Here is a 241,948-nt window from a genome sequence, read left to right as displayed (position 1 = left end):
ACAAGCCGTGCCGAAGAGCGTGGGGAGGAGGATGGGATCCTCGAGCTGGATCAGTTCAGTGCTTATTGCCCTGGCTGCAAAGGGACGGCGGGGAATCCGTTCCAAAAGGAGGTGTTGAAAAGAGCTCTTAATGCAAAAAAAAAGAATTGTTTTTCTTACACAATCTGTCATCCTGCCTGTTTCCGTTGTCTCAGTCCCTGTCCCTCTCCCCGGCATCCTTGCCCTGCTCAGCGCCTTGCCAGCTCCATCCAAACCGGGCTGCCGCTCGGCTCTGTGCCGGCCAACATCGCTGCCACGGCTCCCGGTGCTCGTGGTGGGTAATTGGATTGTGCTGAAAGGGCTTTCAGCTAACCCAAATCCGGGGACGAGCTCCCCAAGGCAGGTATTTAACAAGACCGAGGCAACAGGTACATTCTCTGCTCCGGCAAACCTTGCCTGCAAGCTGACTTTTCGGGGACAGGGTGGTGGCAGAGCTTTTCACGTGAGCACAAGCTGCCCTGCACGGTGGCCCCTGAAGGAGAGTGTCTGAAGGACAAGTTAGTTAAATGAGGAAAGAGAGGCTCAGGCAAGAGGAGCTGTTATTTCTTACTTCCCTGATCTCCAATTCGATGTAGGGATCCAAATGTGGGTTTCTCTTTCTCGTCGTGCAGCTTGGATGAAGACCAGGGGAATTTCCAGCACTTACTGCCCCATCTGATTCAGGCAGCGCTTTTTATCCGTTCTTAGCAGGTGGGCAAGATCGTTCGCTGCTGGGGAAACTGAGGCACAGCCAGGCACAATGGAGGTTGGCTGGAGGAGACCCCAGATCTCCAGGTGCCCCCCCCCAACCACACCACTATCTCCTGTGCCATCCGTGCCCAGTGGGGGGGATGATGGTCTGAATAGGCAGAAAAATCGCGTATTCAGTAAATATGCGGGAAAAAAAAAACACCTTATAGTTGTCTGTAAAAAAATCCCTCTGTTATATTTCAAGGTCTGGTAATCAGGGGGGTGGAGGCATACTTTTGTTAAAGATCTACAACACCCGCTCTTCTCTCAATCCAGTGTCGCTGAGCTCTGACGCCTTAAATAGGTCTCCAGCAAAATCAGGACAGACTGCCGTGTTCTCAAGAGATTCCTTTGTTTCGTGGCTTTTGTACAACCAGTGAAATATTAGCAACTTCTTTTTTTTTTTTAAAGAAAAAAGACTTCCAAGCAGAACTTCCATTGCTTCAATATTAAGGGGACAATTTTGTTGTCGGGCGTATTTTGCTGCAAGGAAGGTTGTCAACATCAATTCTCCTTTTATTAAATTTCCTCATACCTGTATCTCATTCTTGGTGTATTAATTTACCTGCCTCAGAGGATCCCTTTATTAGTTCTATCCACAATTCCTCGTCAGCTCCTTGCTTTCGTTTACGTTTGCAGCCTTGAAGCAGTTCCCAGCCCGTGTCACACCCCACCCTTAGTGGCTTCTTCCCAACCCAAACATATTTAGTGCCTTTCATCTTTTGCACAAATCTTCAAATAAACAACTGGTCTATTGCTTTTTGCTGGGCTTGCCTCCAGTGTGCAGAGGCATTTCTATCTGCTGCTCCAAGGGCTCACCCTTCCTTGGTGGCAGACCCCCGCGCCTGTCTCCGTGCCACTCAAACACAGAGGCGCTCCTGCGTTTGGGGAGAAAAAAGTCATGGTTTTGGTTCAAGGGAGGAAAAACATCAGTCTCGCTGCCTGTGGGTCCTCCAGAAGGGCTGCGTTCCCATGCCTGGCCCCCCCGTCACCACTGCCACTGGTGTGCTGGACTGGCCTGAACCAAGAAAAGATCCACATGCAAGCTCTGCAGACCACCTCCCTCCACTATTAACTACTTCTGCCAGTGTTTTGGCTCTCCCAAACTGAAATTCCTTCTTTCAAACCCCGTGGGAAGGTCAGTGAGAGATGAGCCTGCTGAAGACCAAGGCTACGGGGCACTGGAAGCTTGGCGGTCTGGGGAGGGCTGACCTCCCTGTACGAAAGCTGCGTGTTTCTCCCCGGGATGCTCTTCTCCATCTCTCTGCTCCCTTTATCCTCTGCAACAGCTTCTTGCAACCGGTCTGGGCTACTCCTGAAGCCAGTACCTGTACCAGCATCCCGTTTGCCACCTCCCATACCCCGGGCATCGCTGTGCGGCAGGTTGCACACACCTGCTGGTACCACTTAATCTGATCAGGGACCCTTTGCAGCTCTTGAAGGCCTCTGAATCCCACCGCTGGAGCTTTGCTCCGAAACACGATGCTTCATCTGGCAGCAATTCCTTGGGCCGTCTCCCTGTGAAGAAAGGCTCCAGCATGGGAACTTCTCCAAGCAAGCCTGTAGCAAACATGGATGCAAATAACTCATTTCGTCTCTGTGCTACTGCCTTATCTGTCTGCTAAAGCGCTTTGCAGCACAGCGTGGGGCCCTCTGCCTCTCTGGCCGGCTTCCTGCGGGCATCACAGCCCTTCTCCCACTTGTGAATGTACTGTTGACTTGTCTTATTGACATTTTATATTTAATTTGCCAGAGCTTATTCTCTCCTCTGTTTTCCTTCTTTGGCCACAGCTGTCACTTTTTGAATGATCTCTTTTAAATCGCTAATGGCACAGGCTATTCTGCTGTTTAGCCATGCTGGCTTTTGGAGATGTTTTTTTTTAGATTACTCTAATTCCTCCACTAAGTGTCTCTAATGCCGTACCGGGGAGCCTCCGTGTCTCATCGCAGACATTATCCTTTTAACTGCATTCTCATTTCTGCACCTTTAACTTCTTCCCTTTTTTTTTTTTTATTCCCTGTTTCTTTTATTCTATTATTCCTTTATTCCATCCTTATATTTAAAGTTAAATGTTACGGTGGTACATGGGTTGGGTTTGGTCTTGGAAGGATGTTGGGCTTGAGCATGTAACACTGCACCTTCTCTCTTCCAGTGTTACTTTCTGGAAGATTTATTCTGGAAGAGTAAATCAAGAATTGCCTCTTCCTTGTGAATTCTCTCATCGTTCGAGTATCGGTTGACTGTAGCACCTAAAATTCGGTATGAAACTTGTGTATGACATCTATTCAGCCTATGCAGGCATCACTGAAGTCTCCCTTTACTACCGGGTTTTCTTCACAGCCTTCCTAAACTCCATTAGCATTTCATGGCCATTTCTTCCTCTTGGGAGCCGGGGGGGTTGTGTTAACAGAAGAGCCTCGGCACCATCTTCTCCTTTGGGAAGGAAAACTCTTGAGCTCTGCCCTCTGCACGCCCAAAAGTGCACATCCCCAAGCAACCCTCACACCTCCACCTTTCCGTGTGCCTGAGCATCCCCCTCCTGCTACCCAGGGCTCCTGCATCTCTCCCGCGTGGAAGGACACGGGGAAGAGGGATTGCAGCAGAGGATCCACTTTCCCCATATAAAGTTTGATACCTTCCTGCTGTTAAGACATTTTTTTTTTTTGGCTGCAAGCTTTTCCCAGCAGCATGAGCAGCATCTCTGCCGTATCACCACGCAGATACACCCTGGGAACTGGGACGTCCGCCTTCTGCTCCCACCTCTTGCCCACAGCTCACCCACTTTCCCACACCCGTGGTTTTAACACAGGCAAAACCAGAAACGGTAACTAGAATTTTAAAAAGGAGGATGGTGAAAGAGGAAGGGATGCCGTCATTGCTTCGCTACGCTCCTAGATCCGTCTGTAAGAGGAACACTTGGAACCCCAGGGCTCGGGTGCTGGTGGACGTGGCATAAACACGGCAACAACCTTCTGCAAAATAAAACTTTCAGAGGCAAAGACCAGCAACAAGAGAGTTGTAATTCAGCTTTCTTTGTTAAAAAAAACCCAACAAAACAAAAACAACAACCCAAAACATAGAACAACCCAAACATTTAACAGATTCGTTAACCACAGACATAAAAGAATCAAGAAATACTAGAAAAAATACATTGCAGGAGACATCTTCTTTTACAAGGCAATTTGATTAAGTTACTACTGGCTGACCAGCACTCGATCAGTCGTGGAGTAGCTGTGTTGAGAGGAACACAAACGTTGTAAATAGACAGCGCTTACTGTAGAAGTATTAAGACTAAAAGATATTTACCCCTTAAAATAAATAGAATGTCATCTACAGCAACATTTAAATTAGTAAAATATTTTTAAAGCAACCAAATATAACAAAATTGTAAATCAGATCTAGATTTTCTTCTGTACGTTAAGATCCATTTTTTCTGTGTTTTTTTAAAAAAAAAACCAACAAAAATATGAACTTTAGACGAAAGGTATCTCTGAAAAGTCAGATTATTCACTAGGAGTGAATTTCACCCTCCTTTTGTTCTGCGGGCCAGCGCAAGGTCCGGGTACCACTTAGAATTCTGCCGTTGCAAGGATTTAGGTGGGACGCGGACCTCACCCTGTCCTCTGAACAAGTCAGGATTTTTTTCCCTGGGTGTGAAATTCATCCCAGCGCGGGATACGCAGCCCGACCACGCGGCACCACATCCCGCTGGCTGGGAGAGCATCCGAGCCGCTCGCAGAGCCCCTGCGCCGAGATGAACGTCACCCAATGGGAATAATTTCGGCGTAGATATAAAGTCTCTTTTAGGCCATTTAAAAATTAATTCAGTATCTAAAAAAATATTATTCTTTTTCCTCATTAACACTTCAACAGCTGGAGGAAGCAACACCCCTTCTCACGCAAGGAACAGGGGGCTAAAAGCAAAGAAATAATCCTCTGGACATCGGTTCCTTATGGGTGACCTAAGCCAAGCCACGTTTCCTACGTGCAGCTGAACGGCACTTGGCTTTGACTCCCAGCAGCATCCCGCACACCCCCACCCCAGCTGCCAGTTCCAGTTCAGACTGTGTAAACTGGGAAGAAACTTCTCAAGAACAGGCAAAACCAGCGTAAGGCTGGCCGGCCGTCACTCCTCAGGAAGCCACCAGAAATGGAGAGCCCCTTGAGCATCCCTCAAGGCCGAGGTCTCGCAGGATGCCCTGGCACGGGCAGGATCCCTGGCGGAGGCATGGGAGCAGATTCCCATCGCCGCAGGGAGCCGGCTGCCGCGCTCCCTGGTCGCCAGCCAAGTGCTCTGGGCCCAGCTGTGCCATCCTGTCCCGCGGCTGGAGATGCTCATGGGGTTCCCAGTGCCGGCACAAGGCTGCGATTCATTCCGTGGGGCTCTGCCGAGGTGGCGGCGCCGGCCAGCAGACTTCAGCGTGAGCCCCCGGGGGGAACCGGAGCCGTCTGGCCCCTGGGCTGCCCTTTCTCAAGCTCCAGTAGGAAGCTTTGTTCCAGCCCTTTCTCAATGGCCAACATCGCCTTCCCCTTTGATGGCATTAGAAACAGAGTTGTGCAACCGGTTGATGGAAAAGCTGGTGTCCCGCAGCCCCAAACAGCCAGTGTTGCGTAATGACAACATTTGGCTGTTTCCTCCTTTTGTTTTTTTTTTTTTGTTTTGTTTCGTTGTTTTTTTTTTTTAATTTTATTTTATTTATTTTTTATTGAAGCCCGAGAACACTGTAGCCTCGGCTGAAGGCACGGGTTCCTTCCCAGACTGCGAGGAAGCCTTCCCTGTGATTCCCCAGAGCCGGACCGGGACTCTGCCACCGCAAACCATCTCTCCGTGGTTGGGAAGTGGCGGCAGGGGGGAAGAGCAACGCCGCCGCCCCTCCAGGACTCCGCATTCGGGGCAGACCCACAAGCAGAGGAGCCCACGGAGAAGCCCAGTTTATTCCCCTGAGCCACCCACAGGGAGAGGGCTCGGAGAACAAAGCCGCTTCTTAGGAGTTTCAATCCAGTCGAAGGGTCTTTAAAGTTTGTTCAACAGCGGCAGAGTCCCTTTGAACTCAGTTTTCACAGGGGGTGCCGTTAAAAACAAAAGCGTGTTTACCAGAACACGGCAGCCAAGATAGAAAACACTGCAAATACTGCAGGAAGTTAATAATATTTTTAAAAAAAAAAAAAAAGGAAAAAAAAAAAGAAAAATCCACCTAAGATGACTTAAATACCCCCTGTTTTTGGCGGGGAGCATTTTGCAGGGCTGAGCAGGGCTGGTTCCCCTCGCGGTCGGGAAGAAGGTTTCTCGTTTAGAGAGAGGAACCCAAGGGGCAAGGAAGCACCTGCCCGCCGGCTCCTGCCCGCCCCTGCCCTACGGTTTAGCAGTCCCCGTGGGATGCTATTCCGTGAACACCCCTAACAACTCACTGCCTGGGAGTCTAAATACTTTAAAACAAGCTAAGAGGAGCGATACTTGAAAGGGGGGGTTTAGTACAAGGACGGAGGGAGTACTGCGGCACAGCCGTCACTTGCAGAAATACGCAGCCACGGCTCCACGGTTGGACTCGAGGATCTTAAAGGTCTTTTCCAACCTAAATGATTCGATGATTGCACTGACACAACTGCTCTGGCTGTATCTGCAAAATACTGTCATATGAAATAGATTCACGCGGTACCTCATTTAACTGTAGCTACTGTTTAGGAAAGCAAACTCGCAGTCGCTGCGGCCGTACGTGTCCTTTGCGGGAAGGGTTTCTGTCCCTTGGTGGTTCACAACAGGCATGACTGAGCGCGGGCTCAGAAGAGCACAAACAGACAGAGAAACAACAGAAAAATCCCACATCCAGTGCTGGGAACGATGAGAAAATTTCTGTGGAGTCTCCGTTGCTCCCCACGCCCTCCGTGACACATCTCATTCCACATTTGAGGAAAAGAAGCAGCAAGGAGGTCTTTCACGGGGAAGTATTCTCTCTTTTTCCATACCAAATTCCAGCTGAACACGACAAGCCCCCGAGGGCGGCAGACGCTGCTGGCTGCTGATCTGAGCTACAAGCTTTAGTGCCGATGCCGCTAGCAGCAGTTTCACCCACTGCAGTGAAAATTACTTTAGTTGTGTTTTCTTTATAAAACAAAATTCAGTTTTACCCCCCTCACTCATTCTCTCCCTAACCTCCAGGAAAAAAAAATAACCCAACCTCTTACAGCCATGTCACCAAGCTCTGGTGGAGGGCAACTATCGGGCTCAATGAATCAGGGATAAAAGAAATAATGAGATTTTTTGAAAGGTAAACTTTGAGATGTGAGCTGTGGCTGACCAAATTCAACATTTTTGTCATTCTGTGCTGGTACCCGGTTCAGTTTCTTCGTATACCTCCAGCGCCGTGGAGACGCTGGCGAGATCACCACCAAACATACGGTATCAATGCCAGAGCCGGCAGGTTAGTACAAGAGAAAGATCTTTAGCAGCAAGTGAAGAATCACGAAAAATCATCAAGGGCAAGCAAGCGAGTTAAGGATTTAATTAAGATCAGTTAATTAATAATAAAAAAAAAAATATTTCTCAGTGTGACATCTCCTCTTTAAAACCAGTGTGAAAGGTTCACCAAGAGGATATCATGTAGCGATCGTCTTCATCACTGATGAAAGTCATTTAAAGATGTGTCCAAACCAAGCAACCCCCCACGCCTTTGGGAGACGCGGACCTATTTCTGAGCTCTCCGTGGCTTGGACTTGAGTGCTAATTTACATTGGATTGAGCTGGCTGAGAGTTAAAATCCCTTTCCTTTGCATCACAAGTAATTCTGCTGGTACATATTAGCACTAAGAGCCCCTGCGTTGAACCCAGGCCCTGCAGGAAACTGGCCCCGAGACCATTACAGCCAAAAAACTGCAGGCCAAGTGGAAGGTGACGGACCGAGGTTCTCTCTTGATGGTACAGGTCCAGCATAAGCAGCAATTTCCCATCACTCCCCTGCCAAAACATCTCAGCCTTCAGCTGGAAGAGGATTCACAAACATCGAGTTCAGATTTTATGGTTCACGACCTTATTTATGCAAATGTGTCTCCACCGGCACTGGATCTGAGATGCTCCAATTCATTGCACGTAGGTCCCTGAACAGCCAGGCACTGGCCATAACTTTGGGTTCTTCTGCACTGTAGATATACCCAAACCAGCTGCAACTCCCCACAGGTTAACTTAGCTCCAGGAGAGCTCAACGCTAACGCGTGTGAAGTGGCACCTGCGCTGGCTTGGGTATCTCTACACCGCGCTGCCACGGAAGAAGCAACCTGACAGCAAAGGTTTTCAGCGTGATGATTGTCTCACCTATTCCTCCTGCACGGCCTCAAAGCAAAGACGCGTGGTTGGCGAAGCAATAGCAAAGAGCTGCACGCAGACGCTCGTTGACATAGCCACGGTCACTGTCACACACACTTGAACAGAAGCTGCCACCTGCTATGACAGACACGCTTTTTTTTGCTAGAGAACTTCTTAGAAAGACAAAGCACGAGCTAGTACCATTGGTGTCCTTAATGCCTCTTCATCCAGAGTAACTCTACGCTAAGAGGAGAATCCAGCAGAAAGCATTAGCTCTTGGAGGATCCTGGCTTCCAAACAGCTTAGTTTACGAAAATATTGAGAAAAAGTAGTTCAACAACCCATTTGCACAAAGCACAAGCACAAAGATCTGTAACGGAGACTGAAGCAGCTCACTTGTGGCAAAAAGATGCTTTTGATTTCCAACTGACTATCACCTTGAGCGCAGAGGCATTATGAGCAAATTGTTCAAGAACTGCAGTTGTGTGACAAGGTGATGCTTTTGACCAAATGAAGCAACGTGTTCCTAAGAGGACAGCTTTGATTACTCGGGAAGTAGGGGGATTTTGGGTGGGCTCAGGGGATGGGACTGCAACACCCACGACAGCAAAACAAGCTTTCACGTGTGGATCGTGGTTTATGCTCAAAGACCACTCCCTGGGCGGGAGGATGTTGGTGAGGGACGTTGGCTTGCTGACCAAGCCAAACCTGATGCTGCAGTTTTGCGCGAAGGAGGAACAGGCCCCCAGTCTCTGCTTCTTAGAGCAAAACGAGGGACGAGGGGAAACGGGTTCAAGTTACGTCAGGGGAGGTTTAGATTAGATATTAGGAGACATTTTTTCACTGAAAGGGTTATTAAACATTGGAATAGGCTGCCCAGGGAGGTGGTGGATTCACCATCTCTGGAGGTGTTTAAAAAAAGGGTAGATGGGGCACTGAGGGACATGGTTTAGAAGTGGCTCTTGTCAGGGTAGGCTAAAGGTTGGACTCGATGATCTTAAAGGTCCCTTCCAACCTCAACAATTCTATGATTCTATGATTCTAAAACAGACCATCTACAGCAGACCGAGATTAGAGCCAGGCTCCAGCCATCTGGGGACACCTGCCCCCTTCCACACGCCCAGACCCAGTTGGTCCCATCTCCACTGCACGTTCTAGAGGAGACACGGCATAACGAAGGGCACGGTGACAGGCGACGCACAGACCCCAGGGAACGAGCCACCCTTACTTTATCTTTGCAAGTGGTTTAGGGGCAAACATGAATCCCACCGAGGGCAACAAACAGGGCCATTCGGAGAGCACGATGTTGCTCGTCCTATGCTGGACAGCCTATCTACAGAAACACATGGAGTGAGCAAGCCACGGACTTGGCCTTCTGCTAATTGCAGTTCCCTGGGTTTATCAGGAGGAACTCCCCCCTCAGGCCTGCCCCTGCCCCAGTGCTAATTCACAGGGCCGCGGGATGGGCATTCTGGTGAAGAGCATCCCGGTGAAGGGCATCCCGGAGGACTGGCTCAATAGCAGGGAGATGGCTTGGATCTGACAGTTAAAAGCCAGGCAGTGGCAGGGGACCCCGAGTGCTCTTGTCAGGAACGCAATGAAAGTCAGACGAGGCCTCCCCACATCATTTCTCTGACACTAATTGTGCTCTGCCTTGTCTCACCTAAGTCACTGCCCGTGGACAGAGTCCAACGCGTCCAGCAGCACATATTTTGGCATGAGTTTGTGTGTGTGTGAGCGTGTGAGCCAACATCAGCCAACCTCTGCTTCCCAACCACCCTCCCTTGACCAGGTAAGGCGGGTGGGCCAGGCTCAGGACCGCCCTGCGGCTCTGCGACAGTCCCAGCCCCAGACACAGGCACATTTGTACGGCTGGCAACACTCAAACTGGGCTCATGAGCAGATCCCCCACCATCTGGGGGATCCCAGACCCCAACCAAGTGAGCCTGCACAGAGCTGAAGTACAGCCCTCAGTATCACACACACACACACACGCGCGCAAGGCTGAGCGGACTCGCTGCTGCCGGACAGGCAGGACCCCTTTGGAGCTGCCGGCAGGAATTCCTCCTCCTGGCCCACGTTCGTACCAAGAACTTCTCATCACAGGGTTTCTCATCTGCCAGGCTAAAGGGTGGTGATGGAGGAGCTGGAGGAGGCAAGGCAGAGCGGCGGGGCATGGTGTCAGACACGAAGCAGCTCCGACGGGGCGTTCCAGTGCTTGGGTTTCATTTACGAGGGATCAGAAGCGTTTTCTCCTTGTGTCGTCTTAAAATAATATTGTGCGTTTCCTCAAGCTGAATGTCTCTGCTTTTTCCTGCTTAAGATTCTTGCGGAACCACTTCCATCAGTTTCTGGCACAGGACTGTTGCGGAGACTACGGGGAAGAAAGCGAAGTACAGGTCAGAGATTGCACACAGACAGCCCAACCCGTATCTTGATCTCAGTTCATGATATTCTGCCCCAAAAGGGCTGACCCATTTGCCTCCCCACCATGGTTCTGACCATGATTAGTCCAAATACAACTTAAGACTTGAAAGCAAATGAGCCGCGAGCTGCTCTCTGCTCACGCCCAGAACTTAAACACGTAACGCTGGCAGCTTTGCCGCTGCAGCAGGGATGCTGTACTGCCCCGAGAGAGGCTCCGGTACTTCGTGACGCCAGTTTCTAATTGCATGGTGATACGGTAACTACGTTTGGATGCCAGAACTGCAAGCAGCCAAAACCGAGTCAGGCACAATAGCAAGAATGGGCATAGAAAATATAAGCCTACGCTTTTACTTCCAATTTTGGCCCAGGACAAAACCAACTCAGCATACTGGACACCAGGCAGAGTCCACTGCCTTGCACGGAGCAGGTGAAGAGCAAAGGAAGCATTTCAGACGCAGGTTGGTACAGGAAAGGTGCTAAACTGAAGTAAGTTTATTTTTCCACCCGTTGGTTTGGGTGGTAGCAGCTTTCCGTTGCTTCGCTGTGTGTTTGGAGATCACAAGATGGTGTGGCCAGGTAAAGCTAACAGTAATTCTAACTACGCACAAAGTCAAACTAAGATCAGTTGGAGGTGATCAAATTATCTGCAATATATGAATATGCACCTGTGTTTAAAGTTCATAGGTTTCTAACTGGGCATTTGCAGGATTATCATTCTGTGTTCCCAGAATATTTTCTATATTCTCCTTAGAAGCCTTTGGTGGCGGAAAACAATTAATATGGTAATTTGCCACCCAGGCGCTTCAAAAATGGCTTTTCCAGGAACTGAGCCTAATACTCGGAAAAAAAAGTGAGTGTGAGAGAGAGAGAGGAAAAAAAAAAGAATAACAAGAGCTGAGCACTGTTGAAAGCCTTTTTCTTCTTCATAAAAAGCATCCAGCTAAGGCTGGGCATTTCTTCTTGTCTGCTTTTCTAGGTCAGCCTGTTGTACGAGAGCTGGGAGGCAGATGGTAGAGTTTGGTTACTTGGACAACACGGATTGACTTTCTTGATTCAGTTGTTCGGGCAGAGGTTACCTGTGCTAAGCACAGCCTCTCCGTCCCTCCAGAACACACCGTGCCGTCGTGTCAGCCGTCCGAAAACCTTATGTGAGGGTACCTTAGAAATAAACCTCGTAAGAGACAATATCCAGGGGATTTTCCCTTCCCTCTTCTCTGCTGCCGCATTTTGATGCCAAGGAGAGCTTTGACTGGATCAGAAATGTTAGCGCTGGCTAAGCGATGGATTGGGACTAATTCTGAATTTTCAGCAGCCAAATTGAGGCCAACTGTGCTCAGACTGTAATGCTGTGACTTCTTTTCCCCTCCTACACCACTAAAAAGGGATTCTCTGCTGACAAAAGGCTTGACCCTGTGCTTTTACAGGAGGCAGAAGAAAGGCAGCAACGTGCTCAGCGAATTATGCTCCACTGCGTAACAACAACCCGTTTGCCAAGATAAAAAAAAAAAAAACAAATTGTATTTGGCCCAAACTTTGCAATTATTGCAAGTCAGAGTGTGTTTTGGGTGCTCGGCAGATAAGGTAATCACCAGGTTAAAACTTGTTACCGTTAAGGAAGAACTGATCAGAGCCAAGACACTGGAAGGTTCCACTAGAGGAAGGAGAGCCAGTGCGACCAGCCGTAGCACGCTCCCCGGGAAGCTGCTGTTTTTAGAGCTGGTTATACTTACAGATGCCTTGGAGAACCCACTTGGGCTTGTTTTGCCACCAGACCCCGAAGAAGTAAACAGGGATCCCGCTGAAGATGATGGCAAAGCCAATCGCACATTCCTTTGGCGTCATCCAGAAGGAAACAGCAATGAGAAACAAGCAGGCCAGGATGAAGAAAACGGGCAGGCAGATGTTCACCTAAACAAGGACCCAAAGAACAGGTCAGAAGTTGTATCAGGCAACAGGGAACACCTTCCAGTGAATTTTGTCTAGCCATACAGCCCTGGGAGGGAAGGAATTCATATTCCACCGTGGACCCTATGTGGATAGTGCTCCTGTTTGTCCCAGAGCTCTGAACAAGGGGACCGTGACCTTGAACTGCCACAGGGAAGGTATCGAGCAACCCCTAACATGCACATTTAATACCAGCAAAACAAAGCAGGGAGACGTGGCTGGCCAAGACAGCATAAACCTTTCTCAGCACCCATTTCTTTACCCCAATTCCACACTTGAATGATTCCTTATAAAAAGAACCTGTACCGACAGCATCAAATGGACGACCGGGACGAGGGGACAGAGTGTATGCTCAGCAAGTTCGCTGATGATACCAAACTGGGTGGGGCGGCCGACACCCCAGAGGGCCGTGCTGCCATCCAGTGTGACCTAGACAGGCTGGGGAGCTGGGCGGAGAAGAACCTCATGAGGTTCAACAAGGACAAGTGTAGGGTCCTGCACCTGGGGAGGAAGAATGTCAGGCACCAGTATAGGTTAGGGGTGGACCTGCTGGAAAGCAGCTCTGAAGAAAAGGATCTGGGGGTCTTGGTAGACAGTAAATTATCCATGAGCCAGCAATGTGCCCTTGTCGCCAAGGTGCCCAATGGAATTCTGGGCTGCATAGGGAAGAGTGTGGTCAGCAGGTCAAGGGAGGTCATTCTCCTGTTCTTCTACTCTGCACTGGTGAGGCCACAACTGGAATACTGTGTCCAGCTCTGGGCTCCCCAGTTCAAGAAAGACAGGGAACTGCTGGAGAGAGTCCAGCGTAGGGCAACAAAGGTGATGGAGGGATTGGAGCATGTCCCTTATGAGGGAAGGCTGAAAGAGCTGGGACTCTTTAGCCTGGAGAAGAGAAGGCCGAGGGGAGACCTTATTAATATTGACAAGTATCTAAAGGGTGGGTTTAAGGAGAATGGAGCCAGACTCCTTTCAGTGGTTCCCAGTAACAGGACAAGGGGTAACGGGCACAAGCTGGAACATAGGAAGTTCCGAACAAATATGAGAAAAAACTTCTTTACAGCAAGGGTGACAGAGCCCTGGAACAGGCTGCCCAGGGAGGGTGTGGAGTCCCCTTCTCTGGAGACTTTAAAGACCCGCCTGGATGCAGTCCTGAGTGATGTGCTCTGGGCAATCCTGCTTTAGCAGGGGAGTGGGACTAGATGATCTCTAGAGGTCCCTTACAACTCCGGAAAAAAAAAAAATTCCGTAAAAAAAATTCCATAAATTCAGCAGCAACCAGGGCACATGACGGAGCATCTTCGCTGCCGTTTCTTGGGGGACTCGGCCACACTGCTCTGAGCAGCGCACCCGCTGAGAGCAGCCCAGCCTTTACAAGAAAAACCAAAAACCAGAGGAAATGCCCCGCAAAGAGTTACTTTGGGAGGGCACCGGTACAGGTCTGCGAGTTTGTTTCTGTCTGGCTGCCTGTTGCCTGGCAGAGACCTGAGTGTGCAGGGGGAGAGTGAGAAACATGCCTTTAAGGCAGGCAGACATGCTTGTGGCTGACATGATCTTGGCCTCCTCCCAGATGGGACACGGTACTGCCAAGCTGGCCAAGGACAAAGAGAACAAAGTTCTCCTCTCTGCAGGCGTGGGTTTGCCTGCTTTATTAAAAAACTATTTTAAGTGAATTCCACGATGGTACAGAGTGTTTCACTGAGAGCCACAGCCTGGGATTTGTCCTGGGGAACATGTTAGTCACCGAGAGCTTCCCACTGGGCTACCCCACCAGAACACCCCGCATCTCCGTCACCCAGAGCCTCCTTCACTCTGATGTCCCCACGGCCATGGCAGCTCTTTGTCCTCCCGCATTCGGCAGATTTCCCTGCAGCAGGGACACCCGCGTTAGCTACAACACACCGTTTCCCCCCGCAGGCTTGCGATCCCAGTCCCTCTTCACGCAGGACAAGCAGCCCTACTTGCTGAACCTTCACAGGTGCTGAGAAGGGACTCAGGGAGGACCCACCACGCGATCGCCACACTGTTCTCACCTTGATGGGCCTTTCTAGCTCTGGCTTCTTGTAACGCAGCCACATCATGCCGATGATGGCCAGAGCCACACACAGCCAGTTGAAGAAGCTGAAGAAGTTGATGACTGAGAAAATGTTGTTGGAGAAGGCATACAGCAGGGTCATGACGCACTGCATCCGGAAAAAAAAAAAAAAGCCATTCGCAAAGACAGTAGGCAAACCCACGTATGTTACAACACTAAATACAGGTATTTTAGAAGAACTATCTGCCAGGACAAGAATCGCGTTGATTATTTTTTACATAGTTAAGCTATTTTCAATCGGTGCCCGGAACAATTTCAAAACAGAAGGAGTGGAATATGAGGATATGATGAGAAGGAGATGGGTCTATCCTCTCCTGTAGGCGCATGCAGGAATGGCTGTGTCTGGAGGTGGTGCCCAAGTAGCCCCTCTCCAACCACGCCGATGGGATCCAACCCCCAACCCATTTCTCAATACCAGATCATCACCACAGAGCCAGGTGCTTACCGTAAAGACAAGGGAGGGCACGGGAGTGAGAAGCCTGGGGTGAATCATAGACAGGATTGAAGGCAAGTGTCCTTCTCGGGATCCCACGAAGAACAGCCTGAGGTGGGGGAGACAGAGCAGTTACCACCTTCAGCCCCACCTTCAGCTGGGGTTTGTCTTCAGCAGAAAACAAGCGGGGACAGCCCAAGCCCAGCCTAGACAGTGCTGAGGCAGCAAGACTGAAACGTCCAGGCTCCACGCAGGTTTTCCACCTTCGTGGTGCCCCGCAGAACGCCAGCAGTGCCCTCTTGCTAGTCACTGGTTCAGGAGTGGGGCGCTCCAGGATCAGACCCCAGCACAGGGTGTTCTGCACATACACCGTTAAAAGTCCCTGTCTTAGAAGGAAGGCTGGAGATGGACAAAGAACGCAAGAAAAGATGTATTTTGCCCTCCTTTCCAGAGAGAGCAATTACGCAACTTTCCTAAGACAAATCGGGCGGTGTGTGTCAGAGCTGGAACCTCCACCGTCCCCATCCTGCCTTGTCCTCTCTCCCCTTTCTGGAGCGATTCTCAGCCCTGAAGTTTCATAGGTTTCTGCTTTTCATTAAAGCCACTTTCTCAGGCAACATCACTGAGCCCCAAGCCTGTGTTTGTTTATGTTCTAATAACTTCAACAGGACTTTGCCTGAGGAATAGAAGACTAAGACCACTGAAAGGGTTTTTCCTTTAAACTGGATATGGTTTTAAAGTCTCAAATTTTTTTTTTTGGGCCTTCCCCACGTGGTCTCCAGACCCTTTAGACTTCGTGTCTAACCACAGCTGCTCTTTGGAGGACAATTCCCAACGAAGACACATTAAGCATGGCTTATAAACAAAAACCACAAAATTGAGCAAGAAGCCTACCGGGAAGAAGTGAAGAGAGATCCATTAACGGATCCAAAGCACGACAAGCCAACAAAGACGGGTATGATCCAGGACATGACGCCAAGGTGATAGTTCCCAAAATCCTAAACAGGGGGCAACAAGACAAGACAGTTCACACCCAGAATGCCCAAAAGGACTCCCAGCTGCCTGCAAAGATTTAGTATTTGTAGCAATCTGAATAAATGACGTGGCTTAGTGCTGAAGGTGTTGCGGAGTTTTCCATATTGCCATGTGCTGCTCCTCCATCCTGAAAAATCATATTGTGGAATGACAAACAAACAAACAAAAAAAAAATCAGCAGAAAGCCCTTCCCTCAAGAGTCAGGACACAGCATTTATCAGAAAAGCTACCCAGAAGTTCAAGACCAAACGGAAACCGCGAGGAGATTCAGAGAGGCAGCTGTTGCCAGCTGCTGGGTAAGGACCTGGGACACAGCCCCAGGGGATGCAGTGACCTGGAGCTGTAGTTTTATATCACGAACTGACCCTGCACTGCTTCACTGCGAAGGCACACAACTAGGGCAACCCAACCAAGCCTGGCATCTCCAGTAGCTCAGCACCGGGTATGTGCAGCCTGGAGCGGGGCTGGGGACTAACCCAAAGGACGGAGAGCTGCCACCCGAATGGCCCAGACCAGCTCATCCTGGACCGGGAGATGCCCCTTCAGGCACCGAACAATCCTGGTCACGCTCAGTTTGTGAGATCATACCACGCTGCTCACTTCGGAAGCAATCAGGATTCTGACCCTAATGGCATTTTAATTAATAGAAGTATTATTTTTTCTGTCTTAATTAAAACAAGGAAGATACAGAGAGAGAACAATCTAGTTCAGTATTGACTGAATGACCTTTTCCCATAAATACCACGCTCTGGTAACTGATGATAAGTCATGAGGCCAGCAGCAACCTTGCATATTTACGAATTAAGAGCAGCGTTAACTGTCTGCCCACCCTTACTATTGTCCGTGATTAATCCCACTTGGTATCACACTGTTCTTCCCTGCTCCCGTCACAGTTGCTCTTTATCTCCTGTCAAACACCACTTTTTTTGTAAGCAGCCATGATCAGCATGGAACAAACTAGGAGACTGTATGCGGAGATCGTTAAGTCTGATTTAACCAGCCCTGGACAACAGATGAGTCACATCAAAAATGCACCTATCTTACCACAGCCACGGCTTCGGACGTCAGCATCTGCTCCGTCGACAGCGTCGTGAAGTAAGCCAAGTTTGTCAGCACATAAACCAAAGTGACTACAGGTAGCGAGATGATGATAGCCAGAGGCAGGTTTCTAGGAAGAAAGCACAGATTGCAATGGAGCGCTGCAGTTCAGAGAAGAGAGCTGTTGATGCCAGGGATCGGTGGCTCGTGCTGCAGCCCCTCCTGCGCTCGCTTAAAGTTGGCTCGAGCCGTTCTGCTCTTTTTTGGCTCTTCCGCGCGTCCAGTTTCCCAGCCACGGGCTGCCCCCCTAGGAGAGGAGAGGATGCCCGCACAGGACCAGCCTGGAGGCTGACAGATGTAGAAGGAAGGATTATGGCTGAAGGGACTTTTTGCACGGAGAGACTCTGTCTGTCTGGGCAAGCAGTAATTTAAGATCACCGCAAAGGCAATTAATTAAAAATAACCCCCCGTGTCTCTTGCTAGCCAGCAGCACTACCGCATGCGTTCTCTTCGGGGCAAAGGAGAAGCGTTTGTACCGGTGGGTTTCTTGTGGGAGACGGAAAGATCGGGGATTTAGTGGGCAGGTTTTAGGCTCTAACTCTGTGCAGCTGACTGGACTGCTGAAACTCAAAGAAAACAAGTTCAGACACAGTCTGAGCGTGTCTGTAAAGATGAGGCTGCATTGGTACGAATTTGCCTTTCCAAATAGTCTAACTTCATTTGCGAACGGAAACTGAAAAAGGAAACCCTGCTTGATGCCACGTATAATTGGTCTGGTGGAGCTCAAAGCCACAGGAGGAGAGAGTCAAATACCATGACTGCATTCAGAGGACAAGAAAATAATTGCAAACTGCAGAAACCTTCTTATAACTCTGTTTGTCAAGGAAGGGGCGTACCAAATCTGATGCTTCCCAGCAGGCGCTAATCACTGCCAGGGTCAGCCAGGAATGAGTTCTTGCACAAGTGACCCTGAAGCTCATATTGATGGTGCCTCACAGGCACCTTCCCTATGAGAAAAATGACTTCTCGGTGATGTCCTGCTTTGGTGTGCCCCCCCCGATCTCACCAGGTCCCCTGCATAACCCTGAAAGGCACGGGCAGCACAGAAAGCAGCTATTGCTCAAGAGAACAGGAAGACCACGTGACAAACATATGTACGAACAAACACTCCCGTGGAAGTTCATACAGGACAGCAATAAGCCATGAGTGCTTCTTCCTCGCCCATAATTCAGAGAGGTGTCCTGCCAAGGAAGCCAGACTTTGCGACAACACCGATAACATAGTACAGGAAAGCAGTGTAAGCAACAGCCCTTCTCATACAGAGGTTATTATTCCCCTTCCTCTATTCCAGGGAGGAACAATGCTATTAATTTAGCTTGTTTTCTATTTCCCAAGAAAAATTCCTTGGCTTCTGGGCTGATTAACAGCCCCTTTCACACACACGAGGAAGGGGCTTCCCAAGAACATTAGCTTTTCCTCCTGGGGAAGTCATCACAGGACACCCACCTACCTGTAGGGATTTATCATCTCTTCTGTAACAAAATTCAAGTAATTCCTGTAATTTAAAAAGAACGGTGGTTAATTCTGGTTAGTCCATGGAAGAAATGAAGCCCTTCATCTTACTCATCTGCAAGGGAATTTCAGGAGGGGCAGAGAGCCTGACGCCACGATAAAACTTATGAAGGCTGTTGCCTAGTCCAAAACCTTCCAAGCGCAAGCCCCAGCTGATGCCAGTGGATCTAGCACACCATACTGCCGGCTTCCTTGCCGGAGGAGGGGTGATCGCAGGGTGAAGAGCTGGACCCACGAGGCACAGGGCCACCCTCCAAGCGATAAGGATGGCTGCATCTGGCCTGTTTTCACAGCAAATTGAGCAGGCTCCTTGTGCTTGCAAGTGCTCAAGGGGAGTGATAAAGAAGCCCTCCAGGAGCCCCAAGTCTGGTGCTCGAAGTAATCTGTTGGCACGTGGCACACCTCTCTTCCGCTACCCAAATCCACCGTGCCCCTTTCTCTTAACACCACCTAGGAGCTGCACCGAGCATCACGGCGCATCATCACCCGTCATCTGCTGCCTCTTCTAAATCCCACGATCCCCTCCGCTTCTTTGTGCTTAAGTCCTGGCTGGAAGTGGGGTGTGAAGTATGACTATTAACATTACTAGGCAAACCCAAAGCATCCGCCTCCTCGCCCTGGTCACAAGAAAGATGGGAAGCCCTGGACCACACTCTTCCTGCAAACACAACCTGGGGACAAAAGGAATGCACTACAGTATTTAGCACTGAAAAAAAGGAGAGGGGGGCTGCGTCTTACCATCCTCCATAGGCAAAGAGACCGCTGTACAAAGCTAACACGATGTTCCCCACGCCTACTTTTGTGCCTTCGAAGGAGTGCTCAGGCGTCAGGTTTGTCACGTCACCTGCAGAAAACAAAAACAAAAAAGGATCGATGCAGAGGGACTGTGAACCCCAAGCGCCTTTGGTGGGTGTTGAAACAGAAACCTGGAGGCAAATTACTTAATTACCACGCTGATGATGCATTTCAGCTTATGCTAGAGAACACGTGCACTTATTTCTATTGGGCTGATTCCTCCGGTTTTACAGCGCTCAATTCACAGGGAGTAACACACCAAACGATCAGCCCCAAATATACTTGTCTCAATCAACCGGCCATTACCGAGTCCTCAAAACTTTCTCACACTGCAACGTGCTATCGGCGAGGTAATCTCTCAGATATCTTCTCCCTGCGAAGAAAACATTCTGGGGACCTTCCTGCTGGAAGATGCTATGCAAACAGATATTGTCACATTGTCCTCTCAACTGAGAGCTGCTTTCATTCGATAAAAACCCCAGGATTTCCTCCGCTTCCACCAGCCACCCAATAAAGCAGAAACCCAGGATTTCCTCTCGTCCCACCAGCCACCTGATAAAGCAGAGGGTCATGGCAATCCCTTTGATTGTGGGAAGTCAGGTTCTTTGGGCTTGAATATCAGAAGTGAGCTTCTTTAGGACATGAATATCAAAAGTTCCTGTTATGTATCTGCTTTTGAAATAATAAGCCATAAATAGACAACTCGATTGTACCTTTGGTAAGAACTCTCCTGGAGCAGTCAAGGGTTTATTTATTTTGCTTTAAAATGCTCTGCAGTTGTTTTGTTCCCTGCCTTTTGATGTGGAGCCTGGGTGCAGGCCTGGGACGGCGAAGCCACACTCCCCTCCCCAGCGCTCCCCTTGGTGAGGACAGAAGCGGGGAGCGAGGGAGGATTCGGCAGGGCACATTTGCATCCCGGGCGCCCCGTCGAAGCCCATGTGATTCCTCTTAGGGCATAGATCTTTACTAATCGCCCAGGAGACGGCATCACATGGCAGTCAGCAGGGCCTGGAGCTTAACCCTTCATCTCTTAGCACAAGGTACCCAGGTCGTGCATGCAGGGAAAGCAGAGGGATGCTAACATTCCAGGCATTTTTCCTCTGGGTGGCCTCTCTTCCCATCGCACGCTGGAAACTTTCACTCCCCTATGCCACCAAAAGCCACTTTTGCAGAGGCTGGGTAACAAATACGGATGAAAGGACCTTTCAGTGCCTCGCTCCCTCTTTCTCGAGGTGGCAAATGGGGACTTTTCCCAGCGGCACTATTGGTCTGACGGTGCGCCTTTCATTTATCGGGCTCCGCAAGGGACTGCTCCGAATCTGTGACAGTGACACAGAGCTCTGTGCACGTGGGAAAGCTACGCCTTGTCTTGCCCCCTCTCTACCTGACCCTCCAGCTCTATCCCCAACCTTTCCATTCCCATTGCTCCCTCCGCCTCCTTTCTCCCCCCTGCTCCTGCTGAGTCCTAACCAGGGAAAAAAAGACATTCCCTAGCACAACGTGCAAAGTGCTCTCTGCTCACAAAGCTACCAAGGAAAGTAGCGTCCCTCTGCCCTCCCAGCCGGTTCCTATCCCATTTGCGAGGGGATGCTGTGGGTGTGAGCTACCGAAGAGCCAGGACCGCAGCAGCACCTCATGCACCGGGCACTCAGGTCCGGGAAACCCAGAGCAGTTATGTCCAGCAGGTTTGCAAGGCTCTACTTGTCCTGATCCCACTGCAGATTCCAGTTCTCCACGGGTGTCACCTCGTCCCTGTCTCCCAGCACCTCCTTGCACCAGGAAGGTCTCTTCTGAATCTACCTTGGGACACGCTGGTTGCGTTTAATGCCCCTTCAGCCAGTGAATCTCCTTAGCAAAATGCAGCAATCGTTTTTAAAAAGTGAGGTTAGAACATGTACATCAGAGTGTAACAGGAAAGCAAGGGAACGCAAAGAGACTGATATGAAGTTTAACCTTAATTCCTGGTTGATAGGTTCAGTCATATAGTCTTAATTTAGCATTAATGCCCTGGCCTGGCAGTGAATAAAAAGGCTGAGCAGGAGGTGGGTGTGCACAGTATCACATTCTGCTGGATCCCTCAGGCTCAGCTTTCCTGAGTTTATTTTCTGCCCCCCCTGAATAATTACCAGTCTAGTTCTTTCCAGGCCTTTTGTTATGGGAATAAGATACACTTTTTGTTAACAGTGACTGTAATTAGCTACTGGAACAGCACACGGATGGACTAGGAGAGCTCTCCAGGGGTTTCAAACATCCGTTGGGAGATCTCTTCTCAAAGGTCTGCTCAAGCTCTGCCAGTAGCTCCGCTCCCACCCAGCCCAAGGGACCACCACCTTTACCAGGTCAGGAGGGTGCTCAGATCTGGGAGGACCCAGGGGCACAAGCAGTATCGCGCTGTGGGCTCACACCTCCACTTCTTATCCACAACTGGACACCAGCTTCCACCGAAAGCCTCTTTCTGTCTGTCACAGGGAAAAAGCTCTCAGGCCAAATGTTCATTTTTCTGAAGGCGTCTGCAGGTTTTGCTCTCTGCCATCCCAAACCTCACAGAGAAACCGCGTGCTGGTGCTGCCAAGGAATTGCTGAGCTGCTGCCCTTGCCCAGCTGGCCAGGAGGGGAGGAGAGCATCAGTGGTCCCCAGACCGAAACCACATGCCTGGATTCAGGATGCACCACCCGCTTGGGAACCGCGGGCATCTTCAGCCTCTGGGCAAGGCAGGGTCCAAGCCCAATTGTTGCGTGAAAAGGGGCCAAGCGGTTTTGGCAGAAGATAAACCCCCTGGCATTCTAACACTCCTCGCCGAGGTGGGAGGCCAGGTGCAGCTGGATTTAAGTTCTGAGTGATGCCCAATTCAGCACTATCAGTCCAATTGCCTTTAATATGTATTAAACTATCACGATTTGGATACACTAATAGTGGGCTGCACCTTCAGTCTAGTCGTGCTCCTGAACTAGCACGGCCTCTCTTGAGTCTTTGGTTGCGTTCAGTGAGAAACTGAAATGACTATCTACTTAAAACAGTGCAATTTATTTAAACAACGGATATACAGGTTCTTAGGATTGCCGGTGATAAATACACTGTTTGCAAAGCACGTGCAAATAAAGATATTTTTAAGTATACAAAACACGCAACAAAATTATAACTGATACAGCCTGGCTATAAATGTAGGGTAGAGATTCTCTAGAGAAATTTCTAAGTCCCCGAGAAAGTGCTCGGTATAATCGCAGTCTTACCCAAAGGCGTCCCTATGGGGGGGAAGAAAGGCTCAGCCCATCGACTGATCCCGGAAATCAGCGATGGAATTCTTCTTCCCCGGCATCCCCTCTCTCTTGGGCTATTTTTTATACTATTTTTTATCTTCAAAGTGGAGTTTGAGTGACTTTAGTCATACGTACTTTTATTATGATTAATGTACTCAAGGAGGAGTGTTCGCACCTCGGGGGCGGATAGTCTCCGGGATGGAGGTGTGTTTTGGTACATTGTAGTGAGCAAAGTTCGCACCAAGGACAGCATTTCACCAACATTGGACGAAACGTTGGCTCGGGTAGTGTGTAGGCCGCTTATCTGTTCCGTAGTACCGTCTCGTCCCCATATCTGCTATTCAGCTGATGGCCCCTTTTCACCCAACACCAACTCGGTGGCCTGCCGGGCTGTAGAGACACCACGTTGGCTGTGTGTCAGGAGGACCGCCTGCCCTCCAGGACACACCAGCCAAGAGGAGGGAAAGGCAGCAGGGGAGCGGCACTGAAGCAAGGAAAGGAAGACAAAGCCTGGCATTTCTTTACTCTGTGGGTGGGCGGGGGTGACGGATGGAGTGATGGATGGGTGGGACACGACTAATTACTCACAAGCCTCTTCCTTGCACCCGCCGCGGCACGCACATAACCCACCTCTTTGAAGCACCAAAACGCAGCTACCGGCCAAGGAGTGGCAAGTCGGCGTGGAGGCAGCCAGGAGAGGAGACCAGGTAGGGAGAATAGGGCTTTTTGCTCCTCCTCAACACTCGAGGAGCTGACACCCCGCTGCACTCTCCCCGCCTCACCCAGCAAGAGTTGTAGCTCTCCAAAAACTTGCGGTGAGTTTCTGAACTGCGTGTCTCTATCCCATCGTAAAACGGATTTCGCAACATGTCAGAATGCAATTAAATACCCAGAGGAGCTGAGATCCACCTCTTCCCCACTCCAAGGGGACAAGCTCGTATTCTCAGGTGTCCGCCTGACGCACCTTTGCCACAATGTTTGCTTCTTTCATGCTTTATCGCTTCCTGGTTGCGGGAGAGGAGCCCAGGCTCCTTAACAAACGTGCCCCAAAGACCGTACCCCAGCGGAGCAATGTCCTCTCCCACCGTCACCACAACAAGGCTCTGTCCCACCCCACCGACCAGCAGATCACCAGAAAGATAATTTGTGTCCACCAGCAATGCCTCTACAGACATAACGGGCACCACACTATATGTCTTGTGGCCGAAAAAGCCAAGCTCCAGCAGCGATGCTGGAAAGGCATCCCAGATGTCTTCCCACATGGGCCAAGCTGTAAAATACAGTGGGTGAGCTCTGACTGTACCCGCAAATCCTCGGAACAGAAATCCATCGCACAAAGATACCTCCTCTGGTGCAGAGGCCCCAGAGGTGCCCCGGAGGCTGAGAAAGCATCCGAGTACCACCACGTGCCTGCCTTGTTCTTACACGTACCCACTGGTGCTTGCTATTGGCCCCAGCTGGAGACTGGGGACACCGGGTAGATGGCCCGGCACCCTCACTCTTACCTCCTTCCTCTAATACAAAGGCTCACAAGGACCTGCTGTTCAAAAGGGAGGTATGAACCTATGAACCTCAGTTCCAGACACTCTCCATCTTTCAATCCTGAAGCGCGCAGTTCAAGCCTCCGGACGCCGGAGCTTTGAATCGCAGACCTTGGATCAAATGAAGGGTTACACACCTGCAGGTGAGGCTGCCAAGCGTGGCCTCCGCTGCTCCCACGGAGCGAGAGGTCCGTTAGCAAGAGCATCCCGGGCAAAAGCGTGCTCTGCCCGCTCTCCCGGCTGCCCGTCCTCCCCAGCCCACGCAGCCCCGGCTGCTCTCTAGGCAATGCCCTGCCCGTGCCCGGCACCCCGGCGGTCTGAAACCTGGTTTGAACTGGCTGTTCAACTGCACTCTGCTCTACAATTAACCAAATTAAGGTAACAAGCTCTGACATAAACCCCATTTGCTGATCTTGCCAGCTGCCAAGACTCTGGTAATTGCGCAGCGATGGGTCACCTGGGGCCTTTCTGCGGGAGGGACCTATTTCGGGTCCATGCGCTGCATGTTCAGACCCTTTCTTTGAAAATGTTCATTTGCTCCCCAGTCATGTCCGTTCCGGTTTTAATAGCACAGCAATCTTCTCTTGCAGAAAGCATTTAATGATAATGAAATATTTTTAACTTGCCTAAACAGCGAGGAGAGGGAACACGGCCATCTAGAGAGCTCAGCGAGAGAAGGGGGGTGCTCTCAGTGCGTCTCGCTCATGGAGGAAACCAAGCCAGGGAGAAATACGTTGTATATATGAAAAACCCCAGAGGATCCACTCGGCTGTTGAGCCGTTTCCTGAGAAAAGCAGCAATAATTCAATCGACTGAGTCAGAAAAACAAGACGGCAAGAAACACACAGGGGCCAGGGCTAGGAGAGCATCTCTTTGGCAGCTTATGGATCCCCACGAAACGCACGCTCGATAGCCACATGAGGTGTTTGCTCCTCTCTGATCGCTGCCGCTCTGCAGACAGCTTTGCATTAAGCAGTTTTTGAACAGTAGCTGTCAAACTTGGGTCCCATAGCAGACGAGTTTATGGGTCTGAAAGACACCACCAGAAACCTTGGACCAGCAGAGAGGGCATCCATGGAGGAGCCAGAGCTCCTGAGTTACGTCCTTGGTTCTCACCACCAGCTGTGGCCAGGCTCTGACACCTCCCCTCATTTCAACAACTTTCCTCTGTTTTATGGAAAAGTTCCTCTCTCCTCCCAGTGCTGGGAACCTTTGGCAATATTATTTCTCCCCCCAGGGTGAAGCCGAGGGGTCTGGGCTCCTGGATTCACTCCACCCCACACACCACTCAAGCTTCCCAACTCCTCCTTTTGCAATGGTCCACCAGGACGCTACTCGGGCCAGAGTGCGTTTCGTTACCTTTCCCACCTCCTCTGCATCCTGCAGATATCGCCAAAAAAAAAACAACAAAAAAACTTTTCACCCTCCTCTTAAGCAAACACCTCCCGATTTTTGCAACCTTCATGTCTGCCGGCATGGTGTTAGCTGATGAGAAATAAAGAAGCCGACCCAGCAGCAGCGGCACGAGTCCTGGAGTGATGCACGGCACACAAAACGCCGTGCATCCTCCGGGAGCCGGAAAGCACCGAGGCAGCACAGAGACCCTGGATGAACAGGGTCCCTTTGATCCTTCGGACAGCGTGGAAAACCGTCTCCTAAATGCGCCCATGTCAGGGCAGATTAACAGCAAGGTGCAAACCGTAAACAAACCACCCAGTGGGTTTCCAGCCACTTCCATAAGCTTGTTTTTTTCCCTTTTCATATCTGCACAACAGGTTCAGTCCGCATCCATAGAAACGTGTGATCGAGAATGACAAACAAGAATGTGCCACCTGACCAGGCTCTGGAGGGGCTAACCAGAGCCAACCAGCTTGACGTATGTGCAGGAGAGTCAAGAAAGAACATTTGGGGAGGGCAGATCCTCCTGCCTGTCACCATCACCTCTAGCACCACAGGCAAGGCCATTCATTTCAGCCCACCAGCTGAAGGCCGTGGGAAAGGATCGATATGAGATGCAAGCAATGGCACGCGTGTAGACACACACAGAGAGCTATCGACTGCTCTGATACACCTTAGGCACGAGCAACTGCTGCTGCTGCAACCAAAGACTTTAGAGAGACAGACAGAGGCGACCCAGACAGAAATGCAAAGAAGCAAATACCAAAGTATTAGCTGCTCTCTAGTTAAATACGTCTGCATCGCTGGCATAGCTGCACTTGGAAAAATGAGATGCCAACAGAGGCTTTCATGTCAGCTGCCTTAAAACCCACTCAGCCCACACCAGTGTGAGCAGGGTCCCCTGTGGCAAGTCCGAGATGTGCTCCTCAGCCTCCAACGCCAGGCACCTGCCTTGAGCCAGCCTGGCATTTGGAGGTTTAATTCAGGATACCAAAAATGAGCAACATGCTACAATCCGCAAATCCTTGGATAAAGCAGGTTTTCAAGATGTCAAGGCACATTTCCACCCTGAACAGTTAATGCAGCTACGAGCCTCCACACGCAACGTTAAACAAACAACAGTTCACATCATCATTACAGGCCAAACTTCCAGCCTGTGCATACAGAGCTGCCCAAAAACTCACAGTCATCATAACAAGAGGCACAGGTCACTGACTGCCTGCTTCTCTATTTTGGTTTTGGTTTTTTGTGTGGGTTTTTTTTGGTGGTGGTTGTTGCTGTAATTAAATGCATTTTATTTACTTTTGGACAGGCAACTTTGCACTTGTAAAATGCAGAAGTCCTACCACGCTGAACTCTATCCTTGAATCTGTAATTGCCAAAAATCTTCTGGGCAGAGAGGGCAGGAAAAAAAAAAAAATTGTCTGAGCAGAAATGAACCACTGCTGACTCCAAACCAGAGCAGGCAAGCTGCGTAGCACGCTAACCTGCCGTGCCCACCAGGCTCCACCATTTGCATTCACCTTTGGCAGGAGAAGAAATCAAAGATTAGAGGGTGAGAGGCCCATAAAACATAATTGTGTTGTATCAACTCTCCAGCGTTAAGATGCCTGATTAATCTCCAACATGTGGTTGATATGATTTAGAGGTGCAGGATGCTGGCAGCTTTCCCAGCTTCCTTGTTCGTGCTCTCCGTCGGTACAGTCTTCCACTCTCCATGTGCTCCGCCAGCAAGAGGGTGAGTAAGGGAAGCACAATAGCTTTCCTTCAAAGCTTACGGCTGGAAAATCATGTTATAGTGGCATTTCTGAATGCCAGTGTAACAAGAAACAGCACGGGCAGCTGCAGGGCATGCTTTTCTTGCAATCTTTTGTGCACAAGCCTCAGCCCCAACTTGCAGGGACACACTGAAAAGCTTGAAGGACGTTTATTATCCATAGGCTTTGCCTCCTGCCTGCCAAAGAGGGATCTACCGTGCAAGTTAGTCATGGGCTGGGAGGGTGAACACCCATCTGGTTTGGCTTTGGGCTCCAAACTCATCTCAGGCACCAACAGCTCCACCATCAGTAGATTCTCGTGTCCCAGGTCGTGTCCTTCAGCCAGTCCCTTGGGTGAGCCCCAGTGCAATGGCCACCCTGCTGCGTATGACGACCCATGGTGTGCACAAAGACATTGCTGCAGCCACCCTCGGTCAGCAGCTCACAGCTGATGTGGCAGGAAATAAAAATAAATAAATACATAAAAAAGAAATCAATTGAAAACAAACTCCTACACATCGAGCTGCTAATCAAGTCCGCTCTCAGGTTCACCCTATGGACACAAGAGGTTACGAGACCAGGTCAAAGGAAAATTGGTGGCAGATTTCTTTAGCTATGGCAAGCGCTTATCCACCTCTGGATGGCCAAGCGTGATCAAGTGTAGGTACAAACCCAAGGTAATTCAGACAACGGCCACTCTTGTTTTCTCTTAGTATCCATGTGCCATTGTGCTCTGAGACCTGAGGGAGCCTGAGACTGTAATCACCAGCTGGAAAATTAATTTTTCCTGCCCTGTCAGGACCACCCCTCCGGAGCAGCCCTGCCCTCCCCAGGCTAACAACTGCATCCGCTCCTCTGCTGCCTGCGCAGCTCATCCCGGCTCTCACTCCACATCTGGCTCAAGGGGCTTTTTTGGGACACTCAACTCATGCTGCCACTGGCAGCAGAGAAGAAAATCTGGGAGGAAAGGAAGAGCGAGTAAACTTTCCCGCCCTCAGGTCTTTCTTAATCACAAGATTTTTCAGAAAACAAGGCAAAGAAAAAAGTTCTGTCAGGGAACTCGCGAAATAACCCTCCCAGAGACCAAACGGTAGTTTTGTAGCAAAAGACAAAGGGATTCGATAACTGAAAGTAGTACCCAGATGTGCACACACACCCACACTGCCAAGGGGTTGCCTCGCACCTGGAGTATTTAGGTAGTATTTTTAGGAGGCTTCACAGACATGCTAAGCACACGTTTACAACCGAAGGTTTCAATCTTCACTTTCAGAAACCCTCCCGTGTGGGGTTCAGAATTTGCCAGCCACAACACCACCTCTAAATACCTTTTTACAAAGAGCAAATGATATTGGGGTGGGGGGTGCCAGCACTGGCTGATACTGTAGGCATCTATTTAAAGAAAAAAAAAAAAACAAACAAGATTAAAACCAAAACTCTCTGCCTAATCTAAATTCTCCATGGCAAATGTCTGGAGTTAAACCTGCTTATTTTGTCCTTAATTCACCCTGTGCTTGTTCAGCAGATGTAACTCTGCTGGTCTCTGACAAGCCCAACGAAGGGATTTAGAATAATGCTGCTGCCATCAAACACACACTCGAGGCACCGCAGATGAGAAATTAAAGATTAGAAATCAGGCATTAAGAGGGGGGAAAGGGACAATAAGTTCAATAAAAATAATTCAATAAAACGAGCGTTAAATTCTATTTCCCTAAGTCCCAAGTGCCCAATTTAATGTTATTTTTTAAGCAGAAGCGCTGGCGCGGAGCGGCAGGGAGGGCTGGAGCCCAGCGCGGCAGCACCCCCCGAACGCCCAGCGGCCAGGCACGGCACCTCGCTGCTCGAGCCGCCCACGGGCAGATAAACGTTTAGAGCAACCCTAGGACATCAGCAACAGAAAAGAATATATCTGAAACGTGTCTGTAATATATTATTTTTTTTATTAGTTTTTTGACATCAAAACCCTTCCTGAATTTCCTCGCATGTAAAAAGCAAGAGTGAGTCCTTAAAGATCTGCATGTTTGTTTGGTTTTTTTTCACCACTTCACGCCCAGGTTATTTTTAAAGGCAGTGTGAGGTGCCGGGTGGCCGGGTACGAAGGGCACAGCTACAGACCTCCGTGTCACACCCCGTGCAGAAAACACCCCTCAAACCCACCCAGCCACTGTCCAAACCCGCACGCTCTAGCCCCAGGCATCCCGCTCACCAGGTCAAGAACACGGCCAAAAAATACCCATTTTCGGCTGGACAGAGGGCGTTTTGTGAGAGCTGGTAAAACAGCAGAACCAAAGTTAAACCTAGATTTTATAAGAGTGGAGTGAAAAAATCCTGATCCTGTCTACGCTGTAAGTTATTTACACTACTTAAGTCCTACAGACTGGTGGGCTGTGCCGTTGAGGGTCCATATATAAGGTTTTACATAGTAATATACTAAGTCCAGGGCACTGAGCTTTTAAAGCAACACAACCCTAGCCCCACACAAAGGCTTTTGAAAGTGTAACTTTTGTACGAGTAAAATAATTGCACCCCAAGCGGGTCAGCTAGATTCAGACAACTTTCAAGCAGCTGAAGGGCTGTCTAAGTAGGAAACCAGCTTCTACCCTCCCTTTGAAGTTTCATGAAAGAAGTGATGTAAAGCAGCTGTCCGCAGAAAGATCACAAGGAAACGCTACTTTCTGTGCGGTAATATTGCCACATATTTCTTTGTCTCGAGACGTTACTGCTTTTCTGAAAATAATGGAAACGCCCAATGAAAGGATAAAAAGAAAAAAAGCCAAATGCTGAAGGCAGGAGGTCAATAGAGAAAGCCATATTTCTGTGAAGTCTCAGAAGTTCCCCCATTTGAGCAAGAAACTGTGGTATTGCTCCTCTTCTCTGTTTATGGATACTGTAAACATAAACCAGCGACGGGACAGTAACCGTTAAAGCAAGTTAATCAGCACTGCTCAGGCACTATCCGGAGCGCCGTGGAACACACAATCCCTTGACCGCTGAAACTGCAGCCCCAGACAAATCAACTTGGCGTATATTTCACCCCAATAAAGACTCAATGTACTGAGCTGGTGGTGGTACGAGTCCTCTTTGTCCAGAGAGCATTGGAACTGGTATAAAAGAAAACAAGGGCGCAGAGAGGAGCCCTAAAGGCACGGCACTGTGGTTACGTATGGGACGCGGGATCACCCGCCTACTCAGAGGTTAAACAGGCTTTTGGAAAAAAGTTACCCATTCAAAAGCGTCAGTCAGCACTTTAAAAGACTGGGTCTGTAGTATTTTGCCTGGATAAGATCTGGCAATGCTGTACTGTCCTACTAACACACGGCGCAGCCCCAGAGAGCACAGACACGGCGGCTTCCACGTGTACCAGGTTTATTCCCCTGCTCCATGGCAGGTTTGACTCACTCAACCCCTTCCAGAGAGGCATTTATTAAACTGTTCTTGTGAATCTCCAGTGAGAGAGCCTTCCTAGACAACCTACTTGGGCTCTGCCTTACAGTTAAAAGTGTTTTTCTGATGGCTAATTTACACTTCCCTTGTCTCACAGCCTGCACCCATCATTTCTTGTCCCAGTGAAGACAGAGAAGAGTGCAGTGCTTCCCCACTTTCAGTGTGCTTTGAGGGATACTATTATGCTTTCCTTGAAGAAAAAAAAGAAGAAAAAAAAGACAGTTTCTTGATGTATCCCTGCTACATAAAAGCACCAAGTTACCTGGCATGATTTAAGGAAAAGCTGAGAAATTTGCAACATGTATGTGGAAGCTAAGCAAGGGCATATGAAAGGAGCTTGCACATTCTTAAGGACTTACCAGGAAGCTTGCAACTTCCATAAGGAGATTAAGAAAATCCATGTTAGACCACAGGCAGAATCCCAGGCGGTACGTTGTAAAAGAGGAACTCAGACAAGCAGTAGTGTGACACTTAGGACAAGGTGTAAACATGGGCTTTGTGAGGAGCATCCTCTGTAGAACCCAGGGTTCCCACTCTGAACCAGCTTGCTTTACGCTGAGTGTTCTGAGCGCCGGCAGGGAGAAAAGGTCTTTCCCTTCGGATGTTAACTAACTACTGCTTTTCACCTCGTTACCTTTCACTCTGTCTGCAGTGGCCAGGTGGTTTAGCAGGAAACTGAACGTCACATGGAATGAGCTATACCGCAAGATGCACACGAGTCATAGTCGTACCTCTCCAGACCTACAAAAACTCGAAACCGTGCTTCAAAGGAGGTAAAAAGCTTCTGAGACAGAAGAGTACAGCATGGGGTTTTGGTACACAAAACTGAAATCTCTTATTGGTTACAGATATAAGTCGACGGAAATATCACGTATTTATACCTGAGGAACCTGGGCAGAAAGTGATTCACCCTCCACAGAAGGACAAAAGATCAGTACAGAGGGAGGGAAGGTGACTCTGAAGAAGTAAATTAAGATTATTACCTGCAAGCGAAAAACAATTGTAATGATCTTTTACCAGTAAAATGTTAAAGAACTAACAGAGATTTATGTTTACTTATCCTTTTCCTTCTTAGAGAGGAAAAAATGTTCAGCAAAGCAGCCTGGGGAGACATAAAGAGGAAGGAGGTGTATTTTGTGATAAGCCTCACACAATGTTCCTGTTGAGCGTAGGCACCGAGTTGGAATAAAATAAAACTCCCGATAAAGCAAGAAATTCTGCAAAGACAGCACTGGCTCCCATCGCTGAGACGGGAATTAAAAAGACCCACGTGCACACACAAACATACACACACACTTGCCCGTACAGAGATAGGAGGGACTATCTATAGACTTTTATCCACATTTAACAAATAGGGCCCGTATTGTTTCCTAAGCAAAGTTTATTTTCACAGAACTTGCATAAAAAAAGCACACAGTAAATCTTAGCTGTGTGGATTAGTTAATCAGATGGGTTTGGAACAAAGTATCTCCCCAAGTTTGAGAGGATTTAAAGTGTGCGCGAAGAAAACAAGCAGAACCATCAGAAAATTTGCCTTATCTTCCCATTTTTATCTTCTTTTTTAGATACAAGTTGACAGACATGCACGCTAGCGTCAGCTGAGAACCCTAATATCACTGCCCATCACGCGGTTCCTGCAGCCTCGCCTGACCCAGGCATCCCTCTCTGACCCCATGGACTCGACCAAGCTATTCCATACCTGCGTCGGGAAGAAGGGAAACGTGCAGGGGAAGTTTGTGAAAGAATGAAAATTACTGGGGGCTGGTTTGCACATGCAGGTAATTCTCTACTAGCAAATGGCCGGGACCAGCCACCAGTTACAGAAAAGGCTTCTGAGAGCCATAGCAGCAGAATTTTCACTCCCTGTAGACTTGTCAGCTCTGCAATCTCAAAGCGAGAGGATGCACAGCGACAGAATTAAGTGGAAAAGACCTTGGGTGGTATATGCTGGGCTGCAGTAGCGTGAAATCCAGCGTAACTTCAGCCAGGTAAAGACAAAATCTCACAAATAAAATGCACAAAAGCACTCAGCCCTTTGCAAAGCACGAGCTGGAAACATCACCCAAGCACGCACGAGAAGAAAATATGCTTGTGAAGCATTTCTGCAAGCTCCGAAATGCCTGGGTTAGGACTCTTGGGCTTTATCCCTAATTCCCGGCTTCTGCTTTAACTGCACACCACCTTCAAAAGAAAAAGGAAACATACTCACCCTTCGCAAGCTGCACGAAGCCAAGAATGATGATGAGGGCCAGTGCCAGCAGTTTTGCCGCAGCAAAGGCATCCTGGACACGGGTAGCAGCTTTCACGCTGTAACAGTTCACTGCCGTGAGGAGCACTAAGGGAAAGGGACAAGAGGAGACCACATCAGTTTTTCACTGAGACACTTAAAACGCAAAACAAAATGATGACAAATCGGCATTTGCTTTTTCTTTTTTTTTTTTTTTTTTTTGCTAAAACTTAAGCAAACACAAAGAGTCTCTTCCTAAAATAGAAACGTTTGAAAAGCAAGGCTCTGCAGCCAGACACTTCCCTGTTCCGTCTTTCGTTCTGGCAACAGGTGGTTCGAATAGTGCACACTCTCCTTGGGACAAGGAACTGCCCTGCTGTATTGGAAAGGACACTTCTGAGGGCACATAAACAAAAGTGGTTACCGCAACCACTAGCATCAGCTGCAATCCCTGTGAAGTCGATCCAATGTAATGCTGCAGTTGTGTGAAAACACCATAGAAATGTCAGGACAAATTTCCAGAGCTGATATATAGTTATTTGTATAACAGCAGCACCTAAAAGGCTGTCGACGTCATACCATACTGTCCACCGTGTAAACGTAAAGGAAGAAATGTCCCTGTCCTGACCCATTTGGCAAGCTATGAGATAAATAACGCCTGCAGGTCAGCGGCACAGACGGGAAGAGAAGCCAGATGGAAGGAAACCCTCATCCTCTGCTTGACCTTCTCGACCAGTGGTGCCAGGGACGGTCCTGCAGACCGCCAGAGATGCTCACCAGGGCTGCACAGCGACGATGGAAGCAAGAACGGTCCAGCACAACGGCTCACATCTGCCGTGGCTGCCCTTGTACTCGATGACCCTGCCTCCTCACGCAGCATTTTGCTTGCCCAGAAGTTCCCACCACCTGCAAGTTGCTCTGTGGTTGATGCAACTAATGAGGCCTAACTTCCTACTTTTTTTGCCCTGTTTCCCCATCACCTCCTCTGTATCGCCCGCTCCCGCCACTAATTCACCGTGGCACTCCCACCAGGCGAGGGACAGCATCAACTAGGGCTTGTCTAAAGCCACGAAGCTGCTGACTGTCCGGCCAAGTGTCACCTGCTTCAGAGAAAATAATGGCTAAAACCTTTACTGCTCTTCCAAATCGCTTACTATTTTCGTGCCCTGCTCACTGCCTGCTCCCCAGAGCCTGTTGTTTGTTACAGAGACAGGCAAATGTCACGCAGAGAATGACAGTGTCCCGTGTGCTGGATGCCCTCCCCTCCTCCTCATCTCCCTTGCACCGAGCCACCGCTTGTGCCCCTGTGCCAGCTTGTCACCAGCCCCCAGAGCCGACCAGTCACCGAGCGGCTCGGGGGGGAGCGGATCTCAACCTCTCCTCGCGAGCTGGAGGCTTTTCCCCTGCGGGATCCTTTCCCACTCAGGTTGCAGCTTGTATTTTTACTCTGCAGGAGCCAGGCAAGTTTTTCTAAAGCCGGCACAGGGCAGCGTTAGGTAACCACTGCTGCTGTTAGGGGACGTGCTAGAATAAAACCTGCCCACTGCGTTCCTCCGTCTGCCCATTTCCTTTCCGGGCTGGCCTCTGCCCTTGTGGAAAGGCTCTTTCCTACATCCTGCAGCTCATTTTCACAGGACCCCACTGCCTCAACCACAGCCAAACAGCTGCTCCTCAAAACATTCAGCTTGGATGCAGATCATCCTCTCCTGAGGTTACGGGCTAGACCTACGCAGTTTAAAGCCCAGAGAATTTGATGCAGGTATTTCAGCCTTAATCCAACCCCCCGAGATACGAGTGGGGATCAGCAGCACCTTCATCAGGTCACCAGTCTCTCCAGGAGACTGCCAGGGGAGACTCTGGCCACGAGCCTGTCCATGGGGCTGAGACACACAGGGTGATTCAGAACAGGGAGGAAGGCGATGGATAAAGGTGGGAGGCAGAAATAGCAGTACCTGGATGGCTTGGCTACTGCCCACCAAGAGCACCCAGTACTTTAAGACCCTCAACACATGCTGAGCATCACAGGGAAAACAACAACACACCCCTACTCTGAAGCAAGGTCACCTCCCAGCTCCAGACCAGTACCCAGCGCACACGTGCACGCAAAGGACGCAAGCTCCAGCACACCGTGGACTCACCAGCCCACCTCCAACACGAGACGGTCACACGGGATCAGCAGCGCCTGCCTTTGCTCCCCGGCTTGTGGCAGGACCACGCAGCAGAGCTGCTCACATCTCATCAGCTCGGAGCAAAGGCAGGTTCCCGCAGCCTGCCAGCAAGAGCACAATAAACTGCAAACTGAGAAATAAACCCATGGGAGGAGGAAGGAGTATTTATTTGGGCATTTAAAGGGTCTTAATTGGCTCACTGCCACCCTGCATCTTGCCCTGCTTGTGAGAAGGAACTGTATTGTAAGAGATCAGGGAAACGCACAGAGCCCATGCCGGAGCTGGGAACAGCCTTCCTGCAACATGTGCGTACGGACAGGTCAGACATACCCACGGGCTGGCTTCAGAGAGCTCGGTCTTCAGGGACCGCTGTATCTGGGTCTGACAGTAACGATTAGACTTCGCCTTCCCGCTCAAGCGAGCCCCGAGAGCGACTGGACTTCCCGGTGAGTCAGAGCACACGCAGGCAAAAAGGGACACGAGTTGCATCATTCATTCACAGGGGTCGGAGAGCCCGCTACGGCCACAGCACAACAGCAACAGGCTGAGAGGATTTAAGTGCCCATATATCGCTCAGCTAAAGGCTGCTTGTAGGGGATCTTTAGGCAGGCAAGAGCAAAGCCAGTCCCAGCGCAGCATCCCAGAATACGATGCCTCCTTTCAGCATCATTGGCTCCCCACGGCCCCGACCCCCTAGGAACGAGTGTCATCGCAATACAAGAGCATTTAAAGTCGGAGAAATGAAAGAGCTGGACACCTTCGCAAATAAAAGCCCGTATCATCCTACAAGAATGAAAGCCAGAAGTAAATAAGGAATTTCAGATTCACTTTTTTTTTTGTATCATGCCTTTCAACCCCTTTGGCGCTTCGGGGGTGTCTGGGCACTTGGGATGGGCGAGACCGAAATGACCCAGAGCTGTCCTTCACTGGGAAGGACACCCCTGCGGGCTCTGGCGCAGGTCACAGGACAGCGTGAGCTGCTGAGCTTTGGCTGACCTGCTCCAGCACACAGCCAAAAGCAAGTGGTGAGGAACCGTGCTGACAAACCTGCCGCACCACCTCCCCCAAGCGTAACCCCCTGTGTCCCAGGGTCCCCCCGCTCCGTGCTGTTCGGGGCAGATACAGTACATCTAATTCAAAAGACCCAGCATCCCCGGGCTTGGAGGCTTTTCAGCATCAAGCAGCGGGCCAGCACTATCAGCGATTTGCAGGGTCACGGCTCTGTCACCTTGCAAGCAAGATTGCGATATATCTGCTCCAACCAGTATGCTAAAAGGGGCATTGTCCACATATACAGGGGAGGAGAAAATAAAGGTTGGCAAGGTCAACTTACAGTATGTCTGTGGTACAGGGGGTGGTGAGGGGGAGAGAAGAAAACGCAGGGAAATATCACTAAGCACAGATCACAATTCCATCTACTAAAAGCACCTCTAGTGAATCCTAACGGGGTGGATGGGGAGGGAATAGAGGATCCAGGATTCACTTCGACCAGTGATTACGCTAAAAATAAAACTCTCCTTGTTTACAGAGGGATATTTAAAGGATGAGCTAACACATCTAAAAGCACACTTTTCCCGGTAGTGAAGACAGCCCTTAGAGGTGTGACAGTGACATTCCCTTCCCCATTTAGGCATTCTGTTTCTTTGACAATAGCTGCTTCAGCCTCCACATTAAATACTGACTTACTCACGGCCGTTTTTCACGTTCTGGTTCTGCACAGTTTGCTGGACGGACCGTGGGACGGCAGTGGTGTACATAAAAGGCAAAAGCTTTGTACACCGTCCAAAGCTGAAAAGCAATGGAAGCTTCTGTATTCAGCCCTTAAAAACATATCGGTGCCAGATAAACAGGCTCCAGAAAAATAAGAAAACACTTAGGGCCAGAGACTCTGAAAAGGGCTGAGAGCTTCTTCCACGCCAGCCGTCATTCAGGGCCCTTCAAGTCACAATCTCTCTGCTTCGCCTTTCCCACTGCGTAATACTATTTGTCTTTCCCAAAGGAGGGTGGTGGAGTTACTACGCGTAAATGCTTTCAACATAGCTAAAAAACCCCACCCAGTCTCACCCACCAGAAAGAATCCTACAGACACCGAGATGAAAAAACAGACCAAGTACTTTTTCAGTAAAACTCCAGGACAAATTCCAGTGGCCGCTCAGTGTCTCAGGAGACCAGAGGGCCAGGGTTTCTTAAAGCAGAAAGTTTTATTCCTTTGATCCGAGACGCTACCCTGCAAAGCAGGGGCTGAGGGATGACTCCTGGCACCGCTCTGTTCACCTCGGATGAACCGCTCCACACGAACAACGGGGGAAAGCTGCACAGCCACAGCTTTACTATAAACCAGGGAAATGATACAGTGCAGGGAAAGATCGGACAGCGCTGCCCTGATTTCTCCAGCATCTTTCCTAAGGCTACAGCCGCTGGCCATTTTCAGCGGCCAGCTATACAGCGAGGCAGACCTTTAGCGCAACCCATCGGGGCTGTTCTCAGAAGTCATTCTAGGAATATGGACTTCAGCACAACCTGACGCGACACAGCCTGTCTGATCCAGCAGCCCCTCTCCAAAGGCTTTACATAATCGGGATAATAGGAGCTAGAAAGCTGCAGTGATTGCAGATATAAGAGGGAGTACTTTTATTTATTTACTTATTACTTCTGGCAGAAGTAGGAAAGATACCGGGTTTTGACTGCTGTAGAGAGAGCACGCTCACGCAAGGCGCTGTTCACCCCTTCATCTCTTCTGGTGAGAAGGTGAGCTTCGTTTCAAAAGACTCAAGCCACAGGGGGAAGCCAGAGGCTTTCAAAGAGAAGTTTTGCTTTGTAAAGGCAACAGCGGGTCCAGCTTCAGTTATTTGCTCTGTCCTAGTAGTCCCAACGGGCTTCAGGCATGTCACTGAACCTGCTCCGCTGGCACTCACCTGCACCGTCAGGCAATTTCCCCATTACTGATAGGAACCAAGGATAAACCGACTAAAACAACATAGGACCTAGAACCTTGTCCGTCCCATCCCCCCCCTTCACATTTTGTGGACATATTCCTTTGATCTCCCGGTCCCAAGTTCCGAGATCCCTCCCAAACATGACTTCTAGATGACGGTAGGAATAAATCCTTACAAAGCAGACATAGAAAGGGATCACGCCAATCCCCGCATAGAACCAGACCATGACGAACACACTATATGTAACAACAACAGCTCCTGTGTCTACAAAGGAAAGGCAGGATGTAGTAAAGCTGCCCTGTGGGCACGTGGTTCTGCCTAAAGCAAACAGTATGTGAATGGAGCCCTAGTACAGGTAAACTGGGGCTTGGCATTTATGATGCAACAGTCTTGGCAACCATCCTACAGCAAAAGGGCTGCAGTTTTCCCAGGTAATGGAACGTGGCCATGGATCAGAGACGGAGTAAAGACAGCGCTCAGGGAGGCTCCATTTGGGAAAAAAGGCAAAGAAGCTGATCCACAGCTCTACGCACTTGTCCTCACTCACAGGGGAAAAAGGGATCCAATTCTAGCAGCAGATGTAACCTGCTGATGGGGTGAAGGGATTTTGCTCAGCCCAAGATCTTTAGCAGCTTTTCAGGTGAAACGTTTCTAAAATGGATGTAGGAATTCTTCAGGTACTGGCACAGCTGCATTCATGCTTCAGGTGAGGTTACATACCTTGACAGCCTTGCACAATGTCACTTTTGTCCTTTGTTTCATCTCCTATAGGTTTCCCTGGGCTTGACCTGTAGTGCTTCCTATAGAATTCAGTATACAGCTCTATAACAAGGACAAATGTGTGTAAGTATCTTGCTTCAAAGAAATAAACTCAGCTTGCTGCAAGTTATCTACGGATTCCTATTTGTGGTATTACAGGACCAGAACGAAAATGCGTAGCAGGGTAGGGAGCTTGTGGAAAGGAAGGGGAAGAATGAAGGGAAATCCTCCACCTCAGTTTCCCCACCAGGAAAACAGGGACTGTAATGCTGTCCATAAACAGAGGATGAATCATCCGATGATTCTTGTTTGTAACTCTCACGTTCCCGAAGCGCTTAGCCCTTACAATTGTAAGACGATGCTACAATTGTAAGATGATGCTTCCATTTACCACCTGCCACTGGATGATGTTGATTTTCTCCTCACAATTAATTACAGAACAGTTTTCGTCTCCTTTCCGTTGCCCCATCCCACAGGAAAGGCTGGTCTTTTCACTCTTCATAAAGTGCACATGACGGACGAGCAGTTTTCTCTTCTACTAAAGACAGTGCAACCAGGTTTCAAACAGAGTCAAGACAAGTTGAGCCCGTGGCCACAAAGAAACAAACCGCAGAGATGACAGCAGCACGTGGCATGGGCACAAAGTGGTCCACATGCTTTAAAGAGCACTGCTGCCTAAGCACGCAAGAGGTTAGACACAACGAAAATAGAGAGCTCCTCCGCACAGTACAAACAAGGAATTATGCTATACTGACTACAGTGGTTTAAACCCTGGGGACGTTAATGCCTTAGCTATTCACTAAGGTCAAAATACACCCAGAGCTACATTCAGGTAGCTGTGATGCCACAGGGCCTTCCAACAGTCTCAGGTGTCTATTTCCAATAGCACAATCTAATGTGAGAAATACATACAAGTACGTACACAGAAAATGGTTAGGGAAATTTCAGCTCGATAGATAATGAGTGAAGGCTTGTGCCCTGCAAGATGGTAAAGAGAAAAAGCAGAAGGAAAGCAGGTATTTCTTCAAGGACGAGTCCCTGGAGAAACTTAAGAGCCAGGGCAATGGGTCTGTAGAAGGGAAACACTTGGTGGCACATGAGGCTGTTGGAAAGGAGCGCTTGCCCCCAGAGCAAATGTTATAAATGTCTATATTAAAATCAACTTATAATAATAAACATACCTGGCAACAATTTACAGCTTCCTTTTTATTTTTCTTCCCAAAACATCAATGCTGAGGAGTCAGGGAATGGGCGCACCCACAAACAAAAGGTGAAAGGAGAAGGCACAGGCTGCCGTACCACCAGAGTTTAAGAGGAGGGATCATCTCCAGACCCACCCCCTAACTGAGACCATGAACTCTGGATGTCTCCAAGAAGCGGCCGCAGACACCCGGAACGTATCACAGCTCCACCTCTCCGCTGGCTTTCAATTCCAGCAAGCCCCTGGTGCTGAAACGGGCTGGGAGCCAGAGAAGTTAGTGCAAAGCGGGAAGATGCCAGCAGTTCGTGATGTAGCACAGCTCCCAGAAGCCATCCACACCCTCAAATTTCCAGAATTCTGCAAGAATAAATTAACAAGCACTTGCTTGCCACCTCTCTCTCAAGAGCTCTGCCAAGCAGCGCAGCAGAGTCAGGGCCAGAAGGCAGCACCAGGATGGCCCGGAGAAGAGCTCAGTGAAGAACGTCACGGTTTGCAGATACTGCAGAGGCTGGATCTCAAGCCTATACAAATGCACCTATCGCTTTGGTACCAAGGTACCATAATAACAGTGATGGAATTTACACTATTCAAATTGTGTGGTACATGAAAAATTACAAAGAATTTATCAATGCTAAGGGAGGTAACTCCTAGACAGTGGTAGAAGTTATTTTATCTCCTTAGAAAGAAGCTTGTGTCTTTACTGTCGAAGTTTCTAGATGACATGATACAGCAATTCCACAAACCAGGTCATTTCAGCACAGGAAGACAAACAAAATATAGACTTTGAAATGGGAGAAAGAGGTATATTCCATTCCCAGCAAATTAAAATGACCACCCCATAGCTATCGTGAGCTAAACAACTTTTCCACCATGCCCACCTCATATGAACTAACAGCAAACAATACTAACTAATATTTTTTGTACAGATTAAGCCCCACAGACATATCACTGTCCTTGCCAGCTGGTCAGCTGATGGACTTGCAAAACGCGGCATCTTACCTGGCCCTCAATGACATTCACTTATACAGAAGCACCTTCCCGTAGTTGTACTGAATTAGGTTCCACAAATCCACAGGAAGGTGGCTGAACTTCAACATCGAGTGCTAAATCCTGGGTCCTGAGCTTCAGGAAAAACTCCAGGCAGGTTTTAGCCTGAATCATGCCACCTATGCCACGCAGAGGGTCAGAATTCAGCTCTGCACGCTGGCTGGCAAGAAACTGCTTTCTCATCCGTTGCGTTTGATCTATTGGCCTCAGCCGACACCAGGACTATGAGACTATTGGAATACTTGAAATACCCAGGGATGTTGCTTTGAATTAGACTGACCATGCTGAGTTTCTCTGAAAAAGTTTTCCCCATTTGTCCATGTCAGAAAAGAAAGACTCTGAAGGATCTCAGTGGTAGCGTAAATCATTCAAACACAATAACATTTAATGGGACGTTTGTTATGAAAGCCAAGAGAGAGGTGCCAAGAAATGCAATAGTTGCTTTCTGTGTTACAAGAGTTCTCCAAACCTTCATCCATTTCAAGAGAGTCCTGCTAGTGTCAGAGGCTATTTTCATTAATGCTACCCTCTCTAATTAAGCGCGGATTTAAAAAAGCAACTTCAGTCTTGCAACATTAGCCATACAGCAGGGATTCTACAAAGACCCCTTCCTTCCACTCTGATCAAACAAATGCATATTTACTGATACACCTTAGTAATTTAATCCACCTTTCTAGAGGTGGAGAAAAAAAAAAAAAAGTCTTCAAAGCTTCACACCCTGCTTGTCCTGGCAGATTAATTCCAAGTAGCAATGCTGCAGAATAAACCCATCTTAGACAAGCGTTAAGATGTATTTTGTGCTTGCCTTGCTCACCATCTAATACATGATGAGCTCAAGATCTACCCACAACTTCACTTTAAACAGCTGGTCAAACAGCCGAACTGTCAAGATTTAAAGTAAAACCTTAATACGTTCCTGCTTTCAACATACGCGATTTCTAGCTGAAATGCTGACACCGAATATTCACTTATGGACTACGGCTATAACTTGGCAAGCATTCAAGACGTGTGTTTATGCACTTGCCAAATCCCGGACTCGATACCTTTCTCCTCCTGTAACTCACTCAGGGGGGTGGTCAGGCACTTCGGCTTCCGTATGACATGTGCTATTAGATATGGCTCAACTCCGCACTGACTGCTACTAGTTCTTCCACTATTAGGCTGTTCATAACAAAAGAGAGGAATGAGAAATATGTGATCATTTTAATGGAATTCCACGCTTGCAGGAGGAGTGCCCAAAATAATATTTCAGGGGCAGCAAAGGAAGTCTAAAGGAATTTTAAAGAAGATTAAAATACTGTATCTTTGGAGGTAGCCGATACTGATGCAGCAATATTGGGGTTATTAGTGCCAGATTAGCATATATAATTAACACGCGATAAAAGGCTTCAGAAGCTAACAATCAAATCACCGATTTGACACTGAAGATCAAGAGCAAAATTATACGCAACTAGCAGAGCTCCTCAAGCTTCTGTGGAGCAGATGATGTTGTCAAGAAATAAGTAAACTATAGAATAACCTGCTATGCAGCACATGGGGTGTGTGGCAGGCTGCAGCTAAGAGTGTGTGTACAAAGAACAGTCCAGGCACTTGTGACACACCAAGCAAGAACCAGCTCAGGTCTGGAAGCAGCATTGTCCCTTGTCCCCTTTATCCACCAGGAAATTTACTGTACCACAATTCAAAGAGCTCTCACATGTAGAAAATCTGCAAATTCGCAGGTGGAAACGTAAGGAATATGCCTGTTATCTTTAACTGGATAACTTGACATTTTCCATCTGTGAGCTATTTCTAGAACACATACTGTGTATTATATTGTGCTCTGTGAATTTTAACCGATCTTCGTTGAGATTTATCCGTTCAGACTTAAAGAGGTGCAGCACAAGTGGCAGCCAGCTGTAAAAGAGAATCTGACCCGCTAGCACGTCAAAGATCCACTTTCAACCGGACTTTTGTTCCACGTCACTGTTCAGGCCGTTACCTGGACGCCACCTCTTCAATGGGGGGGAAGAAAAAAAAAAAAAGAGACAGGATTAAACAGTTTTACATGATCCTGCTTCTGCTACATGAAGATGGTCCTGCAGCATATATGAACAACAAGTTATCTCAAAACTGCACTTGCTACCTAAATATTCTGTTAAAGTGTTGGGTTTTCTTAATTCAAAATGAAAAAAAAAATGGAGAAAACTGCAGAAAAAGATACAAGTATGTTAGAAGTGCAGTGCAAATGTGTGTTCCACTCTCATGCTTTCTCAAGAGAAAAAAAAGAGAAAACAACAACAAATGTAACAGATTTGTCTACATAGTCTCAAATGTGCACCTGAAACATAAGAGTACAGAATCCTTAGTAGTTTAATTCTTTGCCACATACAATACTGATACTGTAATGCAGATGTCACCAAATACGAAAAGTCAGGACCTAGTAACTGTCCCTCCAGCCTCTATAGAACAGGTAAAATGGGTTTAGATGAGATCCTATTTGGGGGGATTCAAATAACCATCGGGTTTTCATGCACATGCACAAATTCTCAGCTTCATTAACTTTTTCTGTTCAAAAAATGCTCGGATACCAGATGGACCTTATGTTTTTTACCCCTTAGCATTTGCTTTTACGAGTCATCAGTCCTAAAAGCATCAGCCACCCAGTCTTACAGATAAAACAACATGCCGTTTATGAGTTACCTAAGTAACCTGCAGCCTGAAAAGCATGGAGCCAAACTACCTGCCAATTCTTACAACTAGGGAGCACTGGCTGTTTCGCAGCGAACATCAAATAAACCACACTAATGATGAAAAGCTTCACCCATCTTGCTACAGGAAGACTTCCCCGTATTGAATTCCCACATTTTTACACTTGGCAACCATGCTAAGCATTCATGTTGTCTGATGGAAGAGGTAGTCTTGCATACCAACTACCTGTAGATTACAATCTTGATAGCAGAAAATACCTATTTGTGGTTAAATTCTACTTACCACCCACCTTGTTTTCTTCAGCACCTTCAGGGGAACAAAATCCCCCTCTTCCAACTATTTTTTCTTTCAAGGCTGTGATTTATTTAGTTTATCTTAATGCCTAAGAATTCAATTTCTATACTTCATGGCAGCAAACATGGAACAACACATTATTCATTCAACTGTTCAACAACAGTAACACTCAAAGTGGAAACAAATAACTTTTCTTCTTTCTCCTCTTACTAGAAACCATGCAGTCAATTGAATTTTATGTTGAGATACAAACTTTGCAAAGAATACAGCCGGTACTGTTCTAGACGGCTGGATTTTGACTACATAATAAGTCAACTGTATTCCAGCTCGGGGCCCCAGAGTTCCCTATTCCTTCCTGAACTGTTCTTCCCCTCTTTGAGATAACTCGTTAAGGTATGCTCTCGAGCGTATGCACAATTAAACAGGCCATTTTTCCTACCCTAGGGCTCTTGGAAAAAATTAGTATCTCACTGGGTAGGAGTATGTCTGGAAGAACCCTGTAACAAAGCCGCCTGTTGGTCCATAGAAGCTTTCTGTGACTCGCTAAGTCCTTGGACCAGATTTACTTCATTTATTGTTCCTCGTTCGTGATGTGGTTTTGGCACCAAACAGTAGAAAAGCTAACTCCAAAAATCAAAGTTACAGAAAACTAACTTGCTGAAGGCAATGCATGATGAACTAACCTTTTGTACCAAAGGAGACAAACAAAAATTTAACTCAAAGCATAAACAAAATAGTAGCCAGCGGGAGTAAAGTTTAAAGAAGAAACACATGGAAATGACGCAGATTTGTAGAACCAGCAACTTTTTCCTTGGCATTTCCAGATAAAGGTTCAAGAACAAATTCTGCTTCAGGAAAACTGCTAATTGCTAGCAAAAGAAAGTTGGAGACGCTTACATTACTTATTGGAGAAGCCTAGGTGGGAATGAGACCTGGCATCAAGAAATTTCATGCTGCAATCCACTCTGCAACGGAACAGATCTCGCCATGGGCAAGTCTACTTTACCCCTCTATTTGTTTTCTGATCAGTAAAATGGGAAGAGAGACACCTCGTCTCACGTATTTTGGGAAAGTTCCTGCAGGTGAAAAGTTACTTATTATCAGAAACACATTCTCGAAGGTTTTGGCAACTACAGTATGTTCTTGCACAGCAAAATTTTCACATAAACTAGTAAGAAAGTCCATCTAATCAACTCTCTGTTAGCTCCTCAGCAAATAACACGAACACCACATGCATACATGCCCCTTTTCTCTGAAAGAAGAGAAACCATATTGCAGACTGGCAGGAAAGCACTAAAACTAGATTTTTCACAAGGCTCCACTTGACGCAAGAAACCCATCAGCAGAACTATCTGTAACCCCGCTACAGCATTCTTAGTTGGGCAACTGTATTTCCTTAATATATGCACTCCACTTTGTTAAAAACTTGGATGGGAAGTCCACACACCAGTATACTTGCCCTGACGTTCCTAAAAATTTATCTGGGGAGTAAGTTTAGATCTTGCCCAAAGAAAGTACACTTTGCTGCCCTGTCGTTTATCTTATATCTGCTAGCTAGCCATGTGATGTACTCGGTCAGTTTGTGTATGAAGACACTTACAGCCAATCTATCTTCCCATAACGACCGTGTGCCGCAACTTTTGAATGCCTGCGATCCTCAGAGGGTGAAGGAATCTAACACTATCTCCCTTTGGAGAGCACGAACAAGCAGACTTCTCTTCACAACCTCAAAACGGAAAAAAATAAAACCAGATCATCTGACTGCAACTTTGTATAGCAAACAAATGCTTTACAAAGTCCTGACAAAAAAATTGGATCCTCTCACAATATACACCTTCATAATGACAGGACTACTATCGGAGTGGAACACAGACTGACTATGAAATTAGGGGAGAAAGGCAGAAAATGGTCCTATATTTAAAGAATGAGGAATTTGGATGGGGTCACTTTACTATCACCAGAGGAATGGAAAATGGGGCTTCACTAGCAGAACCGCAGACTTCAAAATACCAGAGAGACGATAAAAACTGCATCAGGAGAGTTGCATGCGTGTGCCGTGGCAGGCATCAGTGGCCCTAAATTCTTCACAGCATGACTGAACCGCTCTGCAAGGTGACGCACATCTCACGAGATACGATGTTTGCTAGCAAAAAAACCCCCAAACAGGTTTCCAGCATATCATCGGTGCACATACACACGAGAAACGTCTCATCTCAGAACTGGTGCTGAAAACAGCCAGGCGCTGACTGCGGCACAGGCCACGTTCAGCACCAGTTGCTCATGACAGGTAATTTCCCAGCCGCACGTTACCCCGTTATCCTCCCCTGTGTCTGCACACAAACCCCCATCCCAGCCACCGCGGCCCCCCAGCACTGGGCTCCGGGGGGATTTTACCCTGCCTGAACACGCTCCTGCCGCAGGGCACGAGAAATCCCATTCCAGCGCACAGGCAAAATGCATGCTGCGTTTATCGCACGCTGCTCCCCGCATGGCCAGAAAACAAGAGAGACTCGCCAGCCCGTAACCGGCAGTTTGGAAATTTTGTGCTCAATTTATTTGGGATGGGGCCACATTTGCTACTCACGCTATTCAAAACAGCCCCTGAAAACCCCAATGTGCAGCCAGGTTAGCACAGGATGGTGCACCTCTTACAAAGCAATGGGCAGCTGGCTGTTTGGGCTGACTTTTAGGGGAAGGCAATGGCGAGCGGGGAGCCACGTGGGCAGCTGGAAGAGGGTGTGCGGGTACTTACGGACACAGAGACAGGCCACCAGCTTGGCAGCCTCATCAGGCACCGGGCAGGTGGGGAAGATGGGCTTGAGAAGGTAGGTGGCAAAGACCAGAGCCACGATGTACTGCGAGGAGGGCCGGATGATGAGCAGCTCTATCCAGAGCTTGAGGAAGGCGGGCAGGGAACCGTAGACCTCCAGCATGTAGGCGTAGTCCCCGCCAGACTTGGTGATGGTGGTGCCCAGCTCAGCGTAGCAGAGGGCACCCACGATGGAGAAGGCCCCGCAGACGGCCCACACCACCAGCGACAGCCCCGGCGAGCCGGCCTCCCGCAGCACGCCGGTGGGGGTGACGAAGATGCCGGAGCCGATGATGGTGCCCACGATGATGGCCACGCCGTTGAGCAGCGTGATGGAGCGCTGCAGGGTCACCCCCTCGCCCTCGGCGGAGGCGCAGGGTGAGGGCGAGCGGGCACAGCCGTTCTCCTGCGCCCCGCCGCCCGCCGCCTCCAGCATCTTCTCCATCGCCTGCTTCTCCTCCTCCTGCGCCAGCGAGGAGGCCGAGCCCGCCGGGCTCCTCTTCTTCACCGCCGTGCTGCTGCTGCTGCCGCCGCCACTGCCCGACATGGTGGCGCGGAGCGGAGCGGGTCGCGGAGCGGAGCGGGGCGGGGGCGGCCGGGCGCTCCGCCGCCACCACCATGCAGCCGCCCCTTTTGTTACGGCGGCGGTGGGCGGCGTGCGCTGAGCGCCTCCCGCTTAGGCGGGGAGCGCGGGCCCGGCCGCCTTTCCGGGAGGAGGAGGAGGAGGAGGAGGAGGAGGAAGGTTGGGGGGTGTTGCAATGCTCCCGGTTTGAGCCGGCAGCCCCCCGGGAACAGGCCGGTCTCTTTCGGGGCGCGGGCGGCTCGCACGACACACAAACACACACACCCCCCCCCGCGCCCCAAGGGAGAGGGGGCGCAAAGGGACCGAAGCGGCCCCCAACGGCTCCCGGGGGGCTCCCGGCTGTCGGTCGCCAGCAGGGGAGGTTTGTTGCCATTCATTCTCCCGCTTAGGCCAGGCTGCGCGTTCTTACAAAGGAGAGACGTATCTCTGCGTCTGCGTGGGTAAACCTCAATTTCTGCAAAACCCGCGTCTCCCACTGCCCCCCCCCCCCCGCCCCATCAGTGCCCTTACCGCACTCTTCCGATCCACACGCTCGCACAAGCGCAGGCCAAGGCCCAGCTGCCGCATCGCCTGCATTTCTGCAGGGGCACTGCAGAAATGTGCCTGTCATTTCAGATGCCAAGATCACCAAAAAGACTTGTTTACAAAAAATAAATAAAAAAAAAAAAATTCACCAGTCTGGCAAGCATGCAGGCAAGAGGAACAACTTCTAGCATTCTATCACATACCTCAACAAAACATAAGTTTTGCACCCAAGGAGACTTACTTGGATACTTCATGGAAGTGCCTAAGGAACAAATTCTTCAACAAATTCAGATTCTCTCTTGTCCTGGTGGGACAGGAGATGAGTTCAGAGGCTAAAGCCTGGAAGCCCTGTTTCTCAACAGCAATCATTCCCACTGGGAGCTGGAAGCGGTACCTTTGAGGAGCTGTTTCTCAGCAAGTGATTAGTTGGTGTCACACAAGGAGTCGTGCCCAAGCTCTGAAACCCAAGGTCCATGTCCTTCCTCCCTGGACCATCCTCCTCCTTGCAAATTTCAGACACGCTTCAGTAGGGTGGGTCAGGTTTTCTGCAAGATACCTCCGAGAAGTGCGAAACATGCATTCTGGGGAAAGATGGCACATTTTAATAACATTTTCAGGCATCTCGCACTGGTAATTGGCATCATGCTTCTTCCAACCATTAGAGGAAGCCTGAGCAGCCCCTTGAAGTGCTGATCAGAACCTGACACCTTGTGGCTGTTAGCCACAACAGCCCAGAGCCGTAACACGGCCTTCATCGCTTCTCGATTTATAGAAGCATCCGTATTTAGGGAGAAAGCTTAGACAAAAATTACCTTTGCGCCAAGCATGTTTTTCTCATCTTCAAAGAGAAATGGGATCCTGAAGAGATTTCAAAGACTATGAAAATTAATTAAAAATAAACAGCAAAACGTATTTATCACACAATTTTCCTGAAATCCCAAAAGCTTTTCTTTAGCCTACCAGCTTAACGTTAGCCCCATCGCGGAGGCTATATGGCTGTAATCTAAACCGACTGTTTCTCAAAGTAAGATTTACCAGCATTTATTTATTACTGTGTTTCATACTTTATCCTAGGCAAAATGTTCACAGGACCACAGAATCAGAAAAAAAAAAACGGTTACCTACAACATACGGGATTGTCTCTGTGTTCGCCTCATTACCTCAGGATCCAGCAGACAGGACTGGAAATAAGATGTATGTTTCCAATATTTTCGGATGAATGCTTAAACTCAGTTGTATAGTTGGGTGAACAGAATCACTCATCGGTGGATTTTCTTCACCAGTGCTCTAGACTAACTTCTTACCTTAAGGCAAATAAATTAACTGCTTGATTGTTGGCATTTTAACACCTGATATCAACCTAATTCACAGACATTTCCGTTGACTTTCAGAAGAACGGGACCAAGTTATCTTTTTTCTCTCTGCAACCAGTTCTTCCGAAAGGGAATTTCTTAGTAGACTGACAGCTTAGAATTTGCAGACTTCAGCCTCAGTTTTGACAGCATTTCCATTTGGAAATCCTGGGATCAAGCAGCAGTGGAGTAGCAGCCACTGAACTACCATATTTAAAGTCAATCACATACTTGCCTGCCTTGCAAATTAATCAGTCGGAGTTAATTCTGCAACTGTTTCTCCATTTGTATGGCTGAGAAAATACCTGCTCATATAGTGCTTTATATCTTCAAAGCACTTCACAAATGCTAAGTATTATTATCAGTTCTGAGCACGAACATTAACTCTCTTCAGGCCCCCAAGTTATTCCGCTGAATCTTTGAAGACTATTTGATTATACAATCAGTTCTCCATGTGCTAATACTCAGGCACTTCAAGTTTGTCACATCAAAAAGAAAGACGGAAAGAATTATTTGTCAGAAAAACAAATAATTACCAATATCAGAAGTAAATTGGCCATTTGTTAGAAGTAATGTGTATGTTCTTAACCATTTATCGGGAGAGCTGCCTTGATCAAAATAAGACAGCCTGCTGGAACCAAATAAGCCATTTCTTTAGCAAACACCTCAGCTATACTAATACAGGACCTGATAAGCTTTTTTGTTGGGTAAATGGCAGTGGTGGTAGCTTCTAGAACCCTTAAATATTTGTAATAGTGGAGCTGGCCTCACTCTTAACCTGTGCCACTCTTTCTTCATACTGAAATGGCTTCCCTACCACAAAGGGTACCAAATAGCACGGTTTGGGGGGCCTTGTATAAAAGTATCACCTACAGTTATTTTAGGGGGTGAATTCCTTAACCAGGAAAGTAATCTCCTACTTTGCCCATCAAAAGAAGTGGAAGCTTGTTTGAATGAAGTGAGCTAAGCATAACATATCTATATGATATCTAGACTCTAAGCACGGCTAAGCAGTGAGACTGAGAAATTAACGCTTAGTTCACCTCATCAGCCATAATAAAGAAAAGGAATCTATATTACTCAAAGTTCTCTTCAGGTTACTTGATAAGATTCTTGTAGCCACTGCCACTACACGTGAAACTCTTGAGAGTTACACCACACATCAGATCAACATTCAGATTTATCAAGACCAATTACACAAGGGAAAAATGAGCGTAGTCAAACAGGTCGAGTTTAACGATCAGCATCAAATTTAGCAAATATCTTCAAAATTTGGAATCCCAGTTTAGACGGCATGCTGCATCTAGCTGAATGTAACAAAAAATTAGATATCCTTCCATCACTACAGCAGCAACAGAGAGGTCATTGTTCTTTCATTTCAATTATAATACAGTTCAGCAGAGTCTTTCATGGCTTTTAAGTATCACAGAATGTCTGACATCTGATTAGACTCCATTTATAATGACCTGGTTCATTCTCAAGGAGGAACTGTATTATTTTCTTGACAAAGAAAAAAAAAGTACTTTTTAACTTGGAGAGCTTAATTACACAATGAGATACAGACACAGGTTTCTCTGTGTTTCTTTATTGCATAGTCGCACGCTAATGTAACAGTTTAAAATCCAGCAGCTAGAAGTTTCTTTATATCAGGTAAAAACTGAGAAAAAAGGCCTGTATCCTAGGAGAACAGAATGCATTCCCTGTTACATATGTTGTCTGCAAAGACAATTATTTCAGTAAATTATGATTAGGCAGATAGCATACATTAAAATACACAATGTAATAACTGCCACGAAAACAAGATGCACAAAGAAAAAAAAACACAAAGATGTGCCAAGAAATACAAGTTAAGGCATTCAAACTCAAGGCATTCAAATTTTAAAGCAAATACCATTGACTATGAAGTTGAGCAGAATAAGGGACCCTTCCTCAAAAGTAAGCCATGTAGAATTCCAGTACACTAAAACTCAGCAGATTTTCGTGAGATCAAAGCAATCTCCATTTCTACAGCTTTCAAAGCCAAAAGATACACTCCTGTCAGACTTTTGCGGTAAAAATACCAACGCAAGCCATCCATGACAGAAGACAAGAAAAGGCTGGTCAGGTATACGTGGTGGCATACACCTGGAGTGCACTGGTGTGAAAGTTCTGGAATGTGGGAATATGCAGCAAACATTCAAACACCAAATGAAGTCATTCCAGCTATAAAGTCACCAAGAACAAGCCTTCTGATAAGAGCAATATTTAACAGAACATAGATGCAGATCTATGTTCAAAACCCTTCTACTCCCTTTTCAGTAAGCTGTCCTTAAAATAACTTCTATTACAGTCTTTAATTCCTCGTACATACTGCCACAGGAATGCTTCTCAGTACAGTATTAAGTAACAGAAGTGACTACGATGCAAGAACAAGTACAAATGTGTGCTTTCACCCTTTTGTATTGTACCATTTGAAAGAAGAGCCTTAAGACTCCTATGCAGACACCTTTCAAACAGAGTTTAACTTAGTTGTGCAACATCATTACAAATATTAGCTCTAGTCTAACAATCAAATCATTTCCCCCACACGCAACCGGCAAAATATGGGAAAAGAATTATATCCCATCTCCTGTTTTACATACCCATGCAGGCACACAGTACTATTTTCCTTGAAGTGAGCTTTTACAATGCCAATACAGTCGTTGTAACATAATAGTTAAAAAAGCTCCCCCCAAAACCTTTCTGTTCATTTCTAAATTGCTAATTTCAACAACAATCCGCCCTGCAACTGAGATACTGCCTATCTTAACCAGAGATGCTAGAACACTAACATGTAAATGCAAGACACAAAACCCAGCAAAATAACTGTAACAGAAAATCCCTGTAAAACTTATTTTTGTAGCACAGTAGAGCTAATCCTCTCTGTGTTGTCCCTGTTTCCAGATATTTGAAATGATCAGTGCTAAAACTGATTAATTTTATATCCGCATAGATTCTGCGGACCAGGAACATAATAAAAAAAAAATAAAAATCTGTGTGATGGTACCAAAGACTGTATAGTTCAACTGAGATGGTAAAATTCAACCAAGTTGGTATAGATGATAGAGTTCTACAGAGTTCAGCCAAGATGGTAAGGTTCAACCAAGCAGTAAAGGCTTGTGAGAGGTAATGAAACTGAAGACATATACTGCCATGTTAAATATACTATATAGTAAAAATAAGTATACTACACTGGGATAGGAGAGAGATTTTCTTACACTTATCACGTAGAGACAGTCTAAAGTTACGTGGCCACATTTCAAATTGGCAAAGGAGAAAGGCACAACTGTTGCAACGTAACAACAGCCTGAGGTAGAGCTATTAAGGAAGAGAAGGCATGACCTGGGCACTTAATTGGTTAAACCAAAAAATTCAAAAGCCTTAAAATCATCAGAGTCACACTAAAAAGTGTTAAAGTGCTTTTCAACTGAACGCTTGGACTTGGAAAAAAAAAGTATCAATTCTAAAGTTCTGAATTTAGCGTTGACAAGCCAGTGTCCTGGCATTACTTGTGCTGAACTACACCAGCAACCAGGACTTTGCTTACTGGCAGAAGCAGACCAAGTAACATCTCTTCTCCGAGACGACTCCTCAAATACAATCAATCAAGATCGTGTCATGGGTTTACAGACAGACCTGCTCCTCATCAGAAAATCTGACCATACATTCGGTACATGAATTTCATGCACAGGCACACTGTTAAATATAGTACAGCATAAAAAGCCAGTGAGAAAGGTGCTCGAGAGAAAATTATGGCAGTAGTATGCTTCAGAGGTAGAAGATACTTGTGGCAGTTGGACCGTAAGTCTAGGATAAGGCTCCAGAGCTGGCACTTTACACAACCATTTCATCTGGTCCACAAATAAATTTCAACCACCACTTAACTTCGTTACCATAAGGTGCTATAAATACAATCTGGTCTCCAGTTGTCCTAAAGCTAGATAACTCTTTTCATAAGAAAAGTACATCTTCAGACAAAACTTTGAAGAGAGTGCACTGGTGCTCCGTGAGTTACTGAATGCTGCGTTTTGTCCATAGTCTCCTAGCACTGGATCAGCTTTCAGAAATTGTTTGAGTTCCCCTCCTCCGCCCCCAGCTCCCATTGGGAGGGTCAGCTGGGGCTTATCTAATTTTGCTTTCCTTTGATGTGATCAGTTTCGCGGGATCAATTGGACATTTTCGCCTAATTTCCTGCTCTTGCCAATCTTGAGATATTGGTGAATTCTCTTCTGCTCTCTCCTCCTGGTACATTATTAATACAGAAAAGTAAATGCTGCCAAAGCTAAAAGCTTCTACATTTGTTATAAGGTTTTAGAAAAAGTATTCTGGCTTGTGGTGTAGAGAAAGTGGACATTTTGTGGCATCCATATCAAACGTGGATCAGACAGTCAATAGAATGGAAAGAGGGGAGATTCTATAAGCTATTTTTTCCCTTCTCCTCTTGTCATCCTAAGCACCAAGGAAAAAGGATGAAGATAAAAATGTCTCTCTATATGTGACTAGATTCTCTAGTTCTCTTTCCAAACCTCTGAAACAATTACACAAAAGGACCCAATTAATACTTTTCACTTCATCACACTTCCTGCTTGCTAACATGTTTTTCTTTGGGATTATCAATTCATGCCAGTCACTGAAAGAGCATTTGAAGAGACACTGAACAATTCAGAAAAGAAGCAGGAGAAGAGGTCACCTGCCCTTATTTTTCCTTTAACTGTCAAAATAATTCCTTATTGATCCCTGCTTTAAAACAAGTCGATTTGTTAAGGATTAATATTATTTACTACTTAAAAAAGCAAACTAAAAAAACCCGTAGCTTCTCTACTGGAGGTCAAACATCGCTTAGCAGAACTGAAACTGCCTGGCTGTGAAACGGAACGGCATACACACACTGCAGAAAAAGAAAAAATAATTAAAAAAATAACGTTGCAGTCCGGACTGACATTTCACGGATCATCTATGGCCTGATCTGCTCAGCATGGTCCTTGGGCTGTACTTCAGTATTCAAGAGATGCCTGCTTTGGAAGGACGAACGGACGGTTCTGTTCATTAATGGCTGAAGAGGGCGAAAGTTGTCTACCATTCTCTTTTCTTCTTCACCATCTGAAGTAAAGAGCAGCATCCGAAATGCCTCCAGCTGAGGATGAGAAATGTCCGATTTTGTGACTTTACTAACTGAGGAATTATTGGAGTTCACAACAAAACACAATAATTCATGCTTGGAAAAAAAAATAATCAGAGGTACTATTACATTTGCATTCTGAGAAAGTTTAGCACAAACTTCTGCCACATCTTTGTCACCTGCTGGTAAAATTTATGCCATCATCTACATCAATGCAGAAGATGAACTGTCATTTGCCATCTTCAGGCAAACTCAATCTCAAATGTGGCATGTCTGAGACAGAACCGATTCCCATTCAAACACTGGAACATATGCTATCTTTAAATAAGTCTCTCGAACCTTCTTAATTTACACTCTTCCTGGAGTTCTGTTATCTTATACAGACATGCATATGCTGGCACCCAGAAAAGAGAGAACCTCAACAAGCAACAGTCTACATAGTTGTTGTTCTTAGTGGTTTATAACTGGGGATTAAAATAAAGTATGCAGCAGATCAGCTTTTAATGCTCACAAGGGCATTACAATGTTAAGTAAACTATGAGCCTTTTTATGCCATAAAAGAATGAGAGAGAAGAGCCAAGGGAAAAAAAAAAAAAGAGAAAAATTTTCAATTGAAGAGCAATACACTATGCATTCAGTTCTCTCTGCTCTGTTAACAATCTTCAGTTCTTCCTGTCCTGTTCCTTTATGTAAACTAAAACATTAAGATGATGTACATGCCTATTCTTCAGTTAGTGTTCCTTTGGAGCACGGCTTTCTAGATGGACTAGCTCCATGCAAAAGTCGTATTAAAAAAAAAAATAAATCAGTATTTTGCCTCATGTTGTTGGACTCGCACTTCATTTTTAATCAAAGCTTCAAAAACCAGGGACTATGCACAGATAGCTTTCAGTACCTCTTAAACCATGAAAAAATGGTAGATTTTTTGGCGCTGTTCATTTTTACTTGCTTTGCTACAATCTCCTAGACTTTTTCTATACTGTAATGCCCCTCAAAGTACCCCACTCCTTGGAATAGACAAAAAAATCCTGACAACTTCCAACAAAGTCCACAATTGTAGTATAGTTCTAGTGAGTCCTCCTTCTGACCATTTTCTACTTGTGCCTACATCTACCAAGCAATAACATGAACTACTAAAATTAAAAGCAGTAGAGGGCATATGGAGACAAGTTTGGGTTGGTGTCAGAACAGACTATTGACCACAAGCTTCTCCACTTGAAATAACTTCTGTAACACAAACATTTGCTGAAACCTCTGTTTGTCTGTCCTTTTTAAAGGGGAATAAAAAAAAGAGGAATTCAAGGACAGTACAGCCAAATACAGAGTAAACATGCCTACAAAGGCAAAGGAGAAAACCCAGTGGGCTTCGCTTTATCTCTCGCCATCAGAATGGCATGTGAAGGACTCAGAGCCACCCACCATCCCTTCTGTACCTTCGGAGCCCACCCCAGGGAAGAACAAAGGATTAGCCCTTGCAGTCTCTCCAAAATTTCTGTGCAAATGCACACAGCTATCAAGAATATGCACAAAAGGTCATAGTTTGGAATTTCACAAAACCTGCCCTTTCTCCTCCCTTCCTACCACAAAAAGGGCTGTGTCCTGGTAAAGAGAGCAAAATTATGCAGTGTTCCAGTAAATAACCATAGAAGTTTTCAAGGGTCAGCTTCCAGCATAAGGCATTGTTAATCAAGATAAAACTCTACTGGAGAGCTGGAGAGCATACTGAATAGGTCTAAAGTCTTTCAATATTAGCTGTTGTTAATGTCAGGACACCTCCCCAGACAAATACTGGGGGTGAAGCAGCCACTGATCTCTGTGTATTCACAGACAATTACTGGCACTGGTAAGCAACTACCATTGTGCATCCTCCCCTTCGTGGCAGCAGGCAGTCAAACAGGTATGGTATGATTTGAAACGTAAGCATGAGTTTTACCTGATTCTCATCAACCTCTATAGGCTTCTTCTTAATAATCCATGTGACCGATTCGGTAAGTGGGGGAGTAGTCAAAGAGCCTGCATACGTCCAATAATCAGGGCATGAAGGTATCAAACAGGAAGGATCAAAGACATCAAACTCAATAACAGTGTCCTAAGGCCCAGAAAAAAAAATGACAGAAGATTTAAAAAGATCTTAACAATGAGACTAAGTACTGTATGTGTTATATACGCATATGCAAAATTAGATATTGTGAATATTAATAATGATCTACATAACATAGTAATTTAAAACCCCATAAACTTGTAAAAAATTGTAAGCTGGGTTTAATGTATAAGAGGCATATAGTGAGTAGACAAAATTTAAACATTTCCGTTGTCCCCACAAGCCATTAGGAATTCAGTGCAGAAGAAACAAGGAGTGTGAAGGAGCAACTGACTACGTCTTTGTGGGAGCTAGAAGCAAACAGGAAAAAGAAAGAATAAATGGTGGAATAAGTTCAGGTAGTTCTGACATATAATTAATAGACTGCAAACAGTAGCGCTTTTACTTTTCACCACGTGATTTTAGGCAGCAGGGAGAGGGAGGGGGACTAAAATTTTATTTAAATCCCATTGCGTATTCTTGTCTCCAGAATGTGCACTCCCACAAGTGAGATACCAGACAGCACATAGGAGCTTCAGAGCCTAGATTTCCTACACAAACATTTTACTTCTGGGGTACTTCCAGGATACACTAGCAGTGCAGGAAATGAAGATCCTGTTTTTCCTTAGATAGGCTTTATTGGTTCCCCACTGAGAATGGGAAATGTTAGAGAATTTTTCAAAAATAGGGAGTTGGACAAGAGATTCTAGATGGGAGCTTTCACCTGTCATGTACGAGAGGAAGGTGCAAGAACATCAGAACAGGTATTATCTGACCTTCCTCCTCCTCCTCACCAGGGTGCTGTTCCTCAGGGTTCGGTACTTAAGTCAGTGATAACGCTGGCAAGGCAGCAAAAGTTTTCAAACATTTTAAATTAAGTGCTGATGAGTTGCTGGGTGACTGACACCCTTTGGAAGTGAGATCTCTTTCAGAGCAGCCCACATGCAGCTTGATGAGCCTAATGTTTGATACTACTTGTTTGGTTTTCTTTTTAAAAAAAGATCTTCAGTTTCTTTCAAATTCATATGCTGTAAAATATTATCTTCTCATAATGGATGTATATTCACAGATTTTTGTGGGTCGTTTTGGCACTGAACTGACTTGTTTGGCATTTATCTGGCAGAATTTGCACTGCACTGCCATAAATACTTTGTTTTATTTGGATTAAAAAAATCCTTACTGCGATAAATAATGGCACGGCAACTTCAACTGGATGTGCTCACACGCCAGCAAAATTCTTGATGTGTGGTTTTCTTGTGTACTTTCAAAAAGGAACAGGCACTCAGAGGAGCGTGAGCTGCTTCTGAGCACTATCAGAGATGCAGCACTCCCTCTCCTGGCAGAAGTCATAAATGAGCTATGAAGAAAGCGTCTCATTCCCCTCGCAGAAAGCTTACAGTTTAAAAAAAAAAAAAGGCAAAGCATAATCTCCTCTTCACAGAGAGTTCCTTCCGGTTAAACAACATACAAAAGCTAATCCAGTGTCATAGGTTTTCATAGAAGCAGAAGGGCAAGCTTCAGTGAGGTGAAGCATTAAACATGTGCATGCCCATCTACGGGGATACAATCTCAAGAGCATGATTTCTTAAATCAAGAGGTTTGGAAAGCTTAAAGTATAGAATTCCTCCTTAATAATTAGCTTTCTGCCCCTTCAGTATAATCAGCAATTCACCCAATGTGTCAATCAGGTCCCCTGATGACATCTAAGGAAGAAAGCATTTATTAGTGTTTTGCTATTCTCAAAGTATCCTTTAGGTTGAATGACTGCGTTAGTTTTGCTGTGTGATAACTGGTGGGACGCTTAAAAATACTTACCTTGTGTTTAACTGCTGGTAAGGCATCAACCAGTGTCTGCAGCCCTTCATGATGTGCTCCTAGCTGCAGAAGACAGGTAGAAGTTAGAGAATCATTAAGCTGACATTCTACATTTCTACCTTAATCAGTAGTTTTTGAAAACAACAACAATCTAGAGGTATTTTGTCCTAAATCAGTTTTAACAAAATAAAAAGGCATCATTACAGCTTATTACACAAAGTGAAATTACCTTTAAAAACACGCCAATAACAGCCAAGCCGTTACCTTCCATCACAGCTTCTTCAAAAGTTGGGTACACAACTGCATTCCAGTGTACCAAATGCAACTGAAATATAAATGAATCAGAAATCAACACATGCACAGAGCACAGTAATGATAGCAAGAAACTTGGCTTTTGATCTTTTGGTCCTTGACAATTTGAGACACTGCAGTGAGCTACCTCAGAAATCAAACACCGCAAAAACGAGGACCAAAATTTTATTGGAAAATAATGGTGCTTCCCTTCTTTTTTTTTTTGTTGTTGTTTTTTTTCTTTTTTTTTTAAACAACAGCCAAAGACCCATAAACTATATTTCACACATACAAAAGGGATTTTGTCTGTGGGAGACTGCGTGGGTTTCTCAGACCATAACAGCAGCTTAATCTGCATTTTTCCCCATTGGCTCCATCCTTTTTATTGACTCTTTTTCTGCCTTAGTAGTTACTTAATCACAAAAGTTTTGCTACTTTAATAATCACTTACAAGTTGAAAACAGAAGATAAAGTGATCATGATAACCACTAAATTACCACAGAACTCTGCTGTACATTATTCTAATGACTTTAAGAAACATATAAAAATATTGCTGTAACTGGAATAAACTTTCTATCATTAGCCAAATCTCTGGGGTCACATACACCAGACAGTTACTGTATACAACGTAAGCAGGACCAGACTTCTTGAGTTACAGGTATAGGCGTGAGAATTAAATAATCTTCCATTTTCTCTTTAAATACTTTTTTTAAAAGGGTATTCAATATGTGCTTTATTTATTATAACTAAACACTTGCAGAGAAATAAAGTGATTTTAAGGCAGCTAAGGACTGGGAGATTTGGAGGTCCACTACAGACAGCAGCTGAGATGCAGTGCATTCACCATGCTCCCAAGAAAACAGATCCTACACCTTATGAACTCTTAGCTCACTGCAGCTCAGAGGCAAAGCACTTGCATTTGGTTTTTTTGGTTTTGTTTTTGTTTTTTTTAATTGAGATCTGAGCTTGCATATTTACCTCAGTATTTGCTGTCCGCCTGATCTGCACCACATTAGCTGGGACCTGGGAGTTCATTAAGACTTGAGTGTGCCCTCAGTCTGCTTTCTGTCTCATCGTTTTCCCCTTTAAAAGGGGGAAGGACAAGCAGAGTTGTGCCACTCCATCTAGACAGAGCTGGAATAGCAATGATACTTTGCTGCCTGCCATTGGCTTGCCCGCAGCTACCCCTGGGGACATTCAGGGAGAAGAAAACATTACTGAAACTTTCAGTAATGGGGCCAACGTTCAATTTTAAGACTGTGTTCTTCTCCAGAAAACACAGTGAGCATGAACTTCCTAATGCAACAGTAGATGAGCTGTGGCACCTACCAGGTCTGATCCGTAACAGTAAACTGCAATTCTTCAAATAGGGAGTTTTCTATCACGCAGGACAGTCACAGACAGTCTGAGACCCAACCCCCAGTCCCCACAAGTGTTTGCACTGTTCAGCATTTTATCTCATACCTCTGCTGGGTAAAATTTACTGTCAACTGTGTGTTCTGAACCCCACTCGTTTATAGCTCCCCAATGGAAATGGAACTGCTTTAGCCTGTATTGGTTTTCCAAGGGACCTCCAACGATTACTAAAAAACAAAACAAGACACACATTAATAAACATGATTTAGAATTGTCCAGACAAGTAACACAGCAAGATCCTACTTGAAATAAGTTTGCCCAAGGAAGAAATCAGCAACTATGTTAAATGAAGCAATCCCCTATTGCTTGGCTACTTTTACAATTTAATTTGCTATGACAAAATTGTTCAAGCAAACACATCACACTTTTTCCCTGCAGTTTGAATCAACTATATCAAATTGAAGATAAGCTAAATAGTCTCCTCATCCATCTCCCCTCAAGGGAACTACTGGTTTTTTCCAATTCACATGAAGTTTGTCAGAGTCATGGTGATTACATGTTACGTTCTGTGCTCTTCTCTTCAAGCAAGCACATGAGAACTGCCTTACGAGATGCAACACGTATGACAAAGCAATGGATGTATCTATTAAATGACATCCCAGCGATGCCTCAATAGCTATGAAAAAAATATTGACATTTCCCATGACAATACAAGACTTCAAAAATCCAGTTTTGCCAGTATTATCACTACACTGCGTCAGATGTTCAATTCTGATTTTTTTTAAGTTACAAAAATCCAAACCCACTATTCTGCTTCAATGCAGCTTTCAGACTGCATAACCAGCGTTGAAAGATCTCCTGTACAGCCAGATATATGGTAATATTGTGTCTACTCTAAACTGCTAAAGCTACGCTCTACAAAGCATCTAAACATACAGTCTGCCTATGGGCAAGATTCTGAGTTTATGGAAGCTTTAATGCACTTTTTAGCCATGAGTAAGGGTAAACACACAATCTGCTCTCCTGATTTCAGGAGGCATCTCATCATTTTGCAAACACATGAATGAAAAAGTCTATGCCTAGTTTTCTGTGTAGCGTTGGTTTTTACTCATTTCCTGCTAACTGAAGGAGGATCATTCTGCAAAGTCTTCTTGCTAGTTATTACATCACAGCAGCTGGTAAATGACAGACCATAATTACTTCCAAAGGGGTAACAACAAATATGTAGCTGTAGAGACCCATTTGCTGATTTTTACTTAACTGTACATCATGGTTAAATTTTGTAGCAAACCACTGTATAAAGTACGTAATTCCAACGCTACTTTTGAAAAGAAGTTAATCACTGTAATGCTGAGGAGAAAACAATGAGAGGCATTAAGAGCTTTCTTGTCCTTTACCCAAAAAACAGACAGCAGTTTTGAAATTCTAACTAGATAGGTTTGTGTGTGATAAAAGAATAAGCTAAAATAAGCTACGCAAATTGACATTTAACTAATTTCATCCACTGTTGTTGAGCTCTTCACATAAATGCAATACTGACCATCACTAAAAAAATGGTGATGGAGAAAAGTAACTTTCAAGGATGGGATGAAGATGTGTCCCACACTGCCAAGTCTTTCAGAATTAAAGTTTCTGCACTCTAAAACTATCCATTCCTGATTATATGATGATGCAAACCCACAAGTGATTACATTCATGTAAATAATCACATTCACATACTTAGCAAATCAGATTCTATAGCGGACACTAGAAAGTGACAGGAAACAAACAGGAGCTTACAGTCCCTTTACAAGCATTTTTGTCATTTAATTTCCTCTCAATTTACCAGTCTTGATAATTTCAAAACAGAAATTTAAAGGAACTCTAACAACCAGAGGAAAGAATCACATCAGCTTTTTATTGTAGTCCTAGTCTGTTTCAGTCTTATTTCCTTGCAGTAGATGGCATTCATGCACACAGACAGGACCACATTCTGTACATACTTTCCCCGCACCCTCTTTCTTCTTCATCCTCTTGCTCTGCTCATAAACAAACACCCCATGGCAGCACTACCTTCATCTTTTGCCCAGGTCTTGCTTTGCCTCATCTCAGAAGTTGGGCATTTTTGTCTATCCTGGATGCACGTTTCATTTTGTCTTTTTGATCTTATGTTTCAATTTTGTTGCTTTTTTTGTTTGTTTAAGGGCTTCCTTCATAAGCTTCCTTCTCCGCATTTCTATTATTGTTACACAGAAGCTGGCAGAAAGAAAAATCAGAAATAGCAACAGTAAACAGAGAAAGGTGGAGGAGAGAGGCAGGCACTTGAAAACCTGGCTATTTATACAGCAACATCCCATGATCTGTTGTTTCTCTGTCATTTTGGAGTCCTGCCACTGATCATTTAATGCCATCCTCCACTAGCCGTCATCACCCTTCATTGACTGTAGTTCAGTTGAGGAGGATGATAATGATGAAAAGGCAGCCATCCAGAAAGAGGCAGCAAGAATACTCACACTTAAAGATTTATCTCAAGTCTTATAGATGAAGCGGGTAAGATCTTTCAGAGCTGTGATGCACTCTGAATAGCCAGCCTCTGAAAGGCCAGTGCCCCTCTAATTGACAGTCCTGATGCTTGCCTTTATGTCACCAAAACTGCCCCTGTGTATTTAAAACTTGCGTATTTCTTAACCTGCTGCAGGCAATTCCCCTCCATTACATTAATTCTTGGAGAAAAAAAAAATGACTTTGTTATCCATTGAACTGCAAAACATTACGCTTTTCAGAAATGTATCCTCAACAGATAGCGGGGTATGGCTGTATAAAGTAAAAGACTGTTAAATTAAGAGCAAAACTGATCTAAAGTTAGTAAGATAGAAGTCTCTGATGAGCTAACAAGTGATGTCTCTATCTTAGTCTCTCCTCTAACCCCACCTCACTAACACAATAGCAGTTTGTACTAAAAAAAACAGAAGGGCACTATTTGGTTTCTTCATTACGTATCATAGCGCTCAAATGAACAGGGGCAAGAGTATTCCCTGGTTGGAAACTAATGTTCTGGGTGAAGAGCTATAAGCAATAAAACCAAGAAAAACCCCAAATGTTAGACAAGCCCCTGAAAGCTCCATGCATTCCACCGCTACTGTTTTTGCTACATTGTTTTATCAGCCTCTTTCCAATCAACCAAAAATACTGGTATAGTAGAGACAAAGCATATGTTTTTATTAGCATGCTGAAGACCTCTTTCCCAAGGGCATTACTAAATCACCTGTGAGGATCTGGTAACTCTTATGGCAATCTTAAACATATATTACTCTAATCGAACAGGTTCAAACTTGTCCTCGGTCCTTCAATTTTTCCCTCCAGGACAAGCTGAGTAACTGACATGAATCACGTGCTACACAATATCCCTGACCAACTGCTACCAGTTCACCTACCTTTAAGAAATACCTTCTTTATACATACCAGCAATACTGTTTGGTAAACTCAACTTTTAAAGTAACAACACACAGGAAATCTCGAATTTGGTAGCAATATCTTGAGTTTAAGTTACTTGACTCTATTGAGCATTAAAAAAAACTTATCTGCTCAGGTCAGCGTGCTGACACAGCTGATTCACAACTTGCCAGAATGCATAATTGGATTTCAGATGCATGGACTCCTGCTTATACTAAAACAACAGGAACACATGCACCTGCTCCCGGTGGTAGCAGCTGACTATCGTTTAATTCTCCAAAAGCTTATTGAGATAAGTATATATGCTTTCCAACTGAAAGTCATTGTGCTACTGATTATTTCAAATGCATTAAATATATCTGTTAACACCACAAAAGAGATAAGTGGCAGATTACTTTAATAGGAATCTCATTTAAAATTAAGTACATACACACACATATGACTGAAGATTGACTCATATAGACAAAGCTGTGATATTACAAGACCTCATCAAAAGGCAGGGCATTAAGGCTTGTGCAATAAGAATAATTTCAACCTACAACAGAGGATTTGTGCACAGTGTCCATGGTAATAAGTACATCATAAAAGTAAGACCTATATAGAACTTCTGCATTACAATTCCCATCACTGTAAGTCCACGTGTAGCTAAAGCATTCTTTTACTGTATATTCATTTTCAGCATTTGTCCTGAGGTTTTACATCATGCAAATATTTCTCCTTTCTAAGCATTAAGACAATAAATAGATTTTTCTGAGTTTTGCTTACTTGATCTATCAGTTGAATCATCAAACTCAACCAGGAACGAATATCCATTGTTCCAGATGTGAAGACACGTTGTTGGGTCGTAGCTGATTTTCAGAGGCTTCAGAAAAGGGTCATAAACACTGTCTCTCCACTGGATATTGATAGGAGACTGTCGGGTGCCCCCAGGAATTGTAAGTGGACTCTGCCAAAGTGGATGCACTGGAAGAGAAGGAAGAAAGTCAGGCTCTAATGCACGATAGAGAATTTCCAACTAAATACTTCAGAACTTTTTGTCAAAAGAAGATGCTTTGGCATATTGGCTCCAAAAGCTAATTCAAGTCAGCTGATGCACAGGCAAGTAAAATAATAATACGTTCCAGTTGCATGACTCAGAGCTACACAGGGAAGTGCAGTAATTTCATAGAATCATAGAATGGTTTGGGTGGGAAGGGACCTTAAAGATCATCTAGTTCCATCCTCCTGCCACAGGCAGGGATACCTCCCACTAGACCAGGTTGCTCAAAGCCCCATCCAACCTGTCCTTGAACACCTCCACTTCTCTGTCCAATTTGACTTACAACTGTGTTGATAACTTTCTGCATTTACAAAATGCTCCTCAAAGAAATTCTGTCCCCTTATTTGCCAGAAAATTGTTTTCCTTTTATTGACAATTGATTTTAAGGTGGCTTCTGTTTTGCGGCTTTGCCAGAGTCTAAGCACACCACTTCAGCTTTCCTTATATACCAGTACATCAACTGATGTCAGATTGCACCAGACACAGGATAACTCCCACTAGAAGGCAAAAAAACTCTCCTGAAGGTGCCAGTCTTTTGCCTACGCGTGCTTAGGCAAAAATTTACACCACTGCTAAGGGTGTAGTGCTCCTGAAGCACCCATACCAATATCAACCAAGACTACTCCACACAGTCAGGACCTACAGCTGATCATCCCCACACCTGTAAAATCCTAAGCTACCAATTTTGGGGGCAGCTTGGGTGTCTCAAACCAGCACGAGCAGGGCAGATGCGTGAATACAGTTTCCATGGGATGCTGTTCTGCTTGAAAACAGAACCGAGATGTGTGTGGACAGGGAGCACTTGCTCACCTGCCATCCCCCAACTTCAACAGCCCACAGACCAAGGCTTTTGTACCTTGCCCATCTGCTGAACCCAAAACCAAGGGGCTCTGAAGCACGGCGTTACTGGCTACTTCATTAGATACAACGGCTTGCAGTCTTTTGGAAAGAAAGAAAGAAATAAAATCCTTTAACAACCCACTCACATGAGGAGCAGCTGAACAACCTTCCCCCTTGGTTTCCTCAGTAAGGGGCAAACTTTCTCGGCCCGTACAAGGTCGCCACAGGCAGGTAAGGCAGAAGCAGGCAAGCAAAACACTCTCCACAAGTGCCACTGCTCTCTCTTATTGTTAGTGCCATTTCCTGATGTTTCAGCAGAGGAACTGTCACGGACAAAGCCCGGCTGAACTTGGCGTCCCCGCCTCTTCTACACAAACTTTCGGGGCGCCGACAAGCCCCCTCAGAAGCGTCGGAGGGAGACGGGCGCTGCCCGGACCCAGGCCCCTCAGCCGGGCCCCGGGGAGGGCGCGATGGGCAGCGGGGGTCCCTCGGGGCGGGGACGATGAGCCGGGACGGGGAGAACGAGGGGGGCTCGCGGCAGCGACCCGCTCTCCTCGGGCGGCGGGAGCTGCTCGCCTCGAGGGGCGAGGGCAGCCCCGGCCTGAGGGAGCCCATCCCCGGGCGGACCCCCCTGAGGGAGGCGGTTTCCCCCTGAGGGCGGCGGCGCGGGAGGGCGGCGGCACTCACGGGCGTCTCGCAGGCGGTAGGAGCAGCAGGCGCCCAGGCTGCACCGTCGTGTCCCCCGCCGTAAGGCAGCAGCCACCCAAGCCCGGCGCAGCAGCGGCAGCATCGCGGAGGAGGCTGTGGAGTCACCGGGCGCCACCGCCCAGCCCGGCACGGCCCAGCCCGACACGGCACGGCCCCTTCCGGCACGGCCCCCCCGCCGCCATGGCTCCCTCAGGGGAGCGGGCGCTGGCTCTGCCAGAGGCGAAGTGGGGAGGGCGGCCTCAGCTCAGCCGGCCGCTCTTCCCTCAGGGGCGGGCCGAGAGTGGCTTTTACCGGCATTGTATCTTGTGACAACGTTAGAGAAGAGGCCACAGTTCCCTGTGGGTGCGTTTTCGCCATTTCCCATGGTCAGGCTAATCCCTGTGCTTGTCTCACGCCAAAAATTTGTTTCCTCTCAGGGTTGATAGCGTTAGGGCTTGCTTATACACCTTAGGGGAGTAGCATTTATTCTTGTGTAGTTAGTTTTGCTCAAGGAGGAGATTTTGGTTTCTCCCAGCTGAAGGTGGGCTGGAGCATGACTTCGTTCCCACAGAGATACGGGTGGCCCTGGCACAGCAGGGCCCCAGCCCCAAACTGCACAGAAAAGTTAGGAAAAGTTAACATTATGGCCACGTTACCCGACTCCTTCTGTCCCAAAGTGTAGAGGCCAAAATAGGCCCACCCCGGATTGGTAAAAGGGTCCAACTGAACTAGCGTTTGTCTGACACCGCTTGAGGTAGGCCTTGGTTAAAAACCTTGGTTAATCCTTGCACCTTTTCTGTGTTACAGCTCCCAGTGAAGAACACAAAGCAAAAAGGGAAGTCCCTAGAAAGCCGACGGCGTCGGTGAAAGTGCAAAGATGAAGTAAGTGTCCTCATTTTTGCCGGGTCCATTGGGCAGCCAGGAGCAGAACCCCACACCTCAGCTCCAGGCCTTCATCTTGCCACCCACTTTGAATCAGATTTCTTGTTACTCTCTTAAAGTCATTTTGCAAATCTGCAGTTACCTTTTGGGGATTTTTAACCTTGTTAGGGTGACTACTTCTGAATTTTCATGAGGAACCTGGCATAGCATAGAGAATGTTTACTGAAATTGAGACAAGACTAGATAATCAGCTCAGGCCAACCAAGAAGCGTTTGCTCTAGTTTATAACATTGAGAAATTTCTATTGCATTCACAGTATAACATATTTAAAGTACTCCTTAGTTGAGTAAGAGGAGGTTGAAGTCTGGCAAGTGATTTGCCTTGAGTGGCTACATGATCAGAAAACAGGTCATCAAGAGACGTACAAAGACAAACAGCATGTGATCTTAGGATGTTAAACCTGGGTTTAAATTTCATTTTATTTCCTCCCTCCCGCAAGACATGCTTTCTTTAAAGTGTGGTCTTTTTTTTTGTATAGTAGGATTCAATTGCAAACATAATGAATTCTTGGTTTGACTCTCAATGTTTTTCAGGATGGCTAACCTCACTATCCGCAACATATAGCATCCTGTAACTTAAAAAGAAGAGCTAGGTACTTGATGAAGTTGAAAACAGTTGTAGCCCTTAAATGTCATTATTCATTCAGGCCTAATCACAGTTTAATAGCCTATTAATCATGGTTAGGCAACTGTATTTAGCACAGGTCAGACATGTCTGTCTGTTGCTGAAGCTACTTATAAGCAATAGGTAGCTCCTGGTCATGAAGACACCCCATATAAGCTTTGTGCTTAATTGCAGCAGGGAGCTAGCTCAGACATAGCTTCAGATACTTTAATTCTGCGCATAAACAGGAGATACTGGGTTTTATTCTCATCTACTAACAAAACAAGATTGTCATTCCTTCATGTTCTGTTCTTCTGTGATGTGTCCTGTAGATACAATTGATAATCTTGGGCAGCTTAGAAGTCAAATCTACCACATTAACTAATGTATGTATGCCCTATATCATAGTGTAGATGCTTGCTGTTGAAGAGCATGACTTAGTTTCTGTACAACTATCACTTTTCTGTATGTTAAAAGAAATTGAAAAAAAAGCCTCAAACCCCGCTGCTTTAGACTGTGGCATTAAGATGACCAGACCTTGTGAAGCTTTTAGGGATTTGATCCTGCAAAGTTTTGAAAATGTAAACTTTTTTATAAAGCTACTGAGCTGAACAGAATGAGTCATTTCTTGTGGGTTGAACAGCACAACCAAAGGAAAGTTCTTATGGCGTAGGCTTTCGGAAATGATGGGCTGTTCAGGTGCAAAAAAAAAACTAAAGAGAAATAACTTTGACATACAACACACTTGTTTCCCCTCTGAATCATTCACAGAATCTGCATCCAGTTTTACATACACATACTATTTCTTACTGAGCATAAATTTCAGTAAAACTTCAGCGTTTAATAAAAAAAACAACTTTTCTTCTCTGGGGGGTTAAAGAAAACCCTTTAAAATATGAGTTCAGTGGCAGTGAGATGGTTTGTTTTGGAAACTGCAGACAGAAAGGCAAAAACTACCTGTGCAAAAGGAAACATAAGGCCTAAATCCTATTCCCAGTGGCCAAAATCTTCTTTTCTGGACCATTTCAGAAACAGAGTTTCTCCTTGGCCATGTCCCAGTTAGAGATGGTGGTTTATGCAAGAGAGACATGGCTCTCATGCAGCGAGCCAGAGAGAACAACAGCAGCCAGAATTACAATATCTCTGTTGTTCTCATGTTTTTCCAAAATTGTTATATTTCTGGACCATCTGGGAGGTTTCAGCTGTGCTCTCTCTTGTTCCTGAGCTGAGAATGGTTTCTGTGTATAGGGATCACCACAACCAGAAATCTGACTATTTTTCTACTGGATGAGTTAAAGTGATGCAGAATCTGTGTGGAAAAAGAAATAGAAACCTCATCTACTAGGTCTATTTTCAAATGGGCAAAGTTAAAAAAAAAGAAAAGGTAAGAATAGTGAGAATTAAGGTAGCATGCAATTTGCACGCTTCGCTTTATGCATGTCTCATTTACAATCAGCTCACTGAGGAACGGTCTAGTCTATTGTTTACCGTTGTTACATACGTATCTATGGTATTGTCAGAGCAGTTATAGTAAATACTGTAATATAAGAAGCATGACCAAGATGTGAGTCACCCATGAGGAGAGATCTGCCACAAACAGACCTAATCTGTGCTTGATTTATTTTAATTTTTTTAAAATTTCCAGACACAGTGATGCTCCATTTAATTTTATAGTATTTGGAGGCTTCTTACATTTGCACTGTGGTTTTTTTCCTACCTTTAGCAGCTGAAGTACATGTATAGAGCCATCCAAATAGTCCCAATCTTTTTAGTTATTTTCTATAATTAATTGCAGCTGTGGGTGCTTTAACAAGTCTATTTGGAATAATTGTTAAAAAGTTCATTTAGCCTTGATACAAGTATCAAAAGTGGTGGGGTGGGATTCAAGATCCAGATGAAAATAGAGGTTGTGTATATTACTGGATTATCATAATTTATAACACGATTTCCAAGAAAATATTTTGAAGGCCATGGTTCTATGGTAAAAATCCAAAATAAATTCAGTTAAATGAAAGGATTTACTGCCAATTTACACTGTTGTAAACTTGATTTAGAGACAAAACATCTTTCAATGTTTCATTTTTAAATTCCCTTTAACTGTCCTGGGGAGGAGAGAGTTCTCACATGTGGGTTACAAAATTAGAAGAAAGAGTATGAAAATTAATTAATGTAGTTGTCAAGTGAGAATGAGGGGTAAAATGACTCAGCGTTGGTGGATTTCAGTCTTTATGGTTTTAATCTTTAAGAAGGAAAAAACAAAGAAGACCTGTTGAATAAAGCACTTTGATTTGTTTACACGGGGATTTTCAAACAAGGTTCACCCAGCTCTGAAGTAAATCAGGGAATACGGCATGGTGGGAACAATTGAGAAACCCCACCCACTTGAAGGAAATAGGTTTTTATCCTAGGTTGAGCAGGGGTGCTTTCCATAGCAACACATTCTGAATTAGAAAAATAAAAACAAACATACAACTGAAACTCAATAAAGAACCATTTTAAACTTTAAAGGGCTGTGGCTCGGCTTCATCCGCTTGGATTGAATATTACAGAGGAAATCCAAGATAGGTTGATTTCTTTGAAGCTTTTTAGTATGAATCAAGATTTTGGAGGGTAGCAGCAGTGGTTGGCTAAGGTCCATTGTGACAAGGTGTTGAAAGTTCTGCTGAATTGATGTCAGATTTGGACTGTGATGCAGGCCAGTTTATTGATAAACAGTCTAGTGCTTTTTATCAAACGGATGTAACTGACAGAGTACTCTAAGCTCAACAGGAAAGCAGCAGCAGATTGTGAAATGCTGAGCTTTTCTCTGCTTCCAGAATGTTTGGCTGAGATAGGAGCCTGGATGAGAAGGCAGTGGCTGAGGCTAAGTCCAGATAAGGAGGAGGTAATTCCAGTTGGCAAGGTAAAGCAAACAGAGGCTTTATCTTTTCTGTATAAAAACATTTGCTAAAATTATGTATGCAGGCTTAGTAACTCAGCATGGAAAGGGCTTAGAAGATATCTCATGGACAATTTGTGTAGTTACTGCAATTGTATGTGCAGTCCTGGAGATGGCACACCTGGATTGTGTGTCATTGCTGTACTTCTACTATTCTTTAAAAAAAAAAAAAAGCCTTGAAGGATTGTGTTTTTCTTGTAACTTCTTCTAAAAGGATAAGGAAGAAAAAAGCCATTCAAATCTGCTGTGGCAATTAGTAGGGTGAGGGTATACTCCATAGCCTTAAAAATCCTTACGAAGAGCATTTCTAGCAGCTCCCTCCCTATTGTATTGAAAGGTGTCTGAAACCACTGCCTTCATGTACTGTTACAAGATACCACAGAGCTTGGTAGAGACATCCATTGCTGTACTCCATGTCACTAGAAGTTTTTTACATGCAAGCTGTGATTCTCAGCTATGTTTCTGGAGCTCTCTCCCAGTGAAGTGCAGAAAAATACTTTTGTCCTTGTGGGGACACTAGGGGAACGCAGAAAAGGCACTGGCAAGTGTCAGCCTTTGAATTGTTTAACCTATGTCCTCACAGCAAATGTCCGAGTTAACTGCCAAGTGAAAGAATCACGACCCAGCTCGGTGAGAGACTACTTCTGTGAGTGGGAGGGGTGAGGGAGGGAAGATAAAAGAGATGAAGTGCAGGAAAATAGTGAACTTTACATTGAAGACATTACCTAAGAGCTCAGTGGTCCAATTTTACTGTTTCTTTGATCAAGTTTTTGTCACTGAAAGGGCTGTTTGTACTGTCAGCTGTGAATAGCGGAATTTAATTGAATGTGCTTTTTGCTTTGAATGCATGTTGTGCACAGGGTCTAGCCACCAGATGGAGGAACCCACAGGTTGGCTTATTCAGAGCTGGTGTCTATTCACTGGCAGATGAAACCAGGCATTCCAAAGATAGTGCTTTCCTGAATCAGTTTGTTTTGGCATTTCCTGCATGAATGTCATGGAGTAGAGAAAGATTTAAGTAATAAATAACATTTGCATTAAATTGAAAAGAGCAATGTGAGTAAAAAGAGTTAGATAGCTAGTGTAGTTAATTTAATCATCAATGGTCTTATGATGGAACAGCGTTCTGTGATCTCTTCCTGGAATGTTTGTTACCATGAAGTGAGTTTTGGTTTCTCAGTATGGGTCCCCATGGACAAGCGTCCACAGCAAAAAATGTGGCATCATTTAGCCCCTTACTGGAAACGGATGGATGTGGGGTAACCATAAAATAATTACTTTCTCCATCACATGTGGAGATCTAGAGATCTCAGCTTTTCTCCAGTTTATGTTCTTACTCCACTGAACAATTTAAAATAATTTTCCTAAAGTAATATTTTCACTGATGAAACAGAAACATAACACTTTATTGTAATATGTTCCATTCCTGAAGTTTTCAATTCTATAGGCCATAAAGGTTTGGCGTATATTAATACTGAACAAGTAGAAGAATTAGGAACTGTGTAGAAGGAATCTGTGCTGATGGTTCTTGGGTTTCATTGCTTTTTTAATGTTGATTTATATTGTCTGTGTGATTTATATTCTGAAATGGGAAGTAGTTGGACTTGCAATGAATATTCACTTGCAATCTTAGTTTATGTCTTCAAATATAAAAATAATGAATAAATAATAAAAACTAATGAATAAAAATACATTATTTTAAACCACAATTACAGTGGATTCTCTAGATTTCCGCTCTGAAGCAGTACTTCATATCACTGCACACGATGAGCAGTATTGTATGAGCATTACTCTTACCGGCACAGGTTTTTCTTTTAGCTGTTGAATCTCCAATGCTGAAGAAGTTTATTAATAAATTGCAGATAAAGGAGTGATATAGACATTGCCTGTGACTATTAGAGTATGTTCTCTCATCTGCACGCATCCTTGTGTGGAGTGGGCTTACATTTAAGAGTGGCTGAAGTTTAAGAGACTTTTGAGCTGTACTAAGAAAGCTCTGCACCAGTCAGAATAGGAAAAAATACTGTCATGGATGCAGGTGTGACTCATTTAAATTTTCTATTAGGAATTAGGCTCACTCTTCTGGTTGTGTCACTAGTAAAACAATTCAATGCTAATCTTGCTTCTAGAATTAGGCATCTTCTATAGATTGAAAAGGCACCTTTTTTTAAATGAAGGTGAAGTGCTCTGTTAACAAATTATGCTACTCAATTGAAGTACCCATTCTGTTTTAAGCTTTCAGAATACAATTCACATTTTCTATTCTGAGTAGCAAAAAAAAAAAAGGGAGAAAATTTAGACTGAGAACTCTGAAAAACATCACAAATACTGTGTCTTCATAAAAAGCGCTCTGAATTATTTCTGATGTGCTGAGTGACAGGGAAGCTTGCATGCTATATATCACGTAAAGCTTCCATGCCTAGGAATACATACAACACAGCGTACATTGCACTTGGCAGCTAATCTACCAGTTTTTTTGAGATGCTAGTCACTCAGTGGCAGAAAGTATTTTGGCGTCATCTTCCAAAATGCATTTCAGGTGCAGAGCTATTAAATACTGAAATTACTGAATATTTCTTGTAGCTTCCAATATAAAAAAACCCTTGTGCTTGTCTTCATTCTGCTCTGTTTTATATCTGTCACAAAATCAGCTGTTTTCTCATCAGTTAAGTAAATACAAATTTTGTCATTTGATAATTTAAATAGAAGGGAATCACATCTCAGTATTCAAGGAGGGATCTGGCTGTTCTTTCGGAAAAATTAGTAAGCTGAATACATTTACAGAGGGGGGGAAAAAAAAAAAAGGGAAACAAAAGGATTTCCTAGATATAAAATAAATACTCTTTACTCTTGCTCCAGCTGACATTATCTGCACACAGGCAAGTAGACATGCAGTCTCTGGCTGGCCTCATCTTATTTGTAGGTAAGTTAATCAGTATTTTAAATAACTAAATCTTTGACATCTTCCAGTAGTGTCCTGCATCTCAGGAAGTGATTCATTGTAGTTCTCCTGTACACCACATTTGGAGAGTTTTGTGATTTATACTTCTATTAGGCCTCGTTTTCAAAATTAAACATTGTAATGTCTGAAGTCAAAGCCACTCAGAATCAATTTGTGCAAAGTGTTCTTTGAATTACACTTATAAAAACAATTTTCATGAAAACCAGCAAAACCTTGCAGGACAAAGTTAAAAACTACTTGTTGTATAGTATGCTACTTCATTGTAGTTACAAGTGAAAAATCACAAACAACCCAATAACACTTACACAGCAGAAATAACAAAGAGCAATGTTTTAATACTACTCATGGAGATAAATCATGCAATTCAATAAGGTATTTCTATCTCTAGTTTCTCTCATTCCTTTCACTCTATTTTCTTTAATCTTTCAGTCACATTCTCAAATTTCCCTTTTTGGTTAGCTGACAAATAAGAAAGGAGAGCAACACTAAAGTACATTTGTTGTCTTTGTACTGATGCATCTATGTTATGCAGGTATCCAGTACTATTTTGATTAAATGAAATACACTTACATGCCTCATTCCTGTTTTTACGAGTGCAGGCGGCCAGGCTGCAGAGTCGTGCTGGCACTGACGGGGGACTCCAGATAGTTTTCAGCTGCTTGTATAAATGCGCCAGCGTATTTGCCTTCACACTATTCATTGCTATCACCTTGGCACTTAAAATCTTCAGTTAGTCAAACAGCCAGAGGAGCTTTCCAGAGTCTAGCGACCTATCAACATAAAGTAAGAGGAAAATAGTCTCGTGGATATACAGCTTCAGATAACTGAGGGAGTCTCCAGAACTACTTATAAAAAAATTTTGAGAGCACCCTTTGCCGGTTGGAGAGGTGGAGCTAACCAAGTAGTTAATTTTCAACTTGTGCCTGGACAGGCTTCTTTATTGGCTCCACATTTTGTTGGAGGGCCAGCAAGTTGATGATTATTCTACATGTGCTTTCCAGGTTCATTCTCATCTGGCTCCAAGAACACTGAGGGGTTACAGAAATCACTCTTTTGTATGCAAGGAGAGAGGTTTCTTATCACTTCTTCATGCATACATGCTTTGAATTTGAATAGTTGCATATTTGAATACTGATAGCTAAGAATTGCTATGACTAACAGCTGTACTTCTGAGGACTGGTGACTCCTCAAACTGAGGAATTCACAGAGATCTAGTAGATATACAAGGCTGGCCCAGGAGAACAGGAAGGGGAGCAGCCTCCTGCAGAAGAGTATTTTAGCTCCTCTGAGCGTGTAATACAGTACCATTGCAGCCTCAACGCGAGAAATTTGTTCTTCTGAACTATCCCGTAAGAGGTATAATTTTCTATAGACTAGAAATAGACATAAGGAAACCTAATTACTCCTCACACACCACTTTGACCCAGCTGAAGTGGGCTTTTTTTTTTCCCAGTGGGGAGAACAGATTGAGGTGTTTTCCTGGCTCGTGTTTCTTAGAAATGAAAACATGAAGAATTTTACTCTCTTACAATTTCCACATGCAATTCCAGTAACTTTGTTGTCATACCTGAAAGATCTGTATAAAAGCCCCATCCTTTAATTTTCTTTGGCATGTTTGCTCTTCCTCCGGTAGCTTCAATCCATGGAAATGGCACAGACACAAGTAACTTCTGAGTTGTAACAGAGCTGTAGTTTCTTGGGCTCAGCACAGAAATGCAGGCAAGCAATTCATTCTCTAGAGAGTTCTCGTAATGTTACAGATTGTAATAGGCCAAATGGGAACAAAGATGGAGAGCCATCAGAAAAGGGTGCCCAGGCATGTTAGGGAGCAGCACAGGCCAGCTACTCTCAAAGGACAGGGGAGTGGTGAGCCAAGGATGACCCCAGCACAAGCAGTGCCACCCCCCCCCCAGAGGCTGTGCACAGCAGGCAGAGGTGGCTGCTGCTAAAAAGGGTCCATTGGTAGTCCCAAACATTGCAAGGGACAAAGCAGGTCCAAGGTCCAACCAGAGAGCTCAGGCAGAAGCAAAAGGAGACAGGGCCAAAGGCAAGCAACAGCAAGGGTCCAAAGTCCCTCCTAGAAACAGGGCTAAACATGAACCTGAAGACAAATACCCTAACCCAGGCCTGGGCTTAAGTAGGTTCCTGGCCCACGGGCAGGGCTGTGTGGCTGGAGCCTACAGGTGAGGCTTGTCAGGGCCATTAAAGCTTGTTAGTGGCCTCAGGGTCATGACAGTGCAAAAGTATTTAATAATTTTCATATAAGTACGTGCAAAATCCATGTTATTATTTTCCTTCATTAAGTACATAGGAGGGCACATTTTGAAAGCTACAGAACCTATCAGTGACAGAGCAAGCAGAAATGATAAGACTATTAACATTCTGCCATTAAAAAATTGCCATTAAAAATTATTCCTTTCTTAATCTATATATTTACCCGTGAAATATTTTTCAATAGTAGTTTGGTTTTACTTAACAAATGTTGGTGTCTTGAATTAGAAGGGTATTTGCTTGGTGATATTTTCATTAAACGTATGCATGCGTGTCAACTCTTACCACACAGGGTATAAGTGCAAGGCTCAGGCTCAGGGAATCCTCTTTAGTATCCTAAAATGGCAAGCTTATTTGTGATGTTTACTATTCCGAAACCTACTGTTTAGGAGAGTCTTTCTTAATGCTTGTCATTTATTACCTCAGCTGCCTGCTTCAGAGTATCTAAGGGCAAGGCATCGTCAGCTAGGGATTCTGCTTGAAGAACTGCAAAAGCAAACTTCTGTTGTTGCTCATAATTGTGTGTAATTACATATGTGAAGTGTGAGTGTATACAATGGAAATGCACTTACTTTGTCTTCACAGGAACTAGAGAAGTAAAAATCTAGAAATTTCTTGCTGTCACTACCCATCTGACTTTTGCTGTAGGTCCGGACTAGACATAGAAGGTCAATATTTGGTTTTTTTCTGATGCTTACTAGAGGGTTGTCAGTACTTACATTCTGTCTAACTTCAAATGAACGCTATTACTTGCAGAGAGAAAATTACCTCCTTGATTTAGTGTTTCAAGAAATCTGATTCTGCTGGCATCATGCTTGCAAGGATCTTCCTATACTAATCTTGTCTCAGTTGCAACATTAGCAGGTTGAACCCAACAATTCAGAAGAAATATACTCTTACAGTTTAGTGTAATTAAAAAGATACAAGGAAAGTGATCTCATAATTAAGATTTTCCTCACCTAGTTATTGTTGTATAACAGCTGACGGGATGGTCAGTCAAGTAGTTGGAAGCTGCCTGGGATTGCTGCTGAGTTGTCTGTGTGAAACCTCTATGGAGTAGCTAAAAGTATCACCTCAGGCAGCTTTCCCAAAGCAGTCAGGTCCTTACTGGGTGGGCTTTAACACTCATTTCTCTGGATTTGGCTCACATTCCCCATGGTTTACATGTTACTTCAGCCTAACGGAAGCTTTTCTTTGATGTCCAAATTTTGCTGGGTGGGACACTTAGTAATGCAACGGAGCTCACCAGCCTCCTAACCACCTCTACTTCCTCCAGTTTTTTGCTCCCTCTCTTGCATTAGGGTCCCCAAACAGGACAGAGTACTCCAGATATGTTCTCACAAGTGCTGAGTCGTGGAATAGTCACTTGATGTGCTGGCCATGCTTTTTCTGATATAGCCCACTGTGCCATTCACCTTCATCCCTCCAAGGGTGCATTGCTGGTACATGTTCAATTTGTCCTCCAGGATCTGCAGTGCTCTTCTCCAGAGCTTTTCACCCTAGCAGCCAGTTCCCAGGTTGTACCGAACCATGGGGTTATACCATCCCAAGTGCAGGACTTGGCATTTGCCTTTGTTGCACTTCAACTCTCCGAATGGTAGCCCTGCCGTCCTGCATATGACAAACATGGTGTTATGTGGAAATTTGCTGAGGCGACATTCTGTCACTCTGGCCACTGATGAAGATGTATGGTTATTTTACCTCTCAAACCTGAAAAAAATGGCATTACATTGCAAATAATTTTGAACCTGTGTCTAAATGGATGCCAGTCCAGAACTAGGAAATGGTAAAATTCTGCTGGGAATAATAGCATTAAGGATACATTGATGCTATGTAACATTTTGTATCTGTATTTCAGAAAAAAATACACGAAGGTGGGGACACAGCAGATGCAAAAGGAGTTCTCAGGCAATCCTCAGTCTGAAGAAACAGATAAAGTCCTCTAAAATCAGTGTGATGAGCTCCTCTTCAGTCTTTTGATAATCCCAGTGGATTAAAAAAGACTGATGGTGGTAATGGTACCTTACCAAGTAAACATGGTCTGTGACAAACCTGAACAAAGCTGGGCAAACTAGCAAATACTGGGCAAAGATATTGGCTGTGTAACAGAGGTAAAAGGGCAGCAAAAACAGCTGTGAGCGTGATCCTGGGAAGATCGCAGTCGGGCAAAGTGCAAATACAGAGCTTGTTAGAATGGCAGATTTCTCAGAAGGGGAATAGCCTCCTATCATTTTTTTCCGTGATGTATACAGGGAGATGGAACAGTATGTAAATAAATAAGAGAACATTGAGATCGTGCCGGACCCTTCTCACCTTATTTCTCAGACTAGCAAAAATGACCTTACAAGACCATGAACTTTGACCAACTGTACGACCAAATGTGTAACGATGTTTTTCTCTCTGCTGTGGGAAATCGAGGTCTTTCTTCCATCCTTATTCATGAAAATTAGGCGTATCTTCATTGAGTGAAATGGAGTTTACTCAGCATAGAACAGACGTGAGATCAGAGTCAAAACAAACAATGTCTGTGTCTTGCCCTAAGCCGCAGAGCTAGCTGAAGTAGATTCAGGAGCAAAACCTGCTGGATCCTGACCTGTTTTCTGTCACAAAATCAAAGGACAGTTCCTAGAGACTGAAAATGGACATGGTGTCTGAAAAGTAAGTGACGAGGAAGTATGTACTTGGAGGAGGAAAACTGACAAATTTCAACAGCAGTTTTCTGTTGATAAAAGGAGAAATGCTACAGCAAGTTTACAAACAGCATTAACATAACCTTTATTTAAAAAATGTATCTTCTATAACTTTCCATTAAGCATCACTATGTCACATGATAGTGTGTGCTATGTTTGTGCCCCTCTCCAGTTATGAGAGTTAGAAAATTAATAAAGCAACTCAATCAGAAACTGAATAAACAGGGGAACTTCAAGTACTCTTTTTGTTTTAAATAGCGTAGGACGTGATCAAGGATTTTATCCACAGGAAAGACATTTATTCCTACAGAGTTCTTATAACTCCAGAGTTACTTCTGTGCCCTGATCACATCTTCTGTGTTCTTCATGCCTTTGTTTCTATATTCTCATGCTCAGCAGTGAGTATAATTATGAATGCCTGTCACTTGTTTAAACAAATGCTTTGTTTGGCAACCTTTGTTTTCCTGCTGCTGATGCAGCTGCAAAATTGTGTGCACAGTGTGTTAATTTTTTACCTTTGATGCTATGGTAAGTTTTTTTTCCTAACAAAAAAAAAAAGGAAACCAATGAATGAGATACCAATCTCTCTTGATCCACACAGAACATGTGAAAGCAGCAGCTTCCTTAGGAAACAGTAGTAAATGAATGCTGATACAATGGTAAAATAAGCTAGATATTTCCTGGAACCGAAAGATTCTTCATAACATGACAGAGAAAAGTTAGCACATACATAAAATTCAAGAGAAAGAGGAAAAAAAAAAGAAACCAGCATGAAAAAGGTGAGGAAATAAAACAACAAAGAGATACTCTGTTATTTTATTTGGGACAACAGACTAACAAGGCAACAGGATGTATTTTCTTCTATAAAATTAGAAAATGAATTTGATATATTAGCACCCTGAAGTTCTTACTCATTTTTATAAGAAGGAAGGAAAATACAAATGGGTTCGACATAGGCAGTAGAGCAAGTTACCATGGTTTAAATCAGAATATAACTTACAGTGTATCAACTTCCTGGTGCTTGCTCATAGCCAGTCTCTTATCCCGGGGTAAAGTGACGCCTTCATTCACTAAAGGGGGACTTGCACTGAATTTCATTATGTTATTGCAGAAATATTCAGTTGAGCACATTTTGGAAAGCTCATAAAGTTTAGGAGATTCTGCAGCACAGAAAACAATTATCCTTGGGTAAGTCATTCATGTCTTGGAGACTAAAAGCCAAAGTTGGGCCTTCTGATTTAAGCACAAAGGAGGTCTCCACTGTTAGGTTGTGAACAGAAAGATCCTCTTTATTCTGCCGCTTACCAATGTTTTCTGTCATACTTCATGCTGTGTGAAGAGCATGTCATATCTGACTGTCAGTCTCAAGGGGAACAAGGGATAGGCTGTGACAGCATAGTCTCCTCATGATTTATTAGTGTAATTCAAAATTTTAAAAGGAAATGTCCCCTGCTTTGGAAGAAATTATAGGGGGGAAAAAAAACTAAAAAAAATTTCTCTGGTAAAGAGGGGAAAAAACCCTTACAAGAGGTAAGTTAATTGTATATTCCAGATCGCTGTAATGATCAAAGCAGACTGGCTTCCTAGCAGAAGGTAGTGCTGCAGCCTTTCTTAGTGCTAAATTGCTATATTATTTTTTTATTATGTTGCTTTCTCTGATCAAAGATGTAGACATCAGTTGGATCCTGTCAGTATTTCCTGCAGTTAATTTGACTATTCACTATAGGTGAATAGTATAATTGTTTTATGACAATGTTTTTCTGTTTGTGTTGTTTTAGATGAGAAATGATTTAGTGGCTATACAGAGGGGAGCGGGATCTCACACCCTCAGCAGAACGTGAGTTAATAATCTCTGGGAGGGAATGTACCGATGAGAAAACAGGACAGCTTTTACATTGGATTTGGTTTATGATGGCAAAGGCTTTTACTAGCAAGTTTCCATAGCAGGGAGTACACCGGTATTTATATTACTGTTTTTCTAGCTAGGACCTGTCGTTTGCTTGAGTGCAGCGGAAACTGTTTGGCAAATCTGTTGCAGGGCAAATCTGTGCAGTAAAGCGTGAAATAATCCTGTGTGAAAAGTCAGTTTATAAGTAGTTTAACCTTTTAACTTCCTAATGTGCTTGTGAAGGAAGAGAACACAATAAATAAATCAACAGACTCAGCTGAACAGTTACAAACCTGGAAGCAGAGTCAAGGGTTTTCCTAACACACTGGTTGTCAATTCCCAGGCTCATGATGACTCTTTTAATACCGAAAACACCAGCTTGAGAAGTTGCTACGAGCACTTTTGAAGCAAGGGACTGCATCGGTACCTCCGTCAGCATGTTTCCCAGCCTGAAACATGAAACCTGTCTCTGTCCTCTTCTGTTCTCTGACTCCGCAACTTCTAGACAGATGAGCAGGAGGAACTGCTGTTCTCCTGAGGTCTGAAACACTTCAGAAAGCGGAGCTTTTGTGACATGCACCGTTTAATTTCATACAGGTGCAGAAGTGCTGCAGTGGACACCCTGAGTTTGAACATGACAAAGCTACAGAGCCTGAGAACAGCATTTCAAACCACTAGCGCAACAGCCACAGCAACAACTCCATTTAGCCGTAGGTCTGTAGATGTCAGGGGAGCCAATTACAGCTGAACCAGAGTGGATTGAGTTGCATGTCATGACACTGCAGAACTGAATTAAGCATGTCATTGAAGGAATATTTTTATGCAGAAGTCTGAAAGTCACCGCTGGCTATGCTGAAGCTGAAAAATGAAGTATGATGATGGTCTTGTTTGGGCAACACTGTGATATATAAGGATACAGTAAAATAATCTAATCTTTGCCTTCTTTCAGAGCTCCTTGCATACTTCCTCCGTGCTTCCTTTTTGTGGTGTTGCATATTTTTATCATTCCCAGAGGGTTAGCAGAAGGTTTTCCACCTTCGCCCAGTCATTCTGTTCTCACACCAAATGTAGGAACGAAGCAACAGAAGAGCCAGTCTGATGAGCTAATTTTGCAAATTCCCACTTGCTGCCTGTTCTTCAGCTGTGTTCTGAGCATGGTGACATTTTTCTCCTTAATATGACAGCTCACATTCAGATCATCCCATTTCAGCGATGCAAGCGCTCAGGAGCCATTTCACAGCAGGGAAAAATTTAATGGAAGGACCAGAGGAAGGCGTAGGGGAAGGGAACGTGTCAGTGTGTGAATGGCTCTCAAGGTGCAGATACATGTTTAATCTGCTTTGCTGACAACTCCGCTGGCCAAATCCTGTGTCTACGCCGCCTGGCAGGTCTGGAAACACTTAATACAAAAGAGATGTAGCATTGAGAGTTCACAGTAGCACTGAAACGCCGTGGGAGAAGGAATGGCAGGGCCATGCCTAGCAGGACATGATCATGGCCAAGGGGCACCTGCACAAACCATATGGCTGCTTTGTCCCAAATGACGGCGCGCCACTACCGTCCTGGGGCGCACTGCAAGACCCCGTTGTGGCCTCCCGGTCGGAGCAAGAAGGTTTTGCGGAGCCCTAAGGGTCGCGGCAGGGCCGGGTACGCGCCTCAGGGTGAAGAGGGGACAGCGTGTGGGTATGAGGTGTGAGGTGAGGACTACAGTTCCCGGCGTGCACCGCGCCGGGCGCGCGTACTACAGGTCCCGGCCTGCTCGGCGGGGGCGGCAACGCAGGCCCGGTGCGCTGCCCTCTGGGAATTGTAGTCCCTCCCGGCGGCGCGGCGCTCAAGGGCGGCCGCCCGGCCCGCCTCCCTCCTGCGCCTGCGCGGGCGCTCGGGGCGGGCGGGGGCCGAGCGGGCGCAGCGCGGCGGCGCCTGCGCGCTGCGGAGAGGGAGATCTCTCGCGAGGAAGGACGCCATTATCGCAGCCGCTCGACAAACACCACGAGAATTCAGCACCGCACACGGTAACCGCGGCGCCCCGCGGCCGGACGGCCGGGGCTGAGCTCCCGGGGGGCCGGACGCCGGGCGTAGAGTCCCGGCCCTCACGGCCTGCCCGCTCCTCCCAGCGCCGCCCGAGCACCCGGGCCGCGAGGCGGCGGCTCCGGGGAGGGGCCGAGGCGGGGAGGGGGGGCGGCGGGCTCCCGCCCCCTCACCCGGACGGGGCGGGGGGGGTGGCGACCGGGGACTCGCCTCCTCCCGCCGCGGGACGCCGGAGCTGGGCCCTCGGCATGGGGAGGGGGTGCCGCTCTTCATCGTCTCGCCCCCCACCTGCCTCCTCCGCGCTCGGGCCCGGGGAGGGGTGTCACCCCCTTGCCGGGGCTTCTCGGTGCCGGCCCCTTCTCTTATACTGCTGCGGGGGGCCGTTGGTCGGCCCTGCGGGGCCTGCGGCCTTCGAGGTGCGGGGTCTGGGCTGTCCCTCCCCCGGCAGCGCCCCCGAAGACCGTGCCCGCTCTCTCCCCCACCTCCCCGAGGCTCGTGTGTTCCCGTTCTGAAGGACGGGGCAGGTTTGAGCCTTCCCTCGCTCGGGTCGCGCACACACGCTGCACTGCAGGCACGATTTCGGGAAGGGGCATCGCTGAGCGCACTCCTCCTTCCTTCCCTCCCTCCCTGTCGTAAGAGTGTGTAAATGCCTGGTGACATTGGTACTGCCTCTTCCTTTTCTCTCTGCTCCTCGCAGGTAGCGGTAATGGAAAGGGGCTGCTGCTTTTCACATGGCTGCTACTTGGGGGGGGAAATAGTCTCCTGAGGCGCTGTATTGCGTGTGTGGTAATTTAGTCATAGTAAGGGTTTTTCACGTCCATATCGGGGTTGGTATTTTCTAGTCTGTTAATATTAGTGATCTGTTTGACAACACACTTGGTCTCCCCTTTTTTCCTTATTTGCAATTCCAGTGTTGCTATTTTTAATTTTTTTTTTAAATCCTTGTACAGTGGGAAGTTGTGTACTTAACCAAATATAGTAATTTTATCCTACTATGGGGGATATACTTTATGTATCAGTTTATTTTTAGAGCTCTCAAGGGAAGCTTTTTTTATTCCTCTTTAAGTAAACAAGTTTGGAGGACTGTTAGTAGCTGAGTGATAGCTTCAGTGGAAGCAGCTTTCAGATTGCTGTAAAATGATAGTTTGGAATGGTTTTTGTAATCTTTTTTGCCTTCTGTCTGAGGTGTAGTACTCTGCTGATGTCAGTCTTTCAAAAAGCAAACATGAAATCTGTTGCATTTTGAGTACTCATGCAAGATCTTAAAATGACAAGCAAAAACAACAAACAAACCCCTGCCTTTGTCTTAGCAGTGCCTCTTGAAACAATGGATTTTCTCTGTTAGAAAGTATTAATATATGTTTAAAATGAATGTCCATAGAAATTGACCAGACCAACAAGAATTTGATTCTGAAACTGTATGAGCCTTATTCCCTACATCAAATGACATCTTGGCAGTAGTTCAGTTTTCAATAATACATGAAAAGATGTTACGAAGAAAGACTAGTTAATTTACTAAAGGGAGTAAAAAGATTGAGTTTGGATTTCAGAAACATGCCATCTTCTTCAGAGGATGAAAATATTTTCTAACTTTTTTCTTTGTTTTGTAACTTACAGTCTGTTTTACAATAACAGCAAGTGGTTTTAATGTCTTGCTTATCCAGCCGTGTTTAAGTTGTTGTGTGGTTACAGGACAGGTTTTAAATTTTAAGGTTCTTTTAAAGGAGTGATTGAATAATAAAGTTAGGAGTAGGGTAGTAATATATTGAGCCCTAATTATCAGTGTTCACAGTTGAAAGGGTTCCTTCAGCACATGTTCTGCTACACATGTGTGAAAAAGGCTTGTTTCCTGCCTGTGCTGTTTTTAACACAGTACAACTTACATGTTTTACACTGTTTTGTACTTACTAGGTAAAGGAAGAAGAGCTTAGAATCATAGCTCCATGTAACCAGAAGCGCTAATTACAGGTTTACCTTGATTTTGCGAGGAGTAGTGCTGTCTTGTGTGATTCAGGCCCACATTAATTGCTGCAATATGCTAACATTTGCAAGGACTTGAGGTTGTCTCTGGTCTTTATCTTGAGCTTTTCCCTAAACTTGTAAAGCGTCATGTGTGCAGGAAGAATACATGTTTTTATTTTGTGAGAACTTGCATGTCTTCATATCTTTCATTGAAGAAGGCCTTGAATTGAAATTGCTGTGATGCTTCTTAGAAAGTAAAGGCGCTCTCAGTACATTCATTTTGAAAGGAAGAGATGGGTATTTCTCTTTGTGCACAGAAGCCCTTGCCCCAGAGATCGACAGAAACTCTTTATGTGAATTGACAGAACAGCAAGAGCGGCTTGTAGGAGGAGACAATGCGAAGCTAATGATTAAAATTAGAACAATAAAATGTCTATGTATATTAAACTTTGCCAATAAAACTTTTTTTCACAGATTTGATTTCCGTTAGTTTGAAACTTGATATTTAGTTGTTAACTACTGAAATAATTTTATTTGTTTTCTGTTTTTTTACCTATTCATTAAAAGGCTAAATCATATCTTTTTTTTTATTTTCCAAGTAAAAATAAAAAGAATAAAATGTCTTTAAAGTCATGTCAAACACTTGTTTCCTTGCAGTTTTAGGTTTTTAAAGCTACTGTTAAGCGCTTAGTTTTGCCTACCACTTGTTAGACTGCACGTTAAGATGTTAAACAAAAGTGCACAAAAGGATTAACTTCGTAAAATCCTTTGCATTTGGGACTTTAAATAAAATAATTTGTAATGCTGCCTGTTGAACAGAATTCTTTTATCTTGCTTCCTGTTTGTAAAACCCTGATTTAGACCATTTAAGGGAAAAGTACGTTAACTTCAAATTTTCCTCTGAAAATTGGAGCACCTGTATTTTATGATGAAAAAAATAATTAATACATCTCTCCTACCCATGGAGTGAGGTCATAGCAACTGTAAAATTAAACACCTCTTCCTTCGCTGCTCCTTAGACACAAGTGTGTTTGTTACATGTACCAACTTATCTCTCTTTGCCATCCTATGAATATAGAGTCTTGCAAGTTTAAAGCTGGAGTTAGTTACTTTTTTTTTTTTGTGGACGTGGGAGGGGGAATGGCAAAACAGGATCAGACTGTACTAATGAAAGCATTTCAGAATGTGAAGAACTACTTGCTCTACATTTTTCTGCTGAAATGGTGCTCTTCAGTTTGTTTTCGTAACTATTTTTTGTAAGAATTTAAAAATACCCTGCGTTTTAAAACAGTGCTGAGGTCTGTTTTCAGCAGCTTGAATGTTTCCTTTTTTTAGATAGCTACAGGAGGTAAATCTATTAGAAGACTTTTGAGTAAGCAGATTATATGTATATTTTACGTTGGCCATCATGCTTTTTGATAGTAGAAGCCTGTGCCAACATTGGGATCTGTCTTTGGCCCCCCTGGAATTGCTAGATCAGAAAGTTTTTCCAGTGTATAGAAGGTTAGCAGTGCACATACTAGGAAAAATAGAATATGCTTAAAAATATATATTATTCTCTTTTGCTTTCAAAGATTGTGTTTTTGGTAAGCCAGTCACATAAGAATAAAGCATGTTGCACAAACTTCCCTTGAACTTGAGCCAGGTGCTTGCGATAGTGCATACTGGTCCTGGGGTGTCTGCTGTGTTTAGGCTGAACACCTTTCCGAGGCAAAGCCTGTGAATGATACAGCAAAGCCTCTTCCCTGCAGAGAGGAAGTTAAGACTTTCTAATGCTGTAACCTTCCAGTTTAATTCCTTCTGTCAATGAAAAGCGTGCACTAAGCAAAGGTGTCTTATAAAGCACAGCAAAGGCAGTCAGGTTCAGGTGTATGTCTTATTCCCACATCCTGCCTCTGCATTTTTTTTTTTTTTTTGTTTCTGTAGAAGAGCTAGTTTTAACACAGTGAATGAATACGATAGTCAGAGAAAAACAGATTCTGGTGTAGTGTCAGTGCTCCACTACACAGACCTGACAAATGATGTATTGTGGGAGAGCGCCCCGTGATGTGCACACAGTGTCTTGGAGCTGAGGAGAGCAGGAGCTTTGGACGTAGAACAGTTGAGCCAAATGGAAGTGGCTTCTCAGCAGTGCTGTTTTGTTGCAAACCAGCACGGGGCAAGATGTTTTCTTCATCAGTCTCTTCTAGTTGGCATTTCGCTGATGGGGATTTTCATCACATAGTTCCAGTCCTAGCCTGGTGTGTTGTTGATGATGTGGTGTAGTCACGATGTTGGAGCTGTGCTTGTGTTTCTCAGGGTGTGCATGGCTGAGGAATACATCTCCGCTACCCAAGACGCAGGACTTAGTTACTGCTGCTTTCATTTTTATCTAGACACTGACAGGTTGTGTCTGCAATGTGGCTGGTTCCAGAAACACATACAAGCAGTTTTCTGCACTAACTAAAGCTTCTAAACAATCTTTTACTTGGATTTAGATAGAGAATGTTCTGATTCTTTATGATTGAAAAATATGGGTATTGTTAAACTTGGAAAGATCTGTGTCAGTGCCATTTTTTTAGTTTGATCGAAGATGTGCATTCTTATATTTGCCAACTGCTATGATTTCAGTTTGAAGTGCACCCTGAATTTAGTGATATCTTTAACTCTTCAGAGCAAATAATAGTCTCCAACTTAAATCAGATGTTTATGAAAGTGAATAATTAGGTATTTTTATTAATTAAAAAGTCTAGTTCTATCTACCATAACTTAAATAATTTTTTTTTCACTTTTAATGCTTTTTCATCAGTAAACATGAGATTGTGTTCTGTTTTTTTCCACGTTTTAGTTAATTTCTAATAAAACAAAAAAGAAACTAACATACACAGCTTCTCACCCCTGCCCTTGACATACACCTTTTAGCAACATACTTAAAAGTAATCTTTTTCTGTTTACATTAAATTGCAGTGTTTGGTGTGTGAAGTAATATTTGCTTTGGCAGGGTTAGTGATCCAAGATGTGTTTTAGGGATTCAGTCCATTGGACAGAAGCCTTATCCAGCTCGTTTTTTTTCTATATGGTATGGTTGCTAGTTTATTCTTCACTCAGCCTTCCTTCTGGGTCTCTTTATAAACCTGGAATAAATGTTGTTGGAAGGTTTGAAGAATCACGGGCTCTTCTGGTAATTTAACTGTTGGCATGTGGTCATTGATGCCAGAGTTGGTGATAAGCCTTCCTGTGAAGTCGGCAAGTCTCATGGCACGTTGGTGTGCCTTTTCCCACTGAGGCAGAGCCCCACCGCACCAAAGCTTTGTGGTTGTGAGGAGCTCTGAAAGAGGGAATCTGCATGGAAAATTTAATCTACTCTAAAATTTGTTCTTTGGTAAACATTTCTTATTAAATAATTGCATGGAGTTAATGGCCTTGCCGTTTCAGTGGTCATTTAAAGTACTATCTGTGATAGTATTCATTAAGCTGTTTTCTTGAATACGGAGAATGATTATATTTTTTTTTTTAATGAGAGGGGGAAAATTACTTTTTGATGCTGAAGTGATTGGACAACATAACGGAAACCTTGGCTTTCAGAAGAGTAAGTTGAAAGCTATGCTAATTTCCTTAACATCTCATTATTTCCCATCTTTTGATCTTGACTGTGTACTTTCAGTCTTAAATCAACTTAAAATAATATAGGTTGCATAGATTTTCACAAATAGCAAACTATTGCACAGTAAACCAGAATTGAACTATTAAGCAGGAAAGAAGCTTCTGGGATAGCTACTTAATCTTCAAATAGTTAATGAAGCTATGTTAGAGATGTGTGCAAATGCTTTTATCAGATATAAATTATTATGTAGGTGGTCAATATTCAGAAGCTGTCATTTATTCAGGAAGTTTAGCAAGCGTTTTAATGTTTAAAATTTTTTTTACCTCCTTTTCTCTCTTGCTAGCATCTGACAGTTTTTTAGAACTGCTATTTTTTAGTTGCAAGCCTTTTGTTATGCTATTTATTTCCCACTTTCCGAAGGGGATTCAAATATTGCAGAGATAGCTGGTATCTAGATCTGTTATTCTTCTCATACATACATTCATTAAAAAATCCTTTTGAGTTAAACCAGTAGTTGTACAGAAAGTATCTCTAAGACTTTCTGACCGGCACACAGTATTGTTAGCTACAAAGCAGCTACAGTTGTATCACGTACAGTCTTAAAGAGCTTTTCAGCTTTTTGGTGTCCACTTCATATGGGAAATTAGAGTTAAAATTTCTCAAAATTATTTCAGTCTATGCCATTGAGATTTCAAAATGTTTTAATATCAGTACGTGTCGTCCCTCCCCCTGCCCCCCCCCCCCCCCCCCCCCAAAAAAAAAAAAGATAATGAAGTAATAAAACTCAAATTTGATGGAAATTGTATTCTCCAAAGTCTTATCTCATGTGCAAGTTCAGGGTCAAAGATCTGGTGATAAACCTTGTATAAACCTTGTTCAGTCTACTCATCCTTGCTGGGGGAAAATGTGCTCCCTTGGTCTTTTATGAAGTAACTTATGTTTCGTGAGGATAATGCAGATCCCTCTGCTGCAAAGGAGGCTCATCTGAAACAGACTACGTTCTGATGCCTGTAAACGGTGTTTGTACTGCTTGTGCCCAAGTGTTGTGATTCCTGGGACTGGAAGAAGACTTCACGACTTTTCTCAATCAGCTTCTTGGCTCCCTCTGCAGATCTTCTGAACAGCAGTGGTGAAGCTCATTTGCTGTGTTACTTTGTCCTGCTGCTTGTGAAAATTACAGTGTGGTACAAGAACTTTGGGTGATACCTGCTCTGAGTTAGTGCTAGGTTGATTTCATAGCTGGTGACATTTCATCTATCAGTGTTTTCTGGAATATTGGCTTTCCCCCCACCTCAGCTCTTAATCACTTCTCAGTAAAGACTCTATGATATGTTTAAAAATCACTGTTGCTTCCTCTGTTTCCCCTGCAGGAGGAATAATACCAACTCATTTAAAATAACACAGGCAGATACTGCACCTTGCTTTTTTGGGGAGGAAGGATTTTTTCATTTTCTTTTTCTTTTTTTTTTTTTTTTTCTTTCCCAGATGGGAAAAATGGGAAAATTGAATCATGGATAGCGTGCCTTGGTGGACCAGTAGCACACATTGTACTAGACCTGTTGTTGCTGAAGTCTGTACACTGCTATGGTTTCTTTCATGTTAGATGAAGCATAACATTTAAATCTCCTTTTGAGTTTTGTGATGGAGAATAGGAAACAAAGCACTCAGAATACAAATGTTTAAGTATGGTATTTTGACTGCTGTATAATCCACTTGCAGTGTTAAACTTCAAGCAAAGTTTTGCTCTTTCTCATACACGTAATGTTCTGGTAGGAGCTTTCTGCTTATGGACAACATGACAATGAGTTGGGGTGCAGCTGTGTTATTGTTCCATTCATTTTTCTTGTTCATGTTTCAACTAGAAATAGCATTAGTGTAGGTTTTGGTTTTGATTTTACCTGTTTAGCAGGAATGCAATTTTGCTAGAAACATATGAAAGTACTCCTGAATAGGAAATTTACAGGAGCAAACTTACTCTTTCTTTCTGAGCATAGTTTCTGGCGTAGAAAGGCCCAAGGGGTACAGCCGTCTCTGCGTAATGACATAGGCACACTGAGTTAGGTGTGATGTTTTGAGGCACGCTTTGAGTCTGACGTTGTGGAGCTGCCTTCGTTAACTGGAGTACATTCTGCAAGCATTCAAGTTGTGCTGATAATCTCATCAAGAATATGTCCATTCTCAACATCTGCAGGATTTTTTTTTGAGTTTATTGAGGCACAAAAGAAAAATACTTGTGTCAGTGTTACAGTTTTTGTAAAGATCTAAGCTCTACCCCAAGTAATTCTGATTGTGTTAGGCACTGGTTTGAAATTCCTAGTTGATATGATGGATAGCAGATAAATAGATTAAGTGGTTATAAAAAAAAAAAGTAGTAACTTCAAATGAAGGTACAGTTACCCAAAGGTCAAAGGACACCTGGACTGCCTATCTCAAAGTTCTGATCGTGGGTAGAACTTCTTTGAGACTGGGAGACACTTTTATATAAATAGTATGAAACTAATTCTGGAAGTTTGTTCTTTGAATTTAAGTACTTGCGGGGTTATTTTTTGGAGCTGTTATCAATAAAGATTCTCCATCTAGTGGTTGAAAACAATAAAACAACATGACTACATCTGGTTCTGCATACTGCAGTTGCTGTCTGGGCAGTTCTTGTTTTGTATTTGCTGGTTTTCAGCCATACATGGCATTAATGACTTATGTCCTGAATAATCATACCATGATGCAGAAGACTGACCTCTGCCTAGAGGCACTGAATCTGCAAACACTTATGTGTGTCTAGTCCATATGGGTAGTTTCATTAATTTCAATGGGTTTGTATGTCTGTGAAATTAAATTCAGACTTTTTTTGCATGGCTAGGCACCTGAAAGTGTGGTTATGATAGGTGTTAACACATCCTTCCTAGCTCACTTGGGAATAATTATATCAAAGATACAGCAGTGCGGGTGTTGGGACATATCAGCAACAAGAGTGTTTATAGAGGGTTCATGGAGAATTTGTGCTTGAGTTGCTGGTGGCCACACACTCAGCGCTGTCGTTCCTTGTGCCAGGAGGTGTTAGGCTGGTATGAGGACACTGGAAAGCAGGACAGCGGTATTTCTGGTTTAGCTTGTGTACATTGTGTTAGGATTTTGCCCAAGGGCAGTGTATTAGAAGAGTTAGAAAAAAAGCATCCAAGTGAAACAGTGGCTTGTACCAGGTGGAAGGAAAAAAAAAAAGTGTGTGTGAAGAATATTTCTAGAAGCAAAACAATAAAACAATAATAATAATGTGAGCTTTCATTGCAATGCGTGAGATTTTCTGCCTCCCTGCAAGATTTTGTACTCCAAAGAAATTTCAAGATCCTTTATTCTTGGAGCAGTTGTTTCTTTTTTTTCCTGTTGCTATCTGTATTTTAAGAACTTGTAGTACTGGAGTCCATCAGCATAGCATCTCTGTGAGTGATATTTATTTTATATATCTATCTCTAGAATGTTATGGCTAGTGTCTGTGCTTTCACAGATAAGGAATGTTTCTGTTGTGTTTTGGGAGGATAGACTTTTTTCCCTTGATCTTTGGCTGAACCAAAGATGCCTGTATATTGTTACAGTAATTTTTGAAATTGTTAAACTGAAATACTTGTGTCCTTTTATTATGAAATTTACTTAAAACACAATGTTTTTACATGCCTTTTAAGGTGGATTGAGATTAACGACGATAGCTAAACAGATGCTAAAAAAGATTAGAATCTAATCCTTTTGAGTCTTCAGTCGAAATAAAGAAGTGTAAATTCTGATTTTACTTTTTTCTCCATCCTCCCACTGAAAATAATTTTCAACTTCATATTTTGATAGACTGAAGCTTCAGAGAGTTGGAGCATAAGGGAAGCGGTAGCTCTTGCGTTAACAGTGCGTTTAACCCTGCATGCTATTAAATTCTTGCTTTTTATTACGCTATTCCTAATCTGTTACAGTGCATTAACATTTGCACTGGTGTGGCTTTTTGGGAAATTATTAATTGGTGTATGAAGACTGTGTTCCAGCTGCCAACTAAAGTGACTTGATCTTGGAGAAAAAGCCAGACTTTGGGATTATAAAAATGTTGCAAGTCACAGATCAAGACTAAAAGAGCACTGTCAGGTTCTGAATCTTGTAATACCCGTGAATAACTTCATGTATCAAATTATATGAACATTTCCCAGTTCTTTCCATGGGACTACTCATAGAGATTGTTTCTGCGAAGACACGAAAACTTGTCAGTGCAGGAGATCTGTAGCCAGGTTAGGCAGGGTTATTAACCTGAGCATGCTGGTTGTTCTTCATTAAGATTATAATCAGAAAAATCTTGTGCTTGGAGTGCCTTTTTGTTGGTTTTGCATAATTCGTTTCCAGAGTGGATTAAACTGAGCTGCACAAAGGCATTCTTAGCGTGGATTATTCTTTACACAGAGACTAAAAGCTCAGTGGTCCTTCTGGGCTGTTTCCCTGAAGGGACAAGTACTCGGGGAAGTTGAACTGACCTAACTAAAGCAGTGGAGTTAATGAGTATTATGTCCTTTATGGATCTTCACTTTCAGAGGGAAGATGATCTTTATACTATAATCCCTTTACAGCATAAGGTCATTTTACTTCTGCACAACGTATTCCTCACAGAGGATTAGTACACATGCATGCATGTATAAAATACATTCTTACCATTAGGCTTGCCTTTGTAGCCTAGCTAGTTTGCTGTTTTGGGGAACTTTTACAAGTGTCAGCAGATCATAGCTCTTTGCAAAATAAGGACCTTTGTTTGTTCCAGTCATAGTAGATATTACTCTCAGAAAAATGCGCTGATTGTGCTTGTATAAGGAAGAATATATAGATTTGTAACAGAAATGACATATTTGAAAATTGGCCTTAATTGATTTAAAGAAAAACTGAATTGAAGAAGAGGAAAACCATTTGGAGCTTTTGGGTTAGGGAAAGTAAAACGGCATCCTTCAGCTTTTTTCACAATCAGAAGTAAGTTTTTGTCATAGTGCAAGTTGAAATATGAGAGAATTTTTTCATGTATCAATAGCACTGAGAAATACTAGCCAGGGGAGCGATCAGCTGCCTAAATAAGAGATGTTCGATTAAACACTCTAATTGGACTAGAGCTTTGGAAAATGTTTTTTTTAAAATACATTGTTTGTCCTCTCTAATTCATACGAGAGAAAAGATTTATGTTTTGTGCATGTTTTTGTATGTTAACAAGACATTGGATGTTTTTGATTATACACTTTGGAATGATGCCCTGTAACTTTGTAAAGCCATCAGATGTTTCAGTAAATAGGTTTGTTTACAAGGGGCTGTTCAGAAGAATTATTCTGAATTAATGTTTTAAAACAGATTAATTAAATTGCATTAAACGTGTGCGTGGAAAAACTAATCTGTATTTCAGGTGAATTTAATTTAGTTGCTTACAAATATTAATTTACTTAATTAAACAAAGACTACTTTACTTCTGTGTTAAGTGTCTAATTTCTGAGTAAGAGTATTGGCAGAGATATCTAGTGCACTCTATCTAATTTGCTTTAAATTTATACCTTTAGTTGTCTCTGATTAGTTGTTCTGAGGGTTCCAGTAGTAGAGCCACCTCCTAACAAGTGGTTGTAGGAGTGCTCCGTAGGCTTTTTGCTCCCCTTTTTGGCTTCGTTTCTGAATATGAAAAGCCAAGAATAGGGAGGAGTATTTGTCTTTACTTTCGACTCATAATACATAAATAGGGAAATTAATATTTTGATGGGTGATGAAATAGGCTGTATTTATTGTTGGAAGATTTTGTTCTGTTACTCCATACTGATGCTTGTTCTGTCTTGTAATCTTAGGACTGTTTTCTCAAATTTTGAAAAAATATTTTTCCTTTGGGAGGTAAGAAGGAATTAATGCAGTATGTTTGCTATGTGTGATTATTTCCATTATGCACTGTGATTAAAACATGTGACCATGTTTAATTTGTGCTGCTTTAAACAACAGGAATGGGTTTCTGGTGGGTTCACTAGGCAAGGATTACCAAAGTAGTGTCTGGCCTAGGGTGGGGAAAGGGTGGATAGTAAAAGAGCTGATCAGGGAACTGGCTACATGATGCAAGAAGTCTGAAGGCTTAGAAACATTTGAGGTAACTGAGATCTGAAGGCATCCAGGGCTGATGTGGGAATGGAGATGGGAGGAAGTCCCTCTGATACACACCGTAACCTGTTTTTCAGTTTTTGTGTTGGGTAAGAGTTGAGGCGATCTCTTCCAAGCCCCAGAAAAGCCCCCTGGGAGAAGTGATGAGTGCAGTGTAGGTCCACGTAAGTAGCTCAGCTGGAGTCCATTTGAGTTTGTCTGGCCAAGGCCTCCTCTAGTGTATGTATTAATGAGATATTTTCCATTGTCTGGTGTAAGCTGTCTTCCCATACTCCTCCCCCAGATAACAGCAAATTGACTGTGAAATATTGCTCTGTTGATCCAACTTCCACATGCTGGTTGGGGGAGAAAAAGTGGGCACATTTCATGTCCCTGTTGTAGTTTATCCTTGGCTTCCCGTCTTTTTGTTAATATTTTTTTCTTATAGCTTAATATTTATTTGAGGTAACATTTCAGCATTAGCTTCTTAATGCCAATGTACATATACTTAATTTAGAATTAATGGGTACTAGGGTTTCAGCCAGAAGAAAGAAAGGAAAAAAAAAAAAAAGGCTGGGAACATAAAGGAAATTTCAAGAAAAGGAGTGTTTTATGTGAGTAAATGCTAGTAAATACTTCACTGAGTAAAATATGTGGAAACTATATTGGCAAAGTTATTATTCTGAATTTGTTGACTGAGGCTTTTTAAAGCTGATAAACTAATCTAACTCTAATCCTTTTAAATTTTATCTGACTTTTACCCTTGGTTCTGAAAGGAAGGTTAGACCATGGCTAAAATTTTGTGTTACAAATTGAAATTCTGAATTTGGAAGAGGAGCGTTTTAATCAAGTTGGGACAGCTATTGTGGTTGCAGTACCCAACCAATGTAGCTTACTTGGGCCTTGCTTTCCTAATCAACACATCTAGCATTAATAACAAACTTATTTGTTTTCCCCTTATGTTTTGATACAGGAGCTCACTGCGTCTGGTGACAGCAGAAGTATATTTTGTTCTGCCTGTTGAGAAGGCAAAAATATGTTCGTCATGATGTTGGCTAATTGCCTATGAGCTGTGTCTGACTTACTGAAAATGTAATAAAATCAATTTCAATGGAAATAAATACTAATGTTATGAAGACACGTTGCTGTGTATGTGTAGTAGCTGTTCTGCCAGTTATAGTTTGGTTGTTATGACTTTGTTTAAAGACTCTGTGACAGAATATTTTGGGACTCCTTTTCTGATGCGAGGTTGAATACTTTCTGACTGTGACCCATGAGAGGTGGAGAACAGATGTCAGAGGTGTGAAATTGTTTTTTGTTTGTGTTGAAGAAAGGTTTAATTAATTTCAGTGATTTTTTTATAATTATTTTTGGAAGGCCAAATACGTGTATGAGATGAAGTATGAAAGTGGGTTTAAACAAATGCATTACAAATCTTTTGGAATATTTTATAAAATATTGTTGTATTTGTAGCTATAACTGACTTAAATGCAACACGTGAAGTATCAGTGAAGTCTTGAATTGTGTAAATAGACAAAGTTTTAAAAGTGGAGTTTTGTTCTAGTTTGTCCTTTTTTAGCATTTGGAGTGGTGGATGTATCCCTTCAAGTTGAGGGCAGGGTTCTTAATATTACTAGCAGTATGTGACATTATGAAACATTAACTGTAGCACAGCTGTTTTATTATGCTAAGCCTGGCTGGTTACCAGGATTTCTCAGAAATGGCAAATATAATTTGCCAAAATGGCATCCATATGCACTAATGTATTGCCAGTTTTTTTGGGCGTCCTGCCACAGTCTGTGCTGTCCCAACAGCTTTTCACCATGATCAGAATTTCAAATGACTCAGTATTGGCTGTGCTGGTATTTTGAATAAACAATTCTGATATGTGGGGAGTCCTCCTTTTGAGATGGGCTTTCACATATCGCAACGGTTGCTTGGGCCAGTCTCAAAGTTCTTCTGTAGGTTGCGTTGCTCTCTTCAAAAATTTGTACTCCACCTGTCTGGCTTAATGGCTTTCTTGTGCTCAAGTGGAAGAGGGAAAGAGGAAAATCTTTATGCATAGTTGGATTTGATTCAATGTCAGTGTTGAGGGATGAATTACTGTTTCCATTGGTAAACCTCAAATTGTCTCTCCAGTGTTTTTTGCTCCAGGTTAAAAAGGAAAAAATTGGCTGATCTCTTGGTCTTCATTGTCCATCCTTTTGTAAATTGTGGGAAAGCACAGATATGAATGGTTTCAGTGATTTTAATTCAATTTTACAGGCTGAAGGTTTCTCTTAAAATACTAATAAATAACCTTGACAGAGAATTCCAAGGGAGCAGGGCTGAGAAATATTTTGGCTTTAAAATCAGGACCATATTCTGAAAATAGTTTCATTGGAATTGAGCTGTAGAAAAACTAGGCAAGTTCATTAGCCAAGGAAAAAAACCATCAAGTTTTGCTTCAAGTCCAGTTGTAATTAGCTGCAAGGAAGTTCCCTGCCCTTACTGAATGTTTATGAAGGTCTTAGAAGCCTGTTAAGATTCCTGTATGTGAGGATCTTGTGTGCATATAGATCTGTACAGAATGCAGTAATTGCTGATCTAGTGTGGCTTGGGAGCTTCATACGCTTTTGTGACATCAAGACTAAATACTAAAGTCTGATCGCTTCCAAGAGCTGTGTAATAATTTGTAAATCAAAACCCTACAATTTAGGAATGGTCTTGTATGCTCTTAAAACTTTTAAAACAAAAAAATTATTTAAAAGAAAACATTTTATTTTGTATTTTGTACTGATGAGCTGCCAAATCTCTGAAGTTAAACCTTCTCTTTATCCCTTGGGAAAATATGTAAAGGTGGATCAGTGAGGAAAGCTTGAGCTCTTGTCATAGTCCTGGTATAGAAAGGTTACTCATAGAGGTGATGCAGTAGTTCAGTCCTTGGCTCTTTGATGAGGCTACCGAATAAAGTAGCAGTTGATAGAACTGAATGATCCCTTTGTAGGTTGGTCACTTCCGTTAAGAACTGCATTTCCTTTTATAGAGGAAGAATGAAAAAATAAATGCAGTATTGATATGTCAAGTATATCTATATTAACGGTCTTCTTGCTGCTGTTTTTCAGGATTGCATGACTTGTAAAATTACTTATCTGGGGGCCTGCAGTGGTGTTTGACTGCATATTGCTGCCTGGTTCTGAATGATGTCAGAACAGGATTTGGCAGATGTTGTTCAGATTGCTGTTGAAGACTTGACTCCAGATAACCCAGGTACAGTAGAGATGGTAGTGATGGCATGAGAAAGCTCATTTCTAGTATTGCCCCTTAACGAGGTGGAAATTGCTGTGGAGGTTTTCTTAACTGTGGCACTGAATTATTTTTTTTCTGAGGCACTTGTTAAGACTCCATACCAAGTTTTCAATAACTTAACTTGTATGTTTTCAATACCCTTTAGATCAGATTTATTTTTTAATTTCACTTTTCTTTTAAAGGCCTTACTTTAGATGTAGACTAGTGCCAAAAACTTTGAATGAAATATGGCATCCTGTAATCTTTTGTTTTTCTCCAGATGACGTATATGTTTTAGGCTTTCCCTCAAATGAGATCTATCAACTATCTATTATGTATTGTTGTTTTACTTGTAAAATAGTTTCTCTCATACATTATTAAAATTCTTTGTATGTATAATGAAATGACAGTAAAACACTTCTGAAAGCAAATATTGTGATATCCCTTGCTTGGAACTTGATCTCCTAAGCAAAACTGTGTTTAGATTGGCTATAGACATTAATCCTATGCTGCCGTTACATGTAAAAGACTGAAAGAACAGTAACTATATGGTTATGGAAAATGGATACACATATCAAAAAAATTTTATTCTGATGCAGAACAAAAAAGTTACTTCAGAAATGTTCCCAAAGAGTTGGAGGAGAAGCTGGGACCTGCCTGTCCTAGCATAGCTGGTAATTTGTTCAGGATTGTCAGCTGTGGTATGGTTGACCTTCAGCAAGTCTTCTTTGCTCAGTTTGGCAAAGGAAGTCAAACCTGGCCCAGTCTCAGGTGATGCTCTGACCATGAGGCTGTTGAGGGTTCTGCCTCTTGATTTTACCAGCCAGGCCTTCCAGTTCTAAATTCAGTTCTTTTTTTGTACCTGTTTTCTTCAAAGTGTTTACCTTTAGATGAAAGGCTATTAGAAGCTATGGGTTTTCATGTGTAAGTATGTATTTTGGAAAGCTTGCGGGATTTTGTTCATCTATGCTGAGGAAAAATAACCCACTACTACACTGAGTAGTGGGTGTAATCCTATCTTTTGTACAGAACTGCATTAGTACTTTTTATGGTATTGTACAAACATGAGAATTCAGAAGCCTGTAGAATCTGTCAAAGCGGAACAGCTAATGTGCTGACTCTGATACCTCATGGTAAGTTCCTCATAAAGAAAATCCAAGGTAATGCTTGAGTGTTACATCCTCAGTGCATTTGAAACAAAGTCTTAGATTTGGGTAAATGTTTTTTTTGAGCAGCAGTAAAACGTCATACATTTAGGAGAAAATCCAAGTAAATTTAAAAAAAAAAAAATACAATATGTTAATTAAATGCCTTTCATATTTTTTTTCTTTTGTCTGTTTAATATATTTTTAATTTGAGCCTTGTCCTCTTGTATTATAAACTATGGCAATGCTTATTTTTCTTCACAGTTGTGTTGGAGAATCATGAAGTGACAGATGATGATGTAGAGCCTTCTCTGAAACGTCAGCGTATAGAAATTAACTGCCAGGATCCCTCTATTAAGGTTATGATAATGCCTTTTTCTGTTTTGATTCGTAATACCAATTAAGTTAGCTTTCTTGGGGAAATATATTAAAAGAAAAGATTGAAAAATAAACTGGTTTTACATAATACTGGAATTATTCATAGCCTTCTTGTAAATGTTTGTTCAGTTTTGTCCATAAATTTTAAAATCTGGATGATTGGCTAATCTTCCAGTGTAAAATCAATAGCAAGAATTTTATATGTGATATAAAACGTCATCAGAATTAATTCCAGTGACTCAAACATCACTATTGGTGCATTTTTGATAAAGTGAATAAAATTGACATAAAAGATAAACTTGAGCATGTATTTGCATTACAATTTGTAGATACTTTCAGCATGTTTTAAATTATTATTTTAAGCTAACAATGTTCTCCTAACAGTTAAGCCGTATTTGGTTCAGGCTGACTAGCTCAGGCTTCTGTGTACTTGCTGTTCCTACTAGTGTGCTTTAGCTTTGTGTGGTTGGTTTTTTCTTTTTTTTGTCTTGGAGCATAAGTATATCAGTCAATATTTTACTGCCACACACATTAAAGAGTATTTAATTCCGCAGTTTTGAAATGGACGTAGAAACGGAAGCTGTGTATTGAAAGAGCAGTGGGGCAGCAGCACTGTAAACCAGCTTGATTAGATGTGTAAATTGTAGCGGAGGGCCACAAGATGGCATAGTTGCTGTTTGCAAAGGAGAATGTGTGTACCGTTACCCTTTAACGGCCTATTTTTCTCAAGAGAAACCAAGTAGAATATGCTTTCTTTTGAATAAAATTGCTTAGGAAAACAGATTTTATTTATTTGCTTTTCTTGATTTGCTGTTCAGGAGAAAACTTAACTGAGTGGCATTAATTGTCTCTGAGGTTATTTGTGTTGATATAATTTCCACTGTAATCATCTGAATTTATCTGTTTGGGCAGGAAAAAATCTTATTTAACTTTATCCAGGAGGATGCGTTCATAGATTTATAATCCTTTTGTTTTTACATGTCCCAAATGAAAGGCCTTGGCATGTCATTTTAAATGATTTTGTGGTGTATGAAATCATACTAACAAAGTGCTTAGGTGAAAATGTGTTTGGCTCGGATGCTTTTGGCCTCTAAATAAAGATCTGGAAGAATCTGAGAATGCTAAAATGCTTCTGGATGTCATCAGATTCGTACGTGGCTGAATTTTGTCACTAGACACACTGCTAGTTTCTTTAGAATTGTTTTCCAGTCACATTTATCTGGAGCTTCCTTATGTGTGTGTTGCTGAAGATAAATGTGTAAGTCTTGAAAATCGGTTTCTTTTTGCATTCTCCCCTTTCTAGTCGTTCCTGTATTCCATTAATCAGACAATATGCCTGCGGTTGGATAGCATTGAGGCAAAGTTGCTGGCACTAGAGGCTACCTGTAAATCATTGGAAGAGAAGTTGGATCTTGTCATGAACAAACAGCACAGCCCCATCCAAGTCCCCATGGTGGCAGGTTCTCCTCTTGGCGCTACACAGACATGCAATAAAGTGCGATGGTAAGAAAGAACAGATTACTCATCAACCTGCTTTTTAAAATAACGTAAATCCATTTCTTTGGCATCAAGTTCTGCAGCTTTCTGTATAGCTGTCAAGAGCTTGGTATGCTGTTTATGAATGTAGAATTAATTTATCTTCAAGGTGATTTTTGTACCAGTTTCATGATGTTACTTAGAATGAGACACTGGTCCATGGGCAGTTTGCAACTATTTCCACATTTCATTTTGACTTAAACCAGACTGATTCATCCCTCCTCTGGAAAAGTCTCATCAGCTATTTTAGGTTTTTTTAGGCTTGCTTTGCTTTTATTTATGTGGCTGTTTTGAGTTAATGAGTTCATCATCATTCTAATTGCTTCTCATTTTACTTCTATTCACCAGAAATACAAGGGAGTTTGTTTTATGGGCTTGTTTTCTAAAGACTCTTGCTAGAATAGTATCTGTGCTTATTTTGGGGTTAGAAGTTGGAGATGGAAAATCTGTTAAATAATCTGATGCGCTTGGATGAAAGAGCAGGTTTGACCTGCAGTACCTTTATGTATGAGTTGCCTAATATGGTTTTAAATATCTAAATCTTGATGTGCCTGTCATTTTACTGTGGAGATGATTCCAGCCGGAGAAATATGCTTATCAGGAGACTCTTTTGTCAAACAATTTTCCCTCCTCATTCATATTTTTATAGCTAGAGAAAAAACTTCTCTAAATAATGACTTTTTATTCTCCATTACAAAGGTGTATAGGCAACTTTCATGTCATACCATGCTAGTTGAGATATACTGACTTAATTCATCTTTTGTTAGTCTGTTTTTCCATCTTCTGATCTTTTTCATCACACTGAACTTCCTCAATATCTGGAAATTATTTTGACTATATTTTTGGTATGTTGTACTCAGTGCAGCGTTTCAGGTGCACCGCTCTAGAGCTCTATAGAAAAAATTAGTTCCTTTATGCTGTGGGACTCATCCATGTGAGGTAAGGAAGAAAAGCCAAAACACCACCACAAACATTACCCTTTTTCTACTAGGCCACTACTTGCTCCCTACTTCTTTTTTTTTAACTTACTTTCAGTATTGCTGTTTTTGTAATAGGTATGTTAAAAAATTTACCTCAAGGTCATAATCGCTTTTGATTATATCTTTCAGTTTATGAAGCAGGATGGGTTATGACCTTACTACCATGAGGGTTCAGAGCTGGAGATTTTTATGTAGGAGGGATACACTCTGCTCTCATAGCTGTATCCGTTGCATAATGCAGCCTGTTACCTCACAATTGTTCATTGAGCGTAATTACTTCTGATTAATGTAGTCTAATCTTTTAAAAAGATACCTTATCTGTATTTAAAAGATCTAAAATGATACAGAACCCAATGTGTTTCTCAACCTCTGTTTTAAAAGTTCAAATGTCCTATTTATTTTCAGTGTAATTTTGAGTACTATCTGTCCAGTTAGGAGCAGCTGAGGTCCTAAAACTTTTCCAAAACAACTTTGCTTTTTAGATATCCAAATGTTTGGGTCCCGGTTCAGAGTTCCTTTATTGGTCTTTGTTCTTGTGCTTGTGACGAACATCCTGACCATTGGACATTCTCCTTTTCCTGTTTTCCATTTAATTTTTCTTTAAGAATAGGTGCTGTGTCTACATTTACCTATGCTTTTGAAGGCTCCCAATCATACATTGAAGAGGTCAATTATGGCTAAGTTCTATGTCAAAAGAAATAAAGTACATGCAATAACTCTTTAGTTAATAGAGCAAGTAGCTACAGTATTATACCGGTGTTTTTGCTAAATACTCTTTATCAATTACTATTTCTCAAGGAACCTTCAATTCTGTTATTAATTTTTTTTTGTTATTGTATTAGATATCTTCAAGTTCTCGTGCATAAGCTTAGTGCAGTTTGTGCACAAAAGACTTTCAAGAACATTTTCATAAACACGTGAACCCTTTGGGAATCTATTAACTCATGTTCCATGAATGCTTTCCTCTGTACATTGTACTATTTTGAGTTCCTTATGGGAATTGTCAGACCTGAGGTGTTTATTTTTTTTGTAAATCTCTGTAAACGTTGGAAATTTGTCCTGTGTTTTAGTGGTGAACTTGGTGTTTAATCTTTTGTTTTGGGTGTACAAATTTATGATGACGGCTTCTCAGACAGTCTGAACATAATTTAGGGAGAAGTCTTGAAGGCTGTAAGATTCTCTGCCCCAAATATTTGTTAGTGTTGGTATGAAGTTGCACGTTATCAAATGCATCTTGCCAATAAAGCACTGAGGGTTTTTTGTTCTTTTAGCAGTCTGTGGCCTATATGACTCGAAAGAAAATAGTTAGGGGTGTATGTGTTTAACTTGGCAGTAGTAACACTTCAGTTTCACTGAATTGCCTGTCTCTCATTCATAAAAACCTTTATCACTTGTTGATCAGTTCCAATTAAAACCTACATGGACTGTTCTGTTGTATCAGCTCTCTGCATTGTTCCCTCTTCCCCTGACAGTGCGGATGGCAGTGGAGAGCTGCCAACGAGAGTTAGTATTTTGGATAGTGATTTTCAGATTCTGCATCTGAATGAGATTCTTCAACCTCCTCCTCCTCCTTCTGTCACTACAATAATACCGGGTTTGCCACTCTGAAAAAATTTTGTAGTTAGCAAAAGCATGTCAGCCAGATGGAGCAACACTGCCAGTAAAGCAGACTCTCATTCTTTTTTAGATAAATACTTTAGGGTTTATGATGCTTTCTCTTCCACTCTGTAGTGAATTTTGTTTACAGTTTTTCTGGTAATTTAGTTAATTGCATTAATTTGGTGCAGATTTAACATAATCAAAATTTGTTTTACAGCAGCGCACAGTAAAGTGTGTGAACTGTGCATTATAAATTCACGCAGTTTTATTGATTTGTGCTATTTGTTCTTTTAAAATTCAGTTAATTTCCTAAGAATTGTCAGTTTGAAATATACGATCATCTGACGAAAACAAGAACAACTTGGGCAGAGGCGCTTCTGTGTCGTCTTGTGGTGGAATTGTGCAGTTAGAGCGTAGCAGGTGAATTCACAGCTAGGCACTATCACCTGCTTTGGCTATGATGTGGAATTTTATGCTGTGTGTTGCACTGTACACTGGCTACTTATAAAATGGAGTGATAAAGTATAATCTGTCCATATAGCTGCATTAGGGAGGCGAGAGTCTCGCTTTGTAACAGGTGTCAGATTTACGTTCAATGGTAAGTTGTCTTTTCTAGTAAACTTAACATGTTGATTTATTGGGATAACTCAGAGCTTTTTTTGTGCCAAACTGTTGTATCCAAGTCATAAAAATTCTTATTAGGGAAATGAAGCAGAAGTTTTCAAGGAGACTTGCAATAAATGAGGAACTACTCCATGTTATTAGCTCCCAGAACAGAAATGCAGGGCATTTTAGAGTCTCACTCTGCTTTCTGTCTCTCCCTTAAACACGTGAGGGATGATATGTGTGGAAAACTTCCAATGTCCTTTTCTGGGTATGTGATTTTTGAAGGCTTGCTGATGTTTCTTGGTAAACTACAAAATGTTGAATTCAGGAATTACACTGCTGTCTACTGCTCTTGATATTTTGCGTAAGTACATTTTCATGAAAGCTGGATTGTGTTCTCTCTTCTTTTGTTCTTATTGTTTACTCTGATCCGCTGTTACAGTACTTCATCATATACTAGCTAATTGCAGTGCAGATAAGGAAGAAAATAAAGGGTACATGGTGCTGTGTAATGAAGAATTTGTATGAACAGTTGAGATACAGAGGAACAATAGGCTTTTAGATCTCCAAGTAAAAAGTTTAAGCTACAGCAAAAACTAACAGGAGAAAACTTCTTTTGAAAGGAAGTAATTTTGAATTTGTGAGATGTAAACCGTTTTGGGGGGAACAGCAATAGGCCACAAACCATATGGAAAGGCTTGTAGTTGTTGCATTTCAATAAATCATCACATGAGAAGCAGAACTAAACAAGCGTAGTTTCTTGTGGGTTTTTGTCCTAAGTCCTCTGCCTTTGCACTGGACACGAGCCTCATGTTTCCTCGATGGTCCATGGCGTTCCGTGCTGTGGGATTTTGAAATCTTTCATGCTGTTCCTGTGATAGTAGCACATGCTGGAGCTGTGGGCTAATGGGTGAGACCTTTCTCACTTCATTAGTGGGATGTAGCGTTTGGGCTTGTCCTTACCCCAGCCACAGATTTTAACAGGTGTTTAATATCTCTCAGACATATTTCTTTTTGTCAGATTTGGTCATAAGAGTGTAAAATATTGGATGGGATTGAAGAAACAGCATGATGTTAAATCTCATTTTCTTTGAGGGAGGGGAAAAATAAAGAAGAGTTCTAGAAAGTATCTTCTCAATGTTTAGTGGCTGCTGCTTAAAAATACGTGGCTTTCAGGATTACCTACAAAGACATAGTGTTGATAGTGTTTTTTTAAATTTCTTTCTTGGAAGAAAGGCTGTTGTAAGGTTTCAGAACTTGCAGACTGGCTGGTAAAACTCCTTAGATTGTACAGAGTTATGCTGAATTTATATGGAGCTTGGGAAGAGCCAAGAACAGTAGCAAAATAATGTAATAAATTAGTAATGGGGGTATGTGTATTGTCCCAGTGTTCTGAGGTTAGTCCATCTTTGTGCAGCATTAGTACAGCCCTGCTTTTCCATCCAGGAAGTGATTGTCTCCCTTCCTCTGTCTGCAACGTTTCCTGGCAGTGTGGCTATTAAAAACCTCTCATTTCTTTTCTTTATGAGGTACCATGCTTGTCAAAAATTCCGGTAGCTGATGAAAGTTTCTTGGATAGGAGAGTTGGTACAATGCCTGATGGCCTGTCAGTATGGCAGCCTCAAATGATAAGTTTGAAATTTAGCATGTGCCCGGGTCTTGAGATTATAAATTGATGAACACACAGTGTGACTAAAATCTTCTATCCATGTTTTGAAGAAACTATTTCATCTGAAAGATTTCAGTCCAGAAACAGTGTTATTTTTGTCAACGTCTTTCCATTAATCATTTTTCTGAATGGGTAAACCTAAGTATAAATGGTTAAGGTTGATCGTTTCAGATAACATCGGAATTTGTTTTGGTTTCACAGAACCCTCTGTCATTTGTTTTTATGGGTGTTTTCTGCCAACACTACGTTGTACAATTCTGCTCTGTTATTTTGGAAATTTTTATTGGGTAAATAGATGTAATTGAGAGCAGTTTTTAAAATGTCTTAATTTTGGAGAGGATTTAAATTTAAAATGGGTATTTTCTTCATACTTAATAAAAGCTTTTCTGATGAAATATGGAAATCCATAGGTAAATGTGTGTGGGTTGGTTTGGTTTTTTTTTGGGTCAGCTGTTTTCCTTGAGCCTTTTTTTTTTATGGCGAAGTTGAAATACAGACCACATGCATCTGGTTCTTTACCATATGCATATGTGGCTAACCCATTAAGGATACTGATTGCTAAGTGTAGAGATAGAATTGCGTACATTTTTGTCTTTTATGGGAACTGGAGAGTTACATGGAATTGCAGAGTTTAATGCCCTCAGTTACTGTGCAAAAAAAAAAATAAAAATTAGTGGCCTACTGTGCAAGGCCACTAATATGGTGGCCTTGAAGAAGACTTGTTAGTGGGTTGGACATTGGCTCATTAAAGTAGAGTTGCTTCAAGATAGTCTTGTCTGCAGCTAATTGTGGTGTTGGTAGATTCAATCAGCTAGTTGTAGAAAACAGCATTTGTCTTTTTTTGTCTTAAGATACAAAACAAGTTTGTTTTTTTACGTGGAAAAGAGAAGACGTGATGCAGTTGTATACCAGATGGGATTTATGAACTTGCTTTATTTTTGTTGGTGTAGATCATTAATATGTTTCTTTTACCATTAAGTTTAACGAACAGGGTATAATAGGTTTTGAAGAACAGGATTTGTTCATCCAGTTTGTTTGCAGTGTGCCAGTTGGCAAGCCTTTTGGCTCCACATTTCCCAAGTTCCAGATCTGTGTTTCCGGTGTGCGATTGTTTCTGTGTTTACAAGTGGTTTTGTAGTCAAATAATGCAAAATTGAAAACTGAGATGATTTTAAATGAAGTTGTAAAGCAGAGGGTAGTGGGGTGGAAAGAATTATAGGATGACTGTTCTTTTAGATTTAGAAAACTATTGTTGCTCCTGCATAAAGCCTTTAAGAAAAACCCCAAACAAACCTGAAGAAATATAATCGAGGTATTGGTATAAGAAACAAAATAGCTAGACTTATATTTTTATGTGTTTTTTTTTTTTTCTGTGAGTTACAAACCCCTTGACCCACCTAATTTCATGTTATTGGGCGATGAATAGCATTTTCATTTTTGTTGCATTTTTATCATAAGGATTTTTATAGATTATAATAAACTATCCTACTATACTAATCCAAGCTTTTAAAAAGAACAGTAATTCTTCAGTTCTTATCGCTAAATAGTGGCTGCTGAGTCTCTGGGGTATATAGTTAACCTCTTCCCCGCGTTTGCTGCAGTTGATACTATAACTCATTAGGTGATGTAAACTACTGTCCAAGTTTAATTTATGGCTTTTTTTCCCCCTTTTTAAAAAATGCAGTGATAAATAAATTATAACATTATAAACCTTCAGGATTGTTAATGTCTTTAACTAAAGTTTAGAGCTAACTGTCCATTCCTGGAAGTACACCCTCTGAGGGTCTGAAGACCCTCGGTTTGCAGGAAGATTTTTAATTTTTTTTTTAAGTAGCCAGTTTGAAACAAAGCGTGTATTGAGGAATGTAGTATCCTGAAAGATGTATGGTGTATGATTTATTTTCAAGTTGCAGGTACGTTATTCTGCCTGCTGTGAGCCTGATCTCATGCACTGAACTCTAGGCCTGAAAAAATATTTCCCTGGAAGCAGATTGAGTCCTGAAGACAACTCAGCAGGCAGCTCATCAGAAGATGTAAAATTAAGCTGTGTTTTGGGGGTGAGAGAGAGTGGAGTGTTACAGATAATGTCTTGAAAACGCAGTCATCGATTTGGGGTGTTAATCAGAATGTGTTATGAAGGTTTTATTTGGAGACGCTTTGGAGTTCATCAGGTTTTCAGAAATTCTTGTGAGCTTCTATAAGCAAGCCAGGTTTATTTATCCTACAGTATATCCTGTGTTCCAGCCTTTCTGGGGCCTCATCCAGCAGAGTCTTTAGTGCAGACCTTTCAGTCTGGGAGTGGCTGACAAAAACACAGATGAACTTTTGTCATTGTTTTGGACTGAACCCTGTGGTATCAATAAATAACAACCTTTCCCTGTCACTTTCTGTCATCAGTCAACGGTACTGTGTGCAAACATTTATTTTAAATTACCGGTTCAAGTGTCACGTCTGTAGCTTCGACCAGTAAGAATTCTGTTTAAAATTAATGGGCTTGTTTCATGAAGAATTGAGGATGATTGTGCTGCCCTCGTGTGAATAGCTCTTTCATGCAAGTTCAGTCTGTTTATGTCTGGGCACGGAAAGGACTGAAGGAAAATGGCACAATTGTCTCTGGTCTGTTTTCACCGTGTTCGTTTGAGCTACACTCACAATTAGGGAACAAAGTCAATATTAACAATATGTAAAAATCATAATTAAAACTTCATGGCTTTAGAGGATTTTACTCCTTTGTATGGATTTAAAAGTTGTGTTCAGTATCTCAACTTTTTTAAAGAGCACATAAATAGAAGCAAAAATTTTGATATTTTGCTAAAAAGTTTTTTGTGAGGTGGAAGTTTGACTAAGGGAGTCAGAATTTGAACTGCCATTTATATTTGCGTGGCTTGGTCTTCACAGCACTGTTACTTTGACATCTTAGTTTTCCCGAAAAACAGGACAGTGCTTTTCAACGTCTCCTGATCTGTCACAAGAACTTGTCAGCCTCAGCATCTTGAGATTGATTCTGGTCCTGCATAGCAGTAGGAACACAGATTTACGTCTTTTTATTTTACCTGCGTTGAAACATGCGTTTCATGTAGAAGTACTTGCTATGAATTATGCGGACTTCTGCGATTCATTATATTTAGGATCAATACAACTTTCTATTGAGAATAGTTTAAGAACTCTCATGGCTGTGATTTTCATAGTTATTTGCCGTATCCTGTAAGATCTACAGCAGCAGCGGTAGGTCTGCAAACAATGGTAATACTTGCTTTCAACATTTATGCTGGAGACTTACATATTTTGAAATTAAGCTTGCCCTGTTGTTTGTCCATCTGGAGCTCTTGTTACAGACCATCAGCAAGTGAAGATGTTTTGTTACAAAGAATCAGTTTGTGAAGATTTTACATTTATTTCCTTCGCTATTGGGAGTTAAAATTCACACAGGACTTAGGAGAAATGGCATCTTGGATTTAAGAAGCTTGTACAGCAGTATTCTCATTGGAATTTTGCATTCCATTATTGTTGCACTAAGATATTGAGAAGCCAAGTGTTTAGTAATTTGTTATTGGGATTTGATAAATTCAGAAACAATGTATAACTTCCAGATAGCATTTAGGTTGAGAGTGCAAGGTCAGTTATGGAATTAAAATAACAATGTAATACCAACATTTCATCTGTGTTTTGGAGAGTTCAATAATTCACGTATGTACGGGATAGAACTTAATCTATACAACTCTTCAAACTGACCAAAACTTGAACTGGGTTGATTCATTCTCCCACGTCTAATTTTTCCTAAGTCAATGGTTTCTGATGAAATATGGCTTGTAATAGTCCAGTGATTCAGATGAGAGCCTAGCAAGTAGCAGCTGATAACTTACGTCTGAGAAATGGACGCAAAATGTGTGGCTTGAATTTTTTAAATTGTGATGTAGTGTTTCAAATGTGCCTGTGAGGCTTAAACACTAAAAAAACCTTTTAGAAACATCTAATTTTGAATTTTTAAATATAATGCTAGCTAAGATTTTCAGCAATATACACTGAAAAGAAAGTCCTAGGTAATAAACTTCCTTCAATTTTTAGACAAAAGTTTCAGTCTTGTATATATGTGTTACAAGCCTTAATATTTTGCCATTTGCCAGGTGATCATACAGTAAGATTTCCTGGTTGTTACTCTTAGCCCATGACAAATGTGGAAAGCATTGGAAGTGATTTATTCTTCCTCTGAACCACGTGTGTGTAAACAGTTTATGTATTCCCACTTAGCTAACACACAGGAACTTTGTTCTGCGCCTGAGACCTTAGTGAATCCTTTTATTCTCATTTTGTAAAGAAAAACCTTATGTGAAAGTTACGGCACCAAAACCAGAAATGCAGTTGTGTGAAGTCCCTTGTGGTGCAATGTATTGCTATTCATCATGGTAAGCTGAGAAACGAGAGAACTGAAGGTGCGCAGAATTTGCCCCTTGTGCCACGACATTTAGAAATCAACATCCTTTAATTGTAAGGGTGTCTGAGAATGAGCGAGAGAGGTTTATGTGGGGATGAAAAAGGCTTTGAGTTTTAGACGCAGATTAGGGGGACGTTTACTAATGTAATTAGTCTCTAAAAACATTTAAAAACAATTATAGCGGTATTAAAATGTGGGTTAAGCTACCCCTTTGCCAAATCCCATAAGGTCACGTTAGATGAATTCTGGGGAAAGCAGAACGTTTACTTTAGCGCTCTGGTTCCACGATCGGAGGCAGCTATCGCATTCAAGAAATGAATGCAAAGGGTGCACGACTTGAAACTTGGTTCGGGACAAATGCCTTCATACGGCTCATACTTTTCCTTTTTCCTAAATAAACAATTGAAAAGAATTATTGTGTTTAATGAAAGTGGACAGTTTTTACCTCATGAATCTTGTAAAATGGATGAAAATGATTATTAGGATTATATTTTAGTGGAACTCTAAAATCTTAATATATTTGAAGCAGCGCACCAGATTGTGGAAGCGTGTGTTACATACTATGTATTTTAAGAAGTAATTTATCAACCATATAGTAAACAGAAGGGGGCAGAAAAGCCTTATATATTAATTTAGATTCCAGTTTTGAGAATATTTTTAATGTTACAGTCTCTGGAGATGGTTAGGAGTTTGAAAATCCAGCATTAAGAGCACTCCCTGGAAACTTCTCCTGTATATTGGGGTATTTAATGCTGAGAGTCCAACACAACGAATGAATGAAGAGGACAGCAATAATAAATAAAGGGGGCAAGTTGTCATTTTCCTTCGGAAATGACAGAAATTTAAGTTGTTTTTCAAAACAATTTGCATACCAGTTTACACCAGATGAAAGTACCAGTAATACTATTTTGAAAAGTTGCAAAAACAACTGGTACTTATGGAAAATAATACATAGTAGTATACATAGTAGTATAACTTTCAGAGCAACAACCTACAGTGTTTTTGCAGAGTCCTAGTTTTACTTTAAGCAAGGTGGAAAGAGCTATGTATGGATTCGGAGCTTCAAAAGGATGAAACAGCCTAACATCTAGCAAGGTCTCAGCAAGGTTGGTAAGACGGCAAAGAGCCAGTCTTCCATCTGCTTTATTTGGCAGCAGATGCTATTTAACTGATACATTTCCAAACGTAAAAAACACACTGTTTGGAATCTGAATGTCTTTCCAAACAGAATTTTTCCTTTTTGTGGAACTGTACATTTTTGCATATCTTTAGCTCAGTCTCTTTGTTCCATATTGAAGGGTGGAGTATGAGACAGGAAATCTGCTCCTAATAACTTTTTAAATTATATTCTTTCTAAAAAGCGAAGAGTGGGTGTTTCTTTAACAGCCCTTCAGGCTATATGGAAATTAAAGATTCAGTACCAGCTCTCAGAGAGCAGCATCCTCGGTCTTTCTGTAAAAATGTGTGTGTGATGGCAAGTGAACGTAACTAGTTGAGTAATTACGAAAAGCGAGAAAAACAGAGATACACGATGGAAATTATTTACGAACTGGCTCTGAGAGCACCGTGTGTTCGAGTTCTGTTTGCAGAAACCCAGTGTTGTATTTATTTGCAGTTTGTTATCTGGTGACCATCAAGCCTTCAGTTGCTGTAACTAGTGTTTTGAAAGCCAGTTTATAACTCTGCTTCCTTCACCCCAAAACTTCTAGTGCCACATGAGTCAGACTTATGCTGATATTAGAACTTGTAAGAAAATGTGGAAAATAAATCTAGAAGTAGCTAACTGTATAAGAAGGATCATACCTGCATTATTTGAACTTGAGTTTGGATCATAAAATATGCCCACTTTGTAGTATATGAAAGTTAGTGTACTTAAGTCTCCTGTTCATAACGTAGCTTAATTTAACAAATTGGTCTAAAAATTTTTGTATCGCACATTCTGGCGTTCTGGATGGATGGGCAAGGTTTTGATTCCTTTAGGGGTTTTCTTTCTTACCCTTCTACCCAAATAACCTTGTTAACGCTTCCGTATTTTGTTGTATTTTGTGTTAGTATTTTGGGAGTTTTCTATAATCTACATGGGTGAATAATTGTTTTTTGTTTCTTCACTTATTTTGCCTGTAGAAATAGAACATTTTAATATAAGTATTTGGTATTTTGATTATAAAATGTATGTTAGGTAAGTTGTTAATTGTTTCTGCACACTTCTTTGTAGTTTATAAAAGTTAGTGTACGTAGTTTCCTGTTCGTAACGTAGCTTAATTTAACAAATTGGTCTAAAAATTTTTTTATTGCACATTCTGGCACCCTGGATGGATGGGCAAGGTTTTGATTCCTTTAGGGGTTTTGATTGTACAGGTGTGTTTAGCTTTTCTCAGAGCAGAATAATCCACAACAGATTATAACAGCTTTTAAAATTGATTGATAAAATTGGTCTTAAAGCCAGTAATTCATGTCTTTCTGATTGGCAGCCGGTGTGGAGGCGCTCTCTGTAGGTAAGGCTGAATACAATAAATTCTATATAGATGTATTTTGTAACTTGGAAAATTTCTGGCTCTTACTTATTTGAGCTGAAAATTTGATGGTAAATGTTATTAAACTGTTAACAGTATGTTTTAATAAAAGATGCATTTGCTTTATCTTTAGTGTAAATTGATTACAGCTTTCTCAGTTTTCAGATCCGTGAATCTCTCTCCAGTGACGGCTGGTGTACTTTGGCTTGTCTTTTTACAGGACCTAATCATTAGTGCTATCTTTATAATGTCTGCTCTTATGTGATGTTCCAGATGCAAAGAATCCAAAGATAATTTTTGATGACTGAACTCGTACTGAAAATGATGGATAACACTGCTGCTTTTCTGGCAATTGGCTACGACTAGGCAAATGCACAGTTTAGGGACACTAAAACTTTAACTGTTCACGCGCCCATACGGCTCTCTACCTTACAGCAGGTGTCCCACTGTTCTTCATCTTGGTGAATGGTTTGGTTGTTGGCGAGTTTTCTCTCTCCTGGAAGATGAGGAGCTGCGTTCATTTTTTTTTCTTTTTTTTTTTTTTTTGACATAAATCCAGTGAAATTTTGTGTGCACTTTGCTGGTTTGTGGTTTTATTCATGTATACCGTAGTGTAAATTCGTACGTCAGTTTTCTCATTCCTATTTGGATAGGGAATCTTAACTGTATGTGCAGAAGGCAAAGGAAGCAGATGGTCATCAAGAGGAAGGAGCATTTTAGTGTTATCTTCCTGAATAGCAATATAAAGATCCAAAGAGTGGCTGTTCTTAGAGATGAACACAAGTGTTAGTGAAAAAAGAAAAAAAAGCAAGGAAAACACCATGCTTCTAAAATGCTATTTTTATATAATTTGAAAAACAATTAGATTTTCTTCATGGTAGGGCTAATTGTAGTATTCCTCCAGAGCTCCCCCACATGCATGACCTGTACATTTAAGTCTTCATGTTTGTCCCCAGCAGTAAATACTAGACTGCAAGGTCTCTTTCCCAGACTTGGTTTCCTTAAGACTCTGTTTGGCTGAAGCCCTTTGGTACAAGCAGTCTGCCAGCGGTAACTCCAACTCCAGCCTTCCTGATCTCCTCTCTTTCTGCATCTCCTTCTGATATGTACGCTAGAGGAAGATGAGAATGATATCCTCAGGAGCCCAGCCTTCCAGATAAGCTGCACTCGCTGTGTGGGCGTTGTAGTGACCACAAAGTGTTGTAGAGACAGGAAACAGCAGTTGATGTGGATGTGGCTAGCTGAATGTCTCTCAACTGAGCTCTGTCTCTGAGCTTTTATTCACCTACTTGCAGACGTTCACATGTGCAAAGGCAGCTCAGAAATGGTCTAAACAGAGGACTCTCTTCTTTCTTTTCTTTAACTGGTTGAACACCATTATAAATATTCCATTAACTGATCTATATTAGTGTGTCTAGGAAAACAAGAAGAATAACTTCTTGTCTGAAAATTTTGGTCCGAGTTTTTCCACAAGTAATTGTCATCTGTTTGGAGAAACGCTTTTGATCTTGGACCTTGTGGAAGATAGAAATGTCAGTTAGTTCCTTTTCCTTTATTTTTCTCTCTTTCTACATGACAAACTCATCTGGGAAGAGTAGGAGGTGAGGTCCTGGTACTGCCAAAAGTTCTCTTAAGTCATTGGCTGCATTCTGTGTGATTGACAGGTTATTGGCAATGAAAAACCAGCAGTTAAGACTAATGATCATATCTGTGACTCACACGTTTTCCATACTGAAAATTACCTTTGGCAGCAATTTTCTTATGCAAAATATAGAACATCCTTTTATATTTTAAAAAAAAAGGGCAGCGGCTAAATAGGCATGCTTGAAAATCATTATCTGGTACGTTTATTTTTTTTTAATAAATATTCTCACCTGTAATTTAACAGATTATTTGGTAAACTGTATTTAAAAAAATTCTCAAAATATAATAATATCTGTAGGTTGCATCCATTTTAAATTTTTTACTAAGTTGTGTCCAAGGATAAGCAAATTGCAGAACCAGTCTCTCCAAATTCTAATGCTCATGGGGAAAGGAATACGTGAACACAAATGGAAAGTGCTGAAGCCTATGCAGCAGCTCGGGGTTTCTGAAGCACTCTCTCTGACCCCTCTTTAATATTTTCTTTCCATCTTCTCCATGAGTATAGTACTGGCAGACACATAGAAGGAATTGCTTCATTTGGGAGCTGAGTGAATATCAGAAGCTTTCCTCCTCCTTCTTCGTGATTTTTCTGTATTTTAATATGTAAGTAATGATTAAAGTTGATTCGTCTTCGGTATGAGAGGTACAGACTGAAAAAAGAAATCAGAATAATCCAGTATGAGAATGCACTAGGCTGTAGTAAGTTTTAATGATTTCCTCTGATGGATTTTGTCAGGTTGGCCCAATATTTGGACTTTACATAGAATTCCTTGTTTAATTCTGTGTATATTCAGCAGATTTCTTATTGTTGTCTCTTTAAAACAAATAAATAATTCTGAAAACAGTGAATAGAACATCTCACAGGAAAGTTAATGGGAAGCACATTCCCGTATCTGCAGGGAATCTTGTGGATATCCGTTTCTCCTGTGTACAAATAGGACTCTTAAGACAATCCTGTGAAACTCTCCTTTTTCAAGCATAATGGTGCCTTTTTCTCTTGGTCCCAATTGTTATTTTCTTCTTCTTCCAGATAAGTAACTGCTCAAGTTTCACAGCATCAGCTCTGAAAAACTTCTTCCTCATGACGCCTCATTGTCAGAATTCGACAGCAGATTCTGTAGCCATTCTTGTTCTGTGTAGAACATGGACCAGAATTGTAGTTTCTTGGTTATTGTTTATGACATTTTGGATGGAAAGGTTACTTCAGCCTTCTCATGCAGACTGCTTTTGAAAGCATCATTCTTCATGAGTTAAGCATTAAACAAGAGAAGTTCCTTCTTTAGCACTGAAAAAGACTTGAGAGAATTGTACTGGAGTCTTTGTGTTAGTAGATACAGAGCACAGAAATAATGTTTTATCCAGCAGTCATGGTTCCTGGTAATAGACAAGAAACTTCATTGAGTTATTTTCAAACTAGATGTAGAGTTCCTACTCAGGCAGGTTAATTGCAGAGAAAGGTTCATTGGTGGTTGTAGATTTTTTTTTTTTTTTTTTTGTGCTGGGTGGAACATTTCCGAATACTTATTTCAGTTGTGCTCTACCACTGTGCTTTCTGTGTGACTCATTTTTCTCTCCAAAGTGCTTTAAAGATTCTTCAAGTCTTTCCAACTTGATAACAGTTCTTTTCCAGGTGTGAAACTATTGATGGACAATTGATGGTGGTGGTTGTGGCTTGTTACAGGGACGTTCCTTGTCAGTGTGGTGTCTGGTTTTGCCTTTATGCTTTATAGCCAGGAAAATATGTGTCAGTAAAATGGTATGTTTTGTTAGCGGCTTTTCCCAAAACAACTGTGAAGGTGGATTTTTCCTGTCAATAATCCACTCTACTAACTGTTAAAAGTTAATTCTTATGGGGAGGCAGTGTTTTCATGGGTGTTTTTTTAGGGATAAATTTGAAAAAAATGCTTATGCATTGAAGTAGGCAAGCTTGAACAGACATTGATGCATTGAAGAGGGGATAAATCTGTACTGGTGGGTTGTATAAACGTATTTCCTTATTCTAAATTTTCTTAAATTAGCTGTGTGCCATCTGGCTCACTCCCTAGATTGCACTTTTTTTTTTTTTTTTAAAAAAAAGGGGCAGCCCCCCCCCCCATTCCTTATTTTATGTCAAGTTTTAGTGCTAAGACTCTTTTTCAAATATAAACTTAATAGGAGCAAAATCCTAAGGACTTTATAAATGTAATTTTATTGCATTTATCTCTACAGCTGAAATTAATTATTCAGAGTGTTCATTAAAAATAAGCTTTAGTAAGTGACATTTTAAACAGGCATTCAGAAGTGATTGCAAGAAAGATGGTGATAAAGAACCATGTCTAAAAGGAAGTGTAAAATTCTTGAACATTTTAAACTGGCCTGTAAGAACTTCAAAAAAATGTAGCTATTTGGGAAAGGCAATGAGAACATGTATTGCTGCTAGATGGGGGGGGACTGCCAACATTGCCACGGACTGGTATTTTATCAAGTATTTGGTGTGGTTTTTTAAAATGTGCAGTGCTAGCCATTTTTTTTTCTCTTGATAATGGAGAAAATTTTGAAAAGGTGACTGTGAAAGCATCATAAACCCTTATACTCTAGAAGCAACAAAAAAAATTCAGAAGAGAAAGCCCCCATTTATTGCTTAATACAATTTGAATTTCACATATACGTGAAAAGCTATAGTACACTCTGTACTTGTCTATGATTAGACAAACATCTTCCAGAGCTTCTCAAGGTTTGCAATCCAACAGATCGTTGGCAGTCCATGAGGAATCCCATTTGTTGCCAGCAACAGATGCAATTGCTGTAAGAGGGAGGCAGGGCATTAGGCCCTGGGGCTTTTTGTATCCAAAAAACCTGTGGTCAAACATTTTGTCTGTGCCAAAGTTGAGATCCATTTATTGCTAGCTCTTATGACAGTTTCTTATCTTTTCTTTAGGTCTTAACGATGGATATTGTAGTGCATAAAGTCTTATGTAGACACATGAATATTCAAGCAAGCAGGCGCAGCATTACAGCTGAAATAAACAGAGAGTTGCTGTCATCAGATTTGTTTGATTTGTTTTTCGACAATTAGCCAAGGAATACAGTTAGGAAAAATAAATGACCATCAGTCATGTTTGAGATGTTGGACCAGTAGAAACAATAGCGAACTATTTACTGTGGGAAGCAAGGAGAAAGAATAAAGCCTTCTCTGTCACTAAAACACAAATTTTCTTCTAAGTTGTCTCCTTAAGTTTACCATGAACACAGTGGAAACAGTTTTAAATATCAAAACCATGCCTTAGAAGATTGAGTAACAGTAATAATCTCTGAAACCAAATTAAATGATAAGCTGCATGCTGGAGACAATTATTTACTTCATTTTTACTTTTGTATTATAGTTTAGACTTAGTATGTTCTTCTGTGTGACACTTCTCTAGTTATTTCCTTCTGTGTTGTCATCATAAGTGATAGAGAAGGGTTTCTCTCCACACTAAATGCTGGAGAAACCCTAGTTCTCTGATTTCTCACACACTAAATGCTTTTCCGTTGTTTGTTTTAGGTTTATTTTTTTTGTATGGGAAATGCACACAAGAAATAGTTTAGTCTCGTTGTTATTTAAAGTTACAGTCTGTCCCTGTTCTGCTCTGATGCTCCTAGTACCACTCTCCTCTCCCTGCCCTCCACAAGCCCTCAGCCCTGAAAGACATGCATTTTAACTAAGCTCATCGTCCAATTTTGCAATGAATACTTTTGCAGGTTTTTTTTTTCCTAGGAATTATCCTATGAAAAATGGTGCATTACCATGTAAGTTGGCCATAATATCTCTGAAAATTCTCACACTCAGACTTTTCAAAACAAGAATTTGGTGGCTCTTTGGAGCTGTGATTTACAGACTTCCTCTTGTGTATCTTGAGTTGATGAATTCTTTATCGCTTTGCCAGGGGTCATGGACTCATATAATTCCATTGAAGCCATCCGTCCTCTGAAAAAAAATTGAGTACTTGAGATGGTACAGATGTCAAATTCGATGAATTACCAGCTTTTGCATTTGATACATAACCACGATGCTGGGAGAAAGAGCAAGGCTTAGAGGCGGTCTCTGTTTTTAAGTAGACTGTTTAAATGGTAAGACTGTGTTGATGTATTATTTATGAGGTTTCCTCCTTTACATTCTATTTTCCTCTCTGATTTTTGTCTTGTAGTGTTGTCCCTCAGACCACAGTAATACTGAACAACGACCGGCAGAATTCAATTGTAGCCAAGATGGTTGGGCAGGAAGAGCCATTGAGCAGAGCCGCGGATTCTCTGGAAAATATCCTTAGCAAGTTAGTAGCAGTTACGGGAATCCTCCCCCTTCGTTTCCTCCTCTGACAGATCAGTATCAGTCTTTGCAGCAATTAGAAGTGCAAAATGAGGAACGCTGTAGGTAATAGCGGGGGGAAAATGTTGAACGGCTACTTGAGTATTTTATCAGGCTGACAGTGCTGCCTAGGGAGACCTCATGTCAGCAGTAAAGGCACAGAGCGACGCTCCACATCTTGATGAGTGACGCTCCACATCTTGGAGGATGTGGGATTAGTTAGTTTGGCGTTAGTTGACAGTTGAAAGAAAGAGTGCCCATAGCTACAGATTTTCGACATGGATGTACAATTGCTTGGGAGCATGCCAAGATCCTGTACTTAACTAACTGAAGAAAGAATATGCAGTAGCCCAGTAAGGCTTGTTAAAATTTGTACGATCTAAAGCAAATTTTAAATTAAGCGCAACTGGAGATTCTGGGTAGAAAATGTTCTGAAATAATGTGTTTTTATAATTTTTTTTTGTTTGTTTTGTTTGGCACATTGGGCCTAGACTTTTCCACTGAAGCAAATTTAGAAAGCGTGCATCTAAAATTTTTTATTTTTTTCTGCTAGTTTCCTTCTATTTTATTTTGCTGGATCGCTCTTGGTTATGAACAGGAGTAGGCTTGTTTAAAGGAGTGTGCTTTTAGAATACATTTAATTTTGTCAATTAGTGTTTTTAATTCCCTTATAATGATGCTATTCCTGATACAGGATTGTGTTTTCCCAAAGTTACGTACTTTTCTTTTCCATAGTGCTGTTCCTGGACGTAGGCAGAACACCATAGTGGTGAAAGTTCCAGGACATGACGACAGTCACAATGAAGATGGAGAGAGTGGCTCTGAGGCCAGTGACTCAGTTTCCAACAGTGGACAATTAGGAAGCCAAAGTATTGGGAACAATGTCACGCTTATTACGCTGAACTCTGAAGGTATGCTGATCTAACTATAAGGCTACTCGAGCAAAGTACATGTGGTGGTGGAATGAACTAAGGTTCAACTGGAAGCTTCAGAGATCATAGAATGGGTCCAACGTTTAATTGTTAGGCAGTACAGCAAGCATCAGGTAGGAGTGAATGAATTGTTTGTTTGGTTTTGCTTGTTTGTTTTCATTTTTACTAATTTTACAGGCAGAACTGCTAATTAAAATTACCTGTAAAATTTAAAAAGTATGCCCCATTGCAGCAATGTAGCTTTGTATTTTAAACCCTTTAAATTAAAACAATGCCATCTGCAGGATTTCGTATCACCAAATTGACATATTGCTTCAGGAAAATAAATGACTTCTCTGGGACATAAAATCTACTAGTCTGTCTCCTCCTGTAACTAATAAATAGTTATTTTAGCAACTGTAGGCAATTTTTATAAGGAAATTCATATTAAAAACAGACTGTTAACCTGATAACTGTGCAGCGTCAGATTTTTCTGAACATTCTTTAGGTCTTGGACTCAGCAATCAAATGAAGTGAAATCTAAAAATTTTAGATAAGCCTTATAAAGATATTCTGGTTTATGTGGTTGGAAATATTGAAATGAATGTTAGTTGCTATATCTTAGTCACAAACAAGATGATACGAGGGACGTTTGAGTTTTATGTGAAAATAACATATGATAAATTATGTTTTATGATTAGTTTGAAAGTATCAGTGATTTTTTTTTTATACAGATGTAATTTGAATCCTAGACTTTGATTTAATAATTTTCCTAATTACTTTTAAAAACATATTTATTGAACATTTACTTGTTGTTCTGGATGTGGTAGTTCATATTTATGTTCATGCACCAGAGAAGAATAAGCTACTTCAGGAAATGGTTGTAGCAGAAAGCACTTAGGAGGTAAATGTGTTTTCTTTTTGATCTCTAACACTGAAACAGAAGGACTCTAATTTAGAAGCGATTAAGTTTCTTCTGCGTGATCTCCAGCCACTGGTAAAAGCACGTTGGGTGTCAACAGGTTAGGATACAATTCATGGTAGGGATTAATTCAAGATGGCCCGAACCTGAGTATTTAAGAGTGCGTTCAAAGATTTCTGAACTGACTAACAATTCGTGGAGATGCTTTAAAACTTTGATACTTGGGAAACTTCAAAAGTCAGTCTACTGAAAGTCTCAAGCACCAAAGGTTGCTTCTGAAAATGGTGTTCTAAGGCATTTGAACCTAGGATTCTGTGACTGCTATGGGTACTCATACAACGTATGTATATTAGAAAGAGCTTTTAGGTTCTGTCCTCTATGTACGTTGTGACACAGAGTAGCATCTGAAGGGTATTTCCTTTTGGGTCAATGGAGAATGAAGGGAGACTGAGGCTGTCTGAGGAATTCCTCTTAAAAAAAATTATCGGGTTGCAGATAGTGCTGATGGCTCGATATGAAAATACATATAAAATACATATAAAATGTACTCTTTGTGGAGTATGTTTCACACAGCTCTGTTAATATTTCATACAGTGTGTTAATATTTCATGCAACTCTGTGTCAGCTGTGCCAGGAACAAAGTTTCTAACGTGAGGAGGGTATTTGTTGTGTAATGCCCTTTTTGACTTGGTGGTTTGGCACAGCTTTGCACAGACAACTGTGATGTTGGCCTTTTATGCTATTGTTGTATATGTAAATTTTGAAGAAACAGCTAATCCATTAATGTCTTCAGATCTGATTTTCTTGAGACCTTTAGAACACTCATCCATTAAAAATCTCTTTGAGATTGATGAACGCTTTGAGAATCAGATTACTAATCCCCCACACCTACCTCTTCTTGCCCTCGCGAAGATGAGAGAGGACCGCTTGCGCAAAAGGAATGCTAAGTGAACTAGCCTGCAGTATGTCACAGAAATTAAATTATTAATAAAGGAAGTGATGAAGAATAGTAGGTCTGTTGTGCAGACTTGTTTTCTTCAGCAGTAAAAGGCAAAAGTTCCAGCACCCATCAGCTTGCTTTCATTGTGTATGAAAGAATTCTGAGGGACTTCCAGTTGCTCAACAGAATCTTGATAGATTGTAAAATACGAGGGGCTGAGAATGGTGTACTTCAGCCCTTTCGGACTGAGACTAAACAACAGGTTTCTCAGTATGATTCCCATCTGTCTTCTGGTGTCCGGAAAGCAAAACTAAACCGTGTTTATAGTTGGGCTTTAGCTAACTTTGGGTATGGCGTTGACCTGTGGATGTTTTCAGAATTTAATTAAAAGTTTTATATAAAAGCATCGTTTGTTCTCTGCTGGCTGTTTTCAAAGAGCATTTAATCATGTCTGTTAGTTTAAAAAATACTAGCATTATTGCCTTTCTATTCCTGAAAAATAATTATACAGAAACATGGAGCTGGGTTCCTGGTTCCAATAATGGTGTAGAATAAGGGCTACTTTTTGTTTGGTGTTTGGGTTTTTTTTGACTGAACACTAGGATTTTATTTGATCTTCAGTTGTATATTACTCTTTCTGCTTGTGCGATTAGGCATATTCTCTCTTTTCTTTGAGCAACAGTTGGTTCTTTCTTTTGCTTTCCAGAAGACTGAAAATATTCATCCGTTTTACAGATGTGGTCTGCTGGGTGTTCATTCTAAGATGTAGTATTTGTGAACTGAAATCGACAAAAGAAAGAAATCGACACCTGATGTATTCATTGGACTGCAGTTCTAAAAGTGATGTTTGTGAAGTAGGCTTTCACAATTGAAGATAAAACCCAGCAAGAATAGAATTGTTCAGTCCTGAATTACCAGTGTAAAATCAAATTAAAATAGGGTAGAAGATTCAGTAGTTAAATGACTTACTATTTTTATTAATGCCATATTTTTGGCATAGAAAATATCAAGTGTATCCTTATTCGGCCAACTAAGAAATAGGGTTTTTTCATTTAGCTTGTAATTTTACCACTTAGATATTAATAACTGTCAAAAGTGATTAGTCTGTTTAGAGTGTGTCTTTTCTACTCTAACTTTGTTGCAGCCCAAGTGGATCTTCTGGGGAAATTAGAGAAGAGCAGTTGGTATGGATGTATAAACAGTAGTGTAAGTGTATAATCATACATGCTTTAGATGTAAAATTACTTTTCTACAAATAGGAGGATAATTTAATACTAAGATCAAAGCCGAAAACTCTGTTTTACAAACTCCTCTTTTAAGATGGCGTTATCTTCCTCCAGAAACACCATTTGAAAGAATTGAATGCCACTGATCTTCTCAGAGTTTAAATGGGGAAGGGACATCAACTTAAAACTGAGTAACTTTGAATCTTCAGTTTCTGGAGATCTGGATTGGAGCCTTCATTTAGATCCCAAGTAAAAACCAGAAACTTTTCTTTTACTGTACTGAAGAAACAAAGTACTGAGTGAAGGAGCCCAGGAGTGACCCACTACTGAACTCACATTTGAGTAGAAGTGAAAAAACAGAAAGATCTTAAAACAGCAAAAATACAACCTACCGAATAACACTGTGTCCAAACTGCTCTATTCTGGTAATTTAAACTGCTCAGGCAATGCTAAAATGTTACTTGTAAGCACTCTCAGTAAGGTCTAATTGACTTAATCATCACCCATCTCTTTTCTCTTTATTTTTCTGAGATAGGAAAAAATCTCCTCCATGTGTTTTTAAAACAATACGTTAAAAATGTTGAAAAAGATCCTCACTTTAACCAAGAGTCATTGTTTCAAACCAGAGATCTTTTTGTTTTACAATTATCTTAGTTATAATCTTAGCTAAGAAGTTCTGATTTGGACGAGCTTTCGGAGAGCTCCTCTGACAGTTGTTTTGTTAACCACAGTGCACGTCAACTCAATAAATCTCAGCTCGGGTTTCTTTCTCTTCTCTTTCTCTCTCTGTCGTTAGAAACATTCAGAGCTATGTAGGTGACTCCCGTGTTGTGGTAGAAATACAGCTAAATGTTGTACATCATGAGGTACACCTTTGTCTTTTCCTATAAAAATTTTCTTTCTGAAGTGTGGCTTTTAGAAATTGGAAGTACCCAGCTGTTCCATGTTTTTAGAAGTCTCTTGTGTTGTAGTTATTCTCTGAATTACATGAACGTGTCTGTTGTAGCAGAAACGTTTTCTGGAGGAAAGAGACCAGCAAACGTGGGTTATAGCATGACCTGTCAAATTTATAAACAAACTGTTTTACGGTGCGAGTGTCTAAGAATTTGGATAGAAGCTGGTTTTCTGAAAGGTTTTGGGAGGTAAAAACAATGTAAATGTGATGAAAATTAATGGTTTTGCTGTTTTTGCTGTGTTCACCTGAGGCACTCGATGCTTTTTCTTTAAGCTGGAGGAAACCTGTGTTTAAAAATATAGGGAACTTTTCTTGTTCGTTGTCCTCTTTTTTTTTCTTTTTTTTTTTTTTCTTCCCAGCATGGATTACACATCTTTCTTGTTTAATGGAATAAAACCCAAACATTTATCACTAAGAAGTGTTTAAAGTAAATGTCAGCTATTGATAGATGTGTTTTGCTCTTTTAAAAGTCCAGTTAATTTTGACATGAATGTGTTCTTACTGTAAGTTTTGGAGTACAGCATATTCTCAGCTTAAACAAAGTTGTGCTTTTTTTTTTTTTTATCTTGAACTTTCCAATTAGGCTGAAAAAATGAGCAATTGATTAATGAAAAATGTTTTTAAAACATCATCATTTGTAAATGTCTGTGTGCATGTTATTTTGTAATGAGCTGTTGTAGATCCTCAGGAATTGTTACAAAAACCTTGTTTGTCCATTTGTGCTTGAGGATTTAGTTGCTACGTGCGTTGAGTGGTTTCTAGTGCAGTGACTTTTATCCATCTGTTCAGCTGTGGTTGAAATGGAGTCGATATTTTTCTCAGGTTTATTGAAGCTGCACAGAATTGTGTGACTTAAGTATCGCGGGCGGCCTCCAACTTTGCTCCAAAGCAAAGATAGCACGGGAAGAGATTTCATTAATTTCACTGATATGATTTTGGAGTGGGAGAGACATTAAGTTTTAGATACTAAACATGCTGAAATTTATTATTTTTTTTTTTAATGGTTGCATGGGAGGTTGTTGTGCGGTAAATTAAGTGATGGCACTATTCTGTTTTCTTGTTGAGGTTTGGATATTGTACTTTTTACAGTTTCAGAATGGTAATAGAAGGAAAAATTTAGAGTGTCATTTTGAGGAGACTATTTCCCTGTGCTATGCAGAATTCTTGTACTTTTATAAAGGTCTGTAAACTTTGAATTGGATTTCACCAACCTAAAGTGCTACACCTGATACTTAGTGTCCTTCTTGCTTAGAACTTAATTTGTGAATAGATTCTTTAGGCCTTCGTATCTCCAAAGATATCGGTACTAGTTGACTTACGTGGTAAGTAAGGCCTCGTGTGTAGTCTCTGTTCACGACAACTTTCATCCTAACATTGTTGCGTTCTTTTGGATTTTGCCTTCCACTGCAAAAATAATACTGTGAAGAACATTAGATCCACACTAGTTTTAAATTACAGAAGTTTAAACCTATGATATTAAGTACCTATATTATTTTCTGCCTTTAATGAATTCTCTCGTACTGGTATGTGGCTGTAATCCTGTCAAGGGTTGGTTTTCAATTGACTAAGCTGTAACCTGGCAACCATACGCACTCTCATGCTCACCACAAATCTGATAGAAAATATTCTGACATTCTCAAATATATTTGTCTAAACTTTTTAACTGAAGAGTTTTAGCATTAGATGAAGAAAGGCAAGTTGCAGTAACTATGAACAAATAAGTTTTGGTGTGAATGGTGAGTAGATTTTTCATTTGATCAGTGCTTAGAAGGAACCCTTTATGTTCTTAATAGATAACATCTGAGATGAAAATAACACTCTCTTGTCCAGGCTCCAGTTACCTCCCATCTTACTTACCGTAAGGCCTCCTCTCTGGCCTTATATTCAGAAAGCTGTTACAAATATGATTTTCCAAACTCGTAATTTTAACCCCATCATCTTCTCCTTGCATCCCTTTCCCTACTCCGTGGCACCCTTGTTATGAAGGAAGACCTTGTCCTTTGCCATCTCCCAGTTACTGTTTAGAGTTGCTCTAACTTCCTCAGCCATAGATGACAGGTTTCCTTGTTTGTTGGGTTTTCACAGAGAATTTATGCTTTCTTCTACTTCATCGGCAGGAGATCCTCATAATTATATCTATATCTATGTATCTATCTATCTATATATCTATATCTATTTATCTATATATATATATCTCACTGTCCCTAAAAAATTGTCTTTTCTCATATTGCTTATGTAAAACTTAGCCACAGTTAAGATACCTTTCTTTTAAGATACATTCTTTAAGATACATTTCCTTTGGTGATGCCCACCATTTCAACGTGCGTTGTCACTTGCCTGCGTCTCTGTCATCTACGTATTCTTGGATTGTAAAATTGCTGGGTAAGGACATTGTATTTGTTCTGTACTTACATAGTACCTTCCACAACACTTGATTCTGATTTAAGAGTGTTACGCTCTTGGATTTATAGGAAACAGTCAAAAAGTGTGGCTGTTAATTACTTGTGATTTCTCATTGGTTGGGTAAACGGCTTGGAATTAATGTATAAAAGATCACACCTGGTTCATAAAGAACTCTTTCTGACAAGTCTTGAGCTTGTGCTAAATAGCAATTTCAGAATTTTACATTAAGTACTCTTGTACCAAGAAACATGTGCAAACAGCAGAAAGCAAAGAATAGATAATATCCAAATATATTTACTAATTTTTTTTTTATGAATTAGTTTTGCTGTGATCAGGCAGTTTTGTGTTTCCTCTGAAGGTATTGAATTTTACTTTGAAAAATTTTACAGGAGCTTGCTCTTCAAAATTTCACATTAGAATATTGGTAAAACCAGAATTTTCTCTTTTTTTTTTTTTTTTAATGCAGCTTACATACAGAAAACAATATTAACTTAAGCAGCTGCTTCAATTTAGGTCAATGAAGCTCAAATTTTGAATACTTACCGTTCAACTAAAGAATAAGCTATCTAAAGGCACTGTGATTATACTTGCACACTTCTCTAGGAGCTACGATGAGAGCATTATTTTGCTTAATAGCAGATATTGCTTTCAAGATATAAGGGGCTTCAAGATGTAAGGAATATTATAATAATAGTGTTCTTACACATACTCAGTATATGGTGGTAACGTTTAAAATATTCAATCTGTGACTTACTGTAGAAACAAGAGGAGCATCTGTTCCTAAAACATCAGTGCGCATTATGTTATCCTTCTAAGTCTTTCACAATAGAGTTACTGTCCTGTCTTTAATATGGATGGAAAAAAAAGCAGGACCTCTCATCTTTGTGGTACAAGAATGTCCCATTCAGCATTACTCTGCTGCTTTAAAAGCAGATATTTTTGAAAATGTCTATGTTAAAGCCAAGACTTTGAAATTACTAAGAAAGAAACACACTGTCCTTAGTATCTCCCAAGTAGGTGAAATGCTCCGTGAAGGCTGTTTTTAAGTGATATAAATACAATGGCAAGATCCATTGAGGTAGAATTTGGTTCGGTGAACCTCACGCTTGATACACTGATATATGATGTTTGGCACCATATGTGATAGTTTCGTATTATGTCTGCTTTCTCTGCATTCCTTTTACTGCATTTTAAGACTACCAAAAATATAGAATTAGAAATGTAAACATGTGCATTTTTGGGGAAGATAAGGGAGAACGGGTCTACAGAGTGTGTTAATCAAAGGATGAATAATATTTTTCCAAATGCAATTTAGTCACATTATTGTCTCTTCAACTTTGCATATGAAACAGTCATTTTACAATAGTAGTATTAAATAGTGCTCCGAATTTGCTTTCCAAATGTGAATCCAAGTAGCTATTTGTACATGGCCCAGACTTATCTGTCCACAGGATTTTCCAGTTCACCGTAAGATCAAATCTCACGTGTTATATATCATTTGCAGCACTTTGCTTTTCCTGCCAAGCTCCTTATGACCAGATACAGACAGCAAGAATGAACTTTTAAATAACAAACTTTTTGCATCTTAAATCAATATTATATGTAGCTGATGTAAAGACACTGATGAGACTTCAGGAGCTTCAGTGACTTGTTCAAACCAAAGAAAACTATAGAAATTGAATTGCTTTAATTTTTTATTATTATTACTGGGAGCAGACAAATGGACAATGGTTTCTTCCAGGTATCTGTCACAGAGATGTTTGGAACTAACAGTCTGGTCCGCTGTATAAAGTTTAATATAACAAAGATGCAATAAACAAGAAAGCGGGCAAAACCTAAATTAGGAATCTTATTTTCTGACATGAAACACACTTTCTAAGGATTTAAAAAGCCCTCTAAGTCCATGGATTTTAATTTTCTCAATTTTATCTTGATTTTTTTTTTTTTAGCTGATTGTTTTAAATTATAGGTGATTTCAGAGTCCTCACTTTCTAGTTCTGTTAAATAAATTCCCTGGCTTTCCATGAGTCATAAAGTAAGGGAACCTCCTCTTTCTCTCATGGATTTAACCAAGTACTGAAACTGAGGTCTTACTTTTAACAAACTAGTAATTTGGCTAATTATACGCTGAGACTTCTATGCACACCGTAGTATTTGCTGAGACAAGTATGCTTTGGTACTGCGTGCCCATGTATGTTCTTTTGTGCTGTGTGTTGTCTATTGGACAACTGAAGAAACCATGAGGGCAGGAGAGTGCAGGATATATTTTCAGATATTTTTTGTCTCGTATAGTGTACTGGTCCTCTGACCATAGGGGCTTAGAAGTTAACTGGAACTGGGCTTGGAAGTTAACTGGAACTGGTCTGTTAGCCAAATCCTTTGTGCCGTACGGAAGATTATACTTGGAGCACGAGATTCTTCTGGCGATCTTTCTTTTATGTTTACATGGAAATTAAACCTTTTTTTTCCCCACGAGAATAGTCAGGCGTAAAACTCCAGTGCTTTGTCCAGGGTTTCTGATATTCCTGGATGTGTGTGTGTTGGATGCTTCCTTTTGCCAGAACTCCCAGCGTCTTAACTGTGTTTTGTGGTGGGAGGAGGTTTTCGTGAACATAGCTTTAAAGCTAGTTATTTAACCTTTCTTTTTAGCTTTAAATCATGTTGCTCAATTTGTACGTTAACATATAGCCTGATTGTCTCTCTGTTCCTTATATTTAATGACTGTTAGTTAATAAAGTCAGTATTCTCTGTCAGTTAATCAGTACCCCTGTGAACCCTTGCAGGGGCAAAGACTCGGGCTAATTGACAGAAGTTAATTGAAAAATATGATGTTGAATCTTCTACGCATCCGCCAAAATATTATTTAATTTCTCTAGAAATGGGGGGTTATTTTTGTAGGTTAGGATTATTTTTTTATAGATTTTTTTTTTTTAAGGTTAATTCATCTTTCTGCCTTTATAGTGCAGCTACTGTTTGTTCTTCTCTGCTGTAGATGCCAGTTTTGCACCCTACCTTGTTTGTAAAATAAAAACTACTCGGAATAATGGAACACGTTAATTCAAGTGTTTATGTGGGCAGGTGTTTCCTTTTGTTTTTCCTTGTTTTAAAGGAGTGACTGACAGCGCGTAGTGAGTGCGCGGAGCCTAGCTTTGCTCCTAGTCTTACTGCTAATGCTCACATGTCAGACTGGGGGAGTGTATCCCGATGGGAAGACGTGAGTAACAGTTAAGTGTCTGTCATCTCCCTGGGCGGGAAAACACATACACGCGTTGAGAGCGAGTCTGAAAGCCGCAGTGACTCTTGCCTGGCTTTTGTTCTCTTGACATAGGTTTTCTTGATACTAACCTTAAAGCTCGCTCGTCCTGTTTCCATAGAAATACTTGTTTGCGCAGCAGCCCCAGCCGCCTCTCGTCCTCTTGCACGTCCCTGCCGAAACAGAGGAATGGTCAGCTGTGTTGTGAGATAAAAGAAATGGACTTAATGCAGTAAAAAAGATTTGAAAACAGCATTGAAAAGCTCCGTAGAAGGAAGATAAAGGCAAATTTTCTGATCTTAAAAAAACATTGAAGAGGAGCTAGAAATTGAAATGAGCTTCTGAGTACAGAGGGGAAATCAGATAAAAATGTCAGGACTTTTAACACTGGAAGTAGAAATGATCAAGAGCCACTTGGCTGATGATATATTTGCCTTAAACAAACACAAGGAAGTACCTTTCCACATAGCATTCAAAATGCATTTAAAATGCAGCAAGGCCATTAGGAAAATGAAAGAAGGAAAAATACTTCAGGGCAAAACAAAAAAGATGTGTGATTAACTGAGTTACAAATGACTGTGTGCATTTACAGTTCATTAGCTTTAAGGAAAGTGTTGTCTTTGACTGTATTCCTCCTCCCCAACCCTTCACGTTATTTGAGCTTTGGTAGCCTTTAAGGAATAGAAGCAGCTGTGTGTGGTTGTACAGGGCCTAGTGGAGTCCTGACTCGGTGTCTGGTTATTACAATGTACGTACTAAATAACCTGACTCATCTAGATTCTATCTAGATATTACGTATAATGCCTGATAATACACGTAAAGAACCATTTCAGTAAGCATAAAAGGATGTTTGAGTACTAGGAGCTTCAAATGATGCAGCTTTAATCAATAGTATTTTTGTACTTAATTGTTTGAAGAGAACTTCCATCAAATTCCCAGTCTTTTTTTCTCTTTCCTTATTCAGTCTGTCTTCTCCCATAGACACCGCTTATTCAGAGCAGTTCTGCCTCCCTCATAACTGGCACCGTACTTCCTCTTTTCACCAGTTTTTTGTACGCCAATCTCATCGTATTTGCTCTATGCAAAGTGCCAGATGTGTTGGCAGGCCGGTAGGAATTATTTTTATATACGATAAGGAATAGTTTAGCTTTTGTGCCCTGAAGTAGCTACAGTGAGACAGTAGAGTCATGTTTAACTTTAGTCATGCAAGTTCCACTTAATGGAAAATGATTATAAAGCAAATTCCCTTTCTGCTGAAGCTTTTAAAGCAGGAGGAAAATGCAAGACATAATTTAATGTGGGGCATGTGTTCATAGGTCAGAATAACAAGATAGTGTCTTTTTTCCAGGCTGTTAGCAATAAAAGAACAGTTGCACGTGGTAAAAACAGTATGTTCTAGCCTCAGTGCCAGTAAAAAAAAAAAGAAAGAAAAAAAAAAAAGGATTATTTTGCAAATTGAAAAAAACCCCACTGTGATTCATGTAGGTTGATAGCGTTTGTTGCACAAGGCTGCAGGTGGAAGGTGTTCTATAAGTAGTAATAACTCTAATAGTAATTCTGTGAACTGGTAAGGCAGTAGGATTTTGGTAGGATGTAGAATCATTTACTCAGGCTTCCTAGAATTTCTTTGAAAAACTTACACATTTATCCAGAGGTGGTTTTGCTTTGCCAGCTCTGCCCAAATTTGTGTAAAACAGTCAGTTTATCTTCAGGAACAGACTGTTGTTTTCCCTGATAATGTTAACCAGGCTTGTGGTGAGGCCAGACATAGTGGCATTCAAAACAAGCTGTAATTAATCTGAACCACTGTATTTTTCAGATGGCACTTGGTACAGTGAGCAGAAAACAGCTAGTGTGCCCTGCTACATAGTTCAGGATAAAAAGTAAGGTTCAAATCAAATATATATTAAAAAAATTGTGAGCGTATAAAAAATATATTCAGAACAGAGCATTAAGTTCTGATTTCAACAGAAAAAAGTTTGAGGGACTAGCTGCTGCATAAACCAGCAATAAATATTTTTCCTTACAAATTATTACAGTTGATAATCTGATGTTTGTAATGATATATCAGTATTGCATAATCTAACGTTTGCCTCATACTGCCATTATTCATTGCAGTAAACTTGCATCTGACATGTGGTATGACTCAACCCAAAGGTCATGTTGGGAAAGTGTTTTGTAGTGTTTGAGTTGCTTTTATGTTGTATTTTATTGCCTGCTTTTGGCTTGAAGTCTAGTAAAATGCAGGCGGCTTAGCCTATGCCAGTACTTGGAAATAAAGATGCTGCTTGCTCCGGGGTCCTGTTCCCTGTGAAAAGGGTATGTCCCCCCCTCTGAACTCCGTAACCCTATTTTGTGACTAGCAGGGTTATGGAAAACAGGACTTTGTTACTTTGTATATACCATGAAACTCGAAAGGCATTTAATGACAGATAAATCATGTCATTGAATGACTCGGTTTACATTGTTACCGTTCTGAAATTGTGTGAAGCAGCAAGGAACTCCTCTAGTGCTCTAGTACCCGAGCGCTGAGAGACTCTTAAATCAAGAAGCTTTGTTTTACTCCACAAAGTTGAGTAAACAAAAATGAAATCCAAATGGTCTGTGTCAGTGAGTATTGAAATAGTACTGGAATGTTGTTCTATCCAGTTCCTATTAGCATTGTCAAGATTTGCGCTGGAAATTTTGTTTTTGTCTGAAATGACAGTCTCATCCTGGGTCCTCCGTGGCATCCTCCGCTTCAGTGGGGATTGGTCATTCTTACGAGCTCTCTTCTAGTTTCTGGTTTGTTTTGAATCCACTAACTTTTGGCGTTGTCTGCAAAGATTAATTTCGAGTGAGGGCTTAGTATCCTCTTAAAATGAATAGGTGTTTTTCCCACCAAACTGAGAGGCTGTGACAGAAATAAAAAAAAATATTCTTATATATAAAAATGCATGTGTGTATACGCAAGATAAATTAGGTGTAGTTCTGCTGCTAATGATCTCATACTTGAATAGAAGGGAAGATGCACTTGGCAGATGGTTAGTGATTGATTCACTATCTTTATGCTGGGCCTGTTCCTTGGTAAACTGTGGGCTTAGGAAGTAATGGAGGCTACTGGCCAGTAAACTTGAAGGAAAACCAAAATGTTGATTGGGATCTCTAGCTACATTTGGAATGATTATCATTGCTTGAAATACTCTTTTTAAGTGATTAAATAAGTTACTGTCAGTATTGATTATAACTTCTTCAATTTACAAACTTGCTTAGGCTCATTTTAATCTGATGCTTTTAGGGAAAAATGTGGTTCAAAGCTGTTAGCTTCTTGAAATTAGCTGTACTTTAAGAATATTATGGGGTTGCAGTAATCTTCATTTTTAGGGGATGACTAACTTGATGAATGAGAACACTGTGAATATAATGTGCTCTTTCAGCTGTTGGCCTCTAATATGGGACACTTTAAAAAGATATCTGAGAATGAGTTAGACATCTGGACATCCTCATGTAGGCCAGAACACTAATGGCAATAACTTTTGGTCACCGTTGGTGTGGATTTGAGAGTAACTTTTTATCTGTGGCAAATCTTGTGAACCTATTAGTCTGCTAAATTTTAAAGTTTATGGGGACTACAAAGAAAACTGGAAGAGCTCATGATAACTTGAAATATTGGCTGTAACTTGAACCTGACTGTTTCATTCTGTGCCACAATTAGAAATTTCACAATCTCTTTTTTTTAGAGGATTACCCCAATGGGACATGGCTTGGAGATGAGAATAACCCTGAGATGCGAGTCCGTTGCCCCATCACCCCCGCTGACATGCTGCACATCAGCACGAACTGTCGCACAGCCGAGAAGATGGCACTGACATTGCTTGATTATCTCTTCCATCGGGAAATTCAAGCCATCTCCAACCTTTCGGGCCAAGGGAAGCATGGGAAGAAGCAACTTGATCCTCTCATGATTTATGGAATTCGCTGTGAGTATAACACTGAAACTTTTGAATTTATACTGTGTAGATAAGGCAGAAACTAACTGCTGCTTGCAGTTAAACTACGTTTTGTAAGAACGGGGTATGTATTTTTGTTGCCAGACAGATGTTTTGTTTGCTTTTGTTTAGGAAGGAATCCTAATGGGCTGGTTTAATTTAGTTTGTTGTGGGTGTTCACCAGAAATTCCTCAATCTTGAAATCTGAATTCAGATTTCTTTGCAAGTACCAGCTGTGAGCACACCAAGTGTCGTAAATATCAGAGAAATATTTTTTTTCTCAGATAATGGAACAAATAGTAAAACAAATTACACATATATAAATATTGTTCAAGTGTTCAAAACAGGATGGTCTTGAATCTTAGTTTTTTTACTTCCCATTTATGCGTATGATTTCAAAAGACTGTCTGACACTGAGATGGAAGAAATTTGCAATCTCTACTAAAGGAGAGGTTAAGTGTCATAAAGCCTGTGGATTCGTAACAGGAATGCATATGATGCTAATGTACTTCTGTCTGCTCCAGTGTGCATGAGTCTTTGGTTGTTAAAGCTATTATGCAGTAACGAACAGATATTGCTTATATTGAAAATGCAATTTTTGTCAATTCAAAAGGAATCAAATGTGTTTTGCATATAGAATGTAGCAGGCATAGCCACTAGTTTTGAGTGAAGAAGAATCTGTGCATATGCGTCTTGCTCTGATATGCTGACTTCTAGTAGAGGATTACTCGGTGAATACATTGAGGACAGCCAAGTCTGTTCCATGTGCTATGGTGTAAATATTTTCCAGTAAAATATGGCCTCTCAAACAGCCAAGCATCTGACACAAGTGTACAGCTTTTGCATGATAACTTTGCTGTGCATGGAAAGAGGAAACAAATTTAAATGTTAGTGTGGAATTAAGAGAGGGTCTAAAAATGACCAGCTTCACTCATTGAACTAAATTTTAATCATCGAATGGTTTGGGTTGGAAGGGACCTTAAAGATCATCCAGTTCCAACCCCCCTGCTATGGGCAGAGGCACCTCGGGCTAGACCAGGTTGCTCAAAGCCCCATCCAGCCTGGCCTGGAACACCTCCAGGGACGGGGAAGTATCTATACCTACTATACCAGCAGATCGCACTGTTAAAAGATTCTCTATAGTCACGTCTTATGTAGGTCACCAGTGGATTAGTAGAGTGGGAATAATTTGTTATACTAGAGTATTTTGTATACAGTTGCCAATTTGAAATGCCAATTAAGGCTTAAAAACGTAGCCAGAGAGAGCTTATTTTGAATGGTGTTTTAAGTATTTGATGCTTTGTTTTTATGCTTCTGTTAGGGCAATCTGTTTGATAGTTACATGGAAGAAAATGTGAGGAATATTTGACGATGAGACTGCTGTGCCTTATTTAAGCTGAACTGAGCTGAAGAAATACGGTCCTATTGACCTGCTTTTGTTTCTAGCAATTTGCTGGCTATCTTGGGGAAGCTGATAGGCAAAACTAACCCATTCAGTTTGCTGCGTTAGGTCAATTTTTGTGTGATTACATACCTGAAGCTTACATACCTTGAAGACTTGAGGCTTATATCGCATATCTATTTAAAACGTATTTTTAAGGGAGATTATGATTCAAAGTAATTTTGATCTCCAAAATCTTTTTATCTATTGATGTCATAAATATAAATGACCTTGTTCCATTGTGTTTTTAAAACTTAGATTTTTTTCTTGACAATAGTTTTTAGAAACATGAATAAATGAATCTTGTTCCCATGTTAAAGCAAGTCACTAGCAGCCCTTTTCCCCATCTCTTAAATCTGTGAGTGCAAATCAAAAGAATGAGTTTATAACTATTTGTATAGGAAGAACAGGTTTTTGAAAACATGAGCGTGGAGAAGGAATGTGCTCATGTGACTGAATGTTCAAGCTAGGGATTATGTCATTTATATGGGGCATTCTGACCATGAAGAAATTGGATTATAGAAGTGATTCCTGCAGTTGGAAAAGGTCTGCGACGGCAGAAATGTAGCAGCAGCGGATCATAAGCAGCAGCATTCTGAATGACGGGCACAGAAACCACTGTCTGTGTCTTTGATGTCATAGGCATTGTTCAGAAGGTTTGGGATTCGGTTATCTGAAACATCTGTATTTCTTCTTCATGTTGACTAGTGCGTTGCTTTCTTTTGGGAACCAGTCCATAACAAACTAGGGATTTTGTATGCCTTCTGGAAGAAATACACCCCATGTGAATCTGACCAGAGTTTACTTTTTTGGGTACCTAAATGTTAATGGTTATTGAAATTTGCTGTTGGCAGTGGCAAAGGATCCTGTGGCAACAAATGATGAAAATGCATGTACACTGGATGAAGCAGCAAATTTAATAGTAACAACATTGGTGCAGAAATGGTGATTTCATGTAATGCTCTCTAACATCTTACCACTGCGGATAATTAACTTGAAATGAAATTCGATGTCAGTAGCGTGTTTATGAATTTCTTGTGAAGTGAGTGAGCATATGGATGACTCGTAACATTTGAGGATGGTGCTTTGGCCGTGTTCAGTTCGATGGCAGAACTCCTGTTGAGTTCAGCTCTGCCACAATTTCATCCCTAATGTTTATCAGAAGTACTGGGAGGAGCCCTGCCATGCCATATGCACTTTGCTTTACCAGTCCACAGACCATCTGGTTTTTATTGGTGAAGTGTTGTTCCATAAAATCTACCAAAACCTGCGTGCAGCGCTAGTATGGGAATGAAATTAGGTTGTCCTAACAACGTGGTTTGCTTCTGCTCTAAGCAGTAACACTGCAATGCGTTATTTTAAACTTAAATGAAAAATCTAATGTCATCAACCTCACATCTGCCAATCATAGCTAGACAAGCTCAAGCCAAAATAAAGGATTTTGTTTTTCCTTTTGTTTCAAGTTTCTTAAAGTTTGTCAGTGGAAAGATATTCCTTCCTTTCTTTTTCTAGAAGAAAAAATACCAACCAAATCTGTATTTAATAGAGAAGATATTTTGTATAATATGCAGAAACTATATGACATGAAGAGATGTATGTTTATTAAAAATTCTTGATATACTGCATAAGGTTTACCGCAAGAGAGATGAAAGTTATCTTTGGAAGTATAAATTTTCACTTGTGGTATAAATTTGCTTGTGGAGTGGCAGTGGTATTGAAGAGAGTTTTTGGGCAAGAAACCAAAATGACTTAAACACACTATATGTCATTAAGTAGCTCCTTACTTCAGCTGTACTAAAAACATGGACATTTTCTGGTGAAATATAAGAACATCCACAGTTGTAATAGTCTTTGTGTAACAGAAAATACAGGTCTCTTGAGGTTTTACAGCAATCACCACAAATGAGTTTGAAAAAATAGATTTCCAAATTCAGAATTTTGCATTTTTAAGAAACTTAGAACACAAAGGATGTTTGTCTTGGAAAAAATTGAGAGGGGATTTCTGCAGTTCATGAAAGAAAAGCTATCAGTAATTCTTACTCTTTAAAATAGTCTAAGTAATTAAATGAATTAGTTATTTCCCGTGTGTGTAACTTTGTTAGTGTGTCATTTCTTTGAAAGCCTCTTGCATCTGCACATGTGTGTTTGCAGACTCTCGCCAATCATTTTTTAATATATTTGTCAGCTTTGACGAATTATGACATGAGGATAGAAGATCAGCACCTACAAATGAAACGCAGGGTGAGTGTTCGGGTGAAGGAAGGAGATACAAATTCACTAATTGTGTTAAGGGGAACCTGTGCCCTTAGTTCTGGTGTATTATCGGACACCAGAAATCCTCTTTGGACTCCATACAGTCGTCTGATGCTCAGGGAACTATTTATGCGTATTGAAATAACTCTCACATTAGGGACGCGATCGTTGTTTAAAAACAAAACAACCAAAAAACCCCCGGCTCCCAGTACCTGCAGAGGGGAGGGCACCGCGGTGGAAGATATACGAGTACTGTTATAGCCAGTTTAGTACTAGTCTGTTGAATTTTCCCATCTGCTTTCAAGACTACTTCATAGAGTGATTTTTTGCTGATTTCTGTTGATGAGTTAACACTTATTTCATCCAGAATATGGCATCCCTGTCATTAAAGTAACATAGGAAAAAAGTGTTATCTGAAAACACCTTATGATAAAGTCTGATTTTTAACTATATGGTAAGTGATATATCTTCTGTTTCAAATGGCGTATAACTTTACTTTTTAAGATGCAATTAAAAAAGAAGACTAGAAAGTAATTCGTAATCAAAGCTTGGTGTTTCCGTTGTGTCATAATATTGCTTCCAGTAAAGATGAGACCACCTTTCTACTGTGCTATTTGAAAGAGATGTTAATACACTTTGATAGAAGAATTAAACATAGCTGTGTCCTCTTCAGAGGGCTGTTCAAATAGAATTAAGCACTGTACTGCTTTACAAAATTCACTGACACAATCCTGCTTGAGAAGCAGACCACCCACGTTTGTTTAATGGGAAACACATTTGACTCCTGCTTGATTGTATAATGTATTTCAGTTGGATCAGCGTGCGCGCGCGTGTGTATATATACATATATTATATATATATAAAAATATATATATATTCATGCACATAACCCAAACATAATGCAGGTTGGGCCAGTTCAAGCAACTTGTAACTTGTCGTGTAAAATCTGCAGATCGCAGTAAGTCACTACTGCTTCCGCTTCTCCTTTGCTTTTAAAGAAGATTTTGATCTTAATAGCAAGGCAGGATAAACAACAAATACACCACGCTTGCGTTCCGTCTTTCTTAAGCATTATCGTGCTTTTAAATACTGGAGGAAGGGTAGTGAGTTGCTTCTCATAGACAGATTGTTAGCTCTGATGTTCTCACCAGTGGATCTGTTTTATATGTTGCTACTATATTGAATGTTTTATATAAATGAACATTACAGTTACTGAAGGTGTACACTATAAATACAGAATATATTTAGTATTTTGTTATTTCATTTTTTAATTTTTCCACTTTAAAAAAGCCTTTTTTATTGCTATATTTTTATGAATTATACCCACTTTTCCTTTTATCTCCTTTTTTTCCCCCCTTCCTAATCTTTGTATACTTCTTTTGTTTGGACACTCTCTCTGTCTTCCTTTCATTTCCTGTTTATAATTTTGGCTTCCTGTGTCTCATTTCTGAATATCGTGCTAGTCACTGTCGGTGTGTGGTGTATATGTACAGTGGTTCAAAACAGCATTACACCTAGATGCATCTAGACCTTGAATTCCACCAGGACACCATTGGAGAACGAGAAAAATTCAAACTTTTTCAAACTGGCATTTTGTCCTAACTCTTTAATATTTCATCAGCACTAGAAATGGGTGAATTTCCGTAACTTGGGTTGTTGAGACTACGTTGCTAATTGTCGTTTCAGTCCGTTCCCCTTGACAGACCACCTAACTCAAGAATCAGTCATGGTCTGGATACTCTGGCGATTTGGGGGGAAGAAGAATGGGTTAGTGGCAGTGCTCAAGCTAGTAATTTGTTTAATTTGTTGAGGATCTCTGATGTTTTCTATTTAACCCGTGCTTCTGTTTCTTTGTTACATAGGACATTAACTAATCTTCCAAGCTATCGTATTCTGAAAAGGAGTTGTGTGGTTTGTGTCTGCATGGATGAGCTAATCTTGTGGTGCCTGGAAGTGCCTTTTGCCAACATTTTCTTCTCCTAGTAATAAGTACCATGGACTATAGTTCTTTGGAAATAAAAATTTGCTTTGGTCTGTTGCTTTGAGGACTGTGGTGTTATCAGATGCTGTAGTGCGCTTCTCAAGTGCCAGATCATGGCCTAGAGGTAGGACAAACTTCATTTTGCAGTCTGAAGTGTTGAGTATAAGTGGACAAGAATTTACCCAATTCTGCAGCAACACGACTGTGGCAGACGGGGGAGTTGAAGCAGGTTCTCCTGAGCTGTGTGCTCTTCAAAACCGCTACCCTGAATCTTACCAAGTGGACCACTTCCATCTGACAATTTCAGAAAAGCTGCGTTGTGGCTCATTCTGAAGTCCGTGAGAGTGGTGACTGTTGTTAGGGGCAGACGCTGGGGAGAGAGGAGGGAGAGTTTGCAGAGGTGTTGAACTATCTCATACTCAAGAAGAGGGTGAGAACCAAAGCCTGAGAGTTCAGCACGGCTTTGAATGGAAAGAAGTGAAAGAAAGCATTTCTGTTGTGCTTTTCTCATATCCAAAAAGCATTAATTTTTTTGTACAGCACCCTCGGGAAAGGCTTTGTGATGCAGCAGTGCTGCTTTTTGCAAACATGTCGTCTTCCTCAGAGCTGCAAAAGTCTGGCTTCAGTTCCAAATAGCTGCTTCTTTGTGAATCAATTAAATACTGCCACATGGAGGGAAGTGATAACCTCTTTTGAGGCTAGGCAAGAAGATAATATGAGAACCCATTGAGTTTATCTCAGCACCGCAGTTCTCATAAATGGCATCAATGCTGGCACTTGCTTACTGACTTTATGTAAGCACTGTAATTTAACGCTGGCTGTTGTTTTCTTCTTTCCTGGGCACTTGTGTTTATTTCAGTTACTTTCCTGGCTAGTTACTGATTAATAAACTGAAAGAAAGGCAGCAATTTGGGGATATAAAATAAATTGTTGGCAGTGTGTTTTCTCTCTCCTTCTCACACTTCTCTTGTGTTCTTGCATTATACAAGCGATGAATTTAATTTTCCATTCTTGAACCTCAGCAGCTGCGTAGCCTGTCAGTCGCAACTGTGATTGCACGTAACTTGATTGTGCGTGATGTGCTATCAAGTGTTTGTGAGTTCGTAGGTTCTACAGAAAGAAGAAAACTAATGCATTAGGTCACTTGGACCACCTCTTTCCAGCTGATGCACAGTCGTTCCATCCTGTCAATACTTTTCCGCTTTGGCCAGACTTATTTAAAGTACGTGCTGAAGTGCCCTGGTCCTCGCTTCTTGAGAGGCAGCTGAAAACATTCAGATAAGCCTGTGAGCGTAAAAGCAGTTTTCTCAGTGACTTTAAATGTTGCCTCAGGAGTGTATAATGAGAAAAGGGGCAAGTTGTGTAATTTGTAAGAAAGGTGTGCTCAGTGGGAAAGTTACCGCTACAAATACGATAACTTAGTTGAATGAGTGCTGGTTTTTTTCCTAATGAAAATCAAGGAAGTCTAGTGTGGGTTTCAGAAGTCAGTACATACTCATGTCCCAAACCTTGATGTCAGGGAGAAGTATTGGACCATTTATAATCAATGTGTTGAGAGTGATGTCCAAGGATCGTCTTTATCAATACTGCAGATCCATCTGAGCGATGAAGTTACAAGTGAAATAGAGGGCTCTTTGTGTCACGGTTGTACTAATCACTGTTTTCTTTGGACTGCTGCCTTCATACATGGAACTTCTCCAGTGTTATGACTGTCTGCAGGGTAGTCACTACAGTGTGCAGCGGTGGTGACCCTATGGGGTTTAATTCAGAAGGATGCAGAGCATGCTTTGCTCTCGCCATCAGTAGAGGAGGCTGGTGATTACCTGGTATCACTGAGGCTCGGTCCCTGCATAAATAATATATTCTATTGAACTCTCACTGGGCTCCAGACGAGAAATACTTTCTTTACTGTCGAAGGCCTATAAATGACAAAACTGAACTTTTACGGTGTGGTTTTAGAAGACGTGAAGAGTCTAAGAAAGTATTTGATCCCTGACATTTTGAGAGGAAAAGCAGCTCAGCCATCGAACACAGTTTGATCGGCACAAAAATAATGTAAGTTCATCTGGAAAATGCATTGCCGCATTCAAGGAGAGCTGTGATTTCACAAAATCTCATAAACGGAGTTCCAGAAAGTTTGCATAGCTTTTCCTTTCCTGGCTTTGAACTTTTTCTCCATTTCACAAGGGTTAAAAAGTGAAGTGAGGAGATGCCTCAAGCTGACTGCAAGTAAAATGTAAATAAATTCCCGCAGCGTTCAGGTTTCTGTCTTGCCAGTCCTTTCCAAACCCACAAGCTCCTTCGGAAGGGGAGAAATTTTCGTTGTTGATTCATAAGTGAGTTTTTCTTGGCGGCACGTGTGGCGGCGTTTGCCATCCAGATGGGCTCCCGAGGCACTGCGGTGAGGGCTTATGTAAGGGATGTCTCGGGAAGGGGGTGGTTAAAGCAACAACCCGCCTTTTTTCCATCGGTTCTGCTGCTGGTTCTGTCAGATCACATTGTGCTGCTGCGTAAAAGACAAACAGCTGTTTCATCAACTTCTCTGTAAAATTGTGGCTATCAAAAATGACCTGATATGTGGTTATTGGCAGCGACTCCTTAAAATGGGAAGCATTTATCTCGATCAAGTGTTATTGCTTCCATTTAGGTGATTCCATTTGTTTTGAGCATCAGACTTTGATTTTAAACAGTAAGCTGATCCTTTGGCAATAAACACATCATATACTTAGGTATGTTCCACTCCAAAACAGAATGATGTCTGATAAACCTTGTGGGATTGTTTCTCCCAGCGAGTAAAAGAAATAGCAAGATCTTTCTTTGCTCACTCTGATCATAAATGAATGCTCTGATGTTTTGAATGTGCAAAACTAAAAGCTAAATTTAACTGAAGACCTAAAAGTCTGGTATCCTGTAAGTGCTTTTTTGTTATGCAAGAAGAAGGTAATAGTTATGATGAGCGCATTAGGTATTTTATTTGGAAGGAGATTGTTAGTGGCCAGGTAAATCAAACAAGCGTTGGAGTCTTTAGGTCCTAATCTTCATGAAAAGCCGTTTCGGATGAAAGTGCTTGTGCAGTCTGTACGGAATGCTGCCACTGCAATTTTTAGCTGTACAGCTATAGCTATATGAAGTATATGATTTTGTGTATTCTTTTAAAAATGAGGAAAAAAATGCAAGGAAATGTATGCCATTTGTCCAGTATCATCGCAGCGGAGTACCTCTCATGGAATTTGGGAACTGAGGCGAGTCTGTAGTAAATAACATGAAGATGACTTTTCTGTTTTCAGTTTACAAAACCTCTGATTTGGTCTAGAATTTTTTTCTTGTGGGGTTGATGGATTCATTTAATTAGTTAGACGCTTTGTGGTTTTGATAATTACACCCTGGTTATTAAACGGTTACATGCACGCAGCTGTTGACGTTCTGTCACCACCAGAGAAAAGGGATCCAAAGATGCCTACGGGAGTGCCTTACGGCCACCCTTGCAACACGCCGTGTGGAACTCGCTTCCAAGTGTGCAACCAGGAGCATCAAAAATACTCTGTTCCTGTAGCGATCAGTTCGCTCGCTCCCATTTCACAGCGTATCTCTGGTTCTGCAGTGCTGCTAACCTTTTGTAGCACTTGGCGCCTGCTGCAAGGGAGTCGGAGATTGAGCAAACATACACATGCACGGATAAAAATCCTGTCGTTTCTTGCCAGAATGGTAAATTTGAGGCTCCACTAGATGGCATTATTTGCATGCTTATGGCTGTCTCTTGATCTCAAATTAAAACAGGTTCTGATGTTGGTAAAATAGATAAAAATAGACGGGCTGGTTTTCTAGGAAGATGGTAAGGTTTGTCTGAATGTAGGAGCTCTTCTGTTTCAGAAGGTGGTGGAATTTGGAGATTCCAGATGCTAATTAATTTTAGTTTTGTTTTTGAAACTTCTGGTAGGGTCCTGTAGACCTGCATGGGTCCTTTTTAATTTGTAGAATTGGGGCATTTAAAATAATCTTTAATTTCATGTTTCCTCTGGTTCTGTGACTTTTTTTTTTAAATGAAATATTCAGGCAAATATTCTAAATAAGTACTAATAAATATTAATGAAATATTCTGACAAATTAACTTTCAATAAAATAAAATTAGATGTTAAATATCCTGACAATTCAGAGCTAGTTATTATTTCTTTTGAGGAACAGTACCTTACCAGAATGAAACCTGAGCCAGATCTGCATACAAGCATCAAGAAGGTGCTGCCTTTGCTTGTGAAACATTTGGTTTCATAACGCTTTAAATCTTCTAAAATATGAGACATTCTCTCTGTGTTTTACAGAAAACAAGAACAGAGAAAGAGAAACGTTATGCCTCTTGGGTTGTACTGCTTTCTCATAACTTTAAAAAAACCCCCCAACAACAAAACTACCAACAAACAAAGAACTATCTGGATTTTGTATGTTACCCGAAGCAGAAATCTTTAGCAATCACTTGTAAAAGGTGCATGGTCTCTTGCAGTAGCCTTTCGATCTGGTGGTATGCTTGAGATGAATGCGAAAAATAAACGTGGTTACAGCCTCAGTCTTCATCCGCCAAATCGTCAGATCTGCAGCTTCAGATTGACAAAGGTGCAATGACTGAAGCAGTGAATAATTCACTTTCACTTTAATAATCTGTTACTTGAGCCACGAGCCTATATGTGTAAACACTTTTTATGCTGTTCGGTAGATATTTAAAACGGGTTTATTTTCTGAAATGTTTCCTCAGCTTGATAGAGTAATTTGACGTTATTGAGGAAAACTTTCTTGCCTGTTCTTCCAAACGGTTTAGTGTTCTATTTGCATAGAATTGTAATCAGCAGATTGTCTAAACACTGGAATTAGCATTTTATAAAGAGTTGCTGATTGCAGTTTAACACTTCCTGTGGCTTGCTTTGATGCTGGTACATCAAAACGCACTCTTTCCATCCCAGAAAGTATTTCTACCAGATAGATACTTAATTTGAACTTGACTTTGTTTTAGGAGCTGAGATGAGAAAACCTTGTTTTAAATTGTTAGTTTTCTTGAAATGGCTAAAATGTGCTGATCCTATGTATATTAGAAAGGAGTTTTTAATTCTAAAAGGCAAGCAATGAGTGTTACCTCAACTCGTCCTTGGGGAACTTGGGGAATTTTATAGTAATCATAGTTTGGGGCAGATGGTGTCTTGGTAATTATAAGACCTGTGTTACGGGGGTTTTGGGGAGCAAAAATGAGTGAGATGCTGGTAGACTGATGGCAGTTCAGTCTGCAGAAATTTATGTCCACAGTCTCACTTCTATTCCAGTTATCTTGTACGAGGTATGAAAACACAGTGTTTAGAGTTTGATTCCTTAATGTGTATTTGTGTAACACCCACATCATGATGGCATCTGGAAGCTGGGAGAATTACACAGTAAGAGCAATACAATCCTAGGGAAAAAAAATTTTTTTTGGTGTCCCTAAAGTTAGTCCTTATTCCCTAAATCATCTAATCGCATGCTTACACTTAAGACCACTGACTTCACTGGCGTTTTTCACATCTGGAGTGTTTTCTCAAATGTGCCTGGCTTTTTCAAGTGTGTTCTCAGTGGTATTTATAAATTTCCTTACTCTCTTGTCATGACATTTAATTTTCTTACAGTAGGTAAATAATTTGTAGTATTTGTTGTAAAGCAAACTTAGCAATTGTGTTTTGTCGTGAAGTTACCTAAGATAAGACTCCTCGTGATCTCCAGTGTAAAGTTGAGCTCCTGTTGTCTAGGTGGAAAGGGATTTGATTAACGTATTGTTATAACTTAGTTAAAGAGTACATTTTCTGTGGATTCTTACTTGCAAAAATCTTCTGTAAGCGTATCTTCTGCACCTAGGAAAACAGGCATTTCTTTTCTTTAAAAGCTGACAATTGAAAATTTCCTGGAACAGTTCAGATTTTGTGAACATCTTATTGTGTTCGATTTTAATATTTCACTGTTTAAAATATTTTAGTTACTGACACGGGTTTAGTAAATCCTTCTTTAGGTATATGTAGTAGAATAGGATTTCAGTTGTATTTGAGGCTGTTAGTAGCAACCCCCTGAATATAGCTTGTACTGTAACGTGTGCGCACTCCAGGCCCTAGCAGTCTGCAAATTTATAGCTGTTTGAAAGCTACGAATGTAATAGTTAAACAAAGGAACTGTAGAAATAAAGTAAAAAAAAAAAAACCAAACCAAGAGTAATTGCTTGGTAGCTGAATTTTCCTTCCCTCCTCCCTCTCTCCAAGTTTTTCACAGCTTCCCCCATCTCTTTTTGGACGTTGTTTAGCCTGTGGATGAGAACGATGTTATGGAAAGTGATTATCTGATGACATGACTGACGTTCCCAAGCATGTGACGTTGGAGGAGCTGCCAGTGTTCTGCCATCCCACCGCCTGGAAAGGGGCGAGTTTTCTTTGAATGAGGATGATGTTGCCCTCCCCTCCTGCGACCCTTTGCCCAACCCTAAAAGCTTCTTGAGTTTTGGAGGGCGAAACTGCCTCCCAGCTGTGGAGATCATACCCCTCTCCCTCCCGACTGTCAAATGAGTAAACAATTACTCTTTTTAAAATTGTTTCAATATGGTCAATGCATGACCATAATTACGTTTGAAGAATTGAAGCCTGAAGGCGCAAGAAGTAACTTCAGAGGTGCTTAATTTTTTCCTCTGCCGTTCCAATATTTAGTACAGCAGATTTTGTTGTCATACGCTATTTGTTTAATAAAAAGAACTCCAAATGTATGACCCTTATGTGAAAAAATGCATTTTGTTAGCCAAACCCCTAAGTAATCGCCCCTCTTCATGTTTCTGTGCAGGCAGAATCTGAAGCCCTTGTTTTTCATAATATCCGTCATATTCTTGTCAATTAAAAAAAGATTGTCTTCATCAGTTTAATCATTTGAATGTTGAACATGACATCCTGTTGCTTTTTCTCTAGACGTTAAAAATGATGTTGAATTTGAAACTGGAAGGAACGTTTAACCAAATCCGTTTGGATTACACATTTAATGTAGATGTGTCTTTATTTTATACATGTGGCTGTTAGATTCTCTGGGAGTAACACTTTCCCCTGATCTTTCAAAATGTAACGATCATGGAGGGGAAAGCCTGTGCCATCTCAGTAATAAAGGGCAGCAAAGTGCCAAGTCCATGAAAATAATTATTTACCTTTTAATTTTCTGAAGAAAACTGGTGTTCATAGAGAACGGGAAGCAGCACAACCTAGCAATATCCAAATGCAAGCTGTTGACATGAAGTTTGTTTTTTAGGAGGCTGATTTCAAATGCGGTATCAAGGTGGAATATTTCATGTCTGGTTTTGCTATTGCAAATGTCTTCTCTTCCTCCTCAATTTGTTCTTAATTAAATTTCTGTACAATTTAATGTTTTACGCGGATTGTTTCGTCTGCTGACTGACCTTTAAGAAAAAAAGGATTACTTTCTCAGGAACACTGTTTTCTTGGGGTTTTCTTTTTCTTCTAACAAGCCTTGTTTTTAAAAAAAACCCGCCCTTTCTGCCCCTATTTTGTATATGAAATGCCCCAAAAGTCTGGGAGTATATAGCCATTTCAGACATCATTGCTGATGATCTTTGTGTTGGCACCAGATGATCTTTGCTGCATTTGCCATTTGCAAGCTTTTTTTTTTTTTTTTTCCTTTGAACCACGGAAAGATTTATCTTGCAGTGCACAAGAAGCATTCTAAAACTTGTTATGTCAGTTGTCTCTTTAATTTTATAGGAACTTCGGCAAAAATGTGCTGTGTTTCTCATCTGGGGTCTGGAAGGCAGAACTTAGCGTGATGCACCTGTTGGCTTTTAAAGCTGACTTCTCTCATTTTCCTGATGCACACATGCCTCCCCCCTAAGCTTTTGCTTGGTCAGATTTGAACGTTGGGTTTTGCTTGCAAACCGAAGTGATTTCCTCTGCGTGTTTCGGCATAGCCCGTGTCTCTGTGAATTCCGTAAGCAGACCTTTTTGCCTCCCAAGCTGCTGCTAGTAGGTATCTGGTCTTAAGAAATCACTCAAGCTCTTGCAGTTTATTAAGTAACTGAACTATTTTAAGTCTCTGGTGTGTTTTCATAGAAAGCTTTGTTTAGGAAGTGAGGTTCCCAAATAAAGCAAACTTTGGAACCTTAGTGTTTTAAAAACAGGCGCATCCTTTGTTTTGAATGTTGCCGCAACCATCCATTGTCCTCAATAAAAAGATCGATAAAAACAGTCAGCCATTCTTAGATGATCTAAATCCTTTACTTCAGTCTTCTTGTGTAAGTGCATCTCTCTTCCAAAATACTGTTGTCTTTTTGCCAAAGTGCTGAATTATATTGCTGAATGTATTTTTTTAATGTGTTTTTAGCAGGGTTGTTATGTGGCTCATAGATACTGTGCTGCTTGCAAATTACAATGCTTCATGCTGCTTTTGACTAGCAAATGATCCGAAAAAGTCAAATCCCTTCTCAATGAAGTATTTCTGTCTTTTCTAATATGGAATTCCCCAAGTTAAGTGTCTCATTTGCAGTATCTTGCTTTAGTGCTGCCTTTCTAACTTTTTTTTGGTATTTGACATACTCAGAATGAGACAGCTGAAAGCTCTCCTGCGTGTGATCATTTATGGGCAGAGAACAGAAAGTCAGCACGCTTCAGTTTTCTAATATTGCTTGCACATGTTTTTGGGATGTATCTCTCTACTACAGGTAAATCACATTTCTAATATTATGCTGAACTTTTTATCTACTTAAAAAATGCTCCGCTGTCGTTTAGTATTAGATTTTTCTTCAGTCATCGGTGGACTGTTATGAAATGTGGTTGCTAAAGACCTGTTCGTAGAATAACACTTTAGATTGTAACACCAACTGGATAGATTTATACATCTGAAATTCATTTAACCTTTATATCAACTATCTTTGTACTTAAGGGCTAATTTTTCATGCCTAATTTGCACGTGCAGTGACTGTGACTGAGTATGCAGTTATGGTAAAAATCTGTGCAACCAGCAGGCGTTTCGTCTATACCAGTTTTACACCTTCGACCACCGTAACAGCTAAGTAGGAATTTCATGAATAAGGGAAAAGAAAAAAGCACACCTAGCCTTGAAAATCTGCGCCTGATGTCTTAGGTCAATCTAGCATAAAATCTTCTTCTCTGACTCTACCCTGTTTAGCTTGTTACTTATTTTCAGGCTTTCCTCTATAGTCATGGTCTCTCTACCCAGTCTTTCACGGCCATTCCTTATCACATTGATTAAATGATAGCTTTTGTGATCAGTAAGTAGAAGGTCTTTTCCTGTCTTCCCTCGGTAGAGCAATTTTTGGTCTGTTTTATGTCACAGCTGTGGCACTCATCATCTTTCTCAAGCTCTTGTCCTACACGGCTTGGGTCTCCTGGTATGAACAGCTCAATGCACCTGAGACTATCTTGTCCCAAGTAATTTATATCGCTTTTGATTTCTCTTTGAATTAAGTGTCGTCCTGGAGTATCCCCTGGGTTACGCTGAAGTAGTTAGAGTGCTTAGCTGGACTGCTTTTCTGTGCGAATTTTCTTTGACCTGCAGTTGGTTCAGTCAGTTCTCTAAACAGAGCAGCGTACAACGTGAAAGTCATTAAAATGTATTTATGAATGAAATATGGACTCTTTTTTTTTTTTTCAAAATAACCACAGAGTATATGACTGTGTTTTATGTAGGACTACACAAGTGCTTTTGTAGGTACTGACAGCTGAAGTCATATAAAGAGTTAAAGCACAACTATTTTTATTGGACATTACTGCAAACATTTATAAACCCATTCCTCTGTGTAGTGCATATTAGTAATAGATTACGCTGAGAAGTGTGTTCTCAGGATTTACAATACAGAATGTGCTTTCCTTTTGCTGACACCAATGGAAAGGAGTGTGTTGCACAGCAGCAGATGATAATTTCAGTCGATTTTCCTCCTTTCCTACTCCCACCCCCTTTTTGGAGACATAACGCAGGGGTTGCAAAGCAATCTCTGAGCAATGTGCTTGCTGTCACTTGCCAGTGAGAAATCTTGGGGCCTTTAAAGCGCTTTTGAATTAGCTTTTTGATGCCAGGATTTTCCTCTTGTATATTCTGGACCTGATTTCAAATTACTTTTTGAACAGATCTATAAAAAAATTATTTAGAGCATCGGAAAATAAATGTGTTTAAAAAATGATGATGACTTTAGAGATACAATGTCGACTACGTTAGATCAGTAATCTGCAAATTCAGTTTTGGAGGACTCTGGGCTCATTTGTAATACAAAGGAAAGTACAAAGGTCTTGGTTTGTGCAAACCTGGAATTTTGCGTCTGTAGGCTTCAAATAATTTGTCTTACAGGAGCAGACTATATCCTGTTCATAGGACTATCCAGCAGCTTAAGCTAGTACTTCACAGGATCAGGATCTTATTTGAGAGTAGAGATTGAAAACCCAGTAGGTTGAAAAGACTATTGTACTTTGCAGGGTATGGAAAGCAACCGATACCAAAAGGAAAATAAGAATCTTGGAGATCCTTCAATCATAGTCATGTTGAGTAAAAGCATATATTACAGCTTGGGATTGTTTTTTAACTGTGGTATTGCACATCTAAATCTGCAAAGTTTAGAAGTACTGAAGTTTTAGAGAATGTTAAATGTTCAGATAGTTCTGTTTTAATTCACAGGATTTGAACCTTTGGGTTTACTTTTCAAGTGCTTTTTCTGCAGCCACGAGGATTATAAATTTCCTTAACGTACAGTCAAATGCTCTCAACTGTTGATGCTTTAAGCATAATCTAAACCACTCGAAAGCTTACAATGAAATGGTAAAAGTATGTAGCAATATGAGGATGATCGTGAAACAGCTGACGATGCACATGTTCCCTTCCCGGTTTTAAAGCCATTTGTCCAGATGTTGAAACAAGTATTTTTTGTCATACCTGAAATAGTCTTTTTGCTCCCTCTGTTTCTTGTATAGCTAGGCTTTCCCTTCGGGTGCAGAGGTTGCACATGGTAACGAACCTGGTCTGAGCTGGCAGCAGGACTCAGTCTGTGTGAGCTTTCTTTCAAAATACTCAGTTCAACTCCGGAGTCAATGTTGTGTTTGTATAACAGTTTGGCAACTTAGCACCAAATGCTGAAAAGTGCATAATGTGGCTCTTTATAGTAGTAATATTTTCAGAAGATTCTAATTTTGTATTGCATTTTTATTGGATTCTGAGGAATTTTGAATTGAGCTTTAAAAGAGGTTTTTTATAGGCAGCTTTATATGGCTTCCTACTGTCGTGGTTTAAACCCAGCCGGCAAATAGAACCGTGCAGCCATTTGCTCACCCCAGAAGGGTGGGGGGAAAAAGGGGAAAAAAAGGAGGGGAAAGGGAGGAAAAAAACCCTCGTGGGTTGGGATAAAGAGAGTTTAATGGAAATAATAACAGGAAAGGAAAAAGAACAATAATGATAATGACATGGGTCGCTCTCACCGCCTGGTGAATTGGAACTGTCCTGAATAGTGGTCATGGATTCCCACCCTCGGCTAATCCCCATTTTTGTACTGAGAATGACATCTGTAGTATGGAATATTTCATTGGCCATTCCATCCTTCTGTCTGTTCCTCTACGGGAAGCTGAAAAATAGTCCTTGAATAGTGTAAACATCACTTAGCAACAACTAAACCCACTAGGTATTGTTGACCATCTTTTCACAGCAATCACTAGAAAGAAAATTAACTCTTTCCCAGCTGAAACCAGGACACCTGCTTATCAGACTTACACATATTGTGGGACACTATCAGTGAGAATTAAAGCTTTATCCAGTTTTGGCTTCGGAATGCTGGATCCTTCTGTTGGTCAGTGTTGCACAGCTTGCATGTAACAGTGCAGTTTCCATGGACAGAAGGTTAGATTAGAAGATTTCATAGACTGCTGACGTTTTTAAATACATAACTATGCGTGACTATGTGTGATTACTTGTTTTTGTGAATAGTTGTTGAAATCACATCACTCTATAGCTTTGGCATTTTTTGTAATGTCATTGTATTCCTTTAGGCAGTGTCAATCACGAGGGCAGCTCTAAAATTCTCAGAGTTGCTTTGTTCACCTTGCGTGCGTGACAGTGTATCTATGCGTTTTCCTGATAATACAGATTTATGCTGATTTTCACCCCTTCGTGTTTCGGTCTAATTACAGGTCACCTATTTTACAAGTTTGGAATCACAGAATCTGACTGGTATCGAATCAAGCAAAGCATAGACTCCAAATGCCGAACAGCTTGGAGGCGGAAACAGCGAGGGCAGAGTCTTGCTGTGAAAAGCTTTTCAAGGCGAACACCTTCGTCATCGTCTTACAATGGCTCAGGTAAAAAAACCAAACAAACCCCCCAAAACCCCCAAAGACCAAACAAACCCCAACAGAAATGGAAACTTACAGTAATAATTTCATTTTTCAATATACCTGAAAATTATTTTGATCTTAAGCTATATTCACAACAGGTGCGTGTAGTACCCACAAATGTGAGTATTTTTGTGTGACAAAGATAAATGGAGAAACCTGCATTTCTCACAAGTGAATTTTTGGAGTGGATTTATACTCCTGCATATATATATTTTTTTTTTTTTTTTAAAGTACCATTTATCATTGGCAAGGAGGCCTCTCTGCTACAGTGTACGTATGTCTACAGTGCTGCTCAAGGAGTGTATCCATGTACTAAGTGAAGCCAACCATTCGTAGTTAAATCATCATGGGCCTTCAGTCCAAGCCAACCACCTCCTGGTACATTCGGAGTCCTACGCAGCTCCACGGGGCTTGTACCAAAGTAGATCCCTGGTAGGATGAGCTTCTAATCCCATTTCATCTACAAATTGCAATCACACTCCTGGTTGCGGCGCATTAATGATCCTAAAAAGGAAATGAGATGTGCGTGTTTGTTCACAAAGAGACAGAGGGAGAAGGGAGTCTGTCTCTAAAATAATAGTAAAATACAGACTTGCCAGAAATTAAGTCTACTGTATTTCAGTGTGCGAGAGACTGGCATTGTTGATTTGTATGTTATCTGAGTGCCTGGCTTTGCTGAGATGCCTGAGAACGTCCATCTACATGCATTAACTGAAAAAAATCAGCACAGGCAGCTTCGTGCTATCACACGGGGTTTTTTACCATGTCCAGTTTTTTGAGTAGAAGGTCAAAATGTTCCTGCAACTGATGTTCGTAATAGGAGTCAAGTGATTAAATCTTTCTCGGTGTGTTCACACCATTTAGTAGGACGTGCTAAATTTTGTTCCTGAAGTATTTTCCTCTGAAGAAATTAAATATATTGTAGGTGATTCTGTATTTCCATGTAGGTATGCAGGCATGAATAATAATAACAAATGAAAAATACTGACCTAAGAAGTGTTCTCATAGGACATTTCTGGCTCATGCTTTTAATATAAAGCAGTGTTACGGGACATTTGTACATCATATATTAAAACCAGCGTTTTGGAAGTGAGCCCAAAGAAAAGGAAGTAAGTTTATTTGCCTGCATAAAATTTTTGGTTGCATGTTAACACTAACCACTGTATCTCATGCAAAGAATGCCAAAATCTGCTTTCAATGGAAAATTTTATGTGCTGGAACTGGGAATCATATCCAAAATTCTCAAATTAAAACAACTAATCAACGTAATGATAACCATAAGCCATATATGTTGATGGGATTTTTATTTTCAGTCTCTTAGTATTTTAAAATACAAATGCAGTAGTAAGTAGGTATTATGGGTCTGTGCTTATTAGACTGTACTCCTTGACCGTTGTTGAGATTTATTATTAAAGAATATTAATCTTTAATCTCCTGGTTTGGAGATTTGGGGAGACCAGTATAGAGATGTAAAACACAGACTCGGGCTCAGTGAATTCTTGTCTCCAGAAGGCCATAAGATATAAAGTTTTGGTGGAGGTTTTTTGTTGTGCTTAAGCTGAAAACTCAATTTTTTTTCCCCCAGTTCCACTAACCTGATTTGGGAGTAAATTGTTCCATGGGTACAAAGACACCTGAATTAACTCCTGGGATTTCAGCAGCACGCTATTGGAGTAGTGTGGTCCAGACGCTCGTCACCTGGTTCTGCAGGAGCCACCTTGTATTTTGCGTTGTGCGCCCCGGCTGGCTCCTTTAGCTGGAGCTGAGCTGGCTGCCTTTGCTCCATCAATCTCCAGGATTTCCCCAGGAGTTTTTATGCCACCTGGGTCTCCCACTGTACAGGCTGTCTCATCTCCCAGGTCCCCTTGATAGCAAAGAGGTGGCTGCCTGTCCTTATAAAGATGTCTTTGGTCCTGAGGGTGATGAAGGTCAGCTGAGGCATCTTTGCATGTCATTGGCGGGACTGCATACTGTGCAGCTGCAAGTAGAGTATTGGCAATAACATTAACAGCTGCCTTTGGTAACGGTACGTGAAAATGTTCCCTTGGATTCAGAGTCTTCTGTTAATTTTCTTTTAAAATATCGCTTTTACTCAGAACGTTGTTGGCATCATTTTCTGGGCGGCTGTAAAGATGTTAGATGAATTCACCACTACATTTGCACCCACTGTGAAGAAGCTCCCAGAAAACCAGCCCACTTTTCAGAGTCGGGTGGTCCTTTGAAAAACTAATTTGCATTCCACAGTTGGGTGGGAGTGAGGTTCCACCTGAAGAAAGAAGAGAAGGTATGAGGAGAAATGGGAGAGTGGATTGAGATGCTGAATGAACGTGCAGGGAAAAGCAAGAGAAGAACAGATGCAAGGGAAAGCTGTAGATTCGCACACGTTTAAAAGGGTAACTTTTGTGTGACAGGCCTGTAATTCCACCGCTCTGTTCAGGTAACTTCATGAACTGCTCAGACTTCGCCCTTGTGGTTTGACATCCCTGGAACCCCTCAATGGAATTACAGCATCATAATTCACAGGCATCTGTTCCTTATTATACACACTGTGTAGTGGATATAGCAGAATTCCTGCTGCCAGCCAGCAGGAAAGAGAAGTAATATTTCACAGCTCTGAAGTAAAGGAGGTCTGTATTTCACAGTTATGACAACATAGCTGTCAAATATGGCTTTTTAAAGTGTTACATATGAACCCAGACAGTTTTTATGGTAGCATTTGTTTCAGGGGGCAATTTAAGGTGAGCCTTGAATGGTCTGGAATTCAGCTACTTGAGAAACTGTCTTTCCCACTATTGTTAGTTCTAGCTATTAAGATCAGCTTGGAGGTGCTCTGTGTCGGGTCTCCACCCAGCTGTGGTTGCTGCTGTCTGCAGAAAAGCACCTGTGTTTGGTTTCACTGGGTAGTGTGTTGCTCCATGTCAATTCCCGTGTAACCGGCATTTGAGTTATTTGGGCAGAATATAGTAGCTGCTTCTCACAAACGACATAATGAAAAAAGGCTCTTAAGAGATGGTGAGTGGCTGCTGTGTCGCATTTACACTGTGAGGGATGCAGGGGTGTGCAGCGTAGTTTCTTGTACAATGTCCTCTGAGCTTTTCCGAGAAGCTCTGACTTTTGTTCCACTCACTCGGCATAAGACTGTATGACTTCTGTTCAGAGAAGCCGTAATTATTGAGTTTGATGAGGAAATTCGGGAGAGCGTAGTTCTGTGACTCGCCAGGGTTGGTCACTAAGGACCTCAGGCTGAGCGTGTCGGCTGCGCTGATCCTTGAGGCACAGCAGTGATGTCGCACACGTTTGGTAGGAAAGCACTTTCGCTTCACATCTTGTAAATAAGCACTTCAGATGATGCTATGTGGGGGGGGGAAATTTAACACACACACCCCCCCCCCCGTTGCCAGGTCAAATATGATAAACCTAAGCTATTTGTTAGAAGTACTTAAACCCACTGATTTTTAGCTAAATTACAATAATTTGCTAGGGAAGCTGTAGGGCGTACTCTAGAAGACGGTCCCGTAGTCTTCAGAAAGCACTTCTTTTTCAGATGAGCTGTTGCCATCGAAAGGCGCCTTGAGTAGGCGCGTGGTATCCCAGTGTCTGCCATGCAGCTGAGCTCGTCTGAAGACATCATTACGAGGTTTAAATATGATTTCAGTGTCCTGAGCCTGAATGCATGAACACCAGGTTCCCTGTATGAACTTTTTCCAGAGCTTGGTCAGGTTTTTTCCACTTCCAAACTTGTGATTGTGGTATTTCATATTAAAACTGTGACCAAGAGGTGCAACAGAAAAAAGTTCAAATTCAAAACTTGAAAACCTTGATTGGCGTGAAGTAATATTTTTTCATCACCTATCTCTAGGGGCTGGTAATAATAGCTTTCTGCTATGTTGTAGTATAATAATGTATGTTTCAATCAACAGAAATTTATTGGCTCTTTCTTCAGGTGTTGTAAAGGAGCATTTGTCTCTTATGTGTTACGGAATATTTTCTTAAATGCTGTTACGCTAGAAGTCTAGAAGAACTAGAATAACTATTGTCTGTTTGGCAGTCAAAATTATTCAACATCTCTACATATCATTGAAAGTAATATTTTTGTTAGTTCTGAAATAGTCTCAAATCAGCATGGTCACTGCCCTGCTGGACATCCTCCCCTGTGAATTAGGGGACTTGATTTTCCAGAGCTGCTTTTTAGCAAGAATAAATTTGCTTCATTTAAAAAAAAAAAAAAAAAAAAAAAAAAAAAAAAAAAAAAAAAGAGAGAGAGAGAGAGCGAGCAGCCTGTAGTCACCTGTGTGTGGCCTGACTTTGATTTCTCTGGGTCTGAGGAATCTTGAGGATGGTCAAACAGTAACAGGTTGCCCAGAGAAGCTGCAGATACACCATCCCTGGAGACAGTCAAAATCCACCCGGATGCAGTTGGAAGCAATCGATTCTGGTTGCCCATGCCTTGAGGAAGTGCATTGAACTAGATGATCCCCAGAGGTCACTTCCGACCTCATCTATTTAGGAATTTCTGATTTTTATGAGCATTGAGTTATTGCAGGCGTAATAAATAATTCTGAATTATTTACATCTAAAGAGGATTGCTGTTCTTGAGCTTCATTCTTAGGTACTTGTTGGACACGTCAAAACTTTTAGGCTTTTTCTGCTTGTTGTGCGTAAAAGTTTATGTAGCACGTGGCTTTAATTTGAGTCATGCAGTTAAAAATTACAACAGATTTCCTCTCTGCTCTGTTTATCATATGGAAAAATTAGCTATGCAAATACCATAGAAAAGCAGGAGGCTGAGCCCATAGTCCTTACGTAGCCTTGGAAGTTTTTGGCGCTGTAATTCTGTCATAGTGTTCAAGCATTAAGAGCTCAAGAGGAACTGATCTGCAGACAAGAACATGTCAAGGAGAAGCTAGTAGGAAATTAGGAATGAATATCTCTTCTCTGTCCTTCACCCCCAAAGACATTAATCGAGATTGTACATTTAATTGACTGTGCAGCGTTACAGTAGCCACAAGATTTATAGGTTGCATAAAGTTGTTGTAGCAGACAGTTATATTTAGGCAGAAGATGGTTTTCCTTTTTTTTATCCGGTGCTTCCGTTTGAAGCTGTTGCCTTTTGTTGGAATTGAGGTGTTAATTGCAGGGGTTTGTTCTGCTCTTCTCAGAGCCAACACTTCAGTCCTTAATGTGTGTTTTTCTCTTTTTTTAAATTTTTTTTTCCTGACAAGAGTTGTACACATGGTTGCCATGATAATTTAGCTAGATATTCTTTTTAAAAACGTTAGCAGTCTATGGAGGGAAGGCAGTAGGAAATGAATTTTTTGGGAGGAGGATTAATTGAAGAGTGCCTTCTCCCTTTCTTTTAATTTCTCTTAAGATTGTTGAAGCTGTTATCACAGTTTTCCATGTTGGAATTTTTAATTAGTTCTATGACTTTGGGATTTATATGTAGATTTGGGCTGAAGTGCTCAGCCTATGCTGAGGTGTCACATATAAAATGGATGTGCAGCCAAATCTTCAAAGCTGTTCTGCAGAATTGGAGGCATTTAGTACTGGATGAGTCAGGTTGAGATAATGGTTTACAGTGTACAGCTTTATTTCTATTAATTGTTCAGTAATGGTGTTTTTCCTGCTTTTTGGTGGCTTTTTTTTTTGGGGGGGGGGACTGCTTTGCTACATCTGCCCATTAACCTTCCCTTACTAGGACTACCTATCAAGGAAGTAAGAAAACACGTCCTAGTTTGTAAGCAGAAGAGCGATGCTGGGGGGCCTATACAGCAGGAAAACAATTCTGAATAGCAGTGCACAGGGAGCCTAAGCGTGCTACAGGCTCGGAACCCCCTGCATCTCCTCCCAAAATAAGAAACCAGATGAAGTAGAATAGGAAAGAATTAGAAAATGCCAAAGGTTTTGCCTTTGAAGTGAGGCATTGTAAAACTGATCTTCATTGAGAATTGAACACACATATTCTTGAAACGGTTACAAAGTACATTTGTCTGACAAATCTAATCTTGTTCAGCAGTGTCTGAGGAAGATTAGCTTTGAGAAACGCGACAGAAGTAAATGCTTCAGTGGGAGTGTTTTTGCCAACTCTTGAGCGTTCATCTGAGAAGACAGACTCAGGCTAAGTTTTCTTTGACTCATAAGCACATGCAGGAAACAAACAGAAAATGTAAAAGGTCCAATTTCAAGGAATATTTCAGCATCGGGTCTTCCCCCCCCCCCACCCCCGCCATATCCCAACCTAATCACCCGCGGAATGGTCAGCGCAGCATCTTCCATTCTGTGGGTGGCTCCAAAGCTATTCCATCTAGTGGCGGGTGCTTTGGGAATGCCGTGGATAACGTGCTCGGTAGCAGCGCTCCGTCAGCTGCTCGGTTTGTGTCAAAGTGCCCCATTGTAACGAGCGCAATGGAAAATTTCAAAGCAAGAGTTCAGCTGTGGAGCTTCTTGGTGCCAGGGATTCTCTAATATATCAAAGTTGTAAATGTGAGGCTAGATAGTTTACATGATAGTGATTTATAACTGTTGACAATATCCTCTATTCAAGCTGTGTGCTATTCATGTTTGTGTTTGTTTTTAATGGGGAATGTTTAAAAATGGATAAATATTACTTTTGTCTGGTCAGAGAGTTAGAGGGGAAAAACAATACTTATAAAGGATGTTTTGTTTTTAGACACTGTTGAATCCTCTCTCTTCTTTCTTCCTATGAAGAAAAAAAAAAACCCCACCAAAATCCAACAAAAAAAGAAAGAAAACCCAACTGTGGTGGTTGCCGTGAAGCCAAACTGAAATCCCTTTATAAGTGACCGTGCGAGATGCACAGTATGATTGCATTCAGTCTGTGTCTCCTGTCCCCACCTCGGAAAAGCATCATCATTTCTGGCATCTGCGCAGCAAAAGATGGTTTGCAAATGAAGGCTTTTGGACTTTACAGTTAAAAATATATTTCAATATGTGCATATAATATATATGTAAATAGATGTTTTTATCTGCTGCAGCTCTTATTTCTTTGGTACTCTTATTGCGTAAGTTTCTTAGTCAGAAAATGAATACTTATTATAAGTGCATCTTCGTGTTTTCTCAGAGGTCCAGCAGTTGCAGGTTGTGTAATGGTAAGGGTAAGCTACAGGAAAAGTACTGCTAGAAGGTTATTAAATCCGTAAGTGAAACACGTCTCACCTCGCTGGTGTCCCAAGTCCAGTTTTGCTGTTTGTGTATTTACAGTTACGCTGTGTATGTTTGAGCATACGAAGTTATGTACGTGTGTATACACTCACATGTCTAAACGAAGGATTACGTGTTTGGACATTGTGGCTTGACTGGAAGTTGAGTTGTAACTCAACTCCGCTGTTGAATTACATAGCGGGGGACTGGGAAGCATGATGGAAAGACAAAATCACAACAGAATGGACTAGTGGTAGCCTATAAGAAGCCAGGTGAATAACAGTGGGCTTTCTTAGCTATTTAGCATCCTAACAAAATGCCATTTGTTAAATAAAAAGCACAGAAAATTAACTCTAGAAAATATTATTAGGACTGAAGTAATGGAAATGAGAGAAAAAGCGAAAACCAAAGAAGCTTAGGTAAAAGATCTTTCTAGACTGTGCTACTTTCAGTGAGCATCGCAAAGCCACTGCCAATGGAAAGCATGATTTAGTATCAGAATTCGAACAAATCACATCTTTATTTGGTTGACGGTGTGGTTTCTCATACTAGGTACAGGACTTTTCTGCCAATTGTGATTTGTTAATCCCATCCGGAATTCTATACAGCAAACTTCCCTTGTACAACAGTGCAGGAAATACTGGAATTGCTCAGTAAGTGACAGGAGTATATTTAAGAAATTACAAATTTTCTGCCGTTGCCAACTAGTCAAAGGTAAGGTATTAAAGCCGTATGTCCAATAGACAGCAAACCCATGTAATTGTCATGCTTTGCTCATTTACTTCCTAAGTGTTCTGGTTGTAGTTTGGTATTTGCAGACTGTTAACATAATTAGAGCTGTCTAGTGGATTCGTTAAGCAACTAGAATTTTCAACAAATAAGTAAGTACTAGCTTGGCGGGTTTGAGTTAGTTTCCAGTTCCCATGTTTAGATTTAAAACTCAAAATTATCTTCTTACATAAACATTTGCAGACAGGATAAAAAAAAACCCAAATGGGTGATTTTTATGAAAGAACATTTCCATTAAAATATTTGTATGAGTTGATAAAGCTCATTCTTGCAAAAACTAGCATTCTCTTTTCAGTACAAATCTTAGAATATTAGGTAGAGGTATTAAAATTTTATGAAACGTGGCTTGCTGCTGTGTTAGTTCAAAAAAACCAACCATCATTTTAAAAATCAAAATATATCAGCCATCAGTCATCTCTGAGCAGGATGAAGCTTATCTAGTGCTTATTTAAGCAATACATAAAGTCTTGTAAGGAAATGATCTACAATGGAAGCAGAGTGACACTGTTTCTTAAATATTTTCATTATAGGTTCCGGTACTTGGACAGCTTGAAAGCCCTGCAGTATTGAATGTTACTCCATTAGATGTTAATGTGTTTTACATTCCCTCGTAGCATAAGAAATCATTGTCAGTGCAATAAATAATTTAGAAAAATTGTAAAACACTTCAGAGATTTCATTCAGTGTATTTTTGTGGCATAGCAGAAGAAAAACGTTAATGTTGTTTACAGGAATACTGTACGTAAAAAGTATTTCTTCAAACACGTTATTCTAGAAACCCTTTATGACAGTCCTGTTCTCCAGGATGTCTCAAATAAGGAAAAAAAAAAAAAAAAAGAAAACTAGGACTGATGCTGAATATTAGTATGATACTAGTAAGATATTGGGACATTTTAAGGTTTTTCCTAACGGTGCATACTTGAACTTGTCACGCGTGCTGCCGAAGTGTCATTGATCAATTGCCCCCGGATTTTTTCCTGATTCCTAAAAGGGTAAATGGTATCTAGTGAGACATTTACCTGCGAGTGGGGTCTTATCTCGAGGGAGACCCGTATGTAGATGAGTTTCTGGTCCACTGTATTCCACTTTACCCTTTCAGTACAGAATTATTGATATTATTAGTCTCTTAGTATCATTGACACCATATGCATAAAAAAGTAATGTTTCAAAAAAAAAAAAAGTATTTGAGTACTTTTATGCTAAAAAAAACCCAAAAAAACCGTTCATTTTACTTGCCTTTTGCCTCTTACATTTATAAGAATCCTGTCCCTGCATCTGGAAGACCTAGAAATGAATCTATGATATGTCTGCTTCTAAAGCAAGTTGTTATCCTCTTGAAATGATGCGATGGTTTTCCTGGTGGCTGTCACTGTTACCCAAAGATAACACCCAGGTGTCTTCCATTTTGTAGGGGCATTTTCAGGCGGCCTTACTTTGCAGTGTTTAAATTCATCTAAGTTAAAAAATCAACCTGCCATTTTGAGGTTAAAAAAAAAAAATAGTTCCAGGCTCGTGCGTGTCAGTATGAATTATGGATTATGGATCTTGAAAAACAATTGAGAGATATCAGTTATTTATATGATAACTTCAATTTATAGGATAGGTTTCCAGGCGTATCTTTGTGGTGGTGGTGGCAGTAATAGTTCTCAGCTACACAGGTGCAAAAAAGTAAGTGTTGACCTGTTTAGGAAATGTATGTGGTTTTGCTGTGATATGACTTTTACAGTTGCAGAATCCTTAATCTAGATTCAAAAGAGGCTTTTTAAATGTATGCTTTCTCAGAGTCAAAGTAGCCTTTGGAACTCCTTTGGAATTTGGAATCTACAGGTGAGCAATGAACAGGCATAGGGATATTAACGTATAAATGATCTGCATCTTCTTACTGACTGTATTTCTTTTCCACAGTTTTTAAGTATGTACTGTTGCGCGGCCACTGACGTGAGATATGCACATATAATAAAGCTGGATTTTTGTCTCTCTTTCAGAGGGTTCACAGAGTTCAGTTTCAGCTTCTAATGAGATCCAGCAGAACCAGCCACAGGCACTACACTATGCACTCGCCAACGCTCAGCAGGTTCAGATCCACCAAATAGGAGAAGATGGACAAGTCCAAGTAGTATGTACTCAACTTTATCTAAATGATTCCATTTACAATCTAGATTATTGCAAACTTTGCTTCCGTTGAAATTTAATTTTTTATTTTAAAGAAGTGACCTATCATCACTTCTTAAGTATGATTTTCAGAAAATAACCATTGAAGGCTTATGGGAAAAAAAAATGTAGAGTTATTTGGCAGAAGTCTTCATGCAGGATTTGCTCACACAATTGTTGCAAATAAATGCACATTCATTATCGTATCTAGAATTGAGTAGTCTCTCCCTGGCAGTTTGCTCGCATTTGCCATAATAATAATAGCAGACTTACTAAGCGTATGATTTACACTTTGGAGGTAGTTCTAGCTATGACTTTCAAAACAAAAATGCATTTATTTATTTATTTTCATTAAAAAACCCCTGCATTCCCAGGCATTTTCGAACATCTGTTAGCTGAATCTTTTACATGTGTATTCATTTAGATACATGTATATAAGTAAAAGTTACAAATATTGACATTTTTTAAGCTTGAGACTCCTACCATTACTCAGGCTATGAATATTTTTATATATGGTTTTAGTGTACTCTGAAAAAACTCACCTTGGCTTTAGTTCCCGTGTGCCACAGTTTGACTACAGGGATTGTTTTAAATTCAAAATTTAAAAAAAAGCAGAAGAAAATAATGAAATAATGGATTGTGTGGCATTTCTGACGTGCGGCATTCAGAAATAGTGAATTATAGTTGCGCACTCATTCTTCTGTGGTAGAAACCTGAGGATTTAACGTGTGAAATCTGTCTGCCACTAGTTTTCCGAAACTTTCAGGCTTTGCAGTTTACAGCGTTTACGCGCGGTCATATAACACAGAAACATGTTCAGTGACGGTATTAGTGTTTTGAAGGTACCCAGAAGTCTGAGTGTGGGCCAGCACTCACCTGTGCCGGGCAGTGTCCCAGCACAGAGCAGAAGGACGTGCACAGACACGTATGTACCCGTTCTGCGTGATGATCGCATAAGCCCGCTTTCCCTACAATCCAGGCTAAAAAAACCGGGTGGGAACGGGCAAGTAAACAAGAATCCTTGAGAGAGATTAGTCAGCAGTGTAAACTGTAGTACCTGGTGGTCTGGCTGTTGCAAAGGTTTTAGTCAACACCAGTACAAAGAAGAGTCTGAAGTAGGATAATGAAGAATCTTTGGTAGATACTCGTAGTATTCTCTCCCCAAGTGAGAGAGGCAGTGCAGGGGAGAAGGAGAAAATGAGCCCAATTGACTAATTTAGACATACAGAATGAAAACTCTTTATCAACACAGGGAATGCTCAAATCTGGTCACGTAGAGCTGCAAATAGTCAGTGTGGAGATGGTGAAGTTGCTTAGGAATATGATGAAGAAAAAAGGGCTATGAAGGACAGATTCTTTTGGAATGTTATCTAAAGAGATGTGTCCGTAAGATCTGATGAAGGTTTACCGGCGTAGCAATAGAAGAATTAGAGAAGAAAAATGTCACATAAACTAGGGGGAAAATTTCAAAATGTGTGGCACAGCGTCGAAGGCAACTGCCAGAGCTGTAACCATTGCTTAAAAGGAGGACTTAAATATTAGCCACAGTATTTTTTTAAGGAGTGCATGGAAGTGGAAGGGGATTGAGAGGAACTCCACACAGCAACTGTAAGTTGTGAGAGTTGTGGAGAGGAAATTGCAGTAGAGAGCACATTGTTTCAAAGTGAAAAAGGTTGCTTATAAAGTAAGAGAAAAGAGAGAGCGGGAGTGTGGGTGTCAGGGATGCTGGGAGCCACGAGCTGGGAGATTCAGATAGGGTTGGAAAGTCTGGGCCACCCCGTCTGTTTTCCCAAAGGCCTTGCCCTTTCCTCTTAGGTACCTGGATACCATATGACTTACATGGAAGTTGAGGACCTAATCCTGGAGAGTGATTGCTGAATGAAACTAGATCCTAAATGCCTCCAGTTACTATTCTCAGACTTGGAAGAGGACTAAAGAGAAGTTCAATAAACTGACTTGCCAACTCCTTTTCCCTCCTGTCAGTTGAGAGCACCCTCAGTGGAATAATGCTCTTTCTGCAGGAACTAGGTGCAAAGGTTCCATTTCCGTTTCACTTTTGCCATACCTTTACAGTATTATCATGTGAATTTCTTTGTCTCTTGGTTTCTCTATATATTTTCAAGAGCATATCTTCTTAACTGCTGTATAGATCTTTTTATGAGATTTAATTGATGACTGAAAAGTATTTTTCAAGTCTTGAAAGACAAGGTAGAAGGGAAAATTATACGGAATACATGGATAAATTGACAAAATGGGTATGTTTATAGATGTAACTGATGAAAGTTTGCCTCATTGAAAGATCTGGACCTGTCAACTATCCATTAAACTGATCGTGGAATCCGTGAAAAATCCACTAAGACCCACAACCATTATTTAAATGTGATAATTTGTCTAACATATAGAGGGGTCCTAGGTTGAAAAAGATGAAAATGGTATTGCTTTTTGAATTCTAGGGAATGATACATATAGATCAGGCTAAGAGTCATTAGCAAGGTCGTAGTTATTTGTACTATATATGTTTAAAAAAACCAAAACAGTATTGAATTGAATTTGTGAACAAACCAAAAGGCCTGTCCTTGCAGGCAGCTATGTATCTGCAAAAGATGAGTGAGCAGTTCTTTTTTGGAATGCTGCATGATACAGAGGTGAATAAAGTCACCTTCTGCCCCCTCCCTTCAGTCAGAAAGGATTGCTTATATTTGAAAACACTATAAATGGATCTTTTAAATGTTCAGTGCTTTTTCCTGGGAGCCCTGAGAGCTTGATGTTAAGGAGGGAAAGTGATTCTAATCTCAACGTGGACTGGGCTGTGTTCTAATTTTATATACAGTCCCTATTGTCAGAGTGATACTTTCAGTATGTTTTTTCTCCCTATAAATAGACAGTTTCCTTCCAAAGGAAATGAAACTGTTTGAAATAGAGGGATCTCTGTTTCTTTGAAAATCACATGCAATTGTTCTTGTGTTATAAAATAAGAAGAGCCTTTGACAGAATTCCAAATGATTATCTTTAATCTCTGTCTCATGCAGGCATATTAAAATGAACACAAAGCCTTATAAACCCTGAAGTAGGTTATTTAGAATCCAATCTCCCTTCAGGTAAATCACAGTAGCAAAGACTTCGCTGGGCTAGTCAGGATGCACAAGGAATTCCGTCCACTCTCTTATCCACGCTTTGATCAAATGGTAGGCTTGATACCATTCTGAAGTGGTGGGTATGGTCAGCAATACAAAGTATTAACGTTATTAAAACCGTTAGGGCAGATTCTCCACTAACATAAACCAGTGTAACTGCATTCAAATTAATGACTTAATGCCAGTTTATAGCAGGCTGAGAGACAGTCTTTAGCATGGTACTGTATTTCACCATCGCTGTGTGAATGCACAAAGATATATGGATATTTACAGATACTTTTTAAAACCTCACTCACAGTGAGTAGTTAGCATGGGCATATCTGTTTTAAGAACTGAGTTTCCAAGGTCTTTAAATGGGATTAATGTTTCAGGCACAATGCTGATCTACCAAAGCACGGGAGTGCCATGCTTTGTGTATCAGTCAAAACTGCAGATACTTTGTCTATAGAGAAATGCACTACATTTATCTGCTGTTTATTATTATGCTTATTTTCTTCCCTCTTATGTGAAAATGATCCATTCTTCAAAGACACTCCGCTTATACTTTGCATAAAAAGATGGTGAAATATGGATGCACTTTATTTTTTTTTGAAAGCTATCTTTAATGGTTTTCATTGAATAAGCATTTTGCTTCCATACGTTAAGCTGTATTGAATCCAAGGTAAGAGCTTCTTCCTCTAGTTGTGATTTTCTTCTGATGCTCCTTGGTGTTTTCTTTTGTTGCGGATCCCACAGGGCCATCTCCACATAGCCCAGGTTCCTCAAGGCGAGCAAGTCCAAATCACGCAGGACAGTGAGGTGAGCCAAAAGTTTGGGTGCCTGTGGAGCAGATGTTGGCCAGAACTTTGGGCCCCAATTCTAAAACAGTACCTCTGAGATCTGCTCCCATACGCTGCAGAGACCAGCGAGGGTAGAAGTGAGACCATGTGGTAGAGGCAGGATGAAATGTGTTTTAGGGCAGTAAATGCAATATGTTATTTCTGTCCCTGGAGTTTTTGGGGGTTCTTTTTGTTTGTTTGTTTTGAGTTTGTTTGTTTGTTTTTTTTTTCCCTTGACCAGCCAAAACAGCTCTGTCTGCTTGTTACATTAGTGATTGTTGTATATGGCTGATGGTCTTCTCTGGAAATTTAGTACTTACAGAGTATTATAGGACACCAGATCAGGTGCTTGCACTGCCATTGAGAAATGAAATTATTTCAGTTAGGTTTATGAACTGAATGTGTTCAGAATACTCAGTGTCTGTAATTGTGAGAACTGTTGAACAGGAGTTGGAGAAACCTTCAGATGGCGTCTAGTAAAGATACGTTGCAGAATGAAGCGAATTTACCTTCATTACTGATCAAGTAATCTGGCACTGCAGTATTTGCACTTCATAATTTTTTCCATAAAAATAGTACAGTAGAATGGAAATGGATAAATCCAGTACTCAACACCCAAATTTTGACTTCCCCCCCCCCCCTGCCCCCGAGGCAAAACAACTATTAAAACCAGCCGAATTGACCTGAGTGAGGGTGCTGTTGTCAGTCATTTAAGAACGTAGAGGCTCCTAACTGCTAAGACTGCTGTGAGATTTCTTGTGCACTTAGGTTTTTTACATGAAGAAGCAATAGCAAAATAAGGTTAAACATAAATGCAGACTACAATTTTAATCTGTATGATTTCCCAGTAGAGTTTTTTTTACTCAACATTAAGCATATCTGCTTGTGGGTTAGTTTAATCCATTTCCAAAGTACCTTAATCACATCTCATAAAAACGCTTTTGGTGCGGAGGAATACTGTTAACACAGGGAGCTATTGTAGAATAAATATTATCGTAAATATTGTATAAATATTATAGTTAAAGGCAGGCTCCTTTGAAGAGCTTGTCAGACCTGGAGAGAAATAAGAAAGAAACAAAATGTTCTGGCTCTAAAGGAATGCATAGTGTGTTACAGTAAAACTCAAGCGGTTCTTGGGGAAAGAGCCGCAGAAAAAATTATGATTCAGCAGATGCTAGTTGTAATTGATCCTGAGGTTCAAACATGCACCGGTGTCCATTGGCTTCATCTGAACTTCCCATGTGTGAGACTTTTAAGGACTACATTTGTCCGTGACAGATGAAAACATCTGGTTTTAAATTTATTACAATGTACACAGCTTCAAATAAGAGGAAGTGCTGCCAGGAAGAGAAAATGTAGAAAACATGCAAATCAAAGAATTGGTATTTTTTCCTCAAATAAATGTGCTATTTCACTGCAAGTCGCTTTGTTTGGGAAGCTGTTTTTTCTTAATCTTAAGTGTACTTTTGAAAAGACATCTCTCAGCGTGTGAATAAAAACTTCATTTTGTAAAGATACTGCTTTCCTATTTAGAGTTTGTGACTGCAGTTTCCTTTAAAATAATTCACATTATTGAGAAATTTTTGTAATAGATATAATTCCTGTAATAGAACTATGTTGGTCTTTGGTATCAAATTTTAATAAAACAAAAAGTAATCTGTTAGCACAGGCAGTAACTTTACACCAAGAAATAGTAAGTAGCACTCCATACACATAAAACTGTTATACTGCTAATTCTAGTTTAGGAAGGGTTTGACTCCAATTTGCAGTTTTATATAAATAAGGAAACCCAAAAACCTTACCTCAAAAGCCATACTAACAAGCTTTGCATAAAACCACCGTACATCATACAGTACCTTTCAAAAAGCAAAGCATCCTGGTGCTGAAACGCCTCCTTGCTTTAGTCTGTCTGTCCTCTGTGGTTAAAGTGCTGACCGTTGAATTGTAGCTGCATTGCCAAAATAACCCTCAGCAGAATTTCCTAAATTAATAGATTTCCTTAATATTGAAGTTGTTTAATAACGAGATGAGAAACAGGCCTTTTTCAGGACAAAGCAACTTTTTAAATTCCAAAGTCGTCGTTTATTGTCAATGCTCTTATTTTACAGGGAAACCTGCAGATACATCAAGTTCACGTGGGTCAGGACGGGCAGGTAGGAACAGAACTGAGTTTTAAGCAGCATTTTCCTTTGGTCTTTAAAATTGATGTTGCAGTTGGAATGATCTCACATGATTAATAGCTGTTTCAAAGAGGAAAATCTGTTCTGGTCTTTCTGTTTAAATAAACAGCTTGCAAAATGATAAAACATAAGCTAAGTATTTTGTCTGTGGACTCAAAGTATGTGACCAAGCTCATTTCGTTACTCCTGCAAGATACTTTATCCCTGTGTTTAACACCTGCTTGTCTTTGGCCTCTCCGCTCTTACCGTCACGAACTGGCTCGACTGTGTTGTGTACAGTGTGTTCTTTTCTCTCTTATCAACTGTCACCATGGCCAGATGCGGACTGCGGGCCGTGCAAACCTAAGAACATTTATTGCCGAGGTTTAAGCAGCAATTTTTTCATTATATGGCTGTCTTGGGAGAAACAGATCTTTCACATCTGCTTTTGTTCTTTTTGATAAGATGGCTTTATTAGGTGCTTATGCATACATGAGGTAAGAAAAAGAAGCTTTTACTTTGAGTGATGAGTCAGTAAGTGATTAAATTAGCAGAATTTCCATGTCAGGTGTCAGCAAAATTGCTAACATTTGATCTCAGACACACTTTACTAAATGTTGAGCTATATTAAAATATCCACAGCACAAAAATATTCCTGTAAGAAGCTTTCTAGCCAGGCCACTTGGATAAATGTGTTATGAATTTTTTTTGTTCCTGTTGAATATTAATAAGTTGTGAGACATATGGCTAGAACTTGAATGCTGCCCTGAATTGAAAAGGCTCCCATCGTGAAGGTTCTTGAACTCAAGGGCCTTGAGAAGCTACCGGTACTCTGAACTGTTGACCACATACAGTATTTGGGTGGGGAACCAATGTAACTTGTATTTCAAAAATAATAATGAAAAAAATCGTAAAGTGTTCTTTACAGAGACTTTAATGGGAAGTACTCTTGCGGAAGTGAGACTAGGAAAGGTGGGTTTTTTTTGAAACATGTCAGAACTTTTATTTTGGTACTTACTGTTGTTTTTCCTTTGTGAAATACTGCTGTCCAAATTACATCTTCTTAAAAGCCTAATATTGGGTGGTGTTATGTCTACAGTGGCATGTAGATTAAGTTTCTTTTTTTTAGTTATACCCTAGTACCATTATTATTTTTCCCCTTGAAATAGCTAGTATTCCACAAATTGAATCTCTCTTTCTTAAATAGAACCAAAGAATGTAGTTTAAAACATTGTTGTGAGTTCATGCTGTTTTTAAGGGAAATGCTTGGATGACCAGATTTTCCTGAAACCGCCTACGTTAGGCAGGGAGAGGTGGGCCCTTTCGTACAGCAGTAGCATTCAGCCGCGTCTCGTGTGAAAATAGTCGTGGAGTAAAAAACCGTAAACTCTAGACTGGTAAAGAACTTCCAAACTCTAAATGCCCATAAATAGAGTCTTGTTGATCACCCGAGCGGTTGCATTAGTAGATGCAAAATAAGGCTACCCTGGAAAAAAGGTGTTCTAAAAGTATGTGTTTGTAAATGTGTGTGGACAAGTGTCTATGTGTATGTATGGGTACATGATAGAGGTTTGTTTAAAGCGTGTGAGAGCACGCACGAGGTAGGGAAGAAAGGCATGTTTTAATCAATGCTTTTGTTGAACTCAGTATCAGTTTATCCGTATAAAAGCATCTGTACTATTACATGGCGTATTATGTTTGGGATAATCTTGGTTCTAAGTGGTTGTGGCTGCACATGTGTATGTAGGAAATAGGTTTAGCATCCAATTTTTTTTTTTTTTTTTTAACTAACTGCACGCTGGGCCCTGCTTCTAAGTTTATATTGAAAACAAGTGGTGAAATGCTGGGTTTTTTTTCTGCATACACTCAGCTGCATTTTGGTGCAAAAGAGTAACTGCTGTCTCTTAAGAATCAACAGCCAGGCGCTGTCGCGCTTCAGCTGACATCTCTGCAAATTCACAGGAACCCTCAAGCTCCTCCAAAGGTCTTCGCTGCTTAGCTGTTTTCCAGTGGACCAAAAAATAGGAGCAAGCAAATATTTAGGGGATTTTTATCTCCGTTCTGCGTTAGGCACTGAAACCGTCATCAGCAGTTGAAGCCGTGTGGGCCAGTTTTGCACTGGAGTGGATGAGTAGCTCTCACATGATTCCCTGTCAGGGCTCTGTCCGTGTGCGATGCCAGTGGCTCAACTGGCTTCTGCTCGTCACCTGATCTCTGTTTAGCCATCATTTTTTGAGCTGTTAGCTCATAAAAACTGCAAAGGAAAACGAGTTAAAACTAAACTGCGTTTGTGGTTTAAGAATGGAAGTTGAAACTAATACATTTTCCTTGGCACTTGCAGTGGGATAAGAGCACAAAAACCTGTCATACGATATGGTTCAGTGGGAATGTAAGTCATAACAATCCAGTAGCTTGCAATCATCTGTGCATGACCTGTGATCAAAGAGACTTCTGTAGTTTTCCCACCTGTCTGTTACTTTTCAGGCAAGTGGCTTTTTATTCCATGTTTTGAACTTAAATGCACGCTGCCAAGGGATACTGAAGAATATTGGTAATAAAGAAAGTGAATAATGAGGCACTTTCAAGACTTCAGTTATTGAGTATTCTTAGCTGATTAATATGTACTTGGTAATGGTACTAGATCTTAGCTTGACTACTAAATTTTCCCTTTGAAAATTCATCTCATGCTACGGATTTCCCCGTGTTATCGTACACTTACCCGATGTCAGGTGTTCTCTCTCTGCAGTTGAGGCTTAGCGCTGCCGCCTGATGTGGGCTTTCACTCAGAATCACAAGTCAAAGGTTCACAAGAAGCTGGGACCGCAAAGCGTGGAGTTGTTAACTTCATATAAACTAAAGCAAAAAATGGCATAAATCTACTATGAAATTTTGTCAGTAAAAATTCCAAGGTGGTAGATACATTTTAAGCTTCATAATGCTAGTAATAAATACTGACTTCTCTGCGTAATGGTGCCAGTTGTTGATTTTAACTTTTTTTTCCCCCCTCTTGAATTGTCTGTCCTGGTAGTTGCAACTGAATTTAGATCTTGTTTTTCTGGCATCATTGTTCATGGAACTAATGAAATCATGCCAAAAAGAACGCTTTCTACCTACACATGTATTCTATTAGCTGAAAGTTTCATATTTCAGTGCACGTTTAATAAAAATACCAAACTGCAAAAATAATTAGGCTTCATATTAACTAACACTTGAAGCTGTGGACCAGTGGGAGTTTTTTTTGACTTTGCATTTTATACGTATGAATTACCAGAAGTTTTCTAATTTGTCTTTTTCTTTCCCCTGATTACCCGCCCTCCTTTCTTCCTAACACCGTCCTTTTCTTCCTTGGAGCTTCAGTGTTCCGCATCCCGGGAGGTGTTCAATGTGTGTCCTGCACGAGAGGTAGTGCCACAGTGTTCGGAAATGTGCACGGGGTATAAAGAGGTAGAACATGACAGTTTCAGTAGTTTGACATTCCTTGATTCTGCATTTTAGACATTCCATTTTGTACATCCTCACAGCCAGTGTTTCTCTAATTTAGAAATTAATTAAAGCGATGCCAGGCAAATGGTCTTCACCTAATATCCTTATTTCTTAAATTAAAAAAAAGAGTTTAAAATCTAAAAATGATCAAAAATCTAAATCTTTAAATCTTTAATCTTTAAAATCTAAAATATGATGATACGTATTCCTGGAGAGCTGACAATTTGTTCTGCTTAATGAACAAAAAATTAGTAAGAGTTAGCAGCATTTAGTTCACTTGGTATCAGCATCTGTAGGTAAGTTGGAAGCAGCAGGAGAATCCAGAACAAACAGCATGTATGAGAGGTTTAGCAGAAAAAAGCTAGCCAGTGTAAATCGCTTTTGTAGTATGAGTTTTCTTACTGTGTGTGCATATGAAATAAACATGCAGAATTGCTTCTGCTACATTACGATTTTCAAAAAGAAACCTGGCATCTCATATAGTTGTCGACACAGCGTCTCCCAGATAAGTTTGTAATCAAAGTGGTGCAGCGAGACGCATCCATAACCGCTGAGTTACGCGTACGTGGAGGGAGAGGGGATCACGTTAATAATACATTTTTCTGCAGCTCTGTGTGGAGCAGTGATCGCGTTATCTTTTTCTGAACTTTTCCTCTGACCTTGCTGCTCTGGGCTTCGTGGCAGCCCTGAGGTCTCGGAGCGTTCAGATGCAGGGCTGTGGAGGTAGCACACCAAGCGAGCTTTAGGAGAGCATCCTCATACGTGTGATCATCATCTGAGAGTAGACGAATCCGATCAGAAAAGATATTCTTGGAAAATTGCCATAGTGTTGGAGAAAATACGGCAGAGCTCAGTGCTGTGAAGTAGCAGCTAGCTGCCGTTGGGCCTGAAAGGTTAGAATGTAGACGGCTATGAGAAACAGATCAGTGAGAGTTTGTCTTTAATGTCCTCAGGAGGGAGGAGTAGGAATCTGATGTCTCGTTCAGGTCTGGTTTCAATACACGTAGTGCAGCCTGTAACACAGCTCAGAGGGAGATATGACCTCATCACCTATGCTTGAAACATCTGTCCTCTCGCTGTACTGCGCTGTAGTCTGAAGCGAAGGGCGAGCTGTTAAATCTTGGAGGAATGGAAAAGGGGGAGAAATGGTTCCATATGTTCAGGGGGGAAAAACCAACCTATTCTAGTAATTCCACCTAATATCCAGTGAATCTTCTTTGTGACTGGATCAAGCTAAAATGAAAATAGGTTTGTTTGTGGAAGAAATTGTTTACAAACCTGTGGGACAGTCTTAAACCAACTCTTTTAAGATCTGGTTTTTGTACCTCTGTTTACCTCCCTGATCATTATTGAGACACACCTTGCTTTTCAGCGGGGGCACCACATCTTTTTTAAGGTCCGGTTTAATCCACAGCTCAAGCATGATTTCCAGTTATACAGACAAAAATGTGTTCACATATTAACTCAGCTTCTGCTCACTTCTATACATTTTGCAGATGTTCTTTTATTCGGAAAGAAGCTGTTTAATATATTTTCTGGGTATGTATTTTAATTGCCTTTACTAAAGCTTTGGGACAGATACTGCAGTTCCTATCAGTATTAGTAATATATTATCCAAAACGGAGGGAAGAACCGTCTTCTGAATGTTCATATAATGCAGCTAATTAAAAAGTTCTAGATTTAAAAATACTGAAATTCTTTACTGAAGTTCCTCAGTCAAGACTAAATACAACGGAGGAGTTCTTTGCCTCTCCCTAATTTTTAAGCAGTAGAGGGCAGTAGTATTAAGATGATTGTGAGTTACTTTCTCTGCGAAAGCCTGAAGAAATGAGGAGGAAATTTGAAGTGCAAGAAATGTGCTTCTCCGACATCAGCCTTGTGAAGTGTCGTACCGTGGGGACAGCGACACGTTCACAGCGTGAGTCTTTCTGCATGCGTTGCTGACATAGGGGCTGTGTGTGCACGCGCGTGTGCTTGTGTGCAAAGGAGAGAAAGGAAGAGGACCGTAACTTCTGCGTCAGCTGCTCTCCTAGATTGAAAAGGCTTTTTCTGGTTTCAGCACATCTGCTTTGAATAATATGCACGGAGAAACAAACAGGATTGTTAGAAGAAAAACAACAAAATTAAAACCCCAGTATAGTTCAGCTGGAACTTAAAAACTGCTTATATGGTTTTGGAAGAGAAAAAAAAAAAAGATTATTTTTAGCTGATACTTCTTCAATAACAGGTTGTACTGAAGTCTTGCAGGTCTGCTTGAAGAGAATAGTTTTGAAACAACGTGCTTTATTCAAATTTAATGTAGAAGCACAATGTATTTATGGATAAAGTAAGATTGCTTAAAATACTTAGGTGTGAGCATTTTAATTATGATATTTTTCTTTTTTTGTTGCTTAAAGGTAGTGTCTTATGCACCTACGCTTGTTAATTTGGCATTCCATAGAAGAAATGTTCTCCACTTTGCTCCTCAAAGTAGATCTTCAAAAGCACTCACCATACTTTTTAGTTCTGAAAACTTAGTTTGCTAGAGAAAGTAGTATTTTAGCAAATTAAAATCGAGTTATTTAATTTTAAAGCAGTTAAGTGCATTAAAATTTACAAATGTGTATGGATTAGAAAAAAAATAATGCTTGGAGAAAACCCCCCCACTGCTTAGGTGGTCAGTAACACAGAAAATATCTCTAGAAAAATTAATATTATAAGAAAAACAGTAACATTTGTGTTATTAAGTATGGGTAACTAAAACAGTAGCTGTAGTAAACTGTGTTCGGTGTAGTTTAACTGCAGAATTTAAAATGTGTTTATAGAAGGTTTGCACCTTTTTTTAATTGTAAAGCAGGGTAAGATGCTGCCCAGTAGGACGCTAACGGGTCTGCCACGGCCCTTGTTGGCATTGTTCTGTGTAGGACTCCTGAAACAAATCTGTGCAAGTTATTTACTCCAGGTTATTATATTTGACACCAGAACAACAGAATTCTTCTACTCCAATGTGAAGGGACGGTACTTGGAGAAAATACAGCCCTTCCATGGCAGACAACAAAACGTAACAAAATAGGAAAAAAACCAAACGAAGAGGAACTGCTACTTAAGGGATATTGACGGGAAGATACGTTCTCTGTAGTTACGGAATGCAAAACTAATCTGATATTTCATTTAAGATGCCACGTGTTTTTTACTATGTAATATAATTTATCCACTTTCAGGGAAAATGATGAGTGATTTAGAAGCTCATTGAAAGTCAGCAGGCCTTGCTCTACAAATGAATTAACATTTTTGAAAAACACTTATGTTGCAAATCCAGAGATTCTGTATTTTTTCGTTAAGACTCAAATTCTAATGCGCTAGTGGTGACAGGACCATTTCTTTCCATATTTGTGCCACTGAGTTGGGGGATCCTTCTGCTTTTCTGGCACTCTTTTGTGACAGTGAGAGTGTGTACTGGTTCTTTGTGTCTAATTGTACTCTGCCCCTGTTAAATCTGTCAAATTTCAGAAGTGAGTTACCGGGTGTCTAAGTTCACTAATCGGCACAGAAAGCTGTAGCAGGTATTGAAAGCCACCATAACTGGAAAGTAGCTTCGTTTTTTTTCCTTAGGGTTTTAAATTTCAAAATGCGTAAAATATTTTCTTTGTTTTCTTTAAAGAATGGAAAACTTGAATATTTTTCTAGCACATTTTTTAATATTCTGTTATTTAAGAAGTTATTAATAGTGAAGTTTTTTTATTCTGGATTTAAGCTAAAGAAAAAAGGCAGGAGTCTTTAAATTTTTTTTATTTTTTTTTTTTAAATTTTGGTAAGAGTTTAACTGCATTAACCTGACCACATCCAGTAATTTTCATCACTTTTTTTATTGCTTAAAGGTGTATTGTAACTCTTTCTTTAAGATTTGTTTAAAAGGAGGTGGGAGGGATGACCCTGTCACGTTCTGAACAGTGCACAGAAAAGTATACCTAGTTGCTGCTATTTCTACAAGTCTTCTCCTTCACCTTCTTGAGATTTGAGTTGTTTTTCTTTCCATGGTGCCCTCTCCATCTTCTTGCTCATTTATGGTGCGTGCTGCTGGGAAGGCAGTAAAAACAAGCTTTTGTACCAGAGAGGCGGCGGTATCAGATCCCTGCAGACGTTACTGGGTCGTAAGTTTCAGTTACAAACTGGCTGCATTTAGTTTTCTTTCTGCGCTATTTTGTGCCAGAAAATACTGCTTTATTTTATGGAGAAAACCAGTTACGTCCACATCTGATACATCACCACGAACAGTATCCTCTGCTGGGTCAAGAGGAAAAGATTTTTTTCTTTTTCTAGCAGCATGGCCCATTCTCAGCTGTAGTAATTGTTACACCTGCCTGCCATCAGTACTTCTACAGTTTCCACTCTAAGACATGTTTATTACTAGGTTTTTCTATTCCAAGATGTAGCAGGTATACGTTGGCACTCCCTTGAAGTACTTTAGTCCTCTTGAAAGTTGATGTTATTTCATTCATGGATAAATATTTCCCTGTTTTCAGAGTGTTTAGCAGGGACTCCTGGAGCCTCTCCCTCTTTTCCATATATTAAGTTTACATGAAATCGGTGGAAGAACAGACAAGACCAAATGAGACCTTACCCTGGTGTATGCAGAAAATGTGTAACTCTGCTTTTTAGGGGTTTTTGTTTGGTTGTAGCAAGTGTAAGTGGCCACGTTTCCCAGCTTAACTAAAATTAGCTATCTAAATGCCGTGCTGCTAAGAAAAAAACCAATAGCTTAGATGAATTTACTTTCTTTGTGCTATCTCCAGCTATTGAAAAGAATCTTTTATTGGCTGGTTGCTGATCCTGAATGCTGCTGGGTTAACTTGTTTGGGTTTTTTTTCGTTTTTTTTTTTAATCAAGCTTGAGTAGGGACTGTTTAAAAGACTCTTTGCAAAATTAGCAAGTATTTTTGCATTTTCTTCTCTCAACTTTAAAGCAGCCTTTACGTGATGATGAAGTAGAAGGCAACATCTTGGTGTAAGTGTGGGATGGCACAAGGAGTAACTACTACACATTTGTGCACTTAGTGCACAGACAAACTGTTGAAGTTTTTATGTAAAGGTAATAGAGGGTGGAAAGAGTACTTTGTGGTGCTTTTCAGATAAATGTATCCAAATAGATTTTACCTGTGGGAAAGGAAGGAAGCAAGGAAGAGGTGTAACTAAGTTTATCAGGAGTGGAAGAAAGGATTTGGTGCTTTGGAGATAAAGCACATATTAAGTTGTTTTAGTGTACTTAAGATTTCATGTGTAGATATTTATATGTTGTAGTCTATCAAAGGTCATTTATTGTTGTTGTTAATCTGCAGTTCAGCACCTGGTTTGAAAAGTGAGTTTAGGAAATCATGGGCATGGCTGCCCGCTGGCTCCACTAAAGCTCATCGGGTCCATGGTACTGGTCTGGGACTTGCAAAGCCATTTTTGTTTTACCATTTAGTAAAAGGATAAGCATCTTCAGTCCATAGCACTTCTTGAAAAATGCTCATCTTCCTTTTGAATTCCTCAGCAGCCACTTCGTGATTGCTATTTACTGGCATTTGCCCTGCTTCTTTATGTGAAGTCCTTGATCTTGTCTTGGGAGCGGCTGTGATTGTGATGCCTTCAGTTTTATTGTGATAATGCTTTGTCTCATCCAGCGTCTTAGCGTAGCACCTAAGAGATAACACGTAAGACAGTGTGCAGTTGCCTTTCAAGTCGTTTAAGAAGTTTTTCCCCATCTACTAATTATCATTAATTACCGTGCATCAACAGCCACACAGTGTTTTTGTCCTGTGGTTTTTTTGTCTTTTCTAGTTTGGGACCCAGCCTACCTTTATATGCTAAAAAAAATAAATACAAATCTTTGCTGAAGGCAAAGTAAACAAAGTCTCTGGCAGCAAAATCTCATATTTATGGCACTTTTTTTGTCACTTCAGCTTTTGGCAAAGTGTAACAATAAAGAAATAGCTTCCCATTAATAACAGAGGATTCAAATTTGACCCTGCTTTCATGCTTCACTTCAGTGACGCAGGTAAAGATTTGTTTTGGGAGCAAACAGTAAATTCCAGCAGATACTTGGCTGTAAGCACGTAATATAATGTCTGTGTTTTAAACATAGAGCTTTTTCCCTAGTGCTTCTCAAGATTTAGACATTATGTCAGGCAACTATTTTTGTCTTCTGTTCAGAAGTCCCAGTACCCAACACAGAGTCTCTCGTCGTGACTCTTCGTGCACTCTTACCTTTCTCTCATGGCAAACTTGGTTGTTTTCCTTTGGCTTGCTGATCAAAAGTAGTGAAATGTACAGAGACAGGTTAAAATCAGCCATTATTTTAATACTTGATATGTGTTAGGGTATTTTTTTTTTCCAAATTACTTGTCTCCATTTATAAAAATTTTTGTACTGGAAGAAAGAATTAATAAAGGTGATTTGTTAATCTCTTACAGGTATTTTCTTTGATAGAGTCCCCGAGCAACAGGGTCCCTAAAGTGATCTGTGGTGGTTGTAAAGCAAGGCTGTTTAATGAAGGTTTTGGAAGAGGATAATATTTTCTGTCATCTTTTTTATTTTTCTCCTAAGAGGGTGGGTTGTTCCATTAAAATTCCATTGAAGCAGACAGGAGCATTTATAATGCTCCAAAGAATGTGTTCTCTATTTTGGAGTATATTATGTTCTTTATTCACCCAAATCTTGTTTTAATATTGCTGTAAACTTAATAAGAAGAGATGAGATATGAAATGATAATCTTTTAAATATAAGGAAAAATAATTTTCTCCACCTTCATAGAAGGCATAGGTCTAAGCTGTCTCTTATTAGAGATTTTGGTAATAAAAATCTCTGCTTGTAGAATAGCAGTCATCACAAAGCTATCTTGCTGTGCTAATCTAGAGAAATCATTTCTTTTTTGTTTTGTTTATTTTTTTTAGTGCTCTTCATTTATGATTTTTCTCATCATGTGATATGAACCCTGTCTTTATGCTGCAGATCTGCCCTTACCCCATCACTGTTCCACTTCGTACGCTCTAATAGTTCCATGCTTAGTTATTTTAAATATTAGGGATGCCTCTAGCACCACGTGTGTGTTCAGAAATCACTGTCCCACACTCCAGATTCCAACCCAAGAAGGATTTGGGGAGCGGTTGGTACAATTGGACTGTCAGTGCCCATGATGGGTTGATGCTGGATACATTCTAATGCTAATATCCTTGGCTGGATACCAACTACTTGTTTGCTGCTGGCAGACCCTGATGATTGCTTAGCTGTTCAACGTGGAGAGGTCTCCTTTCATTCTAATGAAGACCAAAATAAGTGTGTGTGTGTGTTGTCAGGTTACTAAATGGCAAGTATGGAGTTCAGGTCATTAACATAATTAATCTTTCCACTGTGTTAAGCGCAAGGGTAAATCTTGATGACTTAAATCTGTTTCCAGATTTCCACATTGTCTGCCTAGGTTAATGATCAGTGGGATTTGGGGTATTTCACAAACGGTGGTCATGACTTCGGAAATCTTTTGTGACTGATTTAAGTATGTGGACATGGGAAGTGGCTCCCCTTTTTTGTCTCCTCTCCATTAGAACAGTTGCTTTTTGCCAAGTCTGGTCACAAAAGCTATCCCTTTTATAAATTAAACCACAGTGGGTCGATTGCAAATGAAGTATAAGCTGATCTTTCTAGAAGAAAACCTGTGATTTACACAGAGTTTTCAGGATTTTAACAAGGTAATGTTAAACATAGTGAGATTTGACCAGTTGATTGACTTTTATGTCTGTTGTCTATGCATTTAATCCTTTGCATGGTTCAAATATATTTTTCAGTTCAATTTTCCAGAATCCCTAAAATATTTTAAACTAGCTGAGTGAATATCTAATAAATTGAAGAAGGATGATAAAAGAGCATAATTTTGTGATTTGTATGCTGACTTGGAACAAACCATATAGGATGCCATATAATTCAGTCTATCTTTTAATAGTTAATGTGTGCTTCTATTTCAAGCATATACATGAAAAAAACCTACAAGATGACGACTTTATTGCTTATTTTAGACGTTGAAATCCCACATCAACAGCACAGTTTTCAGTTCTGATCTCAGATGCTATTTTAATTAGCTGAGATACATTCATTTTATTCAAAGTACATCTCTGTACTACTGTGAGTAACATTTGGAAAGTATGTCTGGAAAATCATCCACTGTAGTTTGCCTGAGCCATTTCTGTAGTGTTCTGCAAACAAAATTCTTCTTTTTGGAGTAAGTGCTTTAAATTATAAACTTGCTTCATTTTATTTGATCCAGTCTGCTGGGATTAATTGTTGTATACTGGCTCCATCAATTATTCAACTCGAGCTATCAGTTCTTGACTGGTCTGGAAGCAAAAACCAGTACTGCTTTACATGCAGATATTCTTTTTCTTTGATAGAAACTCTGGGCTCCAACCAGTGTTGAGCTATGAATGAATCTGTTTTATAAATTGCTTCATTTTTTTACAACTATTTTTGTTCCTGAAATATGTCATTCCATGCTTCTGGAATGTTGCTAAATATTTGTGTTAAACAGCAGAAGTGTTACAGAGTTCACCAGGAGGAAGCGTTAGAATTAAGTTATTTATCATGTTAGCGTGATTTTTCTAGTTAACTGTTTTGTTATAGGTGGCTTGTAATGACACTGCAAATGAGGTATCTCAGTCCCGCAGTAGTGACAGAGGAGTGGTACCGTCTTCAAATCCAGCCCGTCTTACCCTTACTTTGTGTATGGTTTCCAAGACTCTCTCTGTTTTGCTTCTGAGTTGGTACTACGGCGTTGACTCCAAAACTAAGTCAGGTCATGGGTTTCACTGGCGAAGACCCTGAGGGTGGCAGAAGTTTCTGTAATGCATCAAATTCAGTCAGAGGCAAAATGTCGGTGGTGGCAGTAAGTAAGTAGATGTAAGAGCTAGCAATGAAAAAATACCAATCAGTATTTCTGAATTCCAGATCTGTGTTGTCAGATTTTGGGGGTTTGAGTTTTCATTTCAGCAGAGGCAGGTATTACAGCATTTCTCATAAACAAAAGCAGGAAGAAAATAGCACACGGCTCAAGGATAGGACATCTGCTGTGCTGTAAGTACGAACAAAGGAGATGCTCGTGTAGAGAGGAGAAAGCTGCAAGAATGACCAAACCAGAGACCGTGCTCTGAGAAGTGAATGAGATTGTTTCAGCAGCGGCACGGTGACTTTTGTTGTTGGCTTTGGTGGCATCATGTTTTCCTTCAAGATAAGTTTGTTTTATAACAGGTCAATCTACAAAAAGACGTTGTCAGATGGTAGGAATGGAGTGTAAGCGTGTAGAAAAGAGAATGTGTCCCAGCATTGCATACAGAGGTATGCCAAAAATCAATAGTGAAGATAAAATTTTTGCCTATAGTAATCTCTCTGGGTATGTCTCGTACAGCCCTGTGCTGGCAGGTTGCATTCTGGTGTGAACCCAGATTGTAAGTCTCTTAAAGGAATGACTCTTCTGTCTGTGTATCTCTACACTACCAGGCAACAGGGCGCTAATCTTCAAGGCGTGCGGTAAAATACCAAATGATTTTACTTTTTGGTGTGTATTTTTCATTATCAATGGTGGTATTTGAGAGAGATGCTATGTGAAACCTGAAGAAAGGAGTGATCAGTGAATCATCTGTTCTGAATTAAACAAAATATGACTTAGACTTGCATAATGGGAATGGAACTGTCAAAACCATTTGTTATTGGCCTAATTCTTTTCCAAGTGATGCTAACAATTTTACCAGTATTTGGCGTCCATTTAGTTCAACGCTGAATTCGTAACAAAAAAAATAATCACTCAGGAGTTTCACGAGTGTATTGCATTACCGTTTATGTAAGTATATACTTAAAAGCCCCAAACACGAGGAACAGATGCTCCTTCTTCCATGGAGATTTTCCAGATTAAGATGATTTTCATTTGAGTCCATGTATGTTATCTGGAGTAGATAAGTAGTACTTGAGGAAATCCAGGATTCTGAATGATTGACCTAGAAACGGGTAGATAAAACTGTTCAGGGGACACTTTCTTGTGTTCTTTTAGAAAACACCATTAATAAGAGCATTTTAGGTATATCAGTTGCAAATGTCTTTATTAGACATGCTCCTTTCCTTTGGGAAAATTTAATTTAGATCCTTGCTTTGAAGAATACAAGTCTTGGCTTACCAATATCTGTGACTTTCTGGAGTTATTTTATTGAAGATATACAGATGCTTTAGTTTTCCAAACATGGAATAGTGTATTTTTCATTATGATGGAAGGAAAGTGGAATATATTTGGGGACTGCTGTCAAACTTGATTTTATTTTATTATTTTTTTTTTTTAAACCTGTCACTGACCTTTAAAGGAGCAGAATTTTGTCTCACTGATGGTCGTGTAGATGGAGACTGACTTGGTTAATGAAAAAGGAACGACACCCTTACAAAGTCAGAACATCTGAATTTGGATCCTCTTTTTCGGTGAACACGTCTCTTCTTTTATAGTAACACAACACATTTAATAGCTCGCAACAGTTCTAGAAGCCACAGTTAAATATCACTAAATTCTAGTTTTCCTTTTCACTGTACAGTAATTCAGTATCTCTTGTTTTTCTGGAAAGCTCTGATGAAAACTTGCAGCAAAGCTAACGGTGTCAGAGGAATAGAAGAATTCCTAGAATGTTGCAAAATAACTGACCGAATGGACAGTATTAGTGCTCTTGATCTCGTTGCCAGCAGTAGCAGCACTAGCGCGTTAATATCAGTCTCTCGTTCCCTGTAGCATTTTTCAGTGCCCGATCACGCTATAGTGAACCGTTAACAAAGTCAGTGCTTTATTAACTTTGATCAAGGCTGATGACTTCTGTGGCGTGTTGGAAGCCAGCATCTTCCAGAGCAAAGTACCAACATTCCGTGTTTTTAACAGAATTTTAATCTTATTTCCTGTTCCATTACATCAGACCAAGCCAGATTGTTTCATAAGTATTTATTGTTTGTTTTATAATTTTTCTACTGACTGAAATACTACACTTTTCAGCCTCTATCTAAAAATCTCTATAAATTGTAAAATTGTAATGGTGAAATCCTACTTCTCAGACTTTGTCAATACTGAGTGAGAGAGATTTTGACTTTCCTCATTGTTTCTCTCCTTAAGTAACTGAAATTTTTAGGCAAATCTATAGTTTTTCCCCTTTAGGATTTCCTGTAATGAAAAACTCACATCCTGTTAACTGTGGACTTGTCCTGATTGTAAAAAAGGGAAGCATAGTGTGTAAAGAAAATCAATGCTATTTAAATTATCCCCTGCAAGTGAATAGTATCTCTTTAAATCTGTTTTGCTTAGACCAGGAAAACACAACCGACAAGTCAGTGGTTTTCCCCAGCTCCAGTTCTGTAATGGCACATGGCATCCAGCAGCTCTTATTCTGAGCATTTGCAAACACTAATGATCAAGAAAACTTAAAAGTCAGAGACTTCAGCCGTTGCGGTTAATTGGTTTGTTTTTTATTAGTCAGACCTTGATGTCGGTACAAGAACTGACATTTATTTTGAATTTTTTCTAAATTCATACAAATGCCATATTAATTCCAAATGTTGAATTTGTTGAGAATTGCGTTTTCCATTTCAAGTAAAACATTTTATTAAAACGATAAATTGATTTGTCATCTGTTTGCATTTTTACTGTAATTATTATTAAAGCAGAAATCGGTGCAAAATGTTCGAATGAAATAATCCTTGCTTTTTTCAACACAACTGAGTGCAAAAATCAAAAGCTAAAAAAATCCCCAGACTTTCTCTTTCCTGATTTGGAAAGTTCTTTCTCTATTTGCTTCAGTGAGAAAAACTGCAATATAATAAGCAGTAAAAGTAGGGAAATGTGGGACTAAAAACACACACACCCCCCAAAATATGTTGAAACGAAATGTTTTTGTGAGGGGAAAAATAAAAGTCAAAACTATTTTCAGTGTTAAAAAATAAAATTATCGAATCTGCATTAGAATGGTGGAGCATGAACTTGCACGGCGATAATAACGATAGCTGCCTCCTGTGAGCTGTGATGTATTTAGCTTTATGGTCCATTGCGTTTTACGGTTCATGTGACACTATCTGCTCTGCCGTTGATAGCATCTTACTGGAAGGAATGATTTGCGCCGGGCTGTATAAGCAGCAAGAGCTCGTGTTTTAAAAAAAGAGTTGTCTGTGTTAAATATTCCTGCCGTAGGAGTGGTTTCTCAGGCGTGGAGCCTGCAGGGCTCTGTTGCAGGTGCTGCGGAAGGTGAATTACAAAACCCCCGAAGACAGCAGCAGTGACTTCTCGGTTGGACTGCGCTCAGCCCCGCGCTGCGGCGTTGAGTTTGCCATGTGTTCTTAGAGAAAATGACTTGAAAATTACACTTTTTCCTTCGTGTCCGTAATTGTTACGGACAAAGTGCGCAGATTTAAGAGCGTAGCTAAGAGTACAACTGTTTTGAGAATAGCTACTTTAAAAAGGAAAACGTTTGGAGGAATAGTTCCCCTGTGCCTTTCTCTGAGAAGCCCGTTACTGGAATACTGCTGGGGAATGATGGTGTCATAGCAGTTACAAAATACAAACAAAATTTATTTTCTCTCACCAGTAAATGCTGAGAGAAATTAAAAGAACAGTTGAAAGGCATAATTTGGTAGCCGGGTGCTTTCTCAGAAAGACTGTATACATAGTAAAGGAAATCTACTGTTGAACAAAAATATTCTGTTTCTGTGAATAAAGTATTACAATCTAATAATAAAAAAAGAGCTATAGGGCAAGGATAACAACAGAGGGGTTTTCTGGAGCATCCCGAGACATTCGCATTCCGCAGCAACTTAAGTGATTCTGGCTGGGACATTTTTGCAAACACACAAACAATGCTTCCTGAGGCTTGTTGTGAAACCTTTGCGGAAGGTATGAATGCATCAGAGCTGAGAGCAGTCCTTATTACTGATCAAAGGAAATTGTGCTCCCTCCAGTAGAAAATATATAGGGAATACGTAACACTTATAGGAAAGATGTATAAGAGAATTTGGTTCTATGAATTACACGCGTGTCCTCTGGATAGCAGAGAAATCTGTTGTGATGGAGAAGCTTGTGCCATTGATCGGTTTGTTTTGATGCTGAACATGACCAGCACTTCAGTTACCAAGACTTTTCATTGTTAATTATTTCCTTCATCTGTGTATATGTTGGTAGACACTAGGTAACTTTTCTTGCAACAGCTCTGTTTTAAGTTGTGGAAGAGTTGTACGGTGTCTTTTAAGGTATAATGTTCCCTTGTAGGTAGCCTCAAAAATAGGAGATTTAAAGAGAGAGCCCAATGGCATGGAGGACCCAGATGCCTTTTAAAATGGGGCTGGATTAGATGCATCCCCTTAGAAAATCAGGGGCCTTATTTTTATATTTTGGAAGCGGCGTTGATAGGTAGCAGGGGACCTTTGTTTTTGAAAGTATGGCCTTGACAGAAGACAGCTCCTTGACTCGCGCAGTTTTTGCACAGACTTCGCTGGTACTAGAATATTGTATTATATGTGAGCTGTAAATTTCAAGTTGCTTTAGAATTATTTTGATTCTGGATTATTTTTTTCCATGGAAAAACAGGCACTGATCTTGTATTCTTAGAATTACATAGCACTCTCTTAAGAATTAGCTTAAATAAAAAAACTTCATTTTTGTGCTGTTCTTTGAAGCCTTTTTGAGCTGTTCTTTTTAGGTAAAAAAATAGACTTTCTCTACTCTGGTACATGTTATTTACAATAGTTGTCCATATGTCTAATCAGGGGCTTGTTTCTCCCCCAGGATAGTCTCTGGCATCTTTTTTCTTTAGTTGCTCCAGGAAAAGTTTGGCTCCCGAAAAATCTTATTTTGGCTTTGCTTTGGTTTCCCCTGGTCTCTGTTCTCATAGCCCCATCAAAGGCTGCCTTCCTGGCTCCTGGCTGTCCTGACATTCCTTCTCGGTTGTGCTTTTTGCTGAAACTTCATGAATATACTGCGCTAGTGCCTTTGAAGTATGCTCATGCCACTTTTGTATGACGGGTTTCAAAGACCTAACAGCCTTTCTCAAATTCAGAGTGATTTGGGCAACTCGGTCCCTTGGGTTCCGTAGTGACTGCCAGGTAAAACTTCAGCAGCTCGATCGCTGTCAGGCTTCCAGCTCTTTTATCCCGGTGCGGGCAGGAGCACAAAGGTTCTGGCACACCACCGTAAATGTGATCTCAAATCATGACTTCATGTAAAATTCACAGCATTTGAGTGTGAGTGGTAATTGAGATCAGGAAATACAAGCGAGTGCCACTTTTTTTTTTCTTTTTTCTTCTCATTTTCGGCACGGTGGTTTGATATTCCTGTGTTAGCGGCATTTCAGTTGAGTTGCTTGAGACTGCTTTCCTCATCAATATCATATTTTTTCATGGTAAATCGGTCCTGTCAATGTTATGTTACATAGTCAGTCCTCCACAGCCTTTCCTGGTAGCCATGCGAGAGCTCTAAAATACTTATTTCAGGAAAAGATTTAATTGTTCCAGGTTGTCATGCTCTCACCAGCACAAGGTGCGGTGTTAGGGACAGCTCCGTTAAAAGCTGAGTTTTTGAGACAAAATACATGTAGAGGGCTGTGAAGGTTATGTTGTTATTTTGCATAGCCAACTTGGAACAGGACATATAATTAAAAATAAAAACCAACACCGCAGAGGCGCACATGCAGTCTTTCAAAAATCTTGTGTGATCGCTGAATTCCATGTGGTACGAGGCATAAAAAGGAAATAGAAGATATCCTCAGTGGGAGAACGGAGGATGTAAAACATGCGTCGGAGCTGAAGTTTGCTAGGTGTACAGGAAAGTTTAAACAAGAATGGACTGAGCACAACAAAAAGAACCACAGTTGGACAGTAATAGCTGGCTTTGGCACACTTCAGACATTTAACAATTTTCTTTCAACTCTGAAAGAGAAAGGTAACTGTGAAATTGAATCAAAGAAGCTGGAGCAGGGCTGCGTTCCAGTAAGATTTGCAATACAGGGGAGCGATGCAGTTTTACCTTCTAAGAGAGAAGGTGCTAAAAGTGGTTGAAATCACAGAAAACCGTGTGACTACTCAAGAACCATTTTTTCAATTTTGAAGGGGTTTTTTATTGTTTCTGTGATAAGAGATCAGGTTGCGATAGCAATCTGATGGAAGAACGTCAAAAGCAAAACGCTTTTTAAAGCTGTAGAATTCGCGCATCAAAGCAAGCCACTGGGTTTGTGGTAAAACCTGTGGATACAGCTCTGCTGCTGCAGGCACGAGGGAGAATGCCAAATACTGCAGGAGAAGAGACCTGGAGCCGCAAGCCATGTGGATCATAGAGCTGGAGTCCAGCAGAACTGTGTGTTAAATATTTGGGTTTGTTTAATCCAGCAGCTCTGCCTCCTCGTGAGGACAGGAGGGCCATAACAAGAGCCCATAAAAAGCATAATAATATCTTTATTTGCATTTTAATCCTTTTGAAAGAGACAGTTTTCTCAGATTATCATTTGAGTTCAGTTCAACACCAGAGATGCTCTGTTGAAAATTACAACATGGTTTTGATAGCCCAGAGCAGTGATGGCCAAAGGACAACCCAGGGGGACAATTTGGCCTGCCAGAACTATTTATTGACTGGATGCATGGTCATTGCAGCACTCTCGGCTGTGTTCGTGTGCTAGAAAAATCTCTTTTGAGTCTCAGCAGCACTGTCACTATATTTGGATATGTACTCAGCTGGGAGGAAAGGTGATAAATAATGTGCTGGAGTTAGTCTGACTTACGGTCAGCAGAACTTGTATACTGGAAGGGGCCCCACGGAGAAGGCAGAAGGTGGTGTGTGGCTTGAAGCTCAGGTGTTCGGGTTGTGGGTCAGTTCGTGCACTGGGGAGGACTGGGAGCAGAAGAGGAGAGGGTAAGGGAGAGGGTGAGCCTGGGGGCAGAAGGAAGAGTGAGGGCAGAGAGGAGGACCGAAGGAGCACTGCTCTTCCCGTGGTTTCTCGGCATGTGGCTTGTTGGCTTGGGTTGGACGGATTCAGGGCGAGTAAGTGCGGGAGGGGAGAAGCTGCGCTTTGGGTGCCGGGAATAGTGGATTTCAGAAGAGGCAGTATAGCTGAGTTTGAGATGTCTTTCTGATCTCTTTTTTGAACTTTAATGTAGAGTGTCAAATCCTTGTAATGTCAGTAACACATTTGGAGAAACACGAGAGAGTATGCAGAACGGTCGCGTTAAAGCTGTGGTGATTACTACTGTGCTGTCCGAGATAGACTAGGAAGAGGTGCCGAAGAGATTCCTATGTGAGAAATTGTCTGAAGCCTAAGAATGGTGGTGGGTAAAGATAACTTACGGACTTGTTTGTAAATCCAGAAATTCTACACCCCACCCCCGCCAACCCCAAAACAACCAAAACATAGGAACCCCCAGGACCGCAACAGCACCAAAACAACTGAGGCTTTCTGACTTCATACAATTCTTTCACCTCTGTGTAATCAGAACTAAAGGTCAGGAACTGGTATGTGTAGTTGCTAAAAAAATAATTATGCACCGGTATCGTCAAAAAGAAGAGGAGGTTTTGGCTTTAATACAGCTATGTGAAAAGTTTTCATGATTTGTCTTTGAGAGGCCAGCTGACCATCAGCCACTAACGGGTATTGCCAAATAGAGCAAATGGGTGATATCCCACCGGAATATAAAGATTGCTCTTTTGACGGCAGATATACGATTAGCCAACGAAATACAAAACTATTAGACACTTTATGTTTGCAGACATTGTTGCTAGAGCTTTTGCCAAAAGCACAGTGGAAAAAAGACCAGAGTTAAATTTAGTACATGTCAACCTGATCAAAACCAACCCTACACAAACAAAGGCTGTCCAGATTCAGACACAATGTGGCCCGCAGTTGCCAGAGCTACCACAGAGGATGGGATCTCGCAGAAAATACTCAAAGCTATTACGGCAGGAGGCTTGGGGCAGCATATCTCCAGTGTCAGTGTCTGTGTCTGAGTTCAGTAGGCCTTGTAAGGACTGGAGGAGAGGTTTTATTTAAGGCAGCAAACTAGGGTTTTCGTTGTTTTGTTCAAAACGAGTGTTTAAAAAGATACACTATGACTGTTCAATCTTTTTTATTTGTTTTAGTCCAAAGGGTTACGGTAGCCTCAGATCCACTAAAACCCTTGCAAACCAATCTGTACTGGATACTGTTAAATTGCAGAATAGCAGCAACGAAGGATTGAGAATCACCTTGTGACACTTTGTCCAACAAAAGAAAGAAAACGAGAATGCCTACACTGCATAGAAAAAAGTGATGTTTGAAAGACTTGGACTAGAAGATCTCATGAGACCAACGTATTAATAATGTTTTTGGTTTTGCCTTCAAAAAAGACCGTGTGGGTCTGCAATGGGAAAGAATGGTGACAAGGAGCAGGGATGTCTTATGAGCTTGTCCTGTGGTTGTGTGAGAGAGTGTACCCAGATAGGCCAATGTACAGTAACAGAAGAGAGATGCACAAAATCTAGGAGGAAAGAAGGTCATTTCTCCAGAAAAGATTTCAAACAGGCAGGGGCTCTAGGATGAGACCATGAATGCCAAGGCAAGGAACCAGCGAGCAAGCCCCGTTACCCTAGCAGTGCCAGGACTTCGAGAGGGCCCAGAAGGTTCAAGCACTGGCACAGAGAGCGTTTTCCTGACTGAACAATAAATAACTTAACCACAAGGTTGACTGTAAATATTTCATGTTATGTTGATGTTGGTCTTTAAATCTTTTAATGCGTTTCTGAGTTCTCACTTGGAAGGGGAACGTGGTGTTAGGGACTGGGGCTTTGAACAGCTGAGCTTCCCCGGCTTGGAGTCCGGGCAAGGTGTTGTGAAACCCTTTCTGCCTGCACGCAGCCAGTTGGAAAGAAAGGCACAGCGAAGTCATGCTCCAGCAAGTGTTTCAGCGCTGAGTGAGCGCAAAACCACCACATGAGGCCAGATCATTCCAGCTCCCTAAATTTTCCTCTTGAGCTGATCTTTTAATTTAGGAGAAATAAGTTCTCCCAGCTGTGCAGAACAACCTGTGTTATCTTGTCACCTTTCCCTTGGAGTGCTTCCTGTCTGTATCTCATCAGCAGGAGAAAATGATGATCACTGAGTTCTTGCAGCTTTCATTTCTTCCTTCTGAAGACGTAGATCTGTAGATAAACGTTTTCACTTGTTTTGTGTCAATTAATACTATGAGATTGTTCTTACAGTAACTTCAGACGGCTTTTATCTTTTACATCTTTATGGTAGAGCTTGTGTATCAGTGTTTACAGGGAATTGTCTTCACAACAGCCTGCGTATTATCTCTAAAGCAGCTTTTATTCATTAAGCCTTTTTCAACCACAGAACTGATCAGAATATGAAGTATTTCACAACAGAGTAAACAAAGGCAAGCTTGCGGTCACAAGTATCCGACATGTTCTCCCCGAGAGGCTGGGAAGCATTGGTTTCACGTTCTCGTCATTGCTGTGGCTTTTAATTCCCATTGCTTCCAGGCTCGTTGGAGCAGGCAGGGTGAGGATGGAAGATACCATAAATTTTTCATCATTTAAACTTGGGGAGTGTGAATCATTTCTTTCTTGGAGTAACTTTAATAGAAAACTAGGATCCAACCTGATGAGAAAAACGTGCAAAACCTTTTCTTCCTTTTTTTCCTGTTTAAATGTTTTTTTTCCAGACTATTTTTATCATGAACACATGAGCACTTTGAGAAACCTAAGAAACTCGTGAGTCGTAACACTTACAGAATTAGAGCACTGTAAAGAAGTATTTTGTTAGGAAATTTTTTTAAGGAGCAATAGAGTTCCAGCCAATTAGAAAAGAAAATTCTTTGTGTCTGGGATAGTTTGCTTTAGATTTTAAACAATTTCTGCAGCTCATGGAAGGTTAGGAGTTGGTTGGATGTAACATCATTTCTAATATATTTTACAGCAACGTCAGATGTCAAAAGCGTAAGAGAGTTTATATCTCACAGAGGCAATGCCAAAAGTATAGCAATGTGTTCAGTAATTCCCTGGTTTTACAAGAAGCGGTGGATTATATTCACTTGAATCTTACTCAGTTACTATGTCATTCTTTGGACGTTTTATCTTGATGATTTCAAAATACTGAACAAGCGAAAACCAGAACCAGCTCAGTGAAGATCGATTTAGTGACTCCCATTCCTAAACGCAGTATTGACATACTTTGTTGTTTTAGGACTTGAATTTATGGTTCTTGGGGATGTAGTCCATTCCTTAATGTCATATGATCTATTGAATGCTGGACAGAAAGCCAAAACTACTACTTCTCAAATCCTGTGCCTGCCATTGCTAAGTGTAACTTTAGAAAATGTATCTTCACGATTGGTATGAAGGAGTATAGCCACTAAGAGTTTATGAAAAATGTGAGGCTCTGCCTGCATTATGAAGCTTCTTAGTATGTAGAACTTTATCGTCACAAGAACTGAGCCAGTCTTAAAAAGTTTACATACAAAATGTGACATCGTACAACGCGCGGTCTGTGCCAGCAAGAGCGAGGGTTCACATTAGTCTGCCCTCTTTGCATGGCTGGAGATCGAAAGTTTCCCTTCCTGTTCTCCCTCCGTCGGGCGTGAATAAGAAATAACAGAGGTACCTTCAATCTGACTTAATGATTCTGAAACTGTAGCCTTATACATGATTACTGTATTCTTAATAGAACTTGAATTCATTTTGCCAGGTGGCATTCATTCTAACGAGTTGAAGGAATTGGGGGCAAAACAGTTAATTTCTAAAAACTTGGAATGATAACATTTCTAACTCGGTGTAAACCACCCTGATGCTGCTCTACCGCAAATCTGTGGGCTTCCTTGGTACTTGTAACTTCGGTGAACTGACAGTTAATAATCAGGAAATTGTTCATGTGAATGCCACTTCTTTTCGAGTGCGTTTTTTATCATCTCTCTAATTGTCCAGCACCACTTCGTAACTCTGCGGGATTATCCAGTGGTTTTGATGCAGTAGTGAAAAGGCAGCTCGATATTATCCGATGTCGGCTTAGTCTGCACCAAGGAAGCTCCACTGCGATGGTGGTCACTCATGCTATTGTTGGGGGCGTTACTGGTGGTATGTAGCTCTCGCATGTGCTGTGATTTATTTGGCACCTCAAGTTGCCCAATACAGAAACCGCCGTTACAATGCAGCTTGGCAGAAGCAAACCTTAAATGTGTCTTCCCTGCACCATTCCATTTTTGGGGCACCTTGAGCTGAGCAGAAAAATGTTGGAAAATGTTTTACGTAGGAATTAATGAAAACCAAAGAAAAAGGAGTGAAAATTCTTTTGATTTACAGATTTACAATGAGCTTCCACGTGATCTTTTACTTCTTAGTGACAGACAGTTGAGACAAAATCTCATCTTCACCGATATGACTTGGATAAATGTCAGTTGGAAAACTTTTGTGTTTATCCGTTGAGGAAGTAGCTTTTAAAAACTTTAGTGAAGGAATTTATTTTTATAGAAGTATTTTCTTCAAAGAAAATTAATGTGTTTACAGGGCCAAGCTCTAGTTGTAATAACATCTTTGACTTCTGTAGGTGCTCTGCTTCTTATTTAAGCTCCTTTAAGATCATCAGCAATTAGGCTATACCGATAAAGCTATGTGTTCTTATCTTGTCCCTTCTCTTAGCTTAGAGGAAATAATTTGTGCATTATATCAGGGATAAGAGCTAGAACGTGTGAAATCTGATCCCAGTTCTGCCACTTGGTGACCCGTAGGAAATTGGTTCACCACATCTTTTCAGTTTTCTTGTCTGTGTGATAGGTAAATGCTCCTCTCATCTGGCTTCCAAGGTATTCTGCAGCTCTTGAAATATTTAAAAACAATACCAAACCTTTTAATAAGCTCCTCTGTGTATCATTTTTATTGAAGTAAAATAAAAATTAGGTTATCTGGAGTTTACAATAACTGTGAATTTCAGATTAACTGTGAAATCTTTCTGCTTGAAATCAGTGTATCCCACTTGCTTGGAAAGATTTTCTATTCCATTATTCATTACAGGGGCCTTAAAATTATACTCCAGTGACAAAGCCTCTATTTATTTTTAGACAATTGGCATCCAATTCTGGCTGACCTAGAATGTTTCTTTGATGACAATGTCTGTGATCCAGCTGGGTTTGCTGAATGGTTGAATAAACAAAGACAGATAGTAAAATGTGGGAAAGAAAAGGCTATTTTTATTATATTAGAGAATCTGTGCAGCCAAGTCCAGGCCTGATTCTCAATGTCATATCTGTAACAGTACACTTCAGTTAAGTGCCCTTGTGGTCTCCATAGTATCTCTGGAATTTTATCGTTATTGGATTTCAAGGTTATGAGAAGGCTAAGATCAAAAAGTTCAGAATGAAGGTGATTCACAAAAAAAGGCAATCAATTTCTTATCCGGCCTCTTCCTTCCTGAAGTATGTAGGTTAAATACATGGGAGTAAGAGGATAAGTCAAAGCTTGTTGTTTTCTCCCATATCATTTTTTTCATTGTTGTTTCATTTGCTGGCCATTCATGTTTTATTACAACAGCTTCAAAGTCAACTTAATTTTTGGATGATAATGCTGCCTGTAGGCAAAGAACTCCAGGTAGTAGAAGAAACAGAAGTCTCATGTTTTGACTAAAATCAAAAGGATATTTCACTACACACAGCATTATGATCCGAACTTCTCTCTCCCTTCAAAAAGAAGAGCCTAAACCAGTTATTAGTTACCATGCAGGCAGGTGTCAGAGAGCAGAATTGGTCTGTGATTCAAATTTCACTGTAAATTTGGGGAAGTTGATCCGTTGTGTGAGACTTAAGACCAAGTGGCAAATAACTTTCTTGCATGTATTTAAATTTAGTTTCTACGTTAGGAATAATAGATAATAATGAAAAGAACATCCTGATATTCTAGTTCTGACGTCTCAATTTTCAGTTATAGCCTTTGCACTAAACGCAGCTCCCAGCAACCTCACGTTCTCGCTAGAGCTGCCGGCAGAGAACACCCAGCAAGCCCCGTAAGGCTACAGGGTGTAGTGGCACTTTGGGCCAATAAAACCCATTACTTCCACTGTAAAAAGCAATGGCATAGCTCAAGAGTTCCAGCATGAATATTGTCAAAATATTTTAACAGGAAAAATAGTTGGTTTCACAATTTTTTTTACAGTGGTCACTGCATGTTTGAACAAGAAGCCATTTTTAGTACGTGTAAAATAACCAGATGTGCTCTAGCTTTTAACTACGGCTGCCGGGCTGTCAGTGGAGGGGTTATTTCTATGACATGAGACAATTAGAGTACCCGGCAAACACTCTGCAGGAGCATTCTACAATCATAATCATCATGTTTGTCTTGGATTAGGAGCTTTAAAGGATTTATTTAGAAGCCTTTCTGTTTATCTTTTTCCAGAATGTAAAAAATGGTCTTTCACATATAATATGCTAGGCTTGCTGGCTTCCATGTAATTTTCCATGGTTCATACTTTCGGCAGTAATAAATGAAATGTAATAAGAATAAATTATAAATATTTATGAGACTATTTTTGTCTTTTATTAGGTTCTTATGATTTAGAATTTAATATCCCAGCCAAAGCTTCAGTCAGAGCTCTTCTCTCTAACATGAAAATGACTGCTCAGAATTCTAGGGTTGAAGACTGAGCTAGTTGACTGCAGAAACCCCTCACCTGTATCAGTGCCAAGGAAAGCATCCGGTGAGATAGACCAAACAAAGTCAGCAAACCTTAGACATCCAGATCGGGGTTCGGAAGTTCATATGACCCAAGCATATTCTAGCTCCCATCCTTGTGCCCCCGTCTCTGCATTAGTCACTCTTGCGGACTTGGTTACGTGCCAGGCGTAGCAGATATGTTTTATTGAAAAATATTAAAAGAAAAAAAAAAAAGGGGCAAAAAGAACTCCTAGGGTTCTAGAAGAATTCGTTTTTATAAATGAGTAACTTTCTATGCCTAAATTCGTATCACAAATAATTCTAGAAGTTTTAATTTAACAAATATTTTCTGAATGTTTTTCTTGTTAAATTTGGACTTTATATGTAAAAGAATGTGGTTGATGGTGCTAGAAAAGAAATAAACACAGTCTTCTTTTAGTTTCTGAAAAATATTTAGTCCCTCTTATTTTTGTGCCCAGAACTTGAAACTGAAATATCTCCTTAATTTGGCTTGTGCTGATGTACAATAGTTTTGTTTTTCATTTCCCTTGTAAAACATGTTGTTCTCAATTTCATGGAAGTCCATCTGTGTGTACGTTCCACTGTGGTCATTCCTATACCTCATGCTCCCAACTGGGAGTAACATTTTCTATCAGTTCTGTCATTTCAGAATTTTTAAGCTGAGGGTTTACAGGGTAATGTCTGCTTCATTTCAGCCCTCATATGAAGGTATAGGATACGGAGATTTTTCTGCAGTTTGCATCACTTTTTGATTTAGGTACTTTTATATAGCAGGACAATGAAATTAAGTTTTTCGGTTGTCACCGATAACCTCTAAGATTCTTTTAAAGCAGGAAAAATTGTTTTTTCTTGTGCCCACAATGGCGACGATCCCTTTTGTCTCATGGATTCAGATTATCGCTTTGAAAATGAAAAAGCCAGGCAAGGACTAAGCATCCTCAAGAGGTGGATTTGCTTTTCCTTCCATCTGCATAGTCTTCTTCCTCCGGGTTGCAGTAAGATAGCAGCAAGGCATTGAGTCAGGAAACTGATGTGTACAACATCACAAAACCTACCTGCTTTCTCCCATGCTTTTATCCATCCCTTGCCAGTTCAAGAGCACCAGTGGTATTCTACTCTGAGCCATCCTTGATCACGTAATGATGGTATGGCAGCGTAAAGCAACAAAGAATTTGCAACAGGCTTACAGAAGCTATGGGTTTATGCTGTACAAACCTGCTTGGCCATAGTTGCTGCAAGCCCTGAAATCTCAACGTGTTTGGAAACGTTTCCCAATTAATTCTGCTGTCAGCATTGTTTGTTGCTATGAATGGATACAATAATGTTTGTTGTTACCTGCCTCTTCATTGTGAACGTCTTCTGATAATGTTTACATCATTGCATGGGTCCTTGGCTTTCTTCTCAGTTGTTTTTCAAGGCAAAACCAAGTTCACCCCAAGGGAGAGACTTGGATGCAAGCTACACCGTCAGTGTGTTCTGCCCCTTGGGATTGTGTTGGCCTTGGATCTTAGTAACAACTGTAACGACGAAGCTGGATTGTACAACACGAGAGCAATTCGGTGACGTGGTCTGTTCCAAGGCTGCTAGCAGCCCTCAGCAGCTTGTGCTTGGTGACTGTCCCAGTACAGCCCAAGATTCAGAATATGCAGCTGTACAGATAAAGACATATTTGGATATTTTTACCTTCTCTCTTTTTTTCCCCAACGAGTTGTAGGAAGCAGGAGCTGCTCTGCACATCCCAGAGCTGTCAGAGCTCCAAGATGTTCTGCAGGAGCAAAGTATGGATAGTTCACATTTGTCCTCTTGACTTTAATGGAAGGACTTGGTCCTTGCAGCTCTTCTCTTGAACAAGTTGATTACACTAGCTTCAAACCCAGAAGACTGGATTAATTAGGTAATAAGCATATGATTTTGTGCCAGTGGTTTAAGGTCCACAATGGCCAAGCCCTTTGTTAAATATGTAGCAGACTTGCAAGCAGCTCGTTTTCTTTATAGGCAAATTATTCCCTGATGATGGGGAGGAGCTGTTTTGCTGCTGTTGTTAGGTCAATTTGCGTGTTGGCCTACATGCGTTCAGTGTGGCGGTCACATCGCGGTCAGTCCGGCTGCTCGCCTCAAGCTTTTCCAGCAAAAAATCAGGGCTGTGAACCTCCTGGCTGAGGTGTCCAGCTCTGGAGCTGCCCCGCTGTGGTTTGTAACCTAGAAGGCCTTTAGGTCACTCTTGTTGACAAGGCTGTTTATGGCCTGGTGTAGTCATTTAGTGACTTTCTAAAGTAATGTCTTAATTAACAATGGGCTTTTCGGTCAGCTCAAAGCATCTGCGTTGCTGAAAAGCTCATCCAGCTCAACACGCGTAAGGCTGCATTCAGTAAATTAGAGCTAGAACTGATTTATTTATTTTTTAAGTTCCAAGAACTGAAGTCCAAATGTCACTACTGTTGACAACGCTTGCGCCGTTACTGCAGAGAAAGAACTTACCTTGCAATAATTAGGCTAATTTGGGATACGTTGCCGGTGTGCGCATTCCGTAGCCTGTGCTCCTCAGAAGCTGCCCTGGCTGGGGCTCCGGGGGTGATGAGACTCTGCGCCCGTCTGTGCCCTCCGCCTCTCCCGGTGATGTGGAGCAGTAAAGCCCTGCACGTAGCTGGCGGGGTGCACGTGCGGCGGTAGATGTGTGTGCCGAGCAGTGCGGTGAAGGTCCCCTACTGCAGGGAGAGTCTTGGGTTTCAGCAGTATCCTGGCAAAAGATATCGCTGGCATTTAGTACATAATTAAATATGAATTCTGAGAAAAAAAAAAAATCCATTTTTGCACGTTAAACTATCCATCGCGTTGGGGAAAAAAACATCCTACAGCCTAAGTAGAAAAAGGGAACGCTTGGTAATACCTTTATTAAAGCTGATTTTTGTAAAGCTTTAACACGTTCCTGCTAAAGAAGAGAACAGGTCGGATGCTTTTTTGTTGTTAAGAAATGATAGAATAACAAATGTTTTTCCGATCCCTTAAGTAATTCATTCCCTGGGCAACATTCTTCATCGGTAACATACATTTTTTTATTTTGGAGAATGATCCAAAAACTGTCCAGAAGATAATGAATTAAAGGAAATATTGCAAAAATACCCTACTGAATATATGCTTTCTGGTAGTATTTTACTGTTTATTAATATCTCGTATAAAAAATTTTAAAAACATATGGGTGGAGGTAGGATTTTACTGTATTGGTAAGATACATGGGCTTACATAAAAATACTCTCTAGTTTACTTCCACTGTTTTTACTGCTATGGCTAGGCTGAAGGATTTTTAAAAAGAAATTTTATTTTCTTGATTTTAAACAGATGTGTAAAAAAATTAATATATTTTTTATTATTTTCTGCAGATTTTACTGATAGAAGGGGAACTTTTTTTTCTGTCTTGGTGATTTTAGCTGATAGTGAAGTTTGTAGAATATGCAAGTTATGGGCTTTTGGAAAAGTATTATTTGGATGTTTGTGTAAAAATTCATAGTATATGGGAAGAATGAGATAAAGGTATTTTTTATTAAAGTTTTCTGAACTTTTTCTATTTTAGAGAGTGACTAAAGTTTGAGTGTGTGTGGATGTATATATATATATATAATGTCTTTGTGTTCTTTGAGCTGCATTTCCAGCTGCGTCTGCTTTATTTCAGTTGACAATGTTTAACTCTGTTCAGCAAAGTAGTTAGAAATATGTATCTGGAATGAACATCCTGAAAATTGTAGCTAGCAGATAGTGAATTGCCGTAAAGAGAGTGCTCACGTTTCAGGAGGAATGTTAAAGATGAGCCGTTACAGAGTGAGGAATTCTTCCCAACACTTAGTTTAGATTCTGCACATCACACCCTGCGATAGTGAAGAGCGTGAAATTGGTAAGAACTTACATACTTTTGTGCTATCTAATGATTGTCTTTTAGTTTTCCCAATTGTTTTTTGTTGAGGGTGCAGTAAATTCATCTGTCAGGCTGTGAAATCTATGTTAGCAGTTTTTAATAAAGTTTCAGTACTGACCAAAATTAATAAATATTGGTTTTAGTCACTTCAGCTGTTGTCATGCCTCCGTTTGCTACAGGTACGCGGTGCTCTGTAGTATCAGTTTCAGTAGTTTTGTCACATATAAATATAACTTTAAGTTGCAGCACTTAGGTGTGGTTTTCAATTCTATGATTAAGTCTTTCATTTAAAAAAAACCATTTTACTGCTGCTCAAATTCAATTTGGATTTTTTCTTAATTTACAACAGCAACGAAGAAAATAGGTTGACTGTTTTGGAAGCCTTTTAGGTTCATTTCAAATATAGCTTCATTTAAAGAATATTCCACTCTTTTTACCCAGACAACTTTTCCCCCCCTTAGCACTCTTGTGCTCTTTATCCTCAGCTCACCCGGCTGTGTTTAGGTGTTAGAGCAGAGGTTTCTAATGCTGTTTGCGCCGCCAGAGGGTTCAGCAACGTGTCAGCGAAGTAGCATGAGCTAAAGAGCACGAGACGTGTTTAAGTATGTTATGTGACTGGGCACGGTCGAAGTTAATCTTTGATAACTGGAACTGATGTTGTTGGATACGTAAACCAAGCGTGCCACAAGGGCTGAAATAACTGTCAATTTGCATTTGGAAACTACTTAAAATGCTGCAAAAAAGCAATGCTGAAGAGCGGCTCACGATGCCGAACTAAACCAGTACGGTGTAAGGAGATATTTTTATTCAGTGCCACAGTGCGGCGAATACAGCCCTGTTGTGCCTGTTTGTCTTAGTAATCTTTAAATTTCCAACCCCTCCTCCTCATGAAAGAACTTCTAGGTCACCGATATATTTTACTACTTTTCTTTTGGCCATTTTCTCTATTTTCTTTCTGGTTTGTGTCTAAGATGGAGAAGCTGAAATTGAACGCATACTTAAAGGCGTAGCACCAAATACTCTTCTGCAAAATGACATAACATTTTTAATTTCCTCGTTTCCTGTGCCTTTCACATCTGTTTCGCTTGACATTACAATCTCTGTTTAAGTGCCGGCTTTTGCGTGAATGTACATAATCCATTTGTAAGTCTATATGGCATTAACTTACACTCATCGGGGATGAATTTCACCTGCCGCTTTGCCGCTCTCACGTGTTGCTAAGTTGGTTTGGATTCTCTTGCAGAAGTTTCTGCTATGCGTTATCCTGTTGTCGACGTGCACCAGGATGTGCACGTCGCTCTGTCATCGGCTTTTCTGAATGTTAAAGTTAAAAAAAAAATACATAAAATCCTGACAATTTAAAAATCCCATAGTGTTTCTCCTAATATTAGGATTTGATAGGGAGTTCTGGGCTAAAGCTTTGCCCTGACTAGCCACCATTCTCGCTAGACGTTGTATTTATACTGTTACGAAGGTACATTTGAGCAGAAAAGCATTCTGTAAGCAGCATAGTATTGTGAACTACTTTAACATATGCTTTTTTTCACAAGTAAATACGAGTACAGCTGAAATAAGGACTATTTTCCCCCCTTTTGAGTTGTTTACAGATACAGTCTATTACTGCTAGGTTGTGTGTAAGTTCTAGATTTCTGGCATTTCTCTTCGTTTGGGGGGGAAAGTCATTCAAAACACTCAGAAGGAATTAAACTCATGTTGTAAAATCACTTGAGGGGAATTAGATACATCTGCTTAGATAGTTCAGTCTTTCTAAATTGTATTAAACGCTCTTAAACGAGAAACACTCAACATCCAGCTGCCCCAGGCGGGACGCGGAAGGTAAAGCTGTGTGTTTTTAGGAAGACACCCAAGGTCTCTGTAGATCCGAGTAGTGACGTTTTGTGCCGCAACTTATTCTGCCAACAGCGCGTAGCAGCTTTGTGCTCAGATCTTCATTTTATGCTAAATGTGTTATCGCAGACCTCAGGTGGACAATAACGAGCTTGTGAGCAAGCCTGTGGGTAGCTAAACTTGCGTTTACTGACTGGGGGTAGACTTTGACCGAAAGGGAGCTCAGATTGTAAACTTCCCTCCTCCTGTATTCACGCACACAAGAAATGAAAAAGAAGTCATTGTTTTAAATGAGGAGATGCTTGTTCTGCGTGTTGCCGTGTATTTTTGTAGCACGAGCTGCTAGGTTTTGGAGGAAGGAAGAGAATTGTTTTTATAAGCGTCATTTATCTCTCTGCAGATAGAAATAGGTTATCAACACGTTTTCAATTATGTATGAATAGTAATGCGTGCAATTATGTACAGATGATCTACAAGCTAATAACTGAAGACATGGAATTCAAAGTAAAGAGACCCAAGTTCTGCTTGTGTCTGTAATTATTCCTGTACTTTTACTAAATGAGGACTAAAAAAATACAGACACTATTTGCCTAATCTAGTTTATATAAAACATAGAGTTGAAGCAAAATTCAATTTCTTGAGCCACAGCTGAACCCAAGGGGTTTCTTGAACAGAACTAGGACTGAATCCCTTCAAAATACCGTGTATTCCTGGTTCAAAAAAAATGCGCCTGCTAAAAAACCCACTATGTATGTATCTCTAGTCTTTGCATAAGGCACCCTTTCAGGTGCAGGGCTGTTTTCAGCTGGGGGGTCTGTAGAGCACTTGCAGGCTGTGGCTTCTCTCTCCCGTTGTCCCTGTGCACCCTTCCTTCTGCGCTGTGACACTGTACATTCTCAAATGCTAGTAGCGATTTTTTTATTTTTTTTTTTCTACCGCAAGAATTCCATCGGCGATTACCGTGTGCTCTCACTAGACTGCTCGGAGGGAGGGATTCTTGTCTCGAATGCAGTTAGAAATCCCCGGGCTTTCCCCTCGCGTTCCCGCTTTTAAATCTTGCTGGGGATGCCTTTCTGAGCCCCTGGTCTGGGTGCGCGAGTCTGCGCCGTGTGTGCACGGTCTTGGGAGGGAGGATGCCAAGAGGGTTGGGACCGTATCTTTAACCCATCCTTGTTTCCTAAAGGACAACACTTGGGTCATTTCTCTGCTTGCTAAACCCCTCCAGCTGTACTTGAGCTGTGACAAGAGGGTCGGATTCAGGGCGTTAAAGGTTCCCTTCGGCTGAGGCCCCATCCCGCGAGTCCTTCCCTTTTAAAATTCTGCGTTTTCCACACGAGACAATTTCAACTCAAATGAAGTCACTTATGCATTAAATCACCGTTTGCCTGAAACATCACTGCAGAAATGCAATGAAAACTGATCCAAAAATGCAGTGGTTTCATGTCCAAATTTTAAGGCCTAATTAACTGATGTCTGCAGGGGTTTTAAGATTCTTTGTTTGCAGCTGGATTTAGAAGGGCAAAATAACAGTAGCAGGGTGCTAAAGAACTGCTGAAGAATATTTTTGGCATTGTGTGTCGGCTCTACTGAACTGACAGTTCAAAACTTGGCATTAAATGAAAAGATGAGCTTTGGACCGTATCCAGAGTCACCGAAGTCACAGGGTTCAGGCTTTGAAGAAACTGGAATCCGAATATCTCCCCAAAGGTACTTGTTAAAAAGGGCTACATAGGAGCTGAGGGGACTTAATTTATCTGTGGCAGAGTGTTTTTTAATTTTCTGTTTTTAAAATTGTTGAGCATTTTTTTTCTATGTATAGACTTGTGTACTGTTACCTCTGTTTTCAGGTTTTTTTTTCTTTTTATGGAAAAAATTGCATATGTAAAGCTTTTTCCTGTGAAAACACTTGCCAAGCAAATCTTTATTGCAGTTATCCAAATGAAAGGCCATTTTTACAAGAGAGACTTTTCCGTATATGTTTTCAGACAACTCACAAACAGCCAGCCAACAATAGCAGTGGCATTTTTCAACTTTAACCTTGTGTTCTTTAAAATTTGTTTAACAAAAAAAGAAATTCTAAGAACTTCCATCTTTTCCATGAAGTGATTCTTTTGAAAACTCAAGATAACAAATAAGTAGGAGAAATGCGAATGTGCAACTCTTTATTTTGTGTACGTGAAAAAAAAATCCTATAGCAAAAACATTGTCTTGCAACTTCCAGAAGTATTTGACTATCACTAATAGTTTGCCATAAAAAGCAGAAAAATACCAACTTAATATACAGGGTAATGTGTTATTTCTCTTGTAATGACATTGTTCCTTGCAGGCAAAAATGTTCTTGTCTTGCCTGCTAAAACAGAAACAGAAATCTTGGAGAGCCTAGGTAGCACAGGGAATTAATGCCTTATGGGAAACCCATCCCTACCAGAATTAGTGGAAAATAAAATTCAAGCCATAATGAGTCAAGAAAATGGGTTTGGTGTTTACTAGGTCCAAGAAACACCCTAGTAAAGTCTCCAAAACAACTGTACATCAATTGTGAGTCTGGCAAAGGTGAAGCGCGGCCGAAAGAGGCCCAGGACAGCGCAAACAGGACAAATACCCTCTTTCAGAATGATCTCAGCAGGCGATTGTGCTTGGCCTGCCCTCCTTTTTTATGACACGCGATTTTTCTCGTCGCTTTTGCGCTCGTAATCCTTCAATATTCAAAGTTATGTTAATATCTCTCCCATAAAAACGGTTGGCGGCTACGCTGAAAGTTTCGTTTAAAAGGTACAAGTAAACTCCAGTGTTGAGGTTGTGCCTGGAAAGGCCAATGACCTTGTCACAGCTACAGTGCAAGGGCTCCCCGGGGAGAACGACAAACGAGAGCGCCTCGGCGCTCAGCCCAGGGCTTCGAGGGGTTTGGCTTTACCTTTCTGTAAATTGAAGGAAAATCCCTAAGACACGACTATCAAAGTCAGCGCGGGTATCAGCAATACATAACTTGTTCCTGGTTTTTTTGGCCGTGTGGCTTTAATTGGTGTGTATTCGTGTGGATCGATGCGTTAAAATGGTAGCGGGTTTTGTTCCAATTTCTGTGTAACAGAGTATATCGAAATGAAACCGTAATGTATGTGAATGAAGCTTTTCTGTTGAAGATTTTTCTTGTAGTTATTTCTTGCTGCCATTAGCTACAAGTATTTGAAACAAGAAACAGAGCCCAGGAATCTCCTAGAAAATAATTCTTAATCAGGGACAGGCATCAACTTCCTCCGAGAAAAGGAAACCTTAAACTTAATGACTCTGTTCATTAAATTTTCAGTAATTTCTCAGACCGTTGAAAATGTGTAGATGTTCTTGATGGATGTGTTAGGATATTCACTGCAGGAGGTTTCTAGGTAAGTGAGAGGTGTTTTAGATTTTGCTTTGGCAGCATTTCAAAAGGGATTGCAAGTAGATGAACGGAAAGCGCGAGTAGCATTCACAAAGCGTGCGTATAGGTTATGCTCGCGCGTGAGATGTGGGTGCTTTTGGCTTTCTTCGCTATGTTGACACGTGAAAAGCTGCATTGTGCTTTAGATAGTAATTAAATAGTAGATCTGTGATCCGTGTGCTAATATTGTATTACTGTGTATTGTCACGCAAGTAAGAATTTGTGCACTCCTGTTGTACGATGATTTATAGAGCAGTGGGCTGTTTATCTGGGGCTTAGTAACAATGCAGGACACGGCCAAACTCTGCAGTAATGAAAGGGTGTCATCAAGATTGTAAGTTACCATTTCAACGTTAATCTTTCCAGGATGCCTTGGGACTTTCCTTCCCTCTCCGTGTTATTGGACCTCAGATGTCGGGGGTGGGACAGGTGGAGGGAGAAAGCAGCATGTCCCCTGCAGGTTCTGGGGATCATACACCTGCAAGTATGATCTCAGGAGCGTTTTCAATCTATTTCTCATAAAGCGGAGGGTGCTGCTTCTCACTCCAGACCTGGACTTGGTTTTGGCATCAGTTCCCACATTCCAGAAACATTTGCCTCCCAGAGCGAGGGGAATACCCAAAGAGATTTGTTTGGATGGAGGTAATACACAGGACTAATAGAGTTATGGCTGGGACTGGCTGGCCTCCAAAATATCAAAGCATAACAGGGTCCAGGCGTTACTGCAAAAGGCTGGTGATGGGAGGGAGGCCTCTTCTGTGGCAATCTTAGAGAGGGACAGAGTGGAAATAGAGGATTACAGCCATGGACGTGGGGTTACTATATGCAGTAAATAAAGCTTTCTGCTAAAAAGGGAAATATAATTGCATTAGAGAAAAACACATCTGCGGTGGACGTTGTTTATAATAATCTTTAAGGCGATGTTCTAGGAGGTCAGATTTGTTACCCCCCAAAAAGTGCATTTCCCATGTAATCTTCAGGAGCGTTGGCACTCCTCTGCTGGCTGGGAGGACTGAACAGTAACGTGACAAGTGTGAGATTCGTTGCATTCAGTGAAGACTGCTTGGATGGATGATACATCCAGGGCTGCTGGCAACAAATAGTTAATAAACATTGCCAGCAGTAAGCATGAAGCGATGGCAGGTGATTGTTGTGCACACCAATCTGCATTAAAAATGTGAACAAATTAATTTTTATATTAGGTTTTAAAAGCATAATCAAAAAATTGTAGATTTGAGTATGAGAATGCCTTTGATAATTGTACTCAACTCATCCTTTAGAGAGCACCTGTGTTCTTTTGGGCTTCTCTGTACAAGAATACTTCAAAAAGCTTATCTAAATTAACCAGATACACATTTAGTGGATTATTTTAAACCATAATAAGCCCCTGTGTGGACACTATTTTACAGAATTCAAGCAGATTTAATTCATATATCTTAATTCACTTTTGAGTCTAATTAGATTGAGTTTAATGAAAATCACTTGAATTATGAATGAGAGTGCTGAGGGATTTAATGTAGTTTAGCTTATCCACTTAAAATTTTTTTTCAATGTCCTGTTATAGATAGTCACTCTTAAGTGTTTACTTTTACGTGTAACAGTCTACTCTGAGTGGCAAAAATAGGCTTTTTTGAGCCAAAACTGTATCATTCCAACTGATCAGAAGTACCACGCAATTTTCTTACTCTGCTTAGTCAATGTAAGAGCAACAAAATATTCAACATGTACTCACTATTTACAGGACGTGTCACACTGCAGTCGAAAAAGGAAAGATCCAAGATTTCTGGGTGTGCATGCGCTTGTATCTGTGTTTTATCTTAACTCACCTGTGGCTTTAGCTTTCCTAATAATGTTATCTGAAGATGGGGAATCGGGAGGCAGAGTGGAGGTATTAAAGGAGAAGTGTATAGTTAACGCACTTGCAGAAAAAGCTATTCTGGCTTTGGACAGGATACAACTTTCTGTGTTTACCGTCATTCTAGAGGTTACATCACGTTACCACGACTTCTGGGGAGGGCATCTTGGGTTTCCCCAGCTTATCTCGAGTGTCCCAGCTCACGTGTCCGTTACTCGTATTCTCGGCTGAATTGTTTTTTCAGAGTGAATATCGGTCATTTATGCTCTTCATGCTTTTGTTTCGTGCTATTCCATTTCAAGCTATTGGGAATTTTGCCATTGATTTGACAAGACCTGGATCGGACCGTGAAGTTTTCGGCTCCGACTACAAAAAGTTCTCGTTATTTTAGTTGCTTGGCGTTCTTCTGCGTTATAGGCTTAGCAGTCGTTGATAGTTGACTCCAGCGTTTGGTTGCTGCTTATCGTTGTGTGATGGATCAGCTCAGGGGTGCGTTTTACCCAGATACGTGTTACTGTGTTGTATTTCACTGAAACTTTTGTCCTGCGCTTGGAGCAACACAAATCCTATTTAGATGAGATTAGAAGTGGATTACCTTTTTCTGCTTCCCTCTGCGGTTGACAAAATCCTGCGGGTCACACTCCTGGCTGTGCTCTTTCTGCCTTATCAGTTCAAAGTTTAAGCATTCCCAAATATTCTGTGAAAACCCTTTTACAGTCCCTTGAATGTCCTCGCAGGATTCAGAGTCCAGGAATGAAATATGTGTGAAGTGCCCCCTGGGTTTTGGGAGGAGGTAGAAATTGGTTCAAATTGGCAAAATGTGCACGTCTGACAACATGAGGACTTAAAATATTTTTATTTCTGTTTTAAAGAGAAATTAAGAGCATATTGAACCACTTTCCCTAATTGGCCGAGCTAGTGAAATATGTATGTATGCATATATATACATATGCCATATAAAAAACCTGAGTATTGGAAATATTTTGGCTCTGTGACAAACGTAACCATTTGTTGCTGGTTTTTGGTAGGTTGGAGCCCTGCTAAACAGCGCTCCCGGGGCTGGGAGCGTCACGGCGAAGGGGAGAGGAGTGGGGTTTATTGTCACGGAAAAAATCACCTTTGACTGGATTTTTCACCCTTCTGTTTGCTATTCTTGCAAGTCACCTACGAAAAGGAAAACAATATCCACGAGATAAATCAAGCAGAAGATAAAACCCTTTTATTCTTACAAGGGTTTTTTTTTACGCATAATACTGTAGAACACATAAGAACAGGGTGTTGTCTAGAACAAATGCTTTATAACCCTTGGTATATTTGCTTTTGGAGAGATGTTGTGGAAAAAAGTTATGGAGACTCTCTAACTACAGGAAAATGATAGAAAAAGATAAAAAAAAGGTGTTACGGGCAGAGCCGTGAGGATAAAAAATTAAGTTTTAGACCACAAGATATGCTAAATTAAGCAAAGATCCACAAGCAAAACTGATCTTTTGTCTGTAAAAACATGGATTCTTTCTATGGACTTAATTACATTAAGTTAAAAGCTGTGCTTTTTTAGAAACTTTCTAGAAGTAATCTTTCAAAAATATCGCTGCGTGCGTACACTGATGTACCACATAATATTAAACAAATATAACGAATATAAGAAAGAGCATCTGAAAGAGTAGAAAACCTTCTTGTTTGTAAATATACGTGCATGTGTGTCAGCTTTTTGTTGTTCAGTCTGCACTGATTTTGTGTTGGTTTGTTTTTTCATTACAGTTGCACATTAATTACTGTCCAAATAATCGTAATTAGCACATTAGAGTTTGCCTGCCTTCAGCTGAATAGAGCGTTTCCTTTCCATGGTACTCACAAAATTTTCCTCTTTATTAGGATAACGAATAACGTTTGAGACGCGGTGTAAGGAATATAATATTTCCAATTTTAAAGCAGAACTGTTTTTGCTTGATGATGCATGATTCAAAATCCATAAATCCGCAATTAGACAGTAATTGCGGTGTATCTCATTAATGATATTTTCTGTTACTCCACCTTTTGCATTTTAACAGACCTCAGGAAGAATCTTGAGGGACCGACCACAGATATTCTGCATTATTACAAAGTCCTAATGTTGTTGTAATTTCAGCAGTGCATCAATTAACGAGGGTGTTGTCTTTGAATTAAAGTTCCTTCCACATGAAGTTCTTTGTTGATATGTCTCTTTAACGGCAGTCATAGTTACTGAACAACAATTTCTGTGCGCCTGCTGTTTAGCAGTGAAGTTTTGATTACCGCAGTACCAATTAGCTGTGTGGTTGATAGCAAACAAAAATCCCAGACAGTGGTTGTGTGAATATTTCCAAGAATGGAAGTGCATGGAGCCACATATACAAAATATATGGGAGCATGCAAATACAGAGACGAATTTCAGCTGAAGCTCAGACCCATAGGATCCTGTAAAAATGGAAAGAAACAAAGGACAGAGGAAATTCCAGGACATAAAAACTCATCCCATAGAAAATTTCATATTCTAATCGGTTGCCTACTTCCAGAGGGGGATGGGGATTTAGTTCACGTTTTAAATCTGTGTTTAAGTGCCGTCCTGACAGGGGAGTCGCTGCCAGATCTCTGTGGCTGCTAGAAAGCAGCTCATACCCTTGTTTTTCATCTTTCAAACCTTTATGTCCGTCAGTTCTCTAAACGTCCCTGTAAGGAAATAGTAACAACCTCATTGTACAGGCGAAGAGGTGGAAGCAGTGACCTGCCCAAGATCACCTAAATTGGTAGGGAATTAAGATAAGAAATCATGAAATCTGTATTTCTCGTCTACTTTTTCAAGCATTTTCTCTGATTTGTGATAGATTTTTGCCATGCTTTTACCAAGGAAGAAGCCAAAGAAGCTGTCTTGCTTTTGGAGGAAAATGGCTTGACTCCTTTCTGCGGAGGAGCTTATGACTATTAACGGAAAACTCTCCCGATTTTTCTCCTTCTGTGAAAAAGCAGAACGTGCACAGAATTACAAAGGAAAACTCTGTCAAAGTCCCCTGACCCTGTGAAGTTTGAACCAGTTAGATAAAAGCCATTGGATTTTCACGTTCACCTGTGTTTTCAGAGCTCCCTGACACGTGGTGCGGGTTGCAGTGCAGGTCTCCGAGCTAACAGCTGTGGTCGAGTGCTTTGTGATTCTTAGTAGACAGGGGACCGTGACATGTTGGTGAGAGGTTTTTCCCCATAATCTTTGGCATGGATTTGATTTCCGTGGTACACTTCAGATAAATGAATTCTCCTTTGTTATGTTGCAAATGCGGTCGTTTCAGGAAACTTCTCATTTAGATGACAAAGTGACTTGTTTATTCTAAATATATATGTATATATGCATACACACACACACATCTAAGAAACAAAAATAAGAAACAAGGCTTGAAAGGTTAGGAAGTGCCGATTTCCTGCTTTTCTCGGTTAATGCAGAATTGCCATGGCAGGCTGCATCCCAGGCTGTAGGATCAGCGCAGCTGCAGAGCAGGATTGCGGAGCCTTCATCCCACGGAGCCCCTGCCTTGGTCATTCAGTAGAACTGACCATCCATGAGGGCAGGATTGAAATTTGCACTAGTGATGGTAAATTTGGCACTCTACGACTTCTCTGTGTTTGATTTACAATCCGAATAATGTGCTGTTTATGCCATCTTGTACTGTTTATTAGACGGATTTTCAGTATTGGGTTTTGATGTGCATATTTCCCCCCCAGAAAGATTCTAGCCAAGGTCCGTATTGCCTGTACAGCAAATTTGAGCCTCCTTGAGAAGAACTTGTTCATAATCAACTGAAGTCCAAAGACTTTAGAAGCACTTCATGGAGTCTTCGCATCCCTTCTGAAGTGTTAACCGAATGTTAGCAGAAATGGCCTGAGGTCAGCTATTGGTGTCTTTTAATGAGTTTGGTTTTAATCTTAATATCTGAACCAGAAATATTTATTTCTTGTTAGGTAGCTGCAGAATGTTTCATTCATCTAGCAGTTGCCTACAGCTGCATATAAAATAAGTGAAGGAACTTAGAGGCATTTGTTTTCAGATAAAATAAGTACTTGCTTTCAAAATGTTTTTATTAAAAAAATATCCACGACAGCTTTGGCATATCTTCATCCTTGTGTTTTACTCACTTGTTCACATCATTAATTTACAAGCTAATGAAAAGGTTATGATCACAATAAAACAACACGGAGCAATAAATTACTAAGTTTGTAAAAACACTTGGCGGTGCGTAGTTCGATACTAGGTGAGATAACATCGTATTCTCTTCTGAAAAAAGGGTGTAAGAACAGGGGACCCCCCTGGAGTTTCAGCTTCAGGTCCCCAAAAGTCTGTGTTAAGCCAGTCTCGGTGTGCCCAGGGTGAGAAAACTCCGATGGCTGGGTCTGGGTGAACCAGAGCTTGTTGCTTCTTGACGGGAAACTGCACCTCAGTGTTTCTCAAGTGGAAGATGCAGCTTAGTGAAGCGTTAGATTTCCTGCTAATGCAAAGAATAATAACATTTTTTTTCTTCAGTTATAAAGATAAATGCTGGCAAAACCCGTTAGTGTAGCTGGGGATGTCGTGTAGAACAGAAGTGTTTAATACAGATTTTAATTTTTAAGATTTTCCCTGTTTATACAGGCAAAAGTGACTTGTTCTCTCTTGGCTTTTGCCTTTAAGCAATACGGGGAATGGGGCTCAGTGGTCTCTCCTTCAGAATATCTGGTCAAGGCTTTTCTACTGCCCTCTCCTTTTATTCGCTTAGCATTTTCCATTACTGTTGTGGCTGTATTGCTTTCCCAGCTTACCACAAAATTCTCTACTTTGACGGAAGCACTCCGTGGAAGAAAAGATGGTAACACCGTTTAGGTATTTCTTTAAATTTAAAATGTGATGTGTTTTACACAGAAAAATTCAGGTGGTTTCATTATATAATAAATCTTTTGCAGCCTTTGAACATTCTTTCAGTTCAGCCTGTCCCATAGGAGTCTCTTACACAAGTCCTTCCTCTGCATCGTGTTTCCAAAAACACGCGGCTCGTCTTGAGCCAGTTTCCAGAATCTTGGACACTTTGCTGAGAACATTCTGTATCTGGGCAGTTCCTATTTACCTGGGATACCAGTGACTTCAGTCATTAAGTTGCTTGACAATTATTCACTCATTAGCCAGATATTTCAAAATCCTGAAGTGTTTCGAAGAAATTTTTGGTCATAGTGCCGCCCTGTAAATCAAAAAGTAACAACGTAGATGTTAAATAAACCCCCATAAATAGCCTTCGTTTGAAATTCTTGACTTTTTATAAAAACAGACAATAATGCTGTTAAAGAGATTGAAAGCAGAACATTCAAAGTCAGGAAAATTTGTCTTATCCCCCATAATTGTTAGTCTGATGCTTTTAGCTGTGTTAGTCATAGATGACCAATAAAAACTATATCCTAGTAAAGAAATTTTGGGACCATTCACTTTTGTTACCATTGAGTGAGCAAAAACTTGGAAATGTGTAGGAGATTAGCAGCTTATTACTCATTTTTGTTCATGCTTTTGAGGTCTACGATAGATTTTATCTAATTAAATTTTGAAGCAAAATCATACTCCATTTGATTTTCTTTTTCAATGTACTCAATCATCATGATATTAAAACTGGTTTAGCTTTCCAAGTTGCCTGGCGTGTTTAGTAAGTCAACTTTATGAAGGTTTTATCGCAATTTTTTTTTTTTTTTTTTTTTTTTTTTTTTTTTTTTTCCAGAAACAGTGCACACTTTCCTTTTCCTAAATCTTCTCTGTCCCGGTCCGTGTGGCAGGTGCGCTTAGTAGAGAAAGCTGTGCATTATCTCAGGGGTGATGATGGTTGACAACTTCAGGTGCTTGTCTAAAAGCTGCAGAGAGATGGGGTGTGTGTGTCACGGGTGGGAGGGGGGTGACCGGGGACCTGGAGCACTGCATCCCTCACGCTCCTGGGCCTGGCTGTACGAGCTCGATGGCCAAAATCTCCTCGTGCTTCAGGATGAAGCAGCTGCGCCCAGAAAAAGATCGGGGCCAGAAACACTTAGAATATTGGATAAGCGTGAGAAATTCCTGGTCCGTAAAGCTCAGAGCTGTCTCTTCATTAGCACGTAATTTAACATGATTTATGTCCTTAATATCACACAGACTGAATCCTCTCTCACCCTTTGGTTTGTTAGGTCGGGTTCGTTACTTTATTTTCCTTGGATGGAAACCTTCCCCAGTTACCAACCCGTGAACAAACATATTTAGACAGAAGACCCAGTATTGTTTGTCTTTTCCTTTCAGTCTGCGATCTAACTTCCAGCCGCAGTAAAAACAATAAAACTGATGTTTGTTTTTCTCCCCTTTTTTTTTTCCTCCAGTGATAAATATGATGTATTTTAAATTTTATCTGTATATCTAAAATATTCCATTGGAAGCTTTTGAAAGATAGCATTGCTTTTGCAGCACAGCTGGCTCCTGGTCAAGCGGTTTAGGCTGTATGCATGAATAGAAGCTTTCGTTGTTTGTCAGCAGTACAGCCGGTGCCGATGTACTTTTCGAATGACGTGTAATTTCTCAGATTTTAACTCCTTCAAATTGTTTCTCAGTAGCGAACTTCCCCCCCTCTGTTTTAAGTTCTTAATGAATCCGGTACGATAAAACTAATTGCAATTCTACCTACTGCTAAATTGTCTTAGAATCTAATATATCATTAACTTAATCTACAAATTTTCTCAGCTATTTATCAAGATAGAAATCCTGTCCACTGTGCCCCGTGTTAATCTTAACATACTGTAATACATTTTTACCTAGTGTTTTGCGTAACAACAGTGTAACAGCAGTGCTTGGCTGCGGGGGGGTTTGTTCTTTGGTAGATTTTTTTTTTTTTCTTGAGTGCCATCAATATTCCACCGTAATTTTTATCCTGAAGGTAGTTGTTGAGAGTCAAATAGGTGGGGGTGCTTTGAACTTTTCAATTTTCCCTCTTAATCCTTTTTGTGGCATTTCTATTTCTCCTTGCATTCTTCCTCTCAAATTCTTTAGCTGGGTATTTAAACTGTGTCTGAGCTCTGAGATACACTTTTCCTCCATGATATGCATAAACGTTTTCAGATTCATTCTTGTGTCGTTGTTATAGTTTTGTCCACATCGAGTATTTTCACGTGCACCTTTACCCCCTTCAGTACAGAGCCGTTTTGTGGTTTGCAGTGTCCAAGTTCTTAGAAACTTTACTTATTAGTAACATGTTAAGAAATTTCAGGCAGGTTTTTCCAACGTCAGCAGTATTTTTTTAATTTAACCTTTGCCTTTGTGAAGTTCAGCACCTGTTACTTATCTGAAGAAGTAATGTTTATCAGCAGTAATGTTAATAAGCTCTCTAATACGTAGTTTTGCTCATTATTGAAAAACGCAAAGGGCGCACAACCTCAGGCGTAGGCATTTTCCTTCCCAACGCGGCATCGTGTGCTGCGCAAGCGGGGGGAGAGTGCTGCTCCGTTTCCGTAGGTAGCCGCTGGGTTCTGGTCTCTTGCTCGTTAGAGACCCTGAAAAGTCCAAAGGGAACTGTATAACGCAACCGTTTCCCTCTGCCCTAATGCGTTAGAAATTCATTTATGGATGTCAGCAGCCGCGGCTATGTTTTACGGAGTGAGGTCTGTAATGGTTTAAAGTCGTGCCTCGCTCTCTATGGAGCTGGCTCCTGCTCTCAAAGGAGCTCTTTGTAAATAAAGCTGTACTGGGTCTAGGGCTGGCCTGTGGGGGTCTCTGTGTGGGTCTCTGAAAAGACCGCAGTAAATGTCACTGGTGGTTTGGTTCGAAATGACAGTACGTTTTTACAGTGGTAGAAATTAGCACTGTAACAAATTTTGAACCTAGTGAAGAAATATCAAAGGTTGTCAAAGGTTCACATTATAGTATTCCAATTGTAAATGTTACTTATGACTAACCTTATCTCGCCAAAAAAGCTTGACTTTTTTTCCTTGAATTGTCTCTTGGCATTTCGGAACGTGTTAATACAATATTCAGCAAAAAAATGTGGTGTGAACCCAGCAATCCAGCAGGTCGCTAGCCAGAACAACGCTGGTATTTGCCACTGCTGTTCAGAAGCTGCACGGGATTTCGGAAGGGAAGAACAGTTGAAAAAGCTGCAAATCAGATGCAGCTCAAAGGGGCAAACCAGGAGCGGGTTTGTTTTGAAGTGACAAACTACAGCTGAATTCACCATTTTGTTCAGGTCTGCTCGAGTAGTGTGGAGCAACAAAGTATGAAGTGTTGAGCCCTAATAATAAAAAAGTCGTGATTGGAGGCAGAGGTAGGATCATCCCTGGCCAATGCAAAAATTTGGTTCTCTAAAACTACCGGCGCGAAGGACTTGAGCGTGTTCTGCCCCCAGCGAATGCGCAGCACGAGCTGCCGCGTGTTCGCCATGGATAGCTCGCGCGCTCACGGTGGGACAAGATTTCATAGTCCTCTTCATCTCGTTATTTCCAGCTGTCTTATCTGGACACACAGGCAATTAATTTAACCCCCGATTGGTCACCTATAGGATGTTGTCGTTGTTATGAAAATGGCTAGAAATTTTCATTTTGAAGTTTAAATTTTTCACAAAGCAGACTCTCAAGCCTGTTAGAAAAGTTTCTCTGTTCAGTGTTTCCCTGCTAGATTCTGTCTACCATCATTTAAACTTTAAAATCTAATTATTTACTATTATTGCTCTTTTTAATAACACTGGCTAATCGTGCTCTGTGATGTACAGTGGTTTACTATTTATCTCAAATGCTAGGATGGATAATTACTAAAGATTTTTTAATCCGACTGTGGTTGAAAGGGAAAGAAAATTTTAAATTAATCTTTTTCAATGCCATTTTGTTACTTATCTCCTCCGTGGCTCGTTTACTATATAATGGGTTTCTTTGTGCTCGGTGTGATCTAATTTCGAAGTTATACATGCGGGAAAATGCAGTACGCACGTTGGTAGGTAAATAAAAGCAAAGTATCAGAGAGAATACTCAGTAACTGCACCCTCGAGGAGTCTGTTTTACCCCTTTCTTCTTTCCTGTGCTTTTATCTTTCTGCTGTGGCAAATGCTTAAGTAGCATTTGCTACCCCCTTCCCCCCCTTCTCCCCAGAAAGTTTCCGTAAGCGTGAAACTGGGGTTTAATGGAGACGGTGAAATAACTTTTGTAGTTTGCAGTTTGGAGTCCCTGCACTTTGATTACAGCAAGATACAACCGAAGATTTTTCTAGAGGAAAACGTTGGTACCAGGCGGAGAAAGGTTTCTGAGAACGCTTTGGTGTTCAGATGTTAAATGTGAGAGGAAAGATTTCCAGAATTCCCATATTAACTGTGAATTCAGAGCCCGAGTCTGCCAGTGTTACTCAGCTGGAGCAATTTCGTAAGCGTGAGCAGTCCCCCTGGTTGGTGCGCTGCAGCGAGGTCATTCAGGGTGTCTGTCTTAATGACCTTGTTTTGCTGAAGTCTAACGTCGAATTTTTCGGAAAAAAAGTAGCATGTTCTGTATTAGATATTTAAAAAAAAAAAGCTTTTTATGAGCATATGCTATACGGAATCTTATATTAATAGCATCTTGGCATTTTACATTCCCAAGGCAGTCTCAGAAACCACGCGAGGGCTGCAAATCTGGTTTGTAAGTACTGTAATTTTTATCAGGACCAGATTTGATCAAGTCCAAATTTTATTTTATTTTATTTTTTTAAATAAAATGCTGAATCCATTTTAAGCCTTTATGCATCTCTGTAAGAACAGCCAGTCATAGAGAGTCAGACTCAGACTGCAGGATATAAAGTTATTGCGTGAATACAGATATAAGTCAAAATAATTCATGCGTTAATGGGCTGGAAGAAGGACTAACTTTTACTGACACTTCTTTAAACTCCTGTAGTAACATTTGACGAATTGCTTCCAAAGTGAGCTCGCTGGGGTCCTTGCTTCATGCTTACCTCTTAGCAGCCTTCAGGATAACGTTGTCAGGTTGTCACTTTTATTGCTGCACGGTTTAGATTTATGTTTTGGCCATCAAAGTTGCCAAAAGAAGATGATTTTATGTACAAGAGTGTTCTGTAGATTCAGCTTTCTTTGTTCAGCAGTTTCCTCCGTGCACTCCAATAGCCTTAGTTTCCTAAGAATTACAATTTTTGTTACCAGACATTTGTATTTCCCACGGACCAGAGAGAAGAAAGTTGGTCAGGGAAAAGATTGTCGGCAGCCCCGGGAACATTCCTGCAACATGCTAGTGTTAGACGCTTTGATAATTCCTTTCTTATGTTAGGAGAAAACCACATTTTAAATGCCTTTGCTTTAAAAACTTGTGTTTTGATTGTAGAAATAAGTAATTTTAACCTTTTAAAAGCAAGATTTTATGCCGCTCTGGTGAGCTTTAGTTCTAGTTTCCAGTTGTGCGGCCACACACGTGCACGGTGCCTGGTTTGGGGTGCGATTCGCCCCCCCCTCCACCCCCTTCCCCCTCCATTGATACAAACTTTTCGGTATGTGGGTTAGAACATTAGTCAAGTTGAACTTAATGCATACAAATATTACTGAACAAAAATATGTGCTTCTTGCATTTATTTTAGGTTATATGCTAGTTTTACATTATCCCAGCTGGGTATTAAACGGAGCTACAGAACTGGCAATATGTTGGGGAAAACCAGATGTGTACTCGAAGAAAACAATAGTTTTGGGTCCAGAGCTTTCATTGAAGCCTGCTGCAAATTCACACTCCATATTCCTCTCCCTTTTCTCACAAAAAAAAAAAAAATAAAAAAAATTGAGAGTTGTTCAAAAATGCTTTTTAAAAAAATCCAAGTGATGATCGGAAAGTTTTAACATGTATGCAAATGCTATCTGGATATGGCTTCAGAAAGTGAAGACCTTTGGCTGGCCTGGAGGCTCAGCTGGTAGCAAAATACATCGCCGTATGGGAGACCCTGATTTAAGTTCAACCACAGGCCATTAGTGTCTGGAAGCTCCTCATAGGTGAAACGTTGAGCTCTACAGCAAAGCAGCAGAGGGTTCCGAGACAGTGTTACTGAGGGGCGGTTCCTGTAATTACATCCCAAAGTAATTGTCTGCCATGGATTTCACTGGAGTGGGAAAGGAACACAAATGGTAAACAAATGGGCAAATAAATGACAGCGCACGCAGATAAGCGCACAAAACCTTGGAGAACCACCGAGAGCTGTGCTCTTGGAGGGTGAAATCGCCCTGACAATAGACATATGGTTGAAGTTCGATTCACAGGGGAGAACAGGCACTCAGCCACTGTGCCAATTGTTTTCCTCCCCCCCAAAAAAGAGATTTTACTGATTTATAGCAGAACAGGGTGTATGTGTTACCTAATGTGTTTAGAATGACTTGATACCGTTTTCGAAGCACCGCAGGAAGTGAGGTGGATAAACAATCACTTCTTATTCTTCTGTGTTCAAAACTGAAAGAGCAGAGTTTTGGTTATCATCTGCAATACTAGTTTCTCTGAAAATGCTTTCCCATGGAAGCAAACTTGTAGAACTTCCTGCCATAGGCTAATGCACGCAAGCAAAAAAAATAGATTTTTGAAAATCACTACCAGAAAAATGATTTGACTTGTGTTCTCAATGTGGCATGTAACTAGCGATTCACATTTTTAAGAACTTGTATAATTCTTAAATGCCAGGTCACTGGCTCCAACTTAAGAAAAATAATTAAAGGAGGAAATTAATTTGGTAACCAGGAATTCATTTGCAAAACCGGGACAGTATCATCTGCAGTACCATAACATGTAGTGCACGACTTAGTCAAACAAAGTGACGCTCTGTTAGGATTCATTTTCATTTTATGACTTTAAATTAGAAAAAGCATGTTTGCATCATTGCAAAGGGAAAGAAGTACCAGTTCCCAAGCTCTTCTCCAGGGTATTAGAAACATTTGTCCGCTTCGTGCATCGACTGAGGGGAACGCGCCTGTGGGGTCCGGGTACTGAGCGGGCTCCCGATGGAGGAGCTGGGTAGAAACGATACGGCTTCAGGTGGAGAGAAGCGTATATAACCGATGTCTTATCTCGGAACTGTGATGGAAATCAGAGGGTGGTGATTTGTGTTAGTCTAACGTTATTAAATTTGTCAAAAGGAGGATAGTTTTAAAAATGACAGCGGATATATGTAAGAGTATCCAATTTAATGAAAGAAATCAATCATTATTCCTAATTGCATTTGTTTGAGAACTATTGTCTGAAAATGTTTTTGACACGAAACATAAGATTTTCTGAGTTGGAACATGATATATGGCTTATAATATACATTACATCTGCTTTCAGTTTTGGTCATCGTTGGAACACACCGAGCCGTTTACAGCGACACTATCTTTTTCCGTGCGAATAATTTAAATGGAGTAGATAAAGTTGCTATTATTTTGGATTCTTTTTACATGAACTTTACTAGTAGATAAAAGCCAAGATTAGAGATACAGTTGGGTGTTTTAATTCTCGTCCTACAGATATCCTGTAATCTTTTATATGGGTATTTTGAGAAGTCAGGTGTTCTTGCCATACGTTTTTCATTCTAAAACCCAGCCATTTCATATGTTTATTTCTGTATTAAATTCTGGAGTACCTCTTCCCTTACAAATGCATATACCCTACTATAATATGAATTGCACTCCTTGGGTTTGTGTTTCTTCCAGCTGTCTGTCGTTCCTGTCTATTTCGAGATTTGGGTGGAAAAGCAAAACCAAAGACAGCCGACACTTTCACTTTCTGGATTCCTGTCCTATCTATGCAAACCAGAGAGCATCTTCCCTTTGGGCTTGGCGTTGTTAAAGGGAAAACCCCAGCTGTTTAAACCTTTGCTCTTTACTTTCTGTCCAGTTTACACTTTTTCTCGTCCTCCTTGGGAATTTTTCTTGAACTATGTCTACAGTGTTATTTTTTGTGCAAGTTTCTGTAAGGAACTTATTAATGTAATTCAGGTAATTCTCAGGAGCGCTGCTTTCTTATTTAAGTATTCTTTAATTGACAAGTACTGGCTTATAACTTTCTTCAACTGCTGATTTATCGTTCAGGCACAGCTAGTTAACTCCTCACTGTGGTGGTTCTACCATTTTTCTTCTGCTTTTCTTTCGGGGCCATTATGTACTTCTGATAGTAATGGATATAAATTGAGCTGATTACATCATTTCATAATTAAAGCGCAGGAGGTAGTATATTAATTTTCTTTTCCTTAGGACTTTTCCTGACCACTGCAACACTAGAACTTTTCTGTTCCTCTGTGTATAAAAGGCTCATGCCGTTGTCGCATGTGCTTTTTTTTCCCATCCGTATTTCTCCAACTTAATAGGATCCTGCCGTGTACAGTAGGAACAGTGTTTTGTTGCCCTAGCAACAAGAGCCAAACTTTCAGATGTTATTTTGCTAGTATTTTATAAAAAAAAAATCAAAAAATCACTGCCAGGTATGATGTAAACATTTGCAGTTCCCCCCAAATGTCTTTTCTTTCTGGAATCAAAGTAAAATCACCGTTCCGAGGGGCAACTGATAAATTGTTTTAGACGTTTTTAAGCAAAATAACAGATGTGGGTGATTCTGGTAGATCCTCGGTGATCTGGTCTTACTATTTTTAAGTGGCATATTTACTACTAGCCTCATCGGAGGAGATGTACCCTCTCATCAGCACTAAGAGACGCAATTCTTGTTTTAAGTTATTTATGAAAGGATTGAATGCTATTTCTGCTGAAATTGCCTGAAGACTTTAGCAGAATTTCACAGTGAATGCTGAAAGTACTTCTGCATTTATCTTGACCTTTTGTTTTAAGTATAACTAATCCCACCAGGAATTTGAGACTGCAGGATGGGGACCAGCACGGTGACATTTAAAGCCGTGTTTACGCTTATTAGACTGGCAGGGACTTGTCACATAAAACCGTAAAGGAAGCCAGTCCTTAAGGACTGAGTTATCCTCTCCCTCTTGGCTGGGTTATGTCACAACAAAAAATTTCCCACCAGCCAGATGCTGTGTGAGTCACCATTTATTATTCACTTGACTAACCTTTATCAGTGCTGGTCGGTCGGAGGGAGTCTGGGTCACTCTGGTATGACTTGTTTCTTGAGCTTTCGCACTCGGCAGCTACAGCTTAGTAAGATTTCTTTGACACGGTAGTATTTTTCTCTGAACTATGCAGCCATTTCTTAATAGCACTCAGTTGTACATTGAATAAAACCCAAAAATAACATTCTGTTGGAAAAAAAACATTTAAGCCAAAGGCTTCGTTAGTATTGCTCAAAATAGTGAATTATCGTAGAAAGATTTAATTGTCTGCTCTTGAAAAACCTTTCTTCTGGAAGTAGCTCCATCAGTTTTATTGTACTTATTGCTAGCAGTAAGCTGTTCCATCACAAAATGTTGCAACTGCCTAGATTTGAATAATCTTTACCGTTCTTAGATTGAATTAACTCAAAAGATTTTGCAAGCTGTAACAGAATGTCGATGGCTGAGCTGAGCTGAAATGCTTAGTTATATATTTCAGTCTTTTCTTCTTTCTTGCCAAGGGGGGATTGGGGTGTGCGAAATAATTTTTGCAGGGTTGATTACGTGGCAGTCACATCTCCGTATGTGTGCATGTAGCTTGTATGACGTCAAACGTTGGTTCACCGGAAAAGCGATACAGAAAAGAGATGGATTAACTAGAACCTTACCTTCAGAGAACGGGGGCACAAAATGCCGAACTGCCTCATTTAGGGAACTGTGGATCAAACTAGCTTTGGCGTTAACAGCCGAAATCAAACTTTAGGTCACGGGTTGGGAGGGGCAACATCTGAGAAGAGCTGTCATTGACCACAGGGTTGTTTTGAGAAGGTTCCCTCGGTCAGTGATTTACTAAGAGCATCTTCATACAAAAGATGAGTCAGACGTATGATACAGATTTCCTTACAAGCCTCGTACTTCCAAATTGCATCTTTAATTTGTTACAGTGAATTTCGATGAGGTAACTCTTCTTTCTGTAACCAAGTAATTTTTACTGAAATTACATCTGCAGCTGAACTGCCAATTAATTATAATTAAGTTTTGCACATGGGCTCATTTCAAGTGTATTTTCAGTGAAAGTCTGTGGGTTTTTTGGGTGTATTTTACATCATTTTATAGGACCTGAGCCCATCTCTACTTTAAGTCAAAGGAAGGACGCCACTTGGCTTCCATGGGATGTGACCCCAAAACATCTTGAGACAATACCTCTTTGCTTTGCCATCCGTTGGTGCTGGCAGATACATTTCTGTCTGTCTCCCTGTGATACTGACTCAAAATAAAATACTGCTGATGGAAACGGGGACGACTCACATCTAGGATTTCATATAATCTCATTGTATTTAGATCACACGGTACAAAGCTTGATTTAGGCTTTTATTTCTTAGTAATTAACTCCACATCTCTTTCAGCCAGCGTTAACAGTTCACAGATAAACTTTTAATTACACTGATTACCCTTTTGTGTTCAACACCAGCCGCGTCTCAAAGGAGCTGTGAGCCTGTTGAGGGACCCCCAGCTTGCCGTGGGGGCGTCGACCCGCTGAGAGCGTGGGATACTTCTAACAACTGCACCTTTGTCTTTAGGCGTTCACTTCAATTTAGGCTGGATGCACGTAACCTGGAGACAGATCGTGAGCCTCATGGGTTTTCTGTGCATCAGGTGTTTTTAAATCATGTATACAGGGGAAAAAAAAGGGCCACATTGCTTACTCCAGTTGGAAGGTGCTTAGGAAAGGGTCAGAGGGACAGTGATGGTATGAGCAGGTGTTTCTTTAAAAAAAGTCAACACGAACTGTGTTAATTTGGTCTTTTTCTGCCCCTTATGTTTCTCCAGTTTATTTACCAAATGAGACGTGAACACTTTCCGAAGAGCTCAGAATATTTATCTGTAAATTTATTTAAAAAAAAAAAAAAGCTTGTAGAGGGAATGTTAATAAAGATCATGAACCTCTGCCATGCTTTCCCTTCCAAAACTTCACGCAGTTCTGTACATCTCAGTTTTCTTTGCTCAGGGCTCATTACAACATTTGACTGACGGCGGCTGCTCTCCATAAAACCGTAGTCCTGGCAAGTCTCGGTGGCTTTGCTGAACGGAGTCAGTCTTCAGAGGCAGAGCCTTGCTCCTGGGGCTCGCTGAGCCTTGCGTTGCTTGGGGATCACCGAAACGGAGATGTAGGAAGCAAGGTGGAGTGTTATGAACGGGCTTTTGAAGATGCAGATGGTTTAAATACACTAAGCCACAATTTGCTGTCACTTATCGAGCTCAATCCAACCGCGGTAGCCGGAAAGATGGACATTTTTGTGAAGTTTGTTTAAGTAACCACAATAGCCGTAGTTTGTGTTCATGCCTTTCTCCAAGTTTTGTACGGGCGCGTTAAGGGAATCTCAGAGTAGACATTACTGAGTAGATCTGTGCTGTGGTGTATACTCAAAGTAAAAGCAGATGAGATGGTTTATTATTTGTTATGCAAAGAAATAATGCCGCTGATAAAAATGTACTCTGGAATTATTCTTTTCCTATTTCCACACTTGGTAGAGCTGCAATCAGTTTCACTTTTCATGCCTTTTAGTTCGGGGAATTTAAAGGAGGTGCTCTCAGTTATATGACTCTGTAGGGGTGTTAGTTAATGAAGTTTTGACAGATTTAAGGTCACATTTTGCACGGTTCAATTCAGCACACTTAGAAATACACAGCAGGGAGAGTTCCTCTCTCTGTGAACTGCTAAATATTAGACTTTTATATATGCTGAATTTATTTTTGTATTGGCACATTTTATGTAGGAAATAAATAGCAAATTTAGGTACAGGTTGTTGCTGGAGTAAGGAATGACTCTAAGTAAAGCTTTATGGACTAAATCTTAACTTCAGAATGATAAGCTAATCTTTAAGAGCAGTGGATCCTTTTTATACTGTTTCCGGTTACCTTACATCAAACGTACTTCTATTTTCAAAGAAACATATTGGGACGTTAATGGGAATATATTACCTTAATGTTACAAGGCTCTTTGAGTGTCATTTTCTGCAGACCCCTTATCTTACAACACTGCAATATCTGAGGACAGGTGAGTGGAGAAATTTGATTTTGAGTGATGGAAACTGCCAGGAGGATGCGTGATTTGGGGACTCTGACTTTGGTAGGTGCTAATTAGCACTGGGTCTCTCAGAACCCCTGGGGTTTTTTCCCTTTTCTTCTCTGCACGGCCCAGTCCGTACCCGGTATCTTGCTTAAGTGGAAAAGGGACATCGTAGCCGAATCTTTTGTTTGGCATCGGCTGTCTGGGCACGGCCATTAGGAGGAGTGGGGTTTTAATTCAATAAATATGCCCTGTTTAGAGGAAGTGTTTAGAAGGTAATTAGTAAAGAATGAGTATGTGTTAGGATACTTAATGTGAATCAGTGTTGCGTTATTAAAAATGGGCTTGTTTTTGTGAGCTTGATTGGCAGTATACTTATTTGCTTTATATTTCCAACGTGCTGTTCCCATCGTTTGAAAATGTAGCCCTATAGCAAATGATTGAAACGACTGTTAAATTTATTCAAAAGAATTTAGTTGATATATTACAAAAAGTAATTTTAAGCCTTCCAATTTGTATTTTCTGGTGTTTTCCCACAAATATCTTTGAGTAATGCTATTCAGTATTTTAATCAAAGATATGAAAGAAAATGAATAATTAGTGATACGTAAATGGCAGTGTAATTAAATGCCAAGTAAAGAAAGTTAACAGGTCATTTTTACACTCTGACCTAGATTACTAGATATGATTGACGCAGCCTGCCTTTTAATAAAGCTAGATGCAAAGTAATGTATTCTTCTAAGAACAAATATTCCAGAATTATTTTTTTTATACTGGTGAACGTTCGGTGGCCTGCCTGGCAGGATGAGATACAGTCTTTCACCTCCCAAAGCTTTTCCTGCAGGGAGCAATGAGAAGACGTAGAAGACGGGGCAGTGTGGTAGATGTCCCATGCTGTTCTGTCCATTGTATTATTTAAAATAAAGATGGGATGGCCTCTAAACGGGATGTTATACTTCAACAAGCAGCTGTAGTTTTCGTGTAAATTGCTTTGTGTGAGGGTCTTTAATTTATGCCGTGTTTAAGACAAACTAGACAATGATCAGCCCTTTGTAACAGTAACCTATTAAAAACCTGTGAATTTCTGGAAACTCTCTGGTGGCTGGATATGAAACGCATTACTAGAGTACACATTACGGCCTAGAGGGTTTTTTTTCTCTTGTGGTGATGCTGGTAATAATGCAATGATAATCAGAACAAGTTCAGCTTGAAAATTAAGCCGTTAATATATGTAATTATGTTGGGAAAAAAAATGTGAATAGTATATATTTTGGCTTTTTCCTGTACTTTAGTGTGATTTTAGTAGTTTGAAGTTGGACATACAGCAGCCATCAAAGTGCATCTTACAAAGAGGAGAGGCCTCGTATTTCGGAGCCTTCTGCTTAAAAAAGGGTGGCCAATAAACGATCTAAAGGACGGGTTACATCTTCCATGTGCTTACTCGTACCCCTGTGTGCTTCTCCTCACTAGTTACTGAGAGAGAAAAGCTGCAGATATTCCCTGTGAGCTCTCTGTCTTCCTTATCTTTTTGGAAGAGGAACTTCCAGTCTTTTATTGCTGTTATTATTTTGAAAAGTTTGGAAGATAAAACTTAGCCCTTAAAACTGTCTTGTAATTCTATCAAATACTTATTGTTTAATTTTAAGTACGGCGTAGAAAGTATGCAGCAATATGTAGTGGTCCTTGGTCCATCTTGTTAGCTGTGTATTTGTTCTGGCGGAATGTAGATTTATTTCTCCGGAAAGATAACACATCATCGGGCTATGTGCATTCTTACTTCATATACATATGGGATAGATAAACACAGTGCAAGGGTTACGGTGGTTTTCAATGAATGCTGCTTGACCTTAGCATGAAGAGGACTCCTTCTTTGAGAACAGTTGGGTCACTCTGTCCTTTGCTGCCACTCCTTTTTGTCACGTTAATACTTTCATTTTCTTGGAACTGGACTGTAAAATCACCAAAAGAACTTTGTATCAGCCACTGTTGGGCACAAGCGTTTCAGTACACTTGACCTTGGTTAAATTGAACCGGTGGCTGAAAGAGGAAAGAGTATAAAGTAGGTCGTGTATTGACTTTCCTTTCCTTTAGTATCTTCCGTACTGGACTTGTTTCCTAGTGTTGGGTCTTGCTCTGCTTCATCAAGTGAAATTGGGAACTACAACAGACAATCTTATAGAAGAAAATCTTGGCTTTCTTTGTACAGCTCCATTCCTTCGGTATTCTGCATTGCCTGTTCCAGATTCCTTAGTAAATGCCAAGGTGATGAAGACCTGGATTAGTCTAGTCCTCTGGTGTTTTCAAGGAATTCATTAATTTCTCATGCTAAAAAGTTTTGAGTTCTGCACCTAAACTAGAGTCTAGTTGCCCCAGTGAACTCATCTGTAAGCATGTAAATAAATGTTTTATTGGCACTAAATACAGTGGATGTTTTTAGTTTTAAGGCTCCGTGAAGAAAACTTTAAGACTGAAAAGAGTCAACTAGCGGGAATTACCTTATTTAAGTGACCGTGTTTATCAGCAAAGCTTCTTATTATTTGAAGGAGCTGTGTTTGCTGTTTGAAGGTATTCATGTGGTTTTGCCAGCAATGATGAATGGCAGTGTAGGAGGATGATAGGCAGGTATTGTCTTACTAGGAACCATCTAAACTCGTACCATCCTTACACTTTTGGGCCCAAACTGTCCTTTTGGGTTTTTATCAATGTTTTAGCTAGGGCATGTCTCTGAGAGCTTTCCTTTTTCCTACGCACAACTCATTTCTTTCGTGCCACATTTGCTGAAATGGTTGCTTGCTGGTTATAAGTGTTACAGGATTTTCAGATGTGAGCCTTCTATAAACAACCACTCTTTCAGTGATTCAAAACCTCGGTTTTTTTAAAGAAACGTCATCTTTTATTGCATTCCTGCAGTAGAAATGGGAAGAAATGATGGAAAAAAGACGCCAAAATCCCAATGTGTCTTGGTTTTGAGCTTTTTATAGGTAGGCAAACATATGTGCTTGCCTAGATTAATAAAAAAGCTCACAACAACAGTAGCACAAATGTGTTTTAGAAGGCTCAATCTGGCAAGGGCCAGACTGAGGAATGGGTTTTTTTGGTAAATAAACTTTAGCTATCCCAAAACAGTTACCTATTTTTGAAGACTGGGGTCTAGAGAAAAGTTTTAAGTTATGGTCTTCTAGAAGAATAATTCTCAGTGATAAGTAAAATCAGCAGAGGATGTGATATGAATTGAACCGTGGTTGGAAAGTATGCTTGAATAATTTTGGAAGAAACTGAAGGAAAACCTATTACATTTTAATCTTTTTTAAAAAATTTTATTTCCTGCCCTGGCAGTTGAACGTTAAATGGGAACTATTAGTTATGGGCTAAAATAGTCTTTAAATGGAAAGGAAGGGAGCAGAGAAAGTAGCTGGTTTTCATTATTAATACTAATTTTATTATTACATTTTATATGACAAGCATCTTGCTGAAGAAGAGAGAAAAAACAGAAATCCAGGACCTTCAGGCTCAATAGCTTGCATGTCCCAAATCATGAAGACTTTGAAGAGAGAATGATAGAGGAAAAAAGGTGGAGAGAGGAGGGAAAAAAGACAAACCAAAGAGAAAGGCAGAGATTTGGGTCAGTGGGGTACCACTGCGAGGGGCTGTGCTTCTGCTACGCTTCTAATGGGGAAGCCTGGGATTGTGTTAGTGATGCTGTAAGGAGGGATAGAGGATGTGCGTATGGGCACAATGTGCTTTGAGTTGGGTAGGAGGGAGCTGCCTGTCCCTCAGCTCATTTTATCAAATCTGTCAGCTCTTGTATCTCATTGAAAGCCTGTAGAGCTTTCGGGAAAATATAAACGTTAGGTCAGAGAGACTGTGGTTCTGTATTCACGAACAATGCCAAGAGTTCACACTTCATTTTAAAGATCCGAACAAAATACTTTTCCTTCTGGTATTTCTAGGACCATTTAAAATCACAACTAATGGAAATGCATTTATATTTCTTTCTGAAGGTGTTAGGGAACACTTTCTTATTCTCAAAGGTGACGGGAATAGTGAAAGAAGGGGCTCTTTCATGCTTGCTTTTTAATTTAGGCAAGTTGCCTTCACCAGGGTCACCGTGCAATGTGGCAGTCTTTGAGGCAACAAGGTTTGGGACACGAAGGCTTGCAGAGGTCGGGCTCGGTCACAAAATGTGCTTGAGAGCACTGGTAGCTTTGAAGCATGCTCAAAAACATACATCCTCAAACCTATCCTCAAACAGCTTACAGACGTTTCCTAAAGTATTCTGTTTTTTCTTGATAAATATACTTCACTAGGTTTTCTATTTGGGGAAAAGCCTGTATCCGTGGTTGTAGCTGCAAGCTAAAAGGACAGAAGAATTTAGCGAGCTGCTGTGTTCCAGCTGTGCGATTGCTTATTCTTGCAGTGGAAATAATTGTGCAATGTAAAGCGCGCGCTCTGGCTCCCCGAGAGCTAAAGATCTTGTCACTGTCAAGGCAATTTTTTACCGCTGACAGCAAGCAATAATAGATGACCAAACGCACTTTTTCTAAATACTTCACCGAATTGTTTAAGAAAAACGATTTTTTGGTCTGCTTGTTAATTTTAAAGGCACTCTTCTTTAGGACCATTTTCAGCCGTGACTCGAACTCTCACTAGCCTGAGAGATAGCTCGAGCGACGTTCCGTGTCAGGTGCTTCCGTGCGTTTGTGCCTAAGGCAAGGGTGACTTCAAGCTTCTTGTTCCGTGTGTGTGTTTAGAGCATGAGTTAATCAGTTCTGTTAGAAGTGAAGTTTATTATTTTTCAGTTTAATCATATTCTGTGACCTGTTTTGGACCCGTAAGGCAGGGTGTTAGAGAAGCCCAGTGGAACTGGGAAGAGAAGTTCATTTTCAGGGTGGATTGTTTATTTTTTTTGGTACAATTCCTTTATTTTAAGGTCAAGGGCAGGTAAGAATTACAAAGTTAAAGTGTTGGTTTGGAAGTCGTGAGCAGCCAAAGAAAAGCCCTATACCTGCACCTGCCCCGTTTGCAATGGACTCTGCTACCCAGCTCCGCCACGAGTTACTTAAAGCTGTTGGTCCCTTTATGTTTGTAATTTTCGCAGCCTTGCTATAGTTTCATATAAAACTTCTGACGCATAAGAACAAAACAAAACTATTAGGCGAGGCTGATTGAAGTTATAGGGCTGAAGTTAAATCCTGTTTTTATCTGGAGAAGCATGGTCATACTGATTTAGAGGGTCTGTTCAATCCAGTCTTTGGGCTCTGTCCTTCGTTATGTTTGTTCATGTCGCTCCGTCTTTCTGTCAACATGTGTTTTGACATAAGTTTCTCCCTTAGGACCTTTCTCCCCTATGTTAAAGGAAATGGGCATACCTGTTTTTATAAGGCACGGTGAATACTGTGGAAGGAAAAGGTTTTGCAAGTGCAAGCAGAATCTGAGGACCATAACCAAAGTTGCCAATCTATTTGCCGAAGTTGAGCTTTTCCTAAACAAAATACTTATCGATACTGCTGTTTTTGAGAAGTAGAAAGGGTGACGTCAGTCATAGTTCTTCAGCATAACAAAGTTTTAGCATGTTTTTTAAGTTAAGACAGAAATTTAATAAATTTATTTTAATCTCCAGTAGAGAAAATGTAATTTATTGCTGTTTTTAATGTTGTTTCGGTTGGATACTCCTATCTGGAGACACTTGAGAGTCTCGACAAATTACGTTACCTTATGAATACAGCGTGGTTAGTTAAGTGATATCTTTAGTATGCTGCAGGTCATCGTGGTGTCGCGTGTGACAGAGGTGGTCAGACATAGGAAGTGGGATCAAGTGTTCCAGGCTGAGCCTCAGATTGCGTTGATCCTCTCTCTGGCTCAGCAGATGAAACACAAGGTACTGGGGCACGGAGACTACAGAAACAGCTGTATTTCCAAATCTCTGTTAAAAAAAAAAAAAAAAAAAAAAAAAAGAGGGTGGGGGGGTAAAGATAGCAATTCTCCCCTTCTGCTCTCATCCACTTGTATCTTCATTGCCGAAGCTGTACCATAATTCAAACAGAAACCGCAGAGTAATAATTTTGTTTAGAGTGCTGTCTGTCAACAGGTATGAAAAAGAGTTTATTGCTCATTCCTTCATTTAAAATTCAGTCAGGTTAATTCATATGGGATCTCTTCCCAGTTCTTGCTTTTATTCTCATTTGTCCGGTCACAGGTTATGCCACAGTAACAAGCTAGGCAGCGTTTAAAGAAATCAAAGACAGGTATTTCTGTTAGCATGTGCTAGGTGGAGAAACATTAAGAAATCTTTTTCAGGATTTGATTGTTTTGCTTTTAGTTTTCCAAGTCCAGACTGATTTATTTATTTATTTATCCGTCCTTTCGGTGTTAGTAGTGTGTCTTCAGTAGTTGATTTGGTTATGTGAATCGAGCACTGAAAGCTCTTCAGAGTGTTTCAGTGCTGTGTTCTTCCCAGCGTATCCTACGCTGCTCCGGCGCTGTTTCGTCCTTCAGTGTTTCCTAAAAGCAAGATCAGGTTTCTAACTCTGATGTATTGTAGCTGTAGGGAAAAATACAAAGATGACAATTGCTGGAGATGTGCATGTATGATAAATATATCAGTGCGACATTCAATTTAGAGCCAGTCACCTGGTTTGCAAAACCCAAGTAGTTTGGTGTAACGCTGGTGGAAATGAGTCTGTCCTGCATGGCCATGCACCGTCCGCTAGTGAATGGTGCAGCCCGTACTCCTTGGGACCTGCACAAACAGGACATGACAAAGAAGAGAAAACTATACTAACTGTGACTTTTATAATGTTTGATATCGTATCTCTCCAATTTATCAATCTGTTTTTTCCAAACTATAGAACTGGAAACGGAGCACCGTGGATGTAGCTGTCGCTGCTGTAGTCTTGAACTCGGATTAGAACATGTTTAAATTTAACTGAGTTGGTTTTATTCTGGCTAGTTGGGGGATTGGAGCAGCAGCAATCAATCTGTGACCTTCTCAATGGAAATTCATAAATACCTGCGTTTGTCAGCCCCTCCTGACGATTTCATGTTGTCCGTTTTACCTCTATGAAAACTAGCTGAGCTTCATCATTACATCCTATAAAAGTGCTTCCTATTTCTTTGTGAATGAAGGCTTAATTACAAATCCAGCAGGAAGATGCAGTAGGAAAAGAACATAACCATTTGCGTGAAACCAAAAAAGGAAAGTGTAATTCGACAGCAAAAAGTATTTTATGCAAATATTGCTGGGGTGGGGTTTTTTTTGCAGGAAGCATGGTAAAGGTAGATCATCACTAGGAACCTAACAGGTTGGGTGTAAGATAACATATAACGGTTATTTGGTCTTCTCCAGAGCGTGTGCTGTAAAAGGGAGTTCTTTGGAAATGTGCCGGAAGGTGTGCAGTTGAGAACGCACCACGAAGCAGGGAAGCTGGTGCTGTTGAGAGTTTTAGGCTTCTTTGTCGTAAAGCAGTTTGTACGCGAGGATAACGGGCTTGTTCAGTTGCTCGCGGTCGTTCTGACGTTTGTAGTTCAGAAATAAATGAGACAAAATACATTTAAGACCTGCAGGTAATCAATAGGACAGCCTGTGATGTGGATCCGAGAGTATGTATTGTATAGTTCCAGAATAAATACCGTAGGATGAAAGAATTTTGCTTACTTCTGTAAAAACAAGCTGTAGCATCCTTTTGCAGTTTGATGCTGACCGTGTCCCAGAACACCCAAGATCCCTATAAACTCCTGACAACACCCCTGGAGGTCATTTAGGGAGGTCGCCTCTTTTTGCCTCCCACAGTCCTTAGAGAAATTCTGGTCTACCCACTCCTTCACGGCCACCCACCCGCAGATCAGCTGAGAAATCATACTTTAAGAATATTATTTTTGTTCTTTGTTCTCTTTCCTTGCTTTGAAAGATGTCTTTTGTTCCCTGCGGTTCAAATACCGTAGTTTAAAAATACATCATTCATGGCATATAGAAATTAAAACTGAATTTGTATATTTTAGCTGAATTTAAAAAAATGAGACTGGGGGCTTATCACTGGTTACATACATGTGTTTTATTCTGATTTGTGTTTCAAGAAGTAGGTTAAAATTAGTTTAATCACAAGAACGTTTTTAAGCGAGCACTTGTAGATGGATCAAGTGTTCTTTGTTTTTCGAAGTCTGTTAGGGCACCTGTAGTCTTCACCACTCAAAATGCAGATGTGTTTGGAGTAAGCATTAATTAGCAGTAATTCTTAAATCTACACCTTCATATACGATAGGAATATAAACATTACTGTAATAAAGTGTCACAAGTTGAATGCCTTTGGCTGTGAGAAGGAGTACCTTGGATCTGTGTCTGGTTTTGTAACCGTAAAAGCATTACTCAGTGATATTTTGTGTGCTATCGACATTACCACACTCTCAGTGTAACCTGCGCAGTGCATCCCACGTAGTCTTTGCGATGATCGTTAACAGAATTATGAATCTCCTGAGGCAGAATGCGGTGAGCATCTAGCGTGTGAATCTTTCCATATGGGTACCATCTCCTCTTGGAAACCCACACGGGTTAAAGCAACGGTTACCCATAGACAAGTTTTCTTGTGTTTCTCTTTAATGGTCTTCGGGTTTGCATCTGTTTTAAGTTAGGTGGTTCATAACGCACTTCGGATCGTGGTTGTTTACAAGCTGCTCTCCCCATTGCTTCCCCTGCAGGTGCTGCAGGGTGCTCAGCTGATAGCTGTTGCTTCTGCCGAGCCTGCCTCAGGGGGTGTTGATGGATCCCCGCTCCAGGGGAGTGATATCCAAGTCCAATATGTGCAGCTGACACCAGTGACAGACCACTCTGCGACTAATCAAGTATGTATATATATATTTATTTTTTTTGCCATTTGAATGTACTTAACTTGATTGAAACGCCTGTCAGATGATCTATATATCTATCCACAAATACTGCAATCCCAATGAGTTTACGATCCTGTTTCCAAGCTCTTAAAAAAACCAAAACATCTATAGTAAGAAACATCATTTTGTTAAAGGTATCATTTTTGTTAAAGGTCTTTGACTATCCCTGCTTCCATGTTCTTGCCCAGTGCCTCTAGAGAATAGTTATTTTGGTCATCATTGTTTTTCTGCATCCTTGAAGGCTGAGAGCCATGTTGAAGGACAGGGCAAAACACTTGCTTGGAATCTATCCAAAAAGTATTTTTCAGACTGAGGTTTCTCTTAAAAATGTTATTCCCTTTCTGACAGCGGTTTTCCAGTTGTTTTGATCAACAGCCTGGATTTCCCGCAGGAGTCGCAATGTTAGCAATTGTAAGTGAACATTTGATCCTCTCAGTTACGGTGGAGGAATTTTTTTTTAAATTTATTTTTTTTTTTATATCAGTTTGAACAGTCTTGTATCTGACTATAAAAAGTTTCTCATCAGCTTGAAGCTGTGACTGGTGATAACACGAGAATGCTGACTTAAAACAGTTGTCAGAATTTTTTCTGAAGATGGTTACACATTTAGACATTCTTCTGTGAACCCCTCTTACTGTGCTGCTTTTCTAGAGAATGCCAAGTGGTTGCGAAAAATAAGCTGTTTCTTGCTAGCCAAAATATAATGGTATCTTTAGAAGCCAATATTAGACTGATACATACCGAGTCTCGTCGAGAATTCTGATCTGGCTACAAACATTTGGATACTGAGTCTCTTGAGGGAAGAAAAAGAAAATTGCATCAGAAATTAACGGAATCACGTCCAGACTTTGCGTGCACGAAACTCAAGTGCTTAATGCTTCTTCCGTGGGCAAGGCAAGCTGCAGATCAGTTCGCTCTATGAAGTTAGAGCACATTCGTTATCCTGGTGGCAAGGAGGGCCTCAAACAAAACATGGAGCTGTGTCACATATAGCCAAAGTGCCGTCTGCGCTGGCTGGTGCAGGTGTGGAAGCCAGAGCTCTAAACTCTCTTAGTTGTCCCAGGCCACGCTGGCTCCCCACCTGGATGCTACAAAGTGCTTTTCAGAAAAATTATGCTCCCTGCCAAAAAGGATCGGCCTGGCACGTCAGTGTGCTGCGCTCTAAGAGTTCATTCTAGTTTCCTGTGCGCTGATTTTCCTGCGTGGATGAGCCCTTAATAGTCGTTTTTCCCTCTTTGCTAGATTTGTCTCTGCACTGGCCTGTTTTATTCCTAGTCACTTGTAATAGTGCACTCGACAGTAAGCGTCGCTGCGGGGATCGTGCCTTATGTTGTATAAATCCTCAAGTACTGCTGGTCCCATCCAATTAATAAAGCACATACGCGTCAGGTAGTGAGAGGTGTCTCTCGTGCTGCTGTCTTCACTCCAGGCCTGGGAAATTCTCAAATTTACCTCCCACGGACTTTCTCCTGGGTCTGTTCCTCGTGCCTGTCCTCCCTTCTCAGCTGCCACCTCTGACGGGCAGGAGGTTACGGAGCGCAATTATAAACCTCAGCATCCGTCGACCACACGACGGGCAGCCACCAGAGGGGTTACTTTTCTCTTCAGGGACACTTTGCACCGTGTTAGGTTTTAATATTGTGGTTAACCGCAGAGATTTATACAAAGCCTGAAGAGAAGCAGAAAAGGAATGTGAAATAAGAAGAGTATGAAAGGAAAACCAGACAAGACTAAAAATAAGTTTGGCATAAATATTTCCTCAGTTTACACAAACTAAAAACTACGGATCTTTAATGAATTGGAGAAACCAACTTGGTATTTGCCTTACTCTGAGTTATATGGATGGCCCAGTAGCTTTTTTGGCTAAAATTACGGAATAGCTCTACTCATCTTGGATCTCTTATCTGAAGGGAAAAGTCTTATCTGAAGGGAAGACCCTGTCGGTGAGGCCGCAGTGACGCTTTTTTCTGTTTTCATATGGTTCTTTGCCAAGGGTCCCGAGATGTTCTCAATGATTTTGAGTCTATTTATCAATCAAAGCTTATAAAAGTGGAGTTTGTTATCAGCCTGGTTTCAAATTCCGTGTTTGAAATGCCACAACTGTGAATTTATTTAATGTCTGAAAACAAGACACCTGTTTTCTTACCTTTTTTCTTGAAAGCCATGCCTTTGGAGGCAATTGCACACGCAGAGCTGAAGGTAGGAGTGGGGCTGTTTGAAATGAATCCCCTCTGTGACTTCAGCTGAAGCAGACAGCAATACGCACTTCAACCTAGTATTTTCAGTGTATTTCTGCATGATTTTGTATTTGCAAATTAGCTGTAGACAGAAGTATTAACAGCTCAGATTCCGACAGTTTTGTAGCGATCCCGAACCATGCTTACAAACACAAACTATTAATATATGTGCAGTGTTTCGCTGGCGTAAAATTGCAAACGCATGTATGGAGGGAGTCGTAGTTTGGAATCAGATGCGTTGTGAGGATTTTGGTTTCATTGGCTTGTTTTCAGGTCTCGACAGCATTCTTAGTTATAGCAGCTTGCAAAATTTAGAAATACAGGATGTGATGGTGGCGAAGAATATTTGGATTATTTCTGAGCTCAAATTCATACGCTGGTGGTAAAGTTTATTAGATTTGGAAAAAAAACATATTTCCAAATCTAAAGCGTGCTTCTCATCCCTTTGAACAGTCTCCTACTCCTGGTCTAAATGTTGGATAAATATTCAGTATTGCTGTTGTCGCCATTATTTGATAATTATATTACTTCAACAGTTTTCCGCTAATGGGAAAGAAAACTTCATGGTCACTTGAAAACTCAGCTGCTATCAAAATTAGCAATCTGGTAGAATTATTCACCACTTTGGCATTAATTTATTGAACATTTATGTACACACCAAATTACCTATAAAGTTGAACGGGAAAACAAAAAATCTTGTGGCTGTGTGCAATTACTGGCAGCAAGGCAGAGAGATGAAAAGAAACACTTTGACAACAAAACCTTAATTTGGGAGCAGTGCTTTATATTTTGAATAAACGAAGTTGTGACTGTGTAGTAAAACCTAAAGGATTGGAAATGCAGTTGAGTTCCCACCCTTGTGTCTTTGTGTATCGTCTTGCAGATGCTAGGCTGGGAGCGCAAAGCAGGGCTTCAACTAAGATTTTTCCGTAACAGAAGTACTGCCACAGAAATAATTCTGTATCCAGGGCGTTACATAAAGCATCTATTAGATGAATTTATGGAGGGAAAATCCATCAGGGGCAGATCTCTGGAATCTGTGGGAGTACACAGGAAAATATCATTAAATGCTTGCCCTTTTCTTGTAGTTTATCTATGCTTGTGATACTGGCTGCTATCAGGGGAAGGCTTATTGGGTGTGATGGACTTTATCCAGGCCAATACAGCTGTTCTTAAGTGCTATTTATCTTATAGCTCTGAAGATGGAGTTTGCTTCATAATCTAGTTTTCCTTACTCCAACTAACTTGGCTAAAAAGTGTTCTATGGGATTATCCTTTCACAGCATTGTCAGACTACTGGTAGGCAGTAACTTAATTTTTAAGGAGACTTCCTTTGAAAGCTTAAGTCAATTGTGTTTAAATTCTTTCACGGAGGACTTGTTTTGCCTGGAAAGTGAGTAGAATCAGGCCCGTAGGAAGAATTCTATTTGAGAAAAAATTCACTATAGTAGCGCTATTCTCATTTTACACAAAATAGAGAAAGACTGCAGTGGGTAAAGTCAGCAGTTTTAGACCGTATCCTGCACCAGCTGGGGAAATTCCAAGCGCAGGGCAACCAGGTAATTTTACTCTCCTTACCTACAATAGTTCTGTCACTCTGGGGCTTTCCTACTGTCTTTCCTGTGATCATCCTTGGTGGACTGTCCTTCTGTAGCGCTGTTCAGCTCTGTACCCCCGAGCTGTCGTGCTGGGACAAGTCCTTCCACAGCTTTGGCACATGTTGTGCCAAACACGGGTTTTATTTTGTTTCTTTTTAGAGCTGGTTCTTTCTTGAGAAGAGAGAGGGAATAATTGTTTTCTGTTTTCTCTCTTCGTGCCACTCATGACTTTGTAGATCCTTATCGTGATTTCATTATTTCAGCCTTCTCTTTCCAGCCTGAAGGGCATTAGTCTACTTAGTCTTCCTATGGACTCTTTATGTTATTTTTGGTGCCTTTGTAAGTGTATTCCTGTTTCAACTCTGTCACAGAGCCGATATCCGTGCAGGCTTTGCACTGGTCTATACAGGAACTTTATATTAGTGTATGTTCGCGTTCCCTTGGCTACACCAACGGGAAGCACTTCTGTATCGATTTACTGATTTCATCTTTCCTTTCGCAGGGCACTGATACCCTTCAATCAGCAATCCAGCCAGAAATGCAGATAGAACACGGAGCAATCCAAATTCAATAAGAGAATTGTGAAAAGCTGCGTCAACCGAGATGTCAGTGAACCGCGGTCAGAAGTGCAGTGCTGTAGGCTTCGTGCAACCACAGGAGAATGGAAATGCCTGTTAGACTAATGGTCACACCTCGAACATCTCCTGCGAATAGCGGAGTTCTGGTGATCTGGTTGTCCTCACCTGGAATAAATCAGACCCCTTGATTTAAATTGGAGCTACATCGATTGAGGATCCGGCCTTCAGAAGAAATAAATGGCCTGCCCTTAGGTACACTTAGGGAGGAAAAAAAAGTCTTTCAGAGAGACGGAAAGAAATCCAATGAATCAAAACCGTGAGACTAAATTAATGTTTCATCCTGTTCATTTCTTCTGTGAAACACGCCATTTGAATGTCTGCAGATACCTTAGGAAGTGTATTGCTGCTTTGCAATACTTGCTTTACCACAGATAGAAGATCAAGAGCTCAAATATTTTTCACTGTTTAAACAGCTTTTTTTTATTTGCTATGGTGTTTATAACAAAATGGAAAATATTTAAAAAAAAGAAAAATCCCATAACTGCAAGTATTAGACTTTTGCTGGTGTTTTCTGTTCAGTGTAATGAAAAATGTATTTGCAGAAGACTAACAATTTTGTTTGTACTGTTGCTTAACTACTTTTCTAGGGAAAAAATGCTTTTAAATGCTGTAATTATGCATTTCTAATGAAAAATAAATGTGTATTTATGAATAGTGCAGCTCTAAGTTGCTCTCTGCCTTAGGGATGAGTACGGTTTGGCTGGACTCTGCTGTAAGAGTGTAGTTCTGGAGTATTTGAAGACAGACGCTATCTGGCAAGCTCTGCTGTCACACTGAGAAGTAAGATTAAGTATATAAGGAAGAAAACAATCTTAGATCATGTTATTATCTAAATTTCCAGTGCAAGAAAAATGTGATAGTTAAGCTTTTGAGTCTGCAAATCCTATTTTATACAATGAATTTATGAAATCATTTTTTAAAAATGTGAGCGTTTCTTCTGAGCTCTCTCCCGTTTAGTTCCCCCTGCCTCCTTTGTCCAGCTGTTTGTGGCAACACCTCCGCTTGGGATTCATCCGTACGAAGCTGGGCTGCAAAAGTCTGATACTTACCTTGTTATCCAGCCTGCCCCAGCAAGGTGAAATCCTCTCTCCACTGAAACTTGAAGGAAACTTGATACCGATTTCAAGAAAGCTACGTTTTCACACTTGCTAAGCTTGCGTGGAGAGGATAAATGTTTGCTATAACCCGATTATCTTAACGGTGCACATTTTAGAAAAATACAGAGTTTACTGGGGGAGGTGTTGCTTTGTGTTTGTTTTTCAGCTGACTTGCTAACTGGTTGTTACCGATACACGGCTCATGGTGCATTTAATGTATTAACGAACAGGGCATAGCCACAAATTCCACATGGATGAATTCAGGATAACTTTTCTTTTTTTTTTTTTTTTTTTTATGAAAGGAAGGGTTAAACACAGCCAATTTCTGGGAATGTTGTCCGTGGTAAGTATTACACTTCATGTAAATTCCTATTTCTCTTTAGGATATTTCTTGACGCACAAGTACAATGCATACTGAACCGCAGCTTATTGAATACAATGTTTGCAGCAGGCCAAGAATTTGGCTACTCTTCAGTTTCTTCTTTTAATAGCGTTTCTCAGACTGGGTGATGTTTGAAGAGCTTGGCGTCCAAACAGAAGCCTAAAAATAAAGCAAGGCCTGTACATTTTAGCGTGGCTGTTCAATAATAATTTATCGTTTGGAAATGCGAAAGCTGGGATGGCAAAGCTGCTGCGTGCTGTTGCATGCCACTCTCTCGCCACATTCGTATCGGCCACAGTGGCATTCTTGTCTTCTTCAGAAAGTTTTACTCTTACCCAGCTTTCCTTCTGTGTCCCCGGCATCTTCTGCTTCCGAGGGGAACACACGTGCATTTAAACTGTAGGGTATTCCATCTTTGGTTTATGGCACAATGAAGAATTCTGTTCTCTTTGCGTTTTTCAGCTCAGGCGCAAGATGAAATTGAGTTCAGGAGAGGTTTTCTTTAGCCACTAGACTGCTGCATGCTCAAGTCTCTTCTGCTAAAAGTGATTGTAAAGGCGAATCCAGCAGCGAAGTAGCGTTCACTAGATTTCAAGAGAATGGCATTTACTTCACCAGTGTGGAATGGAGAGTGTACAAATCGAGTGAAATAAATAGGTAAGGAGAGCAGCTTAGTAAGATCCTCCACTGCATTCAGATGTGAAGACTACGTCTCCCTCAAGATGTGAATTTTTCTCAGTGTTACGTCAATGTTGACGTTAGTCTGAGCTGTGTCACACTGTGTTTATACTTCAAGAAAAGAGACTTCAACATTGAGCCAGGTATTCCTATGAGTCATCCCTGTCCCTCTTCCCTTTCTGTAGATTTTATGTCCTTGGAAGATTTATGTCCCTGTCCAGGGAGGAAACGTCCTCTCTTCAAGAATGTTTTATGTGTTTTCTAGACATCACAGGTTGATGTACAAATAAGTCATTCCCGAGAAGAGTAATTCAGGAGTGAATTCCCTTCTAGGAAATGCTTGTGACTGTGCGAGTGTGAGGAGTGCGTTCCTACAGAGGTTATTGTAGCAATAACGTACCAACGTAACAGTAAGAAATCCTAAAAGCGTTACAACTCAAGGAATGAAAATCTTGCAGGGATACTGAGCATTTTGCCTGGCGCTCAGCTCAGGTAGGCTGGTGGTGATTCACCACGGGTGTAGTTCTGCCCTTGAAGTCTTTTTGACCATTTTCAATAGATCAGCTAGAAATGAGTTCTTATTATGTCTCCTTCTGTTATTCACATCCTCTGCCTTTTTAATATTGAGGAGCTTTTCCCTCAGCCAGCCTTCTAACATCCTCGTTTTTAACTGTGGTGTTCTTCTCCTCGTGCTGCTTTTGTCCAAGAGGCAGAGATTGAGAACATACAACCAAGAGTCTTCAGGGGAACGTTTCACGTAAGGTTAGACCAGGATCAGCTGCATATTTTGTTTGTAATTCATCTTGTGACCTGCAGAATACTGTTTTCACGGGTTTGATTTTGTTCTGTATAATGATGTTTAGGCATGCAGGCTTTGGGGGAGGAGAGCCTCTGGTTACCCTACATGGCCCCGTTGGTTATTTTCCATATTAAATTCGCTGTAGACGGGACCTTACCCTTTGTCTTGATGTTGTACTAAAATTCTTGACATGTAGTTATGGCTGCACAGGCAGTATGGTACCATTATAATGACCTTTCAGATCGTTTAATCTTGAATCCCACCTGAAAGAGCATCCATCTCATGAATTCTTAAGGGCTTCTGTGGTCCCGATATAAAAACTTATCAAAATGTTATGTTTTGATGGATTGTACAACTAGAAATTGGTCTAAAAAAAGTGAAAGATGTGGGTTATTTCTTTTCTGTCTTTTTCTTTCTTTCATTCCGTGTTAGTTTTACATATTTTGTCTTGCAAAACAAACCTATAAAAAGGAGCACCCTTCTGCGACCCACATAAACTGGAATGCCTTCATTAGCTGCATTTTTAGGCATTTCAGTATCGACAGTTTGCCTATAAAGCAAAGAATGCTGGCCAAAATGTTGCTCTAATGCTTGTCTCAGTCACGGAGATCTTGGCATGCGTACGGGTATGCTCTGGTGGCCCTGTACTTTATTATCCGCTTCGCAGAACTGCTGGGGAGTTTCACGTTGGAAGATAGAGTGAGAAAACCAATAGCTAAACCTCCCCCAAATCACTGTAGAATCTCCCTCTGCCTAAACTTCTGTTGACCATCAGTATTCCTTCTGAATTCCTAATTATCTAAGTACTGAAAATTTAGAGCCATAACTATAATTCGACCGAAACTGTTTCCCATTATCAGAAATAAGAATGTTGCTTTCATTCACTGTGATCCCAAAGCAATTCTGTAAGCTCTGCTGAATTAGGTGAGTACTTGACAGTCAAACCTCATTTCCTTGAACGAAGCTGGGAATAAGAAAGTCATTCAGTGAGAGTGGTGTTTGGGGCAAACTGAGATTGATATTTTTAACGTGCTGGTACAAATGGACGTATTTGATTCCTCTGCTAAACAAGGTTTGACACATTTAGAGGTTGTTTTATACCCCACAAAAATAGGAGTGACTAAGCGCGCAGCGAGTGCAGGCGAGAGGAGTGGCGCAGAGCTGAAGTTAGAGCTGGTGTGTGGGACGCGATTGCCTACGAGCAGTTTGGCCGGGGCAAGGGGTTAACACCCCTCCTCCGTCAAAAGGTACCAGGGGATTTTTAATCAATTCTTGTTCTTTAGCGTGATAAAGTGGATGGACCTGGATGAAAGCCTATTTTTTCTCATCTACAAATTCACATGTGAATTTTAATTCGCGAGCCAATATCTCCTTTGGCTTTTTTGCCTTTTTTTAAACTTATGTGAATTCTACTTTTGAAAGCTTTCTCATGTTTGTTTCCTATTCATTTTTTTTAAGTACACATTTCGCAAAGGAAAAAAATGTCCTTTAATGGTATTTAATATTTTTTATAATAATAAATTTAATCATTTTGGGCAGAAAATTGTATTTTTAGGATTTTGGTCATCAGCATGGATATTTTGAATTCACCCGTAGACTGGGAAAAGTTCTGTTCTTCCGGTCCCTCAGGTTAATCTGTGTTTTTTGAATGTTTAAGTAAACCGTCCAGTTTCATCTCTGAATATCAGCTTGGGTTAAGCAGGAGTTATAAAATATGTTACATAATCTTCCAGTAAATATTTTATTTCAGATTTCTCGTACTAGTAAAAGGAAACTTAATCTGACCGTGAAGCAGATCAACAAAAGCTTGGATGGAGAGCTGAGTTTAGCCTGACATCTCTCCGTGCTGCGCTGTGAGGCCAGCTTTAAGGACAGGCTGTTCGGTGTCTCTCACTGTGCCACGATCTGGACATTTATGGTATTTAATTTGAAAATAATAAATATCCCTGTTTTCCGTGCTGATTCCCTGCTTTCCTTAAGGAATCTTTGGGATTTCTGTATTCAGGATGCACTGGGGTCTGCTTGTTAAACTGTTGAGTGCATCATAACAGGATCTGAGAATTTAAGCAAGTACTTTTGTTATTACCACAGGGAAAACAAATCTCCTCTATGTATATGTAAAATAATTCAATTTTTAATTGATGAACTATATATTAAGTTTACCATTGGCTTTCTGGGTAAAGCAGAAAAAAACCTGGGAGCCGGCCAGCATCATTTGACTAGCTGAAAAGTGCACTTCAGCTTGCTTGATAGGGCTATCTTGTTGCTTGAGTTTGCGTGGGGTTGGTTCACCTCTTATTACTTTGGTCCTAGAAATCATCTCTCCCCTCTCCTTGCTTCCTTTCGGTATGTTTTTTAGTCTCCCATTTCTATAGCATTTATTTTTAGCCTTATGAAAAACCTCGATCCGTTTTGCTGCTTTGATCTTGCCAGAAGAGCTTGGCTGGCCACCTCTAATTAAAAAGAAATCAATCAGAAACCTTTAGTCTGCTGGATTCTGAATTGCATTTAACAGAAAAAAAACACGGATATAGATATTACCTGGTGCACAGAGAAGTAGCTCTGTTACTTGGCGTATTTAACAGTTGCAAAAATTGCCACGGTTGGAAATTCTGTGTCTGCCATCCATTAGTAACATTTTCAGTTTAGTAACCAGATTTTCCCCTGCTGTTCCCACGTGGGAGCAAAATTAAACCTCCTTTTGCAAGCACCCAGGTGAATACACGAGTAGGCGGCACTAGGGATTGCCCGGAGGATTCTGCTAACTTCCAGTCTAGGTTAAACAGCAGCTAAACTTGTCATTTGATGCCTTTCCTCCCCAAAATGCCTGCTTCCGTCTCCCCGGTGTCATAACCCTCTTAGGGCGGCCCTTCTCTAATAGTCACAAATTGGTATGAGTTAATGAGACACAAACGATACGCTGTTTCTAAAGCAGAGCGGGCTCCGTTCTGCTTCCCGTCCCAGCGTGTGTGAAAAGCCGTGCGCTCTCGTTGGGGCCATCTGCCTTGCATAATTGCTGTTATTTAACAGCAATTTTATTACTCAATCCTCCTTCAGCTCTCTTAATCCCCCTGCTCTCTCCAGCAAAACCAGAGGAGAAATAAAAAAGCCAAAATGTTTGTAAAAGAGGAGGCGGGAGGAACCAAGGAAAAGATGAGAAACAGTTTGTTGGTTTGTTTTGAATCCCGTCCTCCCTTTTCATTCATTCAGGTTGCCTTTCGCTCCTTCCTGCAGTTGAACGTGCAGCCCGGGGAGGTGGCTCCCATTGAGGAGGTCCTCATTTTTTGAAACACAATAGCAACAAAAATATTCTGCTTTTATCCAAGGAACAGCAGCTTTGGAGGTAGGCAGGGGCAAAGTGGAGGGCAGAGGTTTGAGTTTTTATTTTGGGGTTTTTTTTTCTTTTTTTTTAATTTTGTTTATACCTATGTTTTTAAATACTTTGTAAGCATCTTGGGGGGTTGACATCTGTTTTGGGTTCTGCCTGAAATTCTTTCGAGTTTTGCTAAATTGACCATTATAATGAAACTAGGAGATTCTCTGGCACACTCTCAGAATTTCAAAAAAAATAGCACATCTCCACGCTTTCCACCGCTGACATTTTCCTACATTTTCATGGAAATTTTCTTGTGTGGCAAAAGGCTGAATGCACTTTAGTGTTAGTGAAAATATTTTTTTTCCTTTTGTTTTACTTTTACAAAAAGGTGGAAGGTGTGAATCTTTTCTGCCAGAAAATCTACTTTTGCAGGAATAGTCCCATAAGAAACTTTGACCTCTGGTTGTGTCTCTGCACGGGTTGACATAGTTTTCCATGCCGATTCCTTTCTTTGAGCGAATGCAACACACTTGGCACTGATAAAGCTTTATAGAAAGTAAGTAGTTGAGCGTTTTGAGAAAGGGTTTTTGTGTGTGGTTGTGGTTGTATTTTGTTTTTACGTGCGTCATTTCACTGATGGGATTCACAGCATGGAGCTCTCTGTGCTGCACAGAAATGAGCCTGACAGAGGAGAGTGTGCTTGGATTTGAGCTCCCTCGTGGCTGCAGGCTTTTGGCTCCGGGTCCCTCTAAACCTTTGCTGCTTTAATCAATGTGCAGATTTGGGCAAATAGAGGGTAAGATTTAAAAGCCCTTGATTGGAGCGTTGCTCTTGGGAAGAAAACACTGACTAGTGAAGAGCTCTTCAGTTTGGGCAGGGAGGGAATTGCAAGAACCACAAGCCAGGCAAATTCAGGTGGGAAATAAGGCAAGAGTGTTTGACAATGTGTGTGAAGGAAGATTAGTAGCTGAACAAACTGTCGAGAGAGGTGGATTCCTCATATTTAGGTACTTTCTGCTCTTGATTGGCTGCCACCGGCAAGACTATCACCAAATGCAGCCCCACGATACGGTGGCGTGCCCCGTGACGGTAA

The 241,948-nt window shown here is 41.1% G+C and overlaps 3 protein-coding genes across 14 annotated transcripts; 1 reads left to right on the top strand and 2 right to left on the bottom strand.

The window, feature by feature from the left end:
* Positions 1-7,240: 7,240 nt before the first annotated feature.
* SLC7A5 (solute carrier family 7 member 5) lies at positions 7,241-47,601 on the bottom strand. 2 transcript variants are annotated; one of them, XM_074582736.1, is made up of 10 exons: positions 46,873-47,598; positions 33,007-33,132; positions 19,346-19,451; positions 18,546-18,590; positions 17,042-17,165; positions 15,857-15,960; positions 14,975-15,071; positions 14,468-14,617; positions 12,224-12,401; positions 7,241-10,440 (listed from the first exon to the last, which is right to left on the bottom strand). In XM_074582736.1, the coding sequence occupies exons 1-10, from the start codon at positions 47,474-47,476 to the stop codon at positions 10,385-10,387; spliced, it is 1,590 nt and encodes a 529-aa protein (XP_074438837.1). In that variant the 5' UTR covers positions 47,477-47,598; the 3' UTR covers positions 7,241-10,384. The 2 variants fall into 2 exon arrangements, with proteins under 2 accessions (XP_074438837.1, XP_074438838.1); XM_074582737.1 differs by lacking the exons at positions 15,857-15,960; positions 17,042-17,165 and having other exon boundaries at positions 46,873-47,601.
* Positions 47,602-50,958: 3,357 nt separating this feature from the next.
* Positions 50,959-66,280, bottom strand: CA5A (carbonic anhydrase 5A). Its single transcript, XM_074582735.1, has 7 exons — positions 66,067-66,280; positions 64,266-64,463; positions 60,177-60,295; positions 58,651-58,746; positions 58,422-58,484; positions 56,460-56,615; positions 50,959-54,541 (listed from the first exon to the last, which is right to left on the bottom strand). Exons 1-7 carry the CDS (start codon positions 66,167-66,169, stop codon positions 54,362-54,364), a joined length of 915 nt encoding a protein of 304 aa, XP_074438836.1. The 5' UTR covers positions 66,170-66,280; the 3' UTR covers positions 50,959-54,361.
* Positions 66,281-82,233: 15,953 nt separating this feature from the next.
* Positions 82,234-235,237, top strand: BANP (BTG3 associated nuclear protein). Of its 11 annotated transcripts, none has more exons than XM_074582729.1 (14): positions 82,277-82,372; positions 95,015-95,133; positions 97,146-97,290; positions 98,718-98,812; positions 100,135-100,334; positions 117,977-118,099; positions 118,870-119,045; positions 132,464-132,703; positions 150,558-150,725; positions 160,697-160,827; positions 164,732-164,794; positions 166,923-166,967; positions 229,922-230,065; positions 234,448-235,237. In XM_074582729.1, the coding sequence occupies exons 3-14, from the start codon at positions 97,221-97,223 to the stop codon at positions 234,517-234,519; spliced, it is 1,527 nt and encodes a 508-aa protein (XP_074438830.1). In that variant the 5' UTR covers positions 82,277-82,372; positions 95,015-95,133; positions 97,146-97,220; the 3' UTR covers positions 234,520-235,237. The 11 variants fall into 11 exon arrangements, with proteins under 11 accessions (XP_074438829.1, XP_074438823.1, XP_074438833.1 ...); XM_074582725.1 differs by having other exon boundaries at positions 82,278-82,372; positions 164,723-164,794; XM_074582728.1 differs by lacking the exon at positions 95,015-95,133 and having other exon boundaries at positions 82,234-82,372.
* Positions 235,238-241,948: the final 6,711 nt, after the last annotated feature.

Source organism: Larus michahellis, chromosome 4 (assembly GCF_964199755.1).
Source record: "Larus michahellis chromosome 4, bLarMic1.1, whole genome shotgun sequence".
Classification (NCBI taxonomy): Eukaryota; Metazoa; Chordata; class Aves; order Charadriiformes; family Laridae; genus Larus; species Larus michahellis.
The sequence above is the reverse complement of the archived record's forward strand: the minus strand, read 5'-3'. Positions and strand labels throughout refer to the sequence as shown.

Bases quoted from the DNA above. Each gene is read 5' to 3' on its own strand.
- SLC7A5 (XM_074582736.1), bottom strand. From the start codon at position 47,476: ATGTCGGGCAGTGGCGGCGGCAGCAGCAGCAGCACGGCGGTGAAGAAG. The intron at 19,452-33,006 runs GTGAGTATGTTT...TGTTTTCTGCAG, and splicing joins CTTCGTGCAGCTTGCGAAGG to GTGACGTGACAAACCTGACG. The intron at 18,591-19,345 runs GTAAGACGCAGC...TTTAAATTACAG, and splicing joins CTCTTTGCCTATGGAGGATG to GAATTACTTGAATTTTGTTA.
- CA5A (XM_074582735.1), bottom strand. From the start codon at position 66,169: ATGCTGCCGCTGCTGCGCCGGGCTTGGGTGGCTGCTGCCTTACGGCGG. The intron at 58,485-58,650 runs GTAATTTCACTT...TGTCTTCTGCAG, and splicing joins TTATTGGCGTGTTTTTAAAG to CTAGGAGCACATCATGAAGG. The intron at 56,616-58,421 runs GTAAGTATTTTT...TCTGGGCCTTAG, and splicing joins TACCAGCAGTTAAACACAAG to GACACTGTTATTGAGTTTGA.
- BANP (XM_074582722.1), top strand. From the start codon at position 97,221: ATGATGTCAGAACAGGATTTGGCAGATGTTGTTCAGATTGCTGTTGAA. The intron at 98,813-100,134 runs GTTATGATAATG...TCCCCTTTCTAG, and splicing joins GCCAGGATCCCTCTATTAAG to TCGTTCCTGTATTCCATTAA. The intron at 150,726-160,696 runs GTAAAAAAACCA...TCTCTCTTTCAG, and splicing joins ATCGTCTTACAATGGCTCAG to AGGGTTCACAGAGTTCAGTT.